At 44.4% G+C, this 288,358-nt stretch overlaps 5 protein-coding genes across 14 annotated transcripts in view; 3 read left to right on the forward strand and 2 right to left on the reverse strand.

The window, feature by feature from the left end:
* Positions 1-13,967: 13,967 nt before the first annotated feature.
* Positions 13,968-43,919, reverse strand: LOC140257888 (uncharacterized). The gene is made up of 11 exons (XM_072347567.1): positions 43,742-43,919; positions 40,522-40,681; positions 38,690-38,823; positions 37,490-37,722; positions 31,714-31,950; positions 30,509-30,586; positions 29,120-29,336; positions 24,711-24,919; positions 24,135-24,207; positions 19,874-19,991; positions 13,968-14,163 (listed from the first exon to the last, which is right to left on the reverse strand). The coding sequence occupies exons 1-11, from the start codon at positions 43,917-43,919 to the stop codon at positions 13,968-13,970; spliced, it is 1,833 nt and encodes a 610-aa protein (XP_072203668.1).
* A 2,045-nt stretch (positions 43,920-45,964) lies between these two features.
* On the forward strand, positions 45,965-50,969 carry LOC140257889 (2-epi-5-epi-valiolone synthase-like; the record flags this gene model as incomplete). Its single annotated transcript, XM_072347568.1, is given in 6 exon segments — positions 45,965-46,067; positions 46,070-46,250; positions 47,607-48,240; positions 49,007-49,240; positions 49,928-50,180; positions 50,869-50,969. Coding segments are annotated over 6 exon segments (1,506 nt in total), but the record flags the coding sequence as incomplete, so codon positions are not given.
* A 3,456-nt stretch (positions 50,970-54,425) lies between these two features.
* Positions 54,426-141,354, reverse strand: MITF (melanocyte inducing transcription factor). 2 transcript variants are annotated; one of them, XM_072347283.1, is made up of 10 exons: positions 141,024-141,354; positions 92,593-92,839; positions 72,065-72,292; positions 70,849-70,932; positions 69,495-69,590; positions 64,906-65,023; positions 62,035-62,091; positions 61,041-61,116; positions 59,749-59,896; positions 54,428-58,360 (listed from the first exon to the last, which is right to left on the reverse strand). In XM_072347283.1, the coding sequence occupies exons 1-10, from the start codon at positions 141,125-141,127 to the stop codon at positions 57,959-57,961; spliced, it is 1,560 nt and encodes a 519-aa protein (XP_072203384.1). In that variant the 5' UTR covers positions 141,128-141,354; the 3' UTR covers positions 54,428-57,958. The 2 variants fall into 2 exon arrangements, with proteins under 2 accessions (XP_072203383.1, XP_072203384.1); XM_072347282.1 differs by lacking the exon at positions 70,849-70,932 and having other exon boundaries at positions 54,426-58,360; positions 141,024-141,264.
* Positions 141,355-179,521: 38,167 nt separating this feature from the next.
* On the forward strand, positions 179,522-285,180 carry FRMD4B (FERM domain containing 4B). Of its 9 annotated transcripts, none has more exons than XM_072347157.1 (24): positions 179,522-179,699; positions 232,807-232,872; positions 233,368-233,462; positions 234,389-234,481; positions 238,186-238,270; positions 247,397-247,453; positions 248,426-248,448; positions 259,915-259,998; positions 261,140-261,205; positions 262,150-262,207; positions 263,149-263,235; positions 272,252-272,328; positions 272,643-272,781; positions 273,267-273,408; positions 274,088-274,221; positions 274,306-274,425; positions 275,535-275,763; positions 277,588-277,644; positions 278,932-279,082; positions 279,888-280,013; positions 280,772-281,577; positions 282,114-282,246; positions 282,619-282,887; positions 283,524-283,646. In XM_072347157.1, the coding sequence occupies exons 2-23, from the start codon at positions 232,807-232,809 to the stop codon at positions 282,884-282,886; spliced, it is 3,096 nt and encodes a 1,031-aa protein (XP_072203258.1). In that variant the 5' UTR covers positions 179,522-179,699; the 3' UTR covers position 282,887; positions 283,524-283,646. The 9 variants fall into 9 exon arrangements, with proteins under 9 accessions (XP_072203258.1, XP_072203259.1, XP_072203261.1 ...); XM_072347158.1 differs by lacking the exon at positions 179,522-179,699 and adding an exon at positions 185,825-185,921; XM_072347159.1 differs by lacking the exon at positions 179,522-179,699 and adding an exon at positions 193,565-193,590.
* Positions 285,181-286,277: 1,097 nt separating this feature from the next.
* LMOD3 (leiomodin 3) overlaps positions 286,278-288,358 on the forward strand; it is a 10,122-nt gene continuing 8,041 nt past the window's right edge. The window contains exon 1 of the mRNA XM_072347644.1: positions 286,278-286,374. Within this exon, the coding sequence (XP_072203745.1) occupies positions 286,298-286,374 (77 nt within the window). The 5' untranslated portion in view covers positions 286,278-286,297. The remainder of the gene's footprint in view (positions 286,375-288,358) is intronic.

Here is a 288,358-nt window from a genome sequence, read left to right on the forward strand (position 1 = left end):
AAGCATGCAGTGCACCCTGGACGTTCACACTACAGTTGTACTGCAAGAGTTTAAAAGAAGATCAGGGCAGAAGTGTCAGGACCTCCTCACACATCTGGCTGGGGTGCTGATGGCCATGTGAGCAGAGAGATTAAGCTGTTGACCCAAGGTCACACAAGGATAGTCAAATCTGCAGCCCTGGGAGTTTCAATTCAATACTGCTACCGCAAGGTCTGCCACTAATTGAACATCATTACTGGCCTAGTGACAAAACTCACGATGTGAGGATGGAAACCAGGGTGATAACACATCACACAAGACTGGAGATGACTGCTATCAAAAGGAGATTGAAGGCCAAGAGTTTATCTGGGTTAATATCACAGATCCTGTTCCTGATGTGCTCAATGTGGGAACCAGCACTCCCTAGTGGGTAGCATAGCCAAACCTGTGGTTACTGTGTGGTATCTCTTGGCAAGCGTTGGTAATTTAAGGATGAAAACTCTGGAGATTTTTCTGACACAAAGCCAACAAGAGAAGTCTTCACCCGCCTCTCAAGGAAACAAAATTCCCATCCTTTCTTCTAAACAGGCAGTTACTGTGCAAAAAACTCCAAAGTTCTATACAAGCATTGATTAGTATTTAAATTCTGCACAACATCTACACATACACACACAGACACACAGGGAAGGGAGAACAGATTTCAGCAATGGAATTGGAGTTGCACTGAGGAGATGTGGAATCCCATATTAAAAACTATTTTGTATAATTTCCCTTTTTTGGAAAAATGCAGGTAAATCCTGCAAAGTCAGGTATGCTATTCTACACCTTTGTCCACTTCAAGCACTACTTCACAAGGTCTACACGAGTGGTTGCTTGCCTTTCCTTTAACCAAGACTCAGCTTAAGAGATCAGGAAGAAATCTGAAGGTCCTTTAAACCACACTGACACATTTTCACATATGATGGTCAACACCTCCTTGTTATCAAGGCTAGCAATATTTTCAGTAGGGCACACAGCCAAGAAGACATATATATGGTACATCAAAGAACTGTCCAGTGAGGGTTCACACACACTGTCATTGCAATGGCAAGAAAAACGCTTGCTAATAAGGTAGTCGAGCCTTCATATTCACAATTCCAATTCACATGCCTACCAATGGTCAGAGCAGACTGTCTCTTCCATAGAAATGGCCCTGGGAGACATGGCAGCGGGTTAGGCAAAGCAGGGGTTAAGGAGTTGGATTGGGAATAGATGCGTGTCTCGGTTTGACAGTCACACACTGACTGGGGATGGCTGAACAGATGCTCTATGAATGCTAATGTCACTCATGGTGTTCTACTTTGGGCAGAATTTCTCCACCAGCACAAGTCATAAAGGCAGTGTCTGAGCTCAGAGGAGCTGCTGGTTGTTCTCCTGGGCACTGGGCTCTGCCCAACTGAAGCTTGCCCTGATGCACCTGGCCACACAAAAATCCTTTACTCAGAGCTCTTGTAGGCAGCACATAACAGCACTGCCCATGTGCTAGTCCTTGGCAAGGGATGGATAAATCATTTGGGGCTGGAACCTTAGCTTTTCAGATACTCGTGGACTAATTTAGCAAGTAGTTAGGACTTGCTGTGTATGCTATAAGTGACATTAATAAGTCTTTATCTAGAACAGCTTCATTAATTTAGACACCAGTTCTGTATTCAGACTAGCTCTTACTCAGACTCCTGCTTCTAAAGCATGTTTTGAAGTTGAAGAGTTTGTTCTTTCAAAGCCAGCACCTGGTCAAGACTTCAAACAACAGGCTGCTTAGATAGAGGATGCACACACAGTGACAAGGACCTGTGACATTAGGCAGACATCATTAACAAAACTTACCTAAATTGCCCTTAGAGAAAGTATGTATTTACGCACACTTTTATCAGGAGACCCTGAAAATTTAAAATCACACTGGAGATGTCCACTAGAAACAAAATAGCAGAGCCCTCGCCTAGCTGTGCCCAGGTAAACTTTCCCTGAGGTGGGTCATTAATTTGTCTCATTGATTAGAGATACAGGGCTCTGGGTGTACAGACCGACACTTGCTCACGCAAGATGCTGTCAGTGGAGGAACACTGGTTTACACCACACAGAATCTGCCCCAAAGATTCTACTTTTCCTGAAAAACACTTCCCGCTGTGGCAGACATAACGCCGTATCAAAGGCATGTGCTGTAATACACAATAAAGATATAGCTTTCATAATTTTCAATTACACTTCCTCTGCAGTGATGTTAGTGAATCTCACCCAAAAGTAAATTATTCAGTGCAGATGATATAGAAATCGTTTGATGAGTGTCACTTTTCCATTTAAAGTTTCACCAAGATCTTCTTGGATAAGGCACTCCTTTCTCAGATGACATATTTTACATTTTGTTTCTGTCCCTCACCTCCATTCAGCAGGTTGTTTCGACTTTTTAATATACTCTCCTAACAAAACATCGAGTAGCCATTCAAATGGGTCTATTCAGGGGAAGTGCTCATTCATTCAGCCAGAAATACTGATAGCTATGTTTTATTTAGTTCTAAGAATACATTTTTTAATTTGGAGAACATTGAAACCTGGATCCAAATAAGAAAGGGCAACTTTCTTTCAAGGCTAGCTTGAACGGAGAAGAACCATGGGCTGCTCTGGGAATCCTTTTCTTCCATGTAAATAAATAATTCAATTACAAGAGCTTTTTAAATGGAAAAACATATCCAATACACCAATACATTTAAACTCAATCATATGGTAAAATGTAGCAAACTGAAAAGCTGAATTCCAGAATGTTTTTATCTGTCTTTTCATAAAGAGATGAACACACTGGAATCTAATTTAAAAAAAAAAAAAAAAAAAAGTCCCTTTAACTTCACCATTAAGTTCTGCTTGTATTTCACTTTTTCCATCTACTCTTTCTCTTCTACCAAGCTACTCCGAATTCTGTCCATGTGACACAGTCAATAGCTGTATTTTTTTCTTTTTTGCATTTCCAACTGCTGTTTTTATATCTGGACCTCTAATACATTCATCATTGCTTCGGCTGTACCAGTCAAGAAGGACCACTTATCAATTCTGTAAGTGTTGTGTCAATTATTCATGCCTGGAATGAGGGTAGGTAACATGGAACTGTAGCCATCTCTATTTTTGCAAGGGAAGGATGTGGAAGATGAAAATGGATTTTGCTTATTGTTATGGAAAGTCTGACCCAAGTGTGGGGAAGCCTCTATACCATCATAATAAGCTGACAAAAAATACACATCACAATCTACTGCAGCTCATGACAAGCGCTACATACCCATGCAAAACCCCAGGTTTCAGTATCTGCCACTGAACACACCAAAGCTTAGCAAAGTACAACCTGCTTGCCCTGGCACTTCTCCAGTACTCACCCTGGCTCTGGCATAGCTTATATAGTCTGGCTCTGCTGTAAATAGCCCACAAGCAAAACTCAAAAGCAACCTCTGTGCTTTGCATCTTCTTTATGCAAGAGATATTTTTCTCCAGACTCTAGAAAATTTTCCACTTGTTTGTCCTCTCACTCTAAGACTTCCCACTACTTCACTGATAAATCTTTGTTATGTGCCAGCAATAATCTAGTGACAGAAATGTGCGATACTACCTGAAAAACAGTTTTCCAGCAGAGAAATACACAGCTGTTTTACGCTGCTGGGGTCCTGTAAATCCAACTGAAGTTCAGCATTTGCAGTTCTAGCAGTCTTTAGAAGAAAAAACAACAAGACCTGGTGAATAATAGAACAGGTCGGGTTCTGTTGTTGGTTTTACAATACAAATTGTGTTCTCAGACTGTTAAGGTTCTTGGACCACCATCAATCTACTGATATTCCTTCCCTAGCAATGGAGAACTGACAAACTCACTGTTGTTGCCATCCAGAACAGATACATACATCAGCTACAGATCATGTATTCTTGCCATATACCAAGATTGACAGCCCGTGCTGGGAAAGCCAGTACAAACTATGACTACTGTTGGCGTGTTCCTTGTACAGACTTCAAATGTGTGCACTACTCAAAGAAACAAGACCACGTTGCAATAGACAACAGGACACGCCTTTTTGCAAGCCGGCTTCAATCTCTCAGCCAGCGATCTATCAGGAACATGATTCCTCCCTAACACAACCACCCATCTCTGGAAGAAAATTTGTAATTCTCGTTCTTGATTTCCTTTCAACCTGTTTCTCTAAAACAATCTTCCCCTCAGGCAATGTAGAGTCTCCAGCCTTTGTTTGGCTGAAGATGTAAATATTTGGGCACTCACAGATTTGAGAGATATATACATATTTGTTGGAACATTTACCACCTGCTATTCAAAGTTAAATCCATAGATTACAGAAAACAAATTCTTTATCACTTTTTGTCTAATGCAAAATTAAAGATAGCTGAAAGCCTACAAGCTTTCTCTTGCTTATGAGTCAGCTGTAGCATAATTACCCCTCTGAGGCTTGAATAGCAGCAAAGAGCCAGACTTCTGCAAAGGCCCATCATTCCAGAAGAGCTCCAGGAGCTTCTATGCTCCTAAGGACATTAAAGTAGAGGCCACAGCCTAATGAAGTGTCCTCAGCTATATTCCCGATGAACTTTTATCTGCTGATGATAAAGGTTCATGTGGCTCCTGAAACAGGGAGACCCAGACTCATAGAGTTTCATATGCTTCCTTCTGGAGCCAGTGTATATAATGCCATAGCAATGCATTTTCCAGACCTATCCCCAAAGTTAAAGGCAGCTGTTAGATGTTTGTAAGATCTCTTCAAAGTCAAACCTTTCCTGTGAGAAAGGTCAGATCTATCAAACCTGCATTACATTCCCAGAGTGGTTTTTGCTCCACAAGGCATTGCAGTGGTACCAGGGGTAAAGCTTGCCACTTGGTTCTGGGCAGACCTCTCCTCTATCCAGGCATTTCAGAAGCCGATGCAGTCTCCAAGCCAGACAAAGCATCTGGGTAGATGGTGGCATTCATCAAAGCGAGGCTCTACCAGCCCTCAGAAAAACAAAAGAAAAAAGAAAAAAAAGATTTATTTCAGCTTTCTCAACTTTCAAAATATAATTGAATAAAATATTATACCCCCTTAGACATTGCTTACTGTGGATATCCCAGATTTTTCTAGTCCTTTCCAGCTACTTGCACTTGATGGCTGCTTTTGTGTTTACTTTCATGTGTGCAAATATTTATGAGCACCCAGATCTGTACATGGGACTTGCATGATGGACATCTAACGGATCAGACAACAGTATAAGCAATAGCATCCAGCCAGGAAGGCTTGGAAATGCAGAAGCACATATCCAGGCTGATCATCAGACTGACTGTCTGGATCTGGCTGTTATAGGAAAGGAAATGCATGTTTCTGCTCCCTAATGAAAAGGACAGACAGATATTGAAGAAGAGTAAGTTGGACTTTAATTACTGTTTTTGATGTCTGATCTATATCTGCCTAAAAGTTTTGTGCAAGCGTAGTATGGAAGCATCAGAAAATTCCACTGGGATATGTATGAGGTCCGGTTTGCAAAAATACCCTCTTCATAAAGCAGTTCAATGCCCTCTTTTGCTTGGCAAGCCGTGGTGAATTTATGATGCACTGCGTTTGGAAGGCAACACGGTGCACAGCTGAGGCAAGTTAGTGAATCGCAGGGAGAGTAAAAGCAAAATGTTCTGAGAGTGAGGGTGCATATGGGGATGCATTTGAAAAAAAGAAAAAATTATATATATATAAATATACACACACATTTGCTAGGGGAAATGTATATGTATTTATAAAAAATTCCAAACTTCTCACCAGTCATAAGTTAGAAATGATGCAAAACGCATCTGCTTTGATAAGCCTGTTATAAATCTCACAGCTTGAAGATTTTAACTGACCCCTTCCAGATCATGAATATTTTAAGAGAGCCCAGTTTAATTTAAAACAACCCTGGATCAATATATGCATTTATTCTGGCATCGTCCAGATCTCAGGTCCTCACATTGTCAAAAATGGTATCATACATCTCCAGTTTGACTCCAAATCTAGGGTTCATTCACGGCTGGAGTCCAAAATAGGGACAAACCTACATGGATTGAAACCTAAAAAGTCTGTATGGAGCCTGGCCAAGCAAGACAATTTGGCTAACTATATTTAGAGCGGGACCATGACACAAAGTCTCTGCTGTTGCCTGAAACTCACTCACAGAGAAGTGTGCACATGCCCTGGGGAACAGATTGTTTCCAACATCACTTTGTGGCAATGTTCAGAATGAGATATCAGCAAGGTGAGATTTCAGAGAACCACACGAGTCAATGCTACCTAGCTTAACCCCCCCCCACACACACACACACTTGTGCATCATAGCGCCAATGGGGAGAAAGGATGTCCACCTACAGGGGTGCTCCTTCCCTGCAAAACCAGTGTCAGCTATCCAAAACTGCGGCAGTCCTGAGCACCTGCAGGAGTCCTCATAACTGTAGGACACTCTTCTTCCTCCTGGTGTGCAGAGAATAGCAGGCTGAGAACCCTGGGACCCAAACATTATTCTTTGGAAAGCTTGGAGCAGTTGTGCAGCTTTGCAAGAATTGCATAAAGCAGCTGTTTATAAGAATAGCTCCAAAACTATTGTCCAGTTTAAATCTTAAAAGAATTCCTAAGCGTTCAGTCTCCCACAGAACAGTGTTGTTCACCTCCCCTCCTTGTGTCAACGAGAAGCATTTCTTAATAACTACAGTGCAAATTAAAACTGTCTTCCTTTTAAAGTTGATGAGAATTTTGCTCTGAGTCATAATTTATTATATACTTACGTTTTCCCTTCCTAGTGCTGCTCATTTATTTTTTTTTTAATGTTTTCTTGAAAGACACTAACAGATATTCTACCACGCTAAAGATGTTTTTCATTTTGAAACCTCCCTTTCCATACATCTCCAACTACTGCAGAATTCATTCAGTGCCGCTAACATCACACAGACCCTACATTAATCCATGCAGCGTACTTGCAACACTGATAGGTTTCAGAGCAGGGACAGCCACCTGCCAGTCATCCTCTCACCTTATGATGGCAGCAGCAGCAGTCACCTCCCTGGCCACAGTTCCTGGGATTGGGATTGGACACTGCGAGCACAGAACCTCTGAGAGCATAGGCAGAGGTCTGCAGGAGTCCATGGGAAGGAGATTCCCACCTCCTAGGTTTCATATTAATATCTGAAAAATACTTATTTCAGTACAAAAAATAAAGAAGAAGAAAAAAAAACAAACACCAAAAAAAAAAAAAAAAACCAATCTAAAACAGCTTTGGTAAAAAGAACACCTATTGGTCATTTAAAAGGCAGCGAATAACAGATATCAAGATAAAACTGCATCAGAATGTCAGTCTTTCTGCCTTATCATACATAGCAGTGGCAATAAAAAGATGGAGGCACAGACCAGATTTACACCGGAGACATACGGGGGGAACAGAGGAGGGGGCTATTCAGTGCACGCATTGTATAACCGACCTCTAAGGAAATATCTGCATAAATACCCAGCCAGTGACTTCATTTAGATGCTCACAGACTCTATGGGAAGTCCATAATAACGTCTACAGAAAGAATGCGATCAATATGTTATCGAGAAGATAAGTCAGTGTCAACTCTAATGTTTAAATATTCATCTACTTGTACCAACATCTTGTCTGTTACTGAAACAACAGGAATATTCAAAGATTAACTCTACATAAAAGACTCAGTAATTTTTTTCTCCAATTCCTTGTTTTTCTCTCGTCAGTTCTACGAACAGTTGTTAAGTAGAACAGGTTGGCATTTTTTCATCAAAACGTTACTTATTTGAAAAATGGGTCTTGGAACAAACCAAGACTTTTGCAGAAAATTTTCATTTGGGGAAAATTTTTCAGCTTGTTGTCAAGAAAAGTGAAAACTGAAAAGAACTCATTTTCCAGGATACACAATAGTACTGAATATATAATCAAAAGAGCTAGAAGAACCAGACGGTATTTGTTTTAATCCAAAGAATTTGAAAGGAGAGAATATAAAAGGACTCATATTAACTGCAGGCACATTTATGAGGAGCTCTGGGAGAGAGAAGATTTGCTTCTTCATTCAGGACCACTAGAAACTCTGAAAAACACCAGGGGAGAGGAGAGAGGATGACTTCCCAACACTGGTGACCCACTCAAGCCATTCTACTGCTCAAAAGAAACTTCCCAACATTTCTACAGTGAAAGATCTGTTTAAAGTCAGAAGTAAAGATAAAGCTTATGTAGAAGATCAAGGAACATGCGAAATGCTTGGAGAGAAAGATGCTGAAGTTCGTTGAAGCCTGTGTTCTGCTGGGTGCTGCTTAGAGCCTCTAAATATAACCAACGTTGCTGCCACCAGGGGCAATAATGCCCTGCAAAAAGGGAGAAAACTGATCTCCCAGGCTATTTATTGCACTGCCCTGAAATACCTCGCCGAGGAGTGTTAGTCTGGTTTCGAGCAGGATGGTGAGTACATCTACCTGAAATGTGGAGGAAGTTATACATGGTATATATAACTCAGCCCCACAACTGAGCTATCTACTACAGCATAGGTGCTGTGTGACAAAAGTTACTCGCCATGTTCAGCACCGAATGCAGCGTTGAAATAAAGCCTGCTACCATTTCTTAGGTGGGATTTGAGCATGGGAAGTGGATGAGTGATATGACAATAAGAGAAGCAACAGAGACAAACCAGGCTGTCATCAAGAGAGGTTTGTAATGAAATAGCATTGTATTTGCCATTTTGCTGTTTACCAAAAGCCTTGTTTTAATCAGGGCTATAATTAAAGCCCTTAATCATTCTGAACAGTTTCAAATGAATGGCTTCTTTCATGCGTTAACATATCATTCATGCACCAAATGTACATGTAAGGTTGTGTCAGTAGTCTGTCTGGACATAGGCAGCAGCCTATTGAAATACACATCTACACGTCGCTATTTTAATACGGATCTGAAAATGCTAGTTTACACATTTAAGAAGCTGTTACAAACTGTCAAACAAAAAATATGTATCTTGTGAATTAATGAGGCTTCCTTAGGATACAAACTGTGTCTGTACACAGTATGTGATGATGGTGAAGGGAGAGCAAGTAGAGCATAGCAAAAAGAGCTTGTAGTTGCCAGTGCAAGGTTCTGTACTGAAGAACCCCAGAGGATGGTTTATTATCCCCACCACCAAGCCAGCATAGGCTGAACTAGTACTCAATGAGCCTAGGTTAGAGAAAGGACATTAGCAAAAGTGAGAATGTGATCTATATCCTTCCCTGGATTTAAGAACATGTTCACATATTTGGATGAGAAAGGCATTGAGGTGGGAGTTACTCGTACTCACCGAGAAACAGGAGTCCTCCCACATTCACTCCTGTTGATAAGGTTCTGGTACCGTGAGCTTCGTGGGTGGTGATACAACACACGACAGGCATCCCCAAGTGGTTCTTGTGTCCCTGTCCCTGGGGGCAAGTGAATGAAAATTATGTCTAGGCCGTGGCACTGAGATATCTCTGGGCAGCCCAAGTGCACTGCCAACAGACTCTGTCTGGACTCTCTCCACTCTTACCACTTGCCTCTGTGCAATGGAGTGACTACAGCAGCAATGGCAGGCAGGCAGGGAGGGGGAGAGAGGGCTATGGGGCAAAAGCAAAGAGAAGAGAGGAAGGGAGAAAGCAGAAAGGAGACTAGACAGGTAGAAGTCTAGCAGCAAGGCTCTTAGTGGAAGAACATGTATTCTCTTTCCCTGCTTTAAAGAGTTAAAACAGTGTGGAAATTAATACATAATCAGATTTACAAGAGCAGCACAAAACACAAATAGTATTAGGCAAGGCTGGGGAAGGTATCTGGTTTTCAGTCCCAGCTCTTTGTACTTCCCAAATACTGCCCAGTGCAGTAAGGTCTCAAACCTCTTGTTTCCAACTGCTGCTCTCCCTTCTGCTCTTACTTTTGCTAGCAGGAAAAGCAGTAAGAGCCTCCCAAAATTTCTTGCTTGCTAAAGGAGTGGGAATTGCAATACCTTTCTACTTTGCTAGTTGAAGATGACCAGGAATTTGCCACAAAACCTCACATTCTGTGGAAATGGCTGTTTTCTTTAAGACAGTGTTCCAAAGGGAACTTTGCTGAACTTCCCACAAATGTTGACTAGTGGACTCCCATTAACAAATGGGCAGCAAGTTAGAGACGGGCCAGGTAGAAGATGGGTTGGTGTCTTCTGCTGAGCGCTCCAGGTTCTGGGCCTCCTAAAACCACGAGGACTTGTGTCTTCATGGCACCTGGAAGGTCCAGTTTCCATCACATGCAGAAGAGAGCCCTGAAAACTACCTCTGACATCTCCTAGGTTCCTCTCCCACTCTGCATCAGAAATTTCAGTGGTGCCCTCTACATTTGCAATGAGCTGAAACAGATAAGAAAAACACAGCTGTATGAAACACTTCACTGACCTGTTGCCATTGGCCTTGAGCACACACATACCTGAGACACCTGTCTCCCAGATGTCCTCCAGCACATGAAATGGGTGGGTGGGTGGGAGGGGGAGCTGTAACCAGCAGCTATGCCAGGTTGTCAGTCTTGCATCACCACCAGTCATCTGCAGCACCTGATCCTTTGGAGATGTCACCTTAACACCTTTCCATTGGGGTAACCAGTGATGGATAGGGTGAGCTAAAAAGAGTAATGTCCACCCTTTTCCTTGCAGAGACCACAGTAACAGTCAAACCCACTACCAATGTCAAGCCTCAGTCTGCATTAACTATACAGGAGACTGCCTTAAAAAAAAAAACACCCTAATATTATGTTTTAGAATAGAGAATTTACCTAAGTAAATAATTATTTTTAAACCCAAGATTTAGGCAGCTTTAGTATTCCACATTATGCTAATGTTTGACAATTACTAAGTGTGGGTATCAGCCAGCATTTTTTTTTTCTTTTTTTTTTTTTTAAGTTTAATTTAAAGCAATTTGACATGGAAAGGTTATTACTTTAGTTGCCAATAAAAGCTGTACTTTTAACATAAGTGTACACCAAGCCCTAGGGTATGTGACTATTATCTTTTCTGCAATTATGTGGTGTTCTACATAAATGTTAAAAAAAAAAAAAAAATCTTAGAAATATCAAAAGTACCAACTTAGCAGCAGTGTGTGGAAGTTGAGCAGCAGCAGCTCCGAGAAGCAGCAGCTCCCGCAGGCACAGAGCAGGTTGAGGTTTCCTCCTAGAGGTGCCGCCGGGAACGGCTCCGCTGCTGCCTGCGCAGCCTGGAGAGGGGCCTTCTTTCTAAAGCATGTTTCTTCTTCCTTTTTTCTTTTTTTTCTTTATCTTTTTTATTTATTTATCCCCCCCCTTCCCTCCCTCCCCACCCTCCGGGTCTTCAATTCTAAATGTCTTTTCTTTTTTCACCATCCCTCTGGAGCTGCAGTTTTCCCTTATTAGGGGAAACTGTGGTTTCCGCTCACTGTAGGGTCATGTTGCCAGAAAACAGTAACCACCCACCACCACCACCACCCCCCTCAAGAAATTACACGTGAGACCTTGAAGAGCCTCGATGCTATTTCTGGAGCCACTGAACCAGTGAATTCTAGAGTGGAGGTGTGCAGAGTAAAGGAGAGAGCAACACATAGGGTAGCTCAGCATGTGTATGGGGCTGAGCACATCCCTTCTGACGCTTCTTCACCTCCAGGATTCATTTCTTTGGCCAAGATAAGGTTGCCATAGAATCTGAAAACATCAGATGCAGTTGCCAGTCACAGTGGGGACCTGGCACCTTGGGGCCACTGTCAATGAGTGCAGCCTGTTGCACCAACCCCTCCAAGCCAGGCCCATGTGGGTGTATGGCAGTGCCCTCAAACAAGGGCCAAACCCCACATCAGCCTGTGTGCAGATAAACGTACTCCACTCACCCTTCAAAGGCAGAGCCCAAGGGTAAACAGATTGAAACAAGACAAGCTCTAGTCCAAACACTGAAGGTTGCTTAGTTAAGAGATCACTTTGATATAATTCTTATTTTTTTTTTTAAGTCTGGGTCATTTTTTTTCTGTCTGGGTTTTGTTTTTAAAGTTACTTTGGAGCTTACAAAAGTCACAGCATGACCCTCGCCAACTGCAAACCTTCCAAAAACACCCAGTACCAGGGCAATGAACTTTGGCTTCCTGCAGCACCATGCCCACGCCTGTTGGAGCTAACCTGCAGCCATCCCCAGGCAGGGAAATGGAGCTCAGCCCTTTGTCTTCCTGCTAGAAAAGCAAGAGCATTGGTTATAGTCACAGTGCCAACTCCAGTTCATGGTTCAAATTAGCTAAAGTTTGTTATTTTACACTTTAACTAGGAGCTGCAACAAACTGCTCACCGGCAGTCCCAGCGATAGTATACAAGCCCCTCTAGGATCCCTTGGAAGAGCTCCTGATGAGTTCACCGCTGTTTGTACATTAACCTCTGGGTGAAAAGCCAGCCAGAGGGATGTGAGAACCGCTCCAAGCCCTCCAGAGCATGACACAAAATGATGCAAGTGTGGGAGCTAAGAGAGAAGATGTTGTGCGAGCCCAGAAAAATAATAAAACATTTAAATCCTTAATTGTTTTTCTTGAAGATTTATCCAAAATTGAGCTCTCCTTAAGCCTGTGAGTTTGCAGAGCATTGTCAATAAATTAGATCATGCACACAAGGCAGGGATTTCAAGCCAAAAAGCTCCAGCCGTGAGTCGCTTAATAGCAACACTCCCCAGAAAAAAGACTGGAGATGAAGCACAAGATATGTATTAATTATCAATGGTCTAATAGAAAATTTAATGAAGACAAGTATCTTCTTGCACTTTTTCCATGATAACCATGATAGTACGTCAGCAAAATGCATACCTTACAATGTGGCGGTGAAATGTCAAGTCTGAGGCCATTATAGCAATTCACCACAGTAATGGCTAGCCAATGTATGGACTTGTAGCACTTAATCAAAGTAATGACATTCATCCACAATTATTTATGTTATGGTAACAAAGAGCTGCCAAATGCAAAACAAATGACATGAGGACTTGCAAGTGAATTCCTTCCCGTAAATTGTGCTAAGGTTATGCTTAAAGGCCCTCAGGATGGGAGTCTGTATAAATTCAGAGCATTATCACTGGTGTTGTTATTGTGGCACATTTTACTGCCTATAAGTCGTGAACCCAGTGGTCTAGCAGGGATGGGCTCTTCAAGACAACAGAGCTGTCTTGAGACCTTTGGAAATGGCCCTGATATACACTCAGGAACTGTCTGGAGAATTTTACAGAGGGGAAAAAAAATGTAAAAGAAGACCTTTGCTTACATCTGCTTATCAAGGGGAATTTAGAGCTAGTTATATCAACACGTATACATGTATTTAAAACACACGAGCAGCCCCCACTTACCTCGAAGGGTTTGGATTGCAGCCATTATAATTGCCAGCCATGATTCTCGATTAAATGCAATACTTTTCTTTTAGGGGCATTTATGTGGGTGTTTGTATAAAAACACTGTCAAAAACGAAGAACACCAGTAAATATAAAATGGCAACATTCGGGTTCAAATGCAATGAACTAATTTATTCTTTTCAACAGTACATCCAACTGTTTTTTACCACTCACAGATGTCACTGGAACAACTTGAATAAAAAAATAAAATTAAAAGAAAAAACAGCCTGGGAACAATATCCTGCACAGAGCAGCTAATATTAATTGCTTTAAAAATGCCCTCTATTAAACTAAATAATAGCCAAATCTCACTACAGTAAATGTGCCCTCATACGATTAAGTACAATTTAACAGAAATATGATTGCATAGTAGAAAACATGAAAATGTTGAAAATGAAGGTTTTGGGGTTTTTTTTTTGTTTTTTTGATTTTTCTTTCCCAGAATATGAATCTCCAAAGAAACACCCAGAAGAGGTGTTTGACCCATTAGCCAGTCACTCAACCACAGAGGCCAAAGCTGTGCTTGCACTAAACTCTACCACTCTAAGTGAATGCATTCCCAAGAAGGGAGGCTGGTGGGCTCTCACCACAGGCTCTGGCCACCCTCAATGACCAGGTTGTGGCCCGTCATGTAGTCTGAAGCTTCAGAAGCCAAGTAGACAACGGCAGCCTGCAGGTCGGTGACCCGTGCCAGCCTGGCAGCAGGGATGTCCGCCAGCCAGCGCTGCACCAATGGCTGCAGCTCCGGGGAGTGGATGAGCGGCGTGTCCACGATGCCTCTGTGAAGAGCAAACACGGTATGGGTTAAGGAATTTATTGGCCCAAATGGAAAGGCAGTACAAGGTGTTAATTCAGAAGGAAAGCCGTGGGGAGTAGCATGGAGAGTACTGGCATCAACTAAAGCTCATAATGCAAACTTAAGCAGCACTGTTTTCCAACTGCCTTCCACTACCACTGGGCAGGCTTAGAGGATTTATTTTAAAAAGAGAACATGCACACTGTCATCTTAGCTAACAGCAAGACTCCCTAACTTTCAGGTTACTCATCAACTCCAATTTACATTTTCTTGTAGAAGGCAACATGGCACTGGAACCAAAGGTGCCTCCAACCAGGTCTGTTGCTACTCTTGGGAACTGCTGAAATCAGAATAATCCGATTTCTCTTTTTGCAGCATGATGTTACACAATATGTTCATATCCTGCCCAGAAACTGAAAACAGCCCAACTTCCCACACGTCAAACACAAGGAAAGCAAATGCCAGCACCTTTCTCAGACCTAAACTATTTCCACACAAAAAAGGAGAGACACATCACAGTGGAATCCCATCAAACAAATACCCCGGCAAAGCATGTACCTGTCTTGCCTGTTTTACATTAATGAGAGACTACACCATTTATTAAAGCTCTGCTAAGTTCATTTTCTCCGGGTGCCCTAAAAATGAGTGATGCTCTGGAAAGCACAATGCAGGGCGAACGTTAGGCTGGCTTTTATGACTTTAACTACGACTGATTTGTCATACTCCTCCTTAACAACATATTTGTATTTTGTGAAATGTATAATTTTTTCAGCCCCTGAACAAATATATTTACATAACTGTGTCTAACGAGAAATTACATTTAACTTCTCAGAAATGACAATAACTAAAACCTGAACTGCCAATTCCACTTCATTAGTGTGGTAGAAATGCATTCCAAATGTTAATAAAAATTCCAACATGCTGATAAATTAGCGCTTCTAAGGAGCATGTGACACCTTGGTTAACATATTCAACCTCAATTATATTTCTCTTCAGCACCCTGTTATCTGGAACCTTTGCTGGCAATCAGAGGTGCTGTTTTTCAGCGGCCAATTTTCTAGATAATGTAGCTTATCAACACTGTGGGTAAACTTGCCAATGAAATCAGGCTGCACTGAACCACACACACGCTAATTGCATCTCTTTTTTATGCATATTTACAGACTGTCACTTCAAAGAAATCAGTGGCCCATTGAGGCAGCCAGTTAGCTGGAAGAATTGCCTCTTGCAAATGAAAATTAGCAAACAAGCCAGTGATAAATATGAAACGAACAAAGTATAAAAATACCCATTTTGTTCTGAAACTTCATCGGCATCCCAATTTATACTTCCAAGGAAATCATTTTTTGAGACATGCTGGATTCTGGGTATGAGATTTACCTTTTGTTTTAAATGAAGGCTGAAATCTTCTATTTACTCTCTTACAAAGTGGAACTAATTCAGACTTTCCCCCAAACAATTTTTGCTTTCATTAATCAGGCATGACTTAAAGATCAGCTTTATTTCTTATTGTAATTGACAATAAACACTACGGCTGAGCAATGCAGCTTGGTTAGGCTCGGGCGGTGTAATAGTATCAAATGCATTCTAGCATGGGGCTGCAGATTTTACTTCTTTCCCCTAAGCACGGCTCCTAGTCTCCCCCCCCCTCCCTCAGCCACCCAACCTCAAGAACTGGTTTACTTTAGAGAGAACTGTGCTTTGAGCAGCAGATGTGGAGTACATCGCACTCTGTTCCCCTACACGCCTCTCACTGCACTCACAAAACCACCCGCATAATCATTCTGGCTTTGCACTATCAGACATCAAATTCAAATCCTTATGATTCTTTTGTTCCCTTAGTTTGAACCCAAAGGGAATGTGGATTAGGAAATACGGCATACATTCCTCCAGTAGAGCAGATTTCACTATAGGAGGATGTATTTCAATGTTCGGAAAAACCATCCTTGGTCTCATTTCAGCCCAGGGCTTCACCTCTTGGTTGACCTTTTCCTCAGCTCACTTTGAGTAGCAAAAATGTTGATGTGTGACAAAACTTCATTACAAATTATTTTTGTTCCATAAATGAGAAAAAAATTTAGCACAAAACTTAAAGTTGCAAACACACATACTGATGGCACTATAAATATTAGGAATGTCATTGATACTACACATCTTCTGGGAAAGCTTTGGTGCCAAGTTGGGCAATTTAATGTTGTTGAACCCTTTTAGGCAGATTTTAGTTGGCTCCTAACCAGTTCCAGCAAAGACAACTGCCAATGCATTAATTCCCTACCTCATCTCGTATGCAGTGCTGAGCCTATCAGTACTTTCTGTTGCATGTCAATGTAATATCAAACTGCTAGTTCCTTAACATTAGACATGAGCATCAATATTTAATTATTGATACACAGGACAATTTGAGACATTAGGAGAAGAAAGGAAAGGAAAAAAAAAAATAGAACAACAAAAAACAATTGCCTAAAACATTTCCACTCCGAGAGACACATTAGGAAAAATATCACTTACCAGATACTTAACTGGAATTGTTACGTGCGTTCAATCCCCAAATGAGAGCAAAAAGAGATTCCATCTGTGTGTAACTTGATTTCTTTCAGATGAGTTATTAATTTGAATGAGTTAAGTACACTCCACTTAATCAGGAAGTGTTTAATCAAGAGATCCACTTAATTGGGACATCTCCCAAGGAATTAGATTTAAGTCCAAAGATACTTACCAGCAATGACTGCTGCTTAATGGGGATGGTAATGCCTCTTAATTGGGATGCCTTGAGATGATTCCGGGTTGCTCATTCACCCGCTTTTCCTTCCCCCCAAATTTGGCGACCCAAAATTTGGGGAGATCCCTACCTGCTTTCTCACACCTTGTTCCCACTGGGCTGAAAGCATCCAGTTCACATTATACAGTGCCCACTGGTCAAGTATGCTGGCTGCAAAATGAGGCATCCCAACACCATGCATGCTGAGAACTGAGGTCCCCAAAGTTCCCTGATCCTTCACACCCACCTGACTTGAAATATCTGCAGGGACCGGGAAAGGGACAAACACACACACATTTACTCATAGCTCCCCTCTGTGGCCCAAACTGCATGTCTCTTTTGATGAAGTCCAGCACTTTTGTTTTGCATGGCATCAGCCTTGCAACAAGCTATGAAGGAACAGAATAGACAGTGGCACAGAGATGCTTGCTCTGCACAGAACAAGAGGTAAATTCAGAGAATCATAGAATGGCCTGGGTTGAAAAGGATCACAATGATCATGTAGTTTCAATCCCCCTGCTATATGCAGGGTCATCAACCACCACATGAGGCTGCCCAGAGCCACATCCAGCCTGGCCTTGAATGCCTCCAGGGATGGGGCATCTATTGGATTCCTGGGATCCCATGTGATCCAACAAATCTCAGTCACTTTCTGCCCATGGGCTTGAGATTTGCCTGGCCAGTGAGAAAAGACTGGATCTTCAGTTTTATAAATGCAGTAAATTACGCTAAGGACTCTGCCATAACACTTTATGCATTGATAACTTTTATGCATTGGTCTGCATAAGTTTTATGCACTCGTTAAGAAATTAAGTTGATAAAAAGTGACCAGATAGGAAGAGGAAAAAAGGCCAAAAGGTTTGCATGGTGAAATAATGTTCAAGGCCAGACTGGAGTGTATGGAGCTTCAGGCAGATGTGTGCTGTGAATGCCTTAAAGCATTAAAGAAATCAAGTGTAGGGAGAGCAAAGGACTTAAGGGCACACCTACATAATTTACTTCTCCAGAGATTATCTGGAGCTAATCTCCCATCATGTCTTATATCCATCTCTTGTGTTTCTCATAGCCCTCAAAATCTCTCAGAATGTTGCACATTACACTGGACATCCATGCTCAGATAAACTCATGCATTTGGAACTTTTTCCAACCCAGCAAAGTACTTTGATGGCCTCACCGAAATAAGGTTCACAACTCTCATACAGGTAGTAACATACGCAGAGTGTGCTTTTTGCAAGGGAGATCTGAGCAGTACAAATCACACTAAACTCTGACCCAGAGCTCCACGTGCGTCTGGACAGGATGGGGTCAACCAAAGCTCTGAAGTAAAACTCTGTGAGGATTTGGGAGCCTTTCAATCCATGTCCCCAGCTGCACTGGAGAGAAAGAGCTGCAGACATTCAGTACAGCAGAAACCTTTGTCCTTTCTGTGCCCTTTTTGGCTATTGCTTTGCAAAGAAAAATCCCACTTCCTATCATAGGATTTTGAGCTCACAGTTAAAGACATGATGATAAAACTGCAACCTCATTTTGGCTTATAAAGTAGAACCAGAGAAGTATGGCTCTCTTTTCAGTGCTTTGACAATTGCTTCCAAAAACATAACTTCTTCAAAGGAGAGTGTAAGTTTCCAACTTACACAATACAATGAGTTTTGATCATTCAGTGGAGACACTTAAAATATATGCAAACCCCTCAAGAATAGGTAATTCCTCCTCTAAGAGCCTTCTCACCTGTAAGCACAGCAAATGTGGCATACTATCCCATCTCTGTTGGTAACGATTACCTGTGCATTTGCAGGCACAGTTCCTGCCAGGTCCTGCTGGGCTTCCCTAATTCCCTTCATCTCCCCTGGCTCCTAAAAGCCTGTGTAAATTCAGCAGACCTAGTTGTGAGAACGCTATAGCAGAGCTGTTAGTATTGGCATGGGGAAAATCCTACTACCAAGTAAGATGCTGTTTAAAGAATCCATGGATCACATCAAGCAAAGGCTGGAGTCCCTGCTATAATTGGTAATAAATAATCATAAGGAAGACAGTTAGCACAAGGAATCGGAGAGTCAAACTGACAGTAAAAACACAGGCACTTGCCATTGAGCTCTGTGTTTTTTTTTCCCTTCCACTTTGTGGATTAAAATATGTAATTTGTTTTTCCTAATTTGACATACATTATAACTTCATTATTACAATTTAACTCCTGGGTTAAAATCCTGCCCTTCTTACTTACTCTGATTGACTTCAACGGTCTACGGAATTTGACCGCTTCCAATTAGCGCTATCCACTTGGGTTTCTGCTTAGCACTATCATGCACTGTTAATTGTTTAATAAAATGACTGTGTTGGCCATGTCTGTGAGAAACAGGGAGAGAAAAGATGGCAAGAAAACTTTGCTCTGTGAATAAATACCATAAAAACGAATGTGCAGCTTTAAGCCTCCAAAAAATAAGGAAAATGTAATTTGTAATATATACAGATATATATTTACAAAATTACACCTGGCCTCCTGCAACTGTCAGAGCTGAACGGTATCTCAATTACAGCGCTGCAATGTGGCGTTTTAAGTGCCTATATATTTGTCTCAAGCAAAACGGGGAAAGAAGTATTGTCTATTAAGTGTCAAAAGCCTTTTCTTTAACCGCGGAAGGCTTGGACAGACTAAGGAAATATTTCATCTGGAAGAGAAATGCTAAAAACTACCCTTCACATTATTGGAAAACCTATTATCAAATGCTAAAACCTCTTCTTAAATCCCCGAGTATACACAGCAACAGAGCAGGCTCGGTTATAAGTATTTAAACCTTTGTTAAGGAAAAGACAACATAAAAAGGGATGCAATCCACCTGCTAATTAGAAACTTTATTTTCCAAGATACTGCTCATTTGAGCTTTTTAGAACATTTCGTTCCCTTTGTACTTTCAGAATGAGACTACATTTTACTTACGGGGAAATGCAGTTGACTTTTACTCCTCTGTCAATCCATTCAGTTCCTAACGTCTGTGTTAATTTTACGACCCCGGCTTTGGAGGCATTGTACGCCAACTGCTTCTGCGGGTGAGGAACTGGAAGAGATTCAGAAATAGAAAAAATATTTATTCTCTTCAAATTAAGATGCGTGGGGAAGTTCAAGCACCGTTCCCTGCCTTGAGATGAACTCCTTGTCGTTTCCCTGATACCAGGCATGGAGCAACAAGAGTTTATTCATCACACAGCAAAACTAAATCTGTATTTGGTCACTTTGCATTTTTGCCTCAGCATCTGGGAGAAATGAAGAAAAAAGAAATGAACTCAAAACATTCTGTGTTTCAGCAAAGCCAAAAGCAACGTGTTAAACATATATGCAAGTATTTGACTCTTTCCGAGAAGGATAAATAATCACATTGATGTTTGCATGTTTATGTTTTATACACATGTATATTTTATGGAAAATATTCATACACCGCGATACCAAGAAAAAGCTATACCACATGATATAATATCGTTGTGTTACAGATTTTTATGTAACACACCATATTATATATCTCCCTGGAACAAATTATTCACCTTAATTTTTAAATTATCTACGGTCTGAAGCAAACACATTATCTAATCAGTGTTTGTATGGATGTGAGCACAGGTGCGTCCCAAAAATCCTGAACACCCACCATTTTCAGAATCTAAAGCTTCTGAAGATGTTTCAGAGATGTCACATGTCAGTCACGGAGGGATGATGATCGGCTTGCTAATTACAATGTTCAGGCTTGTTAGTGCAGTGTTCTGGGTGGCTCTGCCCCTCTGCCAGCTCTTGTGCTTGCAGTGTTCCCAGAGAGCTGCTTAAGGACAAATCCACAGTGGGTGTAAAGTGCCTTAAACCCCTCAGAACCAACCTGACTCAGTGTGCCTGTTGGGATTTCCACCTGTACAGTGTCTCTCTCTGAGGACTTTTATCTGACCTGCTGGCTAAACAAATCTGGTGCAAGGCACCAATCTGTAATTAGCACCATGTCATTACAAGACATCAAAGGGCACTTTGTGGAAGTGGGGGAAATCAGTGCTGAATGTCATTAACCATGCAACAGGCATTGGTAAGGTGTAGGGTTAGGCAGCTCTGAAGCCTGGGAGCCTCTGGTGAAACTCAGGACACACAGATGGAAGCACATGGGGTCACTGGCAGTTGGCACTGCATTGGTCCTAACTCATGGATCGTTATGCTAAATTTACCAGGTTAGTGACTAAGTTCCAGACCACTGCTGTCTATGGTACCCCAACACCTTCACTACTACTTTATGTCTAAAACGATTATTTGCAAGTAAGTGTGCTGATTTGAAGTGTGAAAAGAAGACAGTGTCAGAGTTAACCAAGCTCTGAAAGAGTGAAGACCCCTGCTGAAAAGTGATGAGCATGTCAGTATGCCTTGAACCATAGATCCACAGAATCATTACAGTTGGAAAAAAACATCTAGTCCATCAACCCCTTCCCAATAACCATGGCCCCCAGTGCCACATATACCCTTTGCTTGAACACCTCCAGAGACAGTGACTCTGTGGGCAGCCTATGCCAATGCCTCACCATAGAATATCTACAAACTGATATATCTGCTGTACCTACAAATGAAGATAGATATCTATGAATGGATTTGAAGAACATGAAAGATTGTGGCAAGGATTAGTGTTTCCTTTTGCTCCATGTGCTGAAGGTATGCTGAGAATTGGGCCTTTTTAGAATTAAAACTATTTGAAACCGTCCCTTTTGCCATCATTTCTCCTGCCCTAATTTTTTGTTCTGTACCAAATGAATCCCATTCCAACCCATAGAACCCTGCTGCTCTCCTTGTCCCCGTCACCCCACAGACACAGTGCTCTGTGGGGGCTCTTGAGCAGGAGTGGCACCTAATTTCCTGATTAATTGCCACACATCAGCTGCAAGTTATGTACAACTATGGTAGTTAACCTCGCAACCTCCCCAAAGCAGCTCATTGCTAAACTTTCCAAACACGTCTGTCTGTGATAAATCACTCAACGTTTGCTCAGAGGAAAAGAGTTTTGGCACTGTCTCTGCACCTCTTGCCCACACGGGTGAGAGCAGCTAGTGGTTGCCAGCAATCAGCATTCTGACTTGGGGTGGGGGTGTCAGGATTTACAAGACTCACTCCATGTCAGTGCTTTTTTCTTCATAGGAATGGCTAAGGAAGGTAACCAAGATGGGATATTCTCCTCCTGAGACACATAAAAACTTTGTTGAGCATCAGTACCACCACCTCCATTCCCCAAGCCACATTTTTGGGTAATGCTTCATAGACCCACAAATCTTCAGCCCTCCAAACCAGAGCCGGTGAATGAAGCCATGCCTCCAGCACTGTCATCAGGATATCTGAGTTCATAAGGTCCGCATGAAGGGAGAACACTCGCTCCTGTTTGGCATGGAGAAGGTGGGAGGCAAGCAGATAAAAATGCTGCCAACATCAGCTGCATTACATTTTAAACATCTGACACAATGTTTTTGCTACCTTGTTCAGTGCACAAGGCTTCTCGCCTGACCTTGAAGCAGCCGTGTAATGTTAATGAGAAGCGCATACAGAGAGAAGAACAGATCACTTCCCACTAAAGATATTTGCTGTAAAAATTAGAGCGGAGTTCCACCTGTACAAATGGCAGAGCCGCAGCAGCCTCCTCTCTGCTGCTGAAGCATACGTCTGGAATAATTCCAGTCAAACACCAGAATCAACATGCACATATGCAAAATGTATGCAGCCTATCTTCCGTTAATTAGAATTGACTCTGAGCAGTGTATCTGGAAACTAAGAATCACAAACAAAAACCTTTCTATCCTGCAAAGAGTCTCCTCATTTTCCTCCATCTCTCAGGAAGGACTCAACCTATAAAAAAAAAAAACACAACTATATCCCCTAACTATTTCTAGAAACATTTCATACTATGCCAGTTGGCCAACATACTTAAATAACCAACCAACCAACATATTTATTTAACATTCAGCAGATGGACATGATATGAACATCGTGGTTTTCAGTTGTAGTTTTATAACTACTAGATTTTTCCCATGCCAAGATCCAAACAGGTTCAGAAGGTAAACACATCCCTTTGTCTCCTAATTTCTGGCCTACCCATGCCCACGTGCATTAACTTTCAGAGACATTTGATCAGAATGCACAATGTCCCTTTTGGGCCCCACTCAAAGCTGCACTTCATGAGGGTACGTGAAGTCAAAAGCTTTGCAGTCTTTTCAAATCTACTTTGGTTTGGGGGGATTGTGTTACTCTACAAAGCTGGGGCAGAGGTATGCTGCCTGCACTTGAGCATAAGTGAAACAGCTGGTAAAGACACTTGACAAAAATTAACAACAACATTACAAATGCACTTTTGAAGAAACATTTAAAGTTACTACGCAGTAAACTGAACAGAATGTCACAGAAAGTCAAACTGGGCACTGTAAAAATAAATGTTATTCCCAAGGAAAATAAAAAGACTGCATATTTATGTAACGTTCAGCAGATGGACATGATATTAATACAGGGGTTTTCAGTTGTACTTTTATAGCTACTAGATTTTCTTGCCTAACTTGGCAACCCAAGGCACCATTTGATTTTTGGATTTGGACAATACTGCAACAGATGTCCAGACCAATAAAATAAATTCCTAAAGGGCTATGCTTAATTTGTGTAATTGATCAATTTTTGTTACATGGGCCTCAGTTCACCAGCATGTAACTGCCTTCCAGATTAGCTCAGCAGTAGGGATTTCATTCCATATGTTACAATGGTTTATTGGTGCTTTTCACGACGCTGCTGATTCAGCAGCGTCGGTGGAGACACCTGTTGGCAACGACAATGAAATATAACCACAGTACCGTGGCAAAGAGTGGCACAATAGCTTTTGGGTGTCTTGTAAACATCAGCGGGGCACCACTTTCTGCACTGAAACTCATTTGCCCAAAATTACTGGGGAGAGCACCAGCACCTCTCCCACGCCATCACCGCAACAGGCGCAGAGGTGACTCCGCCTCTCCTATAAAAAGCAGTAAGTGCTCTAAAACATAAAGGACAGATAAATGTTGAAAAATGATATCAATAAAAATTTTGTAGTACATTTCCTCTAATACAAAATGTCAGTGATTTACTCCTTCCCAATACAGGTTTAATTGATTCAAATAGCATCGGTAGTAATTAAAATATGGATTCTGAAGCACAACTGTTAGCTCTCATCACTCACCTATTAAACTTGCCATAGATGCGGTGTTAATTATCTTCCCATATCCTTGATTCAGCATAATGCGGCCTGCAGCCTGTGACAGAAATTAAAGGAAAGACCAGTGACCCTTTTTGTGATTGTGCTAATAATGACATGATAATAAATTAGTCTTCACTTTTCAGAAGAGTTTATGTGCTCACACATTTTTTTAAGCACTCGATATAAAAACTTGGTATAAAAATGGCTGATGCAGGAAAAATTCCATTGCCATTTTGGACCCTCTTTGCTTTTGGCAATATATATATATATTTAAATCACTGATGCTGGCAATGGCCCCCCAAAGCTTTCTGCACTTCAGGGTTTGTCAAATAATCACCCTCCCAGAATAAGGCCATTTTTAAGCACCTAAGCTTGGACAGTCATTAACGACCAGCTGTTCTGAAAATATTGACCAAAATCAGTAAATTGATTAATCCCATGAAATTAACCCCATTATGACGACATTAACAATAAAATGGTGTTTAATCTCGGTAAATTGAATACTACGAACATTGCTGCCCATTTGCATATCAAGCCTGTACAGCATTTCACACTCACTTGGCAGCACAAAAACAGTCCTCGTAAATTGACATTGAAAGTTTTGTCCCATTCTTCTAGTGAAGTATCTTCACTCGCAGAATTCATATTGATCCCAGCGTTGTTGCATGCAATGTCAACTGTGCCCCACCGAGCTACAATGGTATCAACAATCCTTTGAACATCCTCGGGTTTGCTTACATCTGCTGCAAGGGCAATGCTTTTAATCCCTGAATTAAAACAGAGGTGATGAAGTCAGTATGGGAATGCAGAGAGAAATATATATATATCTATTTAATGATTATTAATTCATCTCCCAGCTCTATATGTCTGTATTTTATATGTATGTATGCATTACATATATATTCACCACTTTAATTTGCTTCTACACAAGCCATAGCCAGTGTGCATTTGTTACTGCAATGAAATTTAAGTTGCTAACTGGAGCAAGGTTTGCCTGTTGGTAGCCAATATGAAACTGAAAGCAGAGCTCAGCGTTCGAGCAGGACGATGCTGTGAACACTGCACCATCTTCTGTCCAAACACTCAACTGCAGCTTCCCAGCGGGGGAGCAACTCCAGCATTTCCTGGGTGCTGAGGACCAGAAAGAACAACTCCGGAACAAGACAAAGCAGTGGGGTTCCTTCATTTGCAAAATGCAAATGCATACATATAGATTATACAACAGATCTCCAGATGATACAGGAAGTCAACCAGTTTGTCCAAAAGACGTATTTTCTGGTTGAACTGCATAGTGAGGTCAGCATAGAGTTTAAGACAAAACTAACCCAGTTTTAGGTGGGAGCTAACTGGAAATACCTGCAGGCTCACAGGTGTGGTGGTCATGGTGCTTAGCCTTGCTTGCTACAAATCACACTGTCAGAGTAAGCAGAGCAAACGTTCTAAAGGGAAAAGATTTACTATAAAAGTTGTGCTTTCCTAGGAAAATGATCAAGATGTTGACTATCGCTCCAGTACTGATTTGTAATTAGCTTCATTTAATTTAATATCAAAATTTGATTGAAATATCCTTATTATTAAGCCGCTGTAACAAGGTTATTACAAACCACTGGACTGGGGGAAGATTGTATGTTATAAGCAGTTCTCCCTAGAAAGCAAGAGGGAAGGGTGATACCTACTGCAGGCAGGAAGGGCTGGCTCATTATTTGCAGTGCTGATTGTGCATGGATGTTTGAGATCATTTGATTGGTACCATACCCGTTGTTCATGGACATTTGATCTATACTATATGCATACTTCAGCATCCAAGATGTATCTAAACTTGCAGATGATGCTTTAGCCCTCATGAGAAACCAAAGGGCTGTGGACTGCTGTACCATCCCCTCTTTAACATGTATGGAGTTGAGATCCCTCCTCAAAAAAACTTCAGATATCTCTGAGCAGAAGAGAAGGCTCTCCCAACCAATTCTTAAGATGGAGGCAAAGCAATAATATCCCAGTGATAATCTCACCATAGAAGAAGCCACCTACAAAAAATGAATGCATACTCTGCCACAAAACAAGCCCTCTTATTTTATCACAGATTTTATGATAAAGATGCTGGAAGAATAAGAATTTCCAGACAGCCCACTTTGCTCCTCCTAATTGTTATTGCCCTGGTCTTTCTTATTCGATTTGCAGACAAAAATGGGTGTAAACTTGTAACTAAGGGCAACAGAATGAGGCTTTTCACCTGCCCTCCGATTCTCACTCCATTTACAGCTTCATCCTACATGATAGCTCACTAAAACAGGACAAAAGGCACCATGAATGTCTAGAGGAGAGTTAGTGGAGGCATTTCCAACAGTCCCACACTTAACCTTAATCAGCTGATATCTCTGTACTCTGAGAGAACAACTTCTTTCTCTCCACTGTTACCTCAAACTATCTGATAAAATAAATAAACAAGTAAAATAATCAATGGGAAAATAGCTTAAATCTGTAGTATCAACCAGAAGCAAAAGGCACTGCAGCTACATGCATGAGGGTACCAAAGCACCACTTCAGTCTTCAGTTTGTCTTTGTGAAGCTGGTGGGGGCAGTTTTGTGATGAGCAGAAGAGGAGCCCCAGTGTGCCCAATCTGCCCTTCTGCAGGGGAGCCCCTTTGACACAGAGCTCTGTCTTTAGGCTTTCAGCATAAATGGGAGTAATGCATTGCATACAGACAGGAAGATCAGAAGTGACATTGTGGGAAAGGCATTTGCATAGTTTACAGTGAAAATGCACATTTTAAAAATCCCATCAGATTAATTCTTCCCTTAAGGTAGAGGAAGCGGTTACCCCTGAAGACAGAGGACTATGTATAGGAAGGTAACCCTTAGGAGTTTTTGGTTCTGTTTCATCATTTTTGGTTCTTCTGTCAGGATCCATTAGCAATAGTTGAAAAAGGTATTCACTCAGAATGTAAAAACAAAGACCCCTATAGCCAAGGGAGATACACCCGAGATGTCTAACAAAGCTAAAACTGAGATCACAGAGTATCTGATGTTTAAAATCCATCATGAAATGATGGCACCATCCCAGAAGACAGCAAAGGGCTCCTTGGTATAAGAAGCAAAGTGGATTTAAGAAAGCTAAGTAAAATGTTTTGAAGAAGTATTCAGTATGGGGATGACTTGGGGTGCTGTGTTTCCAGCTTTGAGTAAGAGACCCGCAAACAAAGAGCTGGGGGGGGAAATCACAGCTCCTTTGTGTCTATTATAGCAGGAAAAATATGTGTTAGTACGACAAGTATTGCTTTAATTTACACATGTGAATATTGTGAGAGTAAAGCTAGCTGAACCTTTTTGTCAAAATTTATTTCCAACAGAGTACGTTGCTTCTTTGAAGCCAAAGTGTTTCATGGAAACATATTGATTTCAACAAAAGTTTTCAAGGAAAAGCTTCTGAGGTCCAGGCTAGACACACTAGTTACCTCTGGGGAGAAAGAGATTGAAAATCTGACCTTTCCAGATCCTTTCCAAGAATGGGCATTTGGATATAATTCCCTTTCACAAAAGCATTACAAAGTTTGGGTTTTGTTCCAACAAGGAATGACAATAAATTTGAAACCTCAAAAACCCTCATGAGACGGAATAGATGTGCCCTGACCAACTGCACTGGTCAAGATGGCGGAGAGTATCTGACCTAGAAAAATAAAGATATGTGAAGACTGAAAAGTGAGGTTTTCTTTACTTTGGACCGCAGTAATATTTGCAATGCCTCATGACCCCTCCAGCTGCATCCCATAACCCCTCCGTCACATCCACCTTCTTTGGGCTTGCAACCCACCAGCAGAGGAGCGGAGATAGAACAGCCATTTAAGAATGGATGATCAAACTCTTACTGAAAGTGCCCTGGAGAAAAGTTAAGTTCGTTTTCAAATGGACCACTGGCATCCAAAGTCTCATGGCTCTATCAGCTATCTCATTTATTCTGAATAGCTCTGCTTGATATGCAGGATCTTACTGTAAAAAAAAATATCCAAAAGGCAAGTTAACTTGTAGGGCACAGCTATTGTGTGCCAAGACCATATGGCTTCAGAGCATAAGAAAATGAAAAGCTTCAGGGAAAGAGGGACTAGATGGTTTAAGAATTTGTAATAGGAACTGGAGACGCTATTCTGTGTCATTGTTAGGGATCAGACCAGCAATCAAAGCTTTAACCATTGCACCAGTCCTCACTGTAAACTGTCCTATGCTTAATAAAGATGTGATTGTACAGACTGGGACCTGTTGTTTCAGGCATTCTCTGCAAAGGCTCAGGATGGTGTCAAAACCAGAAATGAACCATCCCTTGTCCCTTCCCTAGGGAAAAGCTGATAGATGCAGGACGATGAGTAATGGAAATGTATCTGCAAGGGCTTGTTTTGCTGGATAATATGGTTTCCAGTTGCACAAACACAGTTTTCCTGAATATTTTCCATTTGGCAAAAAAAAGCTTTGCAGTCCTTAAGACAGTGAAGACTCCAGGTTTCAATGGGCAGATCATCCACTGGTGATCAAACCCTTTTTGAGACCAGAGTGGATGCAAATTCTGTTGTCTGTGTCCAAATGGGACTGTGAAAATTTCCTCGGCAATGTTCCATCTTCAGAGGTGATGAAGTAGTGAACTTAGAGGAAAGCTTGGTTGTAATCTCACAAATGGATTTATAAAATGAGTAACACTTCCTTTCTTTTCTCATTAAAATTATATTTCCAGCTTTCTTTTTCCCCTTTACAATTGCAGTTTAGCATGACTCTAGGGGGAAATTCAATTTTATGTTACATTTTGTGTTTTTACTGCTAAAATAGAAGTGCCTTGTAGAGGATTTTACCTCTTATTTTGGACCTTAGTTATTATGTCTACTAATATTCCGTTCCTCATCTAACCTCATATTCATGTTTGAAAGAACTATAGAAGGAAGTTTTCAACAATGACTGCCCCAGTCTGAGGGCAGTGCCATGCTTACCTTTGAGGTTGAGCTCATGTGCCACTGCTTCTGCCTTTGCAAGGACCAGGTCCACCACAGCTACTTTAGCGCCAGCTTCTCCCAGTGCATGAGCAAAGGCCCTCCCAATTCCCTGCCCACCGCCGGTGACGTAGGCCACCTTGTCATCCAAACGCAGCCGGTCAAGGATGCGCTGCTTGTTATAACCCCAGAAAACATCATCCCTCATCACTTCTTTCTAAAATGAAGACATATAAAAAAGGTACAATCAGTGGCAAAGCTTAGTACTAGAATTGCTATGGCAGTCTCTGGCTGTGAGGATGAGGTGAGAATGTGTAGAGGGATCCATGTCTTCTTGATCCGTTAGTTAATGCAAAGATATGATTAATTTAAGCCAAAAAGAATCCTTACCCCTACTGATATTATTCTCAACATGAACACCAAGGCACAAGGCAATGTAGCGGAAGGGCTATGCTTGGGAAGATGCACTGACCACTCCATATATACGACAGTAGGGTGCAGTCTTTCCTGGCCCAGCTTCCCATGGGAGATCATAGAATCATAAAATGGCTTGGGTTGGAAGAAACCTTAAGGATCATCATGTTCATGGAGGCAGGACCACCAACCTCAAGGTCTGGTACTAGACCAGGCTTGCCAGGACCCCATCCAACCTGGTCTAGAACACCTTCAGGGATGGAGCAAACACAGCCCCTCTGGGCAGCCTGTTCCAGCACCTCATCACTGTCACTGTGAAGAACAATGACATGATCAGGTATGACTTCTCAGAAAAGGACTAATTAAGTCTTCCAGCTATTTCACTCCCAGGACCAAGTCCTGTCCTCCAATTCAGCTGCCTCCAGGAAGAAGGAGGCTGAGAACATGTTTCCAAAGGCAGGATTTGGCTCCAATGCTGTGCAGTCAAAATATCTTCACAGGGCTGGTGCGCAAATAAAGATATCAGCCAATAACTTAAACCAAGCTGTCATCTGATCAGCTGCCATACATCATTTTCCCCTGGCTGGAATCACAATGGAAAATACAAGATGTTTAAAATATTGGTTTTGAAATGCCAGGAATTACTAGTGGATGTAGCTTTTGGAGCAGTCAGAAGCTGCCAAATAATCAAGACATTTGGGTCTGGATTTACAGAATTGGGCGATTACAATTCCAGATGGGAATTTCATTATAGCTGGATGATGCCCATTACAAAAAATGGAGTTCCTATTAAAAAAAGGGGGGAAAAAAAGATAAAATCACCATCTTTTCCATAGGACAAGCTAAATCTGCATGGCACTAACAGCACAGCAGAGCATAAATCTGGGCTCCCAACAGCAAATCCCTGGAAATGCTCTTATCACTGTTCTCAGCAAAGTCAAAACTTTCCCAGAAATGTTCACAGAAAATACACACCTTTGATTCAATCACTCCATCTGGCCATATGGGGCTCCTTCGAATGATGCTCAGCCCACTTTGCACAGGCAAAATTATCTGCAGACATAATGCACGAGCAGTTAAGGAAAGTCCTTCCTTCATTAGGCCAGAGTAGCTTTTCTCCTACTGTTATCCTTTAGCTAAAATTCCTTCCAACCCAAATATGTCAGGCATCTATATTTGCTCACATTCTCCTCCCAAACTCCCAGTTTCCAAAGATGCCAGGAAAATAAAAGCAATTTTGCCTCTCCATTTTCTAAATGAGTGTCAGCTGCTGAGATCTCTGGGTTTCCACTGCCTGGCTAATGCCATTATGAAGATATTCCAGAATCACTCTCGGAACTTAGCTAACCATCACAGCAACACTTCATCACTATTCACTATTCACATCTTTCCTGTACCCATAGGTGAATCTAAGCAGACTGTGACAACTGCCTCTGATGCTGTTATCATACTTCAGTGAAAGATGCACTCAGTGCTGGAAGTTCAACCCTGGGATCAAACCATTAAAAGAATAAATACAGAAACAACATGCTGTTTACATGCATTAGATGGCTAGCAGTAATATTCAGGGCAGAGAAAGCCATTTTGAGTCTTTCCCTCTTCTACAAAGAATAGTCATTGCTCTTGGTATTTGATGGTTGAGTTGATGATAGAATAATAGGATGTGATAGGAGGCACCCCTAGAGGCTGTCTGCCCTGCAGATGGACAAAGATCTTGAGTCTATGAGGCACAAAGCCCAAATCCTGTATTATGGCAACCGAGAGGAGGCTATTAGAAGAGTGGGTACATGAGAGCAAGCTTTGTATGCTGGTGCCACTGTGCTGGGGTGGCACTGGTGACAAGTGCATTTAAAGCCTTGCTGTCTCCTGTTGTGCCGATGGTGCCCTGTAGCCTCCAGAGGCTTTAAGCAGAGTGGTGGTTCCTTGGTCGTGCTGCAGAGCTGATTATTCACTTCTAAGTGCTCAAATTTAACTTGCCTTTAACACTGGAGATGATGTAGATAGAGAGCAGGGACATTTTGCTGAAAATAGAAACTCAGAAAAGGTGAATTATAATAAAACTTGGGTTCATTTTAGGTCCCCTGAATAATGGCACCAACAAAAGAAAGATTCTGACGAGTACATTGCAAAATCCATAGATACAGTACGGCAGGCAGCCTAACCAATTGCGTTGCACCAACCTGCTCAACACGAGGATCTGAATTAATCACTGTATTTAATTTCCTGACAGCTAGTACATTTTCCTCAGATATGTTCTCCAGGTAGACTTGTCCTTTCATGAGTGTATTCTCTACACAGATCACTCCGTCCATTCTCAGCAAGTGGTTATCCATGACAAAGCTGTAGTAGTTAACAGCATTCCTTTGATCAGCATCAATAAAGACTATATCAAAGTGCTCATCCTCAGCATGTAATGCCTGGAAAAAAAAAGAGGATGGAGAAAACTCTAATTATTTACCTGCTGTCTGAATAGCCAGTTTCAACTTACCATTTAAACGTCCTCTATATAAAAAACTCAAATATGAAGAACTCTGGATTTTTGGGTGATGTTTTTGGTTTTGGGGTGATTTGTGTTTGTTTTTTTTGGCTGAAATTACATCTGGAGATCTTGGGAGTTTCCCATGCTTCACAAAGAATTCTTCAGCAGCCCCAGAGCCCAGATCTCTGAACGTCTCACAGACAGTCAGGATGTAAGAGATGATCGCTCGTCCCAGCTTGTCTCATTGAGAATCACCGTAAAAACACCTGCATGTTGAGTCGAAGGGGACTGAGCCATCAGGGTAGGGGAGAAGACTCACATCAAACCCTGTGGCAGCTGAGCTGCTGCAGTAAGCTCTCTCTTCTCAAAAGAGTAACTATCCACAAACCAAAGAGTGGCAATTGTAACAGTCTCTGGGAGAAAGAGACATAAGGCTGATCCTGGGAATTGCAAACTAGCGAGTCCCACTTCAATAACAGGCAAATGGTTGAAATCCCAATTAATAATAGAATTATAAAGCACATAAAAGAACAGGTCATGATAGAGATAAAGCAGCATAGCTCCTGTGAAGGAAAATGATGTTTCTTTAATCTAAAAAAAATGCTCTGGGTGGCTCAGCAACAGAGGATAAAAGAGAACTGGCTTCTATCATCTAATTGGATTTTCAGCAATGCGGCACACCTTCCCTCCAAGCAGGTTGCTGATCATAATGTATAAAAGTGTTGATGGATGACCAGATGGGAGCCTTTACAGCCTTCTCCTGTGGCAGTTAATGCACTCGCTGCCCAAGAGGCTGCTTTGGAATATTTCAGATTCCATTTGGGACTATTTAACTGCATCTGCGTGCATTGCAATGAAACAACGGCTCATCCACCTATCTCAGGCAAGAATAAATGCTTTCAAGTCTTGGCATTTCAAGTGAAAAGAGAAACAATTATGTTTTCCAGAACTCATGTGTTTCTACCACAACTTTTAACAGCAGTCCATGCGTCCAGATTTCCCTCTTGTGTTTGGAGACATTATGTACAATGAGTGATGAGTGAACCCCTGAGACATACGAGAGAAAGCATCAGGAAAAAATGGCAGCAGAGTATTTGAATAACTAATTTGTTTTCAGGAGTGAGGTTGATAGCTCCCAAACAGAGATTTCAGGAACCTTTCAGAAGCAGAGAGCACACTGTTCTGATGAGAAAATAGCAGGGAGTGGATCACCGAAGCTCTGAATTATTCTATTTTGCAAACTAGTGTCATTCTGAGCTTGTTAGTGCCTAAGAAATAAAGCTTGTTTCCCTCTTGGGTGATACTGGTGGAAAGCAACAGGGACATTTTTGCTATGGGGAAGAACACCTTATATCAAACTACAACTCAGTCAGTCTGTCCAATGTCACTGCTTCAGGAGAGGTCAGAAGATGGAAGCTAGGAGGAGGAATCTGTTGCAAAGAAAGATTAGAGGTCTCATTCTCCAGAGAGAAGAGCCAAAGCAAATTCAAGCAATTACCATGACTTATCGCTACTTTCTGACTTGTAACCTTCCTGGGTGGAGGAGGTGGGGGGCAGGTACTCAGAAGCAGATGTGGCAATCTCTAAACATATGCTACTACTGCTCTGTGCTATGGCTCCCTAATGAAAAAGAATCTCACTTTTATGCATTGGCTTCATTAGGTCCATATGGAGTTGTGCAGCTCCTAGGATATTTGTTGGACTTCTTGTTTCAACCCTCTTTCTGCGCTGCCTACCTGCTGACAGCTTATCCCTTTCTTATCTAACTTTTCATGCAGACAAACCATCCTTCAGCATCACAGTTCTCAGCCCAGGAGGACCCCTGTGCTCAGAGTACATCTAGCACAAACCTGTGTTACCCTTGCATTGCTTAAAGATGTTTCACTTCAGCCAGTTTGAGTCCTGAAGAGCCAGCCTCTAATTTCACTTGCCACCTTTCATTTCTTCCAACTCAAGCCCTTTGCAGTCTCCTACCCTAATTACATTCTTTGTGCATTGCAGAGATTTTCAAGACACTAAGATGTGTTGTGACAACTTGGGGGTAGATTTTAGGTGCTGAAGTTTAGGCAAATAGGTCCATGCAGCTCCAAGTATCTTATTTCATATACAACAAACAGCTATAGAAAAGTCAAATGCCTAAGGGCAGCTGCAGCAGTACTAGACACTTACGTAGGAATGCCTGAAATACTCCCTTGGAGCTCACACTGGGACCTCCCAGCAGATCCAAGTGTGGAGCTTCAAGCTCAAAGCAGCAATGCAGTGATGGAGAGAGCAGGAGAGCTTACTGCTATCCCTCTCAGAATGGGACTGACCACCATTTTCCTCCCCATGAGATTGAGCAGACCTTGCCCTGCTCCTGCCTGGGGCCTCACAGCACATCAGAGGTCCCTTTTGTCATCTGCTAAGAGTGCCTCTCTCCAGAGAGAGCCCAAACATCTCCAACCATGAGGAAAGCTGAGATCCAGAAGGAAATAATCTGCCTGCAGAATATCTTGCTGAAACTAATTTCCTGAATGTTTACAGTGCAATCCCTGCTCCTTGCTACAGAGGCATCATAGATGGTAACAGATGGCAACAAGAAGTGCCTTAATTCAGAGCAAACTTGGCTAAAATTAATGCTTTTACTTACAGTGAGTCATTAACTTCCTTTTGGATTGAAAAAGAAGGGAGGAAAAAAAAAGAAGAATATAGATAAAAAAAAGAACTTGTAGCACTGCATTGCACAGAAGAGATGCACCAAAAGCCAGCACAAGAAGGGCACAGCAACAGTGTTGGCAGATACAGCAAAAGATCAGGGAGAGGACATCCTGAATAAAAACATGAATGAATCTTCTGCCAGAGCTGAAAGAAAACCTGATTGCAGCTCAGATCAGAGACAACACGCTTTCATAAGGCACATACAAACTCAATCAGACACAAACGACTGTCCAGTTCCTTTGAAAGGGATCATACAGTCAGCATATTCGTAATAAAGACGTACTCAAAACTTATTACCTTCCCTACGCTGTGTTCTTGACCTAAATGCAATAGAGATCCATCCTTAGAGTACACAGAATACATGAAGAAGTACAGCTTCCTTTTAAAACACCATTAGAATATTTTACTGTATGTGGACATACACTCTTGTTACTCCTAAACGCTATTCTATTGAGTACAGTTTATATTCACCGGCAAAGCTAAATCTCTGGGGAAGCTAGAGAGGGAATGCAATTTCTAGTAATAACAGCTCACAACAGTGAATACTATCCACTTATCCCCACAATTTCCAGCTATTTTGGACTCCTTTCTGAATTAACCTTTCATATCAAAAGGAGCAATTCTGCACACTAGAGACTCCGACACAATTTCATGCATAATTTATTCACTCAGTTCAACATTAAACGCAGAGTCCTTGACTTTGTCAAGGTGGATTCTGTTGGCAGACTTCACAAGCAGCAAAACAGGAGAAATGAGATCTGCAGCTCAACCTCTTCACCTATTCTGTCTGGTAAAAGGAGGGAAGAAAGGAAAAAAGAAACCCCCGGCATGCTTACACAATGCCTTGCAATCAGCAGAATCTGCTGCAAACACAGCGCTATTTTCTGTGTTGTGCTTTCGATTTTAAAGTGGAAGGATCAAAATCATGGATGGGAATAATTTGCTGGTAGTTTGCATTCCCCACGGGCTTAATCCTGCGTTCATTGTTCCACCAAACGTCTACTGGGAATTAAAGGGAGCTCTTTGGGAGAGATCAGACCCTTTGCTAACAGCTGATGAGGAGCAAGGCATGTTGCTCAGGCACAGCACTTCAGATTTAAGCAGCTTGTTGGGAAAAGAGTTTAAACACTCTGGTTCAGCACATGCTAGTCTCACTGCCTGCAGTTGGGATCAGAACTCTTGAATCCCTCTGTGCTTTTTGTCAGCATTACCCATTTTTGCTTCAGACCTGCCTCTTCCACCTAAGCTGGTCTTCTCTAGGGGGAGAAAGCTCACTGCTCACAGCCTGAGCCTCTTCCATGCGTTCCCACAACGCTGGCCCTGCTCCAGACAGACCCCAGCACATCAAGGCCCCAGAGTGACCATCAAATGTGTCCCTTCATCATTTGTAGTCATTGTGACCAGAGTCCTAGAGGCCAAGTAAGACAGTTCTGATTATCACGGTGCCAATGACAAAATATGTCAGATCAATCAACACCAGTTCAGAGGCCAGCGTGGAAATCCTCCCACAGAGAGACATTTCAGTGCCGAGATCTCACCAGCCAAACATGAGCATCTCCAAGAGGTGCTGGAAGCCCCAAGAACCTGCCAAACTGGGGTCAGGATATGCTTTGCAATTGGAGGCTATAAAATCAATTGCAACATCGTGTGTTAAGGATTTAATTTTCATGTCTTTGCTCCCTTCTTTAATCTCTACACAGCATGTACTCTGCCTGCCTCTAGATATTTCAATTCAGTCACAGTAAGTCAGTTGCACAGAATGGGCACTAGAGAGCAACAGCAATTCAATTAATTTCACACTCACTGCGGGGAGCTGGGATTTTAAATGCTGCACATTGCAGGTGATCTGTAACATTTCGTTTATTCATATACTTGGCAGAGCCCTTTGTTTCTTTCTTATCAAACTTGGAGGTCACGAAAGCCAGAGGTTAGGGAGCTCCTGGCCAGCTCATTTTGGAAAAAAAATGTGATACTTGTTAATGGAAATAAAGTTACAATCAGGCTCATTATGACATGTCCAGGTTGAAGATGGAATCATACCAAACTGGTTTGCAATAAATGATGGAAATGCCTTGTATTTAATGAACCTGGCTTTGGCTTCTCCTGTTGGTGCTCTGGACCTGCAGCAATGCCACGGAGATCCAAAAAATATGGGATTGAATGTGCTTCAATTGAAGGCATTGATTGAATGTGTCCCACCTTGCTGGGACCCACAAGATTCTCTCATACTTGGGACAAAGTCACTAGATAAATGTGTTTCATTCTGAATAATGTGCCTGCACATCTGAAGCTTATCACATTGCTCTGGAAGTGAAAAACCCAGGTTCTAACTCCACATGGTGTTATCACTGGGAGGAAAACAGAGATGGGTTGTGGGTTATTTACAGACATCTGCAGGACTTCCTCATTGTTGTGAACATGGGGGCACCTCCAGCAGTTCACAGTTATGTTTGGAATTAGAGACCCCAATCCAGTGATCACCCAAGTCAAGTAAAACTCTGCCACCAAAGACTACATACCTAAATTTAAAGAATCTGATCAAAAGTCTGTAGTATTTTGGTTAAGAAGGAAAACAAGCTATTTCGTGTGATAGAGCCCCACCAGGCATTATCATGAATAAGAAATAACTCCAGTGCAAGGTTGTGTTCACATATTAGTGAGTGAATTAGGGTCACCGCTCAGAATCTTGTGGGCAGGAAATAGGACAGGCTGACCCTGCCCAAACATCCTTAATCTGCTTTGAACAAGAGCTCCCAAATTCCCCTTCCAACAGACTTTACCTCCAACGTGTCTGCTATCGGTCCCACTCGCATGCTTATCTTTTTACCATCTGAAGAATAATCAAATGCTTCTTGGCTGTTCACTCCGAGATACGGCACTTCTGCACATGCAAAGATTTTGCCATCATCTGGCAATTCTTCTGCGATAGCAAGGATACTGTAACCTTTAAGCTTGCCAATTAATAAAATCTTCCTGGCTCTGATCAGATGAACAAACAGCCTAAAAATGTGGCCTGTGGAAAGACAAGAGTGAAAATAGAAAACTATAACTGTAAGAAAGACAGTTCTTTGTTCACGATGAAAATGAGATGTACCTTTTAAGTGATCATTAAAATAAAATCGCATTTTAAAACAGTTTCAGATAAGGGTTTAACAACAGAATCTTTCAAAATTTTTTATCTAAAATGCAGCAAAAAGACAACAGAATAGAGGGACTGGTTTGAAATGTAGAACCTTCAACATCAATGCTGCTATTGTTCGAGTGCTTGTTAAATAGTGCTTGAAATATTGCATATTTTAACATTCCCCCCATATGAAAATGGCTTTAAGATGTCTCCATATTCTTTCTGGAACCCGGTTAAAAAAAAAATCACTACATTACCTTGCATTTGCTCTTAGAGTCATTATCCCCAGACAGCACCATCATTTAAGAAATTTATCATCAATGGTGTCCTTCGAACAATGTATTAGTGTAATACATTATAAGAGTACTTCACTGTGATGATGTATTACTCAAAAGATGGGAACATCTGGGAAGAATGAATCTAGGAATAGATTTAGTGTAATAAGCTTTGTATGGGAATCCAAGCCTGAGTATCGCTACTTGAAAAGGTGAAGTGCTTCGTCACAGACCACCTTCACTAAAGCACATAACACCCTAGAAGGCACCACCAAAGCAAAACTAAGGCTTCCCCCTCCCTGCAGTGAGGACGACCATCTCCTTGCTGCTCTGTAAGGAGTGGGGACAGCGTCATGAAGCAGAGAGGACAAAGAGCGCTCATGAGCATATGCATCAGTATATATGAATGAGCACAAAGGCATAGAGTAGGGGAAGGGCAACATTCATACAAAAGGAAGGTTGGCACCAGCAGGAAGATCCTCTTTCTCTTTTTAAGAAATTTTCCAAATTTTCTGAACTTTTCCATGTCATTCATCCCATCCCGACTCAAAACAGGCTAGAATATGAGGAACTTTGTTTACACTGATCGAGAGCCATTCTATCATTTTGATCAATCAACTTGCCATTCAAAGAGCCAGAAGTGTCCTCTTGGAGTGGCTTAATTCTGGCTTTGGTTCCTCCAGCATCCCCTGAGCCACGGGCAGGTGACACTTTCCTGGATAAAGGAAAATATTTCAGTGTAATGGTGGCAACCAAAATCTGAACATCTCACAGAGAATAAAAGCAACAAAGAGGAAACTCCTGGACAAAAAGTGCCTATGCATATGAGTATGCAAAAGCAGCACAGAGATATCACAAATAGCACTGAATTACAGTCCTAGCGGGACCCTGTGTGTGTAATAAGCAATAGCAGCCTGGCCATGACTCCTGGTCTTTCTGTGTTGGGTTGGGAAGAGGGGGCTGTGGGTCCAAGGAAGAATACACTCCAAGAAGATCATTGGGTTCAAACCCAAATCTTTCCCACTGGTACCAATCAATCTGTTTCAGACTAAACTGCTCCAGTTTCCAAGGACAGTTTTCATTTGGTGGCATGTTCGTTTTCCAGTTGAAAAGAAGATTTCATTGCAGAATGGGGTAAGAGAAGTAGAATTTTAGATATTTTGTTGTTGTTGTTTTTTGTTTGTTTGTTTGTTTTTTTGCAAGAGAGAAGAAAAATCTTTTCCTCCCAAACTGCTGAGAAAACAGGGCCCCTCCAGACACTATTTCACAGAACCCCCATCTGAGGGAAATGTGGATATAGTGAGATATTGCCCGTTGCAGAGGGAAATAAACAGGTGACTGGAAAAAGTCCATAGCCTAAAGACAGATTAGATTACCGTGTCTGAAGAAAGCATCCACCAGAAATGGCTGATGATACTTCTGCAGGCCAGAATTTAGAGTCATTTGAGCTTTTTTATCCCTCCCTCTTCTCCTCCCACCACTCACCAGTAAAATGAGAAAGAATTCATAACCCGTGTCAGCCACACTCAGATAATCCAAGTCCTAAAGAGTAGAACATTTCATATAACCTCTTTTCTGCCCCTCACAAATGCTTTAACAACTTTAATAAGATAATGTATAGCTATTACCATACAGCAAGCGTAAGTCAAACAACTATCAGCTATTATTTCAGCAACAGAACAAACGCTCAGTGTTCCCATAATCTACAGCCTGGAACAGTTTACACATTGTCAATTTAAGACAGAACTGGCTTTTTCCACATATCAAAATGTACACTGATAAACGGGAATTGTTCAGCAGACCCCACATGGCTGGGTAATATACTGAAAAAAAATAGAGAAGAAAAAAGAATAATGAGGGTTTCAGTTGGACTTCTGAATTAATGATACTTTAAATTAGCTTAATTAATTAGTTTAGTTAGCAGAGTTATTTAGTTAGCAGATTAATTAGTGTTTGTTGAGCGCTGGAGATAAAAGCTGCATATGAAGACTGTTATTATAGGGGGGGGATCAGAGATTGTGACGCAGTTTTTCTTCATTTTTTCTTTATCCCAGCACTGGTTTAATCCAGGGTTTCCTTGGGATTTTCAGACATCCCTTTCTGGAGGCTGGCTTGCTTATTTTTCCAAGTATATGGTGCAATACAGACACTGCCACATTTAGCAGCAATCAGGTAAAATAGCTCACTCAATTTAGAGCTAGACTTCTTGTTCTCACCTCCTCTCCTCAAGGCCATGGTTGTGCTCAGACACACATGTCCGTGCAAGTGTCACATTATATTCAGACACAGTCAGCTCTCATTCTACTTCTTTCCTCTACTCTCCACATTTACGGCACATTTTGAGCAGAGAATCTAGAAACATACTTAGACAATCAGAGAAGAAAAGCACAAGGTTATAAAAGGAGATCTGTACCTCTTTGAAGTTGCCATTGCAACCAGGTAAGGGTCCAGTCCAAGGGCAACAACAAGGGCTTTCTGTACGTAATTCTTGAGTTGTTCAGGTACACGAGAATCATTGAGGGCTATTTCTTGGGCTTTAAGAAGATTCTCTGCAATGCTTCCCATTGGGGTTTCTGAAATGGAAAAGGAAAGAAAGAACAATCAATGTTCAAATCAGCAGATATTTAGACCAAAAATCATATATAATGCAAGTTTTTGAATGACTATGGAAACAGCCACGTAAAGTTTCTCAAACTGAAAAGAATACATACTTCTCATTCACTTCTCTTTGCCTCCTGGTGAGCTGTGACAACACAGTGAGACGCGGTTCTGAAAAATTCCCCCACTCCTCAAGTGTCAGAGCACGTGTGGGGTTATGAAAGCACTGCTGAGAGCAGCTCTGAGGCACATGGCAAACCAGCTGCGAGCACACCCGGGGTGGAGAAATTGCCCCTGGCAGGATTTTATTCTCTGTGGCAGAAAAGCTGCTGAAAACAAAGCGATGCAGGCCAGAGCCGCCATCAAGGACACATCTACTCTGCAGGACTGTCCAGGACCAGCCCAGCAGCTGTGGGACTATCCATAACACGTGCCTCTGACTTCTCTCTTCTCTGTTTCTTTACTATCTACCCAAAATGCCACCCTGGATTGAGACATTGGGTCTCACTGGTGTCCTAACTGCTGTTGGCACCTTGCTGATGATCTGGTGTTAGCTTCTGGCCAGATGAATGTCGTTTTATTTTTTTAATATCTTCTCTGTCTGAGGGTTTCAAGGGGAAAATCTGAGGCAGATCCATAGAGCAAACTCCATGTTTCCAACCAGAGACATGAGGATTGTCAGGTCTTCTCATTAAGGACGTTACAACATTGAGTGTCTCCTGCTTCACATCTTTGGTAATGGGGAAAGGTCTGAACCTCCCCAAAGATCTGCTTCTCAGAGCAAGGTAAGAGGACAACAATGCTGTCTTCTGGGACAACTTATTTTCATTACCCAATTACAAAGAATAGGAATGCAGACAAGGAAAATAAATAACACATTTTCATTTTACATGGGAACTGCTGTAATGGAGAAGACTTGGAGGTCATCTACACAGCACCACACTCCTGGCAGCAGCCCACCCTGACACAGAAGCAAAGCAGATTTTGGGTAGATACAGCAGACCCTGATTTACAGCTCATGTTGGAATCTCACCATCAGGGGCATCTCACTCCTCTTTCAACATTTTCTAAATTAATGGTCACTATAGAAGTAAACACTCCTTTCCCAAACCTTACTAGTTTGCTGACTTCAGCAAAAGCCCCAGCCCATCTATGTGCTGTTTGACAACACAGTGTCTTTCTGCAACATTTTCATCACCTTCAGGCTCCCGCCATGTGTCTGCAAGATGCCGGGTGTCAGAAAGCTGCCTTCTCCATCAGCTCCCTGCCAAGCACTCCGAGGCTTTCCGCTAATTTAGCGGAAAAAACACGTGTTTATAATCCATGTCGGATTTCAGCAATCAACGTGTTTCACCCCTGGATGAGTAACAGACAAGGATGCCCTGTCACTCAGGGAGGGGGAAAAAAATTTACCTCCAGCTGTTTTGTAACCTGTGTTATAACACCAACTGCAAACATCACGAAGCGCTCCCAGACAGCAGCAACATGCAATACATGCCAAAATCAACTCCTCACCAAGGATTATACAATCTTTTCAAGACGTACTGCTTTTTTTTCTCTCTCTCTCTCTTTTCCCAGCCCTGGTGATGCTTAGGGCCAACAGCAGAGGTCAGAATTGCCTTCGTTTATGCAAGGGCCTGACAAGCTGGAGCAGAGCATGGGGCTGGTTGCTTTTAGGGCCCTGAGCAATGAGGTGAAGGAAAATTTATGCAACTGCTTTTTTCCTGAGTAACTCCAGGGAAAGTCCTCCTGTTTTAGTGTGTAGCTTTACAGCTGTACCATCATAAGCACTACATTATATTGCCTAGTTTCTTACCCACGGTTCTATCTATGCGCAGACATCTTTCCAACATAACTGTGCATCATCTTTTTCATGAATATAGGGAAAACCAACAAAAATCTACTTTACAGGTGAAACCAAACCTTTTCAGGATGGGTTTATATGGTGTTTACTTGAATGGCAGGACCTCAGCCAGAAAAGAGGAGGGTGTTGTACTGTTTGCAGGGAGTTGCCCAGTAAAAGGCATGGAGTGGCTACAAGCATGCAAAAAAAGAGTCTGAATTTGATAAAAGCCAAGCAAAGATGCTGCATCCAGAGATGTGAGACTGAGTATTTCTCATTTGGAGCCATCCTTCCAGTCTTCACATTGATTGTCCTCAGTGTCAACTTGGGAAGAGCTCTGCTCCCAGCCATGTGGAACAATGGAGCTGCAACAAGCACCCCCAGGTGCCTTTGGCAGGAGCTACATGGCACTGAACACCAGCAAATCTGATAAAACCTTGGACATAGAAGCCTCATGTAATCTTCCCAAGCAATTCCAGCTGTCGTATTTACCAGTTCACCTCAGGCATCAATAAAGCTTATTGCAACACTCACCACTTTCCCTTAGTGTATGACTACAGTGAGAGTGCTTACAGCAGGGATTCTCAGGAATCACTGGCAGAGGATGTGCAAAGTATACCTTTATTTTTGTACATTACAAAGGATGCTGTGTGGCAGTGGGAAGCCATACACACTAACAGCCTATTCCAAAGCCTGAGGCAGTCTAGGGGAGCTTTTTGACAGCTTCAATGGGCTTCAGATCCCGCTGTGAGAGAACAAAGTTCGTGTTCAGAGCAGCCCAAGTCCCCATGAACAGTTGTTGGTTTTAGAAAATGACCAAAAGAGTCAGCAAATATCTCACTGCATGTGCCATGCCCAGCATACTCAGCTACCAGAGCTAGAACAAAGGCAAAGGTGGCAGAAAACATACTGGTATAAAACAAGCATCCCAATCCATCCAAAATTACAGCCAGATTTCCTCTTGGCACTGCAATGTCTGCTCTTCCATTCACTATTCTCCCATTTCCTCACTCCTTTCTCCCAGTTCAGCCCTTTTTCCCCCACTTCAGGCTCAAGCAGCTCCTCCTCCTCTGCTCAGCTCTAAACACTTGTCCCCACACATTCCCTTCCCTTCTCTGTTCCTGTTCGCAGAGCCTGGGAGGTAGCCCAGGAGCCAGGTCTGACACATCCCATTGCACCCCTCCTGGCATACCTCCTCTCCTGGAGGAACCCACCCAGACTCCTGAGCCCTTCTTCTCACTCAAGACACCAAAGCCCTTTTGTATGCTCAGCCCAACTGTCACCCTGGCTGTCACGTGGCACTCATGCCAGCGTTGCCTGTTAGGTGAAAATCTCCCTGCTCTCTGCTGGAGAAACCAGAAAATGCCCATGGACCATCTTAGTCACCTGTTTGCAAACACAAGCAGCTAAAGCCTAAAGCATGCACGGAGGGCTGCAAGCCCCGAGCAGGGAGGTTACCTGCAGGATGCTGCATGTTGCTTCTTGCCTCTCAACGTGACAGTGCTGAGGTTCCTGGTGAGCAGTTGAGCTTCTTGTTGCAATATAGCACTGCCCTGAGTTGGGCTGCTCCCGGCCAGCAGAGATCCAACAGCAACTGACACTGAAGAAGGGGAAAAAAAAGGCAACTTCCAGTGCCCGTGCTTTACGTAACAGCGATGTTCACATCCGGACCTGGGGAAGCTTCTGGTTCTTAAGGAGGTAATCAGCAATTTCATAACCTTCTGGTTACATAGCATAGATATGTCCCAGCTAAGCCATCAGGTGTGGAGCTGCAGATACCCCAGGACTTTCAACCCCTGCTTATTTACAAGTGGCCCATAGGGGAGGCTACCCCACACAGCACCCTGTGCATCTCTTGCCTGGGAGAAGCACAAATCACATCCAAGTTCGTCCTATGGGCCAAAGTTGCTGCATCTGGGGCAGCACAAGGAGGTGGTGGCCTTTGGCTGCAACAAACAGATGAACATTGGAAAATATGCTTGTCACCTTCTGAAATGAAATACAAGTCATTTGGATGCCCCCTAAATACATTAAGAAAATATAAATGGAAAATAAGTGAATGCTCAGGACAAAAGAGTAAAAGAAAAGCAAATAAAAGAAGTTCCAACACTCAGTAGATTGCTATTAATCAAAACAAATAAACAAGATGTAGAGGGCAGATCTCCTTGCAAGCCTAAGATTATTTCAGTTTATAATTTAGTAAACAACAAACTGCATTAAACCTGCAGCCCCTGTAGAAAGAGATGCAAATTGTGTATGGATTGGGAGTTAAAATTTCAGAGGAGTATTTGATAAGAAGGCTAAGAGCCACCTATTCCTCCCTCCACTAGCTTTGGAGGTGACTTTGAGCACAGTGCTTCTCTTCTGGTGGACTCTGTTCTCCTATTCTATAAAATGGGGGTAACAGCTTATCCCCTCCGTGAAGTGCTTTTCCATCTGCAGATAGAGCCAGCAGAAAGTGCTCCATGTTAGGTGGTACCCCCTCCATGGAGCAGCAGCTATGGCTTTAGGGGAGCTTGTTCTTGCAGCTCTTTCCCAAAATGAAATTTGATATAAATCTAGGTTCCTTGATGAGTTTGGCTGCTATTAAGCCTTGAAAGCAACAAGACCTAGCTCTTGCTCAGCAGGCTTTTGAAGAACAATATTTCCCAGCCTTTGCTTTTACACCTGGTATCAGTTTTCCTGGGTCTGTAACTCCAGGACCTGCTGGTGAAATCACATCAGGGACCCATCCCCTGGAGCCCTCCCCACAGCACCCCTGTGCCTTTGGGTCAGGGCAGCAGGTTCTGCCCATCATCTTAGGAGGAGATCTGGCATCCCCTTAACACAGCTGGGTGAAAACTGCAGCCTGAGAGCCCAGCAGACCAGGAGAAGGTTCTGTCACTCAGACCACACTGCTAATTTTTCCCTTTGAAGGGAAACTTCAGTGCATTAAAGTCCCAGGGAAGCTGGGCAAATGAATCAAAACTCTGCTCATCCCCCAGACAGCCCTTCAGGGATCAAACAGCCTCTGATTGCTTTTTGGAACCTACAGTTGCATCTGAAAACAACAACTAAAAAAGCTCTTTTCATTGCTTAATGCAAAGCTGGGAATGAGAGCTCAAAGCAGCCAGCGTCAAACCCATCCCTGTGCTCCCACTCCCATCTCCCCCAATAAGAGCAGATCAGAGCCCCAGAGTCTCCATGCAAAAAAAAGCAAGTTCCTCAACAGCACTGAGGATCACAGAATTTGTTTTCGTAACATCAAATTTGCTGTAGGGCATCATGTTAGATATTAATCCACGCTCTCCCGTGTACTCCTTAGGCATTATAAAACTAGCTGATTATACAACGCCATCCCAGAGCCTGCACGTGTCTTCAGATGCTCCTAACACTCCTAACTCACATCTCAGCTTAGATAACCTTTGTTTTGTAATTGCTGTCTGTGCCACCTCCCCTTCCAACGTCTGGTCACCTGGAGACTTTAAAAAGCACTTCAAAGTCACCAAGCTACATGAGATCTCCTAGCAGAGATTTGGCTTTCCTAGAAACATGCCTGTGTCAGAAGAGGGTTTTGTGCCGATGGCTGCGGCTGCAGCTCCCGAGGAGCCCCAGCAAACAGACTTCCAACTGGTGCGAGTCAAGAGCACGTGGTACCGGGTCAAGAAGGGAGAAACCCTTTCCAATATCGAGGATGAGATAATTCTTTCCGAAGCAAAAATGTAAGTATAGGAGCTCACGTTGCTCCCAGTACATCAATGATAGGGCTGGATGGCTCTGGCTGTGCAAAGCGTGTTGTGTCCCTAGTGGGATGCACCTCAGTTGAGCGATCATTCAGCAAAGGGATGTTCAGCTGCAAATTCTCTGCTGTTTTCATATGGATTAGGGGCTGTGGTGGGTGTTGGTTGTGCCATCCAAAGCCAGTCCCACCAGCTAACATCCAAAGTGGTCATGTTTCCTAAGGGTCACATTCTGGAGATGAATGCAGGTGCAGTAAAATTACAAACTGAAGACATACATTTGTGCATGAAAATGTGCCCAATAATACTTTCAGTAATACTGTATTTTAAAAGGCCAGAAGAATTGCTTGGAAGGTGTAAATTTACATTGCTTTTCTTTAACACTTAGAGCCAGATTCAGAGAGTTTGGTGACAAAGAAAGCAGAGAAGTTCTCCTGAGATCTGTAAGAGGAAGCTCAGGCATGTGGGAAGAAATCAGGCATGTAGAGAAACCAGCTTATCCAATGAGCCATCCATTCATTTGGAAAACAAACTTTCAATTTTTCTCCAGCTGCAGATGAAGAGCCTCATAAAATACACGTCATGGTTTCATTTTGTCCTTTTCTTGCTATTATTATCTCCTTTCCTAATTTGCAACAAACCGAAGAAGCCTCCTGTTCTTCCCTCCACAACAGCAGAAGTGACAGATAGGTTGCGGGGCTGTGCTCTTTGCAGCTTTAGGTAGATATGCCTGCTAACTTCAGAAGCTTTTATGTATCTCTCAAAACTTCAGTACAGAAATTTTCCCCAACTTTCAAGTCACTTTCTTTCCCTGTCTGGGAGCACTTCCTATTTCTATCATATTTGTTTTGAGGAACATCCATTCACTCTTACAAATACGTTGTAGAGACACTGCTTTCCATGGAGGTCTGTGTTTGGTTGTGTGAAGGTAGATGGGTGTAAGTCAACACTTACCATCAAAATCTACTAGGAAGACAAGGTTTTCTTGATAAAACCTTTGAAAAACATTGAGAATCACTTCTTTTCCTTCTGGGAAGCTGAAATTATTGGTCTGGGGTTTTCTGCTGTTTTGTTGACAAATGAGAACTGGAAAGGAAATGACTTATTTCTTCAACCCTTATGGTTCTGTTTGGTCATTGTCACGTGGAATTTCATCCATCTGACTTTTCACTAAGACATGATGGGGTTTATCCATCTTGCAGCCCCACAGTTTTCCAGTGCACAGGCAGAGATGCCACACATTCTCCACTTTTGGCTACCTCCTTAAACCAGTTCAGACATGCAGGGTACAAAAGAGGAATATAATGATTGCAATCTATGTTTTCTCATTCTTGCCAGAGGTGAATGTGTCTCTGAAGGTGGGATTTCCTGGACAATCGAAGCTCCCATCTATTTCTGCTACAAAGTGGTAGAAACACACAACATTCTGGATCCATCTAACACTACTCTTCTCTGGGGTCATACCACTGACACCCAGCAACTCGAGCTAACCACTAATGGCAAAAGGAGGCTGAGGCGTTTTATTGTCATAGATGAAGTTGTGGATGAACTTTATGGCTCCAAAGTCCGGCGTTACTTTGAAGAGAACAATGTGCAGCACAAAATCCTCGCCCTGCCAACCACAGAAGAAACGAAATCCATGGACCTGGTCTTGAACATCTTGCAAGAAGTCCAGAAGTTCAGCATTGACAGGCGAACAGAGCCCATCATTGCCATTGGAGGAGGTGTTTGCCTGGACATTGTGGGGTTAGCTGCCTCTCTCTATAGAAGACGCACTCCTTACATCCGTGTCCCAACCACACTCCTCTCCTATGTTGATGCCAGTGTGGGAGCAAAGAATGGAGTGAACTTCCTCCAGTGCAAGAACAAGCTTGGGGGCTACACCCCCCCAGTAGCTAGCTTCCTGGATAGGTCCTTCATACAGAGCATTCCCCGGCGACACATCTCCAATGGCCTTGGGGAGATCTTAAAGGTATGAACTCCTGCAACTGCAGCTTTTAAACCTGAAATAATGGTAAGATATTTATCAGCATCTACAGTGTTATTTAGGCAGACTCGTGGACTATAAAGTGGGCCACCAAGGCTGCAATGGCACTTGTAACTGTATGTATACCTATATAGTATATTTACATATCTGTATATCTACATATCTATATAGCTATATGTATCTGTATGGTTACAGACAGTAAATTTGCTATTTTTTTTCCCTTATACACAATGCAAACAAACTTCCAAACTCCAAACCTGACATAGACAGGAGGCACAACCGGGGAAGAAAGAGACTGATCTGTAGCACATTTAAATAAATTGCTCGCAGACAATTTGAGGCTCATTAGACTGGGGATTAATAATCTGCAAGATCATTCGCACCTACCTCCAGGAGTGTGATGAGTGGGGTCAATCAATCTCCTGTGAGACAAATTCTACTTCTAAAATTACCTGGGAAGTGCACCGTAAATGGTTTTATGCCTGAAGAACTTGGAAAACTTCTGATAAAGTGAGTTCGAGATGTTCAAATGTATTAGATATCCTTTCTGAACCCTCATATTCTGTTCATTGCAGCACTTTCCCAGCTTCTCTTCCACAAAGTGTAGAATCTGCCCTTGTTCCAATTGCACGGGTATTTCTTTGCTAACACACAGCACAATTGTACATCACCCTATTGAAACACTGTTGTCGGCAGCATGTACAAGGACTGTGTAGTTGTTTATGATTACCTCTTCTGTTCTCTAATCCAGATGGCACTCATGAAGCACAAAGGGCTGTTTGACCTGCTCAAGAGCCATGGAAAATACCTGCTGGACACCAAGTTCCAATCTTACAGTGGCTCTGCCAACCGTGGGGATGCTGCACTGCAGACCACCAGGATTGCCATTGAAACCATGCTGGAGGAGCTGGCTCCCAACCTTTGGGAGGATGACTTGGACAGACTGGTGGATTTTGGTCACCTTATAAGCCCAGAGCTTGAAATGGTGAGTGACAGGCTTCGTGCTGCATTACCTCATCTAACAAAAAAAAAGGTCATATTCAGACAGCAACATGAAAACTTGGCGTGAAAGTTGCTCAGCCAAACACAATAACTGAACAAACAACTGAAGAGCACCCAGTGCACCCAGCCTGCTGGCCAGGTCCTGCTGGCTCGGAGGATGCATTTTGCTGCCCTGTTTCCCCCACAGTCCAGCTGTGTTTCCTATTCAGGAAGTTGCTATTGCTCTCTTGCCAAGCATTTACCAAGGCACAGAGATGACCAGATTTCAGTGGAGCCATTAGAAACCACCAGCACTAACTATAGGAGTGCAAAGGCATGGAGACCGCAGCCCATATTGCTGGGGGGAAAATGCCACTAAGAAATGAGTGGGGAGAATCAGACCTTATGCAAAATTCAGAGCTCTTCTCTCCATCCTATTGTGCATTTCATCAGTAATTTGAACAGGAGGAGAATTGGATCCTGGATCCCTGTGGGAGATATAACATGCCATTAATCACATGTAAGAGAGACCATCCTCTGCAAACCATAAATCACAAGATACTAACCCCCAGCATACCCATGCTACTACAGTTCAGAGCTGAATTAATTTTCATGAGTTCTTTAAGAAATAGTTATTTGTATATTAGGCAACCCAACCCATTTCTCCCACCCTCCCTTTGCTCTGTTTCAGAGGGTTTTGCCATCACTGATGCACGGAGAAGCCGTGACCATTGATATGGCTTTCATGACATACGTGGCCCACACAAGGGGATTGATCACCAAGGATGAGAAGGACCAGATCATCCAGTGCATGCGGGGCCTGGAGCTGCCCGTGTGGCACGCTGCCTGCAGCTGGGCCCTTATCCAGGCAGCACTGAGGGAGCGCTTGCGGCATGGAGGGGGGCAGCCCCGCATGCCGCTGCCCACCGGCCTCGGCGTTGCAGGTACAAAGCATGGGGATGTGCTGAAGAGCACAATGGAGGTGTTCGTGGTGCTTCCTTAGCATCTCAGCAATCCTGCTGGGAGGCTGAGCCCTCCTGCATGAGTCCCAAGAATGGGACAAGACCCAGTGGGTCACATCTGAGTGGGAGGCATCATGGCAGCCTACTGCTCCCTCACAAGGGCAGGCGCTGATCTCTGCTCTCTGGTTGGGCGTTAGGGAAAGGTAGGCATGGCTCCAAGCTGCAGGAGTTCAGGGAGTGCTGGGACATCTCTCTCAGCCTTAGAGTTTGGGTGTGGAACCAGGAGTTGGATGGTCACTGACTGCTTTGCTTTGCAATCCAACAACCTAAACAACCTGGGACAGACAAACCAGAGTCATACAAGGAAAAATATCCTTCATTACACTTGAAAATAGTTATTAAATTGTCCTTGCTGAAAGGAATGTAGTGTGTCTGGAACTAATTCTGGAAAGCAAAAGATCTGCTCAGCATCTCAGGTGATGCCTATAAGACATTAAAAAATCTTAATGCAGAAGCAATGCATTGGACCAACCTCAGCCTCTGTGCACTCAACAAGAAATCAGGCTCTCATGAACCGCTCAGTGTGGCTGCCCTCCTCCTAGTGAATTATTGTGCACAAGCAGAAGAAGCTTTCCTGGACACCCAGCTAACTCCAGTCTTTGTTTTACAGAGATATTCAACGACACCAGTGAGGAGACGCTGAAAGGTGCCTATAAGCTGTGGGTTAAGGACTGCAGGACAGTGATGGAAGAGGGGACAGCTGCCCTGTGAGTGCTGCATAGCTGTGCCCAGCATCCTGCCCCCTCCCAGAGCTGCTCAGCATCGTGGGTGGGCGGGCAGGGCTGAATTTAGGGCAGAATGAATACAGCAGCATGAATTCCTGCAGGATTATGAAAGCCTCTGTGCTGCCTGAAGCAAGGACATCAGCTTAGTTTGCCTATCGAGATTGCTGTAGTGGGAAGGGAACTCGTTAGAGTTGTGTTGTGCTCACAGGGGGATCACTCACAACTGAAACAAACAATGCCCATACTGTAGTTCTTAGCAGCTTTGTGTCTCCTTTGCAGGGAAGTGGCACTTGTTCCCTTCATTAGTTAATCCATGGCCTTGTCCAGCACTGTCCCACTGCTGCCAATTGGGTCTCACAGTCAATAGGTGTAGCCAAGAGAAGTCAGGGGACACCCAGTGAGATTGTCACCTCCGAGCAGCTTCAGTGCCACATCAAGGGTCCTGGCAGGCACAGGACAGGCAATGTATCACATGCTGATTGCAGGAAACATAAAGGCAATGTCATCCCTCTCCCTGGAGGTTGAATCAGAAGGATCACAATCCACAAACAGCCTCTGAATTATTTACACATTATTGTTTGTTTCTTTCCTTCTGTCCTATCAGTTTGTGCTGATGTACTGGATTCTGTTTTGCTGAAGCAATAAAAGCTATTAATACCAGACAACTTTTAGAATAATGATTCCATTGCTGCACGGAACACACGTGTGTGTATCCATTGTGTGCTCAAGAGACTGATAGATGAACACCCACTTAATTACTCGTTGTGAATATTTAGAGGCCCAAAGGCACTTCAGCCCCACAAGAGGCCAAGTAGCCACTTTGCACAGCCCAACAGGAAGGAACCCAAAGGGCCACAACTTACACGCCCATCAGAAGCCCAGCACCTCAGAGCTGTTTGATGTTGGTGATGGGGACATGTCTGCAGGTCACTGCCTGCTGTCACCACACACAGGTCCTCAGGAGCTTGTGTGTGTAACAACACATCACAGGAGCTGGAGCACAATTAAGACTGAAAAAACAACGCCGATTATGATTTGATCCTCCTCCTGCTGCAGGTGACAGAATACAATCAACCTCTGACATGCTTGGTTGCTTGGCAGCAGACAGCCACGTTTTTAATTACATACTAAAATATGCTAAAGAACATAAAAAGGCTGTGTGACTAATACGTGTAGATCAAGAAAGGCATGTGACAGCAACTAAATTGCTTCAGCATCTGATAAAGAGTGCCTCTGCCAGGCTTGTCACTGAAAGATCAGGGGAAGGAGGCAGAAAAAACTGCTAATAAAGCAGGGACTTTTAAAATACACCTCATTGTATGGAATGTGTTTGTGTGTGTTCATATCTAGTATGAATATATATATTTTTTCATTTATTCATCTTTAATTCCTGCTTTTCAAATTGACCTATCGATATTAAACCTAGAAACACTGCTATTTCCCCATTACCTTCCATGGTGAGTTGCTCCAAGGTGCGGAAAGCCATGCAGGATCCAGCTGCACTCTGCCCAATGCAAGTTCTTCATAGAGCTGTTTGCACAACATTGCATCGGTGGTGGGAGAGCCTTTGGGATCCTTAACTACGTGCAAGTTCTGAAGCGACTTCTGTCACATCTGTCTGCTCTGCAAACTGCTTCTCAGCTGCTCTCAGGGTTCTGATGCTTGTTAGTGACCAACAGTCGAATGGTTATTACTTGTGACTATCAGCACTGTTCAATGTACCCTATGTAGAGCAGGGATCAGGCCAGGCGTCTGGAACAAATGCAGAAAGATTCTGACTAAATGTATTTAAACCGGCTGAGCAAATATCTCTGAGCACAGCAGCAGCTGCAGAAGATGCTGTGGTCCTGCAGGCACTGAGGGGCAGCCAGCATCGTTATTGAGCTCTGAGCCCACTGAAAGAATCTGCCCTCATTAAAACTGCACACCCACTGTTCCCATTGCTTTAATGAATGTCCAGTGCTCCATCCAAATAGGACAGCAGAGACACCAGGCAGTCCCTTGGGAGGAAAGCATGACATAAGGATGCAGCACTGCATGGTCCAGCCCTGCAGCTCAGCATCCCACTGCCCAACAGCTGCAAGCCAGGCCCTACCTGTGTTGACAACCTCATCCATCCATCATCCGTTGTCATCCCCTGTACAGGATTTTTCAGGCTTGGCCAAAGGAAATAAAAGGTTTCTAAGAAGCACAGCTGCCATCTTTCACCAGAATAGACCGATTTCTTACAGCTCTTACCCCATCCAACTTTTCTTCCTACTCCTCTTGTGGTCCTGCAATCCAGCCACAAATGGCACACAGTTAGCAGAGCTGCTCCCACCACCAGCAAGAAACGTGCTCCCAAAACACAGCACTGACCGAGTTGATCCCATGAGAGCCAAAATACACCAAACTACTACAACTTAACCTAGAAACAGCATCCTGTGTTTCTGACAACCAAACTGACTGCTGCAGAACTGCACTGCCATGTGCTGACAGCGCACTGAACATCTAAAGGGACAGCCCTGCAAAGCCTGCAGGAAGCGCTCACAGCCTCTAACTCAAATACCCTCTGCAAAGAGCGTGCAGTGCTTTTCTGCTTCTTCCTAGCAAACTCAGATGGATCGATCTGTTTGCAAATTAAGTTAATTGAATTAACAAGCATTTTGTATACCTCGAAAATCCATTGTCTATTAAGAGGCCAATTTCAAAAGTTCTGTTCATTTTGTTATAATTATTTTGGACTGGAAAGCCCTGAGACAACACATTAACTATACCTGCTGCTACAGCAATGTCCACAAAGGTGAGGACTGCACGGTGTGAGCACAGCCTGTGGAGGAACAGGACAGGAATGGATGAGAGCAACACCTGAGACAGTAAAGTGATGGGGGTGGAGGACGAAACAAATGTCATCTCCTCACCAGTGCTGGCTGTAGCTCCAGGCATGACCCAGGAGGTTTTGGGGGTGAGCAGCAGGCAGGCTGTGCAGGACTGCAGCAGGAGACGTGCCCCAGCAGCAGTGATAGTGGGAGAGCTGTGGGTGCCCCAAAGGCTTGCCAAGCCAACGCCTGGCACGTGGCAGCTGGTGGTGGTGGTCTGGGCAGACAGCCCCATGGGGTATGAGGCAAGAGCCCAGTGAAGGGGACAGACAGAATGACCTGTGTCCATGTTTTGTTCTTTACACTTGGCTGCAATTTTGGGTCAATCTGGTAGACAAGAGTTTTGGAGTTAAACGCTGCTTTCTAACATGTCTTTCCCAAGTGGGATCTGTTCCATAGCTCCAGCCCCTGGTGCTACAGCAATACACACACAACTGGACAGCCCCGGTGCAGCCAGAGGTGCAGGGTGACAACACGCACACAGAGACACTCACCGCCAGGCCATGGAGACGGCTGGGACTTCCAACACACAAAGGAATCAGCAAGGTTCACTTAGACACAAAACGAGTGGCTTACACACACGTATGTGAAAAACCAAATGCTTTAATCCATCTATCAAGAACAACAGTTCAAATTATTTCATTGGATACATTAATATTGATCCATAATTTACAGTGCTATGGACCATACACAAATTATTGCTGCAGTCAACAGCAGATGAATATCAACATTACAGTACCAAGCATTATAGCAAGAGGCAGTAATTAATGTCACTTTTTCAAGAAATATAGGTATTTATACTCTTATCAACATCAGCTTCCCCCCCAGTGCATTTTATGTCAAACAAATATAAACGTAAGTGCATTATTTTGTGCTTTGTGCTTTCCTTGCGTACCTTTTTTGCTTTTGCAGGTCGTTAAGAGTTAAATATTGCTTTCTAGGCCAAAAGCAGAAAGGAAGAACTCCACGGTGCTCTGCACATTCCTCTTGGTTGCATGGCTTTGGCAAAGTGAGAACTGGTCGGCACCCCATCCCTTGGGGCCCAGTGTCACACACAACAATGTCATCAGAGAGGCAGAGCGGCAACGACGACTGTCCATCCAGCTCCATCTCATTAATGCCATCCCTGCCTCTAAATTGCTGTCCCTGCCCTCTGTTCAGGATCCCCTGTAAAATATCACGGTCACACATGTCCCACAGTGCACAAATGGGGAATAACATCGCCAAGTACCCAAGAAGTCTGCATCTCCTGGAGATGTCCCCACTGCACAAGGAACACGTCTCCACTCAAAAGTGAGAAAACTCAGAGGGCTGTGGCCTACAGGAATGGGTTGGGGGAACAACTGTCACAGCTGAGTTGTGTGTTACCCCAGAGCAACAGAGAACACGTGGCCCCACTGCTGCAGTTGCTGTCACTTCTAGCAAGAAACACAGCTCTCGATACAACAGCTTGGAGTCCTTACTCACCTCCACGCAGCACAGAGCCAACACTCAGATATCAGGGCTGCTGCTGAGTACCAGTGGCTTCATGTGAGCATGAAGAGCATTTATATACCACAGCTTAGACTTCAGTTTCTGAATGACCAGCATAGATATCAAACTAAAAGCCTCATCTGATATACTCAGTGGTTTACAGTTTCTACACCCCGATTTCACTGCATAATGCTGCAGAACTGCCCCATTTTAACAGGAAAGGTAATGCAGCCTTGCTTTACAGCCACAAGCATGTCATGTCACAGCCTTGATCTTCTTCACCTGTCACCATCAGCAAACAGCAACACCAGAAGCTCATACCTGCACGCTCAGCCTGGAGCTGCAGAAACAGAGCACCTCCTGCCCTAAGTACCCAGATGGATGCAGCACATCCTCCCTGGGCCAGAGCATCACCCATTAAAGGAAAGACACAGTTCCCCAAATCTGTCTGTGGTGTGGCATCATTGTCACATAACTCCAGCTCCTCCTTCAAAAAAGCCACAACCCTGCAGTTGCACCCAGGCTAATGCAGGGACAGAGCAACACTTGTGGACCCCAAAGCACTATTATCACAGAAAGCTGCAGCCCTCCCGAGCCCCACGAGCACTGCCGCCAGCGCCAGGAGTCATGGGGCCAGGCACTCCAAGGATGCCTCTGTAGGGAAAATGCTCACCTGAGAGCTCAGCAAGCCCCAGCACAGCCACAGAACTCCCAGGGCTGCCCCATCGCTGTCGATTCACATTGAAGTTCTGAACACTGCAACCGTCGTGACCACGGTTTCCTTGCAGAGCCTGCCAAACTGGCGCTCAAGTCATTAACTGTTCTGCTGTGTCACTTTAGTTTTCTTTTTTATTCTCCATCATTTCCAGTGTAGCACAAAGGAGAACGGGAAGCTCTTGTTTTCTACACGTAGGCACCATGCCACACTTCAGCCTCCTACAAACACCACCCTTTGCTCTCTTCTACGTCACACTTCAGTCAGTGCTAGTTGGGGAAGACTACAACTAGAGTTTAAGGCACTTCATTCTGAATGAGATATGCTTGCCTGCCACTTGCAAGTCAATTGTAGGCTGCTATTGAGAAATCCATTCAACCAGTCTAGCTCATAACACCATATGTCATCTCTGTAAAACATCTAGGCTTGATATAATACAAGTATAACTACCGTTATTGCATAGGACTACACTTGAGTAGATAATGCACCAAACTACTTTTACAACATTGTTGCATGTTAAAAATTAATAACATTGTTATCAAGTAACAGTTATTTGCAGATACAGTAATTTACTCTTTTTTTGTGTTTTTTTGTTTTTATGTCAGCATCAGTGCTGAGATAAAACACAAATTACTATGACGGGTATATCTACTACATAGTTAAGTTTCCAAGCATATCACTACTTCTTCTGTATCACTAAAAATAAATATGTAAGTTCAGTTTCTCTACAAGTCGTTTTATTACCTAACCTACATTTGAACTCTACCTTAAACGTGTTTAAAAACATCTTCAAAGTGAGACTGTAATATACAAAATATTCTCAAAATCTCTCTTAAAACACAGAACCCTGCATTAAAAGCTTCCTTTCAAGTGTTTACAAAGAACGCAGAAAACTTCCAATGAGTTTTTTAAATGTCAGAAAGAAACGCTGCAATATTAAGAGGCCAATTCTGACAAAGGAAATACAAATATATTTAAAACGAAAGGCTGAAGGTAACTGAGGAACCCATGCAAATCAGAATAAACTGTACAATGCCATTAAAAAAAAATAAAGCCAAGTAGATATGTACAACGTAATGTGCCCAGCTGTTAAAACCTATCCGTTATTAACGTCCAAAGAGTGCATACCAACCTATAGTGCTCCTTTCTTGGTTTATTGGAGGCAAGTCATCAATGCCTGTGACAAAACAAAACTGAAGGCTAAAAGAAAATCGTACCGTGATCAAAAGGAAAACCCAAATCAGCTCAGAGTAAAATCAAAGAGCACTCTGAGGAAGAGACTCACATCTCCCTGCGATTTCTATTTCATTTTCAGCAAGAGATTTCTATATCACCATCAACACAAAGAGGATTTCTTAACACTTTTGTTATTGTATTCGGAGTGGTTTGCTTTTTCTTCTTCCCTAAACGCTTGTCTATAAGGATCAAAGTTGGAGAGACACTGTATCTTTAAGGCAGCACTATTAAATCAATACAATTACAAATTGGACTTCTTTTTTGGTATCTTTACATTCTGTAACTTCACATTTTGTCTCCATGTAAGTAGGTTGCATTTACAATTCTACGTGATTCCCCTTTCCCCCCCCTCTTCTCCCGAATAGAAGCAGACTCTTCATTTGTAATTCTATTGCTTTGAGTAGATTTGACCAGTTCAAAGTTCTCGTTGAATCCAGTTCACAGATACTGTACATCTGCTGTACAATATAGTTGGAGGCATTGGTAGTTTTAAAATAGAATATACAAGTTTCTTCACAAAAAAATTCTAAAAAAAATCCTCTATATATAATATATACACACACGCACACACTGGGCTACTGATGAAGCACAAGAAACAAACAAAAAAAAAATCAAAAAATTCTACAAAAGGCAAAATATTTAATCTACTGATCAAGAACCAAAGCAGTTTATGAAAGGTGTGCCAAGTATTTGCTAACAAGCATGATCAGTGTCCTCCATGCTCACGCTGCTCCGCCTGCTACTCGTTTTCGATGCTCCGGGAGACACAGAGGAAAGCAGTGGGTCAGTTACTCCTACAGGGGAGAGGGTATCGTCCATCAAGATATCTTCCAGTTTGGATCCCATTTTTGCAGGAACACTGTAAGTGCCAGTTGGTTCAGTCACATTTCCGAGGTTGTCACTGAAGGTGATGGTTCCATCAGTGAGATCAAGGGTGGTAGTGCAAGACAGGTCTGTGTGGTGCGGCATGAGGTCTTGGTTGCAGTTGTCCAGCACGGGTTCTTGTTTGATGACCCTGTTGACCATATCAGGGGAGCAAAGGCCTGTGGATGGAACAAGGGACAGTCCATGTGCCCGAGCTTGCATCTCAAGTTCCTGGGAAGGAAGGTAAAAGGAGAAATTAAAAGTCTGAAAGTAAAAATCTATCATCTGATTTACATCTTGTGTAACGTGACTTACAGTTTCCTTCTGTTGGACACAAACTATTTCCTCCTTTTGTGATAACAGCAAACACTTGCACCTTGCATACTCCTCCCCTGCAGGTTTCCATCCAAATAGTCTTCTGAAGAGGTGGATGAATACTACCAAATACAGATCCTTCACAGCTCTCGGAATCTACCTCAATGCCTTGCAGAACAGATGCATTCCCACCCACCCCTCAGGCCCCTTCTCAAACCAGCATCATGCTATAGAAGCTGGATGCTGAAAGAGCTGAAAAAACTGAAAAAGCAGAGAGAGAGGCTACAAGCTTTTAAAATGTTGCATAGGAAAGTAAAGTTTGTCCATGTGAGGTGGCTACTACCTGCTGCAACACTGCAATGCACGCTTCTCACTCTGAAGCTCTCATAAAGGAAAAAGTGAAGAGGTCAGCCAGAACTGAGCAATGTTACTCTTGCACTAAACATTATTCCTCTCACAGGAAAGCCATAGGAAGGCTTTAGAGTTCACAAAGTTTCAAAGAATCCTGGTTGTATAAGGCTTAAAGCCCACTCTCCCATTTAATCACAGATGCATTTGACTGAAGGCAGATAGTGAAATAATCCACATAAGTGCCTGTTCTCAAATATGGCAGTGAGAGAGAAGTTTTGCTTCTATTTATGCATCACATTAAGCAGTCACAATCACTGTTGTGATTGCTCTGTTCCTGGATATTCTTATCACTGAGGCTGATTAACAGCCCTTTCCATTTCCACACTAAGACAACAACTTTGTAACGGCATGCTGTAAGATCAGAGAAGGCAGAAGCAGCAATTCTATCAGATAATGTGCCAAAATCAGAGTACATGGGAGTTCCTTAGCCACTGCTTGATGTCTCCCTGCAGAAGGGCCATGTTTCCTTATCTTCTCACTCAAGCAAACAGACTGCTCAGCAAAGCACAAAAGCTATGTTGAAGCTCATGCCAGGCTGTTCTATTTTAAAGCCGTTTGCTGCCACACTTGACTCTCAGGTATTTCTAGCTTCATTATCTGCTTTGTGGATTAGCCGTGGCTCAGGGCTCTCCAGTAGCCAGCCTGGCACACAGCAACCTGCCTGCAGAGGGCTTCAGCTGTTTGGTGTGTTTGGTTTTTGTATTTTTTACTTTAGAAAACAAATGGATCCTGCTTTAATCCATAAAAATTCTGCAGCCATAGCAGCACTGGTTACCGTTAATTAGAATTGTGGCTCCCCCTAGCCCAAATTCCTACTAAAAAGCTTCGGTCACAACTATTTGCAGCCACACACTACAACATCAAGAGCATTTGCAACTTATTTATCATCAAACCTGTATTCTGAGCAGCAGGTGCCTGTTGGCATGTTCCAATTTCTTCTGTCTGTTCTCAAGTTCCTTGGTACGTTGCTGTTCTCTTTGCAGCTTACGAATGTAGTCCACTGATGCTTTTAGAATAGTTCCCTTATTCCAGCGCATATCCCTTTGAAATGAACACAAAAGGAAAAGCTAAGGCACTCAGAGATGCATCGTGTGGAAGTCAGTACCTTCATACCAGCAGCTAGGATTACACCCCACGTTATATAACATTCCTGCCAAGCCGATGAATGCGGAAGGCTTTTGAAATGCGCTAGAGGGGGCCAGAGCACAGCTCTTGCAAGGCAAATCGCAGTGAGCCCGATCCCAGCTGAAGGACGCAGAGCTCAGGCACTGCTTAAGAGGTTTGGGCTTCTCTCAGCTCCTGCCCTCTGCTCTGTGAGCAGCACTGCACACAGGGATGACGCCCAGAGCTCTTTCCCCTGTCCTTTCTGCAACAACAGCCAAAAATAAAAGCCACAATACACTACTCAAAAAGTCATACTGCTTGCTCTATGGGTGATGCCTGATTTCAGATGAGTAATTAAAAGACTGCAGGGGCTCTCGCATTCATAAAGGACCACTTATGAGCTGGTGCTCTTTGTAGAAAGAGTCCCGAGGTCCTCAAGCTTGCATTAATCCTTCTGGTGGCACTGTATCACAGCTGTGTTATAGAAGGAAGAAAAAAGGTCCAACACAGTAGCAAATTTTAAACTTAGCTATTAAAGAATACAAACGTCAGGTTGCAACCTAGGTGTGAAGCTCCTTCAGTGAGGGGCACACAGCTCCCATACTGCCTCTCTCACATATGCCTACTGCATGCAGAGGTTGCCTGCATCACTGCATCACCTTCTTTCCCACATTGATTCTTAAATGTTTAGTATAGATTACAGACCAGAGATCCACTTGTTCTATAGGCTGATAGTACATAATACTGCCTTGCCTTAGAGGAAGCTAAAAAGCCTCTAAGGAAGAAGCTATGAGTTAAAAAAAAAATAAAGTTCACCCCCAAAGCCTCAATGTTTCTGATTGAAGTGATGCTTTTTCAAGCTCTGGAGTGAGGAAGGCTCCTTGCTATTGAACCAGCATTAGGTAAAAGACAAATCAATAACACGGGAATCACCCAAAGGAACTACAACCAGCCTTACTGGGAAGTTACCAGAAACGCTTATTCATGTTTTAAAGCATGAAAACTTTTTCTCTTTCCCCTAAGACTTCTTTTTTCTTTCAACACCTCCCTCCCACAGAGCCCTGGGGCACATCATACTTACGGGTCGTTTGACTTGGGTATCAAGGTGCCCAATTCTTTTATACGATCATTAATATTAAATCTTCTTCTTCGTTCAACTTTAGGAAAGACAGCACAAATGTTACAAGTAATATTCACTTAATTGCAAAGTATAAAGCTTCTCATTCAAGAGTTCTTTGAACTCCTTTGAAATTGTTGCCTGAAGCTTAAAATTCAGTGGCATAGTAATGTATTTTACTCTCCTACACGTGGACACGCTGAAGCAGAAATTCTATCTGTACTTTAAAAGCATGGGGCTGTTGAAGTGGCACATCCAAAATGGGACTCTGAAAATATGATGGTTCCTAGCATAGGACTCCAAGAATGAGAAGTACATGTTTTCCAAGGGAAAGGTGTAACAAAATCCAGAGACAGGAGTTTACACACTCAAGGATATCCCAAAACAGGAAAAGGAACACAAAATACAGACTTGCTTATATAGAATCAGAATCCTTATAGTTGGAAGGGGCCTCTGAAGGCCAACAACCCTGCACTGAACAGGGACACCATAACATGTACTCTTTGAGTACATGCACGTCACACTGAGGATATCCACTGATGTTTAATGCTATAAACTGACCATTTATCTTAAATCTTAGATTTTGTTTGTTTTTAAGCCAAACTGTGCAAGATGAATTTGCTAAAAGCAATTGGATTAGATGTTACCCCCATTGTCTCTGCTGACAGCAACACCTTTGAGTACACACTTTGACAAAGTCTGAATAAGCAGAATCCTACTTAGGATGATATCACTTATTAAACATTTCCCCCCCCCCAGAAAGTGGAAGTTGAATAGTAGTTTTAAGCACACTGTTGAAGAGGATTAGAGATACTTCACCCATGGGAATAACATAATGAACTACTACTACAAACTTCACGGAGCACATCATTGGGATATATAAACCTAGCATGTCAACACTTGAAAAAGCCTGAAATAAGTACTAAAATTACTGTTAAAAGTGAAGAATCAAACTTACTCAAGTTGTGATTGTCTTTCTTTTGCCTCTCCTTAGCCAGTGCTCTCGCTTCTGACTCTGTAGGAAAAATACATGCTGTGCATGTGAATGAAGTAATTAGAATTAAAGCAATTCAAACACAACACTTCAGTTTGTGAAACATTAGAGAAGGTAGACTGACTGATAATTGTCAAATAAATCATTACACTCTCCCCAAGAAGTGAGCAGGGCCTGTAACACAAGCTGTGCTTGCTAAAACACAGTGCTGGTATTCAGCTTAACCTGCAGAGCTTCTGTTCCCACACTTCCTATGCTGACATTCATGATGAGAACATTTCCCACGGAGGCCCTGATTCAGCAGGGTATTTGAGGACAACGTGTTGCTGAAATCCAACATACCTTGTCCTACGTACACATGCAGACAACATGCTTACATACCGCACAAGCTGAACTAGAGGAACAACATGCTTATTGCATTGCTCCCAGCACAGGATGTGAAGCAGCCAGGAGTCAGAAGCTCTTCTCATGGGAATTAAGACTATGCCCTTTCATGGCAATGTATGCACATCACCACAACACAGAAGGTATAACTTAAGTGACCTACTAAAGATGCTGTGTTTTCAGTTCTCATTTGATCTCACATTTCTCCTACAATTTCAACTTCTTTAACATTTATTCTAATTCATTTTAAACTTTCGAAAAAGGCGAGGTGAAATCCTTAAGCCTTCACTCAAGTAAGATCCTTTCCTGTACTATTTCCTTTTTAATGGAATATGAATTAGGTCTCACTCAACCCACAAAAACTAGTGGCACTTCCCCTGGAGTACTGAAAGTTGGCTACCCCAGCATTCAACGCACTGTAACAAGATATACGTTTCTGAAAGAAACACTCCCAAAGAACCCCAAAAAAGCTTGAAGGATCATGGCATTTCTTAAAGAAATCTGGGCTTAATCTGACATTCCTCTATGAAACCAGATGTGAGGTTTGTAAGGACAAACCTGACTGAAACTGCACTTGAGGCTGAGCAGGATTCCCATTAAATGCTTCAATAACTACAGCTGACAACTCACAACAATAATCAGCATCAGATGCTGGGATAAAATAATTGATTTCTTCTTTCTTCATCATTTTGATGTTTACGCAGTAGAATGAAGAAAGGTTTTTGACAAATGGTAGATTTAAACATTGCAAGCTAGCTCCAATTCAGTTCCAACTACATTATCAAGAAATGGAGGTACCAAAAACTATTCCACACTTGTACGTGTGCAGATTAAACTACTGTCTCTGTAGAAAATTTCTGTGGTACATAAAGAAGAAATCATTCTTACCTAGACTTCTGTCTGCAATACCATATGGATATTAAAAGTCACTAGTTGTCAGAAAACACTATCAATAATGTCAAAGCAGCTGCTGATAAATTTGAGTTTAATTACTAAACTTCTTGTAAGTTAAATGTAATCTCCTACCATGTGTTTTGAAAAGAAAAAGCATTCATCTAGACCATTTCTGTCTACAGGTAAAGGCTGAATGTTGACATTGTATGTTATTTTGACTAATTGAGGACCTCCATGACACCATTTCACCCATTAATCTCCTCTTTTTCTGCCTTCTTCACCCAAAGTCTCACACATTCATATGCAGTGAATCCACCAGTCCAGATATCTGGCAAGCTGGGCATTTAGCTCAGTCTACAGTCACCTGTAGCTTTATATAACTGAAGCAATTAAGCCATGCGTAACGTAGGACCTTGAGCAGATCTCATCCCTTCCCACCCTCCTCTTAACATAGTCTAATATGGTGACCAAGATTTTCTAACTTCCACAAGTCATTGTGCAGTTACTGTACCTTCCTTTGGTGCTGAACTCAAATTCTGTGCTGTTATATAAACACAAATATCCACCAGCTCAGAAATGTGGCATTTCCTCCTGAGAAGCTGACTCCGGAGCTATTAGAATTGCTCTACTTAAACTAATTCCTGACCAGAACCTGCTCTGCAACTGAGTCAGCCTGTGAGTTTTCACAGCTGAAAGATACACAAGAAAACTATGCCTCTACCAGGTCAGCATATACCACAATTCTCAGCTGGGCTTAAGAACAAACATTTGTGGATATTACAGTGATTTTGTCACTGGTTCTACAACATATCTCCACTTATCTTTTGCAGACAAGTTTGCTTTGTATATCGTATCCTACATGTGCTTACATCCTTTTATCTACAGGCAAAACAAAACAGCAAAAATTAAATAGGCTTGAGAACTCAGAACTTCCCTTCTAATCCTTTAAACTAAGTTAGTAATGTCTCCATTTCCTCCCCTTAACTCCTGCAGCTTAATCAGATGAGATCAAACTTGCTACTGGAAGAAACGATGTGACAAGAACTTCACAGGATATTTCTTTTTCACCTCAATTCAAAATACTTTCAAGTGTCACATTTCACGTGGTGTAGGACGCTGACGCCCAGATTTCACATTACAAGTTATTTGTTCATTGCTGTCCCCTACTAGAAGAAACCCTCACCATGCAGCATTCCTCAGCATGAATCCCAGAGAGACTCCAGGTATCAACTTGTTAAAGTTTAACACTGATAATAGAAATAAGCTCAAACTAGAAGACAGAACTGCAAGAGTTACATGCAAGTTTCCTACAACACATTTCAAATGAGCAGATCTGACTGCAATAATTAAGGGCATTCTCTTAATTTGTCACAGTGAACCCACACCTAATACAAACTGTATCACCAGGTAATATACCTGCTGCTAAAGAACTGGCTGCAAAGGAAAACAGAGCTTTTTGTCCGTATTTTCTTTATTGTAACAGAAAATACGTCCAGGATCACTTGAATTCAAAACAATTACACCATACCTCTAAGGTGGTATATGAGATGTATTTACCTGTGAGCTCCCTTTTTATATTAGGAAGATTAGCTGGACAGGAGTTGCTGATGTTAAGTCCTGGAGGAGGCATGCTTTGGTTGCCATAAAGGTCAATCAAATTCCCAGACACTGGTAACTGGAAAAGATAAACAAGGAAAATGATTGTTTAGTTTGCCCTCATAAAAAGTTTTGCACAGAAGAAATGAGTTAACCTCTACTAAGAAATCTGTGCACCTTTCCACATGCAAACAGAGTTTGTAATAAGGCCAGCAATAGTTATGCATAATGCACGAGCATGAGAAATAAACCACCCTACACTGTTGGAAAGTTACGTTCTCTCTTTCCAAGAATGTGCAAACATTACTCTTTATTTTCCTTTTCTTTCTTTCTTTGTTCTTTTCTTTAAAGGAAGCACAGCTCAACTGAAGTTACAAAAAGTCTTAAGAAAGAAGAGGTAACTCTGGCTGACAGTAATGTGGTATTTTTCCCTCTTATCTTTCAATGTAGTCCACCCTCATCGCTTTTCTTATGCAAAAAAAGCCTGAAAGAGCCTACAGAAAGCTCTCAGAGGATGCCTCCTTTTTTCCAGTACCACCGAGTTGATGTGCTTGGCAAGTTGTTACCTGCTTGACAGAAGACACTATTCATCAATCGCATTCTTCATGAGACTTGGAAGCTCCTTGCACAGAAAACATTTTGTTGGTTTCAAGCCAATTTGCTTTTCACCTTCCTCAACAAAAATAAGCACCAGTTGGAAGAACATGATTCTGACATTGTTTCTTCACTTACTCGTTGCTTTTGTAATTCATATTTGGGAATGTTTGAACAGAGATATTTATGAAGAAATACTAAGAAATCATTCCAATAATACTGATCAGAACTACCCCTTTCCATTCAAATAAACCTAAAGAAATTTATATTTATCCTGAGCGGATCATTTTACCCATCTACTCATTGTTTTCAAACTTGCTTTTGAAAAGACAGGTGTAAAACATTTTCATATCTTATCTGAGTGGCAACACCTATCTTTGCTGCAAAGCAAACCAGTCCCTCTGAGACACTGATCCTGCACAGATTAGACTATTAACTTTACACCCATGTAAATAGCACTGTGGAATACAATGGAGTGAGTCACAGCATAGACTATTAAACTCCTACTGACTGTCCTTGACAGACCGAGACGTAAGAAAATTTATCCGCCATCTAGAGCTACTGTAAGAAACAAAGCTGATATGAATTCATTAAAGTACCATCACCTAGAAGGTACGCTGAGATTTACTGAGATAAATCCTGAGCAGGCAGTGGCCAGCAGCAAAAATGATGTCCTCTGACTGACTCTTAAGGTAACAGAGGGAAAACGTACCTGAAATCTCACCAAGATCTAGAGCCACAAATCCATGAGCTCCCCTTAGCTTCTGAATTCAATACAGAATTGTGTATTAAAAGCACAGCAAATAAATCTAAGGTCCCAGATGTCCTTCATAATGGTCCTTCCTAGTTGTGGCACACCTGCAATTAATGCCACTGCAACTGTAAACCCGCTTGCTGCTCTACAAGGCTCACCCTCATATCTTACGTTCCCTCAATACAGCCGTGATAGAGGAGCAGCAACTGCGTCATACGGCCGTCTGACTTGGATGTATTTTTTCTATTCATGCTCTTAAGTACGGTGAGAGCACAAAGGACTTTTTTATAGGCCCAGAACTCCAAGTTCAGATCAAGACGTAAAATCTAATTAGGAATTTCAGGGGGAAAAAAAATTCCTCTGAAACAAAAAATGGAAACTAGCATCTGAAACCCTGGGTAAAGCAGTCAGGTTATAATGAAACATGGAGAACAATCAAGGTCACCAAGCTGCTTGACTTGATGCAAGATGAACCCCTGCCTGCCACAAGAGGTTTGTGATTTCCCCGTGTGAGCACCATAGTTGTTAACATTGTGTGAGATCATTAAGTAAGGTTCTGCAGGTTACTCACTGGAAGGATTCTGTTAGCCAGGATGCAGTGTGCTGCTCCCTTATTTATCTACAAGCACGTGCACAGTGACAGCTCTTGAAACACAACTCTTTGCTACTTGTGAGGTTCAGCTTCCACAGGGAAGTCTCCTTTAGAAGTGGAGCAGCGTGCACTTGCAAAGCTTTCTGCTAGAAGTTATCAGCTGGATGAACGAGCTGCCATTTCAACTCAACATACACAAGTATTTTATACATTACCTAGATGTGAGTTAGTAATTGAACTGCTAAGTAGAAAAACCCCTCAGCAAAACCAGTGACCATTCTGTGACACCGTACACCACAGAAGCAAAGCTGGTTAACCTGTGACCCAGTACTAAAGTTTACAAATACATCCATAGGCATTTATTGCAACGAGCCCTCTTCAATTAAGAGGTACTTAGAAACGTCCCTCAGCTTGTTCTACGTGTAAACCCCTGATTTTGCTTATCAATTAAGTACTGTTACCAAATGTAACAAACCAGTCCTTTCATTCTTTGTTGGTTACAGAACAACAGCAGCCTTTGTTGCAGTCTCAGCACAGCTATTTATAGGTTGCATCTCTTTAGACCATTTCCTCTCTTGATTTTTTTCCTACCTCTGCTTAGCTCAGTCTACAGACATTTATTCCTCATTAGTAACATACTGTGCTTTAAGAGCCAAATCCTATTCCAAAAGAAAAGCTTTTGTTGCATCAGGTTTATTTTTTTCCACAAACCTATTTTCAGAAACATGGCTCTATTTCCATCACTTTCAGGATTGGTACCAGGTTAATTCAGGACTGAAATATGCTTTACTTTTATTTTTAATCCAGCACTTTAAGAGTATTAGTATACTTAGTTCTGCTATTACATATCCCTTCTTTACATCCACATCACATTAACAATTTCTGAAAGACTAATTAAAGTGGAAAGCATAATGTTGCTTCCTAGCTAATTCAAGCAACTCGAGCAGTTCAAGTTTAAAAGTCACTTGAACTTCTTTTAAATGGACTGGCACCTCTTCTAAGAATGAAAAGGTTGGCAACAGAAAAGAGAAACAATCTGATAGCAAACTTGCATGTACTCTGGTAAAAACACAAAGCAAGCGTGGATCAGGAAGACTTTATGATGTTTGCTGTCATGCAGCATGAAGGAAAGACATAGGACTATCCAAAACAGTGACTACATGGGCACTGAATGCTGTTACGTGTTATTCTGGAAGCAAAGCAACACTGCTGAAGTCCCTGTAAAATGAGAAAGGAAGAGAAGCACAAACAAGTCCAAGTCTCTTCTCATGTAATGGGTCCCAATCCAGTGGAACTTCAAAGAAAGGACTGCAGACAAACTCAAACAACTCTTACAGAAAATAACAAGCATCATGAAAGTTCTTCCTTCTCATGGGTTTTTAAGTTTTCCTCTCAAATGCCTGGACTTAAGCTCTTTTGAAGTCATCTTAAATGGAAGTTCTTCTCTCTGGTAGGACACAGCAGTTATTTCTCAGTCCACTCAAAGGGAACTGTTTAATGAGGGAGGCTGGTGGGCCACTTCCTGCGGTATGCCCCATGTCTCCAAGAGGGCTGTGGGAACCTGTGGGAGCATGGCACTAGGCTACATGACATCAGACAAGTACTGTCAGTAAACGTAAACCTGTGCTGCTAAATTGATGCTATGTGGTAAGCTGTAAATTTTGGCACTAGATAAAAAAAGAACCAGACGCCAGCACTGGCAGACATCTACTCAGCCAGATCTAACAGCACTTAAGCCGAAGGCAAAAAATTTACTAGATCTACCCTCCACAAAAGATCAAAATAAGATTATGCCAGAAGTACGATTATGTTAATGCTCGCAGCAATGTGAAACAGCAAACAGAAATGGCAACTTGGAAGTAGCATACCACCCTCCCTTGCTCAACAACCTGCATATCTCAGCACTCTTGCCTTTTGTCCCAGGCTTCCGACACCCTTTCCTCTCCTGTTCAATTTTAAAGCTTCATCCCTCCACCTTTGGTTTGTTTGGACAAGGATTTTTTCCCCCCTTTTTTTGTTGTTCTTTTGTTCTCTTTCTGTTTGAATCTTGTACCATTTTTGCTGTTAACTTACTAGGGTCTTCTCTCCACCTGGGATCAGGCTGTGCTAAGGATATGATCTTGAAGCTTCATAGTTGCATGACAACAGATTTGGACAAGGATGCTAAAACATGCTTAAGTGCAGCATTCAATTTCTTACACTCACATAGCAAGATAAGGAAACCTGGGACACCAGAGGTTTCTTCTAGGCTTTCTGAAGTCAACTTTGATGTCCATTAACACATCTATTAACATCAGCGAGTATAAGCTTATTTCAATTCCATTCAATTCACTGCTACAATCTTCTCACTAACTAACTTGGATTTAAAATAAGAAAAACAAAACTGTCCTGTGTATTCCTTCTTCCTGACTCCAGCCTGCATTTTTAAACTCCGGTTTTTCATTGCAACTGTATATGTTAAGATTCTCAAAGAAAACCTCATTACACCTGCACAGGACAGCACGATAACTACTTAATTGCTCAGAGGAAAAAAGTTATGCTAGTTTTGCATCCTCTTCAGGAGCAGCAACTAGGCTTAAGAGGGAAAGCAAAAGGAAAGGACCATTGTACCGTATTTGCCATTTGCAAGGCTGGGTCCATCAAGCCAAGGATTTCTTCATTGTAACTTGATTCCAGACTAATTATGTCATCAATCACATCATCCATCTGCAGCAGTAAAGGGGAACAAGGAAAAAATAAAAGTTATATAAAAAAACAATAAAACTTACAAAATCATTACACAACAAGATACAAAGGTCTAACAAAGCACTTCAGCAACATGCTGGTTCTCTGCACTATCTAGCCAGGGAGCCAGACCATAACAAAGCTTGAGGCTTCATGATCTAACCCACGTCTCCAATCAGTAGTTACTAGATTATTATACAAGCTGTTCCTACCAGGAAAAGCACAGAATATTGATGCCCATATGAGTCACAGGGAACATGAAACACTCTTCCCTGATTTTGCACAAGTCCCAACACTTTCCCATCACCAAACACAGGGCTCCAGCTCTGCCAGCCCACCTTAGTTCTCAGCCAAAGTGTGGGATAAAAACCTGTGTACAGACAGCAATGCTTGAGACCTCAGTATCTTCATGGGGAAAGAAATAAAACTAGGGCTGGCTGGTGAAAGGCTGCCCTTCTTCAACAGTAGAGTCTATTTGACCTAATACGCCCTCCCAGGAAGCACTATCCAAGAGCAGCTCAGTAATGATTATGTGGTGCAAGCAATCTTCTGGAAGATTCTTCTGCAAGATCTTGCACAGTCTGGAGGAACACTGTCCTCCAAGCACCCATTTAGATGCTATAAGTTGTCTTACAGATTGCCTGTTCCTTTTTTCTCACTATAGAAAAAGGGGCTTAAGTGACAGTAAAAAACAAAACAAGCAAAACTGACAATTGAAATAATAGTTTAGGGGATTTTCAAATCAGCTCAAGAAGGCATGGTCAAGAATGATTAACACTGGCTGGAAGAGAGGGCAAGAACAGAATCAATATGCACAGCCCCTGTCTGAAGTCTTGTAAAAAGACAACTTATCACAGATGGTTTAAAGATGTTTCTGCCTTCTCCCCCCATGAGTGCATAAATTACATTGAAATGGAGTCTTTCAAACTATCAAGGCAGCAACGCATACATGCAGTTTTAGGAAAACTGATTTAGAAAGACTTTCTGAAACAAGATCCTAAAGCGTGCTTGATACTGTTACACTGCCGTAGCACTAAAGTTCTAGAATGTGGTAAACTTTTTCAGGTTGTTGATGCTAATATGCAAGGATAGAGCAGATTTATGATTTAAGGATGTTTTTTGTTGTTTTACATTCAACTTCTTAAGAACATCACTGGGCAGGTTTAGTATTTATTAACACTTCAAATAAATATTCTCATCAGAAAGTGTTCAGTGCTCCAAGTCCTGTGTCATCCAGTACCTGCATGCATGATGCTCGTGAGTGGGTATTCAGAGCCGGGCACTCACTCTCGACCCTGCTTTGCTCTTCAAATTTATAAAATCCCTGCAGAAATAAAAAGGAAAAAAAAGAAAAAGAAAAAAAAAAAAAAAAAAAAAAAGAAAAAAGCAAAGCATGGATCTGAGTTCATGGCACAGCCTCAGTCCCAAACAGAGCACCATTTCAATGTTGTCATGCACACATGGGCCTGATGACACAGTAAAGCAAAGCTGTAAATAACTTGAGGAAAAAAAAATATATATTTTGGTGCAACTGAGATGGAACTTGTATTTTCACCTCTTTTGAAGCTATGGAGCACAAGTACATTCTCTTGTATGTGTGAAAACAATTTTGCAATCACTGTTTTTCTAAGCCGGATAATGCTTTCCTTTAGCACAGAGTGCATCTGTATTAAAACTCTGGCATAAAGGCCTGGGGACAAGGGCAGCTCTACAGTTCTCTCTCATTTGTCAAGATACAAAGTTATTAACATGAATTGTGTATGTAACTGCTGTTATCTTTAACGCAATCTGCACCTGAGTGCATAAAACATCCACCTAAGTTTTTGCCAGCAAAGATTAAGATGGAAAATGACTTCCGTGCATAGGCTAGAGAAGTCTCATATTAGCAGCACTGAGCACCAAAACAGCAAATCAGTAACATCTGATCTGACACGTTAGCTGAGATCATCTGGCATTCCAGCCACACAAGAGACTTGTTCAGGTTTTACTGCAAGAATTTCTAAAATCTTTTTAAAAATTTCACACACAGAATAAAATATCTGATTTTTTTTCAGTTATTATTTGTTAATGCTCTTTGCTCCCTCTATACTGAATGAGCCATAAATAACATTATTCCAGAAAGCTGCAGCTTACAAAACTGCTTTGTACTCTCCCAAAGGTCAATTATTCACTGTGTGCATCAAGCAAGTGAGAAGAAAAAGACTGAAGTTTTAATAAGCATAAACTGGATAAAATAGTTCACAGAGGAGGAAGTTACAGACAGTTTTTTGTGCCCAAATGTTGTATACAAACATATTCATTAGGGAGACAGGGAAGTAGTAATAGCATTTTCAAGGGACACAGTTCAGAAAATAAGCCAAACATAACTTAACGATGAGCAAGCACAGTTTGAAACAGAAAGAAGGCAGAATGAGATTTCATTTCAATGAAGAATATACACAATGAGAGCGTATTACCTCTTTCTCACAGTTGGAGTTGAGGGTGAGCATAGCCATTGGACTGTTGGGTGCACTGCTTCCAGTTCCAGGGGGCATGACATGATCACCGGGCTGGTTTGGACATGGCAAGCTCAGGGCTTGGTTGGCATGTTTATTTGCTAGAGTGGTAGAGAGGTACTGCTTTACCTGCTGCCGCTGGGCTTGCTGAATATGGTACTTGGTTGGATTCTCAAGGTGAGTCTGCACCTGTATGACAGGAGTTAAGAGAGCTTTATTGTTTTACAGTGTAATTGCATATAGAACCAAGCTGGGCTATATGTTTGTGACACACAACAGCCCAGCAGCATTTGACTCAAAGTACAAACCCGCACTGTTCCAAGGAACTCAGCACTTTGCTAATTCACATTCAGTGGCGAAGAATGAGTTTATGAGATAATGTTTCAATAACTTTCTTAACGGTAAACCAACAAGTTCTCATTACTCTTCTACATAACAAGATTTATCACTTAAAATCCATACGTGGCCTTTCCAGTTTACACAAATAGTCCAGAATGGCACTCCTCTGTTTAGACCTTCAGATATGTGACACTATATTTTTACACAAATATGGAGAAATAAGTAGCATAGCAGAACTTGTTTTACTCATTGATAGCCACCAACTAAAACCAAATTCGATCGATTGCTATCTCTTATCAGATTGGTACTAAAGAACAAATACTTAGTTTACGTTATGTTTTTTTAAATATCAAATGCATTATTTAGAAAAAAGAAGAATATGCCACCTTTTTGCCTCCAGGTTATTCATATCTCAGAAACGTGGCCTAATCATATCAAATAAGACAGCCTGTTTACCAGCACATTAAACAAACACAATGCAAGACAAGTGTCGCAGGTTGAATAAGGCATAATATTTCATATTATATATTTGTAAATATATCCATCACACTGAACTACTCTCGTTGACCTTAAGTAAGCAAGAGAAGAAAGGTCTTTTATTTTTCATGCAAAAATTTCGCCATATCTTGGAAACACTATCAGGTATCTTTTATCATTAACGTCTGTATCGAAAGGTAGAGAAACTGAGATATAATAGTACTCCGAAATGTTTCTTGTTTTGAAGAGTTCTAATAAAGCAACTTATCTCGCTGTTACAGCTGACCACGTATGTCCCCATTCATTTTTGTGGAAGAAATTATAATAAAGCATACTAGACATCAGAGGAAAGGGGTTTCCTGTATATTTAAGCCTTCCTAGCAACAGGTTTTAAAGTAAGTCTGCAAATAACAACTCATCTGATAATGATTATACTCAAGCATTTCCAGCATAATACTCATACGGTTGTGAGAGAAGTGACTGCAGTATCCTTTCCTTTATGCTACTCCAGTCAGAGACTCATGCATGGAAGCACCATGAAAAAGCTGCCCCAAATCAGAAGCACTTGAATGCCACTGCCCAGACTTATAGTAACCTACGCTAATTAGCTACGCATGTAGAGAAACAAACAGTTCACAAGGGCTCTTCTTGGAGCCATGCAAGTTTAGCCCTAAGTATTGGTATTTTTTCCCCTGGCTTTGACGTCATGCTTTTTCATAAACATAAAAGGACCTTTTAAGTGATGGGCTATCAAAGTCAGATTGACAGTTCGCTCAAGGCTAACTCGCAATTCATCTTTCGTTCCAGTCATACTAATAGACAATGGTATTTTTCTTTAGCGCTAAGGTTAAAAGTTTTTAAGTACAGAGTAGGAAACAACCGAATAAACCCCACGAGCCAACCACACACCCACCAGCCATGGGGTACACTGGGCAAAGCTGCAGGACTGCACAGCCCTGTTCTCAGCCCAGAGCCACAGCTGCTCATCACCCACCTTCACACACGACCTGCAGCTCAGCAGGAGGATTTCAAGGTGTTGAGCCACTTCTTCAGCCTCCCTCAACCTCCACATTAACTCCAGCTTACCATACAGCTGGAAGAGGTTTCCCAGTTTAGGAACAGCTGACAACAGGCTAAGGCACATCATGGATATACCTTCATCCACACTGCCCACAATCATTAAACATCCTGAGTTGGAAGGGACCCATAAGGATCACTGAAGGTCACCAAGTTCAGTCCCAGCACCTTCCAGCCCATTCTTATCCTTTATACCTGACAGAAGCGCTGTGCTAAAGCACATATGCCTGAAGTTGCTCTGCTCGAGTTATTTTCCCAAAGTCTGCTGCACAGCAAAGCATACTCAAGATAGCATTTCTGGAGAGCTTAATCAGATTTGTTGCACTAAATCGCAATGCAACACAATGCACAAGTCTGCTGTGATAAGCACGGCACTTGCTTTGTTGGTCCCCAGCTACATAATCGATTTTCCTTTCACCACCAGTAAGAGTTATGCTATTCAGATAAATTTATTTTTCACTTGATCTACTTTGAAGATGAAAAACTAAGTTCCAGTAAATGAGTTAACTTCTGTAACTCATATCTTACAATGCATTACTTTGACAATGGGCCCTGCTCATCTGACAGCATTTGCAGTCCTTTTAATCCATCAACATCAGACATCACTTGTGCTCACCCCCTGCCTTGGTGACAATACGGAACAAAACCTCCCTGCATCACTCATGCTCCCATGGAGAAGGACCAGAAAAATTCCAAGATCCAGATCTCCACCAACAGAAGACTGCATGATTGGGTTGGTTTTTTTTTAAGCAGTCCTTCCTCTGTCACCTCTAGCTTTTCTCCTCCTTTAATCTCCCTCATTCCACTGGCAGGCAACACAACCCGCTGCCCTCAATCCCTGTACCAAAAAGCACCTGGCCAGGCCCATGCTGAGACATAGGGCACAATGTTTGGGCATAGCTCACCCAGCAGAGGTGTTTCAAGAGAGTTCAGGTGTTTCAAGGCCTTGCCAATTTGAAGTAGGACTCAACACCCACCCTTAGGAGCAGACTGTTAAAATCCAACACAGAAATCAAGCAGCAAAGCTGCAGATTCCCAGCTCTCAACCGGTGAGATACATCTGCAAGAGCCTCCCAGCAATCTGCCAGGATTCACTACATCTCCCTGGTGCCCCAAAGCAGGGAAGGAGCACATCTGAGTTGGCTGAATCACACACATAAGAAGATCCTTCATCAAAAACACCACTGAACCTTTCCGTGGGAGCAAAGCCAACCCACTTAACGCTTCACTTACGTAGAGGCAGGCTCAGGCACAGGAACATAGCGGAGATTTAGAGGAGACAGATAACCAAGTGAGAGGAAGAATTTTTCCCCTCATCCCCACTTCTTTACTTCTTTTTTTTTTTCTTTTTAATTAAAAGACCATTTGTTTCAAGTAAATTGCCTTAGGACTTTCAGTTAATAATCACAAATAAAATACTTTTTGGTCAGTTTTCTCCCTTCAATAGAACTTTTTGTTGCTTAGACAGCTAAATGTCATGGGATTTTTAAAAAAGGTTGAAATCCTGCGTCGCTTAACAATTAATGGTACACAAAGAAAAATGGCCTAAAACCACATCCAGCGGCATGTTTTGTAACAGCTACAGGCTTCAGCAAGGCCCATTGCATCCGAAAGCCAGCTCAACATGCTGGGCCAGCCCTTTAAAGTTACTTTTTAAAACTGCTTTGACCCATCACGGTTGGAGATGACAAAAAACAGCAGCAAACACTTCTTAAGCTGTCCTAACAGGTGCCTGTCGTTTCATGTAAGGAAAAGACTGAGAACAAGAGAAGAACAATCAGTGCCTCTTGCATTCAGATCACTCCATTTGACTGTCAAAGCATACATACCTGGTTAACTTGATTTTGGGTAGATGATAAGTTAGTCTTATACATACATAACCATTCCAGTGGGTTTTCTTGTAGTGCTTAAATTAACTTCTCCTTAAGTTTTCTAACCCAGATTCTGCAAGCAATACCCACCACTAATTGATCTGCTGAAATCTTCAATACCACATACAACCTCATTTCATTAAAATATCAATCATGGGTCTTCACTGAAAACCCAGAAAGAACTCTTACACTACCTGACTCCGAAATTCAAACAACCAGCAAGACAACCCTCAAAGACATCTTCCCATATGAAGCATTCAAATATTAAGCAACAGCTTCACTTCTTTCTCTTTAAGGACATCAGCGTTCTAAAGTAGCTTCACATTAGAAGTTCAGCCCTCTCGCTTTTGGAAACCTTATCATTCCTGCAAGATGAAACAGCTACCTCACTTGAAATATAATCAAACACAGTTGATTGTATTGCAGTACGCATTATTATTATTCCCCATAGGGTTACTGAGAATTCAGAGAGATAAATCTATTTAATAACTTCTCTGGCTGCTGTTCTACCATTCCCCTCCATCTTTTTAGAGAATTTCTGCTCCCTTTCTTTCAGTCTAAAACCAGGTAGAGTGACTAGGAGAATGCAGACCAGAAGGCCCAAGAAGAAAAGAAATCTGATGATTAACTTTTACTTACTGGGAAACAACAGGCAAAAAAAGAGTATTTTATCTTAAGACGTAGTCAATGCAAAGAAATGACATCAATTAATGCTTAACAAAACCCTCTGGCTACTTAAATTATCCAAAAAACCCCTCTGAACATGAAAACCCAAGGCAGGTACAAAAAGACTATTTAAGATCCAGCAGTATGATTGCAATCTATGTGCATCCGATAGACATCTTCTAACACACAGTTATAAAAATGAAAAGGCACATTGTCCAGAATGAACTGGGAGTTGTTTTGCCCATCACCAAAAATTCCTCTGTGTAATGTGACATTTTCCTCCAAGGGAAAGACATGGAAGCAGACGAAAAGAACAAAGTACTTTGTGGATTAGTACTTAAAAACTGTGCTTTGGATATGGAAGCACATGACAACATTATCTAAAGAAATTAAAGAGAGGTTAACCAATCTGCCTAAGACAATGGGAATTGATGTAATTTGCAGGTTAGTGACATCTTAGCTGCCATTTCATAAGTGTGGTCTTCAGACAGAACCTCGTCCTTTGAATGGCAACAGTTTTCTGATGGGAAAGAAACATTTCTGCTGCTTACTTCCAGATGTATGTGCCATGTATTTTTATTTTATATACTTTACCAATAGCGAAATCAAAAACCATTTTACACTTCAGGAGAGGCAAATAATTGACTCCATCAAATTCCAGACACCAACAGATTTCGCATATACCAGCTGCTTTGGAGTGTATTTATGACTAACAGAAAACAGTATCAGCCACAAGAGTGCATCTGAAAAACAAGCTTGAATTACTGCCAAGGCTAATAAATAAATAAATAAATAAATAAAATTCACCTCCCCCCCCCAAAAAAAAAAACCAACCCCAAACACGTGATTCAGGTACTTCAAATCTACATCCGTTTCTGCCCTCCTCCTTCTCACCTGTACTGGAGCCTTTTAGATTGCTTGCATTAGGGTGTGAAAGACTCCCCTGTACAAACGGATAGACACAAAGCTGCTCCATAAGCTATCTTGCAAGATCTGTAGGACATTATCTTGCAAAGAAGCAGAACCATAGGACTAGGCACTTCAGCCTGGGCCCCAAAGCCAGTATAGATGGTCTGAAACCACTTCTGCACTTGGTTTATCTTGGAAAGCCTTTCATAGCCAAAGCAATATCATCTACCCTTCGAACAGCAGGACCAATACAAGATTTATCCGGACCACTAACATAAGTTTGCTATTGACTTCAAAGCGTCACTTCAGAGAGGTTAAAATGTTTGTCTAACCTCACCTTCCTCCTAAGGTTGCCGAACACTCTGCCAGCTCCAGCTTTGACCTGCAGTCACATATTTAGAACCTGAACAAGACTATCAAGTTACACAGCACTGCAGTACCCGACTCCAGCCCCCAGTAACCCCTGCTAGACCTGCACACATCCCAGGTCTCTGATTCACTGCAAGTCTTTAAACTGCTTAATTCTACTGCACTTCTCACAGCAGGGAAGAAACACAGAATTGTGACCCTTCTCCTTAGCAGTGTCTTGACATACTAGAACATAACTTAAAGCTATGAACATTTGCATGTACAAGCAATTCAGAGATCCTGGATGGAATTATAAAACCTGTAGATGAGACAGCATACATTTATGGTATTTGGAAGGAAGAACATCAGCCTCAAAATCTAGAATGCTCTGAGGAGACTTTCTGGACAGGTGAGAAGAAGCACTGCCCTACAGGCCCTGTTCTGCTAAGGTTGATCAGCTGTAAACATGACAAATTTCAATCCAGTAAACCTACTTAGTCATTGCATGGACTTAATACGTATCATGCAACACCGACACTATGCAGGTGAAACTGAAGCTGAAACAAGTAATTGTGCTCAAACAGTATATGATAGCAAAAAAATACAAAATAAACATTGGTTTCTAAAAACTTCATACCCTCAACACCAACCTTATTAGTTTGTGAAAATAGCCTATGAGATGCAGTTTCAAGCCAAGGTAACTTTCCAGTTTGAGGAACATTATCTTCAGCTCTTTAAGGTTAAACAAGGAATGTGCTTGATTTAAAGGTCTTACAAATCCACAAATCTAGCATATAAGAATGAAGTGATGTTCAGAATACTGCCCACAGCCTACTGAAGTATTTCCTTACAGAATTTCAACATTCAGCAAAGGAATGCAAGATAGGGAGAGAGATGTAGAGATGGCACCAGATCAAAAGTTATTTAATAGCCAGAAGCCACAAGAAAAATCATACTTGTATCTTCCTCTTTTTTTTTGGAATAGAAGTTATTTGTAAGCTCAGATACAACTCCTGGTTTATTATATTCAAGAGGAAAAACCTGCTCCGGAGACACACTGTGCATCAGGAGTTCTCCACTTGTTGCACGCAGCTAAAAATGATCTAGGTGAAGCTCCACTCATTGCTGACACAGTTTCAGGGACTGGCAGCATGCTCTCAAGGTCACTTACAAAGCAGATATCCAGAGCACATCGCTAATCACGATCAACATTTGAAAACATACACTGAAGGTAACAAACACTGCACAGTGCGCGCAGTGTCTGGCCTATACCGTTAACTGAAAAACCTTCCTTCTGAAACTTGCAAAGGAACATCCAAAAATAAAAGTGATAATAATTCTGAAAGGACCGCTTCTTTTAACAAATTGCTTAGCACCACACTGCTACGCAGCACAAAGAACACTTGTTTTAGGAGGCGCTTGTTTGGGGGCTATCTGCTTTATGGCAGTGCCATGAGAAAAACTTAGCAAGAGAATGAGCATTTTGTTAACTCAGAACGGTTTTACTTAATAAACTGCCCTGAGATTCTACATGTCACAGTTAATAAAGAATTAGAAAGACTTCTCTGGGCTCATAAAACTTTGCCTACAGCCTACGATGTCTCATGGCAGCCCCAATATGGAAGGCTCGAATAAGCCAAAGACTAAAGCAGTCTAAATGCATCCATTTTATTCACACTACTAATATGATCATTGGAAATAGTCAAAAAATTATTTAAAAAAAAATAGCTGACTTCATATAAGCGAAGGGAACACAAGCTGGCTTACCACTGAACTGCTTGATTTTTATCCTTCTGTTCAATGAGGTGCGATGTTATTTATGGCTGTATTAAAATCTACTGGGTTGTAATAAAACAGTTTCAGTAGCTCAGAGCGCTCAATCATCACGCTCAGTAATGTAAGACAATCCAAGTCACCTTCATGCAAACTCAGCTGGCAGCGATCGGAAGCATTCTGCTAAATACCAGAATTGGCATTTTTCTGCTACTTTGGCAAGCCACAAAGGTGCGTGCAGGCCTTACCGAGAGGCAATGTACTGCTCCAGAGAAAAATTAACCTAACCAGCCAAGTTGATGCCATAGAGCATCAAAACTGAAAGCTTGCACTGTCAGCATTACTTTTCCAAGGGAGCAGAGTGCTCGTGTCCCTGACGCTTCCATAAAGCAATATTACACATCCTATTTCCTGGCATCTCACTCACAGAGGTGTGCCTACTGTGATGTCAGCTCTAACAAGAGATTAAAGGTAACAGAAGTAAAAAATTATGTATGTTTATTGCACTCTAATTTTAAACCACAGTGAAAAGTGGGGGGTTTTGCTCATTCTTACCTAAAGGAATACTGCCATAACACTTCTGTATCAAAAAGATGCATTTATGGCAAATAGCCATTACATTGCATGACCTCACCTCTATACTCCATGAACTTATTCTTGTTACAGCCAGATGGTGGTTATTTCCTGGCTCCCAGGAAGAAGACAGACTAGCAGAGGCTCATTCAATAAAGGACAGCAACATTTCAGCCCTTTAAAGATCTCAAGCCTGACATATGTAAGAGATATAGCATCATGATCTATTTTATAACAACAAAAACAACATCCAGCCACTCAGCCACTTTCATAACCTTCCCCACACCTGCCTTCCCATGTCTTGCAGACACGAGCTGTTGAAAACTCTCTGCCTTGTGTTATTTCACATATGGAAGATAAGTAATTAGTTACACCGTGAAATGAGAAGCTCTTGTCCATAGAAGTGACCCTTGCTCAGGCCGAAGGAAGGAGAACTTGCAGCACAAACAGCTGAAGGGGTGAAATCTTCTGACAAAAATTCAGCTAGCTGTCATTAGACTTGTTTGGCCAACCATAACAAGAAACTGCAGTCGGAAGCATTACTTCAACAGATGTTGGACAAGAATATTCCCTGAAGGAATACTTAAAGACTATGAAAATAACGTTACACAAAAGAGATGTCCAAAACTTCTGCATTTCCAGCACACAGACATGCCCTACAAAAAGCCTTTCCAGCCTTGCAAGGGCCTGCAAGCTCTCGCCCTACTGCAGAGTCCTGCTGGTGCCAGCATTAGGACTCTCTTTACAGGACACGAATCTGATTTTATAATGCAGTACCACAAATTTCACCTTCTCAAGCACTTTACAGAAAACTCTTTTCAGTGGTTTCATCTGAACTTCAAAAAAATAAAATAAAATAAAAGCTCGTGTGAACAGCTCACCAGGAGGGCACATTCATGAGATACAAAGCCGGGTGTGTGCTATCAGCCTAGATCTCCAAAGGTTAGCTGCAAACCAGGACTGCCAAGAGATTCAGAAGTATTGGTTTTGTCAGAAGATCAAAATGTCTCTTAAGAGAGACATCCAGGGCCTCCAGGCTTGGTCTCAAAAGAATCCTGTTTTAAACCGCACTTGACCCGCACTAATTTAACCCTAGAAATGCTACTATAGGAACAGAACTATGATCTCAAGGGGAAACAGAGATAGTATCTTCCAGTCAAGGTATGTTTATGTGAAAAATATACGCATCACTTTTTGCCACTGGAAAATACAGTTAACACTGCACATACTTCATGAAATACCTTTCACTACTGATGGATAATAAGAAGTCTTACCTACTCAAGAGACAGGATAGAAACACAGCCCAACAGAAGGCAAGCAGGCCCTGGACAGTTAGATGGACGTAATTAGAGATTACATGCAGACTAACTAGATGGTAACTCTCTCTCCCCCTGCTTTCCTTAACCCTTTTTATATTTCAAGTATGAATCCATTTCAGTATGTCACTACTTTATAAGACAGAATAGCTTTTAGAGATCTTAATGCTTTAAAATGCAAATAAGCTCACAATGAACTGTTTTTCTTTTAATTGAAAGTTTGAACGGAGGAAAACTGAAGGGCAATAGGAATCAGAGCAGATGCCAGCACATCCACAACAGCCAGCAGCAGGATTGGACACCAGTAGGTCTACTCACAGCTGATATCCATGACCCCATAGCTTGATGTACATTTGCAGCACAGTGCAAGACAGAGCTCTGCAGGGAAATGGCTCAGGAAACCACGTGCATTGCAAAGATATTCACATGAGACCAGCTCTAGACTGTTCTCACAGGCTGAACTCCTAGTCCTGGCTAGAGAGAAGGAGGGCTCCCTTTGACACAAACATAACTAGTATTCATCAATAAAAATAAACAAGCTTCTAATAAGCAGGTACAATGGGGAATTTACTGCAAAAGCAGGTTGCTGCTCATGCCAAGGGCTGTCAGTTCTGCTTCTGCCTCACTCCAGATGGTGCCTATTTCTTATAGACAGCTGGAAGCAATACTTAGCTGAGGCACTTTGTCTGGAATTACAGCCACTAGAGAAGGAAATGCACTTCTAGATTAGCTGTAGTTCTCTAATAGTTATCTGCCCCTACTGCCTGGTACACACTGCATCCAAAGCAGAGAACCTAGATGTACAGCTTGCATCACACTGAGCGATCGGGATGGGTTCAGTCATGGCAGTCTGCTCAACTTGTCCTACCAGCTTCAGTCAATGCAGATAAGAGGAATTAACAGCAATTCCTAGAGAAGGTGGAATCTCAGAGATAAAGGCTTTCTAAGGGCAAGTCCTGCAAGCAGCTTGGGCTGAGGCAGAAGCCTTGTCTGGAAGCATTTTCCTCATTGCTTACATCAAACACTCCTGGGAAAAGCAGAAAGCCAGTTCTGAGCAGCAATCCCATAGGAAACGGCTCTTAGCACAGAGCGACCACTTGTTTAGTGAGAAGCACTCCAGAGCAGATGGCACCACTCTTCTACCCTCCAAAAGCCAACGTACATCAGAAAAGCATAAACTCTTTTGAAAAGCCACAGTAGCGTGATTAAATACTAGTTTTCCTTTTACACAACAAACCATACAAGGCTGAACCCTTAAGGAATACATGAACTTTCATGTGAAAGGAGCCCATTAACTGCTGTACAACGAATGGTGATTGTGGGCCACGATTCATTTCCTTTTAGAAGGCTTACAATTGCTGCACATAACTGCTGACTCATTCAAGGTCATTTTACTCCTTCCCTGAACAAACTGTTTCTTTGAGACCCAGCCTATCGTGGTATTTCAGAAGGCTGCCATTCCAGTGAAAGCTAGGAAGCAGGATTTTGTTAGCTTGTGCTATACTTCAGGATTCAATATTACTTCAAACTTAAGCCAGAAAGATTTTTTTTTTTTTCTGAAAGCACTATTTATTAGGAAAATAGAACTTAGCAGGTTGGAGAAAAGATATAACATTTCCCTGGGTCATTTTAAACAAGCCTATAAGAATCCCTAAAGTTCTTTTAAAGTGCACTTTTATAGACATGACACAAATCTTCACATGGATATCAAATGGACTCCAAGAACCCCAATTTCCATACAACAGTCAGCTAAATAGTAAAATAGCATTAGACTGCTCAAATGGAGATTTTTCAGCTAACAAGTTATGATCATAAAGATGATTGCTGGATTTTTAACCAAAGTCTCGCTTCTATTTAATGAGAGAAGAAGCAACTTGAAGTAGAGATAACAGAGCACCACACAGCTTCAACAAAACAGCCCTTATTGCTGTAGCAGCAATAAGAGAAGCTCTGCTCCACCAGTTTTGAAAAAGAGGACTTCCACTGGTTGCCTGTTTATCTCTTCCTCTGAAAAGGAAAGGAAATTTGCTTCCTAATCAACCGTGAAGTCCATAATGTTTTAGTTGGTTCAACCAGGAATTCCCAGGTGATTTTTAATAACAAAGTGTGAAATAAAAGTTTTCATTCATTCGATGTACAAACTTCCTTCCAAATTCACAGTTCATTTCTGATTTGAATTACGAGCAGAAATCATTCTAATATCACTGCAAGTGTAGAACAATATAGTAATTTATTGGAAGGTCTTGCACCAGAACTAGGTAGAAAAAAAGAAAAGAAGCCAGTGTCAGAGAAGGAAAAATACCCTGAAACTTGACGTGAGGATTTTCTAGAGGTTACAGCAGGGAACTGGAGTCTTTTAAAGATGTTCAGCAGCTTCTGAGATCCAAAGCCCCATCCAGCAACAGCCACGCAGCTCCTTCCCAAGCCACCAGGGCTCAGCAGTCTGTCACACTCCTTTGCCCTATGATGCATTTTGGTGAGCAGATATACCTATGTCATTGTTCAAAAGGAGAGAACGGACTGATAGATACAAGACTTACATTGCCCTAAGACAGAATAAATGCTCTTTGAAACTCAGTAGGTTTTTAAACACATAAGACATTCCTGATGATGTCAATGTGTTTGTTTTGAGATGATGCTGATTCCAAACAAACCAAGAACAAGAATTCTGTTGTCAGAAGCCACAGCTTCCAGTAAGTGAGGTACATGAAGATGTCCAATGGCTTCTGGGCTCTGTAATCCACATTAATTGTTGAACACAGAAATCTTTAGTAAGTTATTATATATTATTACATACTCTTTTAACTGATTTTCCATTCACCTTGCAAAAGGGATGGTGTGTGTAGAAAGAATAGAAAGCAAACAGCAACACACAAGTACAGGCTATCATAACATGCTTGCTTTACCCGGCCTTGGTCCTTAGCCCTAAATGCAACTAAAAATGAGAAGCATGCATCCAGCACTGAGGAAAGAGCAGAAACAAAAGAAATCTGACAATGGCAAGAGCTGGAAGTTACTGGGTAGGTGGGAAGAAAGAGGTTTTGCTACAACAGCGTCAGAAACAAAGCAATGGAAGTAACTACATGCACAGGAAGCCAGGCCAGAGACAAGTGCAACAGACTACCATTAAGTATACACAGTTCAATGTTTAAGCCCCAAACTAGCTAAAAAGAAACTTAACACTGACATTGTCTATGAGAAAACAAAAACAAGACTTGTAGCACTAAGCATGAAGGAGAATAATTCAATGCAATACAATTGTGTTGTACATAGCTTTGAGGCCAGGAAATGTTCAGTGGAAAACGCACTCCTGTTTTATCACTTTTGTTTCCCCCCTCCCCACCTCAAAGCATTCAAGTTGTACTTGCTGAACAGGTTTTCTGCTCCAGTGGGATGCCACAAGCAGACTTTCACAGACTTTCCACATTCAATCAGTTAACAGCTTAAAGGCACCTCTGAGACATTAGTTGGTGGAAACAAAACACAGTAATACAAACATCATGATCAGAATAACCTGTGAAAGCCAGCTGCTGTCACTTGACTGTTAGCCTTCATCAGAGAAGGGAACAGTCTAGAAAGGCAACAATCTCAATCTCAAAGCTTCCCCAAATGATGCTCTTGGAAACTGCAGTGCCATCTGCTGAGAGATTAGGAAAGTGCAGTGCAATGAAAGACTCCTGAATGTGTTCTGCAGTGCCTAGAGCTTTTCATGTACTAGTTTAATTACTGTAATATCGATGGGGTCAAGTTCAAAAGAAAAAAAAATAAATAAAAAATTGCTTAAATTGGAAAAATTATCCTAGAGTTTTCAAAGAACTGAAACATCACAGCCTACTGGTAATTATACAAGGCAAAGACACGTAAGAGCAGAGGTCCACAATACAAATATTGTTCCAATAGGCTGAAAGGATAAGGGTATGATGTGGGCCGCCCAAATTATTAGTTTGGCTTACACATTCTAAAACATTGGTATTAAATATAAAATAAAATCTAAGATACTCTGTTTTGAGCTCTACATCATTACAAACTTGGAAAAATTGGATATAGGTCTAAGCTGATTAAACTACAGATGTATATTAACAAGTATCAAAAGAATAGGTTAGTGCGGAACCAATGGAAGTGCTTCTAGGCACAGCCTGCAGGGCTGAGCTGTTATCCCAACAAGCCAACTTACCCCACGTGTTCAATAGCAAGAAGATAATCTTGTAGTTGGCGATGAAAGAATTGCCAAGAACCAAGGAATGGCAGGGTAATGATTCTACAAAGGCAACCATATTATTTAATTTAAACAGTCTGCCAAGCATGTAGAATCAGGCATGCTGTTCTGCTGGGTCACAATGAAATGTTGTGTAACACACACTCTCCAAGAACAAGCACCAGCCCAGGGGATGCTTGGAAGATGAGCAAGGAAGGTGTTTTTCCATAGTTGCACTAAAACACTATATCCAATTCTGTCCCCACAGGTACTACTATAAAAGTTTCAAAGGTCTTCTAAAGGATTTGTTCTTCTGAAGGAGTCAAGATTCAACATTAGCCCAAGGTTCAACATTTAAACAGAATGCTATCACAGCCTGCTTTTCCTCTAGCTCACAGCAGTTTCGGGAGTGCTGCAATCCTACTCTGCCATTAATTATTAAAGGAAGATTTACAATAATAATGCTTTTATTCTTGGAATCAGACAGACAGACCTAACCAGACCCACTGGCTTGCAACTGATGATGTAAGGAATCCAAAGAGGATGCTACTGTGTACAGAGTTCTTCTCCCAGAAAAGTGCAAAGACAGCAGTCTGTTGATCCGGTTCTAGTCTGACCCTCTCATTTAGTTTTTTCTACCTATAAAGAAGAAATAAACTTTCAATAATACTTTTAGCTGAAGAATGCTGCATAAATATTTTCCTAAGGGAAGACAAACCAGATGTCTTCTCAGTTTGGGGACAATTCCCACTGCAAGCAGCATAGAGATGCATTACTAAGACCGATTCTTTTGGTTTAAGAAAAAGTTGTGAATCTGGCACTTATCTCCTATAGGTATCCCTATACCGAGGGGTATAAAGGGTTAAAGCAACTACTCATTTCCTCAGCTGGTCTGCTACTATTGTAAAGTCAGTCTCCAGCTGAATTCCATCAGGCCATGCTTTCTTAACACAAGCTGACATCAAGATCTTAGAATGTTTTTCTCCTATCTGTCTCTCAGTAGTAGACATCAGAAACAAATACACCCTAAAAGCCAAATGGTAATCCAAAAAAACAAGGTAATATTTAATAATCTGGAGGGGGGGAAGAGGGGGAGGGACGGAATGATTTTGTTTTTACAAAGCAAAACACACTTGCCATGTCCTTTATCGACAACACAATGCTGGGTTTTGTTTCAAGTTCATAACTCGGCTCTTAAAGTAGTTGATAATGAACCAGCAGGCATTATTTTAAATCAACTAGTTTTATTAAATGAGCCAGAAAGGAAAGAGGCAGGGCTAATTACCAACATTCCTTGATGAATTACCTAGCGGTGTGTGGTAAATCTCTGGACGTCTTTGTCTTTATCCCCAAATTTATCCCTTACTTATTTCTCAAGAGGTTAAAGGACATGGGGCTAATTAAGGAACCAATCCAATGACAGACAGAATCATTCAAGGTAAGGCTGGTTTCTGCTCTTTCAAGCTTTTGCATCTCTGCCTGGTACTTCTTAATCTATTTCTTTTTTTTCCTTAATATTACTGCCAGGGAGGGGGAGGAAAAGAGTTAATCTTGTCACGGTCAGGCAGGTTGAAACTGCCATGCAGTGCTGGGCAAAATGCTACATATTTGTAATTTAGCCAATAAGAAATTCCTTAAGCCTCTCCTGAATGGCAGGAATGTCTCTAGCTTGTCACTTTGAATACATTCACTATACAGGTTCAGTGTCTCGGAGAATAATGCTGCCAAACTAGTTGAAGAACTGAAATATTTGTGCGTATACATAATGCCTAAAGATTACTTTAAGCAGATCTAAGTTTTCACATTTTAACATTTAACATCTATCAAAGCTGTCAACAGAGGCCTCCACAGACCTCCACATGACTCTCCCTGTTCTCCAGCTCCGTGGGGGCTCTGGGCACTACTTTCTGCCCAAGGAAACCATGAAGGCAATGAGCACAACTGCACTGAGCAGCACTGCCTCTTTCCATGATCTGGGCTCAACCAGTACAGTGTAATAAGGTAGGTTTTTTAATAAACCTTGGCTGAAAAAGTACTTAACGCAGCCTGCTAAACCCTGTTACCTGGTGGGCTGCAGAAACTCCTCCGTGCTTCTAACATCCACAGCTATGAGCACCCACAAGACTTTGAGAAGATAACTCACCTCCTGCAGTTCTGAAGCAGCCCCTGACACGTAATGAGCCTCAGTTTTCCCAAAGCCTGGTAACTCAGACATCAGAAAACACAGCAGAAAGAAAACTTTGAAGCAGTAGCAGAACCAACTTGGCAAGTTCCCCTTACCTTTGGAGAGGTTATCATGCTTCATCTTTGTCAGAAGTGTTATTTCAAGCTACCAGGTAGATCTGGTCCTTCAGATCTGGCCCATGCAAAGTGCCAACTAAATCCCCACAGCAGCATACTGCCTTATTGGAACATGCTGTCTGTGCGCAAGTCACCAGCTCTATCTACAAGGAGCAGCAGCTTTACAGCTCCTTGCTCTGCTCACAGCACTATCTCCCCAGAAAACACCCAAACCTGTACATCTAAAAACCCCTATGTTAAAAAAGATTTTACATTTCATGTTTTGTGAAAACTACAGACATTAGGACCAGCTCTTATTCTGGAGTAACTTACAACTCACTAAGCAAGCAAAAGACTGAAGGTACAAGAGATGATTCTACTTACGTAAGGGCTTAGCAGGCAAGGCAGGCTTCAGTGGTTCTCTAGTTAAAAGCTAGTTTTTCCTAAGGAAGAATTTGCTGTAGGCTCCAGCTATGTTCACTGGCTCTGCTATGCTGTATCTGTAGTTCACCAAGGCCTGTTCTGGCAAATCACTTCTCCAAGTTATAATTGCAAATACAAGCCATACTTATTTAACATACTGGCACACACCACTATCTCCTATTGTCAGGTTTGATTAAATTAACTTGGAATCAGATAAGCATTTCCACAAACACACACTTACTGTAGCAGATGGTACCATGCACTTATCTTGACATCCCATTGTTCCTGTTCTTCAGAACTGTATGATAGGTCTGCTATACAACAGTGTTTCATGGTACTTATTATACAAGGAATACTATTTCTAACTGCCCAGCCTTCTCTAGTAACAGAAGGACTACAAGAACACCATGGGTCACTGTTTGCAACAGAACATGCTGCAAAAAGATGAGAAGGTATTTTTTGATATACATCCATAATTATTTGCATCACTCAGAAGGCATGCTAGGCATTTCAAATACAAAGAAATACAGGGTGTCTGATGCAAAGAGCTCTTCATGGTGGTTCATTTAAAGTCTGAATGAACAATGCCACAAGGGTTAAGCAAGAGGCCAGAGTGAGCTGCTGCTGGTTCTGGAAAAGCCGCTTCAAGGCAAAAGATAACATAAACTACAGTGATTGCAGGGATGGCACTAGGAAAGATGAATGGACTTGTGTTGGTCAGCTTGCAAACACTGCCCTACAATGGGCAAACACTCTTGGAATGATGAAGGAGGGACAGAAACACAACAAAGAGCATCTGGGTCCAGTATTTGAAAAGATGTAGCTTGTTTCCTTTAAACAATGACAACTCACAGCAGTCAAGAGCTGTATCTTTAGCACCAAAGGAGCAGTTAGCATCCACCATGAGGAAACTCACCTAGGCAGCAAGGCAGGAGGAATCCTAAGTGAGGTCCTCTGTGACAGATAAATGTTTAAAGTACCCAGCACATTACAAACATTATTGTATGCCATCAGCGAGCAGGCAGATCACTCACTTTAGAATAAGCTACTCACAGAGAAAGGAGATGGGAAACGGGTGAGAAGGGAGCATTAAAGCTACCATCAGCAGAAAGCAGTAACAGTAGAAGCTCCCCACATGTAAGCATCAGCTGCTAGGACTATAGGTGAAAAACAGTTCTGTGATACCAAAAAGGAAGTCCAGAAGCAGAGCAGAAGCAAAGAACCTCTTGTGACATCTTTCCATAGCATCATTCCCCAACCACTAGTAGGATATGGATGAGGAAGGTGCTAAAGGATAAATTAGCCTTTATGCCAGTGAAACTAACATCAGTGGTGAAGAAGGACAACTGAAAGTCCTAACAAACCCTCATCCTGCTATCAGAAGAGATGTTATTTCAAATGAATTAGTCCTGTTCCTAGTCCATCTCATAATTACACTTTACAAATCAACACAAAACTTAAATTCCAATGGGTCATTTCCTTCCTTGCCAAGCTACATTACATAGCAGAGAAATGATGCAATAAGAAGTCATTACTCAAGAAAATAAAATCCTATTTATTCATATACCCTTGAACATAATGACCACTTGATGTAACTTGGAGATTCCTATGCAATGTGACATAGGTTAATATGTATTACTCTTTCTTTCTGTGCTGTTTCAGATGACATCTTAAGCATCTTGAAAATACAAAATGCAAGATCATCAACAGTTTCAGCTTCTTTTTAAGCTAGTCATCCCAAACTACCACCCTCAGACATGCGAGTACTATTCCCCTAATACTGGGAGATACAGGAGACAGGGCCAGTCACATGGTGTAATTACAAAATACAAACAGGAAATGTACCTATTTGGCTTTTCTGTTTGGTTGGGGCTTGTAATGTGATTTTAAGTTCTACAAAAAATCACCAAAGCCAACCACATAAAACAGCTGTTTCTTTTGGCGTTATTTGCCTGTGAAGAAACAGAGAGAACTTTTTGAGTGTTTCTCAATTCAAGAAAATTGCCTCACATATTCATGTTTCTGAAAGACAAAATGGACATTTTTACACTCTCATTCTTTAAGGTCACTAAATCCAGACCATCTGGATAATAAAATTACCACATGTAGTTCCCTATTCATCTAATTAAAAATGCTGTTAGGCTCATACGGATAATTTGTCTACAGCTAAAAACAAATGAAGTGTAAGAAGCAGCTCCAGGGAAGTGATGTCACCAACAAGGCATACTCCAGGCACAGCTGGCTGGCAGCCTATCGGCACCAGGGAGATCCCCATTTACTGTTAGGCACAACTTCTGAGCCAAGCAGCAAAGCAGTCTTGTCTCATGCACAGTAGGAGGATCACAAGGATGTGGTTTCACTCCTGTTACCTGTAACACTATGTAAATGCAGGTGACAGGCAGTCAGAGGCTGTTTTATTCCATCAAGTAGCTCACATTTCCCCAACCACTACTTCAATGCACAGTTATCTGTTTGCAAAAGGCATTTGTTGCAAGGCATTACTTTCAACTTACAGACCAGGTAAGCATGTATTTGCTAGTTTTTCTCTCTCTGAAGTCAAGCTCTTTGCCTTTTGGGCACAAGGAGACTGCCAAGGAGGTGCCCTCTCTCCTGCCACATAGAGGGAATGAGGACAGATGCTTCCTCTAGGACCCCAAAAGACAAGGGTTCAAGTCTGAATCCTTCACATCCTTCCCCTTCTCTCTCATGTAAAAAGGTAGCAGTAAAATGGACAACATAAACGACTACTAAAACATCATGACATTACACACCTTCCTTAACAATTAAGTATCACCAGGAATTAAACATGTTCCTATAAGCTTTCAAAGTGAGTTAGAATAGGAAAAACAAAACCACCTACATTTCATGTCATGATGAATTAGGATGAAACTACCAAAAAACACAATTATTTAACCAAGTGTATAATGAACAGAGAACTACCTCCCATCACCTACATACCTGCTAGAACCACACTGTAACTCGGGTGTCATAATATGGAAACAAATTTAGCAAATTAAGGATGCAGAAATATTAAAACAAAATAGCTTCTCCCAGTCAGTTGTTTCAGACTCATTAGTATACACACGTACACCAGAAGTGCTTTACACATGCATTCCCTTCAAAAATTAAATACATAGTTGATAATCAGTTTTACTCCTACATCATAGGCTGTATATTCCTAGTATTCCTCTGAGTATTAGTAACAGTACTGTCAACACAACACCATAATGCAGATTCAATAAACGAGACCACCTTGCATCTCCTCCATAAAACACACATAGACTACCTTGGAATACTGTGCAAGTCTGTTTTAAGCTTAAATCTTCTAATATATATCACTAATACAGAACAGAGATGGGCAAAATACAAGAATGCATTGTAACCCAGTTAACCTATCCTGTAAGAAATCGCTTATTGACTGAGAAAAATTACCGAATATAAAATTGTAATAAAAAGATATAGCAATAATACAAAGAAAATAGATAACTTTGCAAAACAAATGAAAATTTTACTCTCTCAAGATATATCATCATATTTTTCCATTACTTTTTATGCATTTTTACTAACACTTTTTCACATTACTTTAGCGGACTTACTCTGAGCATGAAATTATCTCTTTTCTTCTAATTGTTCAAGATTTTCCTTGAGTAATTAGCAAGCTACATCCCCTTGGACAGAGAGATACTAACAAGCTCCTACAGCTTCCAATAGGACAAGGAACCCAGAGCTACTAACAGCAAGTCATTTAAGCAAAAAAGGATTACCAAGGCTTGTTGCAGGGGGCTGGAAACTCACCGTATTTCAGATTAAGGCTTTCTGAGAAGCCTCTTTTTGCAATGAATTTTGACTCAATTTTTTAAAAGCATATGTGTGTGTGTATATACATATATACATATATATATATATATAATTTGTAAAATGAACTATTGACTTGAGTATTTATTAATTATCTTTTTCCTTTTGAGCATCAGAAAGCGCAAGCAATGGCTTCCAATGGGAAAACAACAGGAACAGGAGTTTTGTAACAAAACCTCTTTCCCAAGATCCTGAAGCTTAAACAAAAAAAGGCCACAAACTAACAAGATTTTCCATCTTGAATACTGGGACACCAAACTACCACTGCAAAGCAAGCCAAAGTGAAGCTTATTTGCAAGATTTTGGTACTGAAAATATTTCTCCCACATCCCAGTTGCATAAAGCCCGTTTCAGTGAGCGAAAGCGGCACAAGGGGACCCAACGTACCTTGAGGACCTCCATGGGTACTTGCGTGGCAGGGGGCAGGCTGGCAGGCACACTGACGTTGATGGCAGGTGTCTGGCTGACAGGGACTCTCTGTTGCATGAACTGGGCTGCTTGCTGCTTCTGCTGCTGCTCCCGACGCTCTTGCTCCTGCATCTGCTCACGCATGAGCTGCTGCCGTAGCAGGATTCGTGAGGTCATGCTGGAGGAGCTTAAGGGAGGCTTGGAAGCGCCAGGATGCTCAGAATTGCTGTGGGAAGAGCAGAGAGAGACGGCTCAGCTTCTACCAGGAGCTCCATTGCGTTCAGGCTCAGGGTTTGCAGAACCACAGAGCAGAATCCGAACGGAAATGCCGCACTAAGACGGGTGCGTGGCTGACCTACTGAAGGTACTTAGCAGCCGCACTGTGCTGCCTTGACTGCAGCCAACCACTTATAAACACCAACATCCAGCTGGAAAAAGTGCTCCACCATTTCAAGATTTACAGCAACCAAGTGTGAGAAAAACAAGTGATTTTATAGATAGCGGCAGGCACTCATATTCATACTTTCTTAAATAAGCTTGGGAAGAATGAATTGTGTTCATCGAGAGGTACAGACAATACTCCAGGTCTAATCATCAAGCTCAGAATAAATAAGTCTACCTCTTCCATGAAAGCAGCCACCCTTCCCAAAGCCTACTGAGCCAGCTGGGTTAACATCCAGCTAATCTGCGACATTCAAGAGCCATCAACACTGGACAGCTTAGGATAAGCACAGCACTTTGCCGTAAAGTCAGAGACATCTCCTAAAACACCCAATCATTTTGTTCACTCTCAGAAGTAAGACTCCATTTATAAGATGTGACTATAAAGCAGAACACTTGAGGAAGGTAAACATCAAGCTACACATCCTTTCAGAGAAAGGAGTCAGAAGCAGCTAGGAATCCATGACTCCATGGACCAAACAGATACACAGTGTGCCTGAGAAACCTGCAGGGAGACTCTACCTCTGGCTTCTGAGTTTCAGTGCTACCTGTACAATACGGCTGGGGCAGCACACAGAGCGGCTCAGGGCCCAGCATCCCTCTAGCTCTTGTCTCAGGACTGTGGACACTGAAAGCCTGTCCACCAGGAGCACTGCTGAAAGCTTGGTTTAGCATCAATGATGTGTTCACCATGAAAATGCAAAAGGAGAGCCTGAGCTTATTCTCACCACAGATCAAACTTTGCTCTTCCAGAGCACACGTTCTGGGGGCAGGGAGGGAGCAGAGGGAGGAGGCAGCCTCACTATTTAAGACCTGTCAGGTTGAAACATTCACAGAGACACTGATCCTTTTGATAAAACAAGAGAAAACCTTTGTGGTGAAACTAATGCAGCTGTGGAATAATCGCACTAATTAGCTGCTCAAGACAAGTCAATGACTGCGATACTTGCAAAAACACAACCTTCCCAATTAATACAGAGCATTCTCCCATCAGAACCTCACATCTGAGTGCATATAAGGGCTACTCAGAGTCCCCATCCAGCTTGGAAACACACATTTCCCAAACTAAGAGAATCACAGAGCTCCAAAAACGTCTCCAAATCATTCTGATCATACACACCCAACCAGTAAAAAAACAGATATTGTGCCTGCACCCCCCAGTACAGGTATATTTATGGCCTATATACACATGTAACTGAAATGCTAACATTTCCTCCCTGCACCCCAATCCTCATACAACTCACTTTAGTGGTTTACTGCAATAGATAGGCACCAAAAAAAAAAAAAAAAAAAGTGCTGAAATGCTGCTTTTAAGGAAGGACTCATTCATTCCTCATGCTAAAGAAAAACTTCCTTTGTATCAGTTTAAGAAGACTTCTCTTTAGTGTACTATTTCTTACGGACACCTAATGCTGCAAAGTTGATAACCCAACGGTTCATCCCAAATTCTTTTGTAATTAACAAGGTAACGCAAGAACGAGCAATGTACTCCTTAACAACCATCACAATAAGAGCAGACACTGGCCAGAGGAAGAAGAGCCTGATCTGCCTGATCTTCCATCCAAACCACCAGATTTTGGGGCCAACTGAGGGAGAAAACAAACTTGTGAGATTACGGAATGTCCTGTTCATCCTTATTGCAAAGCAGAAGCCAGAAAGCAATGTAGCTTAACAGCGTAGTGAGCTCAGCAGGCACATCACTCTGCTGTGTGTGCACTGTGATGTTACGTGGCACAGAAACCAACCGAGTTCTTCCAGACTGTGCTGCTATCAGGCCCCACCTGCCAGACAGAATGCTCCCTTCATAAGAAAAACAGACAAAGAAAGCAGCTCCCGCTGTTCAGATTTCCCATTGTTTATCACCAGAGGAAGCTTTTTGGTCTATGCAGGGCCCTCTCTACACAGGGTTGACACAGCTTTCTCTCTAAGGTTGACACAGCTTTCCTACTACTTGCTGCAACTCAGGGAGAGCAGCACAGAGAAAAGTGGAAATGGAAGCATTTGAAGTTCCCTCAGTATCTCATTTTCTAAGCCCATCCTATGCAAAATTCAGCCTTCATTCCCCACTCCATCGGCTCCTTCCAGCAGTATAATGCATCAACTGAATGAAAAGTGGTTGGGGTTTCATCACTATATACTCTTTAGAAAGCAAATAAAGCCATAAAGCAAAATTCAAGACTGATGTAAAAGGCTTGGCCAAAAGTGTACTGAAAAAAATCATACTTTGAAAGCTGCTTGACCTCTAAGCTCTGCCACACGAGCAGATCTTCCCTCAGTACTGAGCACAGAGAAATACACCACAGTACGATGCAGAACCCAAACACGTGGATTCAGAGCTCACATACATGAACTGACTCAGCCAGGCATTACACAGTCAGTAACAGAACCCACACGGGCAATTGATACCTGATGTGATTGAGATACTTCCTGCAAACACAGTCTATGGATATCATTTAATTGCAATAAATGAAACTGACTCATGCTTTTAATTGACATATGATTAAACCAGTTATCCATTAGCAGTCTAATAAGCATAGTGTAGTACAGGCAGAGTTATTAGTTACGAATGTCATATGCCAATTCAATTAATCATTAAGTGATAACATTTTAACAAATAAATCTAAATTACATACCCTTTGTATACATGCCCGGGAAATGTTAGTTACTGTACAAGTACATTATAATGCAGATAGTTGTTGCATAATAAAAAGCAACTGGTCATATTAAAATCAAGTTTAATTTCACTGCTATCAACTCAAGTGATTAAAGAGACCATATATTTTAAAGCCTAATTTATCTTTCTAGACGGGTACTGAGTATTTCATTTCTGTCCCCACAGACGAAACACCAAACTAGTCTCATTAGCCAGTTTTGTTTTCAGATCCTTAGAAATTCAATAGACAGGATCTCTAGTTTACACGCATTACTCGTCTGGTTTACAATATTTTGCACTTTCCACATACTCATTAAAATATCTGAAACTGGAGTTTTGTCTGTCGAAAGCCCTTAAGTTGGAATAAAACATTACAACAGTTGAAAACATATGCCAAACTACTCAAACACTAAGCCTTTCCAAATTATTTTTGATCAAAACAAACAAACAAAGCCCCACACACCTGTTTCCCCATCACTCTCTTTGAATTCTAGCAACAGCCTGTGATATTTTGCTCCAGACAGGATCTGACAAATAAATACCTGAAATATTTCAGCTAAGTGTGTGCACAACTGCCCTACGTGTCAGAGGTGACACTCAGTAGAAGACGTTCTGAAGGCAACATGAAATACATCCAGATCTGACATTTTTTAAGGACTTCTCATCTCTGAGATCAGCCAAGCAAAGCAGATATATCACCTCCAGAACCCCATAGAGCTGCACCAGCTCTCAGAGATCAGAGCAGAAACAGTACGCAATTAAAATACCCATATTTAATGCCTCACCCTTATTCCATTCATTGTTATTTACAAAGAAAAGCAAGGCATCCACACTGAAGTATCTGACATCAGCTCAAGACCAGGCTGATCCTTCAAGCAAAGCAGATGAAAGTCTGCCAACACAATTCAAACATCTGGCCTGACCTACAGAAGGCACTGTCAGAAGCTGCTAACTCAACTCCCTTTCCAACACTCCTGTTCAAGGAGTGCTATCATTTCTCTCACAACTAGGTTTGTCTATACAGGTGCAATTTGCAGTCTCTCTAGCAGTAAACACCTCAGGACACAAATGCCTGCACTAGACATGTTAGCAGCACCTAACCTAACCTGTCAGTCAGCATCACTGTTTGCCACAGAGGTAACAGAAAACAGAAGGATACCATATGAGAGCAAAATTAACACAAGGGGGAGCAGATAAATAAAAAAGTCTCTTCTCCATCCTCAGCCATCACAAGGGACTCTACTTCAAGGAAAAGTACCACAGCATTTTCCCCGTAGCACTTTGTGCTTCATTCCTAAAATTTAATAATTGATTGCGAGTTACAGTGACATTTCATTCAGAAAGCCAATTGGTTGGCACTGAATTAATGTATCAATGTTAAAAAAAAAAAAAAAAAGTTGGCACCCTTTAATGTCCTTTGTTGTCAAGGGCAGAGCAGAAAGGCTGACAATTACATAAACAGCGCAGAGGCCTTTATCAGCCTTTATAATACAGCAACAACTGTGTTTCAGCCCTCTTTATTAAAGGTTTCTGCATTTGAAGGTTACACGTGTGTAGAGACACACTGCTTGCTTTTGCTCCATCATCATCACCACCAACATTTTTCTCTCCCTCCAGCTTTCCAACCCTGGTCAGGCCCACCACCACATGCCCACCCCCAAGCAGTCAGTCTGCAGAGGGGAAGAGGTGAAGCCCTCAACTGCCCTCCATGCAGGTCCACGACCAGCAGCTCAAGGCTGAGTTACAAACAGAATTAAGTTTAGGAGATGCACTTGTCTTTACATTAATAAATAAAGGAACGCTTACAAACACAGACAATTTAACCCTCCACCTTTTTAAGTAGCTGCACACCACTTAGTAGTTTTCCATTTTTCATCCTGTCTTTAAAGCACACATTCACAAGCTGCTGAGCATAATGCTTTCTGAACTTAATGAAAACCTCACTCATGACCCAGCACCACTCAGTAAATAATTATTAAGCTCTGGAGGTGGCTTTCACTTAATAAAATGCCACGAGTTGATCTGCTTGAATGCCTGTTTACTTGGGGACACAGCCTTCAGTACATACAGTTTGGGAACTTGATCCCCACCAGAGCAGGGAACCAGGCAGAACTAAAGGCCCTGCTAACATCAACCCCTGGGATCAGTGCAGGCAGGCCTGTGCAGCCAAGTACTTTCTGAGGTGATGCTTCAGATGGCCCCAGTGGGCTCCATGCAGCCCAGGCACTCCGAGTTGGGTACTGCACAAACTACCAACTGCAACAGGCCCAGGGCAAGGAACAAATGTGTCCTATCATGGCCTGTGGGAAGCTGAAGGAAAAGCCCAGCAGTGCTGTGCTGTAGGGCCATACCACAAAGCTGGAGACCTCACACCCATCCCTGGGAGCAGGAGATATGCACTGGTGTTGAAAGCACTTACCCCATTCATTAATTAAAAGGAGTGTGATTAGGGTAATAAGGCCATCAGAGGGGTGGGTGGACAAGAACACAGTTTTCTCAGGATCTTTATCAACAAAAGGGAACAGATGGGTGTAAGATAACCTGCTTTCTTGCAGATAACTCCTGCATATCCAAAGTTCACTTCAGTGAAACTACACCTTGGTTTGGAAGGGACATTAAGGTCCCTTTAGTTCCAACCTCCTGCTGCACGCAGGGTTGCCAACCCCTACAACAAGCCCCTGCTCATTAGGGTGCCCAGGGCTCTATGCAGCCTGGTCCTGCATGTCTCCAGGGATCAGGCAGCCATAGTTACCTTCAGCAGTCTGTACCAGCACCTCACCATCCTCCCAATGAAAAGTTTCCCTTGACATCCAAACTAAATCTCCCCTTTTTTGGCTTAAAACTGATCCCTCCCTTGTCCTATCACTGCAAGGCTGTCTTTCTCAAACTTTCAAAGTCATCACAAACAAAAAAGATACTACGGGGGGAAACAAGAAAAAGCACAAGGCAGATTTACCTTTTGCTTGACAGAGTGAATATTCACCTTGCTGAAGACTTTTTGAGCTATTTCAGATGCTGCTTGCCTTTTATCTGTACTTACCTCTCTAAAGAATTCTGCACGCATTCACAAAACGTCTATAACAAAAAAAGCCAGATAGCTTCAGCAACCAAGAAGTGATAAAATAAAAAGCAAGGAGATAACACTCCATTAATAACCTTTGTAGTTCTTGATTTTGCAATGCAGAATTTACTTGCTTTTATCTGGGTAAACAGAGAAGATAACACTGTCGCCAATAGGGAAGATGAAGTACATACATCACCACACTTTTTGATACTTTTTAACTACGCAGACCCAAAATCTGACTTCAGGCTCCTTTCTCATTGCATCTAAATTTAGACAATGACGTATCAATCTCACGGTCAGTTCACAAGTTTATTCAAAAGACCCACAGCAAACAAAGCTCAGACATGCTGTGCTCAGTTTGTACACCTTGTTTACCTGCTCAGAAACTCCTCAAACTGAGAACCCAGCAGCCTTCCTAAGGTCTGCAGGAATTCAATCATTCCCAATCTGAATATCCCTCTGCTCATCCCTGATTTTCTGCTTACTGACTCTGCTTGTCAATGCACTAGGTTAATTCTTTCCAAAGAATGCAGAGGGCAGCCTGAAATCTCATCTCACACACAGATGACATCCTCCTTCTGGTATGCTGGGCAAACAGGATCTTAAGAAGCAAAAGAGAAAGTGTTTATGGAAGATTTGCCTTAAATGATTAAAAACCCCCAACACTCATAATGAAAAACCACAAGGTGAATTTTCAATGCTTGTGACAGGTCTGTGTTACCAGTGTGTATGACTCGCTCATTACAGCAAATACAAAATGCAAGAGAAAGAAAAGAACCTAACACATTACTTAGAACTTTAAAATCACCTTGGACAGATGTTATGCAAACTCCCGCTTCAATCCGTAGCCACAGGGCCAGCTGGTCATTACAGGATCTGATCAGGGAGTGTGTTTAGCAACTTCTCTTACTAAAGACTGCAGAAACCAATTCCTCAGTGCCCACACATTTTAAACAGACTTAGTTTTAGAGTCTTTAAACGTTACTTATAGTCCTACATTTTTTGGCTATTTGTGGAAGAATTACTGGGATAAAGAGGATTATTTTGCTGTACAGGCTGAATACTGAGGGGAAAAAAGGCCTTCATTCAACAACATTTGCTTCACTTACCATTTGGATATTTACACTACAATTGCAGTTTTCAATAGCAGGACAGATATACCACTCCTGCTGCCTTGGGTATTCACAGTGCAGACAGCAAGATGGGAAAAGCTCCAGCCGTCCACGTAAGAAAGTAGTAGTGATGTTTACAAATGCTCATTGAGGCCAAGTAAAACGATGGTCATTCACTGGAAGCAGTGCCAAACTGCAAACAACTATTGAAGAGATGACCTTCAACTCCTCTGTGTAGGTTATTTAATGCAATCAGCAAAATCCCTGACGTGAGATGATTTCAAACCAAAAGCAGGAGCCAGCAGTCCAACAGTTACAGCTGCAATACTACCAACAGCATCCTCACCAGAACCACATCCAACATGATGTCCCCTGCTCCACAGTGCCTATTCTTCCCTGCTAAGGGCTGGCTCCAAGTCTGTCTAGCAGAGCACCCCATTAGATAAGCAACCAGAAATGAGATGCGAACAAGTCAAGCATGCTAGGAGACCTCCTTAAGCAAGCTTCCAAACTCCAACCACTCCCAGCAGCTCAGGGATTTCTCAAAACTGGTATCCTTTCTGCATGCTTACAGTCCTCCAGTGCATGCTGTAGGTCATGTCAGTCTCACCTCGGGTTTTGCTCTGCAGCTGGCACAATATGGCTGGGGAAAGGCAGTGGAAGTGTGGACTAGAGGGCTCTTCATCTGCTGTCTAACAGCCATAGCTCTATTTTAAATTCATGGCATCTACATGAACCACAGCCTTTAAATCAATATTAAAGATTTTTGTGAATGGCTGGACTACTTGGGGAATGGGCATCTGCAGGGACTGCTCTGCCACTTCTCCATTAAACCTCTTTTAAAAACAATTCCACGCCTTGTTTCTAGTCAGAAACTGCTCATGAATAACACCAAGGAGAGGGTAAAAGGATGACTACTTACACTTAGGGTAGCATGTAAATAGAAAAATTAAATAAATAAATAAATAAATGATACAAATGAAGTTTCATTCAAAATAACATGCAAGCAATGCTTATACCTTCTGATTTTACAAAGTGTCACTATATATAGGAAAAGACCTTCCTTACTCTATTCAAGAGTATTCTTTAGAACATGATAAATACAGCCTTCTGTTATGGTCCCTTAATTTTACTTTGATATCTTCCTTCTGTTCTGCAAGTGACTTATGTTGCACTAAAGAAAGACATCAGAAAAGATCCTCAGAAACAACTCAGTGCAACAAAACACGTTATTGGAAGTTAATACATCTGCAGTCCTACAAAAAGTTTATATTAAAACCATTCAGCAGCCATTGAGTTTTGCAGTCCCATGACAACTAAGACATGACACCTATGTAATGTGCTCAGACAGACCTGTTGCATGAATATCGCTTTTCCAAACACATTGCAGCTACTGAATTCCTTTTGAAAAAAGCTGCCAATTATTTACATGCTTTTTATTAGACCTTCTTAATTCCTTCTGCACTGCCAGAATGGCAGCACTTGAATGGCTAGTTCTATTCAAAGATACAGCTATATTTGTTGTGCAGCTACTGCAAACTCCTGAATCATGCAAGCAGGGGTAAGTGCCAAAGTATGCTGCACTGGTCATGAAGTTCACACCTGCCTTACTAGGACAAAGAAAAATAAAGGCAGGCACTTAGTTTATAACTAATAAATCCTGCTAAGACTACAGTTAATAATGAATTCTTGCAACAGGGTTTTGCTTAATCTGGTGCATTTAGCGCTCATGACCTTGGCAAAGTACCTGTGGGAGAGCCCACCAGCACTGCACAGCAATCCTCACCTTCTCTCATATTAGGCTACAACAGAGAACTACACAACATTACATCAGTCAACCAGTTCTACAGATCTGCAACAAAGTCACCTGGAGATTACGGTTCCAGAATTGCCCGAGTCCTGTAGCCAATGGGATACTGCTGTCCCTAAAAAGCCTCATGCCAACCACTTTTAGTCTGACTTGGTAGCAGCTGCATGCTACTGCAAAACAAATGGTTGGCAAATAAGCTGCTGCTGACAGCAAAGTGACTCCCATTTCTTTAACTCCCTTGGTTCAGAAAGGTTCAGCACAGGCCCCTGGGTTCTAAAATTCCCACAGATCTCAAAGAGCCACCACTGCCACTAATGACACATTCTGCCAATCAGTCTTTGGCACTCTTTACCAGGACAGGAAGCATGATTTTGGATAAGGATGGAATACCAGTGGGAAATTAAGAAAATATACTTCCTTCACTATCTACAGCAGAAAATCTGGACCTCAGATCACAGCAGCTTGTTTTGGCCATAATCTATTTGCTCATTTTAGCTATAAATTCAGTAGTTGCCCGATGGTTAGTTGCCAAACCTGCATCTAATACAAGGAGGACATCTATCCCACCCTTTTAAAGGGATGCTGCTGAGTCCCATTCAGGAATTACAATTGTATCTCCACATACTCGGGGGGGAAAGAAAAAAAAAAAGCCTATTTTTAGCAACCTCCAGAACAAACAAGATGATTTCTCGTTCTCATTTTGTCCTTAAGAGCAAGCAGTAACGCAAGTATAAAAGGACAACACATTTTATCCACCATTTACAACAGATTTAACATTGTGTAAGGCAGGAAGAGAAAAATATATATACTTTTCCCTAAGTAGTATTACCTTCATATCTGATTATACTCTTGCATTTCTTCTCTTTGCCCTCCTTCTCTTGGCAGACTTACAACCTAGCCACACGATTCCTAACCTTAATAGAAGGAACATATTTGAGAAATGATACTATAGACAACTTAAAATGTTACTAAAGCCAATATGAACCACCTTGTGTGCCAGGGTACGTAAATACGCACTCACACAAAAGGCACATCCACTTGCAGAACAGCAAAGTTATTCAATTAACACTTGCACAGTTAAAGTGCTTGCAATCCTATTTCACAGGCTACCAAAAACCACAGAATCCATGTCTGGACTATGGAAAGCCATCTTCTGCAGGATTTCTTCTTTTGTTAGCTCTCAGATGTCTCATTTTATACACTAGATGGAGCTTCGTCCCCTGTATCCCCCCAGCCTGCCAGCTTGCACTGCATTATTTGCAGTCTTATACAGCGTGGATAAAAAGGGTAAAGATGTAAAGGATGAAGCACATTCATTACACCAAGTAAAGAAAACACACAAAACTTACAAAGGAGCAGTGTTTTAACTCAATACCAGATTACAGACCTGAACTGCTTTGCTGGTTTTCCTGGGTCTTCCTTTCTTATTTTATTCTTTTTATCTTAAAGGTCTTTTCCAACCTGAGTGATTGTATGATCCTGTGATTTTATTCCCACTCATTTTCTTGTAACATAAGATTCTATCTCTTGTATCTAATGCCACTACTAAGGTTCTAGCCTTAGATCCACTGACACCATTGGGAAACAACACCGATCAGAGGAAAATGCTCTTACACCTTTGATATCTGGATCACTTGGTCAGAAGCAACAGTAAACACTTTACAAACCCTACTGCACATTTTAATATGAAACAGCAGTATGAGAAAGCTAGCCTGACTTCTGTGGTAGGTTGCTGCAACTCCGTTCATGTTTTCCAAAGCACTGCAGGTTATGCTCCACCAGTGGTATTTCAAGGAGGAATTTTAAACTCAATGGGACAGAAAAAAGGCCACGTGAATGAATTATTCCTGATATCATAAATGGTCAGCGCTGCAACGCTAGAGTGAAAAACAGCAGTTACAGGTTGCATCAGGCAAGGTCACGTGAAAGAGAAGAGCAAATCATTGGTGTTGCTGGTACATAACTCCTATGTTAAGACCTCATGGGCAAAGGCTCATGCCTGGGCACCCTGCTCAAAAACAAGAAACTGAAACGATGAAAGGAACAGAGCCCACTTTATAGTGGGAAGCTAAAGAAAAGTTTGGCATTTGAATCTCACAAAAAAGAGAGGTTGACAGGGATGAGTGTTGCTGTCTATAAATACTGCAGAGAAACAAACACCCAGAAAAGAACAACCTTGGCATTACCCCAAGTGATATGAACCAGCTATGAGTAAGATTAAATTAGTACCAGTTATATTCTGAGAAGTCCAGTCCTGAAACAGTTTCCAGCTGGAGGACTATCAAAAGAACAACATGCATTGCTTCAGACTCACTGCAGAACGAAGCAGCCAGTAACCAACTACAGGCCTTAGAAGATGCCCTCCAGCCACAGGCCATAATGGGACAGACTCAGGAGAAAGCACACTAACAGAGCAGCAGTGCTGGAATTCAGCACTGTATTTAACTGTAGCCTGTACATACATCAGCACAGCCAAACACTGTACATCTGGAAGGTAAGCTGGCTTCTTAGCAGGTCGCATCAACATAAAGATGTTCTTCTTCTAGAGCTAACAGCAAGTTCAGACACTAATTAATCCTACTCTTTTCACTTGGTATTCTGGACAGGCTGGAAATTAAGCATCAGCAGTCCTCGTGCTGCAATTTCTTGGAACCATCCCCTTCACTCTTGCCATCAGCTTTGGGACTGCCTGCATTCTCTCATGCGTTGACCCAGCCGAGTGAGCCAGAGTTCAGGAGTGGGGAACTGGAGCAGCAAATAATGCCTCAAAAATGCAACCCCTCCTTTTCGTCTCATGTGGAAACAACTTGAGTGCCTACATCACTGCTTTGCAAACAAGTGCCTGTAGTTCAGCTGGCTGCACTTTTCTGAGGCAGACTGTTATGCTTTTTGCCCAATTTCTGCCCCAAACAAGGGGCAGGAGGGGTGGGGGAGGTTGATCAGCGCTGCCATAATTTGGTGCAGCCACACATTTAGAGTGACTAAGTCAAAGAATAAGACCAACTTCAAGTACAAACACTAGAAAAAGGTTTGAAAATGGATTCCAAATATTGGTCATTTTTTTGTCATGCAAAGATTCCTCCAAGCCAGTACTTTTTAAATACACAAAACCCACCAGCAAGAGGTACATCAGAGCGCACAAAGGAAGCTAGAGTAAGATAAGTGTGGGAGCAGGTGACAAAAATCAGAATCTGTTATTCATTAACACTGGAGCTAGCTGTCTCCATCCCTATTCTCTTCCTGTCAACCCCACCACACTACCCAGTTTAACTGGCCTGCCAAGTCAGCACCAGAAAGCTTTCCCTAAACCAAACATTCTTGTAGGTCAGCCGTTTTTGGCAGAGATCTGCTTCTTTTTCACCCGAGGAACAGAACAAAAACAATAGCACTACAACCTTATGTCGTTCTCCTTGAGGCTTCCCCTGGTTTCCACACAACAGCCAGGCCAGGGCACTTCAAACAGCAAGCTGGACAGCTAAAAGTCAGTCAAATATTTTTTAAATGGTGTATGCATGTCAGAAACGTGTTGACTTACAGCAGATTCTGATAAAGGGAAAAAGCTCTCATTCCTTCCTAGGAAGTTAGCTAGAAGAGAACTAAAAGTCAGCCCGCCTTCAAGAATCTTACCACACCCCTTCATTTGCCATTCCACATCAGCACAAAACCCCCAAATCCTTGGCATCTCCTTTCTGTTGGACTTAGCAGGTTTGCAGTCCAAGATCTGAAGCAAAGTTCAGAAGTAGAACAGAATGAACAACGTCACTGGCCATGTTATTTCTACTCTGGGAACAAAGAACATCAGCCTCCAACGCTCTTTTAATATAGTCTGAAGTATTCTTAGATTTTGCCTTTTCCCCCCTTTCAGAAGTATACAAAATGCCACTACAGAACCTGAATAACACCCTCCTGTCTGGCAGAGCAAGCACTTTCCTAGAACACTGACAAGTTCAAGCTGAGAGAATCTACAAAATATACAGTGTTGAACTGAAATAAACGTGTTTGATTTTCTTTATGCTCTATTATGTCTGTATACAAGTAACTTGAAATTGGTCTTTAACAAATGAATGTTTAGATAGGAGTTTTCAAATCAAACAGGCTTAGTACTACTAAAGAGCCAGCATATTAAATCTTTCCAGGCTGAGAGTCAAAAATTCCCCTAAAACAAGAGCAAAAAAGCCCGAGGCAAAAGTCAGCTTTTACCACACACCTCTGCAGAACCATTACAATGAAGCACTATCAAGCACCTGCAAGGGAGGCATTCAGGACTGATTGCAGGTATCTTACAATCAATAAACCCATGTTACAGCTATTATCTAAAACAAGTTGGATCCTTCCTTATTTTAGGAAAACCTCAATATAACGCTAGGCCAAAGGGCAATAAAAGGCTGAATTGGCAATAAATGCAGATCACAGTGTGAGGGACCGAAAAGCACCTTCCCTGCTGACTTACAGGAGCAGGCAGTAGGAATGCTTCCCACCTGAGGGGCACAGCAACTGTGCTCCAGAAACCCTAAAAAGTCACTTTGGTTTGACACAGGCCTCTATATTTCCAGTTCAGTGGGCCTGTACGTTCTCAGTTCAGCTGCAGCTGCTTCAAAACACAAGATTTCTAATCAGTTTATCATATTCTCATTGCACTGTTCAATGGTGGCATCATTTCGTAAACTGCTGGAGCATTACCCTTCATGAAACAATACCCAACAGCTTCTCTGCAATGTTTTCCATCAGCTCAAGAAAACAAAACTCCCCACCCCTCTCCCCCTCAAAAAGAGGTTTGGCAGATAACTGGTGAAGCATTCCAGACTAAGGTTCATCCACATCATTTTCATTCAGAATTAAAAGCAGTGAAACTCTTTGGATCTTAAATCAAGCATGCAAACAAGGCAAAAGCCATTTAGAACGGCTACATCAGATATTCTCCCCATTCCAATGACAGGGGTGACTGCAACCGTTTCAAAGGGAGTTGGGGACCTTCAGAAGCACGGGAAGAAGACAAGGAAGTGGTAGGGATCTCAAAATCTTTTGTGTCAAAGAAAAACAGGAAGAACAAGAAGAAAAAACTGAACAGAGTAAGAAAACCCTCCTAAAAAAAAAAAATCACACAACCCTGCTAAACACTCGGTAAATACACCAAAGGTAACATTCTTCCCATTCTAACAGTCTACACTCCCAAAAATCTTGGCACCTGAGAGCAAAATATTATCCCACGCGGGCAAGAGAGAAGGCATGTTTTCTGAATAAATATTTTGTAGAAAAAAGACATTGAAAAAACGTTTACAATTCGAATAAAAAATAAAACATGAGTTACTTAAATTACTTTATCTATACCCTTAGATGGCAGTTAATAACCATAAATACAGATAAGACCTTTTATTCAGCTATCGTGCTAAATTTCAAGTTTCTGTAAGCAGTCTGATAAAGCAGCTCAGTTATTCCCCCCTCATTTATCTGCTATCTAAAACCACTGACAATATCGTCTCAGACAGCAGAAAAACACTTGGAACTTCCTACACCATTGCTCAGCCATCCCAACACACCTCAATGCACAAATAGTTTTCATCCTCCACTCCTGCTTTCTACTTAAGTGTAACAGACCTAAGGGGTTTGGTTTTGTTTTGGGAGTCAGCATTTTCATCACACATCTGAGCAAATACCCGTTTTCAAGAGTTACTTGGAAAACCTTCTGTCCTTTTTTCTCAAGGCATTTGTCCCAGTTGCTTGAGGATTTAAAGTCAGGTTGCAAGACCGGATTCTTAACTGGTGAAGGACTGGGAAACAAAGAGGCTGATTTTAATATGTTTATTAAACAGCAGACTTTCACCAAGCATTTAATTACAACGCTAAACTCAAGCTGACTTCAGCACATCATAACCAAGTAACTGGGGACATTGTTCCAAACCCGGGGGGAATCAGCAAGCTTATTTCATTCTTAATTCCACGTTTTCAGCTGCAAACTCACCTGTTCTCTGTACACCTGAGAAAACTGCACTGGAACAGCAACCTCTATGCAAGGGCAGCATCAGCCCTGCAGCTCACAGCACTCGCAACAGTGTGAACCATGCAACCAAATGGCTGAACATTAAAGCAAATAAAAAGGTCATGTGCATGCTTGCTAGGCTTCTGAATAGAGAAAACAAAGCAAGGAAACGTTTACCAAGGTCTGGTTTCTGTTGGTTTTGGTGCTTTTATGTCAGATAATTTTTAATTTTTTTCTTATCTGATCAGAGTACAAAGTTGGAAATCAGACAAACCGAGAGTCTCCAGCTCTGTCTATGCCGCAAGTCAAAAGCAGGAGCTTGAACGCAAGCCCTACAGCGTGCTGGAGCCAGGAGCAGCACCTCACTGTACAACACTGAAGCTCAGAAAAAACAAACAAACAACCCAGAACTTACCCTGAGAGCTCATCCTTTTACTCTACAATCCAGCACAGCAGGGGCTGGTGAGGGGCAGATGTGTTGCTGGTAGCCACCAAACCAAAGGGCTGTGCAGAGAGGTGCCAGTAAGCTCCCAGACCCAGCTGTGCTCCTACTGCTAGCACTCACCCCACTGCCCTGCTGCTACCTCTGTCTGCCCTCGCTACAAGACTTCTGCAAATGAAAACAGATGAGTAAGTGCTGCTGCTATAGCAAACTTCCATGCCCATGGTCACTAATAATAGCTTTGTTCCTTTTATCACTATACTAAAACAAAAATGAGCTAAAATGCTCATAGCAAATGTTCATGGCCAAAGGTTCCCCATACAAGCTTAGCATGGAGCTCTCAAACCCTGCAGGTACGAACACAACGTGGAGCGATCTCATATTCACCAAAAGGGCAAAATAAAGAAGGAAAAAAAAAATCAGATTTTGTGCCTATAAAATGCTATTAAAATATATAGGGAGTTACAGGTTGCAGGGTTCGTTTGTTTTTCCATAAAAAACATCTAGAGATTTTCATGCTTCTTGTAGGAAGCCCCAATACTAGGGATGAACAAACTCAGGAGGATGAGTGACACTGAAAACACTTCCCTCATGCAAACCCTGAACTATTTCTCCCTACAACAAAATTGGCTGCAGTAGAAGTAACTGCCTTGCAAATCATTTCTGTTATCAAAAAGTCTGCTAAGTCTTTTTTTCCTTCAGCCCTCTGCCGCAGGATCTGCTCCTTGGCTGCAGCAGCAGCAGCAGCCCTAAGGCCACCCTGCACCTGGCTTCGTGCTGCTGTGAAGCTGCTCTGAAACCAGGCCTGAGCACTTCCATGCTGTGTAAAGCATCCTGAAGCTTCTAACCATTTCCCCCCCGCCTCTCCCCAACAGATTATTTTCTACCATTGGGTTGGCTGTCACTGAGCATCACACAGTGAATGATTTTTATTTATTTATTTATTTTTTACAGGAAGCAACTAAGCCAGAGGCAGCAAAAGCATCCCCTTGTTCTTGTGAGAGCCCTTTTCTTTCTTTTTTTTTCCCTTTTCTTTTTTTTAAGTTTATTTGAACAGCGTCACCATGAAAGAGCTTACAACAATGCCTGTTACAAAATAGGAAGTTCAATTGTTAGGCAAGCTTTGCCTGCATAACTCCACCAGTCTAGAGAGGATATGACGGGCATGTCCAGTACAAAGGGCTGCACTCAGTCACCCCACACATCGCTTTCAGGCTTGGGTTTCTGCAACTGAGTTGATGTTTGCTTGTCTGCTTTCAGCTGTTAAAAGTGATCTTCAAATAGCACCAACATGACTTAAGTTACCATTTAAGTTGCAAGTTTCAAAGGCAAAGAACTTCCCCAAGCTTGCAGAGATCCCTAGAAGCAGCTCTGCAGTGATATACTTCAAATCACATTATCCATCACAGAGGCAAAGCCCAGGCAGCCCTTCACTGCCATAATCCTGCTGGATCCATGGCAATCTGGGCTAAGCATAGCACTCAGAACTACTCCTGCAGATAACAGCAACACAAGTGGCTGAGCAACTGCAATCCGGGAACGTGCAAGTGAATCATTAACGAGCACTGATGTCTCCATTACTCACTGTGGATATAGAGCTAATGTGGGTAAGATTTGTTTCTAAAAAAAAAAAAACAAAAACAAAAAAAACCAAAAAAACAACAAAAAAAACCAACCAACCAACAACAGCAAAAACCAGAAGAGCCAACAAACGTGTATGAACAGACTCATGCAAACCCAGTGCAATGCAAGGAGGAAAGAGGAGGGCACAGCCACCGCACCCAGGGCCACGCTGGGAGCAAAGCTGGCTGGCTTTGCCCCATCAGAAATGATTAACTCACTCACAAACGTTGGACAGCTGCCAGACCAGAAATACGGAGCCATACCCAACAGCCCCACAGTAACAGCATGACCTTTAGGTATGGGTCTCTATGCCCCTTCACCCATTTTCTACTACAAATGCTCTCAGGGCTTTTTCTCCATGAGATTGCTGTCTGTGCCACTGAATGAAAGCAACAGAATCGAGCCAACAATCTTAGCCAACCTATGGGTATGACGAGCACAGACATGCTTCACCAGAACTAGAATGCTGTCAGAGCACAGCTTTGACCCATCGTGTACCATTCATTCCCAGCTGCATCTCTTCATTAGGCAAACAACAGGAGAAAGCCATTCATTTCACCAGAGTGGTTTACAAGGTGTCCAAGAGGAAAAGCTTGTGCAACAGGAAATAAAGTAGGTTTTGTGAACTGTCACCCACTGAACAGGTGGCATGGGTTTGCTTATATGGGTTGAAATTAATTATTTTCATAAACACACCAACTGGGGCAGAAAATGACCCAATGAGCAAAGCAAGCAAAGCAGAGCAAATAAGGCAGCAGGAGCTGGGCCTGCAGTTTCAGACTGCTTCGAGAGCACTCAGGTTAGAGATTAGGGCTGAGGAATAAGAACTCATTAGCTCTTCTCTAGGGTTCACGATTCAAAACTGACAAAACACACACTTCAGTGCTTCCAGGCTTAACGAAAATTCCAGCAGGGTCGCAGAAGACGCTATTTATAGCTGCCTTAATCTCTGTGCACTCCAACACAGCTGAAGTGTGTACACATATTTTGTGAGCACTTAGACAAAAAAATCTTTGTTACTGAAAACTTAATCAGCCGCAAGTTCTAAAAACGTAAATGAGTTTTTCCTCGCAGTGTTAGCTGCTTCTCACTGAGCTGCAAAGGAAAACAGATGATAGCTTTTCCAACTAGAATTGTTACTGGAGAAAAATGGGTCCTGGAAAACATTCAGTGGCAAAACTGAGAAGTAAGAATGTGGAAAGTTGCACCAGCAATTGATTTTGTCGATAGGAAAACCAACTCTTTTTGCACATATCAATACAAGTGAGGTGCTCTGAAAACCTTCCCCCCCTGGCTTGAGTGCAGCAGCACAGTCTGCAAACTGCCAGGCCCTCTGCAAGCTGGGGAGCAACCACCCCATGGCCCTGCTGCTCTATGAGCTCCCTGCTCAGACACTGCCACAGCCAGGGCTCTGCCCTGGAAACATGCCCAAGTGCAAAAGATCACCAGACCATTAAGGCTGGAAAAGACCACTAAGATCCCCCTGGCCAACTCTAACCTGCCCACTGGCCACATCTCTCAGTGCCAACTCTCCTACATGACTCCCATGGTGACCTCCCTGGGCAGCATGCACCAGTGCCTCACCACTCCTGATAAGAACTTCTTCCTCTGCACAGAACTGACGCAGCTGCCTATCTATGCTGTTGTAAGAGTCTACACTTGGCACAGAAACACCCAAGCTTAGCCTTCCTCTCTTAAGTAACAGATCACCTACTTAAAAGCATGGAAACATTTTATTAATCCAAGTTAGAAAAGTTTCACCCATGGCATAAGGGATGAAAAACAATGTAGCACAGGTGTTACATCACCCTTTGGGAGATACACACAAACATTCACAGCTGCAACAAGACTCACTGATGGCCAAAAAGCAACCCAGGAGTTCAGCATCCTGGACACAGGCCATCTACTCACAGGGTCTTTGCTATCATATTTTCATTACTCCTCATATATAAGTTTGCCTGTTGAACTACTGTAGCTTTCAGACATCCGGAGGTCAAAGGATCCTGCTATCTATCCAAACACTTTTAATGAAATTAAATGGAGAAGTGATCTCAACTTCTAGTACTGCTGACTACCACCAGGACCCAACTGGCCAGGCCTGGTGCAGAACAGCACACGCAGACAGCTGCTCTCACTGACTGCCTCCTTCCAACACTGACAGGCCAGTTCTGAGCTTCAGGGCATGGCAGACAACACTCAAGTCCTTCAGCATGCTGATACTCCACATCAGTGCCACTGCAGAAGATCACTGTTTCATAATCCCTAAGCAAGTTTGCAAGAGCACAGCAGAGAACCTGATTTACCAAACGCTACTCTACATCATTAACACACTGCATTTAAGGCTTTGACTTAATAGCTACTGAGCACTGAAAACAGAAGTACTTCACCAATATACATACATTGAAACCGTTATGCAGAATCAATCAGAATCTCCTCATTCCTTTCTATAAGTGCTATAAATCTTCCAGCAGTCATAACTCAGAACCAGCAGTCAGTTCTCGTAGGGTATGCCTCAAGGAAACTTGATGTACATCCAAACTTTTGCAAGGTTGCTACTTTCTGGTGGATGCATCTTTCATTTTCCCTAAGAGTACAAATCATGTTCTGGAAAGGCTACAGCATGCCAAGGATGCTTAAAATAGACAGGCTGCAGCTAACGGTACTGCAAACACCAATACAGCCACCAGCGTGCAGTGGAAGGCACAGCAGCAATGTGGATCCAGAGCAGCAGTGGTCATCTAATGTTGCCAGCGAGCTCCTGGCAGCTCCCTCAATGCAAGCAGAGAGCGGGAACAGCCATCTAACAGCCTGTATCTGCACAATACCAATGAAATGAGTTGTGACAAATTCACAGCACCATTCTAATCCTCCGGCTGTAATGTTACTAAATTTAGGAGTTTCAGCACAGGAAGGGAGGTAGAAGAGCTACAAAATTGCTTTAGTAAGGCAGCAGATAGAGTCAAGTGCAAAATCTGTGCAATTGTGACCTTTCTCTGCAAGAAGTATATATGCTGTTGGTAGCTCAGACAACACGCACAGCCACCACTTCTGCATTAACAGGGAAAAGCACAGTCTTTCTGTAATGAGAACTTAAAGAGGATACAAACAGAACCAAGAAGCTCAGAGCAAAAAAACTGGGTGAGGAGAGGCTACAGCTCTCAGAATTCAAACACTGAAGTCTACTTAAAAATATTAGATGTCAATGTTATCAAAGCACACCAGCCAGAACGGTGCCCAAGTCTAATGTCATGTCATGGTTATTTCTGTCCCCGACTCCAGCTATGTCTGTGCTTCTTGCAGCATCTTAAGGGAAACAAACAAACACACAGCAGGGACCAGAGCAGAGGGTGCATTAAACAGCCTATTTCAGAGCCCAGCCTTGGTGCACCACCAAGTTAGTAAGCAATTCCAAGTCAACACAGACCAAAGTACATACTGAGAAATCCTCTTTTTAAACATTTTTAACTACAGTTCCCATGAGACAAAAATCAAGCAGTACTTCATACACTTAGAATAACTTAGCAAGCTTCATTTAGAAAACGAGAAGAAAAAAAAACCTTCACCTACAAGGTGACTAAGTGCTCAGCTATGCAGTCACCCCACCAGCAGCCAGGGGCACTTGAGACCAGCATCCATCTGGCTGTGTCATTCAAGCCACCTGGTCCACAGCTCCGTGTCCTGACAGCAAGTCTTCCCAAACTCCTGAGAACATTCTCATCTCTCTGGTTACTGTTTAGCACATCAGTGACTGAGGGAGATACCGCTGTCCTGGTACCTGCCTCTGATTTCAACTGCACTGCTGCTGGTTAGAATGCCAATATTAATCATGATTTTTTAAAAAAAGAAGTAAATCAGACTTAGAACTGAGACAAGAAATGAAGTCTAAATCTTGGAAGGTTAAGAACAGATGGACAACTGCCATTTAGCTGCTTGATCTCTGCTCAGTGTGCAATGTCATACCAAGCACCTAACCCCCAGTATCCTTCCTGCAAACTACATACACTTCAAACTAAAAGTGCGTTCACCAAGGGTTCCAATTTCATGCAGAAATCAAACAGAACTCCTTGCTGAAGACAGCAGAGTTTGCTCCCCAAGGACAGCTGCTCCCATACCCATGGGAGCCTTCCAGCAGCAGCTCATTCTGGGGCAGGGCTGCAGCATAGTTCTGGTGCTCACAGAGGGATGATCCACCCCAGAGCAACACGTCCTCAGGCAGGCAAGGTCAAACCCAGAGCGTTTCTGCTCAGTACTTCATAGCAACACAAAAGTGGCATGCTGCTCAAGCCGGTTTCATCTTAAATAGACCACAAACTGGTGAAGAAATGAACCCATGCAAATCATGTGTCTTAGTCTTATCAGGAAAAAACAAGCCCACCCTCCTCTCTCCTTCCCTTCTGCTCTCCCAGTTCTGTGTTTCTTTACCAGGAGCTGAGAATGGCAGGCTGCAGGCAACATGGGATGCATGTGGGTATCCACACCTAGACCTGCTTCAGGTGTTTGAGGTAAGAACTCAGTGCCTCAAAGCAAACAGTCCTTGTTCAACCTCAACAGTATTCAGCACATCTCCTTCACCTTCCCCAGATACAAAAGAAATCAGGACAGATGGCCAGGGGACACATCCACGAAGCACTTCCTAAGAGCAGCTGATGAATAAGTCCACTCACCTGAAGCATCAGAAGTTACATCCTTGCAATAACACAGAGCAATGTTCTCACAGCCCCAATAATCACAGGATATGAGCAATCCCAGAGACTGCTTCTTTAGATCAACAGAAACACTTTGGGGAGGGGTCTGAAGGAGATGGAAGCCTCCAGTGGGCAAATTCTTCCTCCAGCCCACAGGTACTACCATCCAAGTTCCAAAATAGCCCTTTTCATTTTGGTATTTCTCACAGAAGATAGAAATGGGGCACGGAAAAGGAGAGGACAATGAACAACATTTTCTCCACTGTGAATTCAGCACAATCATATTCCAGGTCTTCCACCTCTGGCATCTACTTGCACATGTCAGAAAATGCTTACTTAAAGGTAGACCAAATCTAAAATACAATTAAACACGCAGCTGTTCCACAGCGCATCAATAGATGGATCAGCATGAGCAACACTGAGATTTTTCACCTGCCATTGGCTATAACAACCAAGAAAAAAGCTGCTCTTGTGGAACAACCGAACTCTCATTAAGAATTAATAATTTAGCCATAAAAACATTAATTGAGGCCTTTTCAATGCATTTTGCAGAAGTACAGATCTTAGGTGCAAAACTAACATTGCTTAAATCTGATTACTGTTGGGGGGGGGGGGGGGGCAAGGGGAGTGAGAGCAGAGGAAGAAAGGGGCAGGAAATAATGGATCATTTATGGCAAAAAAATAATCCTAAATCCATCAAGTCCTCACAATCCAGCTGACAAGTTTTCCTTAATTGTATGATGGGAACGTGGTTAAATGAAGTTACTACAACTGATTACTGCCCCTTCCTATTACAGAGACATGGTAAGGCTTTAAGAGCACCTATGTCTTCATGCTGAATGCTAGTGATCCCACTCACATTCTTAGTGAGCAGAGCACAAATAAATCACAGTGAGAGGCCAGCAACAAGCACACATTATGGCTGGTTTGGACTGTGGCCATAAAAACAGGCTGACAGAAGATAAAGAGCAAAAAAAGAAAAATGAGAACACCTTATTTTCCTATCCACTGTGGGCAAAGGACCACATATGAAAGTACTTCTCAGAACCTTCCATAGACAGGTAATACAGGAAGATCTTTCCCCAGTGCCCCCATGAATAAGGCAGCAGTCTGGTCTGTGTCTGTACTGCCTGCTCTGGCTCCCCAACCCCAACACTCCAGCTCAGCTTTTCCTACCCACTAAAGCACATCACTGCTGGCAAGCCTAAGGACCTGCTTACTGGTAATGGTACTGCACTGCAGGACCAAGTTCTGTCTGTGCTGGGGAAGGGTTGTTTATGTTTTGCAATATTTTGTAATAGCACCTCATCTACAGAAGCTCACAGGAGAGTTTTGCTTGGTGACTCTATTAATAGATGAAATAACAACAGGACTTGGCAAGGACAAGGGCTCTGCTCCTAACTGCTGCCATTCCATATTACCTGAGGGTTAGTGCTCCCTTTTGCTGCTTCTGTTTCCACATGTGCAAAGCAGGAATAATGATGAAGGCACTTTTTGAATTAGAAAACACAGCCACTGTTGTCCAAGCACAAACAATGGTCCCTGTTCTAAAGAAAATGGAAAGAGGCCAACTATTTGGATGTATAAACCAAGCATAGCTTCACTGAGAGTACAAAGTCTGGTATAAAGTACGTGGCAGGCTCAGGGTGCTCCAGCAGCACTAGCATTAAGAACAACACTCACACATGCACACAGGCCCCCAAGCTTGCCCCTGCCTCCTTCCCAGCAGCATCTCCACACACTCAGCATTCCACTGCCCAAGCTGCTAAGCACTAGCTGGGCTTAAACTCCAGACTACAAGGCAAAATAATTACAGCATGTATTTGGGATGCTGGAAGATCTGCTTTCTTATTCATTAATGTGTTATATTTGCCTCTATAGCTTTCCCTCTTCTCCTTGCCCAGCTGCGAACCGAAACCAGTTAAGTAACAGTACCGCTCACCCTCGATGATGCAGAGTTTCTAATGAGGGACTTCCCAAGAAAATAACACTCAGACTTTCTGAGTAATAATTATTCATACATGTTATAAATAAGCACAGCACCTAATAATTTTAATTAGATAGTTTCCACCAAGAAGTTACGTCCTCCTGAAACACTTACATTGCAAAAAGAAACCACACATCATCCCTTACAGAGATGGAAGAGTCAAAGAGAGGAGCCTAAGCCAAAATGGACTTGCTGAAGGTCTCTTACTACAGCTTTCTTCTTTCAGACTCAGTCAAAAATTCTTACCATAGAGCTCTTCCTCCCTTGGAAGGAAAGACGAATACTCAGCTACACCTTTTCCATACTAAAATGAGTGGTAAATTAATTATGATGCAACAAGATCGACAGAAGCTTTCTACAGCTTTGTAACTGATTATCTTTTCACTCTTCCCCCCTATACTCTATGTCACAGAACCCACCCTTTGTTTCCTATCAGCAGTATTGATTTTGTGCAATGCTTTCTGCTGTAACAAGTCCAGGAGCAACTTTGCTCGCCAGTTTACCCTCCTTGCTGGCAACCTGAAGTCCTTGAAGGAAAGAAGACTGATGAGATGCTCTGAAGAGAAAGAGCAATGCAAAGGTACTGAAGGGATGAGGCAGAAGGCAGCAGTGCTAGAAAAGCAAGCAAGGTAGGCAGAGGCAGGGAGTTGCATCTGTCTGAAGGCTTCACAAGCTGACTCACCCACGTCTCTGCTCCTCTCTTCAGCTCAGCCCAGTGTTGGATCAGAGGGCAGTGCTGCACATCAGGAAGAAAGGGTGGAGCTGGCAGAATATTTCCTGGGCAATCACAGCAATCCGCAGCCTGTTTGTCTGCCCCGCGCAAATTACAAGAGCATCTCCACTGCTCAAACAATACAGCATGCAAGAACACCCTGAGAGCTGCTCCTGCAGCCCTCTGTTGCCAGGATGAAAGAGATTAAGAGGTGAGCAAGGCAAGAGATGGAGTAGGAGGCATCCACTGGAGAACACCATGGGTTCATTTGGTAACAAAACGGTGTTCTTATATACTACTGAGACAGCCCTAAAACACAATAGCAATTTATTGCTATCTCCTCAGCTTGCAGCACAGTTCATTAACACAACCAGGATAAAGACTGATGGATGGGCTGGGTAAACACAGCAAAAGCTTCAAGCAGGGGCAGCAGAAGTGCTGTAAGGGGAGACTGATTTGGAACAGTGACCTCAGAAGGTGGGTAGGGAAGAATGTGAAAGGCACATCTACAGTTGCAGCAGCCAGTTAACTTCAAGCAAGAATCCCTCCAGGACAGAACAGCAAGCACAGGGGAGCCCACGGGCTCAGAAGAAGGACATCACAGAGCAAATTCTCCAGGATACAGATGTATCTGATACACTCAATTACTCTATTAGAAAGGGGCAAAGTCTTGTAAAAAGCAAAGAGGGGACTAAGATAGCATGAGGAGGTTAAGTGGAGACTCACCTTGAAATCAGTTCTCACCCAATCCCTCACATCTGCTTTAGATTCCCCCAGCAAATGCTCCTGTGTGACCTGACTGCCTTCCGCTGCCCTGCCTCATTTCTACTGAAACACAGCTCCCATTACTGTCCTGCCTTCTCCCATGTATCCAACCAATAACTTCACATCCTGTGCTGTTCACCTTTCTCATCCTCTTTTCATCCTCATAGCAGAGCTATTACTTACAACACTCCTAATCATGTTTAATTGGGGTATGTTATATGCAAGAGATCTATAATCTCCAAAGCATCTTCCAAACAAACTACAGCAGATTTCCCGCTCCGCTCAAGGCATTTGGCAAGAGCACAACAGCAGACATTACACCAAGTGGCCTTCTTGTTTCCATTCCTTGAGTCACAACCTTATGCATCAGAGATGGATTTCACGCCTATCTGGGATGAATGAGCTTTCCTCAATGTTTGTGACATGCAAAAGAAGAAAGCAGCAAGGGGAACATATGACTCACCAAGTATTTGCTAATCTATAGCCCATCTTCTGAAGTTATTTCATTTGTGTCGTGTTTCAGAGAAACATGCAGATTTTCAACGCTTATCTCAGACCTACAGCACAGAGCACTCTATCATTACGGGTTACCACAGCTACTGAAAGGAACAAACCCAAGCATAGTAACCTTCCCAAGGAACTAAACATACCAAGTCACCCAGATCAGGCAGAAATAAAAGAGCAATCCCTCAACAATGGTATATTCATTGATTAAAGCCTTTTTTTTTTTTTTTTTTTTTTTAATTCTGGATTTATCATAAGCCCTGCTCTCTCTTACCAGATATAAAGGCAAAAATCTACAAGAATTTTATCTTTAATTTTTTTTAAACACCCCAAATTCTATGCAGGCTTCCAGAAGGCCCTTGGTTGTCTTCCACCATCTCATGTATCTTCAGAAGTATTTGGCACAAGAGGAGGCAACGCCTCTCTTACAGCTGAGCAGATAACCAGTCTTCCTCAGCTGTCTGAATCACTGTTTTAAATTAAGCACAAGAAGATGGAAAATCCCAAGCTTCCCTTTGCTTCCCCATACTCCTACTCCCTGTTTCAATGAGGGAAGTCCTACAGACCTTCATGGAGCAGCTTCAGGCACAGCAGGCCCCAGGCTCCTTGTCCCAGCCACCCCTAGCTCCCAAAGCCACTGTGTAAAGTGACTTGGGAGATGAACCTGGATGCAGGTTGACACTCATTATGGAGCAATGAGGGTGTAATGCTTACAGCTGTACTGGGTATGGTTCTGAGTTTAGAGAATTCTGAGAGTGTTCCAACACAACATTTTCCTTCTGTTTTAAGAAATACCCATTTTGCTGCAAATGCTGTTGCAGCACGTAATAACTGAGCAAGATAAACCACAGAACCATTAAAGTTGGAAAAGACCAGTAAGATCACCAAGTCCAACCATCAGCCCATGCCCACCAACCATGTCCCTCAACACCACATCTATAGAACACCATCAGAATCAGTGACTCCATCCCCTCCGCAGGCAGCCTGTGCCAATCCCACCTTTGGGAAACAAAGTGAAGTTTTAAACTGATGAAAAAACTCAGTGAAACCCTTGGAGGATAGGAAGGTAGGCAAGGAGGCTGGGCCTCACACAGCTGGTGATACCAACAAACCAGATATCAGACTAAAGAGATGAGAGCAAGTCACACCACCAGTTCCACCAGCTATCACCAAATACCTTAAAAGAAATTCCAAAAGTCAAATACTGGGGAAGCATTTTCTCGCTGCTACTCACAATACAGATGCATTTGGGAGCCCATAAGTAGATAATGTTATTCACACACATGCTCACCAGCACAGCACTTCCTCCATCCCCCTCCCCCCAGCACTCAGGTCCCACTGCAGCACTTGGAAAACAGCAGTACTGCCTGAACCAACAGCACCTGGTAACCACCGAGTCTACCCTCATTGACTGGTTAAAAACCACAGTTTCACACCCTATAAAGTTCTGCTGCCTAGTGAACAAGGAGAGGCAGCCTTCAATTAATGTCTCCCTTCTTGTTTAAGGACAGTTCCGTGCAATTACTGGGACCAAGTTCTGTTTGCTTCACTCATGAGAGCACTCCAATTTCTTTTAGTGGGAAAACTCAGAATTCAGCTGTGTTCAAACAAGCTGCAGATTTCACTTCTGTTGCTCCGTGACCTTAATGCCTTTGATACAAAGGCTGCATCTTGTGCTAAGGCATCACCTTCCTGCTCACCAGGTAAATTCTGCACTGGGTAACAGCCGCAGAAGAGATGGATGACTATCATATATGAACCAAACAACTGAAAATAAGCAGACTGATCTGTTATTCCCATTCTTGCCAGCAAGTGTTGCTGTTTACCAAGGGAAACGAAGAATGGGGAAAAAAAAGAGAATTTAAAAAAAAAAAAAAAAAAAAAAAAAAAAAGCTATTGCTAAACTTCCTTATTGTGTTTATATCCAAATTCTTCTGTGCAGAGTTCTGATTCACCAGTTGGAACTCAGTGCAGCCTCAGAAATGCATGCTTTGATACCCTCTGAGAGCAGAAAGCTTGCAGATTAGTTTCTGCAAAAAACCAAACCAAAACAAAAAAAGTCTGAAGATGCATACAAGTCTTCTGCAGTGCAGATAAGCACATTGCAAATGCCTGAGGAGAAAATCTGTGTGGGGAGATAACTGCAGAAACTATTCTTAGCAATGCAGTTCTGCATCTGTTAAACTAACTCTGCTGGCACTGTGCTGAAAATTCATATTCACTAACACGTGCCCCAAATGTTGTGAAAAGGCTACTATTTTAAATTTGGTTTTATATAACCTGAAACATCCCTGAGAACTCAAGCAGGTATTTCCATTGCATTTTCTTGTATTAACGTAACTGCCACAGACAGAGGTAAGACCACATCCCAAATCAACAACAGGCCATGACGACACCTGTAGGAAAGGAGCAGAGCCCAAGCAGTGGTCTCCAGCATGGGGCTCATCAGCATCATCCAGGGCTGTGCGTGGGAATCAGTAACGTGCAAGTTAAAAGCATGGCAGAAGGCAGAGCACAGCCTGATCTCCCATAGAAACAGTCTGCACGGAGTTTAGCTTCAATACTTCTTTTAACTACATAGTTTCAACCTGAAAAACATCTTCTGGTAGGATAAAAAGTTTGGTTGCAGACTTCTTTTTTCATTCTAACATCAGTGGTATTCAAAATTCTCCCATTGCTGATACTGCTAAGCCGGACAGAAGCTCTCCCTGATGCACCTCCAGTTTACCTCAAGCCAAGCCAAGCAGAAACCATGGCACTGTATGCCCAGTTGTAATGCCTTTTCTTATGGTTATGCCTCTATTGTACTGAGCAGACCAGAGCCCTCCATGCATTTGCAAACAATTGCTGTGAACAAAGTACTGCCAGATGGAAGGAGAACAATCGCTCAGTACTTGGCCAAGGTCTTGTGAAAAAGACAACTGTGAGCAGAGCAAACCTCACCTATGGATCTGGATTTCAAATCTCATCCAATGGCTTGAAGTAGCATCTTTGGACATCACAAGAAGAGCACCATGAGCTCTTCTTGAAACATTTTAAGTGACCACCTGCAAGTGTTACCAGCACATGTGGGAGTAACTGGAACCTTCACTTGTAGAACAACTGCAGAGAAACAAAGGCTACAGCTCTGATGGGGGGGAAAAAAAGGTAAAAATCAAAGCCTGCAAGATGTAGGCACTCCAGCAAAACAGTTTTCTGGTCAGTTGAGAGTGACACAGGCTAATACTGCTTCTGGCTGTCCAATCAACTTACACTCTCTTCCTTCTGGCCCCAACAAATCATCATTCTGGTACACATTTTTAAAGGCAGTTTCCCTCTTCAACCATTTAAGTCTCTTTCTAAAAGCTGACGGTACACACAGGGCTGCACAGCAGTTGCAAAGAAAGTATTTTTCCTGCTAACTCATCTTCATAGCAACAGTCACAAATACCCTTCAGTAACCCGCACGCGTCAACAAGCTTTGTTACAGCCCAGAATGTTTGTTGTAACAGTTATTTCACAAGCCTCTGGTGGGACTGTACATTCTGGCAGAGTCAAATACATTTCCTTTTATTACAGAATCCATTTTGAAGCCATCAGAAGTCTCTTGTAAGCTAGCAGTGCTATATTTAGATTACTTGGATTACAGATTTATTTCTCTCCCTGATGCTGCAGATGTGACAAAAGATGGGGCAGCACCTCAAGCTGCAGGGTGGATTCTCAAATGATGGAAAAGGTTTTAATTTCTTAGAGAACATTATTACACATTCTAAATACACCCATGGCTGTTCCATTATCTGCATCTGATCTTTCATTTTCAAAGAGAATCTTACACAGATTGGACATTGTTTATGTACTTGGTTTGTTTGTTTGTTCTGGTTTAATCGTCCTACTCCTAAGCCTTTATTAAAGTTTATGCTCTTGAAGTTTGAGTGGGACTTGGACATAGAAAGTCAATATCAAACCTACCATGTACCTGGCCAAGAGAGGTCAACTGACCTTAACTCCTTCATTCTTCTCCACTGAAAGCAAAAATACCTCTCAGGCATCTCAGCCGAGCTGAGGGGAGCATGACACAGTCACAAAAAACCTTCTCCCCCTCTATTCCCCCCTCCGCCCCCCTCCCACTGACACACACACAGGCTTTCACAAGTTATGAGCTAAGCAGCTTTAACACGTACACTGAAGTACAATGAAGTGGGCCTTGTGAGTCAAAATCTGATGGATAGCTGATGAAAGATTTTGGTTACAATGGAAATAATGCCCTAAGACACCACACCAGCCTCCTGTGCACTCTGCGTGCAATGATGAGCACAGCCAGACATGAGAGCCATCTCAATAAACTCTAACCCAAACTAATAAACTTGATTGACAGGATAACGACCAATCCCCCAACTAAAGCAAGCCACCCCAGAGCCCTTTCACGTGGACTCAGATTCAGATGTCTTTGAGTTCTCAACTCAGATGAGCTTTTTCATCAGTCCTGGATTAACGAGCTCATTTATCTGCTCAGAATAAATGATAGCCATGCTTTTCTTGACTAAAACCTGCTCTGCAGCCAGGAGTACTACCCAAGGCCTACCCAAACACTTGATACAAATAAACTGGAGGAGGATTGCATATTAATTCCCAGATCTCTGAATACTTTTGGTTTGATTTGCTTGTTCTTTTGAGTGGGGGAGCATTGTTCCAATATTTTCTTAAAATGATGGCAGCAGAACAGAATGTGAAGCTGGGTGGCACGTAGCTGCCAACAAATCAAATATTCACAGTGATTCATTAAGTCCAGGCTTCGATGACTAGCTCCTGCTTTTGAAATAACTAAAGAAAGAAGGAACCAGATGTCAAACCTGCCCAGAGCTCAGCCACTTGGTACCCAAATTCCAGATGCTGGCCAAATGTACCAAGTAGAATTCTGCATTTCCACCCAGCTCAGCACCCTAACTCCAATGGACAAGCACACAACCAATCCGTGAGAGGGGGTTGGAACTGTGTGATCTTTGATGCCCCTTCCAACCTAAGTCATTCTACAAACCTTCCTGCTGTCTGTGCGCTGCTTCCCAGTGCCTCCAACACCTCACCTGTTTTGGAACCTACTAAAACTTCTACAGCCTTCTGGGACAACCAAATCCAGGAGCTGACTAGTTGCTTAAATTTACTTCTTCCTTCACAAACCTGTATTACTGTATTACCTGCACTTAATTTTATTCTAATTCTGATAGGTCAAATGTTGGTATGGTTGAAGGTATGATGGCATCTTGGAGGTAGGGGGACAAAATAAACTAAGTGAACAGCCAGAGGCTAAGTAGGATTTTAATGTTTCAGCATTTACATTCGATCATAATTTAACTTCTCTGTGCTTTTTCCAAATGAAAATATTACCATACTTTCATACAGTCGGACCCTAATGTAAGTCTGTTTTTTTTGTTGAACCTTTTTCCAGGCTTCCATCCTCCCTCCCTTTCCTCAGAGAAAAGGTCTTTAGGAAGCTTTTATCAGACATAATTTAGTCTGTTGTAGCTATTTCCAGATGGTCTCTAATGAGATGAATTTATACGCTCACTATGAGTTTTCCAATAGGGAAGAAATAAATGGAAACAGGAGAGGATTCCTAAAGCAAGAATCTCATCTAGGACCTCAGGAGGTATGCTGCTTCATTTCTTCTAAGAAACTACATGACTGGATCTAATTCACAGAGATACCACAGACTCCTGGTGACTTCACCCTTGTCTCTAACCCAAATGGCTTTTCATGGAAAGAGGGCCACATCACAGGCAGGTATGCAGCCTGTTGGCACGCCTCACTGGAATCTACTGCCTGCAAACCCAGCCATTAGCGTATGGAAGATTTGGAGCAAGCACTACTATTTTTATTGCACATCATCTTTTCTGAGTTATCATTTTCCCTGCGTTACAAGGCATTTGGCAAAGAAGACAGAAGACTGAATCAGGATCAAGAATTACTGAACAGACCTCAGCCACGCTTTCAGCATGGCAGTGCTTTTTTTCCACTAAAGAACCCTTGTCCTGCTGCACATGGCTCAGCACACACAGCTCCTGGCATTTCTTTTGAACCTCTCCTTTTCTTTAGAAGAAGTTCTGACACAGCACATAAGGCAGGTCATATGTGCAGGGAGGCCGGAAGGTCAGGAGGCAGTTCTCCAGGTTCCAGACTAAGGCCAGAAGCCTCAGTAAAGCCACTATTTTCCTGTTTTCATTACATCATGTTCTGACACTTCTCCAAATACACTACTTCCTTGTCGCATCACATCTGAACTGACATTTTGCATCTGTCCTCAGCTCTGCTACCATCAGTCTCAAAACCATAGTGAGTTTTACTGAGTGCCCAAGGAGACAGGGCTGGCATCCAGAACCACAGGCCCTTGAAATTGGAGAAGAAATGTTACAAGCAAGTCACCAGCTTCAGCAAAAGCCAGGATTTGATTCACAGCTTTTATTAATTTGAAGAGGTCCATGCAGCACTGAAGATCTGTCTGCAGAATTTTCATACGTAGCATTGCATAAAGAAAGTAAACAGATGTGGTTCTGCGACACATACAAGCAGAGCAGGAGCATTACATCACCATGGATGACATCCTGGAGCAACCAGGAAACCACAAGATCCAAAGGGATCGTGGGGCAACCTGAAATGTAAAGGCTGATGAAAGAAGGATCTAAGCAGCAGGATCCCAGACATGCAGGTGCAAGGTACCTATATGGGATGCTGACAGGTACTCAGGGAGCAAGGACTCCCTGCTGCACTGGCAGCACTGTCTCATGCTTTCCCCCTGCAGCCATCTGTCTCCCCTGCCTTCCTCTCAGGTTGCAGATTTGCTGTGAAGCACCTCCCCACCCCAGGCTCACATACACCTCGCAGCAACACAGGTCCCCAAGCAGGGATCCTGAGTGTCAAAGCAGGATAAATCACAACTGCAGAACAAAGCTGTTTATAGAGGACTTTCTTATTGGAACTTCTCAGATATACTGCTGGAAAAATAACATCACATTTCATCATAATTTCCCTGATATGTGCCAGCTACTAGAAGAGCCTTCTAGAACCTTCCGAAGCACCCTGTATCAAAGACCCAGGCACATACACAAAGCTACTGAGGAGAAACAAGGTTTACATCCTGATTAATTGTTATGGATGAAAATATGGGCTCTGACATAATGTAACTGCTATTTTGGCACAACTTTTGAGGAGCATGAGTAAGCAGCCTCTCCTAATTGATGTGCAAATCCTGGAGTGGGTAGTAACTGCATAATAGCTTCATGTTGTCTTCAGAAAGCTAACACAGATGTGAACCCTGCTAAACTAGTCCACAGTTACCAGCCTTGGCTACACACTGAAAGAATTCAGTCCTGTTTCATCCATTATACACATTTTCTGTCTCCCGTGGAAAACACATCTGTCTTCTATGGAAAACTAATTAACGTGGGATGGCTTGGACATCACAGACACAACCAAAGCAACTGACTCCAGATCTGGATGGTGGTAGGGAGACCGAAGCAGCCAACCTAAACACCTTGGTTTAACAAGTTACCATTCAGCAGCTGAGGAGCAAGCACAGCCACGTGTGCTGTTAGATAGATCACAGCAACTGTGCACTAAGACAGCTTAGCCTACGGCCAGAGAGGTTTGTATTCACGAGCATTACATCATATTTGCTATGAACCAGGACTTTGCACATAGATAACTACCACAGCATAGCTGACATCAGTAAACTATAACACAATTAACTCAACTATGCACGAGCCATAAGATGATTAGCTTGGTGACTCAGTGCATTTGGGATGTGACGCCTATAGAACTGCATAAAGCTCAAGAGGGGAGCCTCGTCAGGTTACCAGAATGCTGGCATTACCACTCTCTCATTTAAGAGACTCGGTACATTAAAAAACAATGACAAAGCCATCACACTGAACTCATTCATTTCATTGAATGTAGGCATGATACATGTCATGTTTCCCACAGGAATACTGGCTTTAGGCAGCAACATTCAGCCACATACAAACCAAGCACAGGCCAGTTGGCTGCCATGCAACCACTTCAATTTTAAACCAGTAGTACAGTTTTATGTCCTACCAAACTCTATGTAAATGCAAGCTGCTACGGAAGGAGGAGACTTACCCTCCCATCCCTGGAGGTATTCAAGGCCAGGCTGGATGTGGCTCCAGGCAGCTTGGTCTAGCAGTTGGTGACCCTGCACATAGCAAGGGGGTTGAAACTAGATGATCATTATGGTCCTTTTCAACCCAAGCCATTCCACAACTCTCTGTACAGTCCTCAGCCCTCTGTGGGTTGGGTCTTGTCACTGCACAGCTACAGCACAGTGATGTGAGCTGAAGGAAAACATGGCTTTTCCTGGGGCATGTTGCAGACCTTTCCCACTGCCTCAGAGAGAAGGGGAGCTGCCCCACCTGCTCACTCCTTCAGCAAAGAGGGAGCAAACCTGAGGCTGGAGGCACAGCTGGGCACAGCCATCACTCCCAGCAGCAGCCTGCAGCTGTGGGACAGCAGGTGTAGCCCAAAGCCACACCCTGAGCAGTGCATAGTCCTGCTGGCAAGCAGATGAACTTTTACCTCAAATTACTGCCTTGGAAGTAAAGTAGCTAAGTAACAGATAAGAAACTACTTTTTTCCCCCCTCCTTAAATCACTCAAATGTTAGAAGTGATTGAGGCTTGGATTCCAGGTATCCGGGCTATACAGGACATGTGGGGGAACACTAAGGTTCCACTCCAGCATGCTTACCTCTAAAATGTACTGGAAGAGATTTTAGCTCGAGGATGTTTTGCACTGGAGCACATTCAGGGCTGCAGCCTGAGCACTGCACTAGCATGGCAGCTGCCTGCTGCTAATGCCTGCTTTCCCAGCTCCTCTCCATCACACTCCACGTGCCAACAGCATAAGGGAAATGCTGGGGCACAAGAAAGCAAATCAGCCTGTACAAATCAGTGATATGTTATCTCTTCAGTCCTGGAAAACATAGAGCCAAGTGTACTATTGCATTGATGGGCCAGTTCTAAGCCTGGCATTTTCTGGACAAAGTTAGAACTGTGGTAGCCACAGTCCTCTTGACACTTCTCTTCCAGCATGTGAACACCTTGCACCTCCTGGCAACTGTGCTGTCACTGCCACCCAAACCCACAGTGCAGAAAAAGCTGTACCATTGAATGAGTGCAACTATAAGTCAGTGTGCAACAAGAGAAATCCATTATTCAATTCCCATTTAAATCAGAACATTCCTCAACAATCCAAATGCAGAGGTGAAACAGTGCCTTCAGAATTAAACTCTTAATTAAGAACTGGGCATCTAGCACAGCTCCCTGTAAACTGCATATAATCCAATTTCTGCACTTTCCTGTTTCCATTTCTCATTACTGAGCATCTTTCATGTTTTAATTCACACGACACTAGATTTGCTGCACTAAACAAACAACTTCTGAACTCCAGGAGAACACGGAGGTTAATTACTAAACCAGATTTTTAAGTGAGAGTAAAACTCTATTAATGCCTAAAGCAATGCTAAACCTGACAACTTAATTGAAGTTCAGCACTGCAGAGTTAAACTGCCCGGACAGCTTTCCTAAGCAGCAGCTCACACAGTGACTGAGCCCACCCAACTCAGGGTCTCAAATTCCCTTGGAGCTTCTAAACAGCTCCAGAGACATCAGCCCTCTCCCCCAGAACGTGATGCTCTGGGAAAGCATCCACCCTTAACTTTCTGCTCATTTCTCAACAGTTACTGGAAATGCAGAAGGAACAAAAACTGGAGCAGTAAACATGGTTTGTTTTCCATACTTGACGTTTTGCTATTCCCAGTCAACTACAGTTACCAAAACATGCCAGAGCCTGACAATACAGCACAAACTGGAGCCTGTACAGTCAGCACACGTTCACTGCTCTGATACCAAGCAAAGACTGCTACGGCATGGTGTAGCTCCCAGATCTTACTTGCAGTCAACAGCCCTGTTAAAAGATTTGCACTTAATTTCTGTAAGCTCTCCAGTTTGCTGGTCCCTAAGCTGCCAAAAGCAAACCACCAAACACTGAAATGTAGCCCTGGATAACTTCACAGGGGACAACCAGTGCCAGAACAGTCAAGATACTCAACTCCATGTGTTATTTGTTGAACAAAGCTTGTATGCTGTCCTGGGGAACACAGAAGCAATTCCACATTACAAAAGACACTGAAGAACACATTCTAGAATTATCCTCAGAGCAAGAAACGACCAAAGTTCATGTTTACTATTTTAAAAGCAATTCTAACTTGATGTATGAATTCCTAACAGACAAGTTAGTGCTGGTGCATCAAAGAGCTGGAATATTTTAGTCAACAGCCTTGTGGAATTATTATTACACACGTTAAGCAGTGCTGATAACATCACAGGTGATGAGCATCTCTCAGGCGCTTTGCACAAACAGCACTGAGGCACAGCTCTGTGCACCAGACACCCCTGCATTAAAGCTGAAGTGCTCATTACGTGCTTTGCATCTCTGCCATAAGGCAGAGCAACACAGTGAAGAACTGCTCTGTGTCAATCAAGATGGAACCTCAACAAGAAATTAAACATGGCAACCTCCAAAGTGATGCAAAGGATGCAAGGATTGCCCACCCTACCAATGCTTGGACAACTGCTTGATTGAATGGCCAAATGCAACAGTTTAAATTAAGAAATAACTCCCCTTGTCCAGCTTACAAAAGCAAAGCTGAAACAGCACAACTGAGGTAAAATGGTTCTGCCCCTGCAAACCTACAGTAATACAAAAGTTCAACAGAGCAATACAACAAGTATTTTTTATCTGAGTTAGGGACAAGTGAAGCAAAAATAAATAAACATACACCAGTTCTATTGTGTGCATGGTCAAATGCTGGAACAGGTTCCCTAGCGAGACTGTGGGGTCTCCACCTTTGGAAGAACCCAATACCAACAAGATGTGGCTCTAAGCTGGACTCCTCACAGCCACCAGGAAAAAGCAAAGTGTCCTGAAAATAGCCCTATTCCAAACGTGCAGAACCTTTCCACAAGAGATCTGAGAGTAGGCCAGCAGCACAGTTCCCATTCAGAACACGGCAGTCACCAACCACTCCTTCCTCTGGATGAACCACACCAGAATGTGCCAACACCATGGGTACACACAGCATTCAAGGAATCATTCATCGCAATTTAGGCAAATCTAACTGCCTCTCCCCCCAACGCCTACAACATATCAACGCTAAGAATGTTATCTCTTCCCTTCATCTCGCTCAGAACAAAATTAAATAACACAAGCCAATGTTATCATCAGGACATTGGAAACTAAATGGGTGGGTTAAATCTTTTCTTGGGGGATAGAAAAGTCTGACTGATGGTGGTCTTCCTCTTGAAGCATCTCACGTCACAAAGACAACACATTTATCTTTTCCTAGGAGGATTTCTTACTTTTCTTCCTTATGCAGTCAATGGAAGTGAAATAGATCAAATCACAGCGTCAGGCTCAGAAGTCCACTGGATTGAACAACCTGCCATACCATGAACACTATTCTTCCAATCCAACACAGTGTTTAAGCCATGTTGCAGCAGCACAGCTCCTGCACTACAGGTTTGCTGGTTCAGGCATGGAAGACTCTGCATATTTGTTACCCGAGGGCTGCAACAAGTTTAAGCCTATGAGTACAAACCCAATTGATTTAATTCGGATTCTGAAATAAAGAAGACATTGAAGGGTTTTTCTGAACTGCGGTTTAATTAAGAAAAGCCTTTAAGCATATGCTTAACGTTAGCATGCACTTACGACAGCTCTCTTTCAAAGCAGCCGCGGCACAAATGCTGAACACTTTCCTAACTTGCAACTCCCACAGCACACAGAATTCAAAGTACATTAGGGAAATAAAGAAAAAGCCCTACAGGAAGCATTTGCTCAGGGAAAATGTTTTCGGGAGAGACTGGACAGCATTTTAATACATTGAGTACCTTTAAGATTTCACATAAGCAGAAGTTGCTTCTAAAATTCCAGGTCATAAATCAGCTCATATTTAACTTCTTGAATTTTAACTCAAATTCTCATCTTCATCAAGCGAGATGCCAAGAAACAGAACAGTGTATGTTACCAAGACCTTAGATAAAATTCAGTTAAATTATCCAGATGGTTTCCATTCCACAGAAAATACTAAAGCAGCAGTTTGCCGAGCACAGCATTCTCTAAATGCACAAAATAAAGCGAAAACAATACACAAGTGGAACGTGCAAATGCTGAACCAGTTATATTTTTGTTCCAGCAGAAATGCAATACAGCCAGTACAATCTTGCAGCTCCAGAGCACCCATCTTTCTCCTGCGAAGGGTGCTCTGCAGGCTACTAAAGTCTCACCAAATGAAGTGCATGCAGTTTCTAATTTCATCGCTGATTTCTCCCATACAGAAGATAGGAACTATATTTCCATCAGAGCTCCCAAAGCCAAGCGTTCCTTATAGCACTGCATGAAGTCAAACGGCGCCTACTGAACATCTTTTGTACTTGGGATGAGTCTGCAAGCAGCCAAGTTTAGCACTTCCCAAAAGCACAGCCTGATACTGCAGCACGTCAATACAGGGAACAGCGATTACAAAATTGGATTTCAAGAGATGTGTGCGTCCACAAGAAAGAAGTAAAAACAATAATAAAGACAATAATAAAAACACTGAAAACAATAACAAACAGATACTGTGACTTTCTACATCGCGCTACTTCATAAACCTGGTCTTCCTCAGTGCAAAGGTACTAAATGACAGGTGTGAAACACGCACCGGATAATGGTATGACAGTCTCTGAAATCATTCAAATCCAACAGCAGAACTTCATTTCATTTCAAGATAGACATTTCTGCCTGCAGCATCACCATGAGGCAATGCCGCTACCTCCCAGATGCTCCCAAGGGGCAAAGGTTCCATGCAGCTCTCTGTGACACACAAAAGAGTCACCCCAGCATCAATAGGGCCGGCAGCTCCCAGGACTGCTTTGTGTGGTAAATACCAAAAGCTGTGTTAGCTGGGAACCAAATTATCACTTGCAGAATAGTTTTGCAATTAGATTGGAACTGTAAATTGTGCAACAAGCTAAACTCAAAAAGAAAAAATAAAAACAAGTCTGTGACAGAATGAGATTATGGCTCTAGTTCCTGCCTTGCTCACTTTATTCCTTGGAAATCACCCACTTTTACAGATTACAGCTTCTCCTGCTGCTCTACACACTATTTCACATTCCTAAAAGATGAAGTGCTTCCAAGAAGTGACCTGTATGTGCCTTCACTCCTCATATTCTTCTCTACCAATACATACCACTAAGAGAAGCTCTTCAATAACCAATTCCAGAGTAAGTTTCCTCACCCCTTGCTGACCCCTCTGCATCCCATAACTCTAGGAACATTTTGCCTTCATCCCACTGCCTGTGCCACAAACATCACCACTCAGGGTTCACGTAGCTCCCTGTATTTCAAGCCGTGACCCCAATTGCTAAAACTTGGCTAACAGCCTTTAAGGAACAGATGGGGCTGAAAAAGATCTAATTTGTGAGCACATCCTCTGTGCTTCCTGGTAGAGCTGTTCCACTCCGAAAAAATCATCTCAAGCAGGATGAGAACAACCCCAGGTGAATGCTCACTGTGTTCCTAAGCCACTCCTACCAGCTCAATGAACATTATACAAGGCAAAATGATGTAGCTCCTGTTGAAGACACACCTTGAAAAAGCCACGGCTCACTGGTTTGAACACTTCTGAAGGGTGGTGGTCACACTGAAGGCAAACAACATGGATGCCTGCAATATATATCCTTACATCCCCCCTTGGCTTACTTAGGCAATGCCCCACTCAGTATTCCACACCCCACAACACCTGGGCAGCAGGGCTCAGGGCTGCCTGGTCTGGTGAAGGATGTCCCTGCTCAGAGAACAGGGACTGCACTGGTGATTCTGAAAGGCCCCTTCCAGCACAAAACACTGCACAGTTCTCTGAAGCCACATTTCCCCTACACATTCTGTAATGAATATAGACACCCACTTCACGTGGGTGTATTTCCTTTTGTTTTTTGCAGGGTGTTTTTGTTGTTGTTGTTCTTTTTTCGTTGCTGTTTTTATTTTCTTTTTCTTTTTCCTAATCCCACTAAGGAGCAAAGCACACAAAAATGAGATGATGCAATGCAAAACCAAAGGAACATAGCCCTAGGTGCCCAACAGGATGTGACAGGTGGACAAGCAGGCAAGCAGAACGGGAGGATGAGGTCACAAAATAAGCAGTTGCACAGCACACCACTAATCTTAAATTCCAAACTCATTATGCACAAAACCAACAAACAAAGGAGCAGCTTAATAGATTTACACTGTGCCTTCTTCAAGGGCGGAATATCAGATAGCAACTTTCGTCTTACAGCAGCAATAAATAAACAAGAAATCCCCACGACTCTTCAACTGTGCCCATGCCTTCACAAAGCAAAGTGATACCCGGGATGGCTAGGATGAGCTTGCTAAGACTATAAACATTTGGTATAAATAAAGATTGCAGAGCAGAAACCCAAACAATAGTTAATGGCATCATCCCAAGGGACCCACTGCAGAGGCCTCACACTTCCCTGTGCTCCTAGCAGCCCACAGCAAGTTTCTCCCTTTGCTTCTCTGTAAGATCACCTCCCTCCTGCATGTTGGCATATCTCATTTCTGATTTCACACCCCAAGGTTGTTACTTATTTATTTAGAGTGAAGTACACAAGCACTGTAAGAAGGAAAGGGTTGTTTTGTGCCCTCTCTCTCTCTGTACTGCTACTCTCCCTGGCTTTACAGCCTTGTATTACCACACAGGGTCACGACCAGAAAAAGCACTTCCAAAATAAATCTTGTCTTACACAAACTCTCCTTCTTTATTTAGAAAAACCTCAAAGAATCCTTAAAAGAAGCAGTGAACGTACACAAAACAGGCTGAGCCCAGCCCTCCCACTCCAGATCTCCTAACCATCCCCTTTCAGCTCCTGGCACTATCTCAGCTTGGCAGTGTGAAGCTCCAGGAGCACAGCCCCCTCCTGCCCCCACTCCTCACCTCTCAGTGTCTGGCAGCTCCCAGTGCCTGCTCCCATCTCCCCACCCTGAAGAAGTTCACAGTTGAGTTAGCTCCATCCCAAGTCTTTTAGCTGCCTTCTTCTCGTCCGGAAAGAATCACAGTAACTTCTATTTTCTGTATGTGTTTACATGTTACAACAGGATGGCTGGGAGTAAGATTAGTAAAGATCATTAATCATCCCTTTCTCCATTCTCTGAAGCATCCCTCATTCAAAACATTCCAGTGGTTCCCACTTCTTTTTCTTGTTACTCCTCTGGTTTCTCTGATCTAAAAATCCCTGCCCTGCCAGGTTTCTACTCTTTGCATAGCACTTCATGCTGAAGAAGAGGAACGGTGTCATAGCATCCACACTTCGAAACTACAGTACTTCTTATTGGCCTAATGCTTAGAGATGCATCAACTTGGCAAGCCTCCAGCACCTAAAATATCTCAAAGCTGATTAACATCTTTCCATATACCCAAAACACTAATTTTCCCCATGCAAAGTCCTCTTCTCTTCAGATTCATCTCAAGTAAATTCTTTAATGGAACAGCAGGCCAAACCAGGCACATTACCCTTGCATGTATACCAATGAAATTCTGAGTGGATACAAACCTTCCTGCTCTCTACAACACCAGCCCTCTTATCTCTTCACTCTTTGCAACCAGTAGGTGGAGAAAGCCAAGCTGGCTCAGCCCAACGAGCCACACGAGTCTACTGATCATAGGATCACTAAGGTTGGAAAAGGCCTCTAAGATCACCTAGTCCAACCCCAATGAACCCCCACAATGGCCACTGACCACATCCCCCAGTGCCACATCTACCTTTTCCCTGGACACCTCCAGGGACAGTGATCCTACCACTGCGCCAATGCCTCACAACTCTGAGATGAAATTCATCCTAATATCCAACCTGATGCACAGCAACCAACGAAAGCAGCAGCTTGAGAGAGACTTAAGTTCATTTTGTCTCTAAAGAACAGCACAAAGGGAAACAGAACATACCTGTGAAACTAGCTCATGGCTTTTTGGGAAGCATTTAAAAGGATGAATCCAAGAGATTGCCACATTGCCACAAACATGTCAGTTGTTCTTATAGCTGAAACATTCTCACTGAATAGAAACTGCAGGATCACCCTCCAGCTGCCTGAAACCAAACCCAAAATGCATCGGGTGGAGAGAAAAGAAAAAAAACACAGGGTATTTGTTTGTCCTTAAAGCTCTTCTCCTCCAAGTAACACACAAATCCCAAAACAAACTCCCCATGTCCACAAATGCTCGTCTGCTTAAATTGTGAAAGCATAATCTTCACGGAACTGATTAAAAAAAAAAAAAAGCTTGTTTACTGCTAAAGGCTGCTAATTACAATATTAAAATAGTAGCCCAAACCCAGTATTAAGCTCACATTCTGCTTTACATAGCAGTACAGGCACCAATCATCGCAGCGAGCAGCCCTGCTGGCTGACGCTGGAAGCTGTAATTATATACAGCAGCAACACATTTCTGCCCTCAACCTGCCTGGCCGGTCCTCGCAGCAGCTGTTGGCAGCAGGGCAGGGCAGGGGGCTGCACACCAGTTGCTCAGAACCACTGAGAACTGAAAGAAACAGAACAACCCACCCAGCCACAGCTGCATGCTGAGTACAGAGCTGCTAGCACAAACACAACAGCAGCCCTTGCAGCAGAGATGCTACCAGAAAAAGTGAGCATGATCCAAGCACGCTGTTAGTGGTTGAAGTATTAACTAGCAGCTGCATTCTAAGCCTTTCTTATCCACGTTCACAACTCTTTTATGTGTAGCAGCGATACCTACACCATGCTGGAAGAACAGCCTCTTTAAATTCCTTACTTTCAAGTAAAGCCCATAGACATCAACTGCCAGACCACTGTGAGTCACAAGGTGACACTGTGGCCAACGTTACTGAGACAGAGTGCTTTGAGAAGGCACACAACAGCCTCGAGCAAAAGCAGTGTCTCCTGCCATCCCTGGGCACGAGGGCTGGGGGCACACTGCAGGCCTCATAGGGAACACACTATTTCAGTCCTGAAGCTCAAATCAGCAGCAGCACTTTATAGCTGCTGCAGATGAAGCAATAGCATTATTTTATCATAAGTCTAGAATACGATATTTCTCCCCCATACAAGATGGAGTGTGAAATTATATGCAAATCAGTAGTCACCTTGTGCTTCCTAGCAGCAAAACAGTAAACGGCATCATATATAGTGATGTAGTAGTTAACAGTACAGCAAGATCTGCCAGGCCACCCTGCCTCATCACATTGTCTTTGTTCCAGCAAAAATGATAGGAAAAGACAAATGTTATCAAGTACAAACACTACCATAATACATTTCAAAAACTTTTAGAATCTTAAATAGAAAGAGTTGGACAATAATGGCCAAGGGCCCGAGCAGCTTAATGAAAGCTGGACTCTCATTTTGTTCCCAGAGCTGAAATGGCAGACTGTGCTCTGAAGACAATTAGCAGTCAACATGCAATTTCAATTTTAGCAGAAAAGTAAACAGGAGATTATTCTCATTTCACTCTCAGCATCTCAAAGTGGCTCATTACGGAATGTGAACAGAAACAGGGGCTGTCTCCTGTACCCTCATTTTTAACGGCTGTACAGATTTCTTCCTATTAAACTTCTAATCTTAGAGTGTAGAGATGGGAAAAAATGGGTAGTAAGATAATGCATCCAAGGGTCTCTTTTGCTCTCTTCTTCTAGATCCTGACCACACAGTGCAGCAGGGATTGGTCACGCTGCCTCCAACAGTTCTGGAACTGCCCTCTGAGATGATCACAGAGTGTTTGTATGTCACACACATACAGCACAGGACGAGCTCCATGGAAAAATATACCAATTCCAGTTGTAACCTGGGTTCTCAAAATCAGTCTTAGCCTGCGAGGGAGGCTCAGCAGTGAGGTATGGATTTACTTCATGTAGAGTCTATGTACTCACAACAAACACAGCCAATAGTTTGATAAGCAAACCCAAAAGATGTTCATCTGCCCAAAGGTGCAGAGTCAGTGCAGTCAGCTCCATCCCAAAATATCTGCGTGCTGCATGATGAGCTTGGCAGCCAAGCACGGTTCTCCTGAGAAAAGCAGGCTGGGGAAGTGAAAAGGTAACGTTTAATAGCTCCTATCAAAGCAAATGCTGAACAGAATTTCATGGGCTATTTCTGTTTCTGTGCTAAACAGCAAAGGCCTACTGCAAATAGCAGGGAGAGTTCTTCTAAAGAGAAAAGGTCACAGCAATCTTTCACGATGAAAAATGCTCTGTTACAAAGATCAGTACCAGCTCCTAATACAAAAGAAATACCATTTTTCTGTGCAACTTCTTATTGTCTCCATATGTTTACACAACAGAGACGCCAATTACAGCCTTTCCTTTCAAGTCTGTTTTCCAAAATAAAAGAATACAGGAATATTTGGCTAATAGGGTTTCCTTCGAGTGAAGTGAATGTGAGGTGCAGAACAAACATGGGATTACAGACTCACTCACAGAAACACGATGGAAGACATTTCAAAGACACAGACCTCTGGCTCAGCTGTGCTCCCACTGCCCCTCAGCTCAGTCTCTTACCATTGCCTTTAGCCAACGTGAGCTGCACACCACTCAGACATTATTACCTTTCAGGTTCAAATACATAATGATCCTCGTAACAGGCTGAAAAATATTTCAGGAACTTTTTAAAATCTGTTCCTCCAAGATACATTTTTCTTTTTTTAAGCACGCTGAGACACAGTTCCTGGATGCAAGCACATGTGACCAGTTCTAAATAAAGTCTATTTTCCACTTCTTGCACAACTGGAACAGATGTAAGCAGTAGCCTGAACAAACTGCATTGCAGAACCTAACCAGAATATAAAACACTCAAATAAGTTCCGTAAATAGCTATGAAGACTACCTCCAGTAAAGCATAAATACAGTGCTGAGGAGCCTCAATGTAATCAAGTTCCAATTTAATCACCCTGCAGAGTTCATTTGTAAAATTAAATTTCATCATCTGCAGATTGAGGCGCTTCAGGAGAGTCCTGTTGGGCTCCACAGTAAGCACACATCTCAGATATGTTTGCTTCTGGTTACATTAACATTTCCTCAACAAACACTGGGCATTATAAGGAAAGCTGTTATTAAATTCAGTCTTCAGTAGAGCACCAGGGAGAAAGCAAGTGCTCACCAAGGGATCCCAGCTGGGCAGAGGGGAGCTACAAGCGGATGGAAGTAAGGCACTGACAGCTTACATCACTGCTGCAGCAATGACAAACTCTACAGCTCGATGCTATTGCTCATAAAGCAAGAACAAGCTTCCTCTACAAGTAACACGCAACTTAAAAGCATTTCCTAATAATTTTTTCCACTAAAAATAACTCCAGTCTCTGCATCGTTCCAAACCAGTCTGAGCATAAACCGGCTGCAAAAGGGTAAAAGAAAATAGCACAACCAGTAGCAACTGAACTGCAGGTAAGTGGCTTTATTTAGAGCAAGGAAGTAAATGACAACAGCTGATAATTATGTCCTGGCACTTCAGAGGCAGCTCATACCAATGCACACGTATTACAGGGAATAAAAAAGAAAAATGCATTTGAATTTATTTATTTATTTAGCCACATTTGGGTCAGTTCAGTGCACTGTGTGCATCTCAGTGGGTCAAGCTGTGCCTTCAGTGGTACTCGCTCAATATTCATCCAAAGGAAAACATGTACAGAACAGGGCAGGAGCCGGGTCAATAAGCGGTAACCACATGCAGAATAGGCAACAGGACAAGGTAAATACTACAGCAACTGAGAGTAACAGCAGCAGGCTGCAAGGCCTTCCCTTGCAGATCCCAATTTGATACCCAAGGCAGAGCTTTAACAAGTCAAATGATTTAAAGAAACCACATTAGTACAGTGACAGATGTACTGGAACAGTGTTCTGGTGTCTGTGTGCAGAGGTGACATCTGTGTTTACTTCTGGCAATCGCTGATTACATTCTTCAATTGATCGTCTGAAAATAAAACTCCACCCATTTCACTGTGCACTGCTTACATCAAAAAGGAAACCTTATTTACCTGTTCATTTACACAGGTATGTATTCAAGAGCATGTACTCATAAATTAGGACTATTGGCCTCTAAAAATGAGGCAGCAAAGGAATGAAGTACGAATGTGAGGAGGGGGAAGGAAACAAGCCCAGCCACTGACACATGAGTTCAAATCCAGTTTCCTCCCACAGCAAGGAGTCACTGCGGAGAAACCAAAGCAACAAAACCATCATCTCAGTTTTCAAAGATGTTCAACCACTGCAAATTCCAGAGAACCCTAAGTGTATCTAGCACTTTGTACAAGAAGCTAGCTTCTCACAGACCTGAAGGGTTTAGGAAACGTGGTTGGAAATGATGCATCTTTGTCCAATGAGTTCTCTTTGTCCCTTGTGATTAAAGCTTTTAGCTGACATTTTTCCTTGGCTTCTAGCATTCAGTTGTGGCTTGGCCTAACTTCGTACAGTATTTACAGCAAAAAGCTTTTGTTATTGGACCCCTGGCAGCTTTGGATTGCAGACTTGAATTATGAAATATGGATGGACTAGCTGAGAAGGCACACCAACAAGGAGGAATATCGAGCTGGATGTCATACACTGGAAAACAAGCAAATGGGGAAGATGTGAGGAGAACATGACCTGAACAAGAGGCAGCCAGGACTGAGTTCAAGTGCCAATAAAACACTTCTTCTAGGATCAGAGCCACTGGCACTCCTATGTAGTTGTGTGTTTTTTTTTCTATCTACTCACAATTTCAGTGCTATGAGTAAGCTGAGGATGCTTCTCACTTCTTACTGCTAAAAAGCATCAGAGAAAGCCCTGAATGTTGCTAGGAAATCAGCAGTTCTCACCAGGGAAAGTAGCAGATCACTGTTAAGCCCCATCCCCTAACACCAGTGCTTGCATCTACAGCCTTACCCAGGAGAGCAGGCAGAACAGAGAAGACTGTAAGAAAGCAGTTGTGGCCACAGCCCCATCATAACACCATTTGAACCTGGTGCTGTTCCACTGTTCTGATTGCATTACAGGAGAAAGCAGCACAGTGATGCTGGATTCCCCAACAACCACCCATCAGACTGGGTTCAGGCCTGAGCAGTGCTGAAGGACTGCTGAAGTCCCCACAGATTATAATCTGCATGCTGTGAAGCAAGCAGGCTTGTGAGCAATTTCTGCCACCCATTATCAGGTTCCATCAGTCTGGCTCTGGGACCAGGTTTACACGGACCTAGCAGGGATTTCTGGGTCCTTTGCTCTTCAGATCCAATGGGGCCAGGATATGCTGGGACTCACCTGGAGAAGACAGCTGCACACAAGGCAGCAGGCGACATAGCAAGATCAGCACACCAGCCCACACGTTGGGGAAAGTCAGGGAAGCTCAAAGTGACAACAAGGCATCAAATCACAGAAGCCAAAAGTGCTTGTAACACTGTTGCAAGATAACTTACAGATTACAGAGGATATGACTGCAAAGGTACGACTCTCATGCACCAGACAGAATCTGAGGCTGCTGCAATCCAGGCTGATAGCTGTGCATTGGTGACCTGCACAGTGACTGCTACAACATGGTCACTGACCCCACACCACCCCAGCTGCCCCCACAGCAGCAGGTCCACCTCCTCTGCACCCTTCACATCTTTCACTATGAGACTGCTGTGTTTCTTCAGCACTCAGAGCACGATCAAGAATTCATCAGAAGTCAGTCTGACACGCAGCGCAATCCAAGTTCATTCCAACAGTTTTTAATATTTACTTTCCCATTCATTTTCCAGCTACACGCACAAGCGGACGCAGAGCATTGTTCAGAAGCACAAGCCATGACTGTGAAGTCAGGCTAACAACCCGGGCTGCAATGAGATACACCCGCAGCAAGAACCTGACGCTGGGGTGAGGGTTTGCTCCCAGCCCTGGGCTCAGAGTGGAAGCACACAGAAGGCAGAGGAGGTTTCAGGCTACCGGGGGGCACAATAACACACCGCAAGAAATAGAAGCCTGTGTAGTTTTATTCCCCTTCAAAACAAAACCATATCTAAGCGACACAACCACTTCAGATAAGAAAAAAGTGCGTATCTCCGGAAAAAAAAACACAACACTTCAGGAAGAAGCTGACACACCTCGCCCAAAGTTTCCAATCCCCAGCGCTCGCACACAACACACCTGCTTTCAAAGTCAAATGAAAGAGAACGGCCCGGAATACGAGACCTTGCGGCGACCGCGCACCCAAAACGCAAAGCCCGGAGCGCACCGCACCGCCTGCCCCCGGCCGGCCGGGACTGCGAGGACTCAGCGGGGCCGTGCAGTGCAGAGCAGTGCAGAGCAAAGCAGTGCAGTGCGGCCGGCCCCGTGCCCCGCCGACAATGTCCTTTACATAATGGCACGGCGGGGACGGGCCCGCCCCGCGCAGGCCGAACAAAACTGCCATTCTTGCAGGAAGCACCGGCTCAATGGCTGCTTTTAACGCGCTGCTCCGCGGGATGTTCCCGTCCGGTGCCGTTTATCGTGTCCCGCTCCCAGCCCGTACCCTTCCCCCAGGCCCCGATCCACGCCAGGACAGCGCGTCCCTCCGCGGCCCGGCCGCCACCGCCCACCTGCTCTTGAGGGGCTGACTCTTCAGCTCGTAGTACGTCTTGGGCTCCTCGTGGAACTCCTCGCCCACCTCGAAGTCCGGCACGATCCCCGACTCCGCCTGCATCGTCGCCGCCGCCAGAGGAGAGCCGCGAGGTGACCGCCGCTCCGCTCCGCTCCGAGCCGCGCCGCTCCCGCACGCCCACAGCGCCGCGGTCCGCCCCGCCCGGCACTGAGTCCGCCCCGGGGCCGGGCCGGGTCGGGCCGCCGCCTCCGCCCGCCGCAGCGCTACAGCTCGAGCCCCGCGCCGTGCCCACCTGCGGCCCCTCGACCCCCGCCCCGCTCTGAGCTCACGGCGTGACGTCACGGGGCTCGAAGCGCTGCTGGGCGTGACGTCACCGCCCCTTTGCGAGGCGGGGCTTTCCGTGACGTCCCGAAAATCCGCGTTTCGGGGTCAAAGTGGAAAAGTACGAGCTGGGGGCCGGCCCTTGCTAACGGGACGGGCTCGGAGTGCGGTGAGAGGCAGGGAGGGACGCTCTGAATGCAAACGATGTGCAGGGAAAGTGTCAAAGCGGCGCGGAGTGAGGTTTGCGTGACTGCAGAACGCCGGGGATTCCCGTCCCGGGGCGGGGTGAATTACTAGCACAGCAATTTCAAGTCTTCCTTCAAGTTTTACATGCATTTATCAATGAACAACAACAACAACAAAAGCCATAAACGTAGCTGAGAAAAGTGTGATAGAATTGCTTTAAAAGAGCCAGCTGGGTTTCAGTTTTTTGCGGCAGAAATCCTGAGAATTACTCCAGATGGAGCAGGGAAACGAGCAAACATCCCATCCCGGAGCTCTGCACAAAGGGATGCTGTGACTCCAACAGCCTGGCTGGCTGCTCTCATCGCACCCCACATGAGCAAAGTTGAGCACACAGTTCAGCATTGGGTCTTAAATGGCTCTGCAGCCTCCAAAGTCCGTGCGGTGACTCCACAGCGAGAGCAATTACTTTGCTGAATCTGAATCAGAGGCAACAACTTGGATAGGGCCCCAAAGAGTGTTCTTTTGAGCCCACATTGGCAGATGGTGGGGATAACTCTGAGGAGTCGTGGGCTTGCTAACTGCTCTGGGGGAAAGAGGGGGGGGGGGAGGAAGCAACCACCAAACAAACAGAACAACCTGTAAAAAGCCCACTGCCAAGCTGTGCTTCCAGCTGAGCTGTGGCTCCTTGAGCTCAGTACGGTCCCAATGGGATGCTTCTGTGAGTGAAGGATGGTGCAAGGGGGCAAGGAGTAGGATGCAGCTGGTTGTAATGGCTTCTCTTCCATTTTTCTAGGTGCAAAACACGATATATTCTGCTGTTCAAAATATACAGAGTATGAGGTTTCAGCTTTGCTTTAATTATAGCACTAGTTCTAAAGATCCAGTATGCAAATCTATGTCCTAGGCGATGACGCTGCTCTTGAGATATTGCAGCTTCAGTAACGGCACTCGTACAGCTCACAGCACAGAGAACACAGCCTTTCCTTTCATCACCCCACAAAGCCCTTATTTCTGTCTTTCACCCCTTTACTGGGCCAGCACACAGTTTGTGTTCAGTGGGCAATGTCTTGCTGTACCTGGGCTAATTGGGGCCTTGACAGCATTCTGCTGAGTCATGAAAAGCTCTTCTCATAATAGATGGCATTGGTGTTTATAATTCTCTTGCAGAGCTTATCTTTCAGAGCAAAGGAACAATACTTCCCCTGGGCCAAAGCAGAATATTAGTATGTAAACATATCCCCAAACAAATATGATGCTTAAAGGTGAACCTATTATGCCAATATTGCAGTTAATTTGCTGTAAAAAATAAAGGAAATCAAACTCAAAAGAGATATTAGGTGAAATGAAAGAAGTGGCTGTTGTGCTGTCACGAGTTCTAGATTTCTATGGAGCAATTCTATGGAGCACTGAGTGTTTTTCAGTTGTGGATGTCCAGCGGGGAAGAGCAATTACAGACAAAGTGGAGAACAAAACACAAAAAGGTCATTGGTCACACATCAAATCGGTGGCAGAATGTGAGTTTTATTCCACTGATTGCATTACAGATATCACACACTGAGACCTTTCCCATGTAAGTTTTCTGTGGCACTATCACTCCTCCAAGGCCTGTGACCTATGAGCAGGTCCAAACCATCCTCACAGCCACATAGCCACGGGCAGCAAGCATGTTGAGCAGTGCTGCTTTGTTGTTATGATTATTCTCCCCTTGATGGTTACAATCCTTGCCACCCTCATTTGTAGTAGCTTCACTCACATATCCCATCAGTTGTATTTTTCTTCTCCTGACCTACAAATGCCATTTAAAACATTTCTCCCATCAATACTGTCACTCAGAATGCAGTTTGGGGATCTCTAGTGACATCAGGAGCAGCAACATCATTTGGTATCACTGTCAGTAGGCAAAGCATTTGCCACCCAACTCAGCAGAGTTCCCAGTTTGAAAGAATTTCCCCACAGCAACTGTTTGTGCTTTCATCTGAAGGAGAAAGGAAGCAGCCAGTGCTGCTACTCAAAAAAGCAAACAGGCATGTGACAGTTTTGAAGAGATTTCCCAGGCTTTAGCACTCATACCCTATACTGTATGCTGTGAGGTCTGGGATGAGAACAGCATTACTCCAGCAGATCAAGGCAAGAAGCTGTTACTACCTTCTCTCTCTACTGGGTAGAATACTCTGACGTACAAGAAAGCCAACAGCTGCACAGAGTGCAATAATTCCACGCAGTTCATTTGCATGCAGGGTTTGCCAGACACCAGAAGCAGATAGAAGTTTGGGGGGGAATCCAACAATTCTTTTGAGAGAGGGAATAACAGGCTGGGTGTCCCCACATCCAGGTAGGACTGCTCACCTCACACAACGTGGAGCCAGTACTAAAATCATTCCCTGTGAGATTTGCATCTGCTTCTCATAGAAAAAGTTTCTGGTTCTCAGAATGAAAATGGGCCCCCTCGCTACATGAGCACCCCGGGATAGATGAGCAGAAGTCATATTTTAAAATAGAGCTTCTAAGATTACTTCATCATACTTGGAACAAAGTCTGAAATGCCGTCAGTCCCAGGCTGGTTTTATCAGCAGAACTGAAGGTGATTAATTCTGCAGCTGGGCTCCTGAATGAATTCTGTTCCTTTAATGAGTCATGCACTAATTCCTAGCCCTTTCTTTCTTCATCTCTACCATATTCTTCTGTACTTAAATGGATGGGTGATGGAAAAATTCAAGGGGAACTATACAGTATCCTTAGTTCGATTTTCACGCGTTCCTCTTTCCAGATGCTATCTCATGACACGGGTTAGCAACAGCAGTGGTGGCACAAACAGAAGCTGCAATAGCAATGTCATCCTGACTCTGCTTTAGGAAAAACAAAAACAAAAAAATCCTGGGCTGGGGTTTCAATCATTCCTTCCAGTTCTTGTACCAAAGACTAGCTTTTAAGATTTCCACAGTAAAAGAGAGTGAACAGATGCTGCTAAGTCCAAGCAGACAGTGTTGGAGGTCACCACGTCTCTGTGCAGTGAGGAACTGCAGAGCCTGCAGCCAAGTGGGATTGGGCTTTAGGCAGTCTTGTCTACTGGGAGGTGACTCCCAGTACTTACCCCAGGCACTTGTACAGGCTGGGAGGAGTTGTCCTTGAGAGCAGCTCGGCAGAGAAAGACCTAGGGGTCCTAATAGATGAGAAACTTAACATGAGCCAGCAGTGCGCTCTGGCAGCCTGGAAGGCAAATGGGATCCTGGGCTCCATCAGGAGAGGGGTGGTCAGCAGGGATAGGGAGGTGATTGTCCCTCTCTACTCTGCTCTTGTGAGGCCCCATCTGGAGTACTGTGTCCAGGTGTGGAGCCCTCAGTACAAAAAAGATATGGAGATTTTGGAAAGGGTCCAGAGGAGGGCCACGAAGATGATCAGGGGGCTGGAGCACCTCCCCTATGAGGACAGGCTGAGGGAGTTGGGTTTGTTCAGCCTGGAGAAGAGAAGGTTGCGGGGTGACCTCATTGCAGCCTTTCAATACCTGAAGGGAACTTACTCCCAGGAGGGGAGCAAACTCTTCGAAAGGGCTGATAATAGCAGGACTAGGGGAAATGGTTTTAAGTTAAAAGAGGGAAGATTTAGGTTGGATGTTAGGGGGAAGTTCTTTACTAGGAGAGTGGTTAGGTCCTGGAACAGGCTGCCCAGGGAGGTTGTGGATGCCCCGTCCTTGGAGGTGTTCAAGACCAGGTTGGACGGGGCTCTGGGCAACCTGATCTAGTAAAGGCGTATGTTTGGTGGCCCTGCTAGGCAGGGGGGTTGGAACTACATGATCCTTGAGGTCCCTTCCAACCCGGGTCATTCTGTGATTCTGTGATTCTGTGACTCTGCTCATGGGACAGCATTGGAAATGGATGATCTTTAAGGTCCTTTCCAGCCCAAGCCATTCTATGATTCTATCGTCCTTCCTGGACTGGGGAGGGGCTGCAGGATGGAGAAGAGATGTCTGAGGGTTCTCTGCTTGGGTCCATGGCCAGCAGAGGACCTGGGGATCTAACTCTAGGAGAGCAGCAGCAGAGTGGGACACCACGTATTGCCATTCAACAGTGACAGTTGGACCAGGGAACAACCCTTTAAAACTCAGCAAAAGCAATGGAATAAAGCTTGCAGGGGCAATCTTATTTGGTGTAACAAATCTGTATAATCAAACCAGTGCAAAGACCACAACAGATGTAAATAAACCAAGTTAAACTCTAATGCTGATTTAACATCATTTGGTACAGCATCAGTGCTAGTTAAACTGATTATAGAGCTAACTGGTTTCAGTGAGTTTGCCCCAAGTACTGGCACTGGCTTAACTAGACCGCTTAAAGTCAAGAGAGAGCTCCAGCTCTGCCAGATTTTCCCTGTTGTATTTAAACCAGCACAACCTGTAGGGACATGTGAGTGACTGCTTTTAACAGGGAGCAAAGTGCATTGAGAAAAGAGGACTTGGCCCAGGAGCGCTGGTCACGGGCACCTTATTCTTAGCTTTCTTGAGAAACTGTGTCATCTTAACACCAGCAACACTTAGGTCTAAACTTGTCCCTGAAAATCCTATTATAAAAGGTGAGACCAAAATCACATTTATTTATTTTCTTCCAAAATATGCATAATCTGATCAATTTTGGGGGAAGGTGTTTGTTCTGTCTCCCCGCTGCCCAAGAACAGTTTTGAATGGAAAAGCATTTTTTTTTTTTTCTCAGTAAGAACTTTCTACAGCTTTCTATTTTGACACAGACCTGTGAATGCTTCCCAAGCTTCATCTGTCTTTTGAGAGAGACTTCATTACAGGAGCTATTTGGAGAACAAGACTTCCATTATTTTTAAGAATTCAAGATTATACACTGGAAATACAAACGTCTGTACTTAGTAGTCACAAGCTTGTGTACTAAGGTCCTAATTTTCCTGATTCGCATCAGGCCTTTACACACATTCCACAAAGCACAAACCTTCTCAAAGTATCTTAAGATACACATTCCCTACTTGAAGTCAGAATCCCTTTGGTTTTTCTCATTGTCCGTATTTCCACAATCCTTTTCTTTAACTCCAAACTGCACAGAGATAATTGATAGCATAAAAGGCCCAAGACATACAAAAGATTCCCAAAACTCTTCTTGAGTGATCATTAAGTGCTTTATTCATAACTTTTCTACTGCAGAAACCCTAACAGGGATTTAATACTTTTCTCTCAGTGGGTTGCCATTGATCTGACAAGAGGCAATGCAAGTCTGTGTCATTGCCTCCATCTACCTGGAATGGAGAATTTGCCAGAGGGATTCTTTCTGTGAAGGCAAGAGACTTGGTTTGAAGAAGCAGGCTTTGTCAGACTCATTGCCTACTTGTGAAGGATACATCAGTCATGGGAATGTATCAAATACCTGGTTTTGAGATGCTGACGTTCCAGCTGAAACCCACCTACAGCCATAAAGAGATGATGCCCCTTCTCTCAGTATCTCAAATGTATCCATACAAGAAGCATGAAATTAGGCAGCTTGCCCACCAGTCAGCAATATGCCTCTGTGTCCTTGGGTTTACCCTTCTGTGCACTTATCAGTTCTCACTCTCCATTTCTCTGCTCCATGCTCATCCAGCACTTGTTACCATCAATTCTGGTCCATGAAGAAGGAGGGCACAATGCACTTTGGGAGAAAGTCAACATACACCAAAACTGTAACCCACAGGGCAAGTCACATGCTATGTAATGACCCCAACAACAGTGAGTGAACCACTACTTTTGAAGCATTCATTCTGGCAACCCTTTGGAAGCGCAGATGCCAACACTGGGTGGTTTATTAGGAGAGTTGAAAAAGAACACCATTGCTTGGACCGAATTTTACACAGTTAGGTGAACAGAATACATGAACAGACAAGAGGCTTAACTTTCCATGTCCTCCTAGATGATGTACTATGAGAACTGGGTATTCAAGCTGCTTCACATGGCCTCAATTACTTGACAGAGCAGCTTTCATAGACATTGCTAAAGTAAGTTGTCTTCCCTCCAAGGAGCTATTCAATAAGAAAGCCAGACCTGGAGTTCATGCTGCCTGCTTTCCCAGAAGTTAATGCCATTACTGTGGCAAAATGGAATAAAAAGTACACTCTGTACTGTTGTGGGAGAATGGAGAAAATAGCCTACAGTGATTTCCATAAAAATGTCATTGCACAGCAAGCCTTAACACAAAGTTATTTGCAACATGGAAAGCCCTTGCTCAGCAGCATTCTAAGTCTACTGGGTAGGTGTGAGCTCTGAACAGCCAGATTTGCCTGGCTGAGTTACCTGCCCATGTTCACCTGTGCTGTTCTAGATAAAGATGGAGTGTTCTGTGCTGGGCTTGGAGCTCTCATCTGCCTGCTAGTGCCTGGGCAGGACACTACAGCTGCTCTGACCCAGAACTGTAAATGAGTACCAAGAAGTCCAGTACTTGCCTCACACCCACAACTGCAAGCAATCACTTCAGCCACAATCATTGCCAGCATCTCCATAAGCCTTTTACATAAAATGCATTATTTATATTTTCTCCGTGTTATTAGCAAAAGGTGTAGTCTCTGGCACTTTCCTGTATCCTAAGTGTTCATAAAGCTTTCCTTGATGTTAGCAAGTCTATTAATAAGAGCTGCAAGCAATCAGAGCTGCTCCACCAGCCTGGGAGGGGGAGTGTTGGTGACATTGTGTTCCAGCTGAAAGTCATGCAAAACTCTCTACACCTTCTGAAAGACGTCAGCATCATCAGCAAATGCAAATGTGCAATCACAGCACCTCATAATTATTGGGAAGTTTCAGGCCCCGTTAGCACTGCAGATCCAAGCAAGCAGGATTCTTGCCCGGCTTGGTTGCCATCAGTACAATTCAGCAGCAGATCCACATGCAAAGACGACTTAACCATACACCCATCTGTATGAGTGTGTTGTACCCCTCTGGGTTTCTGCTGTGTGGCTGAGCACAGATCAAGCACTTTCTTACTTGTCTGCCATCAGGGCCAACAGGACAAGCAAAACAGCCTTTGCTGTGGGTTACAGCAGTAAGACTGTTCTTTTGCTGTCTGCAGATGCATTTGAAACCCCATATCAGCACTCTAGGGAGATGCTGTCTGAGCTCATTGCAGTGTTAGTACTGGAAAGAACTTGTAGGACTCATTAAGAAATAGTTCTGTTCTTGAGTCTGTCTTGCTTTTTTTAAAGCACTCAGGAGACAACAAAACCACATTTCCTTTTCACACTCAATTTTGTGATCGGGGCCTGAAGTGCTCACTGCCAGATGTTGCCCTGTTTTCATGCAATCTGTGCAATAAGCACCAATGCCAGCAGCTATGATAGCCTATGATGTTGGTGCACAGAACAGCCAGGTAAGTGTTTTACATATAGCTAACCAGAGCAAATATGCAATGTCATATAGTTTAAATATGTTAAACGTATAGTATAGATGCAGTATTTTGATCAAGCTGCACATCTTACACCACCAAACATCAAGATGTTCTTGCTCAGCATCACACCACCCCCATGCTTATTCTTCATCATCATTCTTGCACATCCATCATGCTATTATTGATACTTAGATATACTGTTTTAAGCAAGGGGGAGAAAAAAAACAGCTATTTCTTTTATCCAAATTCTGTTCTGGATTTCCAGATTTCCCCTTTTATCAAAATAATGCAATCTTACAGAAGTATATGAAAAAGATGCCAGGGTGTATATTTATGGTCCACACTCAGCACTAACAAATAATTCACCACAAATAATGACATTTCACTCCTATTCCAGTGTTGCCCTTTTCGCCCTTTTCCTCAGGTCCCCGTATTGCTGCATCACAAGAAATCAGAAAGATCAGATGCCCAAATGTATGGAAAGACACAAGGAGTCCTCACCACACGGGAGGTGCTGTGATCTCTGCCATCCCACATCTTGCCACTCAGCCTGCCCTCTAACCACTCCTCATCTGTTTGATTTTCCTGTCCTTTGCCTTTTTAATTAATGGTGAATGAAAATCCTCCCTGAAAATCACTCCAACAAACCAGCCCTGTGGCTTCTGGATGATCTCAGGTTTTAGATTCACCAAAGATTCGAAGGGATCCCTCCAGTGCAAAACCAGAGGAGATCAGCTGAAGAAATATAAAGAATTTTGTTAAGAGTTGCATTAGAGAAATAAAGGGCACACTGGCATGCTCGAAATGGACGAAAGATGCTAAGCACAAAGTTAGTCCCATGGTCTCACTGAATGCATTCCTTACAGACATGGTGTTAAGAAACATGTAGATGTGGTACTAAGGAACACAGATCACTGGGCAGTGTTGTCGGTAGGCTGTCAGTTGGATTAGATGATCTTACAGGACTTTTCCAAACATAATGACTCAGTGATTGGTCAGAGAAAGCTCCTGACCTGTTTTCTTTTGCTGGAAAGGGGACATTAAGAATGAGAAAGCAACAGAGGGGAATTCCATGGAACTGAGCTGGGAAGCAGAAGGAATAAAGAGTGCTGATTGCATGTCTGGCATGCACCTGACTGACATTTCACTCTTAAAAGTGCTCCCAGTAGATTAATGCAGACAAATGAGAGTGGAAGTCATCTGATTCAAACATGTGTTGAACAAGAAACCACATAAATGAAAATATCAAGGATGCATTGAGTGATGAGGCAAAGAGCTCTAGTCTGTAAACATTCTTTCACAGGAAAATCATGTGCTTTGTATTAAAAGAAAGAGGAAAAAAAAAAAAAAGTTGTTTTCTTTTGGCAAAACTCTGTTAAAATCCAATGAGCCACAACTAGTTATTCACAGTGGGATCTGAAGCTTCCATTGGGCTGCTCTGTCTCATGAGGTCCTATTTATTCTAGCAATGCTGTCGTGTTCTGTCCATTGAGCTTCACCTTGTCTGCATACACCAACAGGGCTCCCAGAAAGGAGTCACAGGACCACCAGAAATGTTCCCTCCTGCAGTCAGCAAAACAAGGAAGTACTGAACATGGGCTGCGGCTCCTGCTGACTCCCGCTGCCACTTGGAAAGTTAGGCAGGAAAGTCCTCACTCACCAAAATTAGGTCACTAAGGGAGAAGAAGCATCCCTGCACACTGTAATGGTGAGAAACTTCCTACACAAATTATGTGGGACTGGCAGCCTCCACAAATGCCACTCAAAGCATTCTCCCACTTCCAGGCTCCTCTGGAGAAGACACAAGCAATGAGATTCTTCCATTCTTTCTTTGCCCATTCCCAGTTTCTCCAGAGCTCCTCAAAGAGGGATTTGTTGAAATACACATGAAGGGAGTGCTGCAGAAGCCCAGAATCTGTGGTGCTGATGTATGCCTGCCATTGAGATGTGCCCCATTTGGCAGCCAAACCTTTCTGCCCTGGAGCCCTTAGGGACGTATGGCACTTTCTGCTGAACAGGTCCATGGTGACAGACAATGCCTTTTGCTACACCAGAAAGCCTAAAGTATACTCATTAGAATCACCCCAAAAGTGGCAAAACTAATTATATCTACATGTTTGATAACTTTTCCAGTATTCATGTTCTGCTGGTAAATCTTTTTGGCTCAGTACCACTTTGGCTTTCTTTTCTCCCATCTAATACACCTTGTTTCAGGATTATCTAAATAAAACAGCTGATTTCTTTTCCTCTCCCTGTTACTTTGAATATGTCTTCATAACAGACGCTATCAATGGGACTTTTCCTTTGCCCATCCCAAAGTGAGCTGCCCAACGTTGTTATAGAGCAGCAGCTCCAGTCAGTATCATCAACTACAATGCTAGGAGCCTACAGAACCCATTTTGTCAGTGAGTTTGGAGAGCAGCCAAGCCTGAGATGAGCTTTACCTTATGCTACCAAAGCATCATTGCAAAGTCTACATCAGATCTGTGACATCAGACCAGCATAAAGCTAACTCTGAGTTACCAAAATGCTGCTTGTCATGCCCAGAGCCCTCTTGCTATTGTCAGTACTTCCTGGCATGAACTCAGATACCATGAGATCTATGTTTTTTTTTCACATGTAGTTCCTTCCACATCTGACTTTTTAAGCTCAGCCAACACGACCCAGACAACAATGGGAAGGAGATGTGTTTAGAACAAAGGAAAAGACAACTTTCCAAATCGATTTACTAAAACATCTTCATTCTCAGCTCTGCAGAAATTTCAGCAAAGCCTGGAGGAGACATTTAGCTGGAATTTTGCACAAGTATGCACATATCCCTAGCACAGTACATGGGCTTGTACATGAAGGGACTCTGAACAACTAGGTATGCTCTGTCACACACGGCTGTTTACTCAAGTTCAGTTTTAGTGTCTACCATGACTAGTCCTACTGAAAGCAGTGGGACTATTTCCACAGAGGGGAACACAAGTAAGAACACTGCAGTTTGAGAGTGAAGATGTGCAATGAAACCTAGCATCAGTACCTCTCTAAAAGGGCATATTGTTGCCTCCCAACACTCTTGAAGTCTGGTTGAGGGCACTGTCAGCAGCTCTCTCTATGTGTGGCTGGTTAGGATGTCCCAGCCATTAACAAGACATGATTTCCTTTTTCCAAGAAGTCTCTTAAAGGACAGTTGTCAGACACCTTCCTTTCACCATCTTCCTCACAAAGTGAGCTGTCTCGTACCAGAAAAGAGCCAATGAAAGCCAATAGAAGGCTTCCTGCAGCAAGATGCCATGACTCCTCAGTCTGGATCTGAAGTAATTTTAAGCCTCTCTTCCCTACAGGTGTAGCTCCAAACACTCCATCCCAAACTCAGAGCCAACTCCGCACAGCAGCTGACTGAAATTGAAAGCGATATCTCAGCCATCTGTTTAAAAATGTGAGGCCATTGACTCATTAGTTTCATCCAACTGTACCAGCACAATAAAAAACACACGCCTTCTGGAGAACAATATCAACATGTGTGGGAGGGCAGCATCTCTGCAAGATGTGGTGGGATGCGGCAGCGAAGAAGCATCTCTCTAGAAGTGATCTGCAGGAGCTTTGTCCTGACTTGCCATGTTTGCTTTGGGTTCCCTCTGCACAAACTCTGGCCATTCCCACACTGGACAAAAGGCCATTTTGTTTGGGTGCTCTCCTTGGATTGGGGTTTTGGTGATGGGGACTGCTTTCAGCTGCCCTGCTCTCATCTAGCCATTCCCAATTAGCAAAATTACAACATTCAGGGATTGTTGCAATTCTGTTGGACTACTCACAGGCCAATCAGAGCTTTTTGCAGCAACTTTTCCAGATCAGGAATGAAAGCTGGCAAAGCTTAGTTTAACAGTGTGCCTCGGTTCATGGAAGCTACTGAAGAAAACATAAGGAGGGAAAGCAGATCCCGACAGAGTTCAACATTTGAAAGTTGAAGTCTCCTCCTCATGAGCTCACCATGCTCTGCTGAGCAAGTGGAAGGGAAAAAAATTTCTCTCAATAGCGTGACTTCAAGAAAGGAAGTTGTGTGGGCAGAGGCACTGGGGTAACTTTCAGTGCAGCAACATCTCCTTCCACAGCGTGCTGGCCAAGGGGCACTTGCTTTATTCCAGGTGGGGAAATTTCAATGGCGAGACGTAGGGAGGAAAATATCCAGTATCACCCACTTTAGAGATGTTTCTTTCTAAAGCAAATTATGGCTCCAGCCATAAACTTTTTATTGCTGCCTCTCATGCAGTTCATTTATTGTAACTTCCTTTTTTGAGTGGGCTGTTTATTTTTAAGCAAGCGTTGTTACATTTTTCACTAGATTACTAATAGCCACGTGCTCTGGCTGCTGAAGCTGAATAAGCTGATGTAACTGTAGGTCAGAATCTCAGCTCTTTCCTTAGCCTGCCCCCCCTCCCAAGTAAACATACAGAAGATGAGCTCAAGCTTTCCTCTAAGAGCCCAATGCACTTTGCACTTGTAGGAGAAGACAGAATCTGACTTCCAGCACAGCCACCAGACCTCAGTGTACTGAAGATGGGAAGGAGACAAGTGACATTTCTACCTGCCATTGATAGAGCTTTGCAAAGTGCAGGGTTCTGCGTCAACCCCTTATTTCTGATGCAACTCTTAAGAGTTAATAAACAATTCATTAAGTTCTTGCCCCAGCAGCTTTGGAGACTCCTTCCCAAAGCCCCAGTAGAAGGTTTGCTGCATTCACTAGCTCAGCTAACAGCATGATATTGGGGCACACACCCAAGCACTCCCCTGGCATTGTCAAGTGGAGGTTTTCCTGGTCCATCAAGCCCTTGCCTGATGGCTTGGGTCCCCTCAAAGCCAAGTGTCAGGTATTCTCCTTCCCAGTATCCTCCACCCACCAGATGTTTCTTCCCACTGAGAGTTTGTGATAGACTTCAAGGCCTTTCATTATTACTATTTTTGTGCATCTCTGTGTGTGGAAATGAGGAAATAGAATTGCTCTGGGTTTTCTAAACACGTCTTCCTCTCAGGAGCAGAGTTTACTGGAAGCACACATTCTTGGATAGGCCAGACAGCCCTGGGCTGCCCTTGCTGGGTGCAGAGCAGCCTTGTTGAAAGGCAGTTGCGACAAGCAGGCTGCTCTGGGTGTCTCCTTTCAAGCATCTGCTTTCTGCTTGCAAGCGTTGTGCAAGATGGAGTGGGGCCAAAGCCCTCCAAGCATAGCCAGCTTCAGAGACATCTGAGTGTGCAAGGGAGGACACCAACAGCGCTTCATCTGCTCCCCAGGCACAATCAACACCTCTGCTCTTCCCAGAGTGAAGGTTTAAAGGGGATAATATACACTTACTAGAAACTTTTCAGTTATTCACATCTGCAGGTCTCACTGAGGTAAAGTGCTCCTGTCCTGTCAGCATCACCTCTGCCATGGTATTCTCAAATGACAAGATTAGCCCTATCCAAGTTTTCAGGTGGTTGGTGGACCTGTCTTGCACCATCCTTTATGTTTACTGAGAAAGAAATTTGTTTTCTAGTATTGCTCAAAGTGAAGATTATTTGGATAAGATTATTTAATTCCAGATTCATCTGAAGCCAGATTTCTGGGATGGGCTTTGAAGAAGCCAATATGCTTTGGATCAAGCCTTCGGCACATTGCTCAATTTTCCATTCTTCTGCATGAAAACAGTTTACCAGTTACAGGGAGGAAAAGGGCAGCAGAGTTTTCCAGACAGCTCTCAGTACAGTGCAGCAGAGGCCGTCCTACCAGTTAGAGACCTCCTAACTCACAGCCACCACACACAAATCAATCTGTCCTATCGTTTTCAGTTGCTGAGGTCCCACCTGAACCTCCTGCTTTCATAGGATCAAACTGGGGCTTTCAACCAACAAGGGAACAAGGGCGTTTTCCCAGGGTATTTCCCTTTACCCCTCCGTGGGACTACAAATGCCACAGAGGCTCTGTGGAAACTTGACAGTTCCTATTTTAGCAAGGCAACAGATGATCGAGTTAACATCCAACGCTCAGCACCATCTCAGCCCACCTCTGTGCATCAAGATGCCTGCAAACTGTTCCGTGGAGCTGCTTGTCCTGTTATCTGCATGTTCCACTGTCTGCGGGCAGCGATTAAGCTCCAATACCCACTTTTAACCTCAGACCCTAGCAGGAGCTGCGAGCACTCTTCTAAACCCAACTTTCTGGAACGTAATTATCACTTAAACAGCGAAGAAACTTCCCCTCCGAATAAAGGTTTCTGTTCTCGCCTCTGGCTGCTGCCCGATCTGCCCAGCAGAGAGCGCTGCTACCTCGCTGCTCGCAGCCCCTAGCGCAGCTGCTGCAGGGCCAGGCTGCCATCGATAGGGCATGCGGGCCTTTCAGAAACAGAAGAGCTCGTTTTCTGCATCCCATCACCTGGGCGGTAGAAACATCACAACACTGACTTGAAATAACCGGCTGTGGCTGAATTCCTAAAGCCTTACCTGATGGCAAATGCTGCCGTCCTATAGCATAACTCCGAACTCAGAGCAGTTGTTTCAAATTCTGGGAGAGACCTTCAGAAAGAGCCTTGGAGGCTGGTAACCATTGGATACATGCACACCTGAACTCCTTTAGATCAGCAACCAAGTCCCAGGAGGAATGAATACAGCCTGGGAGTGGTGCCCTCTGCCGAGCTTTATGCCTTGAAGTTAAATACAGCAAGGCAGCTGCCACACTGCCCACAGGGATACGTATCTATGTACACCTGCTGTCACTTATGGCATCAGCAGTGATGTAACAGTCTGACAGGGGTTCTGCCCCCACTGCTCAGCACTTCCCAGCCCTAAGGAAAGGAGCAGCTAAGAGTAGTTTTAGACAAAGTCATCTCCTGGCTAGAGGACCAGCCGGGGCGCACTGAATGGTGCACAACCTCTACAGCTTGTTTGGGGTGAAAGACTACAAGCAGAGGTACAGGCTTTTAGGAATAAGGTTTCTAAGTCATCCCCATTTCCAAGGAGCAGACAGCATCTGACATTCAGTTTAAAGGTCCCAAGAAGCAAGTGCACTGATCAAACACTTATTTCAATTTGCTGTTTACCTAGCAAACATTTCTGCATCAGTTCCTGTATGGTTTTAAAGCTGTCAAATGCAGTGGCAATGGTATTTTGTCTTAGCACAAGCCTCTTTCTCTAGCATGGACTCTAAGATAGACCAGCCTACGCTTGCAGAACAATGGCAGAAAATGAAATGGAAGTGCTCATTTTGAGTGAATATTTGTTAAATTCCCCTCCAGCCCAGCAGACAGATTTGTGTGATGTGATTCATGCACCAAAGAAAGACTTTGCTGAAACGCAAGAAGTCAGCTTAGATTCATGAAAAGGTAACCTCTGGCTCATAACAGGATTTAGGGAGAACATTTCTCATGCCCGGTGTTATTTTTATCTACATTACTTAATCTCATTCCCCTCTCCCTCTCTGTAAAGATTACAAGCTCCAACACGATACCAGGGAGCACAAAGCAGAAGACGTGGCACTTGTTTGTAACATTCCTTTTGCAGATAAGCATTGACTCCAGATTTACGGCCACGCTCTCTCCTTCCCTACCCAAGCAGTGGTGGATTTGCTGCTTCATCAAGCTCTGCCCATTCTCTCCCGTATGATTCCTCGTGGCTTAAAGCACCAGAGGGCAGAGCGTAAATGATTGGCCCTGTCTGTCACTGATACACATCATTATTCATTTCCTTTTAGCACAATCTCTATCTTGGAAATAGGGAGGTGATGCCAGAGGAAGGGAGGTATGCTCCAGGGACAGAGTTCAAGCCTTGAGCCAGGCTGGTTTTATCTCCCTGGCCCCAAGTCCATCCTTAGTGAGGTGTAGAGGTGTGCATGGGCTCTGCCAATACATCAGGGAAGGTTCTGACTACCTGAAAGAGATGCAAGTTGGTATTTCACTTCTGAAATGCATTTATTTCCCTGTCTGAGGCTCCAATCTGTACCTAAAGTGCAATTTGAGAATGGCAACTTTCACGTTTAAATTAACTGTTGCTTAACGGGTGCTGCACAGTGAAGTTACCAACATTTTCTATGGGATACAGCAAGCTGATGTTGACCTTAAGGCTTAATTTAGTAACAAGATTACTCAGAGAAAAATAACGCAGTGAAAACCTTTATGTGACAAGGAAATACGCCAAAAGTCGACTTTGCCAGCGTGCTTAAGAGATAAACATTCGTTTCTTTTTGAGAACTTTAATTAAATTTCCTATGAATTCATTTGTAATAACAGCAATAAGCACCATATATGGCAATCTTCAATGAGCTGTTAGCAAGGTAATTTCCTGAATTTGGCTTATATCTTAATAATGGCCAAATCCAGCTAGATTTTAAAATACAGCTGGTGTGTATTATTCCATCCCGAGTATGAGGGTGTGTATGGACTGATTTGCTAGTCTGGGTGTGTAAAATAAATGACTTTGGCACTGCTGACACCAGCTTTTACTGCCTGCAGAATGATGCTCAGTCTCATCTTGAGATGCAGTAAAGAGAGAGTTAACAATGTATCCAGTTTAACAAAGAAGCCTCGCACATACCTTGCACGCTGCCACACTCCCTTAGCAGCCCTGGAGTGCTGTCAGAACCTGGCAGGGAGAGGCTTTGAACCAACCCACTTGGAGTCAAGCAGGCGAGCAGTGAGCTGTACTTTGGTCCAGCAGCCTTTGTCATGAAATGCAAGGGAAAGGGATTTGAGGGGCAGCAGCCTCTTCTCATAGATAAGTGAGCATATACCCGCCTTGTAACACTACCCATTTTTCAGGCGTTTCCGTGTTTCACACCTATAAACATAGTGAAATGCTTTGCTAAAGGGTAAGGAAGAAATGCTCCTTGCTGTCTAAGCCTGATGTCTGTATGGAGGAGGGAGGCTGTGCTCAGAGGATGAGCCCTATCGGTGGATGGAAGCTTCCTTCAGCAGCTGTGGGAGCTCAGCATGCCCTGTGCTGTCAGACATTCACAGCCCAAGTGCTAATATGGCAGTTGTAATTAAAACATCATGGCCAGGACTTCCAAAAGCCTAACCTCCCTACCATTAATTCTGAACAGCATTAAGTACTCCAGTCTTAGCAGAGGCAGAGTAAGTCACAATGCAAACAGACAGCAGGGATTATCTCGGGGTGTGAGGCTGACATGAAGCGGGTGACAACAGTTGTGGCATACAAAGCACGCTGTTGCTCTTTGGAAAGGCCACAGGAATGCTTGGGAAGAGCCAGAGGAGAACCCAGCTGAGAAAATGCAGAACAGACATCTGCTTTGGAAGGTACTGACCATTTGCCCTCCCACTCCAGGCAAGGAAATGCCATCCTAACACAACAGTAGTTGCTGCCCAGAGCAGGCAACAGCCTCAGGAGTACTTTAAAGCCTATTTAAACCCTTAGGCTCCCAGATTTTATAGATCCAGACCCAAGTGGGAAAGGCATCAAGAAATCCAAATCAGGATTAACCCTGTGTTCAGGAATGTCAACCATCAATGAAATCATGTGTCTAAAAAAGAACAGGACAATATTTTTCTTTATGAATATACAATAAGAAGCCTGCACCCTATGAAGCTTCCTAAGCTGAGGCAATGACTAAACTCAGGAACAGAAGACCTGGAGGCACAGCCATTCATAATCCCCTTTTTACAATTAAGCAAAATCTCACAAAGCTCCACCATGGGCTGCCTTTTACAAGCTGGCATCTCCCCAGAAGTAGAGGGGAGGATCCCTACTAGATCTTCAGTTCCTAACCCAACATATAATGCCTTTATACCTACTGAAAAGTGCTACTCTCTAGAGCTGATAAAACACCTCTCTAAGGCAGCCTGCCAGCTTAAATACCTGCTAGTACCTGCCCTCAGCATCAGCCAACAAGGCACAGCTTGTTCTCATTAACTATATCATCACTCCATCAGATTTGACATCTCTCCTGCTTTTCAGGGATGTTATGGCCTTGATTACCCTGCCTGCCTGAGCAGCATTGGTCTGCCACACTGAGCCAAGGAAGAACATCTGCAGTGTTGGAGATGGATCTGCTACACCCCAGTGTCCCTCTCACCTCTCAGGGGGTTTAGCTCATAGTATGAGATTGTTATTGCTTTAGAATCCCTCTTGATACCTGCTCCATCCTCCCCCCTGCCCTGCATGCTCCTTTCTTGCTTTGCTCCCTTTACTTTGCTTTTCCTTTTCACATTATCAAGCATGCTGCAGGCGCACGTGCAGCTCAGGTGTCTGGTGTCTCCCCTGGGCAGTGATCCAGCAAGCCCTCCATGTTACACAAGCATCATCTCAGGGCCCCTTTGCTGAAGCACTGACCTGTATTTCTTGAATCTGTGGTCATGTCGGTCAAAACAGGAGAGGTTTCCACTCTGGGAAACTGCCCTCTAGGAAGGTACCCTCCCTTCTGCAAAGGGGTGGCCTTGAGAGAGCTGTTTCCATTCCCTTGGAATGGGGACCATTCTCCTATGCTGATTGGATCCTGATTCTGAACAGAAATAATTAATGGAGTACTGCTTTGTTTCTACGAACAAGAGACAACCAATAAATCTACAGTGTTTAATGGGCGAGAAAATGAGCTAAACAAAATTGCCACAGGATATCATGAAAACCCAACCTGTTCCTGTTAGCGTGTTCTTAGAAAGCAGCACACGTAACTGATACAACTACAAAATGAACAGGAGCTTAACAAAGATTTGTGCAAAGGGGACCCTTTGCATTTGACATGCTCTGTCACATTGAATTTTAATTACAGCTCCCCTTTGGTGCTGGAGCGGGAGGGGAATGCTAATGATGGGCAGGGAGCAGCAGATGCAATCTGCAGCCCTGTGCTCACACAAAAGGCAAATTCCCTAGCCTGATGGCACAGGGCATAGCTGTAGTGGAAGTACAGATCTTGCCTTCCTGGTTCTCCCCTTTATCTCCTGATATTTTATCCCAAATGGGGAGTTATTGGTTGGATTAAAACGCACACAAGCAAACTGAATGTATTCAAACATTTCCAGCACGGAATTGTGGCAGTGGTCACAAGCAGGCACTTTGCTTGGTGAAAGTGTTGCACACATGCTTCATTCTGTGAAGGAACTACAGACAGCATGGGTGCCATCCCCGCTGTTCTCTATCTAGAAAGAGAGATGTCTTAATCTAATGGTGAGCATTAAATATATGCTAAGTAAGTATTACTACAACAAAAGCTTCCAAATGTATGGGATGCTGACATGCATCTCCACAAAATAGAGTTTGAACATTAACAGTCTATCTAAAAGTCAAGAAAGCAGAGAATGCATCTGGAAAGGATTAAAAATCTGCTTTCCAGATCTACTTTCGAAAGATATTTAGAGGCTTTCACGAATGTTACATCTCCTCGGGTCCAGCTGAAGTCAGAGGGGTTTACCAAATTCAGCTGGGCCTCCTGTGTGCTGTAGAGATCTTCAGCTTCTTAGAATAAGAAAAATACACGTAGTTTTCCAAATGATCAAAACCACCTCTTGTTTATTGTTATTGCTATTATCACTGTCACGCTATTCAAGCATCAGCTAGCTTTCATAGAAAGGCAGTCTGTTATCAGAAAGAATGGCTGATCTGCATAGACTGTGCGACAATTCATAGACTCCTTAGGGAACAGAACAAAGACTTCCACGATGCTTTTGTTGTAAGAGTGTGATCCATTCCTAAGGGGAAATGCTGTGTTATATTGCTGTCTGCTTGCACAATAGAAAGAGGTTTTTCCTCCATTATTGGGGTTAGTAATGCAGTGTTTGCTATCTGTATATCCCTGCCAAAAGTATTTGTAATGCTTCGTGCACTATTGATAAAATAGAGTTGCTTGAAAAAAAAAACCTATCCAGATTAGTCTTGGTGAAATAAATCAGATGGGAGTATTATCGAATTATAATACCATTTAAAGCTATAAATTACCTATAAGCAGCAACATGTGTTGCTGTATTCCTTTTATTTTTTTATAACTCACCATCTTTTTCTCTTCCTCTATCTCTCTTTTCCACTCTATAAATAAAATCCAGCACTTCAGTGTTTGGCCAGATCAGCTCACAGTCAGTAAAACAGCAACGTGATGGAAAATGAGTAGCTGTGCTGTCCAGGATCAGAGAACCATAGAATGGCTTGGGTTAAAAAGGACCACAATGATCATCCAGTTTAAAACCCCTTCTATGTGCAGGGTCGCCAACCACCAGCCCAGGCTGCCCAAAGCCACATCCATCCTGGCCTTGAATGTCTCCAGGGATGGGGCATCCACAGCCTCCTGTTGCAGTGCGTCACCACCTTCTGTGTGAAAAAAGGATGGGTGACTAAATTACTTACTCACCCTTAAATGTGATAATCTTTGCATTTCTATCTTAGGATATAAAACATGCCTGGTCATTTTAAGCACTGCAAGATTCATGTCTTCATTACTTGCACAAAATATTCCTCAGTCTGGAGGACTGATAAAGTCCTTAAAAAGAGCCGACAGATTTCACATACCAGAGAGAAGCTAAACTTGAAAAAGGGTCATAAATCATTTGTTCCTCCTTCCTGTACACTTCTGAGAGTGAATTTCAGTGCTCTGATAGGAGAGAGGAGGAACACCTGGCATAGCTGGGAATACCTCTTGATTATAAAAGTATGTTTCAACAAGATTTCAAGTCAAAAATACTCATCCTATTATATGCATATATATATATATATCTGCTAAATGAATGTATTTCCTTTCCTTCAGCCCATGTGGATCCAGGCAGGCTGAGATGCTCTGGCTCACATTTAGTGTGAAATGTGTAACTCCAGCATTACATGGGAAGTGAGAAAATTGAGCCCTAATGGATGGGATCTGCTGCTGCTCTGCACAGCAAAGTTGGAAAGGTCCAACTGCACAGCTGTGTTTGGGGCTATTCTCTCCTCCAGAATTTCCCAGGCTTCATGCTTGTAGTCTAACTGAGAAAGTCAGGCTCTGAGCATCCACCATCCATCAGTGCAAGAAGGAAATTGAACCCTGAAGTTAACACCAATTCCCATCAGGCCAACCTTTAATTCCTTCCCAATTAAGCTGGCAGATGAAGCTGAATGAAAACCGTGTTGTGTTCCATCCAGCACTTCAAGGGGTCTTTGCTAAATCAGGAGTAAGTCCTTTAATCTGTGCAAGGAGATATTTTAAGCACAAAACTGTCTGAAAAGTCAAATCCTTTATGCATCCCTCAGGCAGATGGAAAATGCTACAGATCTCCCAGCAGAGAGGAAAGCACTGAAATCTCCTATAGTAACTGGCCACTAGCTGTGACAGCAAATAATCTGCTGTCTGGTGATGCTAACTTTCTGAATGATTCTATGACAGAGAGAAACTGAGGATGATTGTGCACTGGGTTTGTGTTTTGTACCCTGAAGGGCCCAAATCTTCGTTTGGTCAGTGTATGGGAGATTGGTAATCACAGCCTGAACCTCTGATTAATCAGCTGAGGCAAGTGTGGGGTCAGCTGTGGGAGCACAGGTGAGAGTGATGGAGCTGTGCTCCCAGAAGGGGTGGAGCTCGACTCCATCCCCTCTGAGACCTCATTTAAGAGCTGACTCCCACTGAGGCAGCATCTCTTGGAGATCACTCACCAGTGAGGACTGCCCCAGCTTCTTCAGCCAAGGCACCACCACTGGTGAGTTTTCCTTTGCTTATTCCTTCTGTACGTTTGCTACCATCTGTTTATTAACAACCAATGCAGTCAGGGACAGGCAATATCATGGATTTGATACCTTTGTGCCTGTTTCCTGTCTCTGAAAAGAGAAATTGTCATTTCCTACTCCCAAAAACTCTATGAAAATAGTGTAGTGGGCACAATGGTGATGGGTTGAAGGTTGGACTAGGTGATCTTAGTGGTCTTTTTCAACCGCAGTGATTCCTTGACTCCTTGATTCTAGGCTGGATGTTGCTCTGGGCAGCCTGGTCTGGTGGTTGGTGACCCTGCCCACTGCGGGGGGGGTTGGAACTAGATGATCCTTGAGGTCCTTTTCAACCCAGGGCATTCTATGACTCTGTGATTCGCTGATTCCTTGCATCTTTGCCCAGACCCTGCTCTTGCCTGGGAGCTCACAGCAATTCCACAGTCCTGCCCTCACTTCCCCAGGCCTCAGTCCCATGTGTGCAGAAATTATTACTTGTACATATTTGTGATGCATTTGCAAGGCATCTTGTTGGCTTATGCAGAAATAAAAAGACAGACGTTTCCTGGCATCTTTAGTGAATGTACTTAATACTTCAGTTGTTTTTATGTGTCACAATAAAATTAAAAAAAAAGCAAAGTGGCTCCCACTAAAAGGGACCCCCAGAGCCTGGCAGGTCCACAGGATGAGTTTTTGGGGCCATTGCATTAGTGATGCAGAGCGCAAAGTTTATATTGTTTCTATGCAATCTGCACACAGAAATGAACATCTTTGCAACTTATCAAATGGCTGGCTTCTCTGAGTTCACACTTGCCAGAGAAATACCTGTTTGAGATGAAATTCAGCTTTATTCTGCAAAGGAGATTACTGATACCAGCCTAAACTCACCCAAACTTTTGTTACACGTTGCACTGCTCCAACTTGCCCTGGTTCCTCAGTGCTGTGTTCTGCTGCCAAAGGCAGCAGAGCCTTCCCCAGCTCTGTCCAGCCAAGGGGAGGCTTTCACCACCCTCTGTGCTCTAGACTGGAAATCCCCACAAGTGCTTATGGATCTGCTTTCATGCTGTGTATGGGAGATTGGTAATCACAGCCTGAACCTCTGATTAATCAGCTGAGGCAAGTATGGGGTCAGCTGTGGGAGCACAGGTGAGAGTGATGTAGCTGTGCTCCCGGAAGGGGTGGAGCTTGACTCCATCCCCTCTGAGACCTCATTTAAGGGCTGACTCCCACTGGAGCAGTATCTCTTGGAGATCGCTCACCAGGGAGGACTGCCTCAGCTGCTTCAGTCAAGGCACCACCATTGGTGAGTTTTCCCTTTACTCATTCACTTATATACCTTCTGTACATTTTGTTTCCATCTGTACATTTAAAACCAATACATTTGGCGAGCCAGGCAGGAGCCTGCAAATATCGGAAAAAAAAAATGTCTTTCCTGTGGAATGTGTTTAGCTGGTTCAAGGGGGAGAAGATCACCCCCTTAGGGAAAATCCTCCCTGGACAAATACCAGGGTTTGAGGCGTCCCCATATTTTCAATTAGCGACGATTATCGAACAATGGGGGCCCTTACGGGTAACGGGCAATATGTCCCCTTACCATCTAACTGAATACTTTCAGGGGTTGCAAAAAGATATTTTGACAACCAAAGAAAGGCAAATGGCTGCATCCATGGCTGCTTGGCCTTTATTGAATGCTTTAAATCAGGCAGAGGTTAAATCAGATAAGATTGAACATGAAAATCAATTATTAAAAGCCCGCATTGAAAAATTGGAGGGCGAAATTAATCTATTAACAGGGAAAAATTCATCATTTTTTTCAAACACCCCCCAAATTAGATATATTACAATGGATGATAGTAAGGATCCTGAAACATCGGATCAAACTAAGGTCACTAAATCTGACCTAGAAGAGCCACTTAAGACGGACTTATTAGAAGTCCGTCCTATGGTAACCCAAAAAACAAAAAAAGTCCAGGAGCGACCAGCAGGGGTGCCTCCTGATCAATGGACCCCTGCTGACTCCTATTTACACGTAACAGCACGTCCATATACACCCACTGAACTTATGGATCTAGTACAGCGCTTCAGGCAAAGACCAAGGGAAAGTGTCCCAGCCTGGCTGTTACGATTATGGGACTCGGGAGCAGAAAGTGTAATAGTTAGCGGCTCCGAGGTATCTAAACTAGCAACTATAACAGTCCATCCTGCCCTGAGGCAGAGATTGTACTCAGGGTCCCAGTTCCCTGAAGAGAATCATTCGATCGTAGATTGGATAATGGCTGCCTGCCGTATGGTATGGTCAAATAAAACAGACATGCCAATACATACAGGAATGTGGTCTTCTATGGAAGACCTACAAAATTATATCCGGGAACTAGGCATGCGAGAGGCTGTCTATGAAGATGTATCTGTTAGTCCGGACATGGTGAAGTTTTCCGCGGGAATGAGGGACCTAATCTTACAACAGGCTCCCTCACATATGTATGGAACATTGGTTTCTATATTGAATCCTCTAGTGGCCGCAGAGGCAGCAGTCCAGCATGCTGCCCAATTGGTAGCGGACCTGGGGGAAACGGAGCGCCTAAGAACCAAGCGCAATATTAGAGTAATTGAAGATCCTGAAGTTTTTCCAATAGCCCGAGCCAGGAGATCGGCTCCACGAACCCCTCGGGCGGGACCCATTAGAGTGTCCCGAAAACAAATGTTTAATGATCTACTCCGAGCAGGTGTTCAATTTGCCAAAATTGATGGGCAGCCCAATCACGTTCTGCTTCAGTTGTGGAAACAGCTGAAGGATGAACAAAAATTTCAAAACCGCCCCAAAAGACCGGGGATAAGGCTTATAGAACGACGACCAACAACAGTTTGGAATCTAGAAGACTTTATCGTGCCAAATAGGAAAAAGAGGCCACCTCAGGTGCCTCGGGTCACAGTACCAGAGGCATCAGAGGTAAAAGACTTGAATCTGGCCCAGTTTATGGCGTGATGAGGGACGTCAGTCACCCTAGGGCCTCTAGACGGGACCGGAGGCCCTATGTGGAATTGACAATATATTGGTCCCGAGAAAATGTGCAGAAGGTTATGGCCCTCGTTGATACGGGGGCGGAAACATCTATAATTTATGGAGACCCAACAAAATTCAGAGGGAACAAAGTAATGATTGGAGGCTTTGGGGGACAGACCGTTCCAGTCACCCAAACTTGGGTAAAATTGGGGGTCGGGCGCCTCCCACCACGGGAGTACAAGGTATCTATTGCTCCAATTCCGGAGTACATATTGGGAATTGATATCTTGTGGGGTCTGGCTCTCCACACAACAGTGGGAGAGTTCCGGTTGCGGCAGAGATGCATTAGTATCCGGGCAATTCAGACAATATTGAGAGGCCATGCAAAACATGAGCCTATTTGTCTGCCCAAGCCACGTCGGATTACTAATGTAAAACAATACAGACTCCCAGGTGGGCAGGATGAAATAACAAAAACAGTGCAGGAATTAGAAAGAGTGGGTATTATAAGGCCTGCACATAGCCCGTACAACTCCCCAATATGGCCAGTGCGAAAATCGGATGGAACATGGAGGATGACAGTGGATTACAGGGAATTAAACAAGGTCACGCCGCCCGTTCATGCAGCCGTACCCAATATTGCCTCCCTAATGGACACACTAAGTAGAGAAATTAAAACGTATCACTGTGTCCTAGACTTAGCGAATGCATTCTTCAGTATTCCGATTAGTGAAGAATCACAAGACCAGTTTGCATTCACATGGGAAGGCAGGCAGTGGACTTTTCAGGTTCTGCCGCAAGGGTACGTGCATTCACCTACTTTTTGTCATAATTTGGTGGCGCGTGATCTGGCTAAGTGGCAGAAGCCACATAATGTAAATTTATATCATTATATTGATGACCTCCTGTTAACATCCGATTCATTAGAGGCGGTGAGACAAGCAGCAGATTTATTGATAGCTTATCTGCAAAAGAGAGAGTGGGCTATAAACCCACAGAAGGTGCAAGGTCCGGGGCTATCTGTAAAATTCCTGGGAGTAATTTGGTCCGGAAAAACCAAAGTACTACCCAGTGCAGTAGTGGATAAAGTCCAAGCGTTCCCAGTCCCTACAACATCAAAACAGCTACAAGAGTTCTTAGGTATATTAGGGTATTGGCGCTCCTTTATACCTCACTTAGCTCAGTTGTTGAGGCCATTGTATAAGCTTACCAAGAAGGGTCAATCGTGGAACTGGGGGAAGGTAGAACAAGATGCTTTCCAACAGGCAAAGCTGGCAGTTAAACAAGCCCAGGCATTGGGTATATTTGATCCGACCCTCCCAGCTGAACTAGACGTTCATGTTACCCAGGATGGTTTTGGCTGGGGCCTGTGGCAACGCCAGAGTTCTGTTCGAACCCCCATTGGATTCTGGTCTCAGGTTTGGCACGGAGCAGAAGAAAGATACAGCATGATTGAAAAACAGTTATTGGCTGCCTATTCAGCGTTACAAGCGGTAGAGCCAATAACGCAAACAGCAGAGGTTATAGTTAAAACTACATTACCGATCCAGGGGTGGGTAAGAGATCTAACTCACCTTCCTAAGACAGGGGTGGCCCAAGCACAGACGGTAGCACGATGGGTCGCCTATCTAAGTCAAAGAAGCAGCTTGTCTTCGTCTCCACTCAAGGAGGAATTACAGAAGATCTTAGGCCCAGTGACATATCGCAGTGATACGCCGAAAGAACCAATGGTCGCTCCACCAGAGAAGAGCCCTGTTCAGGAAGGAAGATATCCTATTCCTGAAGATGCCTGGTATACGGATGGGTCCAGCAGAGGCAACCCGAGCAAGTGGCGAGCTATAGCATACCATCCCTCTACTGAGACAATCTGGTTTGATGAGGGGGATGGTCAGAGCAGCCAATGGGCAGAATTACGAGCCGTGTGGATGGTTATAACTAAAGAACCTGGTGATGGCATCCTGAACATCTGTACGGATAGCTGGGCCGTGTACCGGGGGCTTACTCTGTGGATTACGCAGTGGGCTACCCAGGAATGGACTATCCACGCCCGACCGATCTGGGGGAAAGACATGTGGGTAGACATTTGGAATACAGTCAAACACAGGACGGTATGTGTCTACCATGTCTCTGGTCATCAACCCCTGCAGTCACCAGGAAACGATGAAGCGGACACACTGGCCCGAGTTCGATGGATTGGGAATTCACAATCCGAAAATATTGCCCGATGGTTACATCAGAAGCTACGGCATGCTGGACAAAAGATAATGTGGGCAGCTGCTAAAGCATGGGGGCTGCCTGTACAGTTATCTGATATCGTCCAAGCATGTCAGGACTGTGACGCTTGCTCGAAGATGAGACCAAGACCGTTGCCTGAAACAACATCCCACATTGCTAGAGGATATAGTCCTCTTCAGAGATGGCAGGTTGATTACATTGGGCCCCTCCCTCGGTCTGAGGGGGCGAGATATGCCCTGACCTGCGTTGATACTGTAAGTGGACTGCTGCAAGCCTATCCCGTACCAAAGGCAAATCAAGCATATACAATTAAGGCACTCACTAAACTGATGTCTGCATATGGGACACCTCAAGTCATCGAGAGCGACCAAGGGACTCACTTTACTGGAGCGATGATACAGCGCTGGGCAGAAGAGAACAACATTGAATGGCGATTCCATCTGCCATATAATCCAACAGGGGCAGGCCTTATTGAACGCTACAATGGTATTCTTAAGGCTGCCCTGAAGACAGACTCCCAGTCCCTGCAGGGGTGGACAAAAAGATTATACGAAACCCTGCGGGACTTGAACGAAAGACCTCGGGATGGCAGACCCAGTGCTCTGAAAATGTTACACACTATATGGGCCTCCCCTCTTAGGATTCAAATTACAGGTGCTGATAATGAGGTAAAACCGCAGGTTGGTAATGACAATAATCTTCTGCTCCCTGCCCCTGAGAATCTAAAACCAGGAATCCATAAGATAAATTGGCCCTGGAAGGTGCAAGTAGGACCCAAGTGGTGTGGCCTACTTGCACCTTGGGGGAGACTATTGGAGGTGGGAGGTTCAGTTACCCCCTCGGTGATAGGTACATGGCCTACTGACATCGTGGTCAATACTCCGGTCTTTATTGCTAAAGGGACACCCATCATGTCCCTATGGCAGATCAGGACTCCTCCTCTGGTGCCAGATATAGTTATACAGCCACAGATATCTGGCCAGAGGGTATGGTATCGGAGGCCGGGACATAATCCGGTGCGAGCAGAAGTATTGACCCAAGACAAGAATACGGCCTGTATCTTGCCCTGGAGGGCAGACCTTCCTCTCCTGGTACCCTTGAAACATCTGTATTACTCTCCCTAAGATTCTAAGCCTCTAGGACCATCAGAGAACAATTTGTGTGGACTGATGAAACGCAAATGGACCTGCACCTCGAGATGGCTTGTCTCCAGTAACATCTATCAAGCACTGGCCCACGGAAGATCGTGAATACCCATCCAATCATCATTTGAATAACATCAGCATTCGGTGCGACGGGAAATTGTATCAGCGTCGCGTTGGGTCTCTGTGATAAGGGAAAACTCACCTAATCATTGGTTCACGCTGTGAAGGGGTGGAGTGTATGGGAGATTGGTAATCACAGCCTGAACCTCTGATTAATCAGCTGAGGCAAGTATGGGGTCAGCTGTGGGAGCACAGGTGAGAGTGATGTAGCTGTGCTCCCGGAAGGGGTGGAGCTTGACTCCATCCCCTCTGAGACCTCATTTAAGGGCTGACTCCCACTGGAGCAGTATCTCTTGGAGATCGCTCACCAGGGAGGACTGCCTCAGCTGCTTCAGTCAAGGCACCACCGTTGGTGAGTTTTCCCTTTACTCATTCACTTATATACCTTCTGTACATTTTGTTTCCATCTGTACATTTAAAACCAATACATGCTGTAAAAAGATTACAGTCAAAGGAGATAACCTTTTTACTTGGTACCTGTGATGTGCATTACATACAACCTCTGGCAACATCGGGAGCTGCTGCTTGTAATGGAGGTTTACTCTTAAAAAATAGAATGGATTTCCTCCGCTCTGATGCCCGGGGGGAAGAGGACCATACACATTCATAGACATTAGATCTGTGCGGCCTGACTTGATTTACCCTCAAATGTCACCCATATATTCTCATTTCACTGGGAAACTGTCAACACAAATGTCAAAATGCCTCACTGTGTGAAACAAGGGCGACGTGCTTTAAAATTAATTATTCGCTTGGTTTTCATATACAAAACAATTCACAGACTCCAGCAGGACAAGCTTGCTTATTTTTCATCCGTGTTGTCTAGTTATGCAGGATCCCTTCAAATGATAACATTTTCCCTTCACACAGCAAAGCCCAGTGAAATAAAACCCCACTCTTCTGTGCCAGCATTTTATATGTAGAACTCGCCGAGCGCCAGAATAATGTAATAGTGATGAATAATACATAGCCAAAATGGATTGTACGTAATCTGTTGGGTTATGAATCTCAGCTTTATAGCTTTTCTTTATAATCCGTTCTATTTTGTTGGTTTCATCTGACAAGGCTGGAAATAATCTCACAACTCCAAAATGGCATTTCCCTCCCAACCCGCTGCTCTCCTGCTCTCAGCAGATACCTCCAGTTACTAAGCGAGGTTTGCTGAGTCCATGAGCACAGCTACTCTATTTCTCATGAGAATGCAGATAGCTGACAACTTGGATTCAGCTGTGCAGGATGGATGGATGGATGCACCACCAGGCTCTTGCATCCAACCCACTCCAAGTCCAAAGCTGCCATGCACGTACAGCTCATGGTTTGATCTCACTATGGACTTCACAAACCAGAGAACTAAATCATCCTGTGAAGGCCAAAGCACGTAGCAATGTGATGTCTGGATGTTTGGATTAATGCTATCCCACTACAAGCGTGGGAAAGGGGTCCATAGGCTTTCCTTGGAGAAAGTGGAGGTCATGGCAAAACTGTGTTTTGAAGTACTACAATGAAAAGTGAAGCAGTTCTAACTGAAACAAGATGAGGTTGATGTGGAAATGCAGCTGCAGGGAGCAGGCCTGCTTCATGGGAGAGGGGAGCCCTGAGGAGCACAGGCTGCAGCCGGCCCCGGTGCTGTTTTGTAATCAAAGACTTCGATTTTGGCATAAATATCAAGAGAGGAGGGAGAGTCTGTTTTGTATTTTAAAAGCCCTTAATTTTCTGCCAAATAACAAAGTCCTAGGAGCCTGTTTTGAGAGAAAAGCATCCAGTTCTGATGGAACACATTTACCAGCTTAATTCCAGCTCCTGTAACAGATCATTTGGGGAAGGAAAAGCTGTTCCCAGCATGCAGCTGCCAAAGCCTCCCATTGCCACCAGCACAGCATCTGCACCACCTGATGCTGTGTGAGGGATGGAAGAGCCAGAGGCAATAGGTTGACACGTGCCTTGTTCCCACTGCGACCACAGTGCTGGATGAGCAGCAGGTACAAAAGGGGATGGAAGTAGTTTCTTACCAAAAGCAGAAAATAAACCAACATCACTCCTCCCGCTCCAGGAGCCTTGTCATGCTTGCAAAATAATTTAGGCACATTACAGCACTATCAGTGCCTTCTGCTATGAGCGACATCTTGCAGCATGTAATATGTCAGGGCAGAAAACAATTATAGCACAGTTCATGCCATCACAGCTGGAGATTGCCTGTGTGTCACGTGCTAAGGCTATTGCTAAGCTTTCTTGCGTTATCTGATATGCTAAAAAATGAGATATACTGCAAAAAAAAATTGTCACTGCTCTCTGCTGGCTTCTTTCTTGGGGCTGGAAGGAAAAATGCTCTAAGTGCAGAAGAAAATTGCTTCAAGCAAATGACCTGATCGCAGGAGAATTCAGTTGCTTATGTTCTCCATCACCTTTAAAAACATGAGAAGAAATCTGATAATAAGAGGAATGGGATTATTGTAATTTGATGGCTGCTTGACAGCTGGCCCCAGCCCATCTCTCTTTGAAGTGAATGGGAAGATGGCAATTTCATTAAGTCAGTGACAGTTTCATGAAGTCCTAGTGAAAGGCTAATACGCATTGCTGATTTGCCCCTGTTTAAAAGGAAGGATAGATCACAGTTGTGTAAGTGATTCACAGTGTGCTGAAGGATGTGTTGCTGCAGACAGGTATGGAGGCACTGTGTAACTCATGCTGACATACACCTTCCCTGATGAGGTGCTACTTCGGCTTTTTTTCACTATCAAATCCCTCTATCAGCACGTGGTTCATACTGGTATATGTAACATAATTGAGCCATTATCCCATTGCTGTCTCTGAGAACAGGAGGGATCTCTCTGCCTGCTGAGTCAGGAGTGCTTGGGGAAACCCTGCTCATCCAGCAAGGAGTGATGTATTAAATTCACTAAAAATACATACTTAGTGTATTACACCCCATGCCCTATTCATGCACAGTTAATGCTCCCAGCGGCTGTAAGTGCATGCATATCCCATCATATCTGCACCTGGAAGAAAAACATGGGGCTGCAGATCTCATTGCAGCAAGGTGTGCTGCCATCTAACATCCGAGTGCTGCAGTCTGTAACTGGGGCTTCTTCCTTCAAGAGATCATCCCAGGATGGCTCACTCTTACATCCCAAGGGAGAAGAAATGGAAAAATAAAGCTCTTTCTCACAAATAACTGTCCCATGGTTGATTATCTTCATTTTGATCCTTACACAACAGGGCTCCTAATCTGCAGTGACGCAGCAGGAGATGAAAATGAAGAGATGGGAGAAGAGGGAAAAAAATTGAAGGAAGAGAATCTCAATTTTTTGAGTTTTATCTTCAAAGTGAAGAGAACAGAATTTCAGAAACATTCCCAATTAGTGCTGGGAGAAAAGAGGAAGGATCAGATTTATCGGACACAAAGGAAAAAGTGCTTCTGGAGTGCACAGCCATCTGCACCTTGGAGTTGGGATTGGACTTATTTTTAGGGCCCTCTTTTTCCCAGGCAGTCCACTGATTAAAGATATTCAACACACTGCTGCAAGGCAGTGTAGATAAATTGTAAGGGAAATAATGAGGCTCTTTCGTAAGTAGTTCCATCACTAGGTCTCAGATTTAATTATTTGTCCAATTCCATAATACCACCCAGAAAGTACTTCTGATGCAAGCTGTTCACTAAGCAGAAGGAATTGTGCACAATTTTGACGTATTGATTAAACTGCCACCAAATGATTTGAGATGAAGATTGAACACTCTAAAAGTAATGAAATATTTTTGAAGCTGAGACATTCTATGAATGAGAACAGATGGCTTTTTCTGCTACGCTGCTATCACTTATTAGCTCACTAATAATGTATATTTCTTTAAGACTTACAGCTTGCTGGTTGGGTTTAGAACAGCAGCCCAAAGCGTTATAATTTCAAATACAGGTCCACTCTGCCCTGTGCTGCCACATTCCCTGCTGCAGCACAGGGGCTGGAAAGGTCCTGGTTCTCTTGAAGTTAAGGGTCCTTGGAGCATCTGACAACTGAAACTCACAGAAAGAGGTATGAACTGCAACCATCCCAGAGTCATTTTTAAATCTGAATATATTCTGGGTGTGCTTTCCTTTCCTCTGATGGAGTTTCACTGATAACTTTCCCCAATCCAATTTCAGCAGCCTCCAACCACCCCGATTCTAAGCACTCTTTGAACTAATTATGGAGCTCCTCTCTCAATAATGTAATCTCCTCTGATAATTTATTAAACATGTTTGAGCCATCGGACCAAGAAGGTCATGCAAAGACGGTGGCTACAAAATGCAAAATGAGTTGGTCGGGTTGCTTAATGAATTGCAGGTGCACAATCATAACTCAGAAAAACTGAAGCACATCACATTCAGGGGGAAATTAAACCTTGAGCTGTGTAATGGATTTATTACCACAAGATACAGCACATAAAAATATCATCATTACTGAAATATGCAAATATTCCAAGTATTCAGTGTGTGAGAAAGGTATATTTATTTCTCCAGTCTTATAAGCTATTTGCAAACTAATGAAAATTCACTTTTCTGCATTATATCATCATGGAACATGCAAAGAGCAATTTGTACTCCAACAGCACTGCCACACAGTTAAGATTTAGGGGTGTCATTTACCAGCCCAGAAGAAAGCCCTGTTGCTTTGAACTGGAGGAAGGCAATCGGGCAGCAAAGTCAGCTTCATCACGGTCCTATTCTGCCTACTGAAGTGAAGGGGAAAACATCCTCCCTTCCTGCTATGCATGAATCCCAGCCAGTTTGAGGATAAATAGCTTAATGGAGTGCTGAACCCACATCTCCGACCTCTGGTGCCTGCCGTGTGCCCTCCCAGTGACAGCTTGTGTATCCATACTGATTAATAAAGCTTTAAGGACATAACTTCACTTTATCTAATATCAAACCTAAACATTCTCTGACCTACAAGGCTGTAATTTATTTAAATTTCTCGGTGAAGTATGGCACTATAAAAGCTGCAAAGGCTGAAGGCCCATCAGCTGAGGCAGTGGGGTGTGCAGAAGGCAGAGGTCAGCAGTGTGCTATGGCAGCCATTGAGGGCCCATACTTGGCTTTTGGGGAGCAATGACGGTTTGCCCACAGCAAAATGGTGGTGGGAAGGAATTTCTGCCCCCCAAAACCATCGTGAGACCTTAGCAGGTCCCACACTTACATCTGTATCCATGCTTAGGATTGCGAGCCATTCATTTCAATACAAACACATCAGTCAGGTCTTGAATCGCCTTCATAGGAAGGAGGGGTTGGAGCAGGCATTGCAGCACCAGACCCTTTCAACCAGGCATCTTTTGTCAGTTAATAATAGAAAGAAATAAAGAGGGCAGCTCTAGCTTCTGCCATTAAAACAGCATCAGCATCTACAAAAGTAAAATATCGTGCTGGCATTTGCACTGGGTAAAATCCCCACGCCCAATCACAAGCACAGTGGCAATAACTGCCCTCCACAATGCTCTGGCTGCTGGAAAACAGCATTTGTCACGCAGCTGCAGGCTGCTCTGCTCCTTGAGGTCCTGAGGCAAAGCTGTCTGGCTTCACAGACGTTAATTATTTGCGTCTACTGTTAATTAGTTGTCTGCGTCCGTCATGGTGGAGTGGTGACAGCCTGGGAGCCAGGCACAGCCCATGGGCTTTGTCCCCATCCCCTCTGCTCCATTCCAACCAGAACATTTCATTTCAGTCATGGTGCCAGAGGCCAGGCCCTGGAGGACCTTTGAAATTAAACACGTATCAAGTACAGTGGGGAGAGAGAGGAGGGGGAGAAGGGGGCAATCCGGCTCCTCAAGCATGCAAGTCAAGAGCTTTTGCTGTATTTATTCAGCCAGCCACAAATCACGTCCTGGCCATCCAAGGGAACATTGCTGATGGAAATTTCCACCTCCTGTTGCTTGGTGTTCTGCTCTTTGTTATTGCTTTGCCACCTTCAAGACATTGTAAATAATTGAATTTTTACAGTGAGAAGGTGTTGAATGCTTTGGGGTTTTTTTGTGTGTAGAAAGAGAAATGAACGCCTGATTTGCTAAGCTAGGAACCACGACAACCCAGGTTAACTCCTGCCTGATGTCTGCTGGGACAGGGAAGCAAAAGTTCTTTGTTCACCAAAGACTCAGTAATTGAAGGCACATCACATAGTTCTCAATAGAAGAGATTTATCACTGAACACATTTCCTAGCTGCATTAACTCAGCACCGTATTTCTTTCGTTAAGATGAGAAACAAAAAGAAGTGGTTTGGAATTGCAGCGAAACAGTTGCGAAACAGCAAAAAAAAAAACCAAAATCCCAGGGAATAATTAATTCATTCCTTTCCACCTGCAAATTGCCTAAGGACAGGTTGAGCTCTTACCCAAATGTTGCACAGAGATTGTTCAAACGCTACCAAATGATTTTCACAAATGCTTCTCGCTCTGTAATTTCCTGGTGACCGAGTCACTGCTCACGTCTGACATTTGAAATTCAAATTTCAGCCCTTTCTGACCGGCCGCACAGATTGCAGGAACAGACCTGCTGGCCGGGCGGAACTCTGACTTCTGTTGCTCTGATGCCACAGCTGTGCTGTCTCATTCAGCATCCGTCCCCCCCCCAGTCTGGCTCTGCAGCCTTCGCCACCCACTTTTCCAGCCAACATCCCTGAGCCTTCTCCCAACTGCATGGCCAGCTGCCCAATAACACCACTCAGAGTGACCAGGTCTGCATATGATGCGATCCCACTGGTCGCACTGCCATCATCATCACCACTAAAGCTTCTCTTTTGCCTGAGCATTCCCATCTGATTCTTGTTTCCTGCATTAGACATGAGTTTCTTAGAGCAGAGGTTGTGCTTCTTCTGGGTGTAACTCCTGGGTGCAATGGGAATAACATCAGAGAATACCCTTTCTCCTGTGTTTGCCAGAAAGTCAGTCATTTGCCAGCACATTCAGCAAGAAACAAACACCGAGTGCACACAAACACACCAAGCATGCTTCAGGATTCACATGAATATTCATAGGAATGGAATTCTTGCATTTCTCAGCCCCCTCTCCAGTCACTGGCACAGAAACAGCACTGGGAGTAGGGGCACGCATTGCAGGACCACCAGCAGATGCTCTGTGATGGATACACAGTGTCGTACACTGCATGCAGCTGCCAGCACAGCTCCCACACCTCTGTTTCCCATTGCACTCTCCAGTTTGGTGCACTTCTGAAGTATTTACAGTTGAGCCATTGCACTTCAGGGAGGAAAAACTGAAATGAGAGATGCAAAAGATTGTCAAGGATGCAAAAATAAGAGTTTTGCATGAAAGCACCAAAGGTTTGAGCACTAACTGAAAAAAAAACCCTGAGAAACACCGCAGCAGGTATCACATCTAAGGCTCTTAGGAAGGAAATCAGTGTGATGCTGCAGTTGTGTATGCCCCTTCAAATTAGTCAGTTCTGGTCACAAATTGCTCTTTTTCTTTAAGAGTAAGACTTCTGTTTCTGTTGGGCCTTAAATGTCCCCTTTCCCACCAGCTTTCCTTCTGACCTCCCCGCACAGTTCCCAGCTCTGTTGTCTAATACTACGCAGTATATTCTTTGTGATGCTTCCTGCAGGCCAGAGCAATTTAGAGGCTCGCTGGTTCAAACTCTTAACATTTGGAGCAGTGGAAAACACACTGGAAAACCCTCTACATGAGCACATCTCCAATGCCTTCAGTGCACCTTTGCTGTCAATGTCCAGTTCTGGTGAAGGCTGGCAGAACTTGCAGGACAGTGGGTTCCTATCACTCCCTGAATGAACTCACTGTCAGATGGAGCTCACATCCCCTGGAGGCAGATATGCCCAAACCAGGTTCATTGCCAGAAGAATCTTAGCACAGCTGAGAAGACAGACTGGACGGCACAACTGTCTTGGCACTTGTCCTGGCAGGCACTGAGGGCATCCAGCCAGCCTAACGCCAGGACCTCACTTTAAGTATGTTAATGGATTCTGTTGGATTGTGACGGTCTCTTAATTTTTTAATAGTTTCTTTTTTTCTTTTTCTTTTTTTTTTTTGGACCATCAGCTGTCATCAACAAAAGACAATGTAGTTGCACAACATATTTGAGGCGGCTTGATTTTGTGGACAGAGCTGTCAACAGCAATGAAAAAACTCTCCTGTCACAGAAGCAGAAAATTGTGCCCCAGGAAACAAATCATTTAAAGACCATAATAACCATCACCAAACTTCCACTTTAGGCTCAGCGCTTAATCATTTCAGGTGGGAGTGAAGATTTAAGGTGAGTAAAAGTAGTGAGGAAGCACATGAAGTACCCGCTGCGTGTGTTCATTTTGCATGGAGTGGGAAGCAAATAGCAAAGGGATGCACAGGCTTGGGAAGAGTTGGGCACCCCAAGGGTTAAGCCCAGGCAGGCGCAGGTGCAGGCAATGCATGTGTGACATCTAAACGCAGAGTGAAAAATCACCTCTTGCAGGGAAGCTCAGCTGTGCGAACGATTTAAGCTCTGTATAAGAAATGGAGAGAGAAACTAACACAATAAAATATGATGCAGTGAAACTGGCTGTGATGGCACACAATCGTTTCGCATATTGGGTTCTGCAGGCATTTGTAGGGCCAGTGAGGATGTGCAGTTTGAGGTCCTGGTAAGAACAGTTTCCCAAGCATGATAACTGGCAAATGACCAGCTGGATGTAGCCCCCCTTTATACTCTGTTGTCTTTAAGGTGACTGTCTCCCTGTGTGGAAATATTTACAGCATTGTGCTGCTATGTGACAGCATTGTTTTTACTCTGAATAGCCCCAGAGCATCCAAAATAGCAAAACAAGGAGCACCTCCACATCCTAGCAAACTCATTGCTGATCCATGGCAGGATAGGAAGTTAAGAAATTCCCTTGTCATCTTCCAAGCATGATGTGACCCCTGTGCCATAGGAAGAAATCTACCCTGTAAGGTTAAGTCACTACTTAACTGCTTAATGTCAATCTGACTGGCATTAAGCAGATTGATGGGGAGATTCAATTTATTTATTTTTAAATAGGAACCCAAACAACTTAATATTCCTTCTCGACTTAATCTGCTGCCAGGCTGGGTATCCAATTCAGTGTGTTTACATGTCCATTTGTTTATTTATGCCTCTTGAGATCATGTGACCTGTGGGTTCCTATGGGAGTGGATGCTGTGCAACCATGCTGTAGTCGCCATGGATGAAACCCGTGCAGAGATTATCCTTCACATACAGCCATCTGCATTGGCTGTGTTGACTCTTAATAGCAATTTTTAAGCATAGGCTCTTGTGGATTATCTGCTTGCTTCAGTGAATATAATCAACTTGCAGTTCAGATTAAGATACAATAATTTCCAGACCTGGAAAGTATACTGTTATTAATGGGAAAAAACAGTGTTAAGGTGGCATACAGGTTGTAGTGTTCAGTCAGCAATTTGAATAGTGAAGAACATCAGAATCCTTTACACTTTAAGAAGGCAGAAAATGTAGATCTTAGATGGCCTTCATTAAATGTGACTCAAGCCGCTCTAATCTCCTCCCATGAAATCATCATCTTCTAAGCTATAATGTTTTAAGTCTACCTAAGGAATAAAGCTGATTTAATACCTTTTTGTACAGCTGTACCCCCAAAACAAAGAGCAGCCAGTTGCCACTTCACTTTTGTTCTTTTGATCTACTTTGGTGCAGGTAGGGAAGGGCGGAGGAAGCTGTCAGAGCCCCAGTGACAATCTGTTTGCTGTGTTGATTATCGTCTGGTAATTAAAGCCTTGCTGCTGTGAGATGTAACATGCCTTTGCAGACCAGTTTTTCTACTGATGGTGGTTTGTCTTTTCCTTAAGATCCGGGTGGGATTTGCAGCAGCTTGTGTAGGAGCCCAGGTTGCTTGGGTTTCCATGAGGCAGCTGCTTGTGGGTAGCTTCTGGAAGCCCCTATTACTGCAGTCTAATGAGAGATTTTGTTTGTTTGTTTGTTTGTTTGCACAGTACAAACAGATGTTAAGGCTGGGGCCCTTCTAGTCATAAAAATCAAATGAACTCAGCCTTCTGCGCTACTCTCTGCGGGCTGCAAAATCCCCTTTCCTCTGGTTTGAAACTCAAGTACAAGAAGAAAACCAGGCATACTGCTTGCCAAACAGCAACCTTTGCTCTGTGAGGCAATTACACTGCACGAAGCCAAAGGTTTGAAAGCCATAGGTGGCTTTAGGGTATTTTTCTTGATGTGGCCTCTTGTCCCCCTCCCTCACTCATGTACAGACACCCTTGGTATCATCTAAATCCTCCCTGCCTTTTCTGATCTCCTTAAACCTGAAAGCTATTGTGCTGCAGAGATGAACATTCACAGAAAGCACAGACTTTGTTCTGACTGTGGAACAGTTCTTAAAACAATTGCATAACATTATCAGGGGCAGACCTGCAGGGGTTGCTGTTAAGGTCCTGAGGTCCACCTAAGCCTTAATAGCCCTGACTGCCCTCACCTGGCTCTCCTTCCACTCCCAAAGAGCCCGTTTAAGGTTAGGGGAAAGCCTTTAGCTCTTTTCTGAGCTGGGTTGGAAGAGCACAAACTCTGTCTATGCCTGGCTGTGAGCCTCACTGACTCACAGGCTGAGCTCTCTGCCTGACTGTGGGCATGTACTCCATGGATTGTCCTGGCAGTGTAGGCTCCTGGCTGAAGCTGACCACCACCTTTGGGCCTCTTTAGCTCAGGTGCATCAAGGTGAGCCCTTACTTCTGAGTCCCTGCCCTTTTAGGAACAGCAGGCCCCATCTCCCGTGTGGTTGCTCTGCGAGAGGTAAGGTCTACTGTATCCTGTTTCTCCATGGCAAATGCTTCCCTCAACTGTTTTTTACACCTTATGCAGTAATTTTGCTATTATTGCACTGTAGAAATGAGGCTTTGAGGATGTATTTGTGGCTACTGAGCAGGGACTGGAGATGTGATGGAGTTCAGCCAAGCTTGTGACTAGCAGTGTCTTTAGTGAGGTTTATACTGATGTATTTTCACTGGGGTGTAGTTGCCATGCAGGTGATTTGAATCATAAGGTAAATATGCTATTAAAATATGACTTAGATGATGAGTTTTGCCATGATAATTTCTACTATCTTTGAAGATGAGCTTTGCCATGCTCATTTCTGCTTTTTGTTTTTTCTTTTTTTTTCTTTAGAGAATATTTAACCCAAGATTTTTTACTTTATGGAACTACATGACCTTCTCCTTTGAATCACAGAGGAGTCTCGTGGTGACGTATTTGTAGGCTCCATATTCTGATACAGAGAGAGGCCAAGGCTCTCAATGAGTGTAATTGCATAGTTCACTCTTTCACCATGTTTCATTGTACCCATGAAGGGCACTCTGGAGGCTGAGAGCATTAATGGCAGGTCAGTTACTTCATTTTAGATGGCTCAGTATCTGACCTAGTCTGTACTGGTGAGGAAACACAGCAAATCTTGTGGGCTGAAGGTCATTATTTCTCCTTGACACCAGCATAACAGAATTGGAATGTTGCCTTTGGAGCAGTTTCACCTCTTATGATCAAATAAACAGGATCCAACAAATAGAACCCTGTTTGTCAGAGTTATGTCCATTGACCCTCCCATGGTATTTTTAGCTGGTTAAATGCCTTCAGTGTTATGCTATTTTCCATCTTAATGTAATGTGTCTCCCTCGACTGCCTGGTCAGAAAGCAAAACAAAAAGCCCTCACATCAAACACATGTGTAGCCACTGAGTTATGAATGACAGCAGAGAAGCTGTGTTTCTGGTTCGTGGCTGTCAAATGTGCCTGGGGTTACAAGGAAAGTAGCCTCCATCTCTCCTTCTGATATAGGAGGACAGAAATAAATACAAGTAGCCCTTCTCTTGCTGGGTAGTTGGACTGAATGATTGTGATGCGTTATTCTGGAGTATGTAGCACCTTTAATTCTATGGAAACAATAGATGTAGTTCGTAATGAATCAGGACGTGAAATGCAATAAAAGCCCAGCAGATTGTGCTATCAGCCAAGGAAACTGCCATCAGTTCTGAGAGAACTTAGTTTTCGTGATAAGGAAAAACACGTGTGCCCTCAACTTGTTTTATCTTGCTACTGAGCATGAATAAGCCTTCGAGAGGACATACAGCACCTGGATGTGTATTTCTTGTTAGCCTGTGGGGCTGCCTCATGCAGAACACTGAGGAAAATAGGAAAGAGAAAATATCTGAAACATCTTTCAACTCCTGTTGCACGCTCCATCCACAATCTGAGCTCACTTGTAGCGCCAGTCTGTGTGTAGGAGACAGCATCTCATCAAAGTGAACCATATGGGGAGGTGGAATAGATAAGGGCCAGCTTGGAGAGGAGGTGCAGGGAGATAACCTGAGTAAAGCTCAGGTTCACTCATCTAATTTCAGGCCCTTCAAGTTGGCAGCGAAGTTAACCTAGATGAAGAACAGAAAAGTAGAGTTCTTTCACCGAATCTCACCTAATAGGGGGGAAGAGATGCAATTCTGGCCCTAAATTTAATAAAATTTGGCCTCTGAGAGAGAAATAAGATGGACTTCAGACTCTAGTTAAACGTCTTTGAAGATGAGGAATGTCTTTACTGAAACTACAGTATAACCACGTGAGGTCCTGTTTTGTGCAGCTTCTGGGTAATTGCTTGCTTGGCTCTGTTCTGTGCCTGAGAGCTGCCTGCAACCGGCATGTATAAGCATTGGACTTCTACATGTAGAAATCAGCAGATTAACACAAATGGATTTTACAATCATTACCATTTCTAATTGCCTTTATAGAGCTTTGGAAGAATGTCATCTCATAAACATGTTTGAAATGTGGTTGAAGGAAAGCTGAAGATCGTGCAGCAGTATTTAAGAGATTTACTGTGGGACTTAATTAGTAACCTTATTATTCTTTTTGTTGTTGTTGCCTGTTTAAGCAAAACTGTATTGATTTCCAGGTCGTGATGTAGAAGTGGAGGGAGGCATTTCAACACAGCCAGGCTGTGTTGAAATAAATAACATTGGCAGACACAGGCAAGCTGCTTACATCTAGAGTTTGCTGGTGCCTTGGTGATACCCCAGGAGCCCCACTAAAAGCTGAAGTTAAGCATGTATGAATGTATCTGCTGAATGTGAACCTTGGACTTCAATCCTGGCATCTAGAAGTTGATTTTGCAGGAGTTTCTCAGGGCTCAGGTCTGCTGTTGTATTTTTATAACAATAGTTTGTGTGTTTTGGCAGTTAAGGTAAATTACATCATTTGACTCTTTCCATATTTTTATTTACCTCATTTCCTATTCTAAAAATACACAAAAGATCATCAATTCAACATATAAGGCACACTTGAGAGGACTCTGAAATCAGACACAGGAAGGCCAGCAAGCCCTTGTCCTCCCCTTCATTTAAAACACACTCTCCAAGCCATACAAAGAGATGCTGCCTTGTGAAAGGCTGTGATGAGCCACAGACCCCAGGCTGCTTTGGGAAGCAAAGGAAGGAAGAGGGAAAGCAGGGAAGAGAGGAGGGACTACAGCTTTCTTTTCTCTTGGAGGAAGGTTTTGCTCATGAGATTGCCTTATGGAGCCCTACAGGCAGCGGGCCATGTCAGACCTCATGCAGCAAAATCAGAGTAACAACATGGGAAGCTGCTTTGCACAGGAGGAATGTTTGTTGATATTTCAGAGAGATTTCTGTCCAGCTCAGCTGAGATGTTCTGAAAGGGGAGAATTTATAACTGAGAGAGCATTTCACACAGGAGCATCCCAAATATTTCTCAGAATTGAGAACCCTTTACATATGAGACTGCCCAGCACAATCTGGTTTATATTTGACACCCGACAGCTGACTTGTGGCACTTCTAGAGTGTATGGGAAACTGGTAATCACAGCCTGAACCTCTGATTAATCAGCTGAGGCAAGTGTCAGGTCAGCTGTGGGAGCACAGGTGAGAGTGATGTAGCTGTGCTCCAGGAAGGGATGGAGCTTGACTCCACCTCCTCTAGACCTCATTTAAGGGCTGACCACCACTAAGGCAGCACCTCTTGGAGACTGCTCCCTGGTGGAGATTGCCTCAGCATTTCCCAATGAAGGCATCCATATTGGTGAGTTTTTCTTCATAAATAACCTTCTGAATACCTGTTACTATCTTTGTTAAAATCTTTGTATCATTCCACCTTACATAGAGCTTATGTGAGCCTACAGTAGGGGTCTGGCATTGACTGTGGTCCATCTTGGATTGTTTCTGACATACTGAGTGCCCACACTGTAAAGGTGTAGGCACATCTCTGATCCTCCACCACCTCCTTGCAAAATGATTCTGAATCGCTTCCAAGTGGTTTGCCATCATTCTCTTCTGAAGTTTCCTGCTCCAGCACCAAATTAGCCAGCTTAGCTGGATGGAGCAACAAAAGCCTTTTGAGCTATGCTGGCTGACTTTGCTCTGTTCTGCCAGCTAAACTGCAGGGAAGGCACCTCTATCCACATCAACTGGTTTATTGCTGGGATGACCATCTTTTTCATCCTCTTGAAGAACCTGGAAAAGGGGTTTTGGCCTCAGCCTGAACTTCAGCTTTTCCACCAAAGCCTGGGCAGGTGCATCTTGCACAGCTGGATGAAGAGCAGCTGTGCAGAGGGCATGAAATACAGCCTGAAGTCTGCCTTGCCATCGCTCCAGGGATGCTCATGTTAAGATCAGTGCATAATGTCAGTGCCAGACTCCACAAACAGCCTGTGTCTTTAGTGGCATCTCCCAAAATAATGCTGCAATGAGTTAGACTAGAAGCCCATTTAGCCTGGCATAGTGTTCTTCATCCTGAATAATAAATGTTATCCGCTCTGGCAATTTGCACAGATTAACATCCCTGACAGATCTCAGCAGAGAGGCATTTTAAAACATTAATATTCCTCCTTTGCTATAAAAGGATTCTGCAAAGAGCTGTGGTCAGTGCCACAACGTGCCCTCCAGATGAGGAAAGAAGCACAAATTCAGTAACTTTTTTTCCTGAGATCTTTAACCCAATCTGCTGCAGATATTTAACTCATAGACTTTAGATACTTACGAAGCTGATTACCTGGAAAATAATGTTCTGGTGGTAGGAATTCAGGGTCTTGTAGCAGACTGGCCTACCTCTTGGGATCAAGTGCAAAGCCAGGAGGGGCTGCATGGCTGAAGAACTTCTCCCTGCCAGCCTTCATCATGCTAGATCTTCTATCATGCACTATTACTTGCTTTCTGCATACACTTGTTTGTCTCCTGCAAGCCTTTGATTTCATTATAGTATGGCTATAAAGCAGATAAAGAGCTTTTATGTGTATTGGCTGACCTCCTTTCTTCAAAGGGAGCTCACTACTGTCCCTAGACATTGATTTAGGATTATTTGTGGGAGGCAAATTGATATTTTGATATGATGTATGCATCCATGTGATTTCCCCTAATGAAGCAATGCATGTGGAAAGGTGGGTGTGGTGAACTCCACTGGCTGAAATAAGTGGTGTTAGAATTCCTTGTGAATAATCTTTTAGGGAGACTGTATGAGCAGCAGTTGTGCATGTTCCCCACTATGGAGCCCACTGGGGTGGGTGGTTGTCTGGAAAGTGGGTGGGGATGGGACTGCTGATATAGTGGTAAATGTGGAGGTGCAGGGTATAAGAAAGAGGAAAGCCTTAGATGGTGATGTGCAAAAACTGATTAGCCTGAGCAGCTCATGGCTTCTTGGAGAGGGAAAGGTGGGTGTTGCCACATTCACAGCAACAGGAAACTTATCTTGGAGCACTTGTGGGTCCTCAAAGCAGGACCCTGGGCAAAGAAAAGGAATTAAAAGCCGGGGAAGGCAGATGGTGGTAAGAATCAGACAAGGAGACCTGTGGGTATATGGAGAAGTGAAAAGAGGATGAGTTGGGTGAGCAGCACCAGTGTGACTGGTGCAGTGTGTACCATGAAAGCACAAGCAGATCACTACTGACCTGGAATGGATGCAGTAGTGCTGAGGAGTACACTGTGTGAGTGTGGATGGGAATATATGCAAAAACTCTAAGCCACATAAGCTGCGTTTCTTCCTCTGCTTTAGCAAGGCACCAAGTAGTTGGGTACTGCAGTCTGTAAGTGTGGCCAGTGGGAAGCTGGGACTAATCACTGTTGTTTCATACTAGTGGTGAATTTTAAGGTGAAAACAGCCAGATTTCCTTAGGAATATCCTGAGGTTCTCTTCATTTTGTCTCAGTGAACTCGCAGTCTTTTGTGATGTTTCTGGAAAAACAGTTGCATGCTCTTTGTGATCAAATATTGGTGTTGATTCACCAAAAATGCTACGCTTTAGTTGCAATGGTTTCCTTTGTGGAATAGATGGGACTTAAAATCATAGACCTTGCTGTGGTGCTGCTCCTTTCCAGGACAAAGTCTGCTTTCTGTCTATTATCCAGCCCTAGGTGTTATCTGACAACCCCCAAACAGCATCCAGGTTGCTATCACTACTGCACCTTGGGCAGCAAATTTCCATTGGGTGATGAGAAGCTGTATCGCCAGCACAGTGTGGCAAGTCTCATTGTCTCGCACCGCCAGGATGACAAAGGGCCCTTCTGAACCGATACGGCTGGATTTAGGCAAATCCCATTGTCCTTTAGAAAGCCGTGCAACCAAGAGGTGGCACGTCTACTGGAAAGGGGGTACGGCGGAGGGGCGAGGGGTGACCCCTAGGGGCTGGAAGCGGGGCCGTGCCTGGGGGCTGCGGGGCTCAGCGCGGGCGGGGCCGTAAGCATGCCCTGAGCATCGGCTGCGGCTCCGGGCCGGATCCGGCCCTTTCCAACACCCACCCACCCCGCGGCGGGGGCGGAGGGCTCGGCGCTAAGCCCGGCCCCCGGTAGCAGTCGCCGCAGGGAGGGCGGCCCGGCCGTGGATGCGAGGGGAGCGGCGGGGCCGGGCTGGGCTCCTCCGGCCGCCCCCGTACGCTGAGCCCAGCCGGAGCCAAGGTAAGGGCGGGCGGCGAGCGGGGTGGTGGGTGCCCCGCGGAGCCCCTCGGAACGCATTGCTGGGGCGGCGGCTGCACGGGGTGCGGTGCAGAGCGGTCCCCCCGCGGGGCTGCGGATCCCTGTGCGTGGGGCTGCTCCACTGCCACGCCCGGCCGGAGAGGGGCAAGAGGTGCGGGGAGACATCGCTGCCCGGCGGTTCCTGCCGCAGCCTGAGTTCGGCGTTGCGTGGAGCGCTGGATCCCGGTGGAGTGATGGGTCATGGGATGCACATCTGGATGGGCACGGGAGCATTGGGTTCCTCACCGAGAATGATGAAAAATTTAGCGTCGCTGCCGTAATTTCACTCTCGGCTTCGCTGCTAGCAAATATTTACTCACTGCCAGACAATGAGCTCCGTTTGTTCACTTGTGGTCTGAGAAATATTCCCACGCTAACTTACAGTCTGCGGAGCGGGATGGGACACGCTGCGCTGTCATTCTGCATTACCCCGTGCCTGCCCTTCCTTTTAAAAGAAAGGAGTTGCAGCCTTGTGTTTATGCCCGGCACATGGCTCGTCAGCGGTGTGAGGGCACGTTTGGACAGAAATACGTTCCTGCCGTTGGCTTCCTCTGCTTGTGTTACCCGTGGCTGCCTTCCTGGCTTGCCCTGTTTCCTGCCCTCTCCTAGAATAGCCCCTTTCCCTGTATTGTTCTTGATGCGCTTCCTCTTGCCTTCCTCTTCCTCCAGCCCTCACTGCAGGTTCTCAGCACAGAAGCCCTCCTGACATGTGTTGTCGCCCTACTCATCAGTCTCCACCCCCACCTCCCTCCCCGGAGAGTTTTAAAGTCCAGAGCTTCCTACTTGAGCAAATCCTCCTTTTTCCTCTGTGGAAAGTGCAGCAGCCTTGATTCAATTTGACTCCAATTGTCCATGAAGAGGTTTAAACTGTTGAAATCATCTTCATTTAGAAGCTGCTACATGGTCAGGAGGAGATTATTGGTGGCCTCTGCAGTGCCTTGGGTCTGTTTATATAACAACACACTGTGCTTGTAAACTGGGCTTCCTAACTCCGCTATTAATGATGTGAAATAACTTAAGGCTTTAATTTTGACCATACTGCTCCCTTTTCTTCATATGTGGTATGAGGTGCTCTACAGCTGTGTTGAATGTAGCTGGAAACATATCAAATGCCTTATTCTTAAAGGGGGAAAAGTCATTGCCACTGTTGGGACTGGAGAAGACATAGAGGGAAGTCAGAACAGGAGTTTGTGTCTGAAGGTGTCCCATCTGCAGCTCCTGCAGCATGCTAGTTGGGTCTTGTGACCATTTGGATGTGTTTGTGTGTCTGTGCTGACCTACAGATGGCTTTCATCAGCAGGACCTCTTGACTTTTTCCAGGGCACCACCCTATAAGCAAAGAGCAGATGTAACTTTTGCAGGATTCTCAACAGGGATGTAGCCCAACCTTTAATGAGTTTTCACATGGCTGTAACAGGTAAGACCTTGGAGCAGCTAGAGAGCTGCTCGGCCTCCTGGGGAGGGTTGCAGTGCTGTGCTTGTGCCTGGCTCATGCAGAGATGGAATGAAGGCATCCAGGAGATTTTTGCCTCTTCTCATCTGTGTTCTCTCTTTCTTGAGTTATGCTGCCCTTTTCTTTAAAAAAGGCTTATCCTGCAGGAGTTAGCAATGCTTGCCTTCAAGATTTATATTCCCTGCAACCGAGTGGGCTTCAGTGGTTTGGTCTGTTTTATGCCAAGACTTGTCTTGCTGATTTCCTTGGACTTTCATGGGTGCACCTGTGCCAGACTTGATCAACTTAGTTTGCTTCTGATGTATGGAGCATGTCATAAAAAAAAAAATCTTACTACAAAAGTGCACTTCAGTCCATTAGATATATATAATGTCATCGTAGTCAAAAGGCAGCAATTGTACAGAAACCTTTCAATCCATTAAGCCCTGGAATGCCGTAAATTTGAAAACACGGCAAGATAAATGAATTCCTGAGGTCTAATGTGCAGGTGAGCACTTTTCTGTGATTTGCTGGGGATGCTGGCTTTGTGCTCACTGCAGCTGGGGTATTTTCTGGCTGGTGAAGTGAAATTGCTGCCTTGTTCTCTGCAGTAAGAGTGGTGAATGTGGCTCATCTCTAAAAGCTGTTCTTTGTAGGTTTGTGCTATGACACATTCTGTAACTTATTTTCCTCATGCCCATCCACACCTGCAAGTCTGCCCTTAATTAAAGCAGCAGAGGGGAGTGAAGGGAGGCCCACTACAGGGCTTGTATAATTTTCAAGGATCTCATATCCACTATCCTATCTTCTCCCTGTGTTCCTTAATGTATCTTGAAGGATAAGGGGGAGTGAAGGGAGTGCAAGGAAGTGGGTGAATGCAGTCCTCTGCAGTCTGGAGACTGTCTGTGTCTGTTGCATCTTCCAATGGGGATAGTGGGCCAACGAGTCAGATGTATTTGCAAGCAAGTGGTGGTATAAACTGAAGCTAGGAGATGAACAGGTTAGGAGGTTAATGAGATGTCTGAACTAAATTGATTTTCCATACAAATTGGCTGCAGTGTGTTTTGTTTGCTTTCTGCCCTTCTCTTGGATGCTGTGTTGCAACAGCTATGTGAATGTAATGAGCAGCAAAAGGGACTGGGGAGTTGTGGGTAACTGGGAAATGTGTTTGGGAAACCTTGTTCTTAGCCCCAGGTGTGCTGCCACACAATCTGGGGCAGAGTAAGGCTGCTCTGGCTTAGCATCCTATGTACCTGGGTCTGGGTCATGGTGCCATGACCAGCTGAGTATCATAAAATGCTGGACTCACAGAATCATAGGAATCATTTAGTTCCAACCCCCTGCCATGGGTGGGTGTGCAGCAAGCAGCATGCACTGACTGTCAGGTGGAGCTGTTTGTGCCCAGCTTTAATAGCAGCCTCTTACTTAGGTGTAGTGTTATGTTAGATAAAGGAAGATCAAGCTTTAGCTCGCCATGTTGTGGCAGGAATGGCTGCTTGAAGGGAGACAGAGGCCTGGCACCTCTGTGTTTGCAATCGGGCATCAGATAAACCAGCAATGTACCATATGCTGCAAGAATGGTCCATACTTAAAACTTTGCTGAGAATATTAAATCTAGAGCTTAGCACGGTAAGTAGGTTGCTGGGCATTGTTGGTAAATGATCTATGGACTTATCTCATAGACCTCACCATTGGTGTTGTATGACAGTGATTAGTTATAGGAACAATTCCTTGGCTGGCTTAGAGCATGTATCTTTGTTTTCTAAGCAGGCTAAGCAATTTGTATCCAACAAAACAATGAAAAGCCATTGGCAAATCTGTTGTGTGGTTGCAGCCACTTGAAAGCATCAAGCCCTCCTCTTGCACTCAGTCATAATGCATCAGTGCTTTCAGCAACTGATAACCTATAGCACTGAACCACAAGGCTGTGACAGAAAGCAGGGTTTTTGTTTTCTTTTGCTTTTTAAAGCAACACAACAAACCACCAAAATATGGGTTCTTCAGAATTGCTGTGATTTTTGGAGGACGCAGACTGCACATAGTAAACATGCAAGCTGTCATTTCATTTAGCCCTCTGGTTTTGGTTAGCCTGCGTACAGAGATATCTTCTGCAAAGTTGGGGAAGGATTTGCTGTTGCGATGGCTTCTTTGTTTAGAGAATAAACTCTTTGTAGGTCATCTGAAATTAGAGCAGATGAGTTTCAGCTTTACAGCAGCTGTCAAAACTTCAGTGCCAAGGAAGGGGATTTCAGCACAAAGAGAGATGCAGAAGCAGCAGCAGTTCTGTGACAGAAAACTTGTGAGTTGTTGGTCAGTTTACCAAACCATTACAGAAGTAGTGGCTCAAGAGATGCCAAAACTTCAAATACATAAAACTGTGGCACTGAGGTCCTTCTGTTCCTCTGTTGGTGCTGGTCACTGCTATGTGCCTCCAATTTGCAGCTGGATTCTCAGCATCCTGTAAGTGCTGGGTGTGGCTGGAGATGTGGTCTGGGTACTGTGCCAGGAGAATCCTTTCAGCCACTGTTCAGTTGGTCTGAAGGGTGCGCATGTGCTCTGGAAGCTGGTATTGATTGGCAGTCATCAGTTCAAATTGTCACAGCCTTCCCATGCTGTCTTGCAGCCCTGCCTTTGTAGACGCATGTGGGTACACCAAACCCTTTCTAATATGTGCAAAACATGCAGCCCTACAGCTTTTCTCATGCTAATGTTTGAGCTGTGCTTAATTGCTTTGAAAGAGAATTCCATGGCTTGGTTGATCTCCCCATAGATGAATGTCTTTCATGCAATTAATCCTTTATTTTTTTCAGGTCCCAATGCAGGAGAAATAGCTTTAGAAGCAAGCAAACTTACTTTGCATTGCACTACTAACAACTCCCCTGTTCTTTAAAGCAGAAACAAAGCAAAAAATAAGATACTTTTCTTGTATGTTCTATAGAGCAGGGAAATTACTGCATCCCCACAAACGTTCCAAGAAAGAGAAAACTTGCATGGTGTTTCAATCTTGAAAGATCCTTTAAGAAAATCCAATGATGAGACAAAGTTCATGGTGAAATCTTAACCCTCTTGAAAGTAATTGGAATCTTCAGGTCAGGGTTTTGCCTGGAGTTTTACTTTGAGATACTCTACTGGTGTGCTTCAGAACTGTGGAGTTGCGTGGTTGTACTAAAATACCAGTTCCCATGTGTTCCAGCTTTATTCATAGATGATCATCCAGTTGGTTTTCTTTTTTCCCCCTTAAAATGAAGCCCAGTGTGATTAGCAAACAATCTCTTGGTGTATTTTGATTGTTTTTAAATGGGTGGATTAAATGGGCATCAGTAAAACAACTTGTGCATCCTTTTTCCATCTTTCTTAAGAAGCCCTAAGAGAATTAGAGGGAGACATATGACAAGTGTTCTTGGTGTAGAGACTGTTTTCTCTTGTTTAGAAGGAAGTCTGTAAGTAATAATAATTATTGGACGTTTTGGAAAGTGCGTTCATTTGACTCAGCCTGCCCTGGCCCAGAGAACATAGCATGGTCTATTGCTGAGGAAAGAGTCTGAGTGCTTTCATATGGCAGTACTTGATTTACTCATCTCTTTGCCAGCTGAAGGCTCAGGTAACAGAGAGGTGGAGGGTGATATTGTGGTAGAAGGACATGGGGATGCTTTAGAGCAGGATGCTGATTCAGCTTGGAGGAAGGAGCTTAGAAAGCTGGAAGGAAGAGGAGAGCATCTTGCCAGGGTCATTGCTCTGGTCCTGGCTGGGCATTGTGCAAAAGGCAGTTGCCATCTGTAATGTAGCCTCGGGCTGAGATCATAGCATATTGATGGATTTTATGTGACATAATACCTCTCGAGGCATTGCTGTGCTAAATGCATAGGTTATAGGAGCGCGGTTGCTTCATCAGTCTCAAGAATCCCGCTTGGCTGTTATGGAAAGCAGATGTACATGTTCAGTAGCTGTTGTGCAAGAAAGCTTGGTCTGAATCAAAGCAATAAAGAAAGCAGTTCCTAAAGGTAAAACATCTAAAATCTCAAAAGATTTAAAAAGAGAATAAGATTACAGGCTATGACATGGTCTGTCACATTGTCTGTCCCCAAAGGCAATAGTGGTGGAAAATGTGTCTGGAGTTGGAGAAGCAGCTCCAAAAGTGAGTCCCTAATGTATGGGGATGGCTGTGATTGTGTGAAGGTTTGGTGGTTTTCTCCTTGCTTTCCTTTGGTTCTAAGACAAATCTCTCCTTGCTTTTTCTGTTAAGTCTAAACTTATGTTCCTAGTTTAGAAATCAAACTAATAACTCCTCCAGATTGTAGATTCAGCAATTTGAACATATTTAACTCCGACACTGATTTTCCTCTTGTGCCTAATACAAAGGAAATATCTTTCTTTGTGGGAATGACGCCTGAACCTGGTTGGAAGCAAACTTAGAATTACCAATGTTTTGCTAATACTTTCAATAAAGTGACTGCACCATGTGTGAAAGCCATGTATGGAGCAGGAGGGTGGAACATGGCAACTCAAAGGATGTGCTGCAGTACAAGTCTTTCTAACCTTTACTACATTAGTTGTATAACATTACCGCAAGTAACTGTGCTGTAAGAAGAACAGTGGTTTGTAAATGCTTCTTCCTTCCCTCAACATCAACAATATTAGAGTTCATAGAATCTGATGCAGCAATTGGAATACAACTGGCATTTATTGTGAACGTGCTTGTTAATGGAATAGAGATGTGTACATGTTGTGTAGGACCTTCTGGACTTCATTGTTTTCTTTGGTCTTCCAAAACAAGAACTTCTGATTTAAGTAATGAACAGAAAATCCAGTTGCAGCTCTTGATTTAAATGTCTGTGATCTTGTGCAGGGGAAAAAGCTTGGAGGAGAAACCTTTCCTAATCACTTCTACAGCACAACCTGACTTTGCTTGTATGAAAGTCAGTAGGAAGCTCCAGAGGTGTCTGTTTGGCAGCCTTGAGGCTGATGCATTATCTGGCACGGAGCAACGTTTATGTGCTTATCTGTCAGTATTTCCTAATGGTGACCATGTGAGTCTGCCTCTCTTGGCAAAAAGCATAACTCACTTTCCACATTTTAGCCATCATTGCACTTAAAAGTAAATTGCCATAAGGGTTGCATTTGAGTCTCTGCTCAACAACAGGGGAGTCATCTAATAACAGCTTTCTGTGAAACAGAAGGTGAATGGAAGTTGAAAATCTAATAAGCAAATGGGTCTTGGTGAACTTGAGACGTTCTGGGGATGCCAGCAAGCTCAGTGCACACAGCTGTTCTATAGGCAGAAGCAAGAACCTGATAAGAAGTCTGATGTCAGAGCTTTCTACTTTGTCACTTGGAATTGATTATTATTGGCACAAGGAGAAGAAAAGAGGCTTTTTCAACTCTACCTGATAGCAGATGAGGGGAGGAAAGAGGGATGCGTTTGTATGAGCTGACATCACTGAGTGATGGAAGACTCTACTTCTCCCTTGCAAGCGTTGCTTAACTTTTAAATCTTAATGTCTGCTGGTCTTTTACTACTGTTGTATAGGAAGCCATGCAGTGTATGAAGATGTTTGTTCGGATCATCTTTAGGGATGGGAATTTCTTCACTGTCCTTTCCTAGTCCAAGATGGGAGGTGGGTCTGTGGTAGGTTGGAAAGTACAAAAAATAAACCGGGGGGAAGGAAACCAGCAGGTCCTGCTGTGCTGTCTGCCACATAAGATACGTCTTGATTTATTGTTAAATAAACAGCTCTCATAACAAAGGTATTTGAAGAAATTTGTAGTAAAAACCATTCAGCTGAAGTAAGTTAACCCTGTTTGAGTTTACTGAGCTTTCTGACTTGACGGAACTTGGCTGCTAACGGTGCCTTCAGCACTGGGGAGCTGATGTAATTTTAACCCTATCATTCTCAGCCTGAATCTGTCGTGGTGGTGTTTTTTTGTTAACCCAATACAGCTTTGATTCCTGGTGAAAGCAGTGTTCAGCAGTGCATTAACATCTCCTCTTTCAGAAGTTACACCCTGCCACGGCGTCATGTGCTTGTTAGGGCAAGCTGCACCTCTTTCCTTCCTGCCAGAGGAATCCTTCCCTGTTTTGTTTTTTGTTTGGGTTTTTTGTGGTTGTTATTCTTGTTGTTGCTTCCCAATCTCTCCCACATTGCTTGGATGAAGCCTGGAGCAGGCAGCAGCTGAGATACGGTATGTTTATTCAAATACGTCACAGTGTCATTTTTGCTTTTGACTAAAAAGTGGCTGCATGGGATTTCAGTGGCACTGGGAATAAGGCTCCCAGTTTGCACAGCAGTTGTTGTCTCCAGCTCCGTCTCCTCTGGTTGTGCTTTGTGGCAGACTGTCTGTCTGGTGCTTCCTCTGCAAAGTGGTAATTGTTGTTGTTTTTGCATGCTGGTGTTGTTCTGGAGTCTTGTCCTGCTAAAATAAAACATAGGGTAAAAAGGTTAAGAAAAGCAATGGGGTGGGGCTGTGCTGGGAGCAGCAGCCAGAAGAAAAACCAAGTATGAAATGAACACAGTGAGTGGCAAGCATGAAAATGCTTCAGGGAACAGACTGAGCGACCATTTGTCATTAGGAAGCTGTGCCTGGTAGTTCCAGGTAAGTGGGATCAGCCTGAATGCGTTCCCAGCCCATCGCTGTGCTGTGTGGTCCTGCTGAAGGCAGCCTGGGAGCAGGTTGTGGCTGTTTGTCTCAGCAAACAAAGACGTTGTACTGCTCCTTTGCTTTGCAACCCTCTTAGAAGCATGAAAACAGGCCTGGGAGATGCAATGTGTTTTCTCAGCTGAGACCTGAACTGTGAAAGCTGAATGGAGATGTGCCAGGGATGCAGAGAGCAGCAGTTTCAGGATCAACCCTATGCTTGGAGGCACGAATAATCACATTTAATGTTTTCTTCTTTATTTTTAACATGCTTGGTAACTTCTGTAGTTGCAGTCCATCCTCTTAAATGTTACTTCTTGGAGTCCCTGCTTGGTGTCTTGGTGTTCTGGCCTGTGCCAGCTAATCTGAAACAACAGCAGCATGCTTTGCTTACTGTTGGAGCTGCTGAGTGTCTTCACTGCTTGGTGTCAAGATAAGCACATGTAGGGAGGAAGGCAGGAGAGCACTGTGTGCCTGGCTGTGTGCACCTCCTCACCCCTCCAGCGGGATTAGGGGTAGGAGCTTCATTTTATCCGTGTGGGTCTGTGACACTGGGCTGCAAAGCAGTGCTCTGCAGAGCTGTCAGATGCACTGAGTGTAAAATGCCAAATGAAGCATTGGCAAAAATGAAGTTGCCGGTTTCTTTCTCACAGGAAATATTTTATTTGCTCCTTCCAGAGGGAGAGGAGATGCGGGAATGTGTGGTTGAGTGAGGGATGGAGAGGAGGGCAGATCTGTGCAATATCCAGGCACCTTTCCCAGCTCTTGGCCTGGGTGCTACAGCTTCATCTCCCTGGGCTTCTCCCAGCTCTGGGAGGAGGCTGTGGGGCAGCAGTGCCTCCTGGGGGAGGTGGGAGTGGAAACTCCCGCTGTGCAGGAAGAGATGGCTGATAAGGTGCCGGGTGCTGCTCTTCCCAGAGCACTGATATCTAATGCTACTGGAAAAGAATGAAAGGCTTTGCAGGAGGGGAGGTTGTTTGGCAAAGAAGTCTGAAACAGATGAATCCGCACCTGGCTGTAGCTTGTGCTCTGCCTCTGGGGCAAGACAGATGTAAGAGCAGTTTTAGCAGCAGCCCATTGCCTCAGGCTGGTGGGCCTTTTCTTTTCAGGCCATCCCTGGCATTCACTCCCTATAGGCAAGGCTTCAGAAGGGCACTGTAAAGAAACATAACGGCAATACGTGGCGCAGACATCAGCGTCGGAGAGCTGCTCAGTGCAACTTAAGGAGTGATAGTGCAGAAAGTTGAGAAAATGGGTGTTTGCCTGATCTAGATTTGCTGTGTGTTAGGGAATTCTGCAGAGAGAAGTCCCTGCCAGGCACCGGAACGTTGGCTGGAAGCAAGCAGGAGAATGTCCAAGGCTTTCGAGCAGATGGTGCTTGGGACCAGATGTGCCATGGGGATCCACAAGGGCAGACTTATGTGACTTCAGGTGGTTTCTCATCATTAGTGTCTGACTCCTAGGGACTGGCCTGGGGTTTGAGCCATTCATTTGTCCACGTAGTTGTGTACGTACGTGCCCATCAGTTGTTTTCTTGTGACTTTTTTGCTTAGTTTATGGTGCTGCATCCTGTTTTATTATCCCACGTCTTCCTTATGCATAAGGTATGGTATGTGACTCAAGTGGGAGGGAAGTTCACAGGTATTTTTTGGTGGTGCTTTATGCCTTTCTTAAGCATAGAAGGTTTTGAAAGTTTTGTTTGTCCCTTCAGCATGCAGTTATTCCAAGCAAGCAATTTCTCTGAAGCTGTGATGTGTACCTGAGGGGGAGAGTTGGGGCAAGATGGGAGCAAAAATTACATTCAAGCCAACCACCGTGCAGTGAGTTCTCAGTGTTATTACAGGCAAGCAATATCACTGTTACTGAAATACCTCCTCTGTAAATGAGGTGGTGATGCTCCTAACCACTGTGCTCCCAGCGTTCCTAACAGGTGCATGTTAAATTGAATTGCATTTGTTTTCATACAAAATAGAGATGCAAAGATTGTTTAAAAATAGTCTGTAGCGGGGTTTGAATGGAGACACGGAGCTGTGCCCTGTGGGGTCTGGGCACGAGCAGCCATGTCCTATGGAGGCTCTGTGCACACTAGTGATAATGCAGAAAGCTGAGAAAACAGGTACATGTCTGATCTGGGTTTGCTCTATGTTAGGGAGTTCTGCAGAGAATTCCCTGAGTTGTACCTTGCTTTTTTGGCCTGTAACTGAACTGCAAGCTCTGTGCACTCTGGTACCTCTAACCACTTGTGCTGCTCAGTACAGGAGCTCTGCTTGCAAAGTGGTTAAGTCTGCTATGGATGTAAATGGACTCAGAATGGAGTAATAGAGCACAAACACGGTTTCATTAATGTAAAGCTTAGTCCTTTCACATAAAGGTTTTTTTTTTAAAGTGCTTGAACCTCTTGGCATGGTCACAGCCACCTTTTTTCTCTAAATACCATTTTTGGATCATCATTGAGTGGAATAACTGCAGCCCCTGTGAAGGTTTAACAATGTTGGCAAGCAGAGGATAAAATCAGTCACACTGTGTCTCTGATCCAAGTGAAAGCAGGGTGGCAAGGTGAGAGCCAGCTGTTCCTTGAGCTCTACTTCTGAGAGTGGAACCCATGCTGATGGAGCTGGGCAGGAATGTGCCAGTATTTACCCAGATTTTGAAGGCAACACTTGGCAGTGGGATGTGTTCTGCATGCTCATCGTTCCCTTGGGAAATGAACTGTGACTCTAACGTAGAACTTGAGCAAATATTTGGAGGGCTGATGAGGAGCTTTGGAGGAATATGTCTTCCAAATTTTGGGGAGGACAATGAATCCTGGTGTAGTAAATTGTCTCGTCCTCTAGGCTCCATCTCAAGCAGCATTGCTGCCTGGGTGGTTACTGTAATCCTCTTTATTTCATTTCAGTACGAGTCTGGGTGAGCACCTGATATTCAAAATGGGATTAGGAGAGGAAAAAAAATTGCTACTGAAATTGGTAATAACAGAAAGCAAACCTGTCTGACAGCATCTGCCTTGTGATCTTCTGGGAGCAGGCTAAAGAATCCTTAATTAGCTTTTTTGCAAGGGTGGGGTGGTGTCTCTGAAGAATTCATTTAGGAAGGTTACAGCTGGAATTGCTGCTGCCTGAGTTACAGCAGCCTAATGAATTGTCATGAATTAGCTCCTAACCTGCAGTGGGCTCTGGCAGGACAAGAGGGGTGGTGTGAAGGCAGGTTTGGATGAATGAAGCTAGGAAGGGTTGGGATCCAAAATGAATTGACCTCTATATGCCTGCGAATGGGTTTGGTGACTTTACCTATGGATTGCGAATGTTGGACACCCGTACCAAAGCAAAGTGCTCTGTTCCTTAGCTAATGAACCATTATCATTACCATTAGGGAGTCATTTAAATGAGAAGCAACAAGCACTCTTACCTCTGTGCAAATGCCCAGAGACTTAAGAGATTTGTCACGCTTAGGCTGCAGTGAGCCCTGTGTTGCTGTGTTAGTGCACTGTGAAATTTGTGCATCTTAAATGCCCTTTCTGTTTGCTGCTGTGAAGGTGATGAAAGCTTCCCACAAAATTAAGTCCCAAACGAAAGCTGTAGCAATGCTCTGTCTCCAACAGCATCCAGCACTGGCTGCTTCAGGAGCTGCTATTCCCAAAGCCATGTGTGTTCATTTGGGTGTTTTCTCCCTAGAAAGTTTTTCTCAGCTCTCATTTGATATAGAAGTGAGCTCATAGCCGGAAGCATCGAGTGGCTGAGGGCTCAGGTACTGAGTTACTTAAAGCTTTCTTGGATAAAGACCCAATATTCTTTGGAGAGGTAAGAATTGTATGGTGTGCAGGAAGAAGTCTTAATCCCTGAATAAAGGGGGACAAGTAAACCTGGTGCATGAAATAAACACTGGCAGTCTTTCTAAAGGTTTGATTGAATGGCTTCAATCACATGTGTATCATGTCCATATTCTTTTGGCAAACAGATCCTTGTAGACTCAAATACTGGAAGGAAAAAAAACAAACCAGGCAATGTCAGGGCTGCACAGTGTGCAGGAATAACTGCATGGCTGCCTGTGGGATTTTTCATCTATCCAGTCACTGGGGCAGGCAGCTGTGATGACACAGCAGCGTTGTAAGGAGGCTGCCTTCTGGTCTCCTTGTGTTTCTGAAAGCTGATCGTTTAATGTCCTGCGGTGTTAAATGGAATATGAACTCTTGAGGCTTTCCGGGCGCGTCGGTGCTGTTACAGGGGATGCTGCTGAGGTGTTATCATCAGAGATGCTTTGTGAAATCTGAAACAATTTGGAGCTATCTGGCCAAGCAGCGTGCTCTTGTGAGCTCTATTACAGAAAATCTAAGTCAGCTCCAACTCAACAACGAACAACCATTGAATAAAATGTCACTGCTCTGTAGGAGGAGAAATATGATAGACCGTTCTGTGCCTCTGCTGAATTATACTAGGAGCTATTTGCAGTAAGCAGGAAAGTTGTTGTTTGGTGGTGTTTCTGTGGGTTATGGCCACATTGCTTTGGTGCATGCATGCTACTCCTGTAGATGCTACTGGGTATTGTGAGCTCCACTGCTGGAATACAGCTTATCCACAGCCTTCCTCTCTTGGTGTCTTTGTTTTTTCTGTTGCTTTCTTGTATTTGGTTTTAAGTCATCTTTTCCCTCCTCATTTTAGGCTCTCCCTTCAGAGGAAAGAGCCAAAACATACATAGACACAAAAATAGTTGTTTTTGTGCCTAGCTGCGTGTTTACACGGAGGGGAATTTTATAGCAGCAGGAATGCACTGCATGTAGGCACATTGCGCTCCCAGGGAAGCCTCTGCCTCCCTGGGTTGCTGGTGGAAAACAAGCTGTATGCTACTGCTACAGCACATGCACTCTCAGCAATGGCATCATTCCCCTTCTTGGACTTGCAGTGAGAGCAATGCAAAATTACACAGTGTAAGACCCCCAAAGCAGTGATGGGACACCTGGTGTGCCCCATTGGGAAGCAGAGCATTGCAGTGTTGTTAGCAAAGATGGACACAGCCCTTGCTACTTGTTTTCTCTGCCGTTCATTCTTTATTATACTTAATAGATTCTTGTGAGCATCTCATAATCAAACCCAAAATGAAATGCAGAGGACAGTAAGGCTGTAAATGGGAGATGGATGAGCTCTCAGCTGTGGATGCGTGGGATTCACATCTCTGGGGATGCATGTTCATAAAGGCTGTGTTTGTTGATGGCACAACAGAGACCTAATTACAAGCCTGCACTGTCACAGCTGTGTTATCCTCGTGTGCAGACCAGGCACAAACATCAGTTTCCCAAGGGAGAATATTGTGTGTAATTCTGTATGTATTTTAATGTTCTCCATTTAAAATAAAATGAAGTATTTCCTCTTTTTTGCTCTACCGCAGCCGTGCCCTCTCCTTTTCCCTCCTATTCTTTTGCCAGTAGCTGTGGATTTTTAACTGTATTTTTCTGCCTCTTCAGTTGGCATCCTGCTTCCATATACTTCAGAGGGTGCCTTTCTCTGGGTCAGAACTGAGGACATTGGCCCAATTTGCACTTGCTGGCCTGGGAGTCGTGAAGTCATCTGACTTTTTCCCAGCGCTATTTATTTTTAAATGTTGTGTCACAATTCCCTGTTGATAAGGGTGGTTTGAAATAGAGCCTTAAGGCTTTGTGTCACCTAATGCTAAAATAAGGTGAGGATCCTGGATTGCAGTTTGTAAGTCTTTATAGCCCTGCTGTAATTAGTGTTTGCTTTAAAGAGGGGTCAGATTTTTACATTCCTGACTTGATCCTTGTTTGGGGCTCTCTTGACTGTATCTGCACTGCTTTGCATTGCTTTATTTCTTTTCAACAGTAGTATCAGTACAGTTTGTCTGATATTTTTAAGGTCCCTTTTTCCTTGAACAATGATACTTTGGGAAGTTTTCCTTCTGCAAAATGTCCTGTCCAGTCTAGAAATCCACAGTCACTCTATCACTTATTTCTAAGTAACTGAGGCCATCAGTGTGTTCCCATGGTCAGTGTGCTGTCCTGGGTTCCTAGATCCTTCCAAAAGGGGAGGGGTGGTACATAAGCTAACTTCTAGAGAAGCCAAGCAGTCTTTAGGAGAGTTGATAGCTTAAGCAAAGCTGTGCCTTGAGTGATAGAGGAGCAAAATGCATCTTAAGTTGGTGGAAAGACCTAAGATCTCCCTGACAGCTAATGGCAGCAGGTGATACAGCCTTGGCAAGGTGCTGTGGCTTGGTGTCTACTTATTGGACTCATTCTCAATTGTAAGAACAGTTTAAACCTTCACATCAGGTCCAAAGGAACGTAGTAGGTGCTCAGTTTTCTAAACTATTCCACAAAGTGCTACACAAGCGCAGTCGCTTGTAGCCAGCCCTGCCTCTGGCTTATGTATGATACAGCAGTGCAAATCTAAGAACATCAGCCATTCAGTGGCTCTGTTTGCAGGAAGAATTAATGACTGCAGATCAAATCATGCTGACGGACCAGAATGTAGGCAAGTAGTGTGGCCCATGGAGCTTTGATGAGAAGTTGGGGCAGAAACAGCAAACTTGGCTGTCACCCTCTGTATGCATGTAGAGGACTTAGAGTTCAGACCCTGATGCTGTTGAAATTAATGGAAAAAGCTTGTCATTATGGCTGAACACTGGGGAGTTCTCTTAGAATGGTGGCGATCCTGTGTGTGTGTAGAAGGCATTTGCATAACACACTGTATCAAGACATCTCCAAAACTGAAAATGGCTTTCTCAGCTGCAGAGAGTCACTTTATTTCCTACTATAAATAATAAACTCATTTTCTGCGGCAGAAGTGGTCCCTGCAGGGAATACTGATCAAGGCCATTCCCAGGGTCTAGGAGCTGCTAATGCATCTTGCAGCTGGGCTGCTCTGTGCCTGCTCTGCTGGTCCTTGAGTTGTGACTGGGGGCTGTGCAGTGCTGTGCTATGCAGTGGTGCTGCATGGACCTGGTGCAATACAGCCACCTTGCAAAGCTGCCATGGAATTGGTTTGGGTCACATCTCAGGCTTTGTGTTGGTGGGGTCGGTGGGCAGCTTCTCATGTTGCTTTTCATGGGGTGGGAGAAAGTGTACTGTGATATGAGAAATGCCTTCAGATTGCCATGTTGGGTACAGCTCACTAATGTGTTGACTTTGAATGCGGTAAGGCTTTTTACAGGGAAGGTTTTCTTGACTGTTCTGACAAATTACTCTTTAGGAGCATTCTGTTATACAGGGTCATGGGAGTGGAACGACTTGGTTCTTTGCTGCTGCATCAGTTTGAGGAATTAATATCACTGCACCTTTGATCACCTTTAAACACTGCTCTAGCAGGGAAGATGATGGCAATAGCCAGTGGCTCTTGCCCAGGGGGAGCTTCAAGTGGATTGGGTTCCATCCAGGTGTAAGGTTTCAAGTGTGAGCAGGAGCCAGGTTTTGAGATACAAAGCCACCTTCCCTGGGAGGACTGAGGGAAACTGCATCAGCTGTGTGCATTTTACAAACCCTTTGCATCCCTGTGCCCTGGGGCGGTGGGTGCAGAGCCAGGAGCTGTGCTGCTTGCACTGCTGGGTGCTGTCACTTTGACTGGCCTTGGTACAGCTCATTCTTCTACTGTAGGACTGAGATTTAAGTAGTTGCATGTGGAACAGACTGGGTTTTGCTCTGAAATAAACAATGATACAGTTAATATGAATATGACCACAGAATGTGTGCTCCCACTGATGCTAGGTGGGCTTAAGTGACGGGGTAGGTAAAAGTGGAACAAAACCTTGCATCTCCTTCAGGGCTATAAATAAGTTCATCAGACTCATAAGTGCTTTGGTTCAAGGCAAGGTCCGTAAGATAGTGAAGTCCAGGCTTTCTGTTACTGCCTTGAAATCAAAATGAAGCCAAAAATCACAGAACCCAATTAATCATCTTTGGGTTAAATCTTGCAAGTAATACTGTATAAACACTTTAGATCCAGAGGGGATTATAGGCAAATACAAAGCTGATGGAGGAGTTTGAGGATGTTCTGAATTGCAAAGTAGATGTGCAGAAAGTATTTCTGGAGCCTGTGGGCTGGAAGTGTGTGGAAGCAGGAGTGGATGGAGGTTCTGAGGGCAGCACTAAATCAGACCTGGTTGAGGCTGGGGGACAGCAGATGGGTCAGGGAGAGGAGAAGGTAAAGCTGCAGAGCCGAGAGTGGCCAATGGTCTATGGGGCAGCCTGAGCCCAACCCCCAGTGCTGGCTTGCTTGTGGGCAAGTTGCTTAACCACCGTGGGTTTGCTTGCTCACCTATAAAATGAGCATCAGTCATGGCAGGGGGCTGGAATCAACTGATCATTCTCAGGCATTTCAGGATAGTGTTTTACTTTGGATCACTCTTAGACACAGTCAGGTATGAAATGCTGTGTAATAGTTGTGTTTATGAGTCAGTTCATTTATTGTGATGGGAGAATGGGGGGAAGAGGCAATATATTATGTAGATTTTTATTTTTTTAATGAAGATAATTACTGTATTGTGCCTTTGGTATCAGAAGGGGCTTTTTCAGAAGGCTGAGTGCCAGACATTTCCCTATGGGAGACAAATTCTCTCTGGTTCTTCATCCTCTTTGTGTCTGCAGTTGAGTACACATGATTAATTGATGGCTTCATTTCCCCAAAGCTGTGTGTCTGGAGCAGTCTCCATTATCCTCCCTGCTCAGGCACCTACCCAGGCTTTGTGTTTGTTAGAGCTGTGATTCCACATATACATTACTCTGTTTTCCTGGTACATTAGAATTTTTCCTCTCTGAAGTGCTGTGACTTCTCTTATCATTTTTACCTCCAGTGACTTGTGGTGCAAGCTCCCCTCACAGTTAATTCCCTTAGATGATTTATTTACTAGTGACACAGCAGAGCCCTCAACATAGTAATTGCAATGACGTGATCGTCAAAGCATCAAAAGCAGGAGCCTGGGTTCCTCATCTCCCCTGTGCTGCTGCAGTCCTCCCACCTCTCCCTTTGTGCTGTCTTTGTTGCTTTAAACCTTTTGGGGAAGGAAAAAAAAAACCCATAACCAGATAAAAACTGGATCCATGCATCTGTAGATAATGAAGCATGTGGCTTCCTTCAACCCAGCAGCACCAAAATACTGTCACATCATTTGATTTTGCTGACCCCATGCACCCTCCTTGACCCAGTGCTTTATGACCCTGTGGAGACGGGCTATATGGGCAAGGGGATGGAGGAACAGCAAAGTGCTGCTCCCATATCTAAACATGCGAACAAAAAATGAGTACTTAAAGCTCAACTGTTTTATCTTGTCTGGAAGAAATATTCCACACAGCTGGAAAACTTGTAATTGAATTTAAAGATGATGACCTCTGGGACTACATGTCTGTATGAAGCACAGGTGGATGGATGGCTGGTGAGCCTTTGCTCTGTGCCTGCAGAGTGGATGGGCACTGAGTGGGAGGAGCTCATCTCCTCCGTGCTGCCCTGCCCGTCCTTCTGCCTTCTGGGACAGATGCTCATCACCTTGATGCAGGTGCAGTGCTGGTTCATGGCCTGTTGCAGGTGCTCTGGGTGATTCTGGTTGGAATCAAGTCCTCCCAGAGCTTGGATTCTGGAAGGGTCTCCTCAGCAGGAAGCTAACTGCTGGTAGGGGGTTAAGGGCTGCTTGGAACAAGCAAATCTGGCAGCACAGCATGTGGAGCTGCTGCATCGCTGCTTGAGGTGTGCTGATTTCACTGATCCAGGCTGAGGCCATTAATTAGCTTGTTTTATGTATACACATGTCTTATCTAAGTGGTTTTCTGTTATTTGGGAGTAATGGGAAATGAAAAAAGTGATCAAATGTTCCTTCTGGGCTATAGGGGCAGAGCAGGGATCCCATTCCTGAGATATGTGCTGGGTTTGGGGCCTGGCTGGTGGTGGGCTTGCTGTGCTGGCACAAACCAGCTCTTGCTGGGCACCAGGAGCTCAGGGAGCCACAGCTCCATTATGTTCTAATAGCCTGAGAAATGAAATACAACAATTAGTTGGATTGTTAAATGGACCTAGAGCCTACGTCAGAGATCTTTCCAACAGCGTTTGGTGCACAGAGTAACAAAACAAGCTGCAAAAGCAGGATTACTGCAGGCTTTGTCTTGCTTGTGCTATTTCGGCCCTGCTGCAGCACAGCTTAGAGGTGTTTGTTGCTCCTGGGATGGGGTAGTGGGCTCAGATGTGGCTGTGCTCCCGGCTCCATGTTGTGTGTAGGGCCAGGCTGCCTGTGCCTCAGCTCCTCCAGGAGGGGAAGAAGGGAGGGCCAGGAGAAGGTCTTCCAAGTGATGGAAGAGCACTTACAGCTTATCTTTGAAACAAGTTTATTCTGTTTTGGCTTAGTGCTTCTTCAAACCTATTTACTTTCACATGCTGAAGCTGAGCATGTTTGTCTTTACTGAAAGGGTTATAACTGCCTTCAGGGATTGCTGTAGATCAAATACTGCTGAACTGGCTGTGGGAGGAGCTGCAGAGGAATGATGTACAAACCAGCTGAAGGACTGTGTTCTTCAGCACTACCACATGCAGCTGCATTTGATGCATGCAGGTGGTGTTGTCCCTTTGTTTTGCCACTGTTTTATACATGGCAGCCTGTGATGCGTCTGGGAAATGGAGTAGGAAAGTGGCTCTGTTGTGAATGCTTTATTATTAAAAGGACTAGCTGTTGAATGTGGTTCTTACTATTTTTTTTGCGACAGTTCAGTTGCAAAATGTTAACTCTAATCTGATCTTCTGAGTAGCGTTATGGAGCAGAGAAGTTGAACATCAGCATGTAATTCAGCCCTGTTCACATGTGCTGCTTTCCAGGACTTCCATCCTGGTGCAGAACAGCTCCTGTTCTCATTCTGCTCTGGCTGTTGAGTGCTTCAGAACATGCAGCAGGAGTCCTTGGTGAGCACCAGGTGTTGCAGTCGGGGGAGAAGCTCTCAAGGACAGAGCTCTGCTCCCTGAGGGGATGGAGCAGGTGGGGTGGGATGGAAGCAGCTCCTGGGAGCAGTCCCTAGGTGAGAAACACCTGGGCCCTTCCTTGGTGCTCATCAGCTCTGCTGCAAGGTTAGGTAGCCCTTGGTCTCCCCAGTGATGCTTAGGGAGGAAGCAGTGAAGCAGTTCTCTCATGTTCCCCTAATGGGAAGAAAGATCCTGTTGGCCCCATGCTCTTCTGTGCTGCAGAAGGTGAGGCAAGGCTGCACTGGAATGTACACCCCCAGTGGGGAATGCCTGGTGGGCTGTGGAAGGAAGGATGGGCTGCCTGTGGGTGGGGGCTGTGCTTGTGCCAGGAGCTTGGCTGTCAGTTCGGGTGAAGGCAGATGGAAGTAATTTTACAGCTTGGAAGCCAGCTGACAGTTGTGTTTTGATACAGATCAACTATGGGCTGGTCAGTCCTCGGAGGAAGTTGTTGTCCTGACCCCATCATTTAGTGGTTGGTCTGTGCCCTAAAAATATATTTATACGCCCTTGCTGTCTGTTCTGGAGGCTCAAACTCCTGCCCTCCCTGATAATGATGGGGAATGGTGACCTTCAGCATTTGCTGTCTTACCAAGCAGTAGACCTCTCTGACTTTGTTCTCTCTTCATGCATCTTGAATTCCAAACGCTGGGAGTTCTGATACTGCAGCAGATGCTCTCCTGTTTGGTAGGTTTGTGGCGTTCGGGGTAGCTGAGGAAATCTTGAGCATGTGAATCTCCAAGGGCAAATGGAAATAAACCCAAGTGACAGTTTATTGTGAATCTCTCACTTCTTTGTGTTCTTATCCCAGACAAAGCTTTGTCTTTTATCTCATAATTATGTTATTCCCCATGAGCAACTTAATCAAAGCAAGGGTTTGTTGGTTTTCATTTGGGTGGTGCTAATCTGATCTACTAGATGGCTGTATGATCTCCAATATAGATGTTGGGGAGCTTTGGGGGCAGATTCCTGCAGCTTCAGTGTGCTGTCAAGGGGATGGGCTCTGACTGTGTTGAGCAGCTCTGACTTTGCTAGCACTGTGGTTAGGTGCTGCTGCTGCTTGTGGCTGCCTTTCTCTTCCCTCTTTCCATTTCAGCTGCATGTTTTCTGAGATTCTCTTCTGTCATTTGTGGAGAGTGCTGTGTTTCTTACTGGGACCTTTGAAATTGAAATCTTGCTTCATCTTGGAACAAACGATTTGCACTTCATAAAATGCAAAACGTGTATAATATGTGTTGGCAACAGGGGGACTGGCAGGTAAGGAGATGACTGCATGACGGATATTGGCTTTGAGGAGATGCTTTTCTGTCTTGGCCTTAACGTGCTTTGCTCTATGCACCAGAACAGCCTCTTTAAATATCATTCTTGGCGACTTCAGCCAAACCCTCACTGCTTTGCAGGGCGCTGCAGATTAATGCTACTACAAGCTTGGGCTCTTAATGCAATCCCAACCCTTTAATTAAAACAACATGGAACAAAAAGGGAGAATTAGTTAAAAATAACAACTCTCGGAAGCCCAGCTTGCCTTTTTATTAGACTTGTCCTCACTTTCTCAGCTTCTCTGATAAGAAGGATATTCTCCCTCTGGGATGCAGTGAATAAACTGGGATGTAACTCATTTGTTTGGGCATTATGTTTTAATTAATTTCTAACACTAATCCCTTCCCTGGACTATTATTTTTTTTTTCTTCTGGCTTATAGATAATAAAATAGTCCTGTTCCAGGCAGAGGTTTGGTGGTTTGTACCACTACAGAAATGAGGTTTGGGTGCTGTGTACCCCAGGGCTGGGGAGGTTCTGCATTGCCCTATGGGAGGGTGCTGGGGGGACTTCCAGGAAACCCACCCAGAATGTGTGGAACTTGAAGAGATTCAGTGTGCCTGGAGTGCAGCCACATTTTTCAGTGAAGTAAAGCGTATGCTGCATAACATTCTTTGGAATAAAAGTTATCCTCTAGATAACATGGGTTGGTTTTTCTTTTGTATTTAGACTTGCCTAGACTTCCTTATGGCAGAAATGGTTCAGGCTCCCTTTAAACTGATGGGAAGCTTGCCATTCAAGCAAGGGAGGAGATGGGCTCTCTCTGATCTTCCAGTAATGAAGTGGTGTTTTTGCGCAGTCCCTTCTCTCTGCAGCTCTTCCTGGCTGCCCCTGCATCCTACTTACTTAGCCTTGTCCAGTCTTTCTGAATCAATATGCACTGCTGCATTACTGGAATAGGAAAATGAAACAAAAATCCCAGCAGAGGTTTTGGCATGAGAGCATTGTTTAAAAACGGAGGGGGTGCAATTTAACTCAAATGGGCTCGGTGTGTGTTTTTTTTTTTTCTTTTCATTTCTAATCTATACATAAGTGCCTGAGTGGAAATTCCTGTCCAAGCAGAGCTAAAATAGCTCTGGAAGGGGTTAGATTTCATTCTGCCCAAGTACTGAAGCTGCTGCAGGTGCCTCAGACGATGACTTCATGTGCTGCTGTGCCCAGAGAGTGCTTTCCAACTGTGTTGTAGCTCTAGGCTGACTTTCTAGTAACAGAGCAGAGCATGACCTCTGTCGTCTTGCTGTGATTTGGGGAGAATTAAGGGACAGATGGGCAAAATGCTTATGAAACAAACCCTGGCTTCCGCACACTGAAAATCTGCTGATGCAGAAGCAGACGGACAGAGCAGGCTCTTAAAATACACAAAGCAGGAGGGCACTAATTGCATAGTGGCTGTAGAGAGGACCAATGCTCACAGGGAATTGCACAGAGAATTGCTTCATTCTTTAGATGCAAAGACGCTTTGGATCTGGCTTGTTTAGGTGTGCAATTGGGACAGTGGTGGCCCTGAAAGAGCGGAGAGTGGCTTGTAAAATACAGAGGAAAATCATCCTGTTAAGTTTCTTTTTGTGCTGTTTCTTTTAAATTATGTTCCTTTCTAGTCTGAGAGCAATTTTTTTTTGTTAGGTACTGGTTCATCACATCTTGGTCTATAGCAGATCTGAATTTGGTCCATCAAAAAAGGCAGCGGTTGGAGCAAGGGTTGTGCTGTGTGTGGGACTGGGCTCTGCTGCTGTTTGAGAGATGGATGGATGGGAAAAGGCTCTAGGTGACTGCGGGGAGCTGTCAGGCAGGGTTCTGGTCCCTCATGTAATGCCATCAGAAAGAGGTCAGTCTGAAATACTGGATCTGATTAAGTCATGGTAGAAGCAAATCAGTCCCACTGGAGGTTGTTGAAACCTTGTGGGGAGAAGTTTCAGTGGGGATAGTGATTTAAGGGAGTGCATTTCCCAGTAGTGTAGGGACGTGGTCTGGTAGACGTGATGGTTGGATGTTGTTAAAGGTCTTTTCCAACCTTAATGATCCTTTGATAATAAATTGCCAGGCAAAGTCAAGAAAATAGCAAGAAAATAAATACATGAGATGGAACAAATCCCCCAGTGTTAGGACTGGATCTTCAATTGCCTGTTTGGCACAGAGGAGCTCAGCATGTGATGGTGTGGGCATTCTCATGACAGCTGGCTGTGGTTGGTGTTCAGCTGGTGGCCATGGGGAGCAGAGCCAGCAGCCCCTGCTGCTTTCCGGCAGAGGATCTCTGGTGGATTCTGGTAGGCAGCAGGAGCCCAGTCTGGCACTGGCTGCCCTCTAGCGTGCTGCTGCCTGCAGCAAGGCACTGCAGGAGCAGGGAGTGTGCTTGCCATTGGCGGCCCTTTAAAACTTGGGAGCAGACTAATCCTCTAAATCTCAGTTTAAACTGATGACCTGTTTACCTAGTAGGAATCTGAGTGCTGGGAGATTAGTGCATGCTAAGCAGGAGGTGATTTACATCTCACACCCAGAGAGTATTGAGGATTCGGGGAGGTATGGAGGCTGTGCTGTGCTGTTAGATCTGGCCCTTTGTGTTGGCATGCTCCTGCCCCATGTATTTTGGTGTGATCTGCAGCACTTCTGGGCTGATCTGTGGGAGGAAGGGCTGCTGCAGGTGTAGAGCAAGCTTCTGTGCAGCATTTCTCAATGTGGGAACATTGCAGGGTGACTTTTGACACCTGCTGGTGTGAATCAGTGCTGATGACCCAGTGCAAAGAAGGGTTTGGTTTCATTTCAGTAGGTGAGATGCATGTTGCAGGTTGTTTGGTGTTTTTTACATCCCTTATTTCTCCGGCTGCTAGAATGTTGTGGTGTGTGTAGGGCTGAGAGCGGTGCAAGTCCTGTCTGACAGCTGCAATTACTGAGCTGTGGCTGGCAGCACAGCAATCCCATGGGGACCACGAGCAATGAATCCAGCTCCCAGAAAATTGGTTAACCTGAAGGATGTCTGCATGGTGCTGGAGAAGAGTGCAGACATGACTTCGATCGAGAGGATTGGAACACTTGTTGCTGGGAAGCACTGTTGCTCTGGGCTGTGTCAGAGATACCCAGGGGTGTATGGGGAGGGCTGGGTGTGCAGGGTTAGAGCTTAGTCAGGAGGTGTGCGTTTAAGGGATCTGCTTCAGCCTGACTCCTGTAATTAAGGAGCATGTATATATCTGTACCTTGGAAACACTTCATTCATTAATCTAATGTTGAGGAGAATTATGCAGAGATGAACTTAAAGATGTAAAGGAAGGCTGGGGTTTGCATCTGGAATGAAGCGAGGCATGCAGCAGCTGTAGTTGTTGGAAAGGAGAGCACCAGCAACACGAAGGAACTATGCCATGGTTCCAGCTATGCACCAGTGTCTGTACAACATACCAGACTGAATGTGTAGGCAGTTTGCAGATAGAGGTTTGGACGAGGGAGGGCACTGCAGGAAAAAAACTGGGAAAATGTATCCCTCTAAGAATGCGTGAGGTTTCATGAGGGCAAGGTGATTTCTTTGCTATGGATTCCCATGGAAGATTTAGACTAAAGCTAAGTGGGGATAGAATGAAACTCTTACATGGTAGTGAGAAGTGAGGGGTAAACAGATGCAGGAGATTGCAGTCCTGGTGCTGATGCCAATCAGTGGATGCTCCTCTGGTGGTGAGACTGCATAGAGGTGTTTTTAGATGGTTTGAGTTCTGCATGTCACGTTCTCCAAGTGACATGTTCTGGACTCTGTGGCCAATCAGTGTGCTCCTTTGGTTGTGAGCACATCCTTGGGGTTGCGTGGGAAGTGGGTAAATGAATCCAGAACAGCAGCAGTGCTTTAATGGTAAGGCAGTGGTGGCTGAAGTGCAGCAAAGCAGTCACATCTGGGAGCAAAGGGAAGAGCTTGCCGTTAACATGAAATCTGACTCTTGCTTTGTTTTCCTTTGGTCACTGAACATCCCCTTTGAACGTGGCTGGGGGAAAGTCTGAAATCCTGCAAAACCACTTTCTTTTTTTTTTTTTTCCTCCTTCCTTCCAAGGCAGGGCAGGAGCAAACAGCTCGCACACCTCCTGCCCTGTGGGCCCTTACAGGCTGAACCAGTTTGCCCATCTCTGGGTGCTGCTGGGGAGGTGCCTGCTCCAGGAGGGCTTTGCAGAGGCTGCAGCTGGGCTCAGGGCACCGAGCAGGGTCTGATACAGTGCTGAGGAGTTTATGGAGCAAGGCACGGAGTGAAGCGTGCAAGCAGCTTTTGGCTCCGGAAGGTACCTGCCATCAGCTTTCAGGTGAGAGACTGAGATTGTTTGCTCTGAGCATGGGAGACTTCTGTTGTGTTTTCAGTTCTGTTCCTGTGGCTGGAGGTGTTCCCAGGAGCTCAGATCAGGAGTGCCTTAGCACAGAGGGTGTCAGGAAGCTTCTGAGTGTCCTTGGATTAAGTACTGCAGCAGAGGGAGCACAGGGCTCTGCAGGCTGTTTCAGCTCTGCGGTTCTGCACCCTGCTGCTGGGCACCAAGACCTACAGGGCCAGCACTGCACTGAGCTCCTAAGTGCTTTTGTTGCTCTGAAGTCTGCTTCAAATCCACACTGGGATTTCCAAGGCTAATGGCTGGGACTCAGGTGTTTTTTGGCACAAATCCCTTATGCCCTGGTCTAAAGATAGGGAAAAGCAGGCTGCTCTTTTCCTTCTTCCCTCATAATGGATAATCTGTGGATACTGAGAAATGGTATTATTGACATGAATGTGCTGAGACATAAGGCATGAACAGCTGGAAAATGTGCTTTCTCCTGCCATACTGTGAGGATATGTGGCATTGTCAAGCTCTATTTACTAGGGCTGGAGCTGTGAGTCCACTCCAAGCTATGTAAGATAGTCTGGGATAGGGAATATCCTCCATGTGCCATTGAGGCAGGTGACAGTTCCCTTTCTCTGGTGACAGACATCCTGCCCATCAGCTCAGTGCTCCTTGAAGGGATATGTGAGTAGATCCCTGCTGTGGCAGCAAGCATATTGAGGAACAGATGGTGCTGTGCTACAACTTTACCTGCTGTAAGGCTAATGCATAACTCAGCAATACAGAAACAGGCATTGTATTCCAGTGGCTGCTGTATTCTGGTGAGGGTTTGCATTTGATTTGTCCCTTCCTCCTGCTGATTGCTAAAGGATATTATACATAACTTTTTTCTTCCCAGAGGGTTTGGAAATATAACATCAATAAGATTTGTGATGGAATCCCTGAATTTATTCTCTTTTCTGTTTCTGTGCAAGTTATACCAATGAGCGCATGCCATGATGTGCTGAAGGAGCTCATAGCAGGTGTCTGGTGTCCCCCCCTCAAGCTCAGTGCTTCTCCAGGTAATGCTGGAATGATTTTTAAGGCTTGGAAGCAGCTGTATAGAGCAGAGGATAATGAAACAACCTGTATTCTGCAGCAGGCCATCCTTCCTCCTCCTGATGCCACATGCATTGGTGTCCCTGGTCTTGGTGTGGCTGTTCCTTTCCCACAGGATGGGAGCAGAGGTCCTGGGAGCAGCCATGTGGTGCTGAGTGACCTCTTGAAATGGGTAGGGGAAGGGATTTGTGCCACCACTTCACCCATTGATCTGAGTGAGAGTAACAGTGTGGTGTTTTTTTTTCCCAATACTCATTTGGTCTTATGGCTGCAGAAAGGGTCTAATATGAACTCTGTAACTCTGTTTCCAAGCATCCTCTTCCTGCTCCAAATGGCTTCCTTTCCCTGGCTGAAGCTCACATCATGTCCTCTCCAAGGAGCATGGGAAAAAAAGCATTTTAATTTTGCACTCTTGGCAAGTGAAGAATCACGCCCATGAAAACAAATACCCGTTAATTATGGCCATGAAATGCTGATTGAATCACAGCTCTGATAATGGCAAGGGCAGTTTGCAAGCCTGCTTCGTATCCCAGAGGGGAAAAATAGAGATGAGAATTTCTTTGAGGAAGCTTTCAGCCATCCATTTACAAGTTTCGCTGCCAACAGGTACTGCTCAGTTATGGCAGTGTTTCCATTTCAAGCATGAGAGGGGAATGAAGTTATTGCCTGCGCTAATTGTTAACAAATGCTGAACTCTCACTCGTGCCCATTAGAACAGGAATAGCATTTCTGGGTGTAGGAGTGGTGTGTGTTGACCCCCATTGGGGAGCCTGCTGCTCCCCCTCCCGCCCCCTCTCTGCCCTTTCTTCTTGTTTTTCTCCACCCATTGCCCTATGAAAGAAGTCAGTCTACTTTGTTTTAGCTCTGCAGTTGCTCTGCACCTTGTAGGCTGGGTTGACCCCCTGCACCCACATCCTTGCACTCTGCTCAACGCCAGCTGAGATTTGGGAAGCTCCCACCCTGCTGGCAGGGCTTTGTGTCCAGCACCTGCACAAATCCTACACTGGAGGGGTGAGGTCTCATCTGAGGGTTGACTCAACTCTGCAGCCCCTCCGCATTTCCCCTCTTGGCTTCCTCCTGCATTGTGCATGGCTTGGTGCTTCCGATGTCACCACTCCCACCATGAGTGTCTGATAAACCCGCTGCTGGTGTCACTCCTTTCTCTGGGTGCTTTTTTTTCAAGAAGGCAGTGATGTGGGAATGCTGCTCCTGGTGCTTGGAGGGGCTCAGCTTCCAAGGACACCTCTGGAAGGAAGCTGAGCTGTGGTTTAGGCATTGTGTGTGCCCAGGTGAGTCCTGGGGGCGCACCACTGTGTGGGTTCTGATCCACCTTTCCATATTCCCAGGGGCTGAGTAGAAAAATAGTGCTGCTTTTAAAATAAAAGTTTTAATTTTACTATAATTGCTTCTTGGCTGGCTTGAGTGTTTGCAAAAAGCCCCAAAAGCCTGAGGAAGGGCAGGGCAGTGCTGCAAGGCAGCGGGGCTGTCGCGTGGCCAACCTTGCTGCCAGCCCGCTGGAGGCTTTCCATTGCTTTCAATGGGCTTTGGATTGAGCCCATGGCGTGCTGGCTGTTTGTTTTGGAGGTCTTCTGAGGATAAAAGCAGCCTTTCAATGGCTGTTCTTTTGCCTTTGGCTCAGTTGCTCCCTGTGCCCCATGGCTGGGTGCTTTGGATGTGTCCCTGCTTTCTGAATGGGCGGCAGCTTGTGCGTTCTGGAAGGTTTGCTTTGGTCTTTCAGCAGTGTTTAGTGCCCTGCACAAGCAATGCAATCCCTCTCTGAGGAGTTGCTGTGTGCTGCCTGACTTGGTGAGCACCAAGACTCACCATCAAGAGACACACTGCTTACACCAGAGCTGCCTCACTCCAACAACAAAAGGCACCCATTTGCCACCTTCCAAATTCTGCATAGTTATCCCCTTTCTTTATTTGTCCAGAACTGACAAATGTACACTGCATGGCTATTTTGTTAGTAAAACGAGGCACTAATTGCTGTAGCAGCTGATGATACATTATGAAATTTCTTTGCTTTCTGCCTCCAAGCAGAATTACAGCAGACCTTTGTTCTCAGGAGGTGTTGCTCAATGGCAGTGCTGGCAATGTGTTATATAGATTTATGACTTACCAATTTTTCTTCTATTTGCTGATGTTCTTCCTACCCATTTGTGGTTCTCCTGCAAAAATTGGCCATGAAGATGCACAGCTGTCTCTTGGGTCCAAACTGAACTCACCTGTGACCTGTGGAGCATAACACGCTCATGTCTCATTGTGTTGGATCAAGCCTCAACTAAAGATAGCACAAGGGCAGTACTCTGCAGCATGCTGGAGCTATATAGTTGGATCTGGGTGGTTTGGGTTGGGGGAGAGGTGCTCTGTGGTGCTGGGAGAGACATGGGCTGCTTGTGCCATGCTCAGAACTCTATCATTGGATGGGGCTGGGTGGCTTCAAATTCTGATGTTAATGAGAGTTCATATCAGTGTTGGTGCAGTGACAGGAATGGAGTCTGGGTTTGTGGTCTGAAATTGCAGGTGGGGAGGAGAGGCGCAGAGGTGGCCAAGGTGGTCTCTTTGTTCATATTCCTTAAGGTGCAGTGATCTCAACTGTGACATTCTAACACATAAGGAAGGACAAATCCTCTCCTGGGTGTGTGTCTTTCCTGAGCTTTTGGCATGACCCATGAAGTCTGATCAAGGGCAGAGCATTGCTCTGAGTCATTATTTTTTTTTCTGGAGGCTGCAGCATCCCAGGTTACTCATCCTGAGAGAATGAATGCACTGAGGGTATAATTATCATAGTTGGACATCATTAATTCTCACTATTTTAAAGGCTCTTGTCAGGTGACTGATTGGTTTGGGTTGTTATTTTTGTCATCCTGGCCATGTATATCATGTGGAATGCTGAATCTTTACTATCCCATTTATGCTTCCTCTTACAGCACTGTAGATCTCTGCTGAGTACTTAGGTTAGGCAGTAATTCTACCCCATTTGCCATGGATTAACGAGGCTATAAAATAATCGTAAAGCTGGGGCAGCCCTGGATTTTCACACTCCTCACGTATTTGTATCTACCAGAGTCCTTCATCTAAGATCATTACCTGATTTCTCTGTGCTCCCTTTAATATTCCTTGCTGACTTTAAGTGCTGGGGATGCCAGCTTGCTTTGGGCTGTAGCAGGAGCTGGAGTGATGCTGATGCCCATTGTGGAATAATGTCATGGGGCATGAGGGAAGGCAAGCAAAGCAGGTTGGGAACAATGATGCCCATCACTGTGACCTCTTGGTGAGATGGGTGAAGGAAGTAGGATGCTGAAAGCATTCTGTGCTCTTGTTCCCTGTTGGTTTTGGAAAGGTGGATGTATGCAGCTACAACCTGCAGGAGTAGTGGGGCAATGTGGCTTTGTCAGTCTGTCAGCCTTCAGAGAGCTATGCTATGGGAACTGGGGGACACAGCCTCATGCTGATAGGACAGTGGCAAATGAAGACAATCCCAAGTTTGTGGAACTGGAGCACTGACTGCTTGTGATGAACCTGACCTGATTCTGTAGTGCCAGGTACGTGGGTATGGGATGATGTTGGAGGAGTCAGGCTGTGAGTGCTTTAATCACTTGAGGAGTTGAAATGCAGTGGCACTTCGTTTCTGACATGAAAAGATAATTAGCTGACTGTGGGATAGAGGCTGCGGGAAATTTGTGTTTCTGGCACAGTGCTGACTTTAAAAATGTGTGTCACTGCTTTATTGCTATTGTAGGAAAACATACATAGAAAGAGGAGGCAAAAAGACAGCACCTTGTGCATGGTTTGGAAAACTGCTGTTAAACCAGCACCTTAAACTGGCAGCAGAGGGGAGAGGCTCTGTCCTGCAGGTGTGAGTGGTTCAGGATGCAGTTCACTGTTGGGTTTGGCAGCCCCTTGGCTTGGAGCACAATTGGTGTGAAGAGCTGGAAACCCATGGAGTGCCTGGTGGTGCCCATGGAGAATGCCTTTCTTTAACATCTCTCACCTGCCTGCTCCAGATAGACCCATCATCTCCTCTTCCTAGCTAAGAGGAGGACAGCATGATCCTGCCATGTAGCTTGCATTTGCTTTCTAAATTCAGGCTTGATAATGTGAAAGGCAGTAGACAAATCTTTGGAACAATTGATCTATTTCCGAGAGGTGCCCAAAATTGATGCTAGTTTAAAGGATGATGTACGTTACAAAGATCTCTGGATTTTTTTCCTAGTAATCTCAAGGAATGAAATTGCTTTACAGACACCTTTTTGCCAGAAGTAGATTCTCTCTTCAGAAACTCTCAGTCAGCGAAGGCTGGATTACAGACTTATCCCATATGCCACTGCTGCTCTTTAAGCATCTTACGCACTGGGAGGTTACAACATCAAAGAGAGGATGGCTGATGACTACTTCACTTTATCTTTATTAAGTTGGTAATTAAGGGCCAGAGTGTAGCAGAAATGATTTTTTTGAAAAGTCACTTCATCTTTATTTGGGGTTAATTGCATTAATGCTCACAGCTTGACAGGCTTCTTACAAGACAAGAATTTAAAGAAAGTGCTAGGGAGATCTGAGCTAGGGCTAAGTGCTGAAGCTGCACGGGTATTCAGGGAGCACAGTGGGGCTTGGCACTGCCCTGCAGCCACCCCAGGATGTCAGGACTTGAGGGTTTGGACTCATGGAGTAGCAGTAGAAGCAGATATCCACTCAGTGACATGACCAAAGCAGAAGTGGTTCTCAGGACTCTGCAACGGTTGTCTCGGTGGTTTCTAGGTCTTTGCTGCACCCTGTGCTTTGTAGAGGACTGAATATTGGTTCCAGTCATCCTTAGACAGCATAAGAGAAGACAGGCAATGGACTAAAGCCATGGTCAGGGCTTAAAGCAATGGCTAGGGCAGACATTTGCTAGCCCTTACAATCATTTGGTATATCTTCACAATAACTCACCTTTTACTGCTGAAGGTGCTGAGACCAAAAAGGATCAAAGACTTAATGTCATTACCTGCCACCAGGGACTGGCTGTGTGTCTTCTTCTGTATCACTAATCAAGTAGTCTGTATCTAGGGGCAATGCAACTTTGTAGATGTCAGAGGAAACCAATGCTTTTGTCCTGTGGTTTCTCAGGTAGATGAATTATGTATCTATGTGAACTTTGTATGTGGTACCTTGAAAAGAAAAGCAGTGATTCACCTTCCCTCATTCCATTCATTGTGGCATGGAATGTAACATGTAAGGAGGGCTGAGGATCCCTCTGAGATCTTTTCCTATTACGCTGGTGAACCTTTGTTCCCTTTTAGCATTTATTATTCCAGGAATACACTCAATAATACAAAGAAAAGCATGAATCTGCTGCACATCACATTTTCTATCCTGTTAGCAGTGTGCTCCTTAGATTCTTGTTCTGTGGGCTTGTTCCTCACCAGAAATGAATGCCCTGTTGTTCGTACAGCTGCAGATCAAATAGATTTGTAGTATCTCTCTGCCTTGAGAGCGGTACATACATCTACAAAGTCTTTTTCTCAGATAGCTATTTTTTCCTCATGAAGGTTTGGTTACTGCGACCTTTGAAGGCCTTTGGGCATCCTATTGGCTTTCCCATAGTGAATTTGCTGTGATCTTTATTCTCCCTCTAACGAACATGAATATCAGTAACGTGCTTCAAATTAAAACACTTGAAATCACATTCTGAAAGTGGAAGTCCAGAAGGCAAAGCCAGTCTGGATGGATGCTTCATCAATCCCAAATTAAAACACCAATGTTCTGAATTGCATTCAGCTTTTCTTTGTGTTGTCAGCTCTGTTCCTTTGTGTGTTGGGAGAGCACTGTGGCTGAAATGGAGCTGGCTGCGGCTGTCCCAGCAGCACAGCAGGATGAGAGGCATAAAGTGTAGCTGCCCCATATACAAAGGTTATTTAAAAATACCATGGATCGTGCCATAGTTAAAAAATCCCTTGTGTTATAGCAGAGGAGAAAATGCTCATCTTTATCTTTTTCCTTATTTAGGGGAAAAAAGGCATGAAAGACAACAAGCATTATAACTTCTCAGAGTGATGTGGTTTGATTTTCCTGGCTTAAGTTGAGGCCATTCCTGTGCTATTTCCTTAACTATGAAGCTGCTCTTCTTTTTGTCTAGAAATGGAACCTGAAAATGACAGAAATTTGGATTTTCTTTTTTTAATCTGTGTTTAACTTTGGCGATGGCTTGACCACAATACGCAGATGCCATGGGAGGTGCTCCTGACAGCTCTTTGAGCAGTGCTATCCGGCTGCAATTACCCTCAGCTGCCTGGGGTGATTGCAGCTGGTGCCACTGGCCTCTCCCAATGGAAAACCAAAACTTCTCATTTTGTACATCCTTACTGATATTCAAGGGCCCTAAACATAGTATATAGAGTGGTGATGAGTAACACCCGAGGTGCTGGAAGCTTTTCTTGTGGCCACAGGCTAAGACAGCATTGAAAGGAGCAATGAAACTCTTGAGATGGGTGTAAAGGTGCTGGATTTTACTGTAGAGCCTGAGTTCTATTATAACAAGTTCTGTCTTTGCCCTGGATCAGTTGGAAGCTGCTGTAGGCTCCAAGCCATCATGCCATGGGTCAGGCAGGGGGAGCACCTCCTGGCTTGGCTTGGTGTGAGGTGGATAAGGTCCACCTTGCAGCATAGACCCTAATACAAGGCAGCTTGGAGGTTTCTGAACTCCTTTTTTCACCCTGGTGTGGAGATACTGAGGAAGGATGTTGCTTCATAACAGCTTCAGATGTTTGAAATAGTTGTCATAGTCTTTCCTGCATTGAGAGCTTATCTGAGATATTTAAACTCCCTGGAGCTGCGTGGAGAATCAATACCAGCACCAGTATGGGCTGCCTTTATCCACACCATTCTTGCCCTGTTCATTCATTTCATTGCAGAAGGCAATGGGGTTGGTCTGACTGGTGCTTTTACCAAAGTCTGTTCTTTGTGCAGTTTCCATCAGGGAGGTGCTGACAGTTGCACACATGCACTGAGCCACTTGCAGCTCCGGACCCAGAAAGCTTTAGGAAACCTCAAATCCCGTGAGGGATCTTAAAAAGGTTTATTGCCTTTTGACATCCACCCAGAGCTGCTCCCTTTGGCTTTTGCTAGGAAAGAGCTTGTGAAGGAGGGGTGCAGTGTGCTGGTATTAACAGCTTCTGCCTCAGAAGGGCAAATTGCCTGGGAGTTGGTATGAGATTAAGCGTCAAGGCTGTGTTCCCTCGTGGGCTGTTAGCAACTCCGTGTTTATTCTCTGTGCTCTGTTTGTACACAAGGAGCTTTGTTTTTCCCGTGCAGCAAGTGCTGTGTCAATGGAGCTGTGTGAGTTGTGTAGGAGAGCAGCACTGTCTCTTTGGCAGGTGTTGAACTTGCAGCCGGTACAAATGCAAACAGCAAGCGGGGTGTCTGGAGCTTTGCACTTTCGGCAGCTTCTATTGCCTGAGCTGAGGAAATCGGTGCCTCCATTCTGCAGGAGCTGCGCTGATCTATTTTTCCCCTCCACTTGCAATTCCCAAAGGTGCTTTTTAAAATAGGATTCCCAGGGAGAAAGCGCTGACAGCTCCGCTCCCCGCGTGGCAGATAACGAGGTGTCAGTGTGATCCTCCCGCTGGGTCCTTTCCTCGGAGCTGAGCGATGCGGACGAACGCACGGCGGAGCTCAGTGCAGGGCGGCAGCTCCCTTAATCCCTTAACGGTGGCGTATAAATGGGGTTGTTGTCAGGGCACATGGCTAAAGGGTTAAAATTTAATTAGAAAACCTGGTGGCAGCTCCCGGAGCTTAACGGAGATTTGTGTAAGCCGCTCGGAAGGACAAGGCTGCTGTGTGAGCTGCTGGCGGGGCCGGGCTACTGCAGCCGCTGGCTCTGGGGGCATGCCTGGAGCCTGCCCAGGAAGCGCCGTGAAAGAGGAGTTTGTTGGGAGGTTGGACGCGGCTCTCCGCAAGCCCTATAAAGCCAGCAGGCCGGCATGCCAGCTTGTTAAACGCCCAGCCCGGCGGGACGCGGAGGTGTGCTGGACCCATGGCTTCGGTACTGATGTGCGGGGTGGAGGACCTGCTGCTCGGGGGCAGCCGCTGCGTTTGGACGCTGACGGTGACGGCGCTCCGGCGGTGGTACGCGGGACGGCTGCGGGCGTGTCGGCAAGCGCTGCGGGCATGGTGCGGCCTCGGGGACGTCTACCAGGTAGGGGACACCTGTGGAGCTGCCAGTGGGGATGGGGGTGTGGGGTTCTGTTTGTCACAGCAGGATATTGGGGGGTTGCAGTTTGCGTTGCGAAGCGGTTCTGTCTGTGATAAATCTTGGTGTGTCGCTGGGCTATTTGTTAGTTTATGTTGGATATTTCCAAGCTGCTCCTTCTCTGCTGTTCTGTAACGTGGGGAGCTACAGAGCTCCCAGCAAAACTGCTCTTTCTTCATAACCATCAAGGCATCACTTGCATATGGAAGCAGTGCTAAAGGGACATCTGTACCTGCGCGATCCTATAGAGACCTGTTGCTGTTTAACTGTAAGGCATGCCCAGTTCAGGTGTGCCCGATGGTGGGAGAGCAGCTATACAACTGATGGCTCTTATGGTGCTTGAATGTATCTTGGCATTGCATACAGATGAATATCATCTGAATATGGGTTGTGGATAGTTTGGGAATGCACAGCCTGGCTGTTCTCCCTCCCTGCTGACCTGTCCTGCCCCACCAGCACTGCTAGGCTGGCCAAGGACCCACTGGCAGCAGCTGGGCTCAACTCTTCAGCTGCTGCTCACCAGTGGCTGCCTCAAAGTGTAAAGTTCTTCTAAGGCAAAGTGGAACTGTGCCTCTGTCTGATGTTACTGTCTCCTTGTGGCTTGGGGTGGGGCTTAGTTTGCCCTTGTTCTGCAGGTAGCATCACTCCCTTGTCACTATGGGGATGTGAAAATGGGCAAAATGAGGAGATGGGTGATGCCAGGCAGTGCTTGTGCTGGGTGGGGACCTGGATGCTACCCATCTCACTGCCCTGTGCAGCTCTGAGCTGTGCCAGATCCTCCCTGTGGTGGGACCGGGCAGGAACAAAGCTGCTCTCACATCTTAATGTCAGGAATTTCCTAGTAGTCATTTTGGGGTGCATTAAACAGCAATGGCTGAAAGAATGCCCTGCAGCTCTTCCTTGGGTTGTGCAACACATTGCTTTTTGTGCTGAGCTCTTGGCTCTTTGCTGTTTGAAAACTCTGGTGGGATCCTTCCTGATGCTGGTGGGAGCAGAACGAACACACAGCAGTCGGTGTCACAGCCCTATAAGAGGAATAAATTATTTCTGGCTTTGATTTCATCTCCCAGGGATGTGTGTGGTTTAACAGTTTGGGGAACAATACAGAGCTTTGTGTGCAAGGGGTGTGCAGGTGAGGTGATATGACAGGTCCTTGTGCTGCTGTGCAACCCTGAGGGCTGCAGTTCCTTTTCATCTGTGCTGGGGGAATTCACACTGCTTTGAGGGCCAGGGCTGTTTTCAGGTGAGGTGATACTGAACAGATCTCTTCCCTGTTTTAATCACCACCAAATTATTGTGGCGTAAGGAAAGCCAGCAGGGCTGCTTCTCCCTGGGCTGGCAAGTTTTCCTTGAATATTAAGTTGTCCTTTGATAAAATGCTTGCTAACCTGATGGGAGATCCAAGCTGTGCCAAAAACGCTTCCCCTTTCTCTTTCACACATCAGTTCTCCTTCATCTTTTGGAGCTGCTAGGTGCCAGGTCTATCACGTGGGAGAGCCTTCTGGTCGTGCTTCAATCCTCTCTGCTGACATAAAGCCTTAGTGACTCAAAGTCCAAAACCCAAGGACAGGGCAGCTTCTGTCCATCACTTTCCCTTTGAGAGCAGTGTGGGGAGCACAGAATTTGGGCACATAACCACGTTGGTGCTCACCATCTCCTGTCTCATACACAGAGACCTGTCCAGAGGTGGGCTTTCCTGTTTGGCTATTGCTCTGGAGCCATGATGCTGAGGAGCTGTCCTATTTCTCTCTGAAATAACCCCTGAACCTGTGCAAGAGGGAACTTGGCCTCTCTGAATGCTTGGGTTGTATGCCAGGGAATGTTGTCTGCAGAAGAGAGTATCTGAAAGCATGGAGAAAGCAAACTTGCAGAGAGGTGATGGAAGAGCTGGCACAAAGATCTCCTTTGTGACTGCAGCGAGTCAGTGTAAGTAATGCTGTTATGGAAAGAAGTTTGAGGTGAGAGTCCAGCATAGAGGTCTTCATGCAACAGTAACTAATATCCTATGCGAAGAGGGAAAGAGGTGCAGCTTGGAGCTGTATTTTGTTGTATGTGCAGCTCCTGACCTGGCAGTGTGTCATGGGGGGGACTCTTCCCCAAGCCCCTTGTGTTGTGTACAGCAGGTACGTTCAGTGCCATAGTGTCCAGGTGCCTCCTCCAGAATGAATCCCTTGTCTGGGTTCTCTCCTTGCAACTTCTTAGGCTGCCTGTCCTGAATCTAATGAACAGAGCAGTGAAACCAAGTAAAGTTGTTTTATATCCCTAATGTTGTTAAATGATGGCAAAGCTAAAAACAACCCAACTCACTTCTATAAATTGCAAGTTGGTTGATTGAGATTTTTTAGTAGTAGAAATACCCATCAGTGTGCTCCTTGCAGGATGTGGAAGAGAAACCAAACAGCATTCTCAAACTGTGCAGGGTATGAGGAGACATGATGAATACCTGCTGGATGGGAAGCTGAGGAGGAGGATGAAGGCATCTCTGAGCTCAGGCTATTCGGTTATGCTGGTGATTTGGCAAACAGTTTTGGCTACAGGCTTGTAAATTGAAGTCATGTGGCTTTTGGGATGACGTACTTTTTAACTTCTGAAAGGTCACTTCCTCTGGGAGAAGGGAAAAGAAATTGCAGATGAAGCACAGAAAATCAGCTTTGTCCGTGTCCGCCCCGTACCTGCCTGGGTGGAGCAGAGAGGAAGCGGCTGGCTGCTGTTTCCTATGGTGCTAATAGGGGTGGTTTGGACAGCAAGGAGTGCACTTCCTCTGCTGCCACACCTTCACTTTTCTTTATAAAACTGCTGACGACAAACGTGGAAGCTCCTTTTTCCTTTTTCACAATTATAAGCCAATGGTTACGGGTCAGTGAGGGGCACAACTCCCTTGGCTCTGTACTGGGCAGAGCCCAGAAGTGCCATCTCAGCCTTCCCACCAGTTCAGGGCTTTCTGAGGCAGCTTATGAGCCTTATTTAAGGATGCTGAATGTGCCTCTTTGAATACTGTATATACATAATCTGACCCAGTGCTGTGGTGCCTCTTGTATCCCACTGGTGAAGTCCCACTGTGATTTTCACATGGCTGTGGCTCACAGAGAGCCTCTGCCTGGGAGTTAAGCTCACTTCTACATGTTTAGTCTTCCAAAATGCACTTTCCAACTATTGCTGCCAGGCATATTTCCACTTGAGCTCATAGAACCGTGTTTTCTGCTGGAGTTTGTTGAAACAAAAATATGATTTCTGTACCGCTCCTCCCTCTTCCTCGGCAGACAAACTCCATAGCCAGACTGAACTTCACCTCATTTCCTCCAGGGTGTCCCGGTGCCAGGTTCAAACAGTGCCTTCTATTCACTGCCTACCCTTGGCCCATACGTACGTGTTTGTATTCAGCGTGACACAGTTTACCCAACGCGTTGGATTTCAAATGTCGCCGGCGCCACTTTTCAAAACCCATCTCTTGCAGACGTATCACCACGCGAGTGTTCTGGTATAAATCACCATTACAGCATTCTGCAGAGTCTGGCAGCTTGCACTGGCTGAGCAAGAAAGTTACGAAAAGGCAACTTAAAAAGTATGTCAGGCTCACGCTGCTTTTTTCCGCACTTCATTTCTGAGCGTTTAGCTTTCTATCGCTCCTGCTAGCATTGCCACTGTGCTTCTTGGCAACCTCGTATGGACTGTCCGTGTGCTTAAAATAACACCGTGCTATCTCTGTCTCCTGATTTTCAGAAAAATCAGGCCATCCTCGCGCAGTCTGCATTGCTCTCAAAACCTCTGAGTCATAATTAGTGGTTAGTAATTCTTCTAATCTTCTGTGCAGATGGAGGCCGGTTCGTTCTCAGAAGCTGCAAAGAGGATAAAGCTATCAGCACTGGAAAATATTAGCTTAAATGCCTTCCCACACATACACACGTACACTTTTCCCTGCTAATGCTCTGCCTTCCATCTAAACGTGCATCAGCTCTGTGTGTTGGGGTTGGAAAGGTGAGGCTCGTGAGGGTTATTGAAACACTGAGAATAGTCCAAATGTGTGCGGTTGTTTAGCTGTGTAAAACCATCACTGGCAATGCAAGCGACACAATTTCAGGTTGTGTGGCTTTCTGGTGTAGAACGGGCTGATTGGCAGGTGATGCATGAGAACACTGTGCTGTCCCTCATGCAGGTGGCTGGCTTGTGTGAGAGAGGAAGGCAGGAGTGGCATTGGGAGAGTAAATTGTAGGTGGGCAGCAAAACAAGAGCTGTAGTCACTTCGGAGAAGTGGCTGCCCTGGGGATGAGTGTTGGGTGTAGCACAGGTGTTAGGTATGGAGTTGTCTGGCAGGTGCTGGGCTGACTGCAGCAGATCTATGAGGGTTAAGTGTGTTAATGAGGAAGAAGCCCACTGGAGTCCTGTTGGGCAAGTGCACTCAGAGCATCTAAGTCGGTGTGTTCACTAAGCCTTAGTGAAAGCGGGTAATTCCTCTCTAACAGCAAGCAAGTTGCATCTGCTCACTTCCAAAGGAGCTGGTGCAGAGAGATTGGAATGTGCTGCACTCAGATCACCAACTCAGTGCCTCCAGCTGCTGGAACCTCTTTCTATAGTATGCTGCCTTTCCTTTAAACCAAGCTTTCCCATCTAGAAAAACTGCCTGTGGCTTAGAGCACAGCTGAGTTGTGCACTCCCATCTGTATTTGTGTATTCCCGAGGAGCTGTGCTCTTCCCCTCCGCCTGTCCCTGTCGTTCCAGTGGGGCAGAGCCTGGCACCACCCAGGTAACCTTCACGTCATGTCTCTAAGGAAAAATGACTCACTCTCTATTTTCCAACTAATTTGAGGCTTTAGATCCTGTATTTGGAGATGAACACAAGTTTGTGACTCTGAAATACTTTTCCAAAACTGCCTCAGCTGCCAACCTTCAGTTTGCTGGTCTGGAGCAGCGGGCTGGACCTGAACTTGCATCCTCAGTCCTTGCAGCTCATGTGTTTGTTGTTTTTTCATGGATCTTGTGAGGCCTCATCTTGAGTACTGTGTTCAGTTTTGGGCACCTCAGTACAGAAAGGACATTGTGATGCTGGAACAGGTCCAAAGAAGGGCAAAAGGGCTTGTGAAGGGCTTTCCAACCTGAGTGATTCTATGATTCTGTGATATTGAGCACTGCTGGGACAACTCTTGGAATCATGAGACAATACAAGAATATTAGCCTGCTCTGTGGCCATTGCTCCCAGCCCATGTTGGGTGCTGCTGTCCGGGGCTGCGGTATTCCTTTGGCATTGCTCTCTCAGTCATTTTTACTACCTGAGGATGTGAATCTGTGCTGTGATCTAAAAGCTTGTGTTCCTGCTGATGCTGCACAGACCAGCTGCCCACCAGTCTTTTTGGTGAGCCCAATCCAAGGATGCAGCCATGTGCCTTGGAAAGAAACATGGGAAATGCAGTGGAATGCAGTGCCTGGGGTGCCCCTTGCAACAAGGGGAGGTGAAGAACTGAGTGCATGGAGCTTGCTGCCTTGGTCATGTGTCCCATTAGCTGGGCCCAGGAATGTCATCTGCTGAAACCTGAGCTGGGAAACTGTTTCTGAAACTGTAGCTTCATTTGTTACAAATTTTCTGTGAAAGTCTCTGAGGTCCTGTGCCCCAAAGTGAGCACCAAGTGCAACACCTTTGGTCAGCTGCTGCTTTTTGGACCTGGCTTTGTTTCATAGTAGAGAGGTTAACATTGGGAAGAAACAATAATTGCAGTGCTTTCCCTGCTCACCCCCACCCCTGTTTGTAACAATCACATTTTAACATCTTGCATCCCCTGGCTCAGGCTGGAAGGGCTTTTGTTTCTGACTCTGTAATCAAAGCAACAAACGCTAAGGTCACTTCCTTGAGATTATGGCAACGGAAGGAGCCTGGATCGTGTCTCCCTTCTTCCCCAGCTCGAATGTACAGAAAATACAAGGGCTGAGTGCATGCTTCTTATTGTGTGCTTCTTGGGTTTCTTCAGTCCTTTTAAACCAGCAAGGTTGTGGTTGTGGAGGTAAGAGCCTGTGCTTTAATTTCTGATGCTTAGCAGTGGCAGACAATGATTATTTATTTAATTATTTTTAACTATCATTGTATTAAAGTAATACAGAGTTTGGAGTCTGTTTGTAGGATGGAGGACAGCCAGAAAGCTTGCAAGAGTACTGTAAGTTTGCTTTGGGTGCTTTGGTAGTGCTGTCTGAACCTTTTGTACTTGCTCTTCTGACAGGTGAGTCTGTAAGAACTTCTGTGCATCTTTTGCACTCTGTACTGATAAGGGCTGTGTGTTTACTCTCAGCACTTACAGCTGCTGTTCCTGCTTCTGTTGTCTGTGCTCTCTCAGCTGCATTAGAAAAGTGCTAAACCAAGCCTGATGCTGCTAACTTTGCTGCAGCTTGGAAAGAGGTCTGTCACTTCAGAGTACAGAGAAAACATGTTTTCAGATGTTACCCTTATAGGCTGCTTGCAATATGATTTAAACTGAACAAAGCCCAAATTCATTAGTTGCCGGGTGGGGCAGCCAGTGCTTGGTACAGTGGCTCCTTTCAGCATGTAACTGTTAAAGGTCTCATCGATGAGGTCTCTACCCGTCACACTGAAAAGCCCTCCTGGAGAGGCTGGCATGGGGCTGCCAAATGCACATGGAGCTCATCAACGGCTGCTGAGGAAGAGCAGAGATCAGAGGAGACATTGTGCTTTGAAGCATAGTGGTGTGATTGCCTGGCACTGGGTGCTGGCTCCTCTCCACCAGCGCTGCCTCAACAACGCTGCTTGGTGCTGTGTGCAGCCCATGCACAGGTTGCAGAAAGCTGAGGGTTTGGGGCTTTTCTTGCTTTATTTGCTTGCTCTTTGCATTTTTTATTTATTTATTTTTTTTAATGGCAAGAAATTACAGGTGGGCTTGTGATATTGCTTTTTTTTTCCCCTGCCTCCTGCTTACCTCATGTCTGGTCAGGGCTGGCGTCCGGGTTTCCTGATGGGCTCCTGCCAAGCACTGAGCAGCTGGAAAAGCCCAGGGCAGGATGAGGAGGAAGCAGTTGGGATGAGGGGTGGGAGGATGGATGAGTGACATGCAAGGACCGTGTCGGGAAAGGGATGCAGAGCCGCGCTACGTGTGCTCTGTGAGTCTCCCTTAGGTACTGCCAGGAAACCTCTTGGACTGTACAGGATCCTTTTTCCCTGCTGTTCCCAGGAGGCTCTACAGGAACAAATCCCCCCACGGGCTCATTCACAGCAGCGAGCTGGTGGCAATGACCCAGTGCTGCGCAGTAAGCATGCCTGCAGCACTCGGTAAGCTGTGCTCTGCTGAGGAAAGCAGATGTTGGATGGAGTCTTTCATTGACTTCATATTTACGGCAGAGCTGTGTTGATTCCTTCCTATTAATTTTCCTGAGTTTTCGGACTTGCCATGGAGTTCTGAGGCCTGTGTATAAGTTGATTGTCCATTCTTCCCTTGTTTTTGTTTGAAATATGTTGCAATGTGGTAGGAATGGGAACAGTGGTGCCTGCAGAATGACACAGCCTCTGAAAAGCATTTTGATGTTAAGATCTTGATTTAATTTAAGGAGGGTACCTCTGCAGCAAGTGAGCTGTCCCTTCAGAAAGCTGCTGACCTCTCTCCCTTTAACCAGAAGGGCTCAGCATACCCTGATTAGAGAACTGCCGCTGGTTATTCACATTTGAGCCCTCTGGGAGAGGGGAATGTGCTCAGAAGCCCTTTGGCTCCCTGCAGGGAGTTTCATCATTCCAGTGACTGTATGAAGCTTTGCTTGTCATCCTGAAGGAATTGGCAAACGATCAGTGAAATATAGAGAACTGGAAGATTGTCTTAGATGTGCCATTCCTTGCAGTGAGAAACAGCAGAATAAATGGGGGAAAGGAGGCTTGAGGAAAGTTCAACACTTGGCCCTGAAAGCAATGCTCAGTGCAGTAGGGCAGAGCAGTGGGGCTGCCAGCAGCCGGGCTCCATCACCCCCTGGCTGGGCTGCTGCCATCGGTCATTCTGCAGCAGCCAAGTTTGATTCCCATCTCTAGTTCATGAGACTATTTTAGGAAGGTGCCATGCAATCCAGAGATCCCTTAGGCTCTGGTTCCAAGCAGTGTGTTTTATCCCGAACCCTTTGCCAAACTCCCAGCAGTGCCAAAATTTCTTTGGAGAGCATCATCCAAGGGGCATCAGCACTGATGTGCACTGAAGTGGGTGGTCTCAGCCTGTCTCAACCTAAACATGGCTTCAGTGCATGCTATACTCAAAGACAAGGCTCCTGCAGGTCTCTGTCTGCTGGGATAAGAGGTACAAGGAAGTCCTCAGCCCTAAGGAGAGATGGGAAAGCACTTGGGGTCCTGCTGGCAGAATGGGACTGGTTCTGAGGGGTCTGTCTTGCAGCACGGAGGGTGGAGGATGCAGCCAGCTGCCCTCATACACTGGTGGCTATTTAAAATAAGGCAGATCCTGGCTTCTGTTAACAGCACAATTAGAAGTTATTTAAGGCAAGATCTTGGCCTTGTTCAAGTGAGTGGAAAGGCGTGTGTTGTTCCTCAGCCCATCTGTGCCCATTTCCCACTGTGGGTTTGGGGGACCCAGGGGCTGCAAAGAGCTGTGCCAGGTGTTTTTCTTGAGACTTTTGTGTATCCTTTAAAAGGCTTTTGTAGATATACTGATGCCAAACTCAACTTTTCTTTCTTATTTCTCTTTTTTCCTCCAAGCTTTGCATGACCCCAGGAGCTGGACCACGACAAGGTTTGCTCTCCCAACAGACACCCTAAGAAGCTCTGAGGTCATCTAAAGCTTTTTTTCCCCTCACCAGCACGTAGTCCATCTCTTCCAAAGGGACAGCCTATTGCTTTTATCTCCCTGGGATGCACCTGGTTGGGGTATCTCCTTATTGCAACACATTCTCGCATCATATTCCCTATTTTCCCAAGCAGAGCACGTTTGCAAACATAAGCTGGCTGCTGGGATCGAGGCAATGAAGCAGCACTGATTTAAGGCAGCTGAGGACTGGATCCGAAATGCCTTCATGACTGAAAGAAAAAACGAGCCCTAAATGCTGATGAAAACCCAAGGTCAGTGTAGGGGCTTCAACAGCAGGCTTTGAAATCTATTACGGCCTTATGAGTTACAGAAGAGAGGTTTGGGGAAAAAAACACCCCTACCGGAAATTACTGGTGTAGCTTTAGAGCTGGTTAACAACAGCTCCAGTGGGGATTTGGGGATGAAATCCTCTTTTGAGAGCAATCCTTACTGTGCCCCGGGCTCACACCTGTGCATTGCCTTTGAGGCTCTGCTCCTTCGAGACAGACATTGAGATTTCAGGGGGCCCCTTGGCCCTGTAGCCACAGTACCACAGATTCCTCATGAGGAAGGGAAGAGCTTTGCTGGGCTGTTCTTCAGGAGAGGAGTAATTTTTGGTCTATATGTTTTGTTTTATTGGAGATTTCCTGTTTAGGCCCTAATTACTACTTTTTTCCTTTTTTTCCAAACCCAGTGACACATGAGTGTTTAAAAATACTGCAAGTAACCACTGGCTTTGGACAGGGAGGATGTTAGTGCTGAAGAGAAGCAGCATAAATATCCTGCAGGTTTTCTTTCCCAAATAAACATTTGGACTCAGGATATTGCAGGGCATTGGTTTAAATAACCAAGAAGTAAGGTTGTTGTTTTTTTTTCCTCTCAGCTTTATTTAATACAGGTTTTTCTATTTTTCCTTATTAAAGGACCGAGGTTTTGGAAAGTCTGGCTTCCATGATTTTCCATGGAGAATATGCCTTAATTTTTGTCATAAGTGAGGCAGGGGAGAAAATGTATTTTTCTTCTCTTTTCGCAACATTCTGCTCAGCAAACAGTATTAAAGGAATATAAGCCTAAATAATATCAGTGTCTGTTTTCAGGACTTCTTCAGACCAAAACTTCCTTCTTAGTGAGAACTTCCAGCCATAGTGAGAACTTCCAGCCATATGAAATCTCTCTCTGTGTTTCAGCCCACTGCAGAGAATGGATTTCACTCTGTGCTTAATTTCCATGTGCGTTCTGAGATGTGTTCCTTCTCCTTCATTGAAGGTGTTGGTAGATGAAGTGGACAGTTGGACTGTCTTTTCCAACCTTAATGATTCTATGAGGCTCTTGCTGAGAACCCAACGTCACCTGTGAGTTTGGAGGGCTGCAGACCTGCAGTGATACCAAAGTACTGCACTCAATGGGTTTTTTTTCCTCTCCTTTTAATTAGTCTCCATTTTTTCTTTCATTTTTCTGTTGCCTGTGCACAAAGCATAGGGGTGACATTGGGAAAGAATAAGAATCCAGATTCCTGATACAGCTTTGCCAATGTAATGGTGAGATGTTTGTGTTCCATTGTTCTGCTGGCTTCCTATTGAGAATGGGATGAGATGGGGATTCTTAGTGAACGTTACGCTGCTTCTTTCTTCACTGGATAATAGTTTAAATATTAGGATCCTTTTAGAAAATAACTGCTGAAAAGGCCAACCTGGGTGTATGTTGCAAAAATAACGAAATTGCTCATTTGCACAGACAATGTAAAATCAATGGGAATGAGCTAAAAACACAGATGTGAGTCTATATATATCTCTGGAGTGCTGCCTCTTAGCTGAGCCAGACAGCTGTGCTCATCTCATGACTGATCGGTTCAGCTAAATAGAAAATCAATTATATTGTTCAGATTAACCAGGCACACTGAATTAAAGATGAAAGTGTGACCATGAGGGGCCCACAGAGAGTTGGGTGTTGGACAAGGGGGAACCCAGCACCTGCTGAGCAGGGAGCTGTGTGGTGCTGTAGCTGTGAGTCTGTGAGAGAGAGGAGCTGAGGGCTGACACTTCAGCTTCCTTTGTGAGCCCTGCTGAGGAACTGGGGTGTGGGGTTGCCCTTCCATCAGGTTTTCCCCAGCTGCACTAGTGCAGCAGAAGCTGTAGTGCAGGCAGGGCTGCCTGGCTCCTGTGTGAGCCCAGCATCCTTGGAGCATCTGCAGCTGCTCCTCTCAACCACAGTATAGCTGTGGGTGCTCAGCCCTTCTGAAAATCACTCCTCAACGATATCCTTATGTTGCCTCATCAATAAAACCGGGGGTAATTATATCTCACCTATCTTTAGTAGCACCGTGAAGCTCAATTCATTTTAGGCTACGTTGCCATCACCTTGGGTAGCTGGATAGAATCCAGGTTATGGTTGGTGCATCTTTAGTCTCACCAGCAACCTTCCTCTCTGCTCAGCCCAAGGCTTTGTGTATGCATTTGCTATAACAGAAACCTTTTTTACTCAACAATAGCCAACCGAGGCAATTAAAACAGCCTGAAGTGATCAATGTGACTGCACTGGGTGAAAGCTAAAGCAGCTAGTAGTTAAATAATGGCAACCCTTTTGCTATCTCAGAGCAACAGATGGGGAATAATTTAGAAACAGCATTGAATCTGACACCTCGCACCAGGGGCAGATTGGTAACAGGGTGCAGGAGCCAGAAATGCACCACCTCGAAGGGTGCGCTGATAAAGTGCTTAATTGGTGGGAGTGTGTGGCTTGTTTATGCACACACAGAGGCAGGCCCTCAGCTCCAGGTAACACATGGACCTGCAGTGGGATTGCAATGGATTGAAGGGCAGCACACGGCAGGTGGATCAGGAGTTGGGAGCCAACACTGGGATGCTGCAGCCTTGTTTCAGAGCCTGGGGGAGGAAGCTGGAAGCAGTCATTCGCAGGGATGTGGCTGTGGTTTGTATGGAGATGGTCACCAATGTCCCCATGGGGACTGAAGTCCTTCTTCACCTGGTGCGTGTGTGCAAGTTCATATTCACTCCAACACAAGAAATGGAAATCATTCATTTTTTGGACTAGACTTGCTCTGCTAATGATCCTTCCATTACTATTGCTGTTTTGGTGAGAAGCATGATACATATCATCACACAAATCTATACTTTCTGCAATCTTAGCATGCTGGTGCTGCAGGTGCTCTATCTCTGGTTTTCCACATATGGCAGAGCTCTGCCTGTGATTGTTCATCCCCAGTCTTTTTGCCAAGCTGCTCAGAAAGGAGCTCCCTCATGGGTTTTGCTCCAAACAAACTCAATTAGTTCAAACAGTAAACCTTTGTTAATTTGGCTGAGAGGGGCTGGCTGCTCCTGACAGAGGCAGTGCTGTGGCCCTGAAACAGGGCAGTACTGGGAGGAGATGAGATTTGTTCACTTGTAGTGGAATTGGCTGAAGGAAGGATCCGCTTTTATTCGTTTTTGAGTCTTTGGATGTGTTGCAGCATGGCTCCTGTCCTTGTCCCCATGCAGGGGAGTGTGCGTTGCTCCCAATCCCTCTGGGAGCCCCCATGAGCAACCTTCTGCTCAGAGCTCAAAACAGAGTTGGAGAGAAACTGGTGCTGTCAGGTTCACAAATTGTTCTGAGGTGGTGAGATGTTCAAATCCAGGTTCCCTCCACCACCTCTTGCTCCAGCGCTGTGCTGCCAGCCCTCTGCCTGCACTGCCAGGAGCCCAGAATTAAAGCAGAGTTTAAATAATGTAAAAGCTGTGTGGAAATGTATTGTATTTCAAAGGGCAGATATTAAAAGGGTATAATGTGCAGCTATTTCTGATGTCTTCTCCTGCAAAGAGGAGAGAGATTGCTTGCAATAGGTAAGTGTGATGCAGAGTAGGAACTGAGGCAGTCTGATCCCATTTTGATCATGTGGTTTGAGCAACTCTTGATATGTACATACACACACACACGCATTGTCCAGTGAGAACGCATCCAGAATGGAAACCAGGTCCTGGGCAGCGGGCTGAGTTTTGGCTGCAGCATTGCATAGATGGAGGTTTTTTGGTCCCTGGTCATCCCCACTCATCAGAAGTGCAGCAGGCCATTGCCAGTGTCAACGGCTGTAGTATCAGCTGGGATCCTCTTGTTCTGACATTGTTGTGTTGGTGTCTTTGCAGATGACAGAGGGCCGGCACTGCCAGGTGCATCTCCTCGATGACAGGAACTTGGAGCTGCTGGTTCAGGTAAAGACCCTCCTGGTGTATACCAGTGTATAGCATGGCTAGGCCCAGTGCTGACCCATTTTCATTCTGTTCCAGTAATGTGTACCTGTGCTGGGAATGACCTCAAAGCATTGACCATTGCAAAGTCTTAAACCATGCAATAAACCCACTGAAAAAGTTGTGTTAGAACTCCAAAGTACTTTCGTATGCTCCCCTGCATGATTCTCTCTGATTTGTCCCTCATTTGATTAAAAATAAATGTTGTTTTGTGCCAGATTTCCCCGCTTGGTAGTTTAAGGAGTGCAATTTGGGGCTGAAGCTGTAAAAGATATTTGAAGTCGTATCTCTTACTATAGCTACTAATAGAGGTGGGATTAATGGACATATTCTCAGGCATGCAAGCCCCTACTCAGACCTGCTTTTTTCTACTTGGGCATGGTGCTTCCAGAGGACATTTTCATTATTAATAAGAAGTCTGAACTGAAATGAACTGAGTGGTGTTGGTTCTTTCAACAGCCCAAGCTTCTGTCTCGAGAGTTGCTGGATCTGGTGGCCTCGCACTTCAACCTGAAGGAAAAGGAGTACTTTGGGATAACATTTATAGATGATACGTAAGTATAGTATCTTGTTTTTAAGAGCTGCGCTCTAACATCCCTTGATGACACTTTCACTTCTAACATTTGTCTCGCAAGGTGGAAAAAATGGATTCAGAAATAATTTCCCATGTGGCAATTCCCATCACAGGTGCAGGGCTGGATGCTGGGCCTCACAGGGGCTGGTAGGAGCTGTTTACCTGTGGAACCTTTATAGCACCAGTGTATTATTAAGTTGTTCTCATCTTGAATCTCTGTTGCCACATCCTGGCTGTTGGAAGGTGCCTTCTTCCAGCTCACCTATAAAATCCCTCAAGAGCACTGTTGACACTTGGCTTTTTTTCCCCAAGAATAGCTGCCATGAAGTTCTTGGAGTTTTTTTATTTGCAGGTAAAGTGCCACCAAAGGATTACCTAAAAGCCCCAAAACCCACTGCAGGGCTCTAGAGGCTCCCTTGGGTGCTCCAAACTGGGCATGGGTGCTCACTGTGGCCTCTGGAGGGCACCCATGCTCTATGACTGTCCCAGTGCTATGGGACAGCAGATGACTCCTGGGCTGCCCACATCCTGGGGGAAATTATTGGGGCTTGAGGGGCTTTTTATTTTATTTTATTCATTTTTCTGGTTCATTTTTAGTTTCATTTAGGGGGGCCATGGTACAGAGCACTGTTTCACTTGCCTCATTAATGAGTGTGCCTATGGTAGGGCTCTCTGCTTAGAGATGGGGTCATGTTTGAAGCCGTGGCTGGTGTTTCTGAGTGTCCAAAAGCAAACCATGTCAACATCTTAAAGTTAGAGAACAAGGAAAAGGTGCTGAACTGCTTGCCTGCATCAGAGCTGACTTTTGGGGTTCTAAAAAGGACTTGCCCTTGGAATAAATTGAAAAGCCCATGTTTCTGTATTTTCCTTCCCAGTTTTAACCATCTCCCTGATCTGTTCCTGCAGAGGTCAGAGCGTCTGGCTGCAGCTGGACCACAGAGTCCTGGATCATGACTTGCCCAAGAAACCAGGCCCAGCAACGCTGTATTTTGCTGTTAGGTGAGTAATTCCTTCCACGATGAAAACAGTGCCCGTTTTGGCTCATTTATCACTATGATTTTTGTTTAAAAGAACGAATTACTGATTTGATAGAGGATATAAATGTCAAAGTGGTATGTTATTTTTAGAAGGTGGTTAAGTCCTGGCTAAGTGCTGCTTTCTTTTCTGTTTACCTGCAAAATAAGGTAGTTTGCAACCTGCTACTTGTTAAGCTGTTGTTGGCACGTTGTTCCTTTTCTTATTTAGGAATTATTTTAAATCTTTAAATCTCTCAATTTTAAATCTTTTTGCCCAACTTGTCTTTAGTAGTGCCATATTTTGATAGTTTGTTTAAACAGCTAGACTTGATCTCATGTTTACTTAAAGTTTGTCGGTACTTGAAAGGGATTGCTGCTGGCTTCTTTGCTCACGCAGCTCAAACCAGTCCCCAGGAGAGACCAAAATCCTAGCAAAGTGATGATTTTGGCCAAAGTAATTGCATTACTTCAGGGTTTAAGCTAGCAAAGCTCTACTGATTAGGATGCAGTTTTTTTCAGGCAGAGCTTTGCTGGCAGGAATGACTAAGCATCGTTTTCTTAATATTGTTGGAGTTCTTATTTTTGTCTTCTTTACGGTCTGTGAGGGAAATAAGGGCAGACTGACCTCATTCACTTTTCATAGCAAAATTTTGGCCTTTGTGTGCTTAATTATCTGCAGCATTTCCAAAGCAGAGCCTGTTGTGTGGTTGGGTCAGTTGGCATTGTCACCCCACCACGTCCTCTGCACCCCAAATACTGAGGGGATGGTTCAGACAAAAGGCTCTTTGTTTTTGCTGAATCTGTGCTAATCTGTGATGGAGTTGTTTTCTTCTTTCCCTTTTAACAACGACAACAAAGAGTTGGGGGGGGGGGGGGGGGGGGGGGGGAGGAAAAAAAACACAGAACGTTTAAAAAGGAATTATAGAATTATGGAGTCACCTGAGTTGGAAGGGACCCGTGAGGGTCATTGAGTCCAACTCTTGGCTCCACGTGGGACCGCCTGAGTTGGAGGGGGGACCTGTAAGGGTCATTGAATCCAACTTCTAATAGTAATGAATATTCACGTATAGTGAGCTCTTAAATGCTCACTGTCTGAGGACCTAGAAGGCTAAAGTCTGTGACAGGATGTGGTTGTTTTTGTATATCCCTCCAATAGCCTTATGTTGTCACCTCCTTACATGTGGTAATACACAGGGAGATTGAAGGACTTGGGTCGATCTAAGGATCTTCTCAGAAGGTAGCAATGGTCTTGACTCCTGTGACAGTTGCCAGGCCTTAAACTGTCTGCCAGGAGTGGAAAGCACAAAAAAGCCATAAAGACAGTCATATAACTTGAGCAATTCTGTGGCTGGAGTTGATGCTGTTGGCTTGAGATGTTCCTTTTTACCCACCCCATTGCAAGGTGATCTTCTGTAGGACAGGGTGTGCAGAGACCTGGGCAAGAGTTGATGAAAGAAGAGTGGGCTTGTAAAGATCAACTTCTAGATGCTTATCTTAAGGCTTGGCTGCTTGAGGATCATGAGGTCTAAAAGAAGAAATAAAGCCCACAGAAGTGGGCAGTGGATGGGAAGCCTGCGTGGAGCAGAAGGATAATTAGCAATATAAAAACTATCTCAAAGTAAAAATATACATATTCTACATGAAATGTCACTTCAAAATGTACAGCACAATTTTGTCACAACCTTTTGGATAAGTGAATGACTCCGGGCATTTGATGGATGGCATATGCCTTGGATGATTGGTTCAGACACTTATCACATGCAAACACATTTGCCTTGCCATTGACTGTTCTTTAATTAAATTCTCCTGAGAGCAGCTGAACTGCACAGTTGGAGGCTGGCATGGAAAGCACAGCAGGGCTGGGTGAGTGGCATACACTTGAGTGGGGGAACTGATGCCCATTTTGTATTGAGGATGGAGAAAAAGTACCCAGAGCTTTCCTGAGCTGTCCTTTGTTAATGTGCAGCACTAGGCAATTTCCAGCAGCAGCACTGGTGCATCTCCAGGTGCCTAGTTACACCTCTGCTTTGGTTCACAGCTCCCAGGCCCTGAGCTTTTGCCATTCACTAATGAAACACATGGTAAATTATTTCAGGTTTTAATTATTTTTCTTCAGTTGACGTAAACTCGTGTCAGTCACATAAATTTTCATGTGATACTCACAGCTGCTGAAGGGCTATATAATGCAGATTTAGGACTTACAAAAGCATCTTTCCATTTTCAAGGATGCTGACAGCATCAGAAATAAAAGGAGAACACTTCATTGCATTTCCAAACATGCCTGTCATCCCTCAGACATCCTTTTTTCTGTGGCCTTGTGTTTTCCATCTGTACTGCAGTGATAAGAACATACAGCTTGTGCCACAGAAGAGATGAAGTGCCCAGGTCTGCTCAGAGTAGGGGTATTGCTTATACAGGAGTGCCCTCCCCAGACCAATGGCTCCTACAGTCTCCTGCTACAGGATAACTAATAGCCATGTCTGGTGTTCCTAGCTGAAAGAAACTGCAAATGCAAATGAGGCCATTAGTTGAAGAAAATTCTCATTTCAACAGGCTGAAGGGAAGCTTTATTGGTTTAAGGCACTCGCCTCTAATGTTGGTCTGGCAGCATGCTGGGCAAGGACCAGCAGAGGTTCTTGCATGCTGATGCTCTGCATTTCTGGAGAGAAACATGACTGTATCTGAAGTGTGGCTTAGCAGAACGGCTAAAATGGTACTGGGTGTGATCATGAAAAGATATAGCAATACCCATGGCTCTTCTCATTGAAAGATAAATCATGGAAAAGCCCCTTGTAGATGTCTGGGGCAAGCTTCTGGGCTTGGGTCTGTCCCAAAGCTGCTTGAGCATGAAATGAGAATGTTATCTACTTACCCTACAGAAGTATTCCATAGAAAGAGATCAATGGGCAGAGCAGGAGGCTATGGGGAGCCTCAGGGCTACACAGAGCAGGCTGTGTGAGCCATCCAGCCCTCCTGCTGCCAAAGGCAATGGTGGGATCTGCACTGCCAGGGTGGTGGTTGCCCCAGCCTTTTGTTTAGCTGGAAAGAGCATAGCCCCTGTCTAGCATCAAGTGGGAGAGCCTGGATCTGATCTGTAAGGAGCTGACTTTGATAATGAAGCACAGGTATCCTGCTAAAGGAAGATTGTCAGGACCACATTTAAACCGACTTGCCTCTTTGAACTGACTTGGCAGTTCTGTGCTCTTTAAATTAGAGACATGTTTTCTATGCACCTTTCAGTGCATCTCAGCACTGCCTACTTTGATGCCCCAAGTGAGTCAGAGAAGCACACAGACAAGTTGTGTGTGATTTTGTAGAGTGCCAACTGCATACATAATGTTGTATAACAAACCAGGACACATCTGCTCACCTTGGCTAGGCTAGCATAACCAGCCATGGACTTGCTCCCTTTGGTTGTGATGTTTGACCCCTTTAGACCTTCAGATGAGAAGTCATCAGATCTTCTGTTCAATAGATCATAGAATGAGTTGTACCCTGCATGCTGTTGGTCCATGATTTTCTACTTGTTCCTTCCTACTAGTCAGGAAACAAAGCTCAGTGGTTGTAGTTCCTCTGTACCACTTTATTGCTGGAGAACAAAATGCCGAGGCAATAAAATGATTTGAAAGGAAGATGAAGCCTATACAGGAAAGTAACTTTGTTCTTTTTTTTTTTTTTAATTATCAGGTTCTACATTGAAAGCATCTCCTTCCTCAAGGATAAAACAACAGTAGAGCTGTTCTTCCTGAATGCCAAGTCCTGTGTACACAAGGTAAGGCTCAGCATCCTTTGGAGCTCCATGTTGTCCCTCTCTCATTACTCCTCCTTACACCCCATCTGCAGACCCTCTGGTTAAGAATGATGATGGCTTCCTGGTCGTGATTCTACAACCCTACTGTGTGCAAACCACACTGAAACATCTTAAATACCAAAAAGCTTTTAAGTCATTTGAAATCTGGGTTGTAGCTTTGTGGGTAGGCTTTGTCTCAGAGTGATGTATCTTTGTGTGCTACATGGTATGCATTTGAGGAAGGTGAGGAAAGTCAACTGCTGTGAATGTGGTTCTTAGTTCCCTGGTTTCATGCCTTAATTCACTTCATGAAGTCACAAACCCCATAAGTTCACAATCAAAGGCAGTTATTACAGTGCTTCTTGTGTTTACTCTGGTTACAAATCTTCCAGTTTTTGATAAATGTTTAAATTGGTTATTCATAACATACATATGTAGTACATAATATGGTACGTGTGTGTGTATGTATATATAGATATGTATATATATATATATATATATATATACGTGTGTGTGTAGTATCACTGAAGTAAAATTTATCTGCTGCAGATACATCTTGTTCTGAGAAAAAAAAAGGGCAGTATGGCAGCCTAATTGTGCCTCTAATAACTAGAGGAGCAGCAGCCAAGGTTCAGTGAACTTTACTCCAGCAAAGCTTAGTTAAATATCAAACTTGAGTATCAGGGTGTTTTATACTCATGGTTTAATCTTCCTGAGAGGGTCACTTGGTACTTCTTGGAAAACAACTGTTTATTCTTAGCTGGTGTTGAAGCTCAGAATAGCAGGCCAAATTTTTCACCTTTAATACGTTTCATATTTTGGAAGAGTCTCGCTGTATCCAACATTCATTATTTTACTGGTGGGATCAGAAAGCTTACTTGAAATGCAATTAATGACGAAGTTGTGGCTGTGGGTTGCACAGGAATTGCTTTCTGGAAGAGTGGAAGGAACTTGCACCTTTTCACAAAGCCTTCAAATTTAAAATAAATGTTTGAAGAACTCGAGGCCTCGCTGGTTAAGTTTAATAAAAAGCAAATCTCCCTTTGGCTTCTTGGCCATTTCCAATGAAGGGTCTTGGCAACTTGCACTGATCCTTTCAGGGAATGCTGGAGCAGTTCAGACAAAGCAAAGAAAAACCTTGGAATTGGGAAGTGGGACTGGTTTTCTTCCTGCAATGGGGATGGTGCTGCTGCCTCCAGAAGCAGTCTGCTATTGAAGTAAATACTGGTTGCATGTTTGGGTGCCAGTGTGTGCGTTTATGTAGATGCATAAAGCACAGGAGGAAGGGAGGAGAGAGAAGGGAGGTGTGAAAAACACCATTAGTGATCATAGGTGTGTTGTCAAGCCAAAGAAGAGTCAAGCAGTTCATGCCACCCTGTTCCCTGAGCCCCAGCAGTGCTCTGACACCTTAATTATGTGGAATGCACTGAACCAAAATGGCTCATGTTGGTTATGAAAGGGAGTTGATGTGTGGCAATGGGAACTCAGCTGAGTGGGTGCAAATATGGGCAGGACTCAAGCTGTTTATTTAAAGTTCATTTACTTTCAATGTTTGTTTGGTTCAGTAGCTTTTAACCTTCACATTAGTTTCTTTTCAAAGACTTTTTACCCCCATGTGGTAAACTTCAGGCTTAGCTTCCTAACCTGTTTCTTTTCTTGGAACTTCTGTTCTCAATGGGGTGTAATAGCTGCTCTCTTGTCCTTCTTTACCTCTCAGCTCCAGAATCCTGCAATCCTTTTTTGCCCCTTTTCTTCAAATTGGGTGCCAGGTTGCCCTAACAAGGGTTTGAAGAATTAGGGATTTGCCTATTTTGCAAATTCCATAGTCATTTTGGCAAGGGAAAAACAAGGCAGACAATAAGATTTCTAGTGCCAAAAATGTGTTTCTTTCTACACCTCACCCACTCACCACCTCCATGCTTTTCTGTCAAAGCTCCTTTGTGCCTCTGCCCTTTGCCCATGTGCCGGTATGGTGCATACTGTATGACCTGCCTCTTTCTCTGCACATCCCCTTTGCCTTGTGCTCATCCCCTGCGTGCAGCTGGGCAGCCAGGAGAGAGGCCCTTGTCCCCAGGCAATGAGGACTGAGGTTTTACTCCTTGCTACTGTGAGTCGTGTTCAACCAGCGCTGGACATCTGCATCCAGAATTGCTGCTGCACTGAACTGCTCCTTCCCACTGCTCCTATCTTAATCCACCACTGCAACAGCAACGTTTTTCTTCTGGTGCATCCTGTGCATTGTAATGCAAAACTGTTTCACGCACCTGGAAAATAAACTTCCTCTGTTAGATTTGCCAACACACTCAGGTTTTGCTGGCCATGCTCTCCCTGTTTCTCATTGCACGTGAACTGAATGCAACATTTGCTGTTCTGCTTTTAAGAACACTCGGTGTTTCCTCATCGCTAATGGGTCCATGCAGCTTGGACTCCAGCCTGGACAACAAATGCTACCAGCTCTCTGGCCCTACCTTTTTTCATGTCAAGCTGCCCATTGTCTCACTGCTCTCCTATGACTGTCTGGGTCCGATGGGGTCAGTATAGCTGGCTGGCTCTGCTCTCCAATATCCATGCTCTTTGGGTTGGAGTTGCAGAAGCTGTGTGCTGCCAGGAGCAGTGTGAGCCCACAAGCAGGAGCTGAAAGCTGCTGGAACTTAGATCTCCATGTGTATGGAAGGGCTTCTCAGTGACTTAGTTATAAATGAGGTTATTCATGTATATTTTGCAATGGCTATAAGCACACTTTGTGTTCATTGTGACACTGTTTTCACACATGCTACTCTTTCTCAAGGCTCTGAGAACTTGTGCCTGAAAGCTTTCAGCAGTGACAACTTCAGTTTACATGCTTTCTTTCCTGTCAATGAATTTAAGAAGCTGGTTTAGACTGATGGTGATCTGTGAAATCTTCTGCACAGCAGAGGCTTAAACAGTGAAAGTTCAGCACGCTTTTTCAGGTGAAATGGGTATCTCAGTACTGAAGTGTTTGCATGGGGGTAGGATTGCTTTGGAACGTGTTCAGTATGCTGTTGCACCAAACCTCTGGCCGTAGCTGGGGGATGCTTTCAAGGAGGGTAGGAGCTGAGCACACACATGATGATGATAAATTTGGGAAGATAAATTAGTCTTTTCTTTCAAAACAGCCTAGTTTGGAAAAATTACACCCTACTTGGCTAGCAAAGCACTGTCAAGTTTATTGTGCATTACAGCTAACCTCCTTACAGCTCTGCAGCCATAGAGTTGACTCTGTGCCAGTCCTTAAAATACGTTCTGTAAACGAAGATCTTGGTCAGGTTGGCTGCGTTCCCCTTTTCCCATCTATATTTGGGTGTTGGGGGAATTATTTATTTAATTTTGCTTTTGTTTTAAGGACTTACAAGAATTGCCTTTAAAATAATAACATAAAGGAAATGAAAGTTTTTGGTGGAGCCTGTAACTGTGCTGGCTTCGTGAACAATGATGCTTGTGAGCACTTGGCAGCCTGAAGCCCAGAGCTTAGAGAGAAGAGCTGTTGAAGCAGACCCCTGGTGTGATCATGACGTCTGGCTGGCTTCCAGCTTGCAGAGAGCAATGTGGCTGTATATTAGATAGCCCTTGAAAGTTTTATAACGGATATTTCTTAATTCTCCCCTATCCCTGGGGAGAGGGGAGCGTTCCCATGCAGCCTTGTAACACTGTATAGTCTGATCCAAGCCAAGTCTATTAAAACACTGTCGTTCTGCTCCTGATGGCAGGTGTGAGGTGCAGTGTGAGGACCAGCTGGCCTTTGCTCTTCTGCCTTCCAGGCTGTGTTCTGCTGTTGTGGGTGCTGGTGGCCACCTTTGTGGACTGAGCCCCCAGTGGTGCATCAGCAGATGAGGATGGAGCACAGTCATATCAGTGAATGCAGTGTGACTGGCTGTCCCTGCCTCCTGGGAGAAGACAGGACACCCACATCAACTGGCAGATCTTCATGGGAGCCCCCCCACTCACTAGTACCCCATGGCATGTCCTGCTGGGCCTCACTGGTAGCATGGGGAGGTGCTTGCCATGGGGTGGGTGTAGTTGAGGGCCTGCATGGTGGTGGTAGAGATTGGTCCAAGTCTGCCTGCTGTGAATGGCAGTAATGCCCTGGAAGTGCTTGGTTGTTGAGGCTCTTGGTGAGGAGGTGTAGCTTCTGTCCTAGCTGCAGCTGGGCCAGCCCATTGCACATGAGGGATGAGCTGGTTTGCAGCCAGAGCTTCATACCTTGCATCTCTTGTCAGTCATCTCCTCTGAGCCTAACTACCAGCATTACTTGTGGTGGAGAGTTCTGCACTTTTGATCTTCTGGCCACGACATGAAGCTGTTGTTACAGCTCAGCCTGTTCTGGTATCTGTGTGTTGGGTATCTTGCTGTGGCACTGTGGTAGGAAAGCAAAAGAATCACATTATATGCTAAGCCTAATGATGATTGCTATGTATCCTGGCTTACAGAGAAGTGTTTCTGTGTCCTTCCCCTGTACTTTGCTTCTTTGCTTTTAACTTCTACACTGTGTTCATGGATTGGGGGGGGAAGCAGCATTATATCATGGGGGCCTTGTGCTGAGCTATGCAGATGAGACTCAAAGCAGCTGCCGCTATCCCTTGAGCTTCATCTGAGCTTTGGCTGAGCTACAAAACACAGACAAAGGAGATGAGGATGGCTGGCAAAGGCAGCAGAATAAAGGGTGTAACAGAGAAACCTGAAGCTCTGGCTTGCTGTGAGGTGATACAGGGCAGTGGTGACGTAGCTTTTGTTTGGCTGCATTGGCCACAGCCTCTGAGCCTCACAGCCCCTGCCAAGAACAAGCTGCTGCATCGAGACCAGCAAGGTTTGGAGCTATAGGAGGGGATGGGATGGGAATGGATGTTCTGTGGGACAGTGTGAACCACAGGCAGTGCTGCTGGGATGGGGACACAGGTGATCAGGATGGGTCCTGGAGGTATCACTTTCAGGTTTTCAAGTTGGAGGGGCATTCTCTTGCTGCCATTGTGTCTCCTCAGTGTAACTGAGAGCACCACTCTGAAAGAGCGTGTTGTTGATCTTGCTGACCTACTTATTGCGGAGCTGCTGATGGTGTGGTGCAACAGGTTGTGGGTGACAGCCCATCTCAGCAGTGGAGGCCTCCTTGCTGCTGCCTGTGCTCCTAAATAAGCCTTGAATGCTGGAAAGCCATGAGTCTTTATCCTCTGCAGAGACCTGTCCTTGCATCATGGGACTCTGGGGACACATCTGAGGGTGCTGGGGGCTTGGGGAAGTTGTAGTGGTGCTGGGTGAGAGCACAGAGCTGGTGTGGCTTTGTTCACTTGTGCTGGGCCCACACCCAGCTAATTGCTGTCCTCAATCCAAACATGCTCCTGCAGATGTTTGGTTCCCTCCTTTCCCTCTAATTGCCTCCTTCTTTCTCTCCTTCTTTAATCACCTGTCAGAAATCACAGGTAATTACATTCAATATTGTAGCTGTCTTGAGGCTATCAGATCCTAATGTGGATTTTTTTGGGGGCTGTATTTGATTGATGTAAGTTCTTTAAGAGGTTGGTTTGAGGGTAGGGGTGCTATAATATCTTAATTTTTGTATTTTCATGTGAAATATTTCTGCTGTCAGTCTCTAACCTCTGGAGGTTGTGTGCTCTGAAGAAACTGTTTTCATTGCTCTGGTTCTGAAGAGTTAGAGATGGCAGTTCCTGTGTTGTTTGGTTATAAAAAAAACCTTCTTTAAGCAATCTAATGACTTGCTTAGCACAGTTAATGCTCATCTGGCTAATGTCAGTCTTATTCTGTGTTTTCTTCATGGTTTCAGGCTTGCATCTCTGACAGTCAACTCTTGTTGATTCTGTGTTTAATGAGGGTGTACTGCTCTATTCACAGCTAAGCCTGGTGATTTTTATCACATTTATAGGCCTGTTTCTGTGCAGGAAGAGACTTGAGCTCCTGCCTGAACCATGGGGCTCAGTTCTACGCCTGGACCCTGAAGGCAGGAGCAAATCATTGCTAGCTACTGCAGTGCTGCTGTGTTTCTGCAGTGCTGTCACTGCCACTCCTGGACATCTGCCACAGTATTTTTATTACTTTGATATTTGTCAGAATGACAAAAGCCACCTGAATCCTCTGGACCAAATGCAGTGTTTAGATAAGCAGCCATTCAGAGAGACACAGAGGGGGATGAAGTTGTCTCCCTGGTTAAAATGATTGCTTCCTATGCAAACTCTAATGGAAAAATATCAATTTCATCCCTTCCCTAGAGCTGCACCCTCTATTCTGTTTAAACTTATTTACATCTAAAAGGTATAAGACTCAGATTCCATTATTCGAATTACATGCATCTGCTTAACCTCGTGCTAGTGACCTTGTTCCCACTTGGGATACATCTAGGAAAGCCTTCCATCTTCATCTAAAACACATGGCCATGAGAATCTTTGCTGACCTGGCTCCCTACTCACTGAAATCTGTGGTAGAATTACCCTGCCAATTGCATGTTTTGCACGTAAAGCTTTCTTACAGCCATTCTTCCCCATCTATTTTTGAAATTCAACCTTGCTGTTAAAGCAGTGCTAACACAGAGACCCCTGCTTGCCAGCCTTGGGGCAGAAGGATTGTTACTAAATTGAGATATTGTCTGATAGTGGAGGGAGGCTCCGGTCCTGTGCTCCTGTTTGAGTAGCATGTGTTGCTATATGGATTTGCATCCAGTCAAAGGCTGTCCCAACTCCTTGACAGCCCAGGGTTGGATAACATTATAGCAGTGGCCAATTGCTTGCACCAGATGGCAAATAAGGTTATATTATCATGGAAAATAATCCCAGGCTCAGAGGTAATTGTTCGAGAGACTGTCACTTGTATAGCATTACTGTTAGATGAAGACGATGCTGGGCTTTGGGATCCTTTGCTTAAAATCCCCTCTCTGTTGTTTAACTACTGCCTGACCTCAGGTGGTGCCTTCACCTCTGCATCCATCTTTTCTTTGACTTTAGTACTTGTGAAAGTCAGGCCAGGGAGCATCTTCTTACCTGCTCACACCTGAACACAGCTGCCAGGCAAATGTACCTGTAAGCAAAGGCATCATCACTGAGAAAACCTCACCAGGAAAGCAAAGACTGAAACTCCTGAAGAAGGCAGTCCTGTTCAGCCCATTAAGTCCCTAAATGAAGTGGTTTGTGAGTTTGCTTTCAGTATTCATCAAAATGCTATAGCAGCCTGCTAAAGTGACCAGAGTTTCCTAAAGCTTGTATTTAGGACCAAGTAAATCAACACGTAAGAGCAGTCCCATAATTACTATTGCTAATTAGTTAATGTTTGGGATGTGCTTTGAAGATGAAAAGTGAAGGGGTGTTGGGTTATTAAGTCCCAAACAGTGCTGTGATGCCAGCAGCACCTATTGCTATGGGTCAGCAGGGACTTAATGCTGAAGTGGCTCACCCAAATGCTGCAGAGTTTTCCTTGGAGCCTTCAACAAAGAGAGAGGGCCTTTGATGTGAGAATTGCGTTTGGATAGTTAAGTCTCTCCATGAATTTGTAGCAGGAAGGCAATGAGCCCCAGGTAGTCGATTCTGCCCCAGGGTAGGGAGGTGGCCTTGATGAGCTTTTAAGGTCCCTTCTGGCCCCGTTTTCCCTGATTTTGTGGTCCAGAAACAGCTTTGCTGAAGTAGAGCTTGTCTTTCCTGCTCAGCAGAGCTTTCTGGGTGCTGGCTTCCCTCATGTCTGTGTTCTCCATGTGCTGGTGCTGGGATGACCTGATGTCCCCTCGTAGTGCTGTGGATTTATTCAGAGGCTGTTGGAGCAGGTGCAATTTAAGCTAAAGAAGGCAGCACAGATGTGCATGACAAAGCCTAACCTGATGCAGACCTGGAAGTAACGAAGTGCCTTAAAATTGCACCTACATGAAGATGGGGCTGCAAACCTTGCCTTTTTCTCTTGAGCATCAACATTAAAGAGATCTGAGGGAAGGAAGGAAGGATTTGAAGCTTTTTTTTTTCCCCTTCTACTTTGTGATGTGCCCCTCCTCTTCTAATGAAATGTCTGGGAATGCTTTGGAGGCCACTTCTGCATAGCTGTTGCCACACCTGTTGGGAAGGGGAAATTCCTCCCAGTCTGCCCTGGTGGAGCTGCCCAGGGGAGCACTGCTGCTGGAATGTTTTATTGACAAAGCTGGCAAAAAGCTTCTTCCTTTCCATGAAAATTGAATTATTTGTTTTGTTCACTTCTGAATTTAGTCTCTGTGGGCCAGACCTGCAGCTGTGATAAATTAGCCCAGCTCCGGATGTGCCCCGTATATTTAGAGATGTCATTTCCTTGTATCTGTATAAGTCTGTAGATCTTCCTGCTGCAATGGTTTGAGCACTATTTCAGCTTTGTCTCTCATTCAACCATTGAGTTCTGGGGACAGGAGAATGTGATGTGGTCTCGGTGGGAGGGAGAGTTATGTGTACTGTCTTCAATTGCAGATGGTCTTTTAGCATTTAACTGCAGAACTGAAGTCACCAACTTTCAGGGTTGGACTCTGCCTGGTTTTGGAGAGGGGTTGAGAATGGAGATTTATAGGGTTGGAGTTCACGGAGTGTCTCTGAGCATTGCAATAAGACGCATGTGTACCTGCAGGAACTGGAGGCTGTAAGATCTCCAGACTGTGTGTGGTAAAAGAGAATTAGCTATACTCGCCTCACAATTAATAACTATCATTTATCTCGCATCATGGGTGTGCGTACCACCATCAAAGCAAAGAGCTGAGGTCTCTGCCCCAGGGAGATGGCGTGCTTAAAGCCATAAATTCCTCTGATTCACCCTCCTTTCCCTGGTTCACAGCAAGTTTGTAGTGTGTTTCGAAGTGTGCGGGATCAGGTACCTGCCTGGGTGCGTGCATTATGACAAAGCTTCAGAAAGACAACATGTGATGTCAAGAAAAGGGGGTGGGAGAGGAGCCAGGGGGAGGTGGAAACAGGCTGCGTGTGTCTGTGTACACACACTGAGTGCTCAGGACGGGAGTGGCGGGCGGAGGGCTGGGACTGAGCTGGGCTCCCACCCAGCTGTGCTGGCAGCCGGGCAGGACTCGGTGCTCCTCCGTGCTCTGAGGGGACAGGACGGCTCCCAGCACTCACCTTCTGCTCTTTCCCTGTACAGGGGCAGATTGAGGTCGAAAGTGAGACGGTCTTCAAGTTGGCAGCCCTGGTCCTGCAGGTAAGCTGCTCTTTGTATGTCGATGCATGGTGACTTTCTGGTATCTGTAATGCTGCTGCTTTGGTGCCTGGCAGCCCCTTGACTTGTTAGTTCAGCTGTGTGCTGCCTTGTCAGATTTATTTTCCTTCAATTTCCTTCACTCCGTGAGGACAAAGCCGTGCAGAGTTTGTAGTTTGTCGTCTCTGGAGTTGTTATTATTCTCATAGGCTAGTGGGTGAAATAGGCATCTGAGCTATTTTAACTTGGTGGAGAGAATGGAAAAGGAAAAGCTCATCAAGGGAAGTAATTTATTTGGGCATATTTATGTTCAATTTACCACTTAATCTTCTAATTTAAATATATGCTGGATATCTGAGAAGAGCATAGTACTGCAGCTAAAGTTTCCTGTGCTATGTTTGTTCACGTTTCCAGAGCATATGTTCTATACTTTTGTTACTTTAGATTATATTATTTTTTTCTCCCCTTCACTGTGCTGTCCTCAGACTTAAAGTTCGGCTATTTATCACTTTCTGTGCAATAAATATCTACCTTTAAAATGTTCGTTCTCCCTGCTCAACCCCCTCCCCCATTGTCACTGATAAAACGCTCAGCAAAGCTGATCTGCTTGAGCTGCACAATTCCTCCCAAAAGCCTGACCTGCTCCGAGAGCTGACCTTCAGCTTGGGCAACCAGAGAGGGAACTGTATTTCACCTCTTGGACAGTAAAAGTGACTCTGGACGTGGATCTCGAAATTCATCCCCCTTTTAGAAGCAAATTCATGTACAGTGTAGGTGGATAATCTACAGCTGGAAGCATGAAGGGCCAAGCTCTGTTCCTGAGTGCATGCAGGCAGCCTCTGGGCTCTGTGTGAATGTGGCCGAGGTCGGGATCCAGCCAAAAAGCTGTGGGAGTGGGGAAGCAAACAATGCTGGGAAAATCGAGGACTTTTGAAGAGATCATGTTTTAATTCTGTCACTGTTTTTCAATTGTAGGAAGCTAAAGGGGACTATTCCAGGTAATAACATTTTTCCTTTCTAATACTAACGGGCTTGATGGATGTGTTTTGGTTGGTTTGCATTGTATTTTAAACAATCAGAAATGAGGGGTAAAGTCCAAGCGAGGCTGAAGAAAGAGAAATGCACTGCTAGGCTGCATAAAATCTGACTGCAGGGTAAGTCCTTTGGTGAACAGGCGCAGGATCAAAACAACTTTCCAGGGCATCCCTCTTTGCTCTCCTCCCATCGTGTGCATGCCTGAGTGGGAAGGGAACTGCTGCCCTTTGCTCCCAGCCAGCCCATGCCTGGTGCTGTAGACCGTGCCCACCCACGGCATGTGTGGGGGACATGGAGCTGCCAGCTGCCTGCCTGAGGTCAATGAGCCTCTTTCTTCTGCAGCTGCCCCCAGGCCTCCCTCAGTCCACACCTGACCCAACACTTGTGCTGAGCTGTGTGCTGTGCTGGGGCTGCACATGCAGTGAGTGCTTGCCCTTGGAAATTGCTTTCTGCCTGGTCACCTCCGTGCATTGGTTTGGATAGCAGCATTGGGGGCTGTGGAGGGAGCTGAGGTTGTACTCAGAGCTGTTAGAGCCCAGGGAAAAGACCTTCAATTAGCAACGGCCTGCTGAGCAAACAAATTCAAAAGGTCGGTGTTGGTCGTGTTAATGTTTTACCATTTGCTGAGTTTCCATACAGTAGGATGTTATGCTCTCGCTGCAGCAGCTTTCCTGCTGTGACAGACACGTTTGGAGAATGCCCAGTGAGGGGCTACCTGCTAAATGCAGGATATGAGTTGTACCTGATGCCAAAAATTACAGCAGAGGCGTCCTCTGCTCTTCTTTCAGCGAGCAGTGCCAGTGCCAGCTCTGTTCTGGCATCTTCCCCTTGTGCCAGTCTCTCTTATGCAGAAGGACATGCTTTGTAAAGCCCATCACAGACCTCTTTGCCTTTTGTTGGTGTGCTGTCACGCCTGCAAAGAGGAAGAGATGCCCTTGTGGCTAAGATCAGCTGGATGGGCTGCCTGTACAGATACTTCTGTTCCTGTTCACACTGCAGACCTGCTTTGTGACCCACAGAATATTGCTTATAGCCACAATGTGCTGCCCTTCACTCCAGGAAGTCTGCTCACCTTGACTGATTTCCTGCAGCTTCTATCAATGTGGGGACAGGGAACTTGCACCACTGCAGCTCACTTGACTAGGAGGAACTTGCTGAGCTGCAGCCCTGGTGGCATAGACTCTCTTAGCTTGGTATGAGCCCTCAGGAAAAGTGGTTGAAGGTTTAAAACTGTCTTTGTAGTTAAAGCCTCCCTTGTGCAGGTTGAACTTAGTTCTGACTCCTTATCGTTTGCAATAAATAGGTTTGTAAGTATTGCTTCACAAGCACAAGAACTGCGTACGTGGTTATTTCACATGCCTCATCGGACAGGTCAGAAGGCGTGGTTACCTTCCAAAGTATTTAAAGAACATGGGAGGCAAGAGGTGTGCTACAAGATTGATTTCCAAGTGCAGCTCTTCTCTGAACAGTTGCCTTTTGCAGATCATAAGCTGCAGCAATTGCTTTCACTGTATCAAAAAACAAAGTTACGCCTCCGTATCAAATGAGCATGGCCAGCTGTCCCACGCACCAGAGTGAAGGAATTTGATTTTTACATAGCACAAGTGTCATTTGGACCACCAATGTTAAAGTGCTGGCTTCATTACCAGTGTGTGTTATGGAGATGCTATGACTGATGACCCAGCAAACCCACCAGCACCGTCCTGCAGCCCTTCTACTCCCTGCACAGAGGCTGCCTCCCACTGCGGTGCCTTGGGTTGATGTGCTCAGTGTTGCCTATCGTTTGGCAATTCTATTTTGAATCACTTTCTGGAATGCAGCTCTTGCACCATTTCTGCTTACGTGAGAATGGAGTGATTAATTTTTTTTATATAGGATTAGTGCTGAATTGCCTCAAGTCCTGGAGATTACCTCTCTGTCAGTTAAAGATGGGCCAGTCTGGACAGCACTGGTGATCTCTGACTGCCTTGTGAGGAGCTTTTGTTGGGGGCACATCTCTCTTGCTGGCTCCAGGTGGGAATATGCAGGCCAGTACCAGGGCACCATAAACTCCCACAGCTCTGCAGTAACCCCTTCCTCAGATAAGGCCTTGCAGAAAGAGCACAGTAATCTCCCACAGGCTGCCTCTTGTCTTCTTGTGCTCAGTGAGTGAGCACATTCCTTGGAAATCTGTTCATTTTCAGCGAGAAAACCTGACATGTGGGCACTCAGAGATGGTAGCAGCTGCTGACTTCTATGGAAGTCACCCCCCAGCCCAGTGGCACTGACAGCATGAGGATCCCAGGGCTCAGTCCTTGCAGGTGAAGTGCAGTGGGTCTTCCTGGCTCAGGGGCAGGTACTCTGTCACTGAATGACACAAGACACACCAGTTCCACTTGGAAAAGGTGTCAGCTTTGAAGACATATTGATTAACAAAAAGCTTTATGGCCTGTTAAGTGCAGGCTTCAGAATGCCATCCGTGGCATGCCCAGTGCACAGCATCTGGGATCGCTCTGGGTTCTCCAAGGCAGCCTAAAATTACTAGCAAAGATGGTCACATCCCACAAGTACGCGCGGCAGCTTGCCATGCACCCAGTTCTGTTTACTGAACTGGTGATCCTGACCACAGTCATTCATTAGCCCATCTAGGTGGTGAAGAGCAGAGGTACCCGGTTTGTTCCTATGTGAAGGGCAGGGTTGGGTTTTCTCCTAGAGGTCTGCAGCTGTGGTGCCAGCAGCAAGGCTGAGATGCTGCACACTGGTGACCCCTTGTTTTCCTGTAGGTTGGCTTGGCATGCTTTGCTTGAGAAGAGGGAAGTGGTGCTTGCTCATGTCCTATATCAGTCATGAGCAGTGAACTCTTTGGCTGTTTGCTTCTCTGTTTGAAGTGAATCCCCTTCTGTCTTCTCCAGCTCTTGTATCGAGAACCCAAAGGAAAATGCACATTGTGAATGTTAGTGTAGCTTTGAAGCTCTGTGTTCCTTAAATGCAGTCATCCACTTGCATGGTTACAGACTGGACTGGGCTCTGAGCAACCTGATCAAGCTGTAGGATCCCTGTTCCTTGTCGGAGAGTTGGGCCAGATGGCCTTTAACAGACCCTTCCAATTCAAATGATTCCCTGATTTTTATGAAAAACCTGCAAAAAAAAAGATCTTGGAATTTTAGACTTTGTGAAAGGATATTTAAGAGAATGAAATTCAGGTTGTGCAGCTTCTGACATGGTCGAATTTTGGAGAGGGAAAATAAAAAGCGGTTTGTTATTTATTTTAGCAATTTAATGTAGATTGTAAAGGACTTAATCAGAGCAGTTACCAGATCAGGTTGGTGATTATTCACCATGTTAACACTCGGTATATAAAGTCTTGTCTCTTTGAAAAATAAATGATTCACTTGTGCTTTGTTTACAGAGTAAGCATCTGCCCTCAGAAATAGAATACAGTATTTCTTTGTAGCTTGATAATAGAGTCTATAACCAATGTTAATGACTATCCTAAAAATGTTGTGCAGCTATTCCAGTACTAGAGGGGGGAGGAAAAAAAATCTATTAACATCAGATCAAAATGAATTGAGAAAGTAGCTTTTAAACAAAGGTTTTCTGATAATTTTGGACCACGTTTTCCACAATAACGCCTCCAGGCCTGAAACCCAGCCCTGTTCCCTAGAGGTTAATGAAGTTGCTGGAGGAGGGCTTCCATTTTCTTTAAATAGCTGACACATTCGGTTTTGATTCTGGCCTTGTGGGCTGCAAAGATAACTCCTGCCTGGTGTAACATAACACAGACTAAATAATGAATTCCTGATAGCTGACATGTGTGAGACACTGGGGTTTATCGGTATGTGGGTGATAAACGCAGCCTGCAACAGGAAGAGGTTTGTGTGCATGATAGGCTCCCACGCTGCAGCTACAGGGAAACTGGCTCGGGAGATCCTACAGTGACAAACTTCATTAAACAGAACAAGTGCTTAGTTTAGTGGCAGAAAACCGGTATCAGCAATCCTAATTAAGAGTGAGCACTCCCTCTTAAGTTTTTAGGTAGCGTTTGCTTGGGAGGATGGTTATTCTGCCAGACAAACAGGAGAACATTGGTGCAAAAGAGCATGGAAATGGTGGTGTAGGCAGTGCTAGGAAGGAGCTGCCTGGGTGAAGCTACCAGCTCTGTGACAGTGTGGCACCTGCTAGCTGCAGTGCTGGCCTGCAGAGCAGCCCAGCTCCAGGGGAGGACACATTGAGGGCTGCTGGTTCTAGCTGGACCTGCATGTTTTCAGAAACCTCACCATGTTCAAGTGGTGAAAGATCCAGATGTGGTCTGAGCAGAGATTTGGAGCGCTTCCACCAGTTGTCTCTACTTACCTGTTTGCATCCTGGAGAGGTCTGAGAGGGCTCATAGTGGATCCACATGGTGCTTAGCCCAGGGAAGGGTTCCCGTTGTTGGTGTCAGCTCTGTGCCACTGTGCTGAGCGCAGTCCGTATGCCTCTGTCAGCCCCAGAGTGTGTCCTTCCCAGCAGGGAATGGTCTGTACTGCTGGGTACATGCACAACCAACAGGATTCACACTCAAGGTGATCTGGTGCCTGTCATAGACACCCATTTGGTTTAGTTTGGGATTTTCTTTTTAACGCAGTTACATATTTTAAATGCCTGTGTAATGGTATTTACAGATGCTTTCTCCAGCACAGCCCACTGATCCCAGTTGGTTGTGTCTGTGCAGCTGGGAAATCAGTGCTGAGTGTTCTGTTCTTGTGCATGCACTCACTTTGCTCCATGGCTTCTTGTTTTCTGAGTGAGTCACTGTGTATTTTGCCTTTTGGCTGTGACTCCACTCTCTGTGCACTTTTCCTTTAAATACCTCACTGGGCACTTGCCTGTGAACCATTAACTATATTTTGGTTATTCTCAGCAACAGGTTTTTTCTACAGGTACTACTTGTAGATTTGTAAAGTTCAGGGCAGACCAAAGCTTATGCCATATCTGCAATGATGTCACTTTTGTTTTATTAGTATTAATTTTTAATAGAACACTTGGGGGGATAAAGAAGTACAGAAATTAAGGGCTTCTGAGGAATTAGTATAGCGTGCTTATGTGGAAAATGAGTTGGCATGAATTAGGTGTGGAAATGTGAGTAAAAATAGATATAGGAAAAAAGAGGATACTTTAATTCAACATTCTGGTCTTTTGGGGTTTCCTGCTTGCAGATGGCAGCGTAGCTCTAATAGATACACAAATGGTAAATAGTATGTCTTCATCTTTTATGTACGTGATATCAGTACAATTTCTGGAGGGGCAGCAAAGAGATTGTTGTGTTTTTATTCATACATTAGTCTCCCTCAACAGCCCTTTCTTTACTCTCCCTTTTCATGTAAGGCAGTTCTAGCTCTAGTGGGGGCTCTGCGCTGACTCTGGACAAAAAGAGAGAGAACAAATCCTCATTCGTTTTTTTTCCTCCCTTGTGATGGCTGGGATCTACCCAGTGGTGCGTGTTCCATGCCTAGAGGAAATGAGACGACAGCTTTTCAGCTTCAGCCTCTTGCTTTTGCAGACTTGTCAGGCCTTCATTGTTACATGGATACTTTATTTTTCTTGTGGTTGCCCGTATCTCTGTATCAGCAGGCAGAGCTGTGATAACAGGCTGTAAGCTTTGCTGCTGCACTCAGACATGCTAAAAAGCCACAACTAATATGGATAATCTGACGGTTGTGTGAACAGGAAGAGAGAACGTGAGCAATAGAAACAACAGCCAGTCATTGCAAGGCAGAGATGGGGATCCTTCAAGCATTGTAGCAGCGGTGAATAGCCGTATTTTGCTTTGCAGTGAATCCCAGCTGAAGCAGAGCCATCCTGCTTTGTCTGATCTAACAGAAAACCTACAGACACGCATTGCTGGTGAGGCTGAGCAGCTTTGTATGTGTGGATATGGGACAGACCAGTGGTGTTCAGCACGGGAGGGTTCAAACTGCAAAGGGCTTTATCTTCAAAACCAGGGAAACAGTCCCTGCGAAAGGGGAATCTAAATGGTGCCTCGCTGGCCAGTGGAAATTTAGGAGCATCTCACTTACTTGCCTGGTCTCTAATGTCCTCTGAGAGAGATGTGCATGTGTATAGCTGATTCAAAAGGTTATGTTTTTCTGTAATGTTTCTGGTCCATCTTTCAGAGGCCAGTGGATAGATCACCAAGCCCCTCAGTGATGAACAGGTGCTGCTTTTTCAGAGAGTCAGGCAGGGCTCAGGAAACTGAGAAATTAGTTTGGAGGCTGGAGCTGGAGGTCAGATGATACAGGTGAAGCTGCTGTTGCAGCACAACATGGAAATCCCTGAGCCAGCAGCGTGGCTGCAGCATACATGTGCAGCAAGCCTCAAGCATTTGCCTGGCATTGAAAAAGCCATCTGCACTCTTTATCATGTTCCTTTTCATGTCTGAGGCTTGGAAGGCTCTTATAAATGCTCCTTCAAATACCTTTCTGAGCAGGCAGTTCTTATCTGGTATTCAAGTGGCAAACTGCAGCCCTGCATGGCAGAGCTCCCCACTGGTCTGGGGAAGCTGTGCTCTGGCTGCCCCTGCAGATGGTAGCCCTGTATGCACAAGCGTTCCGGGTCCCCGGTTGTCCTTCAATGGAAAAATAACTTTCTTGAGTGTGCCAGCAGACCATAAACTGAAAGGCTGGGAAATGATGGGAAACGTCTGGCATTTGTCACAAAGGAGGATTTGTCAAGGAGTGCTTTTCAAACTCCTGCTGCCAAGATCCTGCTGCTCTGACATACTCAAAAGCTGCTAAATCAATCGTCTCTCCCCTTACCTTCTCTGCTCTGCCTTCCCCCCCTTTTTTCTCTTGCACTTTTAACACTGCTCATTAATTTATTTTTCTTTCCCTCTTGCTTTGCTGCTCCCTTCTCACACCTGTTCCTTGTAGAACGTTGGGAGGCTGACCCACCTCTACCGGAGCATGCAAGGCATCCCACTCTTCCTTTCTGTTTGCTTTAAAACATAACAAAAACCTCCAAAAAATGCACCTGCTGCCACAGCAGTCCCACTGCCATGTGGTGCTGGCAGCCCATGTTGCTGCTTCTCAGCTCAGGTCATATGGAGAGAAACAACTTGGAGACTTTGGTGATGCCACCTTAAGCCTGGCTGCTTTAGGACCAGGCAGTAGCATGGGCTGTTCTTGCACACCAAGAGCATTTATTGAGTTATACCACTAGCTCTAAGCATCTTGAACAGAGTAAGATCTTTATCTTGCATGTGATTTTGAAAAGTAGCTGCTGATTTTTGGTGTGCTTTTCAGGTTAATTCATGAAGCTGGTCAATGTTTTCTATGAACAAGGCCACTCTAAATTCCACCAACAGTGTAGTAAATCCACTACTAGAATAAGCTGAATGTGAAATAAAGGCCCAGGAATAATTTGCTAGTGATCATGTGGAGGAATAAGAACAAGTGTTTACATGAGGATAAGAGGCTTCAAGAACAGAGGAAAATCACCATACAATGAACTTTCCCTGGTGATAAATCCCTACCTTGAGAAGTGTTGTCAATGCAGTTCAGCAGAGACACACACCTGCTATCACTGACTAACAGTGAAAAAGTTGTCTGAAGTCCTGTCCTTATCGAGGTATTAACATTTATGAAGTAGATGTGGGTTGATAAACCTTATGCTATAGTCCAACAATATTGCTTTTGCTGCTGTAGGTGTGGCTATCGCTCTTCAAATTTTATGCTAATCTCATCAACCACATCTTGTTACATCTACCTCTATTGCCTTGAATTACTGTGTTAGCAACAGGCATAAGCTGTTTGTGACAAGGGAAAGCATGTGCGGCCATTAACAAATGGTCCTAATTAGTATAGATCTGTAAATCTTTGCTTGGCTGGAGTGTCGTGTCATGCAATTACAAGCAGTGAAGATGCACTTTCAGGGAGCATAAATGTCTTTGATTTTCTCATATGTGCTTTTGGCAGTGTGTGGCCCGATAGCACAATGTGGTTCCTTAGGTTTCTGGTGAGCTTTTAGAATTAAACCTAAAATGTCATGGGAAGGCTAATAGGCTGTAGGAAGCACATAGCATTGGTACTGGTTTGCTGCTAGAGATTGGTTGGATGTGGGAACTTCTATTTGTAGTATGGCATGTGGTTAAATATTGTGACTGGTTATTTTGCAGGCAGGCTTCCCTTCAGTCTCTATACAGCTGATACTGATGAGCGGGAAATTAAACAGGATACCAAGAATGAGAGGCAAGGATCAGTGTGATGGGGTTCTAATGTAGATGTTCATGATCGGTCCAAGTTCTGCTCAGTACCTGCTGGGAAAAAAGCTCCCCTGTAGAGCATGGAAAGGAAAGGGTTTGTTGGCTTGTTTTCTTTAATTCTTCTCCATAGTGGAAAAAATACTTCAGATAAGTGTTCTCCTAGATTTCCCTCTTAGGAGATAAACAAACCTTTTGCCAAAAATGTTCAGTCCTGTTGACTTTGGGCTCTTTATGCATTGGACTCACGCCACGACCCACCAGCCAAGAAGCCCCTTTGTGGCAGAGGTCACATAGCACACTAGTAGGCTTTGTGGTCCCAACAGCCGGGCTTGCTGCTCTGAGGAGAATCACCACCTTTGCCTGTGGCAGGAGCACCACCTGTCTGGTTGGACAGTGCGTTCGGTAGGACATCTGGGTCTGGAGTGTCTGCTCTGCAATGTCTGGATCATCTGGTGGTTGTGTTGAGGCTAAACAGGAACAGGTAATAATTCAACCTGTTGCTCCTATCTGCAGTTGTCACCTCTGAGGAAAGGCTGAGCCCAAGAGAGCTTGGGAAAGTGATCCTAAGGGTCAAGGGGAGACCTGCTTGGTCTCCTCTCTGCAGATGGAGTGATAATGAACTCTCTTGAAGGAAGGAAGATGTCTGTTTGAGGCTTTTATTATCTGTGAAGCTGTGAATCATTCCAGATGCTAATCCTTGGCTGTGCAGTCAGCAGATCTGTGCTGTGGAGTGCCAGCCTGCTTCGGAGGCATTCATCACACAAGGACCTGTGCCCTGTTTTTCATATCTTTCACATTTTTTTTTCTAGGATTGTTTCATGTTTAATCTTGCAGTTATGCTTCTCATGGACTTTCGGACTTCATAAATCCATTTTCATAGGGAGCAGAATGCAGATCTGCAAGATCAACCACTTAGGAGATTGTGTCTCTTTAGCAAGAAAAGTCCCAAAAACCAACTTTGCCTCCTAAAAGAAATGTGTTCTCTACTATCACAAGAAACTGGATTTCCTTCATAGATTGGCAGAAGATCAGAGGAGTTCTAGCCCTTCTAAAAGCTGTCACAGCTCCCTGGACTCTGCCTGCTAACTAATGAGCTGCCCCAGGGCCCATGTTTCATGCTCGATGCTGGAGGGACGGACCCCACCTTGCATCACATAAGTGGTGGCAGCCCCTCAGTCACTGTGTGTCCCAACATATGGGACATGATGTGGCATTTCTGTGCCCAGCTGCCAGATCTGGTGACATTTCTGCAGAATTTGATGAGAATGTTGCAGACCCACAGCATCATTTTCATCAGTACTTCTAGTACTGCAGCCCTTGTTTTGGCTGGCAATGAGATTGCTGAACAGAGGACTTAGAGACCTGCTATTAAACCTCTGCTTATGAATATTAGGGGTTGAGAATCTATATTTAGAGGAGCAGTCCTTTTGTTTGGTAAAAATGAGCTGTTTTCTTATCGCTTCCTTGTGAAACTCTCTCCTCCTTCACTATTTCCCTGCCAGCCCTGACTGTTAATACAGCCATTGCAGTTATGAGTCAGGCTTTAAAAAAGCAAGAAAACTATTTTAATAATAAATTACTTTGAGTCAATGACTGAAGTTGGAAGGGGGCTCAGGAGGTCATGTAGCCCAGCCTCCTGTTCTGAGAAGGGTCAGCTGTGAGATCAGAATAGGTTGCTTGGGACTTTATGGGGTTTTTTCATCTTCACTTTGGGGTAGGTTTCTGAGGCCTCAGGAGGATTCACGTCCCTACCAAACCCTGGTAATCTGCAAGCTGGGACATTGTGTAGCATCTTGATCCCATCAGCAGGCTTTTAAGGGGTGAACAAAACCCCTCTGCTTGTGTGAGCACTGGCTGTATAAGTGCTGAGAGAAGAAACCCTGATTTTCTGCCCAGATGTCCCTGTTCGTGGCAGTTGGGTGCTGGCCAGTTTGCTAAGAAAAGTGCATATTCCTGGCTTTGCTGGCCTCAAAGCTCAGTAACAACAACTCCTGCGTGCTAATTGACCCCTTCTTGGCAACATCATCAAAGACACTGCAGAATAAGGAGGCCGTTGATTGAACTATTTCTTTGTCCCCAGAGGTGGTCCCTCTTAGCGTTGAGGTGCATTGTCAGGGCTGGGAGAGAAGCTTGGAGGGTAATTAGCCATAAAGCTTTTGCTTACTGTGCCTACCCTGTGACATCTGCCATGAGACTGGAGGTGTGAGTGGTTTGCTGCACCTTCCTGCATCCTACAGAGCAGCTCCCATGCTGCAGCTGCCCTACAGGTGCTCATAAGGATGGGAGAATGGGTGACGCAGCTCAGAGAAAATCTGTAACGCTGATGGAAACAGCTCATGAGAGGGGAACCACCTTCAAGGAAAAGCTGGCTGCAGAAGCTGAGGCAGATGCTGATGAACTTGACTGGTGCGTTCTTTTCTCAGAGCAGTCGTGTTCGTGCTTGTTCATGCTGCTGCAAAGGCATGCAGAAATCCTGCAGAAATGAGGCGTGCGACTTTCAGCTGATTAATTAGCAGAGCATGAAAGGAGAAAAATATTAACCATTTTACTGGTGCCTCCTAATAGGTTTTAAAATGTTTTGCTGCTTCTTGTTGTTGTTGCTTTTGTGACAAATGGCATTTGCGTACTTCAGCAGCCTTTATTTTGTTCCAGGCTGGGCCAAAAGTCCAAAATATTTGAACTTTCTGCTCAATGTGAAGCCCAGGAAAACTCCTTTCAGTAGAAATATTTCCTAGCATATGAACTGAAGTCCTTTGTTGTGAATCAGATCAGTGTTTAACTCTCAGATCTGACAAATACCATTCTGGAATTTGTTGTCTCTTGGGGAGGGTTTTAACTAAAGATAGAGCAAAAATAGCACTGCAAGCATTGCCTTTGGGTGAAAGCTTTCCTCCTGCAGCTGTTGAGTGTTCATTCCCTACTCAGCAAACAGAGCAAGTGTGTGCAAAATAAATATTGATACCACACTCCCGCCGCAGTGGCCTGGCTGACTCTATAATCACGTGTGTGTATAATGAGTTACAACAGGAGCTTGCATGACACCACATACATCACTGTCATGTGAGAGGGCAGATAGAGTTACATTGCTATGATGGCCTGATATGGGGCAATGCACTGTTCTTGGGGTGCACACGCAGCCCTTTCCTGTTGCTGAAACTGATGATTTGCATCTGATTCATCAGCAGTGACTCTGTGCTTTTTTTGCCTTTAGTGATGAAAACACTCGGAAAGACTTGAAGACACTGCCTGTCTTTCCCACCAAGACACTGCAGGAACATCCATCACTTGCTTACTGGTGAGCTGTTTAATTCAATTTAAATGTAAATCTTTGCTGTGGATGGCAATGACAGGAGTGCTCTTAGACAGTCTTGCAAACTGTTTTTACAGTCCTCAGCCTGTGTTATAAAGGACTTCCAGTTAATCTCTTGTGTTCATGCGTTTCCAGTTTTAGGAAGTCATGAATTACACAAGAGCTGATGCAAATCCCTCACTGAAAGTTCGGTCACATTAATGAATCAGAGTAAGTGGGGGTACCACACATTAGAAAGGGCTGATCTGAACCCTAGCCAAGTCTGTGTTTGGGAAGAACACCTTTTCAACCAACAAGCAGCAGAGCCTCTGTGGTGTGCCAGCCTTGGCTGTTGCCAGGTGCCCACCCAGCTGCACTCATGCTCCTTAACAGGCCAAAGGGAGAAGACAAAGTCGAGTAGCTGGAAACAGAAAGGCAAGATCAGTTCTGTGGTGTGAATGTGCCGTGAAGGAAACAACACTTGGGATGAATCAACAATATTGTTTCCTTGTAATTCGTGCCCTTTATTTGGGTTTGACTGCCTCATTTATTTCATTTTTTAGGCTTGATGTGTACTTCATCTATTTTCAAGTATGCTTGTCCTCTGTTATGACTTATTTTTCAGAATGAGTACTGTTGGGTTTTTCTTTGCATTCAGGTGTCTGACACTTATTTAAATGTATATTTTATGTTCCGCTTCAAACAAGGTGCTGAAGTATATAGCAGAGAAAAAAAGCAAAAATGCCATTGCTGACAAATCTTAATCTATGAAGTGCCAGGTGAAAAAGTGCACTAGAGTGAAAAGCTTCCTCCTTGCATATGGAACACTAACCAGCCTTTGAAGTTTTGGTTCAGTAGAACATGAGAGTGGATTTGTACAATTAGTACCATTCTTCTGCAGCAGATCTGAAACGATCTGTTAATTAGCCCAGAATGCAGTATGCAATAGTGGGAATTAAGATGCAGCTCCACGCTGCTTAATGAAGGGTGGGAAAGGAATGGGTAAGAAACAGAATGTAAGCTAGAGTGAGAAATGCACAGAGGGGCAGTTTGCTGCACACTGAGAGGGCACTGAAATGTCAGCATATGCTTCCATGTGTAGAAAAGTGATTGAGCCTCTAAGTTGTTTTTTATGCCTATTTTGCAGTGAGGATCGAGTCATTGAACATTATACGCAAATAAAAGGTCTGACCAGAGGACAAGCCATTGTTCAGTGAGTATGAAACTTATTGATTTATGAAGATGATGTTTCTACCTGCTGTTTTTCTTTCCCTGAGAAGTGGCAGTGTAGGATCTTTTGGTCCTTGTTGCTTGTAAACTTCATCTTTTATATCTATCAGATTTATTTTTTATGGAGTGATATTTTGTGAGGAAACCCATGGCAAGTTTTCTCTTTCAAATACCTCAGATACCAAAAGAAGAAACAACGTGGTCTCCATTCAGTGGCGCCTTCTCCATACCCCACTTGCTACCACTTAATTTTCACACCAAGCTCTAAGGGAAAAAACCATCGCATGTTCTGTAAGGAAGGCAAACACATCTTTGTTCAAATACTCAGAATTTAGTTCTCAAAAATGAGGATTTGCAGGCTGACCAAGAGGGCTGAGATGACTTACGTAGCCGTGTGCTGTAGACAGCTTACAGGCTTTGTCACGTAGCTCAGTGCCTGCAGCTTTGTCTCACTAGTTCAGGGGCTTCTTTCAACAGGAACAGAGAAAAAAAATCATCTGTTCAGCATATATCTGAATTACACTGTGAAACAATTGTACAACCTCATAAACAATTTCATTTGGAGCCTATCCATTTTTTACCAAAGCACCATCGTGAAATAATTAGAGGCAGATATTTCCCGAAGGCTTATGTGTTCAGTGCAGAACTGGAAGCTTTTCTTTCTGTTCTCTGAATTTCAGATAAGGGATTGAATGCTTTGTTGTATGAGAAATGTCCCATTCATTTTATGTGGGCCAAGATACCACATCTTTCCTGTGCCTGGGTTGTAGGTTTTTTTTCCTTGAAGACATAGGCATTAAATCATTACAGCTTTCAAAATATGCAAATGATAAATGATATGTCCTGAATGTATGTGTGAAAAAATATGTTAATAGATATCATTTCCTCTAGAAAAATTAATCTGATAAGCTATAAATCTGTCTACAGGTACATGAGAGTGGTAGAAGCTTTGCCAACATATGGTGTCCATTACTATGGAGTAAAGGTTAGTAAATGTCCATAGATAATGTGATTGCTTCACTTATTACACGTGATTACATTCCTAAAGGAGCAATTTGATGATTCAGTACCCTCCTATCAAGAATTAAACCCCACATTTTTCAACCTCTTTACTTTTTGCCTCTTCAATATTATTTTTAGCGTGTTTTCAGAGAGCAGCAACACACTGTGCTAAAGAAGACAGAGAGGAACCTCCATGCAAAACCTTCTGTAGTTCTATCAGGAGCTAAATTTATACCAGCTTAACTAAACTGGATACCACTTCTAGATTTTAAGCAATTAACGTTTGCTGCAGGGACATTTCTAATTTTAAAGAAGTCATAGAAAAGACAGCTTCTAAGTGACAGGTGATCAGTGGGTGCATATGTAGAGGGGAGTAACACTGTATAGTAGAATGGTATTTTTGGAGAGTGAGGAAAATGCAACATTTATTCCCATTTGTGGAGCAGAAACTGGACAAGAATGTTTTCTTGCAGAGGAGCTCAGCAGGGGTGACGTCTCTCCATGCTTTCAGTCATGGCCATGGCAGTGGTACCTGAGAAGCTGATGGTTTGCACTGTTCTCCTTCTGCAGCTGTGTCACGCCTGAGTTTCATGGATGCAGTTATTGGCCACATTTTTTTTCTGTCCCATATCCTTTCCTTCTCACAGCCACTTCTTGCAAGGAGCGACACCCATTTGTTTCAGCAGTGCTGTTACTTTTATGTCCACTTTGCACAACCACCACATAGTTTCTTGCCTCTGCCTGAGAAGGCAGTGGAAGAAAGTTTCAACATGCACTTTAGCAATCCACTTCACATTGATTTGTTTGCAAAAATTGTCCTTGTTCCTTACCTACCTGTACCTGTCACATGAATGAAACAGGCTGTAATCTTGGAATTGCTTAATTCTTAAGTAGCTCTTGGTTCATGTGGGCTTCTTTTTTCAGGATAAACAAGGAATCCCTTGGTGGCTTGGAATAAGTTATAAAGGGATAGGCCAGTACGACTTACAAGACAAAGTTAAGCCCAGAAAAGTAAGTTTTTTGCATCTGATTTGTCTATTTGGGAAGGGGATGGGGGGCTGTTGCATGCCAGGATATACTTGTTTAAGCTGATGTTTATTAAACTAGTGGGCAGAATACAAAGGGCTGGAGGCAGAAGAATTTTGTTAGCACCACGGCAGTAAAATTCTGCCCTCTTGCACGATACTGGAAGTTAATGTGTCACGGTAAGCAGCTGCCTTTGGGTGCTTTGTCTTGAGTTTGGTGGTCTTAGGGCTGTCTCCACGGGGACCTTGGCAACCTCCAAGGATATCTGCAGAAGCGTGAAGCAACTGGGCTTCTACATGTCCCAAAATAAAGGCCTTCTGCACAGGCAGCTTTTCCTTTGGCTGTTGAAGGTGTGCTTTGTATGTGAAATGATGAACAGATGTCTGTGAAATACAAGATGAACTGGAGGGAGCTGCAGGCCTGTGTGGGCAACTGTATGCTTGTGACACGATGAATTATAAGGGGGAATTGAGAATAAATGCCAAATAGTGGAGGTCGTTCTCCTTTTCCATTTCCCTTCTCCCCAGCGTGTCTTTTCCAGAACTCTGCCAACAATTTCAGTTGTTGCTTTAAATGAGGCAGAGGGTCCCATATTCCACTGCTGGCTCCCATCAGCCACCCATCAGTCAGCCCTGACAGGCTCTGCTGGCGGCCTTGGAAATCCATCCTGCAACTCAAGCACACGCTGTGTTGGGAACTCGCCCAGTCTGTAGATGCATAAGTCTGACTGACACAGGGCTGAGCCCTGCAACTCTTGGAGGAGTTGGTTAATATAGTTGGTGGTGGGTAGGAGCCAGGGGTACATGTGAGGGAACTGTGCTGTTGGGTTGGATGCGAATGGTTTCCTTCTGGTCATGTCTTTGTTGGAATGCTGAAGCCGTGAGGAGGTGCAGACATGGGGTTTTGCTGTTCTCTTTTCCCTGGAATTGTCTGGGCAGGAGTTCACATGAAGCATATGCTTCCTGCCAGGGAATTTTACATTTGCAAAAATGATACTGTTTAGTGCATCTGTGCCAAAAAACCGCTGCTTAACAAAACTTCCTTGTGAAGAGCAATTCCCTTTCAAGTTCCCAACTTGATCATCTTTTTCCAAGACAGGCTACAACTTGGTCTTTTTTGTGCTATATTTGTACATCTGTGTGTCCAAGACTGAACTCTCAAGTCTGTGCTTTGTTCAGTAGAACACTCGCATTAGCCTCGGGTGTCTCTTACCACACGTGTTAAAGGATGACACTGACATAAGATGAGCCCTAGAAAATCAAGTCACTGTTAATATAGCACTGATCATCAGAGGAGAGCAACAAGCAGCTCCTCTTGCTCTTTTGTTGCTTTCCTGTATTTAGACATCTATGAGATTTTCCTATCAGACCAAATACAGACTATTCTCCAGCCAAGATATCCAGCTGTGACCATCAGCTCTCTCCAAGAAAGTACGGCCTTGCCTGGCTAGAAGCATTGCTTTACCAAGCACTTCTTTTATGCTTGAGGATTTCAGTTTACAACATCAACCAGGCAGATGGTTTTTTAGGTCAACAGGGCCCAGATACCAAGTGACACCATGCTACAGTTTCTTAGGAGGTGTTGTCTTTGAACACAGTGGGAGTTACATTTAGAGGAAAAACTTTAAATAAGCCAAAACTATCCCCAACCAACCAGCACTCAGAAGTCACCTTTTCTGTAGAGGTGTTGCAATGGAAATTGTAACATTTCTGTTCTGTACTGTAATTATCATTATAATTATGCAAGGGAGAATGGAGATCAAAAAGGAAGGTGGGGAAGAGAGGCTTAAATGCAGAGTGAAGGCTTAATGTGCCAGTAAGCTCATGGAAAAAGCGTGGATGGATACAGCTGTAGTATTGTAATGGGCTCATGGATTTGTGTCTGGTGCTGACAGGAGAGGACAATAATGGCAGAACCTCTTTTTGTGCTGAGTCCTGCCTCCATTTAACATTGGAAAAGGTTGCCCAAGGAGGCTGTGGATGCTCCATCCCTGGATGCATTCAGAGCCAGGCTGGATGTGGCTCTGGGCAGCCTGGTCTGGTGGTTGGTGACCCTGTTTGTAGCAGGGGTGTTGAAATGAGATCTTTGAGGTCCTTTTCAACCCAGGCCATTCTATGATTAGCATGCGACTAAACATGCAGCTTATTTATACAAAGGACATTTGAAATACACAGTGCACTTCAATGTGAACTGTGGAAATAACTGGAATTAGGTCACTGTTCAGGGAGTGAGAGCACACTGGGTGTAGAGAGGTGCCCATCTAGTCCAGACTTGGTTTTGGAGTTAAGATGCTGAAGCAGTGCTGTTTGTTTCAACACAGCCTCACTGTCTGTGCTTATGGCAGGCAGAAGTTTGCCTTTAACCAGTGTTGGGTTTTTTTCATACTCAAAAATATATCAAAATATATCTTCAGAGAGATAACAGTCTGTATAGCTTGTCAAAATCTCTGGGGAGCAGGCACTACCATTCTTTCCAAAGCAGCAAGAGGGGAGTAGGCATGTCAATTATGTCTGCTTGTCTGAGCAGAAGTGTTAGTTCTGCTGGATTTAGCAGAATTTTCTTGCTCTCCTCTCTGAGAAGGAGCCAAACTCACAATTGCCATGTGCTGGTGTTATCCTGCTGTTTATACTGTGGTTCAGAAGTGCTGTTGTGTTTATCCCCAGCCATCTGGGAGAGAACATCCTAATTGTGCTTCACTTCTCCAGCTAGTGATGTTTAAATATACATAGGTCTGATTAATTCAGGAACAGGGAAAGGTTGAGTCCAATCCTAATGGACCCAAACTCGGTGGGCCTTCCCCATTTTTAAAGATGCAAGTGATCTGTGGGTGTGCAAACCCTTCTGAAATGGGAAAGCTGCTGAGATTCAGGCAGGAGATGTGGAGCTGCTGCCTGTGCTTCTCTGGCAGCTTTGCTGTGTTCCTTGTGTCATTTGTGTAACAGCAAAGGCTGCTCTCAGACATGGCTGCATTTGTTTACTGTGTTGATAGTGGGCATATATTCAGAGATAACTCCATGTTCAGAAGTATATATATAATGTATGTATATGTATGTATATATAAATAATCAACTGCTTCCATTAATGTAGCATCAATTCCCAGCCATCCTCCTCAAAGAGTGAAATCTTTTGGCTTGATTCAAGTAGGTCTTTAGGCAAAGAAGCCTAAATATGAGCCTTGGAGCACCGTGGTTATCCCAAGATTTTGTTTTTGGATCAACACTGCTGCTTGAGTAGTGTCAAATGCTCTCCACAGGAAACAACTTGCAAGGCAACCAGGTGAAGCAATCTCCTGATACGTATCTCCTGGCCTTGCCAGAGCTTGTACACGTCACATCAGTCACCCTGAGCAACGCAGCCCATCTGCCCGGGTGCTGTTGGAAGGGATGGTCTCTAACATGGGCCAGACACGGTGAGCCTGCCAGGTCTGCCTGCGCATGTCAGGCAGGCTGTGGAGGTTGGGTCCCAGCCACTGGTAGTTAGCTGGATGACCTGCGATGGTTTGAGGAGAGGATTTCTGTCACTGTAAGTTGCTCGTGGAACTTTGTGCTTCTTTGGAAGTGGTTTCTAGCTAAGTGGGCCCACGTTGTACAGCTTTGTCTGGACTGTGAGTGATGGAAGCCGAGGGAGGAGCTTTGCTCCAGTGCTGTAATGGGCTGGAAACAGCAATTTTTATGTCACTTAGGGAAATTGTCTTTGTGGATAAAAGCTGTGGCTCCACACTGGCTGGAGGTTATGCTATGGCTCAGTTGATTAAAAACTTGAAGTCTTATAGGGCATAAAAAGACTGAGTTTGCGACCTGTGTTCAGATTTCAGCTCAGACCTGGGATTAGCTCTGCAGTCCTGCTGCTTTGCAAATGCATTCTGCCTTCGGCTGCACTTAATACAGATATCTGCTGCTTGGAGCAGTGCTTCCTGCTCACTATGGAGTGTGTCTGGGTGGCACGCCAAGATCGCATCCCAAATATCTTCTGGGTTGATTAGGAAATGCATAAAACAAGTCCCAGGGCCCAGAATTTCATATGCTGTTTCAAAATAAGATCTGTCTTTCATCTCTACCCATATTCTTCTCACTGGTGAGATAAACAATGCACTGTCTCCTATATGGAGAGTGCACTGTGGAGCGAGCTGGGTTTACTCTGCGTTCAGACAAGACCTGGGGTACTCGGAGGGATGGAAATGTGAGAAGGCTGCTTGCTTGCTTTTCGACTTTTTCTCCCACTTCATTGTGTTTCTGTGGGCGACTCCCTGGTGATAAATGAACTATGGTGTCTGAGGAGAAAAAGTAATCTTGCTGTGGTATTGTTTCAGATCTGCAAGAATTTCAGTCCTAACGCTGGTCGTCTTGAATGCATTATGTTCTCAGGAGTGTGTTTGTCAGAGTATACTGGTTTTAAAAAGGCTCCTATTTACGATGTCTCTCTTAACTCAACATACACTTTCTAAACACTGATGCTGCAAGTTTTCCCTTGCAGAAGATTTGCTTAATGTAAATGCTCTGTCCTGCTTTGCTGAGCTGCTCAGAACACAATGGCGTTTGTACAGGCTTCTCAGCAGGTGGATCTAATCATGCAGAGCTTTCTTTCGCTGTGTTTATTTCTCACCGAGTAGAAGCCATTGATTTAGACATCAGATACTAAGCTGGTGTAATTATTTAAAATAAACATGGAGCTGTTACAAGACTGCTCTGAAACTGTGTTCCTTCCAGATGTGCAGAAAGCTGCCCATCTGAAAGGGCTGTACCCCGAAGGACGCCTTGCCTTCTGTGGCAATTGGGGTTGCTTGCTGCAGAAACATTTCTGATTCTTACTAGTGCCAGTGAGAACCTGGCAAGGATGGGTCGCAATGCATTCAAAAAGAATGTGACTGAGGAGGTTTTTAGGCAGCTGGCTTAGTATGTGAGAGATGGATGCCTGCAGGTGTGAGCGCTGTCAATTTATGCTGGCACAGGTGAGAGCTGTCTGCCTCCTCCTGCCAGAAGCTGCTGCAGGTGGGGCAACCTGGCCCTCCTGCCATCTTCTCAGGTGCCTCCCCTTGCAGCCAGGCAGAGCAACTTAAAAGGAGGCACTTTGCCAGCCAGCACGCTGCAGCTGAGGGGCTGAAATGCAGGGTGGTAATTTCCTTCATCAGGGTGGGGTGCATTCCTGTGGGCACAAATCTTTTATGTTTCCTTGGTCTGAATTGCTGGATTTGTCTGGAGATTGCTGTTCCCAGTGAGCTCTGGGGTTACTGGTGGCTGGTCCCCCTTGCAGGCACTGCAGATCCCACTGATGGGCCCTATGGAAGCTCTTTCTGAGGGAGTATTACTGCCAGTGCAGCAGCACAGTTAGCACATCTCTGCTGCATTACCCAGAGATCCCTTGGGTGGAAGACCCAACACTGGGATAATTTAGCTCTTGGTGAGAATGTGCCATTGCCCTTGGACTGGGAAACAGCCAGAGTGCATGCCAGGGCTGCTACTGGGCAGCAGCACTTGGCTGCACTCTCTGGGTTTCCACCCCTCCCTTGAAAAAAATGCCATTTAAACAATATGAAACTAAATTCACCAGGCTGAGGCGCGCCCTGAGCACTTCGCCCTTTGCCCCTTTCTCAAGGCAGGGACTGTGTTGTGGGGCCCAGACAAACCTGCATTTTATTCTAAACCAGGTGCGAGATCAGCCAGGTTGTAAACCAGCTGCTTCTATTATTAACGTGTCTCCCTGCTTAAGCCGTCAGTATCTGTTTTGTGTCTTGTTAGACTACAATTACCAGCTCCTTTTGTATGGGAAAGAGGGCGAGGAGGACACTCGTTTCAGTCTGTGTTCTGCACTGTTGAGAGCAGGATCATGAGAGATGAAGAAGTGAGCCAAGACAGCCAGCATGGCTTTCCCAAGGACAGATAGTGCCTCACCAACCTGGTGGCCTTTTACAGTGCAGTGATGACATCAATGGATAAAGGATGGGCTGCTGATGTCATCTACCTGGATTTGTGCAATGCTTCTGATACGGTCCCACACCACATCCTTATTTCTAAATTGGAGGGACGTGGATTCAAAGGGTGGGCTATTTGGTGGATAAAGAATTGGATGGTCACAGCCAGAGGGTTCTTGTCAATGGCTCAGATGGAAGCAGGGACAAATGGTGTCTCCCAGCAGTCTGCCCATCTGTGGAGGTGTTCAAGGCCAGGCTGGATCAGGCCCTGGGCAGCCTGACCTACTGCCTGTTTTAGCCAGCAGCAGTGGGGTTGGGACTAGATGATCTTTAAGGTCCCTCCTGACCCAAGCTATTTGATGGTTCTGCTATATAGAAAACTAAAGCTCTTGCTTTCAGAAGCTGCAGCTGGGTGGTGGAAGCCTGGCTTTGTGCATGGAGGACTAATGAGCTGCAATCAGGTGACTTTGGCATCTCTGCCTTGTCCAAAAAGATGTGCAAACAAATCCTGAGCAACCAAATCCTGCTTGTAGGGTCAGGTGGGTGGCCCATGGTGCGCTCAGGAGCAGTTTTCCATGAGCAGTAAGGATCTGGCAGTCAGTAGAGTGGGAAGGCTACTGAGAAAACATTCATTAACTCAGGTGGACCTAATCACCTGGTTAAAGGGAACATACATTGCAAAACTTCCACCAAAAAAAAGAAAGACAACACGGTAATTATTCCTAATTGTACTTCCAACCCTCAAAAACCAGTTTCAGATTTCCTTTTTTATTTTTTTTTTTTTAACAACTGTTTAGTCTTTGCATGTGTGGGTAGTTCAGGTACAACTGAAATGAGGGGTGATTTTGAAACAGGTCTTTGTAGAGTTGGGTAGCATTTAACTGGAGCAGGAATCCTGCAGGAACAGTTTCCCAAGCACAGGACTGGTGTTCTAAATGCAGCCAACCCATTTGGGGCAGCATTGCTGTGGGCAGCCCCCCATGCCAGGCACTGACCCTGGGTGAGCCCTGCACTTCCTGGCCCTTGGGAGCGCAGTGCTGGGCCTCACCCACTTCCAAGCAATCTTACAATGCAAATGATTTTTTTTAGTATTATTTTTTTTATCTTTGTCCTTCCCTCCCCCACCTCCTCCTGTTTTTTTTTTTACCTCTTCTCCTTTTTTCCTTCGTTTTCAATTTCTTTTATTTTTTTCTTCGCTTTTTTTCTACCCTTCCCTTTTTCCCCCTCATTTCCCTTTCTCCTTTCCCCCCCTTTTTCACCTTTTTTTCATCTCTCATCTCCCCTTTCTTCCTCTTCCATCCCCCCTCCCTCTTCCTTTCCCCCATTTTTCCCTCCCATCTCGTTCATCTCCCTCTTCTTCTTTATCTTCTCCCCCTTTCTTTCTTTCTTCCCCTTTTTTATTCTCTCCCCTCTATCTCCCCTCTCCGCAGTTATTCAAACTCGCTCAGTTCGCACCCCCCCCCCCCCCCCCTCCAAGCGCTGCCGCGTGCTGTGTCCCTGCTCAGGAGGCGCGGATAGGGGAGGTGGGTGGGTTAGGGCAGCACCATCCCGTTTGCATCCCCGCAACCCCAAGCCATATCTCCGCGGCTTTTCCGCAACCCTCGGGAACGCCGAGCGCGTCCGGAGGGGGCCCAACCCAAAGGAAGTGACAAAGAGCCCGGCGGTGTCACCACCTGCCCGCCGTGCCCGGCACCGAGCGCACCCAGCGCTTTTACAGGCGTGGGCGCGGGGCCGCTCCGCATTGTGCACCCCCCGGTGCCGCGGCGATCCCGGCCGGGGCTACCCCCGCCCGCTGCCGGGGAAGGGGGGGTCGGGAGCCGCCTCCCAGCGGGGAGAGGCGCTGCCGGAGAGATGCGGGGCAGTGCAGCTGCGTGCGAAGGTGAGTTGCGGGAGGGGGGAGGGAGGGGGTTGCCGCGAGCCTTAAGGCAGCGTCTGCATGGGAAAACGTTTGTTTAGGAAGTTCAGAGACAAAGATAGAGCGGGCGGTGCGCTCGTAGCGTTGGATCCAAAGGTAAATGGACTGTAGCGGCAAACTTGTATGGTCTTTTTGGAAATGACTTACGAGTTTCTGTCAATGACGTTCCCCTCCCCCACCCCCTTCCCCCGACACGTTTTTTGTCTAGCAGAGATTTATTATTACAATGACAGGTTGTAGTACTATAGAAAGGGGAGTTTTATCGAAGCAGATGGAAGTTTGCTGAAAGAGCAGTGCTGGGGTTTTCCCACAAACGTGTGAATGAGGAGGTCGGGTCTCTGTTCCAACCCGCAGTGAGAATGCTTCAGGTGGAGCACGGCACTAAGTGCAACTTGATCAGACACGAAGTTCTTCTGCAGCTGTGGCACAAGTGTGTTGGTTTCGGCCACATCCTGCTGGAACATCGCACTGGTGGGGCTGATGGCACCAGTGGGATGGGATGGAGGGGTCACTGCTGCCTGGCTGCCTTCAGGAATACTGTGTGGACACCGCATGCCCTCCCACCTTGTGTTTCTAACACCCTGGAATCCCCAAGCCCTGCTGCAGAGGTTTGCTGTTCTCCCAGCTGGTATTCAACAGGAAGGCAGTGGTTTCCTTGCTGCATGGCTGTGCTGCAGGGTGGCTCCTTCTGCTCACTGTGGTTTTGCTGTATGTGTCATAGCCCTGCTCCAAAGTGTCTCGCTGAGCGTCATGCTCAGAAAACAGAGAACTTGCACTTCCCCCGGCTGCTGCCATTCTATGGGGAAAGACAGTGCTGATGTGATTACTTTGTGGTTCCTTTGTATTTAATCAGAAAGGAAAGGACCTTGCCCGCTTTCCTGAGGTTGTTACAAACATGGAGTGGCGACATTTAATGTGCTGTATGTGCAAGCAGATGTTGTAGCAGGCAAAATCCAAAAGTTGCAATGCATTGCTTGTAGAAGTGTTCAATTACTTGAAGGGCATTCTAAGCATCTGTATTTGTGTGCTTGTATTAATTGTTGTTATGAATGTTGACTCTATGCCATAACTGAAGATGCACAGAATTTGTAGTGTGCTGGAGTTGCATAACCTGGGGGAGGATATCAGTACCTCTTGGTGTGACAGTGCTCTACTGCTCTCTCCCAATTCTCCTATAGCTATTCCAATGGAAACAGCTGGAAAACCTCTATTTCCGTGAGAAGAAGTTTGCTGTGGAAGTGCACGATCCCCGCAGGTGAGGCTGGAGGGACACTCAGAGCCGCGGTAGGAATCTCTTCCAGTGTGGGCATTCGTTGTCCCTGCCAACCAATGGGTGGGATGGGCTCTTGCACTGATGTCAATGCAGAACTGTGTTTAATTTTGGCTTGGTGCTATGGTGCTGACTCCTGGGAGTTAAAGGAGAGGGAAGGGAGCTGTGGGTGGTGGGGGAGAAGGAAGTCCAAGTTCTCAGATCTCAAGCAAGAAGCTGTGACTGGTTAGGAAAGAGGCTTTGGGGGCTTTAAACCCAGCAGGGCTGTCCTCAAATTGCATTTCTTTTCACCTCTTCAGGATTTCAGTGTCAAGAAGGACCTTTGGTCAGAGCGGGCTGGTAGTGCAAACCTGGTATGCAAACACTTCCCTGATCAAATCCATCTGGGTAATGGCAATCAGTCAACACCAGTTCTACTTGGACAGAAAACAAAGCAAAGTAAGTTACATGGCATTTTGCTGTAGGCATAAGCTTCAACACCTCTCCTGCATGTCCTTCAGTGTATGTTGTTCTATGGATAAACTGCTCTCCGGAGAAAATACACAGATAGTTTTCATCTGCTATTTGAACAGACTATCAGCTACGGGATTGTTATTGGATCCATTTGAGCTCTGCCTCCAATTAAGAGCTGTGGAACTGTAATCATAGTGAAGGGAATTCCCACGTCTCAGTGTTTAATTTACCTTTTTCCTTTTGTCTCTTCTCACGTTCATTTTGAGCAGGGTGCAAATAGAGAAGGGATTTGGAGGCAGTTCAGGTTCGGGGCCAGGTTGGAGGAGTGCTGGGACAATCAGCTCTTGTGTGAGGGCGTTGTGTTAGGCCTTGGTTTTATGGAGGATGAGGTGTGAAATGACATCTTCTGTGACCTTGTGTCCTGAAATTCATTAGAAGTAACTTGATTTTATTTTTTTTAACTCCTTCAGGCAAAAATTCCTTCAGCCAGAAGTTTGGATGACATCGCCATGGATTTGACAGAGATGGGAACACCAAAGGTTTCAAAGCTAGTGACTCTGGAGGCAAAAAATCAGCTGATTATGGCCAGCAATGGCAGCTTAATCTCATCAGGTAACACTCCGTGTAAATGCAAGGCCATGAATACAGCAGAGCTTGCGTGTGTAGGAAGGGACAGTGAATCCAGCTGACCATAAATACAGCAAAACTGTGACAGCATGCGTTAGTTTACATATGAGATGGTAACATTTGTTGTTATCATATGCTGCTTCCTCTCCTGCTATAACTAACAAAGAAATTATGCTGAAGGCAGATAAGCAACCATGTAGCCTTGATCCATAAGTAACTTGCCATCAGTTTACTGGTTAATCTGTCCTGGGGTGACTACATGTCTCATCTGAGTTTGAGGGCAGTTTAATCCAGGCAGGCTTCAAGCACCTGCCCTAGGAGTTGAATGCACCTGAAGCTGAAACCCAAGCAAGGAGCATCACTGCTTGTATCAAGTATCATAGATATCCATAATGCTAATCCTAATGTTCTGGATAGTGGGTTTTCAGGTTGTATACTTGAGGCTTACTTGCAGTTGCTGGGGGTTTGAGGTAGTGTGGATTTCCTAAGAGCCTGCGTCCTGGATAGCACAAGGGCTGGAGGTTTTGCCTCAAAGGTGCTGCAGTGTTACTGGGTCAGCCAGCTTTGGGGAGATCTCAGTTCACTTGCCCGGTCCTTTGTTGTGGGACAGAATGAAATGACTTTTACCTGCAAATTCTCTAATAAAAGGAATGTGTTTTTTCAGGCTCTCAGGATTCAGAGGTCAGTGAAGAACAAAAGAAGGAGAAAATTATGGAGCTGAAGAAGAAAGAGAAACTCCTTCAGGAAAAACTACTCCAGAAAGTTGAAGAGCTGAAGAAAATCTGCCTGCGTGAGGCGGTGAGAGCTGCACCTGGGAATGGAGGTGGGTGAGAGCCCTTCTTGCCTACTGGGCCTTCATGTAGAGCTCTCTCTGTTCCTTAGGAGCTGACGGGCAAGATGCCAAAGGAGTATCCTCTGAGCGCTGGAGAGGAACCTCCCCAGGTCAGAAGACGTGTCGGCACAGCCTTCAAGCTGGATGACAACCTGCTCCCTACTGAGGAGGTGAGAGCTGTGGCTTGTTTGCACAGCAGAGGTGGGGTGGTCAGACCGGTGGCCAAAGCTAGTTGCGTGCCTATGCTGAGGGGATTTCGACAGGTGCTGCCCTTATTTCAGCCTTAAAGCCCTCTAACCTGAACCCTGGTTTGGCTGTGTTACTTGTATCTTAATGTAAATGTTGCTGTTAAGTGGAAAAGAACAGATGGATAATGCCATTTGGCAACCTATGGCTGCGAGTTTTCCTCCTCATGAGCACTGGTTTGTTTCGTGCAGAGCTTGTGTTTGAACACAGAGCATGACAGAGGTGTGTTGTCCCCTTTGAAGCATAGCTGGGTGACAGATGACAGCAGGAGGAAATTTATCTCTGGCTTAATGCAAGTTCCACCTAAACAGAAGCTCTCTCTATATTGCTCAAGAAGCTAATGTGAATTTTGCTGGCAGATCCTGACTCAGGAGCTGTGCTAATTCAGGTGGATGTTGTTTCTGGACATGCATCATTCCCCCTCATTCCCTGAGATATTTCCTATCTGGCTGTATCATCCAAATAGCAGAAGATGTTGAGCACTTTGCATTCATCTTTCACCCCAGACTCTCTGCCATGGCTCCTATGTTACTGGAGTAACCTCTGTCTGCAGCAAACTGCTTATGTGCAACTGAAACCAAGTCCTGCTGTCCAAATTTAATAGTGTGCCACTTCTCACTTCTCTGCTTCTTTCATATTGAACCTCTCAAAGTTGTTTACAAACAACTCATTAAATCTCCAGTCTCATGTAGGCATGGTGATGGAAAGTCTTATTTTCTCTAATGTAGAGAATTCAAAGAGATGTTTTCAGACTTTGCCTCGAAGCAGGAGGTCTGTGAGATGGCTGCGTCACAGGTGGGGCTAACCTTGAACTCAGGTGTGCAACCTCAGCCACCAAGCCTTGGGAACCGCAGGTCTCTCTCTAGAGATCTCGTGATCTTAAGTCACAGATCTGAAGTTTTCCAGTGCTGAGATTCTCATATATAAGCTTTGGTGTTTCTGTGGTTAGTGTTCAAGATCCCGCTTTGTTACTGCAAAACCAGATTGCCTTTGGTGTAACCTCATCTGAATAACTCATCTCTCAAATCTGCAGGATCCTGCTTTGCAGGAACTGGAGAGCAATTTTATCATACAGCAGAAGCTGGTGGAAGCTGCAAAGAAACTTGCCAGCGAGCCAGACCTCTGCAAAAACGTGAAGAAGAAAAGAAAACAGGAGTATGCTGATGCTGTAAAAAAGCTTCAAGAGATAGAAAACTCCATCAATGAATACAGGATTAAGTGTGGCAAAAAGCCAACCCAGAAATCAACTCTTACTCTGCCAGGTAAACAAGAGAATTCCCCGTGCTCTGATGAAAACAGAAAGAAAAGTCATATTTGGCTCATTGACATGTTTTGTTTACATCTCTCTATATGATTTTTATCTTCTCTGAGGCAGTTAAGTAAGAAAGCGAGATGCAATTGCTGTATCTGCTACAATAAGCACTTGTTTGTAGGCTGAGGGCAGATTAGCTGCTGTTCTGGGCACAAGTGCAGGCATGTAGCAGCACCGGGTGCAGGCCAGCAGTGCTATAGATAGAAGGCTGGCAGAAGCATCGCTGCTGAAACTGGTGTGGTGTTCCAGTTTGTAGTGCATTGGATACAGGTGTATTGCTGAGCTGCCACACATGAGGTCTCTCCCTTTGTTTCTGCAATGCTGCAGTTCTGGCACAACCAGACTGTGTGAGTTTTCCTGCCTTCGCTTTACCTCTCTTACTGAGAGCCCAGTGTGGGTCCTCAGCCAGCACGCAATGCAGCAGTGCTGGGCTGTCCATCATCACAAGGCGATAATCCTGAGAGGATGATTACTCTTTAATGTGGCCCATCTTGTTTCTGATTGACGGAGGTGAAGCAAACATCTGTTTTTCCAGCTATTGCTCACTGATCTGGGCACTAAGTGTGGGAGGTCCTGCATTACCTGGTGCTCATGATGTGCAGTAACAGCAGAGTAAGCTGCTGAAGGCCAGCAGGAGCACAGACAGCATTCATGCATACCTGCTGCTGTTTGTTGCATGGAGCTTTCTCTGCCATTGTGCAAACAAGGAACTTCAAAGTTGGACATGCTTGGTCCTTAGACAAGCAGCATTTGGCCCATTGGTTTGCAATATCTGATGCTTGGCATCCTTGTTTGCCATCTGAGAAGGGGGGCACAGAAGGGACTGGGTTCCTCTGAGAGTCTGCCTTTCTGCAGGTGTGAGCAGCAGGTGTTGCTCCAGCAGTAGGTTAGCTGTATTCCTTTGCTTTGCAACTCCTGCAGCACAGAGCATTCACTCCACCAGAAGCAGCTCTCTCTTGCTTCAACTACAATACCTGATTTTATGTGCAACCTTTTTGCTATCACTGATGGTATTTTGGGCTCAAGGGTTGCACAAAGCTTGGCAGCGATGTTTCTTGTAGCTGTAAAGTTTGGGACTGGCTTGGAAATGACGCATTGAATGGTAACACTGATTTATTGAATCACACCATAGCTGTTTCCATCCCAGGCACCCAGGGATGGGAGGCAAAGGACACACAGGGCTGTCCCCTGTTCTCGACTTTCTCCTCTCCCTTTTCTTTGCTTCCATTGTACCTTCAGAGAGTTTCTTCCCCTTTTACAGGGAATTGCACAGGTTTGATATTTGAATTCAGAGCTCCTGCATGTGATTGAAATCAACAAAAGTTTCCTGAGTTCATAGTAATTGAATTGAAGCAGGATTTGCACACAAATGAATGTAACGCCAGATTTCAAAAGGTGTTTAGGACCTACCTGGTGGGATTTCAAGTGTATTCAGGGAGATTAGATGCTAACAGCCAAGATCTACATGTCTGTGTAGGCTCCTGTGAGATCTCTTACAAGGTGAATGGAAAACACCTTTCTGAATCTTGGCCCGATTCCCACCACAGCTGAAAAAATCTGCTTTGATAATGATATAGGTAGCTTGCAGAACTGCAATAGAAACAAATAGGTCCTGAGAGGAAAGCAAAGTAGGGCTGTCTTTGGGCTGTTGAAGTCTGAAATGGTTTGGTTGCAGCATTGTGGATATCAGCTGGATCAGCTTTAGAAAATAAACTCCGTGTGATATTCTGAAATTAATGTTGAGTGTTCTTAAAGTGCTTGTTTTCATTCACAGATGATATAATTCCATCCGAGAGCAGCTCTCTCTCTGATACAACAACCTACGATGACGGTACGTTGATTATCCTTTTCTTCCTTCTGCCTGTTTGGAGATACTCATTGACTTAACACCCTTTAGGCTGCTATTTTATTGTCTTCCAATGACAAATTGCAACGGAGGAAAAAAGAGCTTAGTCAGGAGTCGGTGTTCATAATGAGTTACTTATTGAAAGGTTCTGCTCTGTGGGCTGATTTGAGTCATCTTCAGGGAAGGCATCTGGTTGTACTGAGATCAGCTGCTGTGAATTTCCAACAGATGCTTTGTCCCTGGGATCTGACTGGAGGTGGATGAGTGGCTGGGGGAGGTAGGAGCTGGGAGCAATTGCCCAGCCCTTCTGTCCTCACAGCTACTAAAACTCACTGTAAGTGGAAGAGTCAGAGACAGCAATGATCTGTTTACGTTTCAGTGTTACCTAGTGAGCTGCATCTTGCATGGGTTTGGTGTTTGCTCAGCTTACTCATTTCACGCACACACCCACAGGCACACATTCACACCCTGTTCCACAAGGTGGAAAGGACTTGGCTTGCCTCTCCCTTGGCTGGATAATCATCATCCAGGGACAAACATTATCTAAATTATTACTCGCTTTTCAGTTCGGGCCTGATTCTGATCTCGCTTGTCCCAGTTTTAGACTTGTACAACCCATCTGGCACTATAAAAAGGAGTTGCACCTGATTCCTGCTTGCAGAAGTAGAGCTGAGGTTTCAGTTTGGGAACACGTTCTCTGTGATACTTGTCCTGCATTTACCTGTGTTAGCTGTAGTTTCCTTTTGGCTCTAATGGGATTTTGCCGGATTTTGCCTTAAGCAAAGCGAGAACAAGGATCAACCCAATGTCTTTCCAACTGCCTTCAGCCAAATTTGTCTGTCAGTGCTCATTCAGTTGCTTTTGAAGTCAGTCCCTTTCAGGTTGTAGTTAAACTAATCCTTAAAATGTCATTTTCAAATGAAGTGCTGAATGGTGAGGGAGAGGAACTGGATTTGGTGCAGCTGAGTGTGCCAGCTCTGCTCTGGGATAGACAGAGCTGCAGAACAGTCACTTGCCCAAAGGGCTCCCACTTGGTGGTCCTGCACAGCACTGAGCAGGAACCTTGGCAGCAGTCAGGGCTGTGAGACCTGCATGAGCCTCCACAATGTCCTGCCAGGAAAGCATGGTACAGGCAGCTGTGCTGCAGCCTCCTGGAGACACAGCTCCTGCCCTTGTCTCCATGGCACAAAGTTTCTGCTCAATGGCTGCAGATTTCCATGTAGGGCAAAAATAGCATGGATTTTGCTTAACTAAACACGTATTCTTTTCCAGCAGGCAGTGAATCCCTCAGTGTGCCAGCACAACGAACCAGCTCTGCACAGCTTTCCCCAAGGCTGCTTCCACCAAAGTCTCTCGGGCTGGAGAGAGTTCATCTCAGAAAGTCATCCATGAACGAGCAGCTCTTGGAATCAAGGCATTCCAGGTACTGCACATCTCAGCCTTGCTGGGCTCTCTGCATGAGAGCTTGGTCCTGTCTGTGTCAAAGATCTGTTATTACAGACTCTCAGAGCTGCTGCTGCTTCCGTGATTCTCTCGTGGTTTAAGAGTTTGGTGATAAGCATTTAATTTGCTGCTTAGTAATACACGTGTGTACGCATAGTCATCAGGGTCTGTGAAACAACAGGGGAGTGCTGTCTTTGTGAGTCAGGTGAGAAATGCAGTGGGAAGGGTTGTGCTTAAGGAATTGCCCACCGTTACTTTCACTCTCTGTCTCTATTTTTGTGGTTTGTTTTCGGTGTTAAACAACTTGTCTTTTTCCTGGTGACTGTAATTGCTTCAGATAACACCAAACCATACCCATCCCTCCTGATCCTATCAGTATTCCAGCAGGTACATTGTTACAACACACAGAATTCACCCGGGGCTTGAGAAGCACTTTGTCTAAAAATAGGAGAATTACTGGGATGTAAGCCATGTGCCAGCACCAGTGCCAGCTGCAGCAAGTGGCTCAGGTTCCTATATGGATCTATAGGATTTGGGCAGTTGTGTGCTGGGGGAACAGCTCCATGGAACACATGGGAGTTGTGGGATCATGCTTTGTGGGTCAGACTCGGTGCTGGTCATTCTCATGATAAGGATTCCCACTGACCTCATTGTTTCTTGGACTGTGTCTTTTATGAAGCCTCCAGATTACTTTTCTCCCTTCCCTTTAAGATAGAGTGCACATAGTCTCGGTCAGTGTGACTTGCACTGTGCTTAACCTAACTGGAACTCTGTATCCTCTGCAGGGACCCACTTTCCACTCACAGCAGTCCTTACCGCACCCTGGAACGAGCAGCCCCATCGCATGGAGGAAGAAGCATGCCTACAACACCTGTGCTCACACGCAATGCCTACAGTAGCAGCCACTTACAGTAAGGGGCCAGGCTGTCTGAATGTCTCATCTGGCTATTTGGGGCACTGGGTTGCTATCAGCCATCATCTGCTGGCACAGTGCTGCACCAGCTTTGTGATGTGCACGTGAGAGCATTTACATGAGTGTAAACACTGGGCAGCAGCAGAAATAGCAGCATGCACTGCTGTGCAAGTGAGAGTCTGCCTGCAAAATAGGGGTAAGGTGGGAGCTGTGTGCGTGCTTATAGATATCATCCGGGGATTCATGTCCTCTGAGCCTCCTGAAAAGTAAGAGACCTGGTGGAGGAGTGAGGTCCAGCTTGCTGCCCTTACTGTGTGAAGAGGAGATGCTCTAAATACCTCATGGTTTATTTAGCTGAGGTAACACAGCTGTGGGATGCAGAGCTGCAGGAAATCCACCTTCCTATGCTCCCATCTTCACTCAGCTGCTTGGCTAGATGTTATGTGCTGTAGATGTTACATATTTCAACTGTGAGCTCCCTCCTGTAAGTCACTGCAAGATGAGAGGCTGTGAGCTTTGCTGCATCTGTCACTCTCACAGGTTGCCTTGCTCACCATGACTTTTATCTGAAAAATCTCCTGCCGCTGCAGTGAATGGAAAATTCAACCAAGCTGAATTCTATGTAAAAAGGAAATACTGGTTTGGTTTTGTGCTTTGGTTGGGGAGGAAGCATGCCTGGTTTGTCCACATGTGCTGTCTCCAGTTCTCTGCCTGCTCATGACTACATTTAACCAACCTACCTCTGTGTTGTTGCAGGCCAGATGTTTCCCCACACCACTGCAGGCAGCGCAGCGGCAGCCTGGAGTCCCAGACCCACCTGCTGTCTGAGGTTCCCGCTGAGAAGACTGCCTTCTCCCTCACAAAGTCCCAGAGAAGCAGCAGCACTGAGATCCTCGATGATGGGTCATCCTACACCAGCCAGTCGAGCACCGAATATTACTGTGTGACACCTACACCCAAACCGTATTACACTACTCAGACACTTGACAACAGGACCAGGGGACGAAGGCGGTCAAAGAAACAGCACATTTCTGCTGCAGGTTCAGGAAGTATGCCAAATCTTGCCCAGAAGGACGTCCGGAATGGTGTCTATCACAAAAGCCAGGAGCAGCCTTCCTCCAGCTACTATATTTCTGGATATTCCCCATACACTGAATCTGATGTTTATTACAATGGAGGATACGTTTATGAGAGTGATACAGAGGGACAGTACAGCGTCAATCCTTCATATCGCTCATCGGCACATTATGGATATGACCGTTACAGGGAATTCAGGTCTTACAATGAGGACGAAGTGGACAGAGTACCACACAACCCATACGCAACCCTATGGCTTCCAAGGAAGCAAGTTGCTAAAACGGAGCATATAACCAAAAACATTCACAAGGCCTTAGTAGCAGAGCATCTCCGTGGTTGGTACCAGCGTGCCTCCAGTCAAAAGGAACAGGGTCATTGCCTGCAGGCAGGCTTTGAGTCTGACAGAGGGTCTCAAAGGAGTTTGGGCTTTGCTGGTCTGCAGGTGCCATGCTCTCCCAGCAGTCGGGTGTCGTCTTTCTCTTCGGGTAATGTCTCATTAGTTCAATGCTAAATGTTCTTTACAGCCTTTCTGTTCATCACATTCATCCTGTAATGAATTATATAAGTGAGGCTGAAAGGTAGATAAGGAACTCAATGGGATTTTTCTTCCTTTTGTTCTGTGCTCGGGAAGAATATTACTTGCTTGTTGCCTTCTCTGGTTTTACTCTTTGTAAGCACAATAACCTGAAGAAGCACAGAGAGCCACACGTTTCGAGCAGGAATGTCTACCAGGTAGAAGCAATGCACCCACCTGTATGCCATACACGTGCAGCTGCTGTCACACTGTCCAAAATGCAGTGCAATCAGCACCACTGAACAGTCTATTAGAGAGAGATTCCCTCACTTGGAATATTGCCTGCACTCTGTTTTGCTCCCCATGGTGCTTGTGGGTAGACAGTATTTTGTTTGTGTCCCACAAAAAAAGCATAGAGATCAGTAATGAGAACTGTGTAATTTCTCTCATCTCCTTGAGCTGCAGCAAGATCTAAACAGCTGTACCGTTTTTTATGTTTCATTCCAGCATCTTCTGCAAACACTGCTGGGAACTGGAGGAACCCACTCGCACTGGGACTTTCAGATTATGATACATTATCTCATTCCTCTCTTGCCAGCTGTTATGGAAATGCTTATGGCAACCTTCCTTTGCAGAGCAGGTGAGTAAAAGGTTGAGATTTTCTGCTCCTCCTCCATTTCATAGACTACTAAAACATCTGAAGCAAGCGGCTTGCTTTCAGAGGGCTGGGATGAGGAGTGCTTATAGAATTGCCTTTAAGAGGGTGCCTTCTTGTTGGCATAGATCAGTCTAACTGTTCCAGCAGCCTTCAGGAAAGGGGGGGATAAGGCATGGGAATGGATGAGCTTCCCAGCTGATGTAGCCGAAGCCTCATGCTCGCAGCAGGGCAGCAGTGGAGCTGGGCACAGTGCCCTGCTCACCTCCCTTCAGCCACACACCTGCGTGCTGCTGCTCCAAGGCAATGCCGCTATCAGTCAGCCCTTTAATAAACCAAGCGCCTCTTGCTTGGCAGAGCTCAGCCACCAACCTCGGCACGACTTGCTGCTGCTTGCAGCCTCCCTGGGTGCAGGGGCTTTCCCGAGGACTGCAAGGAGCCCAGGATCCTGCTGGGGCGTTACAGAAATGCATGCAGGACTCTTGCTGCTCCTGCTTTGTGGTTTCGCTCTGCCCCGCTGCTTGCACACCAGCCATCACCGGGGAGAACAGCAGTTGCCTGTCCCAGAAGTGGCACAGATGCTGCCATGTCTCAGTGCCCCCGTGCTAAGCACAGCCAACTGTAGTGTAAGTACTGCGCATGTGTGTGCCCGGTACCAGGGGTTGTGGTTTGTGCTTGTGTGCCAGGCTGCCTGGCAGGAAAGGACCGCCTTGTTTGTCTGTTTGTTTAGGAAGAAGCTAAAGCATAAGGAAAGATACAAAGGCTTCTGCTGGATCCCTGTTGCTAAGCTGAATGCCTTGTTTCTACTGCAGTGATTTAAGAGATCTATAACAGTAGTGTTTAAGAGTGCTGTTGGTACTAATTACTTAACTTTCTATAATCTGTGTATTTTGGCAGCTTTTTCTGAGTGTTTTTTTTTTTTTTTTCCTATTAATTTTCCACATTCTGAATCATTTGGCCAATCATTATTAATCTGTGAGGTTTTTTTTCCTATTTCAACATGATTATGGCAATCAAGCAATCAATATGTTCCATATTCCTGACAACATGGAGCAGCAGCTCTCGTGTTGTACACAACTAGCACAAAGCCTGGAGTTTGCATTTGGATCCAGATGTTGCCAGGGTGCACTCACAGCATCCGCAGCTTCTTCCAGCCTATGGGGCCATCATGTGCTCGTGCCCATTGCACCGTGGTGGTGGGTGCTTGGGGCTGTGGGGAGAATGGGAGCTCGTGCTTATCCCTGGTGCTCTATCTCTTACAGAGTGTACCCAGAGCCCAGCCAGCTGGGCGGTGATGAGGAGAACCAGCTGGAGGAAGACTTGCACAGCAGCGAGCAGAGGTTGTTCTGGCATGAGGATTCCAAGCCTGGGACGCTCGTGTAGACCACCTACAGCCCCGCATTTGTACCCTTGCGTGCCTTGCACAAAATGCTGTTACTCTGAAGGAGATCTCGGGTGCACCTTCCAGACCAATGTCGCCGGGAACGTTGAAACTCAGCACTCAGAGGGATTGTAGCAAAATACCAGTCTTACCAAGAACGGCGTTTCTTTCTGAATCCACATCGCCTCCACAAGCAAAGGCAAGCCACAACCTGGATCTAGGACAAGATGCAGCACTTGGTTGGAGTATTTATGGTCAGCGAGCACTTTTGTGGAGAGGTTGGAAGGTGCTGAAAGCAAACCTCAGAGAAAATTAATGTGAAAAGGAAACTTACGGAAAAGGCAGGAATTCTAGGAGCACAATTCTGAAGAACAAATGGGAATTTCTTCCACCGTGGTTTATGAGGGTCCTAGAAGGACTTTCATAAGCTGATGAAGGATTGATTCTGTGTGTGTGAATGAGGCAAAGGGTGATTTGATCAGTATTGGAACATTACTTGAAGGAAGGCTGGATTTTTATTGTTGTTGTTACAGAGGTTTGAATGGATTTATCTGTTTTGGGGGTGTTGTTAAGAGTGATTGTTAGCACCGCAAAGGAGCTCTGGGATAAAAAGAATTAGCTGTCACAATATGTCACCTAAAACTCTGGGTTTGGGAAGCAGAGGAGTCTGCTCCTCTCCATGATGAAGTGTCACAAACAACCTCACTGTCTGACCTCTCCATGGTACAACCTTACTGTCTGGGGGCAGGTGGACCCCATCGTCCCTGGGTGGCAGCTCCGCATTGCACTGCCATAGCAAATCAAGGATGGAAATGGGAAGGTCTGCCTGGCACAGGAGTAACGTGACATAATGGCCAGTATTGTAGGGTGGATGCGAACACAGCCAGCCCAGTGGGTGCCTTACAACAGAGGGCATTAGCGTTGCACCGCGCTCACCTGCACTGCCTGCTGTGCTGCGGAGTCACCAAGTGACAGAACAGCATTTTAACCAAGCCACGTGTCTAGGAAAAAGTGTGACTGCAGTCTTGGTCTGAGAGAGGGATAAACCTACCTCATATCATCCACCTGTAGGAACAAGTTAGCATGGGTTCACTTGTGTGATTGACGACTCATCTGCATACTGTAAAACCTCGCTCGTGTCTCAGCTGTGTGTGCTTCGGGATCCCATACGATGGTGCTCTTCTTTCTTTTATACAAAGGATAAGTAACTCCCTGTTCATATTGTGAATAGAAAGGTTTCTGATACACTTTTTTGACGTTTTTTACCAATATTCCAGAGCATGTAATATATACAGAAGGACACACTTGTTAAGCTGGTACTTAGTCGTTTGTATTAGAGTCGCAATTGGGAATTAAATGAACAACAACAACAACAAAAAATACCCAACAAGATAAAAAAAATAACTTATTTCCTTGGTTTTACATATTTGTATAGCCTTCTAGAAATACGAAAGCTCTTTTTTGCTTATTCTTTTACTACTTACGGATTTCTAGACCTATTATTTTGTATAGGTCAATAAACTGCAAAGTGTGCTACCAAAACCTCTTGGGCATTTCTCCTGTTTTCTCTTTGAGGTGTCTCTGCTTGAGTGCTTGGGAGAGTGCAGTGTGTGGTATATCCAGCTTTGGGAGTACAAGAGTGAGTCAGCCTGCTCTGATATCCTATGTTGTCCCATTGCTCCATTTTTCCAGGTAGTTCTGGAGCCTTTTCTGTTGGCCAACGTAGCTCACTGAGTGGGTGCTTGCAGCTGGCAGCTGCATGGCTTGGGTTCCATTACCCTGTGCAGAACAAATGCTGTCCCTGCACTCTGGCAATTCATCAGCACTCACAAAAGGTTTTCTTTTAAAAAAGGAAACGAGTTGTGTGACAAGATCTGCTCCCTGTTTCAAGTATTGTTTACGTTCCTGTATTTCAATGCTGTAGCCATTGAATTTTGTGTGGGCTTTTCCCTTCCTGCTCAGGGTTGTGCTTAGCCTGACGTGCCCATGTTGGCACAGGACTTGCACCCGGCTGCTGCCATTGTTTGGCTGAGATTGGGATGGTCTGGAGTGACTTGAGATGGGTGTATTGAGAATGTGGGGATTGCAGGTGACTTCAAGTGGAGTTCATTCACTGACTGCGGAGCACAAAAGCTCCAGGCCTGGATTTCAGGGCTGGATTTCAGCAACTGAACCCCTCCTGGGGGACAAACCAGAGGGCTTTCTGGCCAGCAGACAGCCTGGTTCTGCTGCCTGCGCCCCTTTGGGCTAGCAGACTTCCCAGCCTGCTGAGCTCCACCATGCTGCTTAGGTGCACGGCTGTTATGGCACCAGGTTGGTATAACACATCTGTAAAGGTAACGATGATGTAGTTGTAACTGTTCTCTCATTTGTTCAAATGACCCGGGCTTTGTTTGACTCGCTGCCTCAGCTGCTGAAACTTTACTGCAGGCTTTCTCCAGCAGGGTGAGCAGGGACACCTAGCGACCAGCCAGTGCCTCTGAGGAGAGGAGCCTTCCCAGCTCCGATATCCTTTGGAATTGGTCTTTGCTGCCATCCGGAGCAAAGCCAGGACTCGAACAGCGTGGCACGTCGAGGTGAAACACTCCTCGCAGACACCGTGGTGGTCTCGGGCTCGTTCTGTGCTGGTGGGGGGGGGACTTCATGTCTTAAGGGATGTCCTTATCTTGCTGCAAACAAATTTCCTGGAGTGGCTTTCAGATTGTTTGGGGCACTCGTTGCAGCTGTTTGAGGTAAGACTTTTTTTTTTTTTTTCTCCCATTGTTCTTGTTTTATTCTGTAAATGTGCAAAGGCATAAACAGTTCCGTGTGCTCGTTCACGGCGCTCTGGTGCTGGCATAGGGCAGAGGCTATAATCTGGATGCAGCCCAACTTGTGCCACTTCATGCAGCTTTCATTGGAAACAATGTAACGTTTGCTTCAGTGTAAGTGGGTAAGTGCAGATACAGTTGCTGCCTGTTTCACTGAGTGTTGGGATGATGGGCTTCGTCCTGGTGCAGTACATGCAGCCAGGGTATGGATGGGTGTGCCTGGCTTCCATCTGCATCTTCAGGCACAAGCCCAGCTGAGCTCTCCACTCTCCACCTCTCCAAGCACTACTGTGTCACCAGTGGATGCAGATGGTGACACCCTGGTGCGCTGCTCCTGCCAGACCTTTACTTTACTGCTGTTGGATGTGGATTTGGGATCCCATGAGTTATGTCCCAGGGCAGGATTTGTCATTGGAAGCCATTATCCCCAAGCCCCAGTGCCAAAAGTAAAGCTGCTGTGACATTCCCTGCTTGGAAGAAGGGATGGTGTAAGCAGCCGTTGGTGCTGGTAGCATAGGGGGGACATGGAGGCAGTAGGGTCGTTGTCAAAGAGTGATGAAAACTTAGCAGAAGTTCCTTGACCTCCATCCAGCTTCGTTATCCATGTCACCATAAATCCCTCAGCAAGCCCTTGACTTCTGAGAGATGTGCACCCTCTCCCAGGGCTCAGCAGCAGGCACAAGTCTCAGTTTCTAGTTCATGGTTGGGGTGCCATCAATGAGCTGCAGGCAGAGAAGGGTTTGCAGCCAGCAGAGGCTCAGCTGGAGTAACTCAAGAAGCAGCCTTCCACCTGTTCCTGGCCAGAGGTTAGGGCAGGACATGTGCAGAACCCATCACGTAGCCCCAGCAGCACTTCCCCTGGGCACGTTTTGGTGGTAGGGTGATACAGAGCACGAGGCTGTGATAGGTTTGATTGCCATGAAATCCAGATACACCCCTGTGTTTGAAGCAAAGGGTGACATTGCTACCCTGAAGGACTCCCGATTCTGATAGCTGATCTGCTGGCTCATTGATTCTTTTCATTGTCTGGTTTGTGTTGAATTCAGCAGTTCACCTTGTAGAGGAGATCACTCATTTGGAAGGTTGTGACGATGGTGTCACTTGTCCAAAAGCCCTTTGTGCTTTGTTATTGTGGCTTTGATCAAACAACCCTGACATGTACCAGTTGGACGCAAATTGTACATTTGGCAAAGAAGGCAGAAGATATTGTAAAACTTAATTTTATCTGCTTGTTATAGGGTAGGCCTTTTGTTGCTCTTGAGGATCTGCCACACAAAGGTGGAAAGGATGTGAGATGTGATAGCATTGTTGGTGGTGCAGATCACATCACCTACTTGGGACCAACAGCATGCATAGACCTCTGCTTGCTGCCCATGGGGACTGAGCAGGTTATTGTCAATTGGTTTCGAATAGCTGAAATTGTTCAGGAAGCAGCAACTGATGATTTCTTCATCCCCAGTGTGAGCTGGTGTCAGACTTGATGGCACTTCCTTGCCTTGCAGGTGTCTTTGTGGGGTGCTGGGGCCCTGCTTTATGTTGAAATTTGCCCTTTTCATTTCCTGGCATGGCCCAGCTCGCCCTGCATTCCCCCTCCCCTCTGCTCAAGATCTCATTTCCATTTCCCTGCAATAAGAATCATGGACGATGGCACTGGTGCTGTCCTATGGCGCAATAAGGGCTTGGTTCAGCTGCTCTCAACCTTATCTGAAAGTGGGAAGTGCAAAATAAATACAAAATAAATCTTTCTGGTTATGTATTAGGATAGATTGTGGCAACCAGGCCTCTCCACATCAGGTCTCTGCCCCCTGCTTTGCCCCAGAGCTCCACTTCACAGCTCCCCCTCAAGCAGTTGGGGCACATGCCTCAAAAGCCAGACATTGCAGCCGTATTTATGCAGCAAACTCAG

Source organism: Excalfactoria chinensis, chromosome 12 (assembly GCF_039878825.1).
Source record: "Excalfactoria chinensis isolate bCotChi1 chromosome 12, bCotChi1.hap2, whole genome shotgun sequence".
Lineage (NCBI taxonomy): Eukaryota > Metazoa > Chordata > Aves > Galliformes > Phasianidae > Excalfactoria > Excalfactoria chinensis.

What these genes read in the sequence shown, in the direction of transcription:
- LOC140257888 (XM_072347567.1), bottom strand. Translation starts at nt 43,919, where the DNA reads ATGGGCATTTTCTGGTTTCTCCAGCAGAGAGCAGGGAGATTTTCACCT. An exon ending in CAGATCCTCGTGTTGAGCAG is followed by an intron (nt 30,587 to 31,713) that starts GTTGGTGCAACG and finishes TTATGTCTGCAG; the next exon opens with ATAATTTTGCCTGTGCAAAG. An exon ending in ATCTATGGCAAGTTTAATAG is followed by an intron (nt 19,992 to 24,134) that starts GTGAGTGATGAG and finishes AATCTCTTCCAG; the next exon opens with TTCCTCACCCGCAGAAGCAG.
- MITF (XM_072347283.1), bottom strand. Translation starts at nt 141,127, where the DNA reads ATGCAGGCGGAGTCGGGGATCGTGCCGGACTTCGAGGTGGGCGAGGAG. An exon ending in ACTCCAACTGTGAGAAAGAG is followed by an intron (nt 70,933 to 72,064) that starts GTAATACGCTCT and finishes TTATTTCTGCAG; the next exon opens with GGATTTTATAAATTTGAAGA. An exon ending in CACGAGCATCATGCATGCAG is followed by an intron (nt 69,591 to 70,848) that starts GTACTGGATGAC and finishes TTACTGCTGCAG; the next exon opens with ATGGATGATGTGATTGATGA.
- FRMD4B (XM_072347152.1), top strand. Translation starts at nt 219,687, where the DNA reads ATGGCTTCGGTACTGATGTGCGGGGTGGAGGACCTGCTGCTCGGGGGC. An exon ending in ACAAAGTTAAGCCCAGAAAA is followed by an intron (nt 263,236 to 272,251) that starts GTAAGTTTTTTG and finishes ATTCTCCTATAG; the next exon opens with CTATTCCAATGGAAACAGCT. An exon ending in AACCTTCCTTTGCAGAGCAG is followed by an intron (nt 282,247 to 282,618) that starts GTGAGTAAAAGG and finishes CTTGCTTGGCAG; the next exon opens with AGCTCAGCCACCAACCTCGG.